The sequence below is a fragment of the Microcaecilia unicolor genome, chromosome 3 (genome assembly GCF_901765095.1).
Source record: "Microcaecilia unicolor chromosome 3, aMicUni1.1, whole genome shotgun sequence".
Lineage (NCBI taxonomy): Eukaryota > Metazoa > Chordata > Amphibia > Gymnophiona > Siphonopidae > Microcaecilia > Microcaecilia unicolor.
Window position 1 is genome coordinate 442,703,423 of NC_044033.1, and position 257,563 is coordinate 442,960,985.

The 257,563-nt window shown below is 42.9% G+C and overlaps 2 protein-coding genes across 4 annotated transcripts; both read right to left on the reverse strand.

Moving 5' to 3' along the window:
* Positions 1-19,828: 19,828 nt before the first annotated feature.
* On the reverse strand, positions 19,829-132,163 carry DCDC2C (doublecortin domain containing 2C). Its single transcript, XM_030198905.1, has 9 exons — positions 131,856-132,163; positions 124,809-124,857; positions 113,774-113,850; positions 102,346-102,477; positions 79,320-79,454; positions 70,982-71,054; positions 49,471-49,657; positions 42,039-42,118; positions 19,829-20,042 (listed from the first exon to the last, which is right to left on the reverse strand). Exons 1-9 carry the CDS (start codon positions 132,161-132,163, stop codon positions 19,917-19,919), a joined length of 1,167 nt encoding a protein of 388 aa, XP_030054765.1. The 3' UTR covers positions 19,829-19,916.
* A 9,072-nt stretch (positions 132,164-141,235) lies between these two features.
* On the reverse strand, positions 141,236-241,814 carry ALLC (allantoicase). Of its 3 annotated transcripts, XM_030198906.1 has the most exons (13): positions 241,756-241,791; positions 234,233-234,422; positions 232,576-232,720; positions 219,335-219,385; positions 218,572-218,659; positions 214,425-214,550; positions 209,326-209,405; positions 205,632-205,764; positions 195,719-195,874; positions 191,507-191,580; positions 178,926-179,034; positions 162,811-162,938; positions 141,236-141,506 (listed from the first exon to the last, which is right to left on the reverse strand). In XM_030198906.1, exons 3-13 carry the CDS (start codon positions 232,636-232,638, stop codon positions 141,351-141,353), a joined length of 1,164 nt encoding a protein of 387 aa, XP_030054766.1. In that variant the 5' UTR covers positions 232,639-232,720; positions 234,233-234,422; positions 241,756-241,791; the 3' UTR covers positions 141,236-141,350. The 3 variants fall into 3 exon arrangements, with proteins under 3 accessions (XP_030054766.1, XP_030054767.1, XP_030054768.1); XM_030198907.1 differs by lacking the exon at positions 234,233-234,422 and having other exon boundaries at positions 241,756-241,814; XM_030198908.1 differs by lacking the exon at positions 234,233-234,422 and having other exon boundaries at positions 232,576-232,708; positions 241,756-241,797.
* Between the last annotated feature and the right edge of the window lie 15,749 nt (positions 241,815-257,563).

Below are 257,563 nucleotides of genomic sequence, written 5' to 3' on the forward strand. Positions count from 1 at the left end.
AATGCCCATAGTATGGAAAAGAAGGTTCTGGATCTAGAGGCTGTGATGGAATAGGCTGACTTGACTGATTTGTTGAATTTGAAGTATTTTGATGACTATGATACAGTGGTGGAAATAAGTATTTGATCCCTTGCTGATTTTGTAAGTTTGCCCACTGACAAAGACATGAGCAGCCCATAATTGAAGGGTAGGTTATTGGTAACAGTGAGAGATAGCACATCACAAATTAAATCCGGAAAATCACATTGTGGAAAGTATATGAATTTATTTGCATTCTGCAGAGGGAAATAAGTATTTGATCCCCCACCAACCAGTAAGAGATCTGGCCCCTACAGACCAGGTAGATGCTCCAAATCAACTCGTTACCTGCATGACAGACAGCTGTCGGCAATGGTCACCTGTATGAAAGACACCTGTCCACAGACTCAGTGAATCAGTCAGACTCTAACCTCTACAAAATGGCCAAGAGCAAGGAGCTGTCTAAGGATGTCAGGGACAAGATCATACACCTGCACAAGGCTGGAATGGGCTACAAAACCATCAGTAAGACGCTGGGCGAGAAGGAGACAACTGTTGGTGCCATAGTAAGAAAATGGAAGAAGTACAAAATGACTGTCAATCGACAAAGATCTGGGGCTCCACGCAAAATCTCACCTCGTGGGGTATCCTTGATCATGAGGAAGGTTAGAAATCAGCCTACAACTACAAGGGGGGAACTTGTCAATGATCTCAAGGCAGCTGGGACCACTGTCACCACGAAAACCATTGGTAACACATTACGACATAACGGATTGCAATCCTGCAGTGCCCGCAAGGTCCCCCTGCTCCAGAAGGCACATGTGACGGCCCGTCTGAAGTTTGCCAGTGAACACCTGGATGATGCCGAGAGTGATTGGGAGAAGGTGCTGTGGTCAGATGAGACAAAAATTGAGCTCTTTGGCATGAACTCAACTCGCCGTGTTTGGAGGAAGAGAAATGCTGCCTATGACCCAAAGAACACCGTCCCCACTGTCAAGCATGGAGGTGGAAATGTTATGTTTTGGGGGTGTTTCTCTGCTAAGGGCACAGGACTACTTCACCGCATCAATGGGAGAATGGATGGGGCCATGTACCGTACAATTCTGAGTGACAACCTCCTTCCCTCCGCCAGGGCCTTAAAAATGGGTCGTGGCTGGGTCTTCCAGCACGACAATGACCCAAAACATACAGCCAAGGCAACAAAGGAGTGGCTCAGGAAGAAGCACATTAGGGTCATGGAGTGGCCTAGCCAGTCACCAGACCTTAATCCCATTGAAAACTTATGGAGGGAGCTGAAGCTGCGAGTTGCCAAGCGACAGCCCAGAACTCTTAATGATTTAGAGATGATCTGCAAAGAGGAGTGGACCAAAATTCCTCCTGACATGTGTGCAAACCTCATCATCAACTACAGAAGACGTCTGACCGCTGTGCTTGCCAACAAGGGTTTTGCCACCAAGTATTAGGTCTTGTTTGCCAGAGGGATTAAATACTTATTTCCCTCTGCAGAATGCAAATAAATTCATATACTTTCCACAATGTGATTTTCCGGATTTAATTTGTGATGTGCTATCTCTCACTGTTACCAATAACCTACCCTTCAATTATGGGCTGCTCATGTCTTTGTCAGTGGGCAAACTTACAAAATCAGCAAGGGATCAAATACTTATTTCCACCACTGTATGTAGTTTTCTTGAAGAATTCTTCAATTTCTTGAATATATCTGCATTGAACTGGTTCATAGTTGCAGTATATAAAACTTGTAATAATAATAATAACAACAATTTAATTCACAAGACTGCTATGAAAAGGGAACTGATACTAATAGATGATTTCAATATGTCAGATGTTGATTGGGGTGTCCCTGTTGTGAGACCCACTAGAAGTAATATCTTGGATTCTCTACAGGAAGAACTGTTCCACTTTTAAGACACAATGGATATCACTCAGGCAGATACTCCATTCCTGAAGCAAGCATATTTTTGCTGAAAAACGGACCGTATTGAATCCACGGTATCTGTTTCAATAAATGCCTTTTACTACAATCAACCTCTGGAGTTTCCTTTGTTTGGTTGACCTATGTCCCTTCCCTACTTTTCTAGTAGTTCAATATTAAAACACATGCGGAGAGGGTTTATTCCAAATTTAAGGTTCTAAACCTTATAAGAACTAACTTTGTTGAGATGTGGGAATACCTCAAGGAGTTGTCAACTAGACTGGAACAGCTGGGGGAAAATAGAAAAGCAGTGGATGAAATGGAAAGGAGCTATTTTAAGTGCAAAAAATGCCTTTTTGTTAGGAAGGTAAATAAAATAAAGGGAAAAGAAGGTCACTTTGGTTCTCAAAAATAGTTGAAAAGGGAAGGGGAAAGAGGTTAGTCTTCATAATTTAGCAGACATAACTGAAAAAGGAAGACAGGCAACACCACCTGGAAAAGCTAAGAGTACTACTACTACTACTATAAATCACTTTTATAGCGTTACCAGTCATACGCAGCGCTTTACAATTAAACATGAAGAAGAAAGACAGTCCCTGCTCAAAAGAGCTTACAATCTAAATCAGGACAAACAGACAGGAACAAAAAGGATAAGGGAAGGACAGACAGAAGGACACATAAGAATAAGATAAAAGTTACAAGTCAGGAGTCAAAAGCAGCATCAAACAGGTAGGCCTTTAGCCCGGATTTGAAGGCTGTGAGGGATGGAGCTAGACGTAATGGCTCAGGAAGCCTATTCCAGGCATAAGGTGCGGCAAAATAGAAGGAGCGGAGTCTGGAGTTAGCGATGGAGGAGAAGGGTGCAATTAGGAAAGATCTGCCCAGTGAACGGAGTTTTAGGGAAGGAGTGTAGAGAGAGATGAGGGTGGAGAGGTAGTGAGGGGCTGCAGAGTGAATGCACTTATAGGTCAACAAGAGGAGCTTGAATTGTATACAGAAACGGATAGGGAGCCAGTTAAGTGATTTCAGGAGAGGGGTGATATGGGCATAACGACTTTGGCGAAATATTAGTCGTGCGGCAGAGTTTTGAACAGATTGAAGAGGAGAGAGATGGCTGAATGGAAGACCTATGAGAAGCAAGTTGAAGTAGTCTAAGTGAGAGGTGACGAGAGTGTGGATGAGGGTTCTGATAGCGTGTTCAGAAAGGGCGAATTCTGGCGATGTTATAAAGGAAGAAACGACAGGTTTTAGCAATCTGTTGAATATGGGCCGAGAAGGAGAGGGAGGAGTCGAAGGTGACCCCAAGGTTGCGAGCAGACGAGACAGGAAGAATGAGCGTGTGGTCGACAGAAATAGAGAATGGGGGAAGGGGAGAGGTTGGTTTAGGAGGGAAGACAAGGAGTTCAGTTTTGGACATGTTGAGTTTCAGGTGGCGGTGAAACATCCAGGTAGCAATGTCAGAGAGGCAGGCAGATACCTTGGACTGGATTTCTGCTGAGATTACTGGTGTGGAGAGGTAGATTTGGGAGTCATCAGCGTAAAGGTGATACTGAAAGCCGTGTGATGAGGTCAAAGCACCAAGGGAGGAAGTATAGATGGAGAAAAGGAGAGTAGCTGGTAAAGTAGACAAGACAGCAAATATGCAAATTGGAAGAAAAGAGACAAAGAAGGAAGAGAGAACTACCATCAAAATAAAAAATGGGGGATATCTAAGAGAGGAAGGAAAGTAGGGTCTTGAGAATTAGTTTGGGAATAAGGAATGAGGCATGCAGGGACTTAGTGATTGGATTATAGTTCGGGGGGGGGGTGCAGGAGGAGGGTTTGACTGGGTACTGAAGGTTAGGAAAAGGTGGAGTGATTGTGTGTGTTCAGGAAAGGCTGAGGAGAGGTTAAGAGACAGAGTAAAGGGACAGGTATATGAAGAATGTAAAAATTAGAATTGACTCTCGGGAGGAAGTAAGATATGGAATGGGAAGCTGGATAGAGACAGAAGAAGTGTATACAAGACGGGGGTGAGAGGCAGAGGAAGGTAGATGAAGGCCAGTACAGAGAGTGGACATGAGGGACTAAGAAAGGAATAGGAAGTTGAGACAGAATTCATAGAGAGGGAGAATGGTAAGGCTGGGGAAGGAATAAGAGTGGAAGATAAAAAGCTGGAAGGTAGTTAAGAGATGAAAAGGAGCCTGAGGACTGAATAGTAAAAGAGGGATAGAAGATACAATAGAATGTATTGTAGAACAAAGTGAAGAATTGTTGAGATAAAAGTAAATACAGAAAATACAACAGATGTGCTAGAGAACATTATACTAGATTCCTATAAATGTTCCTCCAGAGTCAACAGATGAAGACCAACTGCCTATTTATGAGAGAATTATTATATCTAATTAGATTAGAAAAACATTTTTATGTGCATTAGTTTGCCTTGTACCAGAACAGGACACTTAATTCTTCCTCCTTAACTACCTAAGACACTCTCCACCTTATAATTGAAAGAGAAAAACGCCTAGATTTTGACCCAAATCGGGAGATAGACGTTTATCTCACAAAAACGAATAAATCGGTATAATGGAAAGCCGATTTTGGACGTTTTCAACTGCACTCCATCGCGGAAGCATACAAAGTTGATGGGGGCGTGTCAGAGGCGTGGTGAAGGTGGAACTGGGGCGTGGTTATCGGCCGAGGAGAGATGGGCGCCTTTCGCCGATAATGGAAAAAAAGTATGCGTTTGTAGCTAGAATTTAGGGCACTTTTCCTGGACCCTGTTTTTTCACGAATAAGGCCTCAAAAAGTGCCCTAAATGACCAGATTACCACCAGAGGGAATCGGGGATGACCTCCCCTGACTCCCCCAGTGGTCACTAACCCCCTCCCACCACAAAAAATGATGTTTCACAACTTTTTATTTTCACCCTCAAATGTCATACCCACCTCCCTGGCAGCAGTATGCAGGTCCCTGGAGCAGTTGTTAGGGGGTGCAGTGGACTTCAGGCAGGTGGACTCAGGCCCATCCCCCCCTACCTGTTACAATTGTGCTGCTTAATGCTTAGTCGTCCAACCCCCCCCCCCAAACCCACTGTACCCACATGTAGGTGCCCCCCCTTCACCCCTTAGGGCTATAGTAATGGTGTAGACTTGTGGGCAGTGGGTTTTGAGGGGGATTTGGGGGGCTCAACACACAAGGGAAGGGTGCTATGCACCTGGGAGCTCTTTTACCTTTTTTTTTGTTTTTGTAAAAGTGCCCCCTAGGGTGCCCGGTTGGTGTCCTGGCATGAGGGGGACCAGTGCACTACGACTCCTGGCCCCTCCCATGAACAAATGCCTTGGATTTATTCGTTTTTGAGCTGGGAGCTTTCATTTTCCATTATCACTGAAAAACAAAAACGCCCAGCTCACAAATTGTCGAATAAAACATGGACGTCTATTTTTTTCAAAAATACGGTTCGGTCCGCCCCTTCACGGACCCGTTCTCGGAGATAAACACCCATGGAGATAGACGTTTTCATTCAATTATGCCCCTCCACGTAACTCATGAACTTTAATGCAATTACCAATCTGTATTTCTCATACCGGAATTGGCGTTCGCCATCACGGTACTATGTAAGCCACATTGAGCCTGCAAATAGGTGGGAAAATGTGGGATACAAATGCAACAAATAAAATAAAATAAATAAATGTTCAGCACAATTCATATCACTGTACTTGAAGCTGGTTACTTCACATCCTTCTCTGCAAGGAAGGCTAAGTTGGCAAGCAGGATGAAGCACTTTTCTGCTTCAGGGGCAATCAAATTAAATAAATAACTCCCTGACAATCCAGTTACCAATAAATGTAACCTTTACTTTCTCAAAAAGCGTTACAAACACATACTCATTAGTACTGGTAGCAATATTGGATTATTCAAACTAACTTCTTAAAGGTGTTTGGATAGTTGACATTCGGAGATTACTGATTCTTTAAAACACTCTAAAATTATCAAAGGAGCAAAATAATGAGATCATGTCACACTTTTGTTGAAGGCTGAACATTGGTTTCCAATCTTTCATTGCATTTAAAATTGCTAGGATGGTACACAAGGTTCTTTATTCAGGTATGACTCTTTCTTTTACAACTATTGATTCTACATGCTTCCCCTAGAACCATACAATCAATTCAGAAACATTGTTCAGTAGTTCTTTCATTTCATCATGTTCATTTGGATACCATTTGTGATTCCATTTTTAGTGGGACTGGACCTTTTCTTTGGAATAACTTGACCTCTTAATTGTGCCTTTGATTATTTTATCAAACATTTTGTATGAATTTTAAAACTTTTCTCTTTCAGGATGCTTATGGAAATTGAAGAACAAAAATGATAAGGATATCATTTCATACATGGGGTCCTGGGCATGCAACAGTTTTATCTTTTGACTTTTCTTTCCTACACATTGTATTTCTTTTCCATCTTTTAATATGATGATTTTAAATTGTAAAGAAGTATGATGGCTTCCCTAAATTTTAAATAAAGTGCTAGTGTGTTACATCTTGTTAAGACAACTTCCTTTTGACAAGAATATCTTATTTTGAGAATGTTCTTCAAATGTGGATGGCAGCCATGAAGGCTATGATGAAATCTGTAGTCCAGCGTTGTAAGAATTTATAGTGATAAAAGAAGAAAGATTTTTTTCCACATTTATATGCTAAAATTGTTTTTTAAGTGTCTTTTGGATTGAATATATTTTCAGTCATTTTACAACTTCATGATCCATGCAATGATGAGAATGTTCCTATGACAACATTGTAACACAGCAGATAATGGAAAAGAACAACATAGTCTGCCCATTCCTTCCACTTTACAAGGATACATCCAAGTTGCCAGTGATAAGAGTAAGGCCATCTCAAGATCTCTCCCCCCCCCCCCCCCCAAGTTTTTCGTTTTCCTCATTTGTACTCCATCATCTTGTATAGATGAGCACATAAGATCCTCAAATAATTCCTTCCAGCAGTGTACCTTTCCCAGGTCAAAAATAAAGCTTTGTTGTCATCAAAATAGTAAGCAATACTATTGAGACAGCTACCTGAATAACTGAATTCCCAGGCCTCCTGCATATCCTGCCAGACAGACCTGTTAAGTGAGTATCTGTGTTCCACTAGGTCTTCTAGTTACAGTGTTTGTATTTTTAGATTACAGCTGTATATACACGATGTACTGTTTTGACCTACAACAAAAAGATCTGACTATGTGCTATCCTGGTAGAATGAAAGTATGAGACAGATGACATTATGGATATTTGGCAACAATTTTTGTAACAACAACCCACATTGATGTAAAGTCCATTGGTAAATTTTACTCACAAGCTTATTTTCAAAATGAAAAGTGTGCATTTTCATCAAAACTACCTCTATACACTTACACCAACCAATGTGTGTGAAAAGTATTATCAGGAAAAATACATGCTTACTTTTAAAAATGCAAAAGTATGCATCTAATTACAAACCTTACCCAAGCCCCCCCCCCCCCCCCCCCCCCCCACCACCACCACCTCCAACCCCCTGAAAATGCCTCTTCATGATGTGGGTCCAAGTACACAGATGTTCCAAAAGTCTGTCATACTCAATGAAAACTTGAAAGACTTTTAGTACTGTCACAGACATCACCTTCATCATTGGCCAGAAAAACCTTCATATCACATTAGTTTATTGCTTTTACTTTTTTCCTTTTGTTTTTTTGGTCCAATCACATGAAGTCGACTGTTAAACATACATTGTAATGATTCAGTGGCTCAGCCAGGAAATAATAAGCAGATCTAAGCCCAGCTCCTCACTTCCCCAGCAGAGAATCATAAGGGAGGTTAAAAACCTGGTCTTGCCAGAGAAAGGGAGGGGATCCAGATTGTTAGACACTCCTTGGCAACTGCAGAGCAGGATCCATACTTAGCATAACCTCCCTGGCTTACTAGGTAGTATAATATGGACAGCTGCTGGAGCTGGGAGGGGGAGGGGCCCCCATGGGCTAATAAGAACTCTGAGAGGGAAGAGGAAAGAGGAAAGATGAACTGGGAGGGGAACGTTTCCCCACTACCTCCAAGATATCTGTCTGTGCCCAGTATGCCAGAAAAACAGGAAGAAATGGAAGTTGCACTGGAGTAAATGTAACTAGCAGGTCGGTGCTTTAATAGGGGCCAACTTTTCAAAATTATTAGGGGTGCTAAGCCCAATGGAAATGACCCCTCCCTGGGCACATACAAGGAATTGTCTCAATATTGGGGGTGCTCAAGCACCCACAGAGTCGGCTCCAATCCTTTTCTTTTCACACTGTCCGTGGGAGGTACCGGGTTAATTGCTGGTGAGAGGGTGGATGTGCAAGGCTCATCTGAGAAGACAAGCCTGACAGCCAAAGTGTGAAAAACTGTGAATTGTTTGAACTTTCCAGTGAACTTTAAACTGGTAGCTTTTGTCTATGCTTTCTTTTTGCTTTCTTTTCAGCAGAACAAAATTGAGCTCTGAAGGGAGGGGAAGGTTTAAAACCTCCCCTGTACTTTCCTAAACTGTTAAAGAAGAATAAAAGGGAACTGATTAACAAGAGACCTTTACCTGATGGAGGAGGGGTAAAGTGTTCTCTTCCCTGTTTCTTTCAGTACCTGTAAATGGTGCTGCATACAAGCACAGTGGATTACAAAAGACTATTCCTCCTAAAGAGTTCATGTGGGGAGAAGCTTGTCAACTCCCAGAACATTACAGGTAAAAAGGAGCTGGATTTACCACAACCTTGTTTAAAGCTTTAGTTTGGCTTCTACTACTACTACTACTTAACATTTCTAGAGCGCTACTAGGGTTACGCAGCGCTGTACAATTTAACAAAGAGAGACAGTCCCTGCTCAAAGAGCTTAGAATCCCTCTGAGGAGAGAGACAAAAATCCAGGACTGGAGGGGCATTTGGATTATAGCATTTGGTTTTTTTTTTTCATTTTTGTGTGTGTTTGCTAAGGCCTGCAGTTTAGCAGCTCACCCAACCTGCTAAGAGAGGAGCCCAACAAAGATTGACCCTGATGGCACACTCAAGGGATCAATTACAACATTTATAACAGCCAAGAAATCAAAGGCAATATGAATATATACCACAGTGCAGTTGATTAAGATTATCTTCAGTCTGATTATGTGGAAGCAATCTTAACTTCTGAGGCTAAATACCTGCTTTAATAATGGAAATATTCAAAATTAAATGTTGTATAGTAAAAGTAACTAGTTACTGTACTTAAGTAAAAGTTTTGCCACTTTTACTTGTAAAGTAGTACAGGAAACAGTTGTTACTTTTACTGAACTAATAATTTCTCCAGTTTTTACTACTTTTAGTTACATCTGATGCTTGCAACTAAAAGCAAAAACTAAAGGGCTTAAATGATGATTCCTTTGTAAACCAAATGAAGCAGGAAAACCTGGAAAAGGATTTTGCTAATTCAAACCTTGTCATGTAAATAACAGTGGAAATTAAAAAGAGTAAGACCTTTCTTCCCAAGGACGGTTTTCCGTAACCTGGTACAATCAATGATGCTCAGTCATCTAGACTACTGCAACGCACTCCACACCGGCTGTAAAGAACAAATAATCAAGAAACTTCAGACAGCCCAGAATACTGCAGCCAGACTCATATTCGGCAAAACAAAATATGAAAGTGCCAAACCCCTACGAGAAAAACTACACTGGCCCCCACTTAAAGAACTCATCACGTTCAAAATATGCTCCCTAGTTCACAAAATCATTCATGGAGATGCACCAGCCTACATGTCAGACCTGATAGACTTACCACCCAGGAATGCCAAAAGATCATCCCGCACATTCCTTAATCTGCACTTCCCTAACTGCAAAGGTCTAAAATACAAACTAATGCACGCATCAAACATTATCTACTTGAGCACACAGCTATGGAACGCATTGCCACGCAACTTAAAAACAATCCATGAACTAATGAACTTCCGCAAACTACTGAAAACACATCTCTTTAACAAAGCATACCACAAAGATAAACCAACGTGAATACAAATAACTCCTCCACATATATTCAGAACTGTGTTACAATATATGCTTGTTATACTACTATCATGTTTTATCATTATCATGTTGCCCAAGATCCTTCTGTAACAATAAATGTATAATTTCTAATGCATTTCCACCACTCATGATGTATTGTAAGCCACATTGAGCCTGCAAATAGGTGGGAAAATGTGGGATACAAATGCAATAAATAAATAAATAAATCTTAAATTTTGCTCTTTAGGGAATACAGCCTATAATGACAGTGGAGGTGTTTGTTGAATTAGTTACTGGCCTCCACCCAAACAGATCATTTTGAAGCAAAAATGAAGCGGATTGCAGTTCTTGGTGAACAGATTTATGTCTCTACCACAACAAACTGCTGGTCATCCTATGCAAAGTTTTTCATGGGGGTGACGGTCCACTGGATTGATAGTCTTTAGAGAGGAAGCCTCCTTGACTGGCCTTAAGACTGAAGGGTTTGCATACATTTGAGGGTTTTGCATCAGTTCTTGAAGATACTCATATGGTGTTTGCCATCAGATGAAAAATCAGAGTAATGATTCCAATTTTGTGAAAGCCTAACCATGCAAGTGATGAATTAGCATTACTACTAATGCAGATGATAATGACAAATATGATGATAAAGTATTCTTTGCTATAGGGAAGTCAAGTGTTTCAGAGGTTCCCTTGATCAATACCTGCAGACCCAGTTAGAAGACATCAGTAATACTGCAGCCTGGCCTGATTTGAAGGAACTTTTTATCAGACTGAACATTCCATTTCCTGCTGGTTTAATAAGTGCACCCACATGAGTGACATTCACTTTCAAATTTTAGTTTTACATAAAGCAAAGTGGACTGAATTGTAGAACAATAAAATTGTTGAGATAAAAACATTAAAAGTAGTTGTATTCACTGTAGTTATGGTACTTTTACTATTACTGAAAAAGTATTATATTGGGCAACAACTTTTTTACTTTGACTTAAGTACATTTTTTAATGTGTTCCTCATTGTACTTTTACTTAAGTATTAAAACATGCATTTATTTTTACTTTTACTTAAGTACTTTGAACAACACTGTCAAAATTACACAACAGCATACAAGAGATATGAAAAAAAATCCTGGAAGACAAGAAAAATCAAAAGGCTTCTGGTTTTGTGTCCAATATGAAAGTGCTGATAAAGAGCACCATTTGTTACTTTTTCTTTAAAATGGTAATTGAGGTTTACAAGTGTTATAATAATGCCCATAAACTATGGGGTCCTTTTACAAAGCTAGGGTAGACAGTGGCCTTAGCACACCCTTACATGGGTCTTTAACAAAGCATAACACCCTCATCCTCCCCGTTTCATCTGCCCGCAACCTCGGTGTCATGTTAAGTAGTAGTAGTAGTAGTCTTTACTGCAAGCAAAGGCCGTTTCTACCGTAGCCAGAAAATGGCCTAATTTCCATTTTCTGAATTAATGGCCATGTGCTCATGGTGCCATTAGTGCGCAGTCACTGACATGTTTAAACATGTAATATGACCTTTGAAGACATAACTTGTGTTCAAAGTTTGTTAATGCATAATTTGTATTCAAAGTGTCCTTCAACCTTGACACATTCACAAAGTCTTCAATGCCACTGGCTCAATAAATTCTGTGGTTTCACCATTTAAGAGCTGAACTGTTTTGTGAGTTGTCTTGAATTTCAGGCAGAAGTTTCTGCTGCAGTAGGATGTTTTGGGGTTATTTAGGAAAATGTTGGGAGTCCCATTTTTTGGGCACCGTGTATATTGAATACCGAGTCCTTACCATATATGCTTGTATGCATTACTCAGAGTGTATGGAGGTTTCAGCTGTTCACAAAACAACAATGTAATCTTGTTCTAACCTTCCTTTATACAAATATATATATAGTATTATGCATTATGCTAATTAAAGCACTAGAGTTAGAGACAGTAATAATTCACCATGTTTGCATTAGAGACCTATACTCAAAAAATGACAGAAACAAAACTGCCAAACCTGCCAAGATAAAAAGAATGAGCTCCCTGTATACAATGCACATATTTATATGAGCTTCAAAAAAGGGATTATTGCCAGTTTATTACCAGCTAGAGGCTATATGCATTATTACGACAATTAAATTAAAATGCTGATGTTCTGATGAAAAGCTAATTGAGTTTAAAGTGCATTTTTCTAAATTATACAATTTCAAGTCTCCGAGTATTACTGGCAATTACACAACACCTCAGTTTATATTATAAAAGCCTATACAATATAGTATAATGGGAGGGAGGTCTGCTTAAGGAAGCTCTTAGAAATAGCACTTTCAGAATTGGTTTAATGAAATGGAAAATGTTTGAACCAAAGGCTCTTGGTATCCTATAGTAAATAGCTCATATTTTTACTGATGAATCATGGGTGCCAATATTCAAAAGCACTTATCTGGGTAGCAGGTGCAGTGAAAGGGATAAGTCCCGGTGAGAGGTACATTCAGCATCACTAATATTTCATCTGATTGCCTCAGCACTATCCAGACACTTTTGGGGTGGTCTGTAGGTGAAGCCAGAAGTTATCCAGTCAGTAGCCATATTCGGACTACTAACCTACAAATTCTATGTAGTGTAATTAGAGTTGCACATGCAAATCTGGACGTATTCTGATTTACACGGGCAACTCAATTGGTTAACAAGCCTACCAGCACCAATAATTGGATGTCAAGCAATTATCGGCATTAATTGGCACTAATTAGAATTTACAGAGACTAGTCTCTAAGGGTCAAATTCTATAAATGGTGCCTTAAAAATCAATGCTGAAAAACCACGTGCTTAGCGCAAATCTATAAACTACGACTAAAGTTAGGAACAGTTTATAGAATACGCTTAGTGGCCATTCTTCCAACTAAAATATAGATGCACCCATTTAGGCCACCTAAAACTAGGCCTAAATACCTGTGCCTAACTTAGGTGCAGATTGGGTGTATTCCATAATACTGTGCATAGTTTTTTGAAATGCACGCAACCTGCCCATGACCATACCCCCCTTTTTAGTACATAAGTATTTCTTAGATACTTCTTAATATGTTTGTTTGTTGAAACACTATCCTGTTTTATCATTATCATACTACCCAAAATCCTGCAGTTATCACTACATGCATACTTTTCATGTATTTCTGTTACTCATGATGTATTGTAAGCCACATTGAGCCTGCAAAGAGGTGGGAAAACGTGGGATACAAATGCAACAAATAAATAAATAAATAAAGTAATGCCACACTGGGAAAAGACCAAGGGTCCATCGAGCCCAGCATCCTATCCACGACAGCGGCCAATCCAGGCCAAGGGCACCTGGCAAGCTTCCCAAATGTACAAACATTCTATACAAGCTATTCCTGGAACTGTGGATTTTTCCCAAGTCCATTTAGTTGTGGTTTATGGACTTGTCCTTTAGGAAACCGTCTAACCCCTTTTTAAACTCTGCCAAGCTAACCGCCTTCACCACGTTCTCTGGCAATGAATTCCAGAGTTTAATTATGATTTGAGTGAAGAAAACTTTTCTCCGGTTTTAAATTTACTACACTGTAGTTTCATCGCATGCCCCCTAGTCCTAGTATATTTGGAAAGCGTGAACAGACGCTTCACATCCACCTGTTCCACTCCACTCATTATTTTATATGCCTCTATCATGTCTCCTCTCAGCCGTCTCTTCTCCAAACTGAAAAGCCCTAGCCTCCTTAGTCTTTCTTCATAGGGAAGTCGTCCCTATGGCTGCACGCATTAGAATTTATGTACACATCATTTACAGCAGTGGTTCTCAAACCTGTCCTGATGAACCACCAGTCAGGTTTTCAGGTTATCCACAATGAATATGCATGAGATAGATCTGCATACCTACTTCTTCCTTTATATGCTAGTCTCACTCATGCATATTCATTATGGATATCCTCAAACCTGACTAGCTGGTGGTCCCCAAGGACAAGTTTGAGAATTACTACTTTAGAGGGTCCACCAAAACGTTTCTAAGCTCCCTCAGTATCCTGGACTGCATCTCATCCAGCCCCACGTCTTTGTCCATGTTCAGTTTTGCAAGTTGTTCATAAGCACTTTCTCTGTGAATGGTGTGATATCTATACCATCCCCATATGTATCTTTTTCAATCACTTGTGGACCTTCGCCATGATTTTCTTCCATAAATACTAATCAGAAGTAATTGTTGAGCAATTCTACTTTTCTTTCATAGCTACAGATTGACCATACTACTGTAATTCCACCTTTCTCCAATATACCTAAAAAAAAAGTCCTGTCACCTAACTTTACATTTGCCATTTTTTCTTCTACCTAAGCTTTATATGGTATTCATTTTTGTGAACTTCTATATTTTGTGAATGCTTTTTTTCCCTTTATTTTTGCAGCCACCTTTTTGGAGAACCATATAGGTTTCCTTTTGCTCTTACTTTTACTTGCTTTCTTTATACAAAGATCTGTTACCCTTTTTATAGCTCCTTTCACTTTAGCTCACTGTCCTTTCACTTTATCTCCCCTAACCCTGCTAGCTTATCCTTTCAAGCACTTCTCCATTTTGCTGAAGTTGGCATGTTGCATGCTTGAAACCCAGGTCTTTGAGTTTGCAGTGAACAGACTCCAGATTAGCTCTTACCATGCAGTGAAAACTGCCACCTAGACAATAGACACACACTCTCCATTTGTGAGTATTAAATCCTGCAATGACCCTTCTCTGGCGGGTTCCCCGACATCTATCTTTCTACTTCTTTTCAATTTTGCAGATGGGATACTCCAATCCATATCCAGTAAATTTTTACATGGAGATCTGCTCCTCACTCTTTTTTTACCATCTCTATTCCTCCCAAATAGGTCATAGCCAGGCATGGTAATATCCCATTCAGTAAACTAAATGGAGTAGTCTAGAAGTTAAAGTGCTGAGGGGCACTTTTACAATGCTGTAGCAGAGATACTGCGGCATTGGTATGCACCAATCTGGCACTACCAACAATCCACCATGGGAGTTGGCAGTAGTGCCGTCCCCACCATGCGCCATTTCTAGCGCAACCGGAAATATTTTTTATTTTTACCTCTGGGTTAGCATGGGAGCCCTTACCGTCTCCTAAATTGGAGACAGGAAGGGCTCACCCAGGAAATGTTACTGCACAGCCTTTTCCTTTAAAAAAAAAACCCACCCACCCCCCCCCCACTGTGGTAGAAGAGGCCTCAGCGTGCAGCAAGTCCATGTGATGATGCCACCAAAGGGCCCATTTTACCACAGCTTGGTAAAAGGGCCCCTGAGTTTGCCATTTAGAGGTTCCTGGTTCAAATCCCACTGCTCTTTCTTGTGATCTTAGGCAAATCACTCAGGGGCCCTTTTACAAAGGGCTTGCCACACATTAAATTAACTTGCAAACTACCATCGGGCTACTGAGTAAATATGTCTTCTTTGCACCTGAGCAGCTGTGTTCATTCCTGGATAAGTCGAAGATCATCTAGGTTGAATTAATGGAATGTAATTTGAATGGAGTCTTGGTTCGTGTTAATGCCTTTGCCTCTTATTTTATTTTCTTCTTATTTCCCCTAGCTTTCTTCTTTTTCTCCTCCTCGCTTCAATTGTGGTCTAAGGAAGATTGTAATGTTTCCTATGTAAAGGGTTTCTTTGTTTTTGTTATGTTACTTTCTGTGTTTCTGGATCACAGAGTTAATCTTGTATTGTATTTTTTTAAAGATAAATAAATTAAATAATATCCCCACAATTGAGAAGAATGTGGGCATTTTGGGTGGAAGGTAGCCTTTTTACTGGGAGAGACTTGCATGGGCATGGGTCCATTGTAGATGATAGTTTACAATGAAGATCTTTGAGTTGAACAGGGTATCAGTGAAAAGGGGTCTAGTGTAGGGGCTTTTCAGTAAAGCCCTTGGTGTAGGGGTCTAGAATGGGCAAATGAGACTCTGCTTAGGTGGATAAGTGAGTTTAGTGTGGGAGGCCTTTACTGAAGGAGTTCTAGTTGAGGGTTTTAAAGTGAGAGGTTTAGTGGGATGGCTTGAGAGGGAGGGACATAGAGAACTCTTTGTCTTTTGATTAGGGTATGTGTATTACGCCGGTGTCAATGAATCTCCATACATTTTATTGTATGTGTGAGGGGGTTCTCATGGGTCTGCCAAGTCCACATAATTTTTATTATATGTGGCGGTGTGGGAGGATTTAACAGCCGGCCTACCAAACCTATGTAATTGTTACAGTATGTATTTAGGAGGTTACTGTTGGGCCACCAAGCCCACGTGAAGGGTAATTTTATAACAGGTAGTTTATGCAGAAACCAATGTAGGCATCTTCATAAAATAGTCTCACAAAACTGTAACAATCATAAGTAAAATTACACCCGTTCAGGAGTTGGCGTAAATTTATGTGCACCAAGTATGCACGTAGATGAGTGTTTTAAAAAATATGTGCATATATTTTGACTCCGTCTGCACCCTCCCATAAACATGCCTACAATCAGATTGCATAAAAGTAGGCACAAAATTCTCTGTGCCTATTTCACACATGCATAACCCCTATGGTAACTTTAAAAAGCCCTTTTCATGGATAAAATGAAGTTAGCTAGAGGAGGTATAAGTAAATTCATCATTTGGAATATTTTTTTAAGTGTTTTGTTATAAAATAAAGCTGAAGTTGAAATTATTATACATATTATATGTAATTGCGTGTTTGCTAAGGCAATGAATATTCATGAGATATATTTGCATGCAGTAAATAGAAATGGCTAGGGGGGTGGAGTAGAATTCCAGACCCCCGGATAGATTCTGTGGGACTTATTGACCAACTGCTGTAACAGGAATCTTGTGCTACACAGTAATGAGATGTGATTGTGTAGACTAATCACCACTTTGCAGCTCTGCAAATCTCTTGAATGGAAGCTGACCTCAAGTGGGCTACTGACACAGAAATGGCTCTTACATTATGAGCTGTGACATGACCCTCTAGAGTCAGCCCAGCTTGGGCATAAGTAAAAGAAATGCAATCTGCTAGCCAACTGGGTAATGTGTGTTTGTCGTTGGCTGTCCCATCCTCTTAAGATCAAACAAAATAAAAAGTTGGGTAACCTTCTATGGGCTTAAGTCCACTCCAGACAGAAGGCCTAGGCTCTCTTGCAGTCCAAGGTGTGTAGTGTGCTTTCACTGGGATGGGCATGGGGCTTTGGGAAAAATGTTAGTAGGACAATTGACAGGTTAAGGTAGAAATCCAACATGACCTTAGGGAGGGGTGAGTGCAAAGAACTACTCTGTTATGATGAAATATTGTGTAAGGTGGATCAACTACTGGAGCCTGGAGCTCAGAGACCCTGCAAGCTGAAATGACTGACACCAAAAATACCACAGACATCACAGCTAATCAAAGACTGTACTAAAGAGACATAATTTACATGGCTTCCTGTATATAAAGTAGTCTTCTAAGGGGCAATTTTCATACCAGTTATGTGATTGGTAATTTTATAACAGGGTGCTTAGGGAGAAAAGGCACATAGATGCACATATTGCACCTAGGTGCCTTTATAAAATAGTCCACTGGAAAGCTCCTGCTCGAACTTACACGAGGTCCAGGGAAGTATAACTTTGTGCATTTATGTGGTGATAAGAATGAATCTTGTGCATGTATTTTATAAGATCCTACCTCCCACTCCAACTAACCTCTTCCCTCAGGAGTGCTTAGATAGATAGATCATACAAATAGGCTTTATGAAGGCAATTCTGTAAGTAGTAGGAGCCTATTCTACAACAAAATAGGCAGTTAGGTTCCATTACAGAACATATGTGTAACCTGGTATCGGAATGGCTAACGTTTAGGCTTCTGCAGTTACACCAGCTCTAGATGTAGTGTTAGTGCTGGTGTCTAAATGCAGCAGAGATATGAGTAACTTACAGCATTTTGTAAGTTACCCACATAAGTGGGAGTTCCACCCATTGTGTATTCCTCCTTGAAAATATGCTCTATGTAAGTTAAGTGCCCTGCTAGTACTTACGTGGATAAGTGAAGCACATATGCACCTAAGGGCTAGTATTCCAAACATTCATGCGCATTGAGTGCATAAATGATAGAGCCCAGTTTATAGAATTCTGGGGCAGACTGACAGTGACCTGGGCCCCCCCAGGCTGCTACCCGACACTACCCCCCTCTCTACCATCGCACTGCTACCCCCATCCCACACACTACAGTCCCCCGAGCCTCAGTGGGCCCTTCCCAGTCTTACCTTGCAGGGCCCTGGTGGTCTAGTGGCTTCTTCGGAAGCAGGAAAGAACCCCAATCTTTCCTTCCCACTACCGCTTTTCTGCCTGGTGCCACCATGTTTTCAAAATGGCTGCCAAGACTTCCCATAGTAATCTCATGGGTCTTGCAAGACTGCTGCAGGGAGTCTCAGCAGATATTTTGAAAACACAGCAGCACAGGGCAGAATAGCGGCAGGGGGCAGGAAAGAAAGTTGTTCTTTCCTGTCCCCATATAGGACACTAGACCACCACTAGAGCCCTTCAAGGTGGGACCGGGAGGCTTTAGTGTGTGGCGGCATCAGGCAACCGGGCAGATCCTCTGGGACCCCTAGAGCTTCTGGGTCCTTGGGCACTGCCCGGTTGCCCGAATGGTCAGCCTGCCCCTGTAGAATTACCCTTTATATTTTCCTAGTGCCTACTTTTATGCATGCATATGCTGGAGCAATTTTATAAGCACTGATCGCAGCATGTAAAATGCTGTTCTGTACATTCAATCACTTATAAAATTATCCTCATTGGCTCAAGTTTGTGGACTTTTTACCCATAGATGTTGTTACAGTATCTGTAATATTTAAAGTGCATTCACAAATTACCCAACCACATATCCTTTGTGCCTTGTTTTTGTGCAGATACTTTATGTACAATACAATGTATCTATTTGAAATGACAAAAATACGTGAACTGTTGCAATCCCCTAGCCCAGGGGTGGGCAACCTGCAGCCCATGGGCTGATTGCTGCCTGCCATTTAATTTTATGTGGCTCACGAGACCATGGGAAGTATACACAGAAAATGTCATTAACCAGTATTTTGGCAATTTTAAATACTGTATTGTATTTCACAAATACTTTCAAAATAGCCACTGTAGCCATTTGTTTCCATTGGTTTTAGTTAAATTTTTACATATTTATTTATTTTACCACAGAAGGTCTATGAAGCTTTGTGAATTTTCAGTTCCAACATTTCATAATGTTGCAGTCCACTAGGGGTAGTACTGACATTCATATGGCCCTCCCCTGCTCTAGCTTAACCCTGTCCTCAGGAACACATCCTCCAAATGCAGGTAAAAGATGTACACTAGAGACATACAAATATACTTTTTATCCCCATATAGGGGAGCAATTTTCAGAAAACTGATTTCTGCAAAGTACTTTGCAGCCAGAGTTCTCTCTTAAGAATCCACTTGCAGCAGGCGATGAATTTTGGTAAATGTAGATCCTGGGCCTTCTTTGGTAGCACTTCCACCTATATGGGACAGCTTGCCACTCGATGTCTACATAGAGACAAATTTCGGTGACTTCAGAAAAAGAGGCTAAGATGTGGATCTTTCCATGAAAATCTTGGAATTTCTTTTGGCCAGGGTAAAGGAAGAGATGGAAGTGCTGGTTGCACACTTTACCTGTTGCAACAATGAAGTTCAGTTTTGAACAATTTGCCCGTGCGATATGTACACTGATTTCTATAATTAAAATTTAACATTTTAAACTCTTACCTATGATATATAGTACTTACAAAGAATTCTGAACCTGGAGGGAACCTCCAATGAGAAATGGAGCATAAAGGAGACCAGATTGCACTTAGTTACAAAACAAAGTATGGCAAAAGCTGCAGAAATTAGTACAGAGACAATTTATTTGCTGGTTTTCTTAAGCAAAAAGAAGAGGAATTCACCAACAATGACTTAGAAAAAATAATCCATTCTTTAGTGATGAAGCTCCTTATAGGCTAACCAGATGCTGAGTGCTACGTAACAGGGAGAATAGTGTAGACCTGCTGGGAAAGGAACATAGCGCTTCCGTGGATTTCGTCGCTTTGGTACGCGTTTCCGCTACAAATGAAAAGAATGAATTCATTTTTAACTAAAACAATTAAGTAACAATCTGCATCTTTAAAGACACAACATAGCTAAATGCAAAGGTAAAAGGATGAAAACAACATAGGAAGTATCAACAATATTTTCCATGTTATGTCATATTGTTTTCAACCCAAAACAACAAGTTCTATTCTCCATGTCATCAATAGAGCAACCTACTACTCTATAGGATGCATTATTGTTCATTAATGTTCACTGTTTATCAATAGGTGCAATATTGATGAACAGTGTGCACTATTGAGCAATATGGCACACTACCGATGACACTGCCCCCAAAACAAAACAAAAAGTAAATAAAATGTAAAAATCCCATATACAAAATGGAAATGCTCCATACTGATTTCAAGCTACTGAACTAGACCATTTTTCTAGATGTTTAACCATAGCCAGAACAACTGCTCAGAAAGACAACACGTAAATGATACAATTCTTAATGGGTACAGCATATTTTCATTACAACAGGGCAAAAAGGGCAATCTGAGATGCTAAACTAAGGGGATAATTCTATAACAGAGGCAATAACTTTTATATTCCAATTAGATGAGTAAATGTTTAGAGTAACTGAATTTATGCACAGATGTGCACACATACCAACATAACTGCCAGAATTCCGCCTAAGCGCTATTCAGTAAATATGTGCTTAACTTACACAGCGTGTATTTGCAAGTGATGCATACACAAGGCCAGAGCTTGAGTGCAGCATGGGGAGGGCACAAAGTTAAGTGCATTACTTACAGAATATAATAATTTACTTGCGTATCTCCAGCAGTTCGGTGCTAAAACTTACACCAGCTCTATAGCTGGTGCCTAACTATTATGCACATATTTAAGTTATCATGCTAGTATTATATAAAGGAAAGTCAGTGCCTATGTTTCTTTATAGAATATGCTCCTACTAGGCACCTAGTTATATAATATCCCTCTAAATGTATCTGAACTCTCAGGGTTATAGGACAGTGGTTATATAACATGGCAAAGAGCAGATGTATAGCAGTAGTTTACATTTGTCATCTACTCTGCTTTACTTTACTTTACTTTATTTCTTATTAGTTGCCAAGATGCCCAAATAGAGTTCAATGCGACTTACATCAAAAAAAGAAGTACATTCTTCAAAGTTACATAGTGAAATTTACAACAAGGGGAGAGGGGGCTCAAATATCCTATAATAAACTAAGTACTGGTAATCCACCACAGTCTTGCTACCTCCCTCGCACTGCACCTCTGCCTGGCTTGCACTAATAAACTACCATGGGAGACGCATGGGACCTGGATCTCTGTAGCACCGCCCACCTCCTCTGCAGCTAGTGCAGGAAGCACTAGCAGCACTGCAGAGAAACGGGTCCCATGGTCTCCCATGGTAGTTTATTAGCACGGGCCTGGCAGAGGTGCATAGGAGGGAGGGAGGGAGCGAGACTGTGCTGCATGTCCTGACTTAAGAAAGTTTTCACCTCCAAAGACTAGTCAAAAAGCATAGTTAGTCCAATAAAAATGTAACACATTATTTTCTGTTTTTGTTTTGTTTGCTAATTTTTAATGTAGCAATTGGAATATGTAAGTTTTTGAAATTTACATCTGCTCTCTCTAGGGCCCTTTTATGAAAATGCGGCAAATACCGCAGGCGTGCAATGCGGCAATTCGCCTCTACCGCCATTCTCGGCACTAGAAAATATTTTTGTATTTTCTAGCGCTAAGAGTGTGCCCAGCAAATCGGGAAGTTTGATTGCCCAACAGCAGTTGAGTTATGTACTAACGCAAATAAGCGAAGGACTGTTTTAATCTGTGAATCATGATATCTACAGTAAGCATGACTAACTCCATCAGTGTCTTGGGTTCTGTTATAAGATTTATATGATGTGAATAAAGAATCTTTTGATATGGGAATGGGCCTTGCAACTACATAGTATATACAGGTACTTATTTGTTTCTGGGGCATGGACATGGGCGTAGTTTGACTGTTTCATTTGGGGGGGGCAAAGGATGAGACGGGGCATATTAGCATATTCATTTGTGTATATATATATATACACACACAAATGAATATGCTAATATGGAGGAAGGAAGGAAGGGAGAAAGAGCTGGCTTTTTTCGGAATAACCATAATGAATACGTATGAGATATCTCATACATATACATTACAATTCTTCACTTAAGTTCACACTCAATAACTGGTTGCACATACAATATGTAATAATTTCAACAACCGTTGCCAATTATTTCAATCTTTATTAAATACTTTACTGTAACATATTTTAAAAAATTATTAGAAATCCCCAATTGTCTAAAAATATGTTACAGTAAAGTATTTAATAAAGATTGAAATAATTGGCAACGGTTGTTGAAATTATTACATACATATACATTATGGTTATTCCCAAAAAAGCCAGCTCTTTCTCCCTTCCTTCCTCCTTACCCAGCACTCCCTCTTCCTCTCCAGTAATATTTTCCCACCCCCTTTTCCATACCATGCCAGTGTAGACCTTAGAAATTAATCATTTCTATATGTAGATCCTTCAAGAGGTAGTGTGTCATGGTTTAGGCTCTACACCTTTTCTGATGTTTTGGTGCCACCTCAGTAAGGCCAAAACACAATCTCACCACTGCAAAACACTATACACAAACTTGTGCAAAAACCCACTCATAACCTTACCAAACCATAACAGCACTAATTCCAAGGACAGAACGAGCTACAACCTTATGCGTGGAAAGACAGCGCTATAATTACACCGGGATCTAAAACACCAGTACACAACCTAGTGAAACAAAAAACAAAACAAAACAAAAAGGGCTGCAAATACTACACACTAGCAGAATACTGCACCTTGATCACACATGAAAAACACATGACAACAGATATGACACAAAGAACTAGAAATAAACAAAATATGAAGGCAAAATACTGAACTGGAAAGTTACCTCAAGAAGTCAGACTCAGCATGCAGCAATACTAGAAAAATTTAAACTTACATGAAAAATATCACAGATGCACATTTCTAAAAGCTGACATATTCCAATTAATAAATTCTGAATAAAATATTTTTTTCTTTGTTGTCTGATCATTTAGTTTTTTTTACTTGATTTGTGCCCAGTGTCTTCTGTTTTATGTAGTGTCTTCTTTCCATTTGATATTTTTTCTCTCACCATGTCCACCATCCTCCTGTGTCCTTATGTGTCCTCTCTACCATCTGTAGCCCTGTCCCTATCCTTCCTCCAGTTTCAGCATCTGCCCTCAAAGTGCTCTGATCCAGCCCTTAAAATTCAGCAATTTCCCCTCCATCCATATCCAGCATTTCTCCTCACTCCCCTCCCCTCCATCCATCCATGTGCATCTACTTCCCCTGTCTTCCCTCCCCTCCATCTATGTCCAGCATTTCTCCTCTCTGCCTTCCCTTCCATCCGTGTGAATCTCCTTCCTTTGTCTTTCCATCCCTCCATTCTTGTCCAACATTTCTCCTCTCTTAACTGCCCTCCATTCCATCCAGGTCCAGCATTTCTCCTCTCTTCCCTCCCCTCCATCCATGTGCATCTCCTTCCTGACTTCCCTCCCCTCCAACCATCCATGTCCAGCAACTCTCCATACTCCCCTGCCCTCTCCTCCATCAACGCATATCCAACAAATTTCCTCTCCGCTGCCCACTCCATTCATCCATCCATCCATCCATGTCCAGCAATTCTCCTCTCTCCCCTGCCCTCCCCTCCATCCATCCATGTCCAGCAACTGTCCATTCTCCACTGCCCTCTCCTCCATCCACCCATATCCAGCAAAATTCCTCTCTCCCCTGCCCCCATTCATCCATCCATGTCCAGCAACTCTCCATTCTCCCCTGCCCTCTCCTCCATCCACCCATATCCAGCAAAATTCCGCTCTCCCGTGCACCCATTCATCCATCCATGTCCAGCAATTCTCCTCTCTTCCCTGCCCTCCCCTCCATGTCCAGCAATTTCTTCTCTCCCCCTGCCTTCCCCTCCTCTCCATGTCCAGTGATCTCTTCTCTCCTCTCTCCTCCTCTCCATGTCCAGCGATCTCTTCTCTCCCCTGCCCCCATTCATCCATCCATGTCCAGCAACTCTCCATTCTCCCCTGCCCTCTCCTCCATTCACCCATATCCAGCAAAATTCCGCTCTCCCGTGCACCCATTCATCCATCCATGTCCAGCAATTCTCCTCTCTTCCCTGCCCTCCCCTCCATGTCCAGCAATTTCTTCTCTCCCCCTGCCTTCCCCTCCTCTCCATGTCCAGCGATCTCTCCTCTCCCCCTGCCCTCCCCTCCATGTCCAACAATCTCTTCTCTCCCCCTGCCCTCCTCTCCATGTCCAGTGATCTCTCCCCTTGCCCTCCCCTCCACGTCCAGCGATCTCTTCTCTCCCCCTGCCCTCCCATCGATGTCCAGTGATATTCCCTGCCCTCCCTCAGCTCCCCGACAGCCCTCCTCTCCGTTCCTTCCCCCCCCCCCCCCCGCATGTTTAACCTTTTATTTTCAGTGGCAGCAACGGCAGTGAAAAAGAAAGCACTGCGGGCTAGCCTCCAGCTTCTCCCTTCCCTCATACAGTGTCCTGCCCTCGCGGAAACAGGAAATGCATCATCGCAGAAGGTGGGACACTGTGTGAGTGAAGGGAGACGCTGGAGGCGAGCCCGCAATGCTTTCTTTTTCACTGCCGTCGCTGCCACTGAAAATAAAAGGTTAAATGCGCCGGGGGGAGGAGGAAGGGAGAGGACAGAGGGCTGTCGGGGTTGGGGAGCTAAAAGCGGGACGTAGGGAGAGCTGCCTGCAGCATTGCTCCGGCCCTGTGTTTGGGGGGGGGGCAATGCCCCCCCTCGCCCCCCCACTACGCCCATGGGCATGGAAGGTTAAGTGAGTTGCCTAGAGTCACAAGGAGCTGCAGTGGGAATTGAACCAAGCTCCCCAGGATCATAGACCATTGCACTAACCACTAGGCTACTCCTCCACTCCACTCTACTCATATTTCAATGATTCAACTGATGAGTATTTAATAGTTAATCATTGTATTAGTATATTAACTCTATTTATTTGGCAGATAATGAATATTCATTGTGGATATCCTTAAAACCTGACTGGCTGGGTGCCTCCAGGACCAGGTTTGGGAACCATTGTCTTAGGTCTCGATGCAGTAAGCTCTGCACTAGCACACTGTGCTAAGCTTTCGTACACAGCATTCTAACACCCGCACTAAAAATAATTTTTACTCCTGAAGCAGTAAGCTAACGGTATGCAAATTACCACAACATTAAAATCTGTGAGCAGTCAGAAAAAACAGTGCACACCGCTGTAGTAATACGCAGCCATTTGCTGCATCATCAGTAAATATCTCCCTGTCGATGCATGAGTGGAGACTGACTCATGCATTGACAGGAAGAGAGATATTAAAAAAAACAGGCATCTGATTTTATTACCCACCCATTATATTTACCGCAATTTAGTTTAAATCTTAAACAGTCATACAACCTCGCTTTAAGATGCCTTTTACAAGATGCATAACTCTGTATATGTTTACATTCTAGAGGAAGACTATTCCATAACATAGAGCCCATGAGTCCAAAAATCAATTTTATACGTAGATTGCAGTTTCAATCCATTCGGCACAACCAAGAGGTCTTTTGAGATGAATGTAGAAATCTAGATGGTTTATACATTTTCAAAAGATTTTGCAAATACCTGGGACCTTCTAAACACAGCTCACTAAATACTAAACAAAGCACTGTGAAACAAAATTCACTGTTCAATTGGCAGCCGTTGTAGTTCAGCCAGAATAGAAGTAATATGGTATTATATCTCCTGATCCCCCCCTCCCAAACCACAAAAATACCCTAGGGACTCAAGTGGATCCCCTCTCCCTGCCCCCACAACCACCTCTAGAGTTGGGAGGCAGAAGCGATGCCTACTCGCTCTTGCCTCTGCGCCGCCATTTTGGCAGTGTTTGATCTCAGTGTGTCAGAATGTACTGTGCAGTCAGTCAGTCAAATTAAAAGAATCATTGCCTTACTTAGCAGACTGATTAAAGAGTCAGCAAAATAAAGCAACGATTCCATTACTCAGTTGATCTGACACTATGCAGCACATCCTTATGCACCACATAGCGTCAAGTACAGCAATTTTCTAAAATAGTGGTACAGAGGCAAAAGTAAACAGGCATTGCTCCTGCCTCCCAAATCTGAAGATGAACTTGGGGGATTTGGGGGGTTATGGGGGGCCACTCTGACCATCAGAGAGATTTTCAGAGGGAGGTGGTTGGAGTGATAAATAGTAGTAGTAGGTCCAGACGCTAAAAAAAACCCCTATAAAGCCCTAATTTCTCCTCCTGATTGCTGTCCAACATTAAAATTGGAAGAAAAAAAGGCTCTCTCTGAAGTCCCCACACTCCTTCCATTCTCTCCACACCTTTAAAATAAATTCTGGTAACCCAAAGCCCTCCTTTTCTACCCTCCACCCTGCTTAAAAAAGATAGTATTTCCATTTTGCACCATGATCTGGAGTCTGCCCTATCCTCACTAGGCATTTTTTTTTAAATGTTCCCTCACTTTTTGACTCGCCACCACTGGCAGGGTTACCAGCTGCCTAGTTTTGGACTAAACTGCTTGTTTTTTTTTACTTTTTGGTGCAGTATACAGCCAGAAGTGCTGACCAGATGCTAAACATCTGATGGCCAATACTCAGCCGGCGGTGGTCAGCGTTGTTTTAAATGCTGACCATCGCTTGCTAGATTAACCCAGATATTCAGTGTCAGGCCATGTCCAGGCACCGGCATTGAATATTGGGGGCTAAATCCAGTGGGGCTGGCTGCCAGAGCTTATGCGGGTCCTTGCCGAGATTCAGCCAGGGCCCGCAAAAACCAGTTATGCAGGCCTTGGCTGAATACCGGCCAGGATCCGCACAACTAGATTTTACTTTTTAAGTGATCCCCCTCCCGGCCCCCCAAAATATTCCCCCCTCCTTCTTACCTCCTCTTCCCAGCCCATGAGACTCAAAACCCTCCTCCGCTCCCCCCCAGCAATGGCTTCCCAATCCCCACCCCCCAAGTTCAGATAGTGCCCCCCCCCCCCCCCCCGGCCAACCTGATAGCCCTGGTGATCCTAGTGGGGAATATGGGGGCAGGGGTGACCCCCAGCTCCTTCCCAACACTCCCCCTGTACCACCCTTGATCTGTCCACTTTTTCTGGGGCCAGTCAGAACCGATATTCAGCGGCACTACCCAGTTTAACGTTAGGTGGCCATAGGTGATTTAAGCGGGCAGGAGCCTCGCTTTGAATATCAGAAAGATGATTTTTGCAGCAGGATCCCTGAATTTAGATGTTCCTCCTCTTTCCAACAGGCTTCTGGGCTAGGAGTACAGAAAAAGAGCTACGCATCTATCAGCAGAGTTTTACTGAGTTCTTACCACTATCTCCTCTCCCATGCTGACTGATTACAATACAGCTCCAAGCCCTCTCAAATCTGCTCCTTCCTTCATTGTGTGCTGTTACCTCTGTGGCTCTACCCTATCCTGCTCCTCCATTTTCTGACTAGATATCATGAGGAGAAGAGATGAGGTACAGCACAGACTCTCCAATACAGCTCCCAGCTTCTAGCTCTCAGATCTCTGGTAGGCCTCCATCTGAATGACGCCCTTAGTCCTCCTGGTTCCTTCGTGTGCATGCTGGGTTGACTGCTGCTGAGCATAGTAAACCAAAAAGGGAAAAAATTATCAATGATACTGAGCTAGATGGACCATTGGCCTGATCCAGTATGGCTATTCTTATGTTCTTAATGATCCACAATCAAGAATAGTGGGATCCTATGGCATCAGCAACAATTTCATTAACCATCCAAGAGTGGTATATGCAACAGTGTATATTGTGTGATGATTTCAGTCACAATTTATGATGATCAAGAACATCTTTAGCCTTAAAAGTTTTACATTCCTGCAGATTTGAATGACTTATGCCTCTTTAATTTCAATCCACAGCAGTAAAATGAGTCAGTCCAGGATTTTAATTTACCCAAAATAAAAGGTATTTTATTGTTTTTTCTTTCACAGCTCCAGCCAATAGCAAATCAAAGGTTTTATAGTAAAATAACAACAACATTATTTCTGGTACATGGCTTCTTAGCAGCAAAAATCAAGACAGTTCATTTCAAATCAAGAGTCCTCCTTTTCTTTTCCCCAACTTGGGTCAGGCATGACTCACAGAGAGAGCCCTATCCTCTGGGCTATGTTTTCCCTGCCTTCCTCATAAACAGCAATGCTAGCTCCAAACAGTTGCAGACTGTGCAACGTTTTAATAGGGCTCCCCTTAGTCCAGGTTCTCAACCTCCATGACTTAAAAAGATTTGAATCGAGGAGTTTTCCAAGAGATGTCTCTAGCTTCTCTTCTTGCAGGGACCCTCCTACTGGGAATTCCAGTCCGTATCCTGCTTCTGGCGTGCAAGTACCTCTGGGACCTCTAGCCCTGGACATCAACTGTCCATTCCTCTGGCCACCTTTTCTCTCTCGGAAAGGTTATTTTTTTTACTTTTTTTTTTTCTAAACCCAGCATGGCTCCTATACTTCAAAAGTCCTACCCTAAACCTGACTCTCTCTAATTGGTTCAGTCTTTCCACTCCTTGATCAAAGGACAGTGCTATGGACTCTAATTCCCAAGATTCTTGGGCATTCTTCTCCCTCCTAGGTTGAAGCTATCTGCTTTCTGATGTTGCAGTGCAACTGCTCCTCCTCCCAAGGATCACAGTAGCTCCTCTCTAAGCCTACCTGTTTTAAGGAATTTCTGCCAGATGCCCATTTATCAGATAAAAGGGTTTTGTTTTCCCTTTCTATTGTCTGGTAATGGTTCCCCTGATAAGACACTGTCCTCCCCTTTACTCCTTACCCTGCCCACTATGTGACATCTGAGTTTGTCAGGCAATGCAATTCTCTCCCTTTAAGGCTGGTTGTTTTCTTTTTTTTGGCCCAGAGTTCCAAATCTATCCTGGAGTTCCCCTGGACTACTGAGAAGGCAATAGGGACATAAGGACATAATCAGACTTATTATATATGTATAGAAGGGTATCAGAGTCAACCCTTTTCTTAGGTCACAAGATCTACTGAAGTACATACTTCACATGGTCTAGACCTACATAGGCAAATTCAATCACATAACCTTCTACAAGTGCTCTCTAAAATTAAGAATATGAGCAAACTATTTTGTTGACAAAATTATTTCACGTACAGACTGTCACTCCAATATGTCCAAAACAGAAATTCTAAAATGGTATTTTTCAAAACAAGTGCACACTCCAATTTCTCCCAACTTTCAAATCCTGTTCAATATTCCGTTACATACAATTAAAAATAGGACTAATGTTTACTTATCTGTAGCAGTACTGCTCAGCATCCACAGTTACTGTTCAGCCCGACACCAACACAGCAAAGGGCAAAGGGGTGTTTCGGCCACTATTTCTGCTTCTGGGGCTCATTTATCTACAAAACAAACTCAATCAATTAATGACATCTGGACCTGCGATAACATGCTCATATACAAAAACCACATACCGGCATCAGTAAAACGTTCATTCTTTACTCAGAGACAACCTGTCACACTTCCATATCACAGATTCCAGCTCAACTATATGTGAAGCTCAAAAAAGATGTTTATATATAATTTTTCTTCAATTCAAACAGACCCCTGTTGTTTCCATGAACCAGCATGTCATTGGATATTCCCTGATGATGTCATCACAAGCACCTTTTCTCAGTGGCTTCTGCTGCTATTATTACAAAAAAACATGTGGTATCACTTTTTTTATGTTGTATCACAGTCATTATATTCTTGTAAAATAAATCAATATTATTACAAACTCAGATAACAACGGCAGGCACACCCAGATGACATCATCGAGACATTGCTAAACCCTAGCCACAGTTCTTCCACAAAAACATGTCTTCAATCAAATCAAAATTACAAATATATTTTAAATTATAGTTGAAATTAATATTTTGTTCTTCTCAATCCCCATCAAATAAATGTCACTAGTATAGCGAGGCTGCTCTATGGCATTCTCTGATGACATCAGCACAAAGGTAACTGCTTGTACTCTGCAAAAATATAGGTACTAGATGACAACTCACTACCCCAACTGTCACAAAAAAGCATATAGTTACACTGTTGTTTAAGTGGCAAAGTTAATTGATCTATACACATCTAACAATGTGTCCCTGTTTAGACCGCAAAGATGAACTACACTTAAATAGAAAATCCAGTATTGTTCTTTATACAATAATTGTACATTCACATCCCCCTAACCCCCCCGAATAGTGGGGGGCACTGAAAAAAAGAGCCTCAGAAATATAAAAAAACGAAGGCAGATAAAGATCATATGGCCTATCCAGTCACCATCCCTTTCTGTCACTTAGAGATCCTATGTACTTGTCCCAAGCTTTCTTAAATTCAGATACAGTTTTCATCTCCATCACCTCCACTAGGAGGCTGATCAACAAATTCATCACCCTTTCTGTGAAGAAATATTTCCTTAGGTTACTCCTGAGTCTGTCCCCTTTCACCTTCATCCTATGCTTAATCGAAAGATACTTTGCCTCTTATTAATGTCATAGAGGTATTTAAATGTCTCTATCATATCTCCCACCTTTCTTTCAACTATATATATATATGTAGAGAGAGAGAGAGAGAGAGAGATCTTTAAGTCTGTCCCCATATGCTTTGCGATGAAGACCACTGACCATTTTAGTAGCTGCCAGTCCTGTTTATATCTTTTTGAGGGCGTGGTCTCCAGAATTGTACAAAGTACTCTAAATGGGGTCCTCAGCACAGACTTATACAGAGGCAATATCACCTCCTTTTTCCTGCTGGCCATTCCTCTCCCTATGCACTCAAGCATCTTTCTGGCGTTTGCCTCTTTTACTTGACTGGCCACCTTAAGATCACATATGATCATCCAAATGTCCTGCTCTTCTCTCATGCACAGAAGTACATCACATCCTAATCTGTACCACTCCCTTGGGTTTTAGTAGCACAAATGCATGATCCTGCATTTTTTTCATTAAATATTAGCTGCTAAATTCTGGACCATTCTTCAAACTTTGTTAGGTCCCTCCTCATGTTATCCACACCATCAAGAGTGTCTACCTTATTGCAGATTTTGGTATGATCCCTAAAGAGGCAAACCTTACCAGGCAGCCCTTCTACAATATCATTTATAAAAAAAATTTTTAAAAACTGACCCAGAACTGATTCTTGTAGCACACCACTTGTTATATCTCTTTCCTCAGAGTGAACTCAATTTACCACTATCCTTTATCGTTTTCTACTTAACTAGTTCCTAACCCAGTCAGACACTTTAGGGCTCACATCGAAGGCACTCAATTTATTTATAAGTTATCTATTTGAAAGTGTGTCAAAATGCTTTGCCAAAATCTAAGTACACTACAACTAGTGCTCTCTCTCAATCCAACTATTTGGTCACCCAGTAAAAGAAATTACTCAGATTTGTCTGCCTTGGGTCCTGCTGTCCATTGGACTCCGGAAAAAATAAAGCTATAATCTTTCTGGACACAATGTGAAACCAAGGGAGCAGGCAATAAGGCAATATCCTGACAGTATAACAACTTATGTGCTCTATAATACATATCTTTAAAAATCAAAGTGTACTGCCAATAGAAAATAAAGGGCAAGGACAGCAAATAAGATATATGACAGAAACGGTTTTATCAGTAGTCAAACATTTTAAAGTGATCACTGGTTGTTTGCATGTGACATATGTACCACTATGTAACTGGGGACCAACTCTGCATTCAACACAAGGGTAATGTCCCAACCTTGCAGAACTGTCCACTGGTTTTGGAGATTCCTATACCACAAAATCTCTAATATTCTTGGCTAATCTAAACACAAAAAGTGTGCTCTGTATGTGCTGGCTGGGTCTTGTGTCTGTTGGGGCCACAGGGGAATGCATTTCTCCTCTCTCCCCTGATGTGAGCCGCTAGGCAGCCGCCTATACTGTGAGCTCTGCGCGCAACTAACCCACAGCCTCTACAGCCTGCCAGCTAGACAGCGTCTACTACAAGCTCTCAGCTACAGCCTATCCTACCTTCCCAATCTGGATCACGAGGCAGCCCGCTGTAAGCTTTTTACTGTTTACAGTCTATACTGTCTCTCCAAGGCTATTACAGTTCATTACGTTTCCCAGAGATATGTGCAGATAACACTCAGACATTTAATATAGATAAAATAACTTATCTTTTATTTGCATACTGTAGATCAATGTATCTCACAGGATTATGGTGAGATGGATTCAAGAATACAGCATACAAGACAGAAGCCAGGAACCAGGATCATACAGAAACAGCATCCAAAATTCTTCCTGTCTGTCTTCGGAGCTCTGCCTAGCTGTAGAACTTCCTTTGTATGAAAAAAGGCCAAGAGTCCCAACAAAAGAGATGAAAAGGCAGAGAGTCAAGGAGAAAAGGTGGAGGGGATAAAATGAGCAAAGAAAAAGGGGCCAAAATAGACAAAGGTACTCAAGGATATACCTCAGCCATGACCATCCCAGGCTGGCTATCAGCCAATAGGGAAATCCCTGACCATGTAGGAAAGAACTGGTTTCTGGCTGAGGCCTCTTTCTTCATCAGGGGAAAACTGGTTTCTGGCTGAGGTCTCTTTCCTTATCAGATTGGAAGGAATGTGAGGAATTTGGCTTTTACTCTATCTTAGCTCAGAATGCAGTTTACTAATATTAGCTAAAATAATGTAATGCATAGGAATATGTCATGCCTAGGCAGCTGCCTGGGCACCCGCTAAACTAGGTTACTGAACTAATAACATTACAAACTAGGAGATATGTATATATCTATATATGCAGGTCAAAAACAGGTAATTTGGTGTTACTTAGGCAACTGCCTAACTTTCACATAGTTTGATTTTTTGCGGTTCCCATCATCCCCTCCTCTGTCTTCCCTCCCCTCCATCCATGTCCAGAATTTCTCCTCTCTTCCTTCACCTCCATCCATGTCCACAATTTCTCCTCTCTTCCTTCACCTCCATCCGTATGCATTTCCTTCCTCTGTCATTCCTTCCCTCCATCTCTGTCCAACACTTCTTCTCTCTTCCCTGCCCTCCACTCTATTCAAGTTGAGCATTTCTCCTCTCTCCCTTCCCCTCCATCCGTGTGCATCTTCTTCCTGTCTTCCCTCACCTCCATCCATTTCCAGCATTTCTCCTGCTCTCCCCTCCATCCATCCATGCATGCCCAGCAACTCTCCTCTCTCCCCCGCCCACTCCTCCATCTGTATCCAGCAACTCTCCTCTCTCCCCTGCCCTCTCTGCCATCCATCCATATCCAGCAATCCTACTCTCTCCCCTGTCCCCTTCCATCCCTCCATGTCCATCAGTTCTCCACTCTCCCCTGACCTGCCCTCCCCTCCATGTCCAGTGATTTCTCCTCTCCTCTGCCCTCCCCTGCCACGTCCAGTGATTTCTCCTCCCCCCTGCCCTCCCCTCCATTCCAGTGACTCACCCCAGCCCCCCGTTCCAGTTCAAACCCCAGCCCCACCTACCCGCCCCTCTTCTCCGCAACATCCCCTTTTTCGTTTATGCCGTCCTGCGTTTAAATATTTTATTTTACCTCAAGTCACAGCAGAGGCAGTAAAAGCAGTAGGCTCATCTCCAGCCTTCCCTTCCCTCTCAATGTCCCGCCTTCCTCTGATGTAATTTCCTGTTTCCACGATGGCAGGACACTGAGAGGGAAGGGAAGGTGTTTCTGCTGTTTTCACCACTGCCGCGACTTGAGGTAAAATAAAAGATTTAAACGCAGGGTGGCAGGAACAAAAGGAGGGATGCTGGGGAGCTGAGGGCGGGCAGGTGGGGACCAAGAGCTGCCTGCTGCTTGGGCTGGAACTATAACTGTGAGCTGCCTGGTGGTGGTAAGCATGGCTTGTGGCGCCCTCCAGAGGTCAGTGACCCTGCCATGCTTATCGTGCTTACCGGGTTGCGCTGGCCCTGGCACAAACCCTGTTCTTCCCTGTGTCTTCCCAAAATCCCAGGCAGGTGGACTGGAGAACTCCTGTTGTTGCTGAGCTGAGCACTGCACCATGGTTGATTTGCTGAAAGGCTGTGCAGTATGCACTCCCACTGCAGCCTAACCAAGACCGCCCCGATTGGAGCATCAAGAGGAACTCCACCCAGGCCCACCCGTAGCTACACCCCTGCATTGTGGTTCCTTTCACCTGCAAGTACTACATTTGATTAAACATGCAAAAATTATTTGTGAAGGACAAATTTGCCAAACCCTGTAGAAAATAAGAAGGTGAAAAGAATGAAAGAAATTAGCAACATGTGAAGAAACACCGAAAGGGGTTCTAAGAGTGATCACTTCCAAGAAATTATGGAGCAGCCAGGAGAATTATGCTAATTTTAGGTAAAATATATAGAACTGGTACAACCAGATGCAGAAACTTCAACTCTTTCAAGGTAATGAAGCCCTGCTGGAACCCTTGGGTAAGAAAAATGTCTATCTGCTCTTCGACCTGAGAAGAAGGGTCTGGATTTAACCTCAAATAAAAGGTGATATCGGGGGGGGGAGGTGTGTCACGTGACCTTATCCAGCATGGACGCCTAGAGTTTTCTCTCCCGCTGGCTTACACTCTAGCACCACCATATAGTATCTCAGTATCTCGTTTTACTACAAGGAACTCCGTTACCATTGTGTCTAAACAAGATGGCATCAAAATCCAACCGGAACAAAGGTTCTTATTCTCTTCACTCAGCTTCTAAAAGGAAGAAAACAGATCTCTCCACGCCCGGCAATCGCCATTACCACGCAACAAGGCAGAGTCTCTTGCGGATGATATAAAGGCACTACATATTTTAATGCAACAAAACTTCAACACCATTTCTGAAATCAAATCAAAATTAATCACAATTTCTACTCAACTTACTCAATTCAATGCTAGAATCGAATTTCTTGAAGACCGCATGTCAGCTCATGATGCACTTCACCTGGAAATGAACCGTAAACTGAATAAAGTGGAAATCATGCAGCGTGATATAGATTTAACTAACCGAATGAAAAGAAATAATGTCCGCATACTAGGAGTACCTGAACAAGTCGAGGGGTAAGGATATGATTCAATTTCTGAAATCGTTCTTCATAAAGATTGTCGATTTTCCTGCTGACACAATCATAGACATAGAACATGCTCACCACATTGCATCACAGCCTACCCAAGGAAAGAATTACCCGTGCCCTATAATCAATCGCTAAATTTCTTCGACATGATCAGCTTATGTTGTTATTAAACACTACTCAACCAAAATCTCCTCTGATGTATGCTGGAGCAAAAATCCTTTTGGTACCGGATTTCTCTAAACTCACTGCAAAAAAAAGAAAGATGTTTCTGGAAATGCGCCCTAAGCTAAAAGCCATAGGTGCCCAGAATGGCCTCTTGTATCCTGCAACCATGAAGATAACTTTTCAAAATAATACTAAATATTATAATGATCCTACTGACCTGCAAAAATTTCTTGATAAAGACTCTTCTGTCATCATGTGATATTCTGATCACTTAATCCTGCCTGATTTTCTAGTAGCTGCATACTCATTGATGCTACAGTGGTGGAAATAAGTATTTGATCCCTTGCTGATTTTGTAAGTTTGCCCACTGACAAAGACATGAGCAGCCCATAATTGAAGGGTAGGTTATTGGTAACAGTGAGAGATAGCACATCACAAATTAAATCCGGAAAATCACATTGTGGAAAGTATATGAATTTATTTGCATTCTGCAGAGGGAAATAAGTATTTAATCCCTCTGGCAAACAAGACCTAATACTTGGTGGCAAAACCCTTGTTGGCAAGCACAGCGGTCAGACGTCTTCTGTAGTTGATGATGAGGTTTGCACACATGTCAGGAGGAATTTTGGTCCACTCCTCTTTGCAGATCATCTCTAAATCATTAAGAGTTCTGGGCTGTCGCTTGGCAACTCGCAGCTTCAGCTCCCTCCATAAGTTTTCAATGGGATTAAGGTCTGGTGACTGGCTAGGCCACTCCATGACCCTAATGTGCTTCTTCCTGAGCCACTCCTTTGTTGCCTTGGCTGTATGTTTTGGGTCATTGTCGTGCTGGAAGACCCAGCCACGACCCATTTTTAAGGCCCTGGCGGAGGGAAGGAGGTTGTCACTCAGAATTGTACGGTACATGGCCCCATCCATTCTCCCATTGATGCGGTGAAGTAGTCCTGTGCCCTTAGCAGAGAAACACCCCCAAAACATAACATTTCCACCTCCATGCTTGACAGTGGGGACGGTGTTCTTTGGGTCATAGGCAGCATTTCTCTTCCTCCAAACACGGCGAGTTGAGTTCATGCCAAAGAGCTCAATTTTTGTCTCATCTGACCACAGCACCTTCTCCCAATCACTCTCGGCATCATCCAGGTGTTCACTGGCAAACTTCAGACGGGCCGTCACATGTGCCTTCCGGAGCAGGGGGACCTTGCGGGCACTGCAGGATTGCAATCCGTTATGTCGTAATGTGTTACCAATGGTTTTCGTGGTGACAGTGGTCCCAACTGCCTTGAGATCATTGACAAGTTCCCCCCTTGTAGTTGTAGGCTGATTTCTAACCTTCCTCATGATCAAGGATACCCCACGAGGTGAGATTTTGCGTGGAGCCCCAGATCTTTGTCGATTGACAGTCATTTTGTACTTCTTCCATTTTCTTACTATGGCACCAACAGTTGTCTCCTTCTCGCCCAGCGTCTTACTGATGGTTTTGTAGCCCATTCCAGCCTTGTGCAGGTGTATGATCTTGTCCCTGACATCCTTAGACAGCTCCTTGCTCTTGGCCATTTTGTAGAGGTTAGAGTCTGACTGATTCACTGAGTCTGTGGACAGGTGTCTTTCATACAGGTGACCATTGCCGACAGCTGTCTGTCATGCAGGTAACGAGTTGATTTGGAGCATCTACCTGGTCTGTAGGGGCCAGATCTCTTACTGGTTGGTGGGGGATCAAATACTTATTTCCCTCTGCAGAATGCAAATAAATTCATATACTTTCCACAATGTGATTTTCCGGATTTAATTTGTGATGTGCTATCTCTCACTGTTACCAATAACCTACCCTTCAATTATGGGCTGCTCATGTCTTTGTCAGTGGGCAAACTTACAAAATCAGCAAGGGATCAAATACTTATTTCCACCACTGTATATGTAAAATCATATTTTCGCATGCTGGCTTAAACTCTTTTTTTGTGTCTGAACTGGACGCATGTGCCCCATAATCGATTTTCACTTTCCTTCTCCCTGGAGCAAATGTTTTTCTCGTCTTAATCTTATGCTCTTGTTAAGATTACTATTTTCCTTGCTCTACTTATTGATTTTTTTTCTTTATTTTTGAGGTCTTTATGCCTGCTAATTGTTTACAAGCCTCTCCTCATGAATATATATAATATATTGATCAGCTGGGTACAAATCTTTAATAATATCAATGATGAAACTACGAATATTATCCCTTAATATTAAAGGGATCTCCAATCCCATCAAGCGAAAGAAACTCCTATTTTAACGGAAAAAAAAAAATTCTGACATTTGTTTTCTACAAGAAACTCATCTAGATGCACAGGAAGGCTCCAAGCTTATAGGTAAATGGTTTGATCAATGCTTTATAAGCCCAGCTAATGGTCATAAAAATGGTGTTATTACTCTCATTAGCAAATCTTTACCCTTCCAATTAATTTATCACATCCATGATAATGAAGGTAGGTGGGCCCGACTAGAGGGTTCTTTAGAGGACAAACCTATAACATTAATTAATGTCTATGCTCCAAATATTGATGACCCTAATTTCTTCCACAAAATCAATATTTCTGGATTGAATACTCTTACTTGTCACACAATAATTGGAGGAGACTTCAACTTTCCAACTGACCCATATCTGGACCGATCTTCAAACTGCAGACCTGCAAAACTCAAAGTTTGTAACTCACTAAATGTTCTTATGCAGTCCAATGGATGGTCTGATCTATGGAGATTACTTTATCCAACTGCTAGAGACTACTCTTTTTTTTCCGCCCCTCATCACACTTATTCAAGAATTTACTATTTTTTGGGTACCAAGGACTTGATTCCTATGCTATCTGCAGCACAAATACATGAAATATTAATCAATTTCCTGTGATTTCAATTGGTCTTCTAATAAAACAAAATCTTCTACTTGGAGACTTAATACCCCCCTGCTCTCAGATTCAACTTTCCTACAACATATTTCCCAGAAATCTACTGAATGTTTTGCTAACAAAGATTCTGTATCATCATATGTAACAATATGGGAAGTGTTCAAGTCATGGCTGAGAGGTGAAATAATTAGTTATGTATCTCATCTTCGCAAAACCAATAATGCTAAACTTATTAAACTTCAGAAAAAAATACGCCAACTTGAAATGACTTTATACACATCATCATCTAAGTCTACACTTCAAAATCTCAGATCTCTTAAAATGCAGTATAATTCTCTCTTATCAAGCATTTCCAATATCATCACTTTTAAGCAAAATGCTATATATTATACAGAATCCAATAAAGCTGGTAAACTACTAGCATCTTATCTCAAAGGCAAAAGAACAAAACAACGTATAACTGTTATAAAATCACCTTCAGGAGCCTCTTTGACCTCTTCTCCTCAAATACTCAAAACATTTGAATCTTCTATATGTCACTATATTCTTCAGACATAGCTCATGATACTGAAATTCCTAAATTTCTTACATTATTAAATCTTCCTCGTCTCTCTGAACACCAAATAAGTCAGCTTAATCAACCCATTTCCCACAAAGAGATCATCTCTGCAATCAAAAAACTACCTTCAACAAAAGCACCAGGTCCAGATGGAATTCCAGTGGAACTTTATAAATCATTTTCCACTTCTATCTCAACTCATTTGATGACTTACTATCAAACTTTATTGGACTCATCATCTCCAGGCCATTTTTGACCACTAGAGCGGCTTGACCATCCCCTGAGGTGGAGGACTTTACTATTACAAAAACAAGAGGGGTTCACACTCTCCACAAAGGCAGAACGCAACAATAACAAGGCGGAAAGGAACCAAGTTCAAGTGATCAGTCCACACACCAGGATAAGATGCTCCAATCAAAATTTTATTTAGACCCTACACGGTCCGTGTTTCGGCTACCAAAGCCTTCCTCAGGGGTCAATCAATGAGTGCTCAGCTGTATCTCGATTAATAATGGAGTGTATGAATATCTTGGTAAAAGCATGTGTAGCATCCAACCGGAACAATTTCCTCCGTTGAAATTGTAATCTCTCTCACCCCTCTTGGCCTTCTGTCTCTTATATTGCATTGATTTTATTTTAGAATTGTTACTTTCCCCCCAATAGATTTTATTCTGTAAACTGCTTAGATTTCCTTTTGAAAATTTTGCAATATATCAAATAAAATGAACCTTGAACCCAAAGCCCTACCAGCTGAAGACTCCTGGCATCTTCCCCTCATGCAATCAATCAGGGGTCTCTCAACTCTACCCCACCCCACCCTTCAGTACCTTTTAAATCCTTCAGTTCTTTGCCGGCAGCAAACAGAGATTCATAACCACTGCTTGCACCAGCCCCTAGCCTTCCCTTTGACCTGGAACTGCCTTTACAGAAACAAGAAACTGCATCAAAGGGAAGGCTCAGGACCAACAAGAGCCATGGGTACGAGTCAGTGCTTACTGCCAGTGAAGAACTAAAGACTTTAAAAGGAACCGATGGCATTTGGGGGGGGGTGTGGTTTGGAGTCGGAGACCGTTGATCGCTTGGAGGCGCAAAAGAGGTAGAGATGCTGAGCAGGAGGTGGGATTGTCATGTGCACACATTTTGAGCTCAGGCCCACCCAACATTGGGTGTCTGGCTATATACCCCTGCATACAAACTACAAATCCCTAAAAACCACAAGCACTGTAAGATAATGGTATAACCAGAAGGCAATTTGTGGGTGAACCAATGGGAAGGTTGGATGAGCACACATTTCTTTCGTCGCCCTACTCCCCCCCACCCTCCCCTCCCCCGAACTTAAAAACTAAATACCTTAGCTGAAATGGATCCCCAAGTCCTGCCAGTTGAAGAAACAGTAATCTTCCAACCCCCTTCAGAAAACTGCAGCAGTCAGTGGCAATGCTACAGCGCCAATGCTGGAACTGCCTGCATGCTCGGTTCTGCGCTTGCTCAACTTATGCACAAACACTGAGCATGCACAGGATACCAGCATCAGCAGCTTGGAACTGATGCCAGCACCCCATGCAAGCTCATTTCTCATACATGATCTGAACATGTGAGAACTAAGCATGTCCGCAGTGCTGGCACTGGCATCGTAGCACTGCTGCTGACTTCTGCAGTTTACTGAAGAGAAGTCAGTGGGTTGCTGAGTCTTAAGCTGGCAGGGCTTGAGGATCCCTGCCACCCTACCAGCTACACAAATGATGCTGTGTGAACCAGATAGAAAAGTGGATGGACCCAAGCCCTCCCAGGACCACTCATGGCTATGCCCCTGGAGTTAGAGCTGCTAGTTACAGAACTGAAAACTCATCAGCAGGAATACTAAGCAACTTTAAACTAAATATAAAAATGTAAATTTACTTTATATCCTTAAGACTATTTTCAGCCTTCCTCTCTGTCTGAACCCGCACCCTCCCCTCCCCCCCCCCCCCCCCCACCCCAGTCTTTCCCTGGCACTAATACTGAAGAACCACAAGCCAATTTTCAAAGCGAAGCTCTCTATGAAGTGTCCCGTTCCCTCCACCCTCCGAAACTAGAGCAGCAACTAGTGCTACAGGGATGTGACTAATATCCTGCAGAAGCAAAGTATGCGGGTCATAGAGGTGTAATACCTGCCCTAAGCTACACTTGGTGCTACCCCTTTTCCACATATTGAGGGCTGGGAAATTTTTAAAGGAATTCTTTCCACCAGAGTTTATATAAGGGAAAAAAAATCTCTTTAAAAATTGCCCTGTTAGGGAGTGAGTGGAATATCGTCAGGTGTCCTTATGAACACTCCCTCACCGAGGTTGCAGGTTAGCCACCTCAGAGAAGGTGGCACTAAATCTGCCATGATATAGGGGTGGGGCTCAGGCCAGAAGGTGGTTAAGTGGCCTAGAGCAGAGTGAATCAGAGAGGCCCCAAAGCAAGAGGTCTTCAGAGAGAGAGAGAGAGAGAGAGAGAGAGAGAGATTCCAAGAGAAGATATCTCCTGGAGGGAGGCTCCAATGGAAGGAACCCTTCCTAAAGTGTGGCTGGGTTGCAGTACCTGTGGTAGAGAGTCCCAGGGAAGTGGAGAGTGGGCCTAGCTTAGAGGTTTTCACCCTGTAGAAGCTCAAGGAGTGCATGACAGAATAACTGAAGGTAAAAGTGTGTCTTTATTTGTTGTGAATATCCCGGGTCCTGCGTGTCCTAGCTGGAGCCAGGCCTGGACCTATGGATGAGTAGTTAGAACTGTATAAAAGAAGCTAGAAGTGTTGAGAGAGAAGAAAGTAACTGTGATTGTTGCCAAGGAGAAAGTAAGCCTGTGAAAAGAACAGACTGTCTTGCTTTAATTATTTTCCACTAATAAAGTTTTCTTTTGACTTTATCCTGAACTACACCTGTGAGGTTTCCATGCCTGTCTATCGATCACGTTATCACACACCCCCTATAAACTTAACTATATTGTACAACTGGAACCAATACATTCGCATATAAAACTACAAATGCACCAAACAACGAATAAACATAAGTAAGGCAGATGTGGGTAAAGGTAAAATAAAAATAATTATATTGGCACTTGGTCTAGAATAATGAACTTAACCGATATAACTCTTGCTCTTCTGTTCCACTTCTTAGTAGGACTTGCTTCTCAAAACTCATTCTCTTTCCTTGTTCCTCATTCTGTTGTTCTTTCAACAAACATCTATCTATCTCTGATAAAACAGTAAATTGTTCTACCTTCATTGTTCTGGATTCCTCAACTTCTTTTGCTCCATGAAATTCATCTCTGACTTTAGATGCTCTAAAAACTCCAGGTCCTAAAATATGATATAAAACTTAGTAAAAACATGCTCAGAATATAAACTGACTGCTAAGAAAGGAATATAACATTAAAGGCCACACTTCATTTTCTACACTGCATTTGATTTCTTATGCCATATTTTAACGTGTCGAGCTAAGGGCCTCTTTTATCAAGCCACCCTAGTGGTTCCTGGTGCAGCAATGCCGACAAAACCCATTTACTTTGAATGGGCTCCATCAGCATTGCCACACCAGAACCAGTAGAGCGGCTTGACCATCCCGAGGTGGAGAACTTTACTATTACACCAACAGCTACTACAAAACAAAAACAAAAGTACAAGGAATAATAAAATGTGATTTATGTAAGTATGACAAAACAAAAAAATAATATGTATATAAATATTTATGTACTAAAATCTGCTTTGAGTATTTTGGATAGAAAAATATAGCAAATTCTACAAATAAACAAACATAAAAACATGTTATTGAAAACTCTTAACTAAATCTTTTCATTGGAATAATGTTCTATGGTCTAATGCATTACTAGTGTACATAAGTATAGAATGTGTGTGCTCTATTCTATCAAAGGGTAAAGAAGATAAACAGAAACCTTTATTTAAAGAAAGACCTATAAGGAACACTTCATGCAAGTATAAGAATCTCAATGTATAAACTATGGGCTAGGACAGAGAACACTGGATCCTTCCAAATCAACATATGTAGAGTGAGGTACCTGAATAGTCAGGATGGGATCACAGTATCCTTAAGGGGTGGCGGCATTATCTGAGATGATGTATAGTGTACCCTGGTCCAGACTACCTGGGGGTGGGAACAGGGCAAAAGGTACAGGCCTATGGAATGTGAGATCGTTGGGACAATCAAATTTCTTAGTGTCATGAATTAGTCTGGGTTCCAGGGTCCCTTTCTATATCTCTTAAGGGGTTCTAGGTCAGTTCCCATCGGACAATTCCCATCTGGACAATTCCCACTGAGACAATTCTCACCCATAACCCAAAAAATACAAAACACATTAGGACAAGTAATTTTCCTCATTTTTCTCTTCCAGATTTTTTAGGGGGCCAGTACCCCCTCACACCTCCCCCATGACATTATCTTTTACACATCCCTTTCCCCTTCCAGACATGCAGTTCATGTGGGAGGAAAATGCCCTCCTCCACACACCCCCAACCTAATTAATTTTAATCTGAGATCTAAATGTAATAAATAAGTAGATAGATAGATAAATAAATACAAACTGCAGTTCATGTTGGGGGGGCAATGCCCCCCCACACCAGGTTTCTACCTAATTCAGCCCCTCAAAATGACACACTGATTATGATTTATAACAAATTACTACTATACCTATGAAAAGTTATTCCATCATTATACATCCTCTGTATACATCGGTATGCTGCTCTAACCTCCTTGATGCCGATTAAAAAAAAAAAAAAAAGCACTGCCAGGACTTATGGGAGCCAATACAAGAAAGAAACTATGGTTGGTAAAAAAAAAAGCTACAGAGGGTGAGAAATGACTGGGAGGAAAAGTCCTCGGTGGGAATTGTCCCCCTTAAATGGGAATTGTTCCAGGAGGAATTTTTCTAAGTGGGAATTGTCTTGGGGGGGAATTGGTGGGCGGGACCTGTCCGGGTCAGAACTCGTCTGATACCCTCTTGGGGGTATGTCTACTAAAGGGTGTTAAGCCCTAACACCTGCTTAACATGAGTGAAAACACCACAAAGTATGTTAAATCATTTTGGGCTAAGTAACCTGTTTGCGCGTATATATTTTAAAAAATTTCTGGAGGGGCCGTGTCAGGGATGGAAAATGGGAGTGGGCGTGCTATCCAGCTAGTGCACTCTAATTACCATCTTAACTGCTGTCTAGATAAAGGTCTGACTACTCTCGCCATTTCTCTCGATCTCTCAGCTAAATTCGATCCTCATCACTCTCTCCTTCTGAACTATCTTCGGTCCTTGGGACTGGCAGGCACTGAATTGGTTTGGTTTCACTCTTTTTTAACTAACATGACTTTTCAAGTTATCACATCTTCTGCTACTTCAGCTGATAAACCCCTGGTCTGTGGGGTTTCAAGAGGGTCAATTATTTCCCCTATACTGATTAATCTCTTTCTGAGCCCTTCAGCTATCATAATACAAGGTTGTTCAATTTCTTTCCATTTCTATGTGGATGACATTTTACTGCTCTATCGCACAGAGTCTGTCAACCTTGACCTTACTCCTCTTCAATGCTGTTTAGATGCTATAGTACAATGGCTAACTGATCTAGGGTTACCATTCGTCCGGATTTCCCCGGACATGTCCTCTTTTTGAGGGCGCCGACGGGAGTCCGGGCGGATTTCAGCATTTCCTTGATTTGTCCGGGTTTCTCTTCGGGTCATCACATCACATGACCTGTCCTCCGACCTGACTCCTCTGATGCACACGTGGCGGCGTGGGCTGACGCAGGCAAGCTGCAGGCAGCATCTATGCGTGTGCGTGCCAGCCAGCGCCTGTCTGCTGATCAGCATCAGCTGATGTGATGATCCTGCATGCTGCACGCAGGCGCAGCGGCTTTTACTGCTACTTAAGCCTGCTGCCTTTTCCACCTGCAGCTGCCGCCATAACCGAGTCGACAACGAGGCTGCAGTATCTGGACGGTCTGGTCTGTCTGTGTGCCCCTTGCTGCCCTTAGCCGCCGACATAACCTGAGGTAGTGAGGTAAGAATAATAACTAGATCGACGATGACTTTTAAAATTTGGAGGGTATAATTCGGGGGTGGGGGGAGGGACCCTGGAACTTGAAGAAAGGAGGGAGAGAGGGGGCGGGGGGGCTTGGAACTTGAAGGGAGGGAGGGAGGGGGGGCCTGGAACTGGGAAGGATAGGGCCCTGGAACTGGGAGGGGAGGGAGGGAGGGGAATGCTGCATCACCTGTAAAAAAATGTCAGCACCCCCAATGCCAGCATTCGTAGTGCACTGGTACTTCTGGATGTTTAGATCTTGCTGATCAGTTATGTTATGACTTACTTGTTCAGGAGTGCTGTATTTTGTGATACTTTTTTGAGAAATGTTCAAGAAAGACTTCATACAAATGAAAAAAGTCTCTGCCTTGCATTTTCCCTTGATGGCCGTCTCTGACGTGCACTTCCCTTAATAGCCGTCTTTCTCTCCGAAAGTGCACTTCTCTTAATGGCTGTCTTTCTCCCTGAACAGGGAAATCAAAAGTTTTTGCACACTGCTTTTTTTTTAGTAACAGTAGGATTTGAACCAGCCACCTCTGCATTACAAAGACCAGTGATGTAACCACTTGGCCACAGCTCCACTTACTTGGGTGTCCCTCCCTTTTGATTATACCCCTCCAGGTCTCTCTCAGCCACTCACAGACAGCTTAACGCACTGGGATTGGCTGAGAGAGACCTGAAGGGGTATAATCAAAAGGGAGGGACACCCAAGTAAGTGGAGCTGTGGCCAAGTGGTTACATCACTGGTCTTGTAATGCAGAGGTGGCTGGTTCAAATCCCACTGTTACTACTAAAAAAAACTGTGAGCAAAAACTGTTTTGATTTCCCTGTTTGGGGAGAAAGACAGCCATTAAGAGAAGTGCACTTTCGGAGAGAAAGACGGCTATTAAGGGAAGTGCACGTCAGGGACGGCCATCAAGGGAAAATGAACGGCAGGGCCTTTTTTAATTTGTATGAAGTCTTTCTTGAACATTTCTCAAAACAGTATCACAAAATACAGCACTCCAGAACAAGTAAGTCATAACATAACTGATCAGCAAGATCCTTTTTTTTTTTTTTACGAGCTGGCCGACTGGCTTCCCCTCCTAGGAAGGAAATGTTTTCAAGTTTTTTTTTTTGGGTGGGAGGGGGTTGGTGACCACTGGAGGAGTATGGGGAGGTCATCCCTGATTGCTTCTGGTGGTCATCTGGTCAGTTTGGGCATCTTTTTGAGACTTGGTCGTGAAAATAAATAGACCAAGTAAAACTGGCCAAATGCTTGTCATCGGCGGTTTTCTTTTTTCCATTATCAGCTGAAGCCGGCCATCTCGTAAGCACGCCCACATCCCGCCTTCACTACCCTGCCGACAGGCCCCCTTGAAGTTTAGCTGCCTCCGCGACGGAATGCCGGCGAGTGTGTCCAAAAATCGGCTTTCGATTATACCGATTTGGCTGGTTTTAGGAGATGGCCGGCCATCTCCCGATTTGTGTCGGAAGATGGCCGGCTATCACTTTCGAAAACAAGCTGGATTGTGGTTTTCTATCAATGTATGTTTTGTAGGATTGATCATATTGTAAGAATGTATTGATTCTTTAAAGTATTTTTGGAAAAATTGTTTGGTAATTATTTTTCAATAAATAAAGAATTTTGATATATTTGATAGTTGCTTTTTATATTGGATTCAATGAATATGCATGAGATCTATTTGCATGTACTGCCTCCATTATATGCAAATAGATCTCATGCATATTCATTGGGGAAATCCTGAAAACCCATCCTTGCAAGGGCCAAGGTTGGACACCCCTGCCTTAAAGGGAACATTAGTTGGTAGCCCTTGAGGATTAGGAGTGAATACAAAGGATATAAGGCATAGGAATGGCCATACTGGGTCAGACATACTACATCCTATGTTAAAGGGCCTTAAAGATGTAGTAACATTACCAATAACCACTCTGTTCAATAGCTCTCTGTTGGTATTTGGTGGTATATCAAGTTTTTAATAAACATAATCATCACAAGTAAATTACCCCAACCTCAGTAACAGAGAATATAACAGAATAACTGCTAAAGAAAGATTGTGCAGCATCCTGAATGCTATGGATTACTGGATCTGAGAAAGTATGGATTCACTAGAGGAGGTCACAAAGTTGCATTTACCTAGCTCTAAGAATTTTTGACCACTTCTGATGCTGAACTCGCATCTCAAAGCAATGTGGTATTTGTAGTCTCTGATTCTACCCGTTATACTCAATGCTTTAGGACCTATAGGAGCGGAGTGGCAGAGCAGCCTAGTGGTTAGTGCAGTGGACTTTGATCCTGGAGAACCAGGTTCAAATCCCACTGCAGCTCCTTGTGACTCTGGGCAAGTCACTTAACCATCCATTGCCTCAGGTACAAAAGAAGTGCCTGTATATAGTATGTAAACCACTTTGATTGTAACCACAGAAAGGCAGTATATCAAATCTGATTACCTTTCCCTATAATGCATCACATTGCAACTCTCAAAAATTAAAGACTTGCCAAAAGTCTCAATCTTTGAACTGGGCAACCTAACAGCTCTGAAGTGAAATAAAACAAACCTCACTGAGGGGTCCTTTTACAAAGGCATGCTGGCGTTTTTAGGGTGCGCTAATGATTAGCCCACGTTAAACGTTAAGAGTCGCCCATAGAAATATATGGGCCTCTCTAACATTTAGCACATGCTAAAAATGCTAGCACACCTTTGTAAAAGGACCCCTGAATTCTTTAACTGAATGACCAGGAAATTAGAACAAGGAAGAGCACTAGACCCGGTCTACTTAAAACCTCAATACAGCATTTGACTTTCTTACACAGAGAAAACTCATAACAAGATAGTATTCATTGTAAAGAAAAGAGAGAAGGGTGACCAGCACATGCCATGATGTACTGTATGCAAAAATGCAAGAGTGGGTAAAATGTATCATCAGATTGCTCTGTTATATACAGTGGTGGAAATAAGTATTTGATCCCTTGCTGATTTTGTAAGTTTGCCCACTGACAAAGACATGAGCAGCCCATAATTGAAGGGTAGGTTATTGGTAACAGTGAGAGATAGCACATCACAAATTAAATCCGGAAAATCACATTGTGGAAAGTATATGAATTTATTTGCATTCTGCAGAGGGAAATAAGTATTTGATCCCCCACCAACCAGTAAGAGATCTGGCCCCTACAGACCAGGTAGATGCTCCAAATCAACTCGTTACCTGCATGACAGACAGCTGTCGGCAATGGTCACCTGTATGAAAGACACCTGTCCACAGACTCAGTGAATCAGTCAGACTCTAACCTCTACAAAATGGCTAAGAGCAAGGAGCTGTCTAAGGATGTCAGGGACAAGATCATACACCTGCACAAGGCTGGAATGTGCTACAAAACCATCAGTAAGACGCTGGGCGAGAAGGAGACAACTGTTGGTGCCATAGTAAGAAAATGGAAGAAGTACAAAATGACTGTCAATCGACAAAGATCTGGGGCTCCACGCAAAATCTCACCTCGTGGGGTATCCTTGATCATGAGGAAGGTTAGAAATCAGCCTACAACTACAAGGGGGGAACTTGTCAATGATCTCAAGGCAGCTGGGACCACTGTCACCACGAAAACCATTGGTAACACATTACGACATAACGGATTGCAATCCTGCAGTGCCCGCAAGGTCCCCCTGCTCCGGAAGGCACATGTGACGGCCCGTCTGAAGTTTGCCAGTGAACACCTGGATGATGCCGAGAGTGATTGGGAGAAGGTGCTGTGGTCAGATGAGACAAAAATTGAGCTCTTTGGCATGAACTCAACTCGCCGTGTTTGGAGGAAGAGAAATGCTGCCTATGACCCAAAGAACACCGTCCCCACTGTCAAGCATGGAGGTGGAAATGTTATGTTTTGGGGGTGTTTCTCTGCTAAGGGCACAGGACTACTTCACCGCATCAATGGGAGAATGGATGGGGCCATGTACCGTACAATTCTGAGTGACAACCTCCTTCCCTCCGCCAGGGCCTTAAAAATGGGTCGTGGCTGGGTCTTCCAGCACGACAATGACCCAAAACATACAGCCAAGGCAACAAAGGAGTGGCTCAGGAAGAAGCACATTAGGGTCATGGAGTGGCCTAGCCAGTCACCAGACCTTAATCCCATTGAAAACTTATGGAGGGAGCTGAAGCTGCGAGTTGCCAAGCGACAGCCCAGAACTCTTAATGATTTAGAGATGATCTGCAAAGAGGAGTGGACCAAAATTCCTCCTGACGTGTGCAAACCTCATCATCAACTACAGAAGACGTCTGACCGCTGTGCTTGCCAACAAGGGTTTTGCCACCAAGTATTAGGTCTTGTTTGCCAGAGGGATTAAATACTTATTTCCCTCTGCAGAATGCAAATAAATTCATATACTTTCCACAATGTGATTTTCCGGATTTAATTTGTGATGTGCTATCTCTCACTGTTACCAATAACCTACCCTTCAATTATGGGCTGCTCATGTCTTTGTCAGTGGGCAAACTTACAAAATCAGCAAGGGATCAAATACTTATTTCCACCACTGTATGTGTTTTTAAAGCATCAGACAAAGAATAAAGGCCAGTATAACAATTACATTTTAATATTTAACTCCATTTATAAAACATATTTCATCTTACCATTAAGCAGAATATGTTGAATGCTTACAGGATGTACAACCCTTCCAGGTGGTGAAGACTTGGCATAATATACTGATGGTTTCCTTCCAGTTATCAGAAGTGCATATCGTGTCCCACGTTTTTGATCACGTTTTTGATCATTACCTGGATTTCCCCCTCCTGATGATTTATTACTAGCTTTCGTAGACTATATGATAATAAAAAGAATTTAAATTGTAAATTGCATATTAGAACATTACTAGATTTTTTTCAATTACCACTTTGTGACCAGCAATAAAAACATTTACTAATTAATTTACTGCATTTAGCAGATGTAACCACAAAGTAACTCATATCAAATAAAATTAAATTAAAATATCATACGTCCAGTTTTACATGGACATGTCCTCTTTTTTAAAAATATTTTATTGTAGTTTCAAATATTAATATAAATAATTTATAAAATGTATGAATTACATAAGTGTCGCATTTGTGAGAATATAACCAAATAAAGCACAAATAAATCTAAGGACAAAGGTGTAGTAGACTCAAAAGTGGATTGGTGCTGACCTTGCAAATTATAAGTTAGAAATATATGTATCTAGCATTTTCTATTTTAATAATTTCCTAGAGTTTGGGAAAGTATGACGTCGAAGGTTGGATTCATAGTTCTTATATAAAATAACCCAATTCCACCACATTTGGTAAGAGAGAGATGAATTATCCTTCCAGTGATTTACAATAATTTTAATGGCAATAGAGATTAGAAAGTCAGAATCTGAATGTTTATCTGATGCGTCAGATATTTCAGGCATGATGAAGGACTTCCAAAGCATGATGAGGGAAATATTAGCAGATAAATGAAATATTTCTGAAACTTTATCCCATATGTCTAACCAGAAAATGCAGAGATTGCTACTCTCATATAACATATGGGAAAGTGTACCAGTTGTTTTGGAGCAAGACCAACATAGACCAGAAGAGGTTTGACCACTAGCTTTGGCTTTCTTGGGGGTCCAGAGCGAGTGGTGATAAAATATAAGGATTGGGTGATTGAAGCAGACATTGAAACTCTAGGACCTAAGGCCCAAGAAGATTGCCATGTTTTGTCTGAAAGATGACCATTCCCAAACTTGTTGATTTCCCAGACTGAAGTTTCTTTTATGTAGTTGGAAGGTCTTGTAGATGATAGAAGAACGATGAAGATAATCTTTCTGATGAAAATATTCAGAGGACATTCATTATTAAAGGAAGCATAATTTTTGAAAAGTTGTTTCAAAGGAAGATCTATTTGTAGAAAGTGGAGGAATTCAGAGAATGTTTGTGGGTGGGCAAGCGGACCTCAGAGTGTCCTGTCCTCCCCTCCTGTACCTTATCATCGTGCCCTAGTGGTCTAGTGGCTTCTTCGGGGCAAGAAAGAGCACCCTTGCTCCTGCCCAGCACTGCCACAGACTTCTTGCTTAACTCTCAGGAGCCACTTTTAAGCAGTGCCGGGAGCGAGAGGGAGCTCTTTCCTGCCACGAAGAGGCCACTATACCACCAGGCATGATATGGGACGGTATGGGATATGGATGGAGGGAGGCTGGAAAAAAGATTGGGGATGGGGACATACAATGGGGGGAGAGGGAGGGAATCTGACTTTCTTGAGGAAGGGGTCAAGGTGAAACTGTGGTGAAGGGGCATGGCAGGGGTGTGATGGGTGTCCTTTTTTTTATCATGGCAAATATGGTAACTCTATCCATATGCTTGTTTAAAAAACAGGCTTTTAATAGCTTGCACAACTGTTTAATATCCAGTAATAACCACAACTTTTAAGGTATATCATTCCACAAGGAAGAAGTCACTAGAGAGAATAAATGGTCAAGTGTTGATTAATGGCTTATTTGAATAACAGACAAGACTGCTGACCTTCTATCAAGTAACATAGTAACATAGTAGATGACGGCAGAAAAAGACCTGCATGGTCCATCCAGTCTGCCCAACAAGATAAACTCATATGTGTATACCTTACCTTGATTTGTACCTGCCTTTTTCAGGGCACAGACCGTACAAGTCTGCCCAGCAGTATTTCCCGCCTCCCAACCACCAGTCCCGCCTCCCATCACCGGCTCTGGCACAGACCGTATAAGACTGCCCTCCACTATCCTCGCCTCCCAACCACCAACCTCTCTTCCCCCACCTGCTCCGCCACCCAAATTTGGCTAAGCTTCTGAGGATCCATTCCTACTGCACAGGATTCCTTTATGCATATCCCACGCATGTTTGAATTCCGTTACCGTTTTCATCTCCACCACCTCCCACGGGAGGGCATTCCAAGCATCCACCACCCTCTCCGTGAAAAAATACTTCCTGACATCTTTTTTTAGTCTGCCCCCCCTTCAATCTCATTTTATGTCCTCTCGTTCTACCGCCTTCCCATCTCCGGAAAAGATTTTTTTGCGGATTAATATCTTTCAAGTATTTGAATGTCTGTATCATATCACCCCTGTTCCTCCTTTCCTCCAGGGTATACATATTCAGGTCAGCAAGTCTTTGCTCATATGTCTTGGAACGCAAATCCCATACCATTCTCGTAGCTTTTCTTTGCACCGCTTCCATTTTTTTAACATCCTTCGCAAGGTATGGCCTTCAAAGCTGAACACAATACTCCAGGTGGGGCCTCACCAACGACTTGTACAGGGGCATCAACACTTCCTTTCTTCTGCTGATCACACCTCTCTCTATACAGCCTAGCAACCTTCTCGCTACGGCCAACGCCTTGTCACACTGTTTCGTCGCCTTCAGGTCCTCGGATACTATCACCCCAAGATCCCTCTCCCCCTCAGTACCTATCAGACTCTCACCGCCTAACATATAAGTCTCTCGTGGGTTTCTACTCCCTAAATGCATCACTTTGCATTTCTTCGCATTGAATTTTAATTGCCAAACCTTAGACCATTCTTCTAGCTTCCTCAGATCCCTTTTCATGCTTTCCACTCCCTCCCGGGTGTCCACTCTTTACCTTCTAACCTTTCGGCAATGTCACTCACAAATATATTGAACAGAATCGGCCCCAGCACTGATCCCTGAGGCACTCCACTACTCACCTTTCCCTCCTCCGAGCGAACTCCATTTACCACCACCCTCTGTCATCTGTCCATCAACCAGTTCCTAATCCAGTTCACCACTTCGGGACCTATCTTCAGCCCATCTAGTTTATTTAAGAGCCTCCTGTGGGGAACCATGTCAAAAGCTTTGCTAAAATCTAAGTAGATTACGTCTATAGCACGTCGATGATTCAATTCTCCAGTTACCCAATCAAAGAATTCAATGAGATTCGTTTGGCACGATTTCCCTCTGGTAAAACCATGTTGTCTCGGATCTTGCAACTTGTTGGCTTCTAGGAAATTCACTATCCTTTCCTTCAGCATGGCTTCCATTACTTTTCCAATAACCGAAGTGAGGCTTACCGGCCTGTAGTTTCCAGCTTCTTCCCTATCACCACTTTTGTGAAGAGGTACCACCTCCGCCGTTCTCCAGTCCCTCGGAACCTCTCCCGTCTCCAAGGATTTATTAAACAAATCTTTAAGAGGACCCGCCAGAACCTCTCTGAGCTCCCTCAATATTCTGGGGTGGATCCCGTCCGGTCCCATGGCTTTGTCCACCTTTAGCTTTCCAAGTTGTTGATACACATTCTCTTCCGTGAACAGTGCTATATCCATTCCACTCTCAGGTGTACTTTTGCCAGTCTCTCGCGGTCCTTCTCCAGGATTTTCTTCAGTGAAAACAGAACAAAAGTATCTATTTAGCAAATTGGCTTTTTCTTCATCATTATCTACATAGCGGTTCGCTGTATCTTTTAGTCTCACAATTCCCTTTTTAGTTATTCTTCTTTCACTAATATACCTGAAGAAATTTTTGTCGCCCCTCCTTACATTTCTAGCCATTTGTTCTTCTGCTTGCGCCTTCGCCAGACGTACCTCTCTCTTGGCTTCTTTCAGTTTCATCCAGTATTCCTTCCCGTGTTCCTCTTCTTGAGATTTTCTATATTTCTGGAACGCTAACTCTTTAGCCTTTATTTTCTCAGCCACTTGCTTGGAGAACCATATCGGTTTCCTTTTTCTCTTGCTTTTATTTACTCTCCTTACATAAAAGTTTGTGGCCCTATTTATTACTTCTTTCAGCCTGGACCACTGCCCTTCCACTTCATGTTCGTCCTCCCAGCCCATCATCTCCTTCCTCAGGTATTCCCCCATTTTACTAAAGTCAGCACGCTTGAAATCCAGGACTTTGAGTTTAGAGTGGCCACCCTCCACTTCAGCCGTTATATCAAACCAAACCGTTTGATGGTCACTGCTTCCCAGGTGTGCACCCACTCGGACATTTGACACACTATCCCCATTTGTGAGCACCAGATCCAGCATCGCTCCCTCCCTCGTGGGTTCCGTCACCATCTGTCTGAGCAGAGCACTTTGGAAAGTATCCAAGATCTCTCTACTTCTTTCCGATTTGGCAGACGGAACCTTCCAATCTACATCCGGCAGATTGAAATCTCCCATCAACAGAACCTCTTTTTTCTTTCCTAATTTTTGAATATCTGCGATCAGATCTTTATCTAGTTCCTCTAATTGTGTCGGGGGTCTGTAGACAACACCCACTTGGACAGAGGTGCTATCCTCTCTTTTTAAGGTGATCCATATCGCTTCTTCTTTTCCCCAGGTCCCTGTCATTTCAGTTGCCATGATATCATTCCTCACATACAGAGCTACTCCTCCACCTTTACGACCCTCTCTAGCCTTCCTAAATAGATTATAGGCTGGTATGCTTGCATCCCATTCGTGGGAACCGTTGAGCCATGTCTCTGTGATTGCAACAACATCTAAGTCTGCCTCCAACATCAGGGCTTGAAGGTCATGAACTTTATTGCTTAGACTACGAGCATTTGTGGCCATCGCTTTCCATCTATATTTCTTGGTATGTGTTTCAACATTAGTGATTTGGGGGTGTCTTTTCACTTTGGGTACCTTCATATCTTTTTGTTCCAACTCTATTGCTTTTTCCTCTGCCTCAGTTCTGTTTTCAGGAGCATTACAGTGCTGTAATGGAGCAAAAGAATTCTTTAGTGGCAACACTTGTGCGGGCGGATGCTTCTGTGTCACATGACGAAGTCTGCCTGAGCCTACTGTGAACCATCTGTTCTTATGTGGTTTTATTCTTTGAGGGAGTGGTGAGAAGCTATTTTTCTGTGCAGTCCTAGAAGCTGCTTTAATTGTATCCTTGCATTACTTTACTGAGCTCTTTTGAATGTAGTGACCTATTAGGGATATAGATCTGTATTATTTCCTTGAGAACCTTGGAATTAAAGCTCCCAGAATCTTATCACAAGGATGGAGGAAACAAGATGGCACCCTAGAGAGTAGATGTATACAGAGCTTGTTCCCTGCTTTTGGCTATGCCTGAGGAAACCTGCCTCCCCGCCGGGGAAGGTTAACAGTACTCCTCCTTATTTTCAGAAGAAAATTGAAGCTTTTATTGTGCACTTACCATCGACCGTGATAGTCCCACTGTAGGTGGAAGAAGGTGAACGGATGCCCTTGCCACTCCTGGGAAGTAGCGTTTCACTATCTGCAAAGGAAATAGAACTATCGGACAATCCTGCATTGGGGCAGCAGAGAGAAGTGGAGATGAGCAGAGCATCATGCTTTGGTGGCTCTGAGAGTAGCTCTACTGACCCGGGAACATCACGAGTGTTGCTGCCTGTGACTGAAGACGGAACACGATTATCTGGAGAGTCCGAAGTCGTTGAAGACACCTCAACCATTAACTCTTGAGGAAATTTGGAAAGCGATTGTTTCTCTGGGCCAGGCAATAACTTCTCAATCTGCTATACTTGCTGGTAAGATTGCTGATTTGGAGCAAAAGGTAGAGACAGTCTTGATTCACGATTAACTTTGGTTCAGAACTCTTCTGAAACTATGTCTACTGCCGTACAACATTTGGACTTGGTATCAAATGGCCTGGTTAAGAGCTTCCCTTAGAAAACGGCTATTGCAACATCTCATGGCAGCTCATGGTAAAGTTCCATGAGCTGCTGCGAGAGGTGCAGCAGCCATCTGCAGAAGCCAGCTGCAAAACACAGGAGAGGGGGGCTTTGCTCCTGCCCCCAACCCCCACGGATCATCAAGGATATCAAGTAAGCTCAGAGGGCTATCTAAAGCTCAGGGGGGTTGGGGGAGCGCCTTTGATTGTTGAGGGCTGGGGGAAAGGGAAGGAAGGAGGGGGCTATTTTGGAGTCTGGGAAGGGGATGAGGGGGACTAAAGTTAGAAAACAGTTATGTGGAGCTTACGTTGCTTTAAATATCAGCTAGTATATGTTTATGGGTGTCACAAAATGCCTAGCACCCACCTGGGGTTAACCCTGCGGCTACCTGGAAGGTCTGTCCCCAGCACTGCTCAGGCCTACCTGCACCTGGGCACATGCTCTATACTAGCACGCTCCTCCCACCGACTGGGTCCCACTTGCCTCTAGGATAGTCTCCCACTCTCAAGTTATCTCCCGGTGATTTCTTGAACACTGGCCCACACTCCCAGGGGTCCAACAGTTCCTAGAAAGCGCTCACATACCCAAAACACAAACCACTAGAATTCCTAGTCAGTCCAGGACAACAGAGCCAATAAACTAATAAGGTGTATTGCCAGGAAACTTAACAGTGAACAGTAAGAGAAAAAAATGTATTTATTTATTATTTATTACTAGTAAAAAAGGCCCGTTTCTGTTAGAAATGAAACGGGCGCTAGCAAGGTTTTCCTTGGAGTGTATGTTTCAGAACGAGCGTGTGTGAGAGATGGAGCGTGTGTGTGAGAGAGAGAATGTGAGAGAGAGAGACAGAGTGTATGTGTTTGTGCGAGAGAGAGAGTGTGTGAGAGACAGTGTTTGTGTTTCTGTGTGACACTGTGTGAGAGAGAGGGACAAAGACAGTGAGTGTGTGAGTGTGTATTTGACAGACAGAGAATGAGTGACTGCGTGTGTGGTGTGAGGAACCCCCTCACCCCCTCCCTCTCCCCTGCCCCCTTGCAGCCACGCATGTGCAGCGACCCTCCTCTCCCCGTGTTCCCCCTGCAGCCACCCATGTCCAGCATCCCCCTGCAGCCACCCATGCCCATCAACCCACCTCTCCCCCTGCTGCGTCCTTCCTGTCTCCCCTGCTCCCCCTGCAGCCACCCATGTGGTCTCAGCCCCCCCCTCAGCATCCCTCCTGTCCCCCTGCAGGCACGCATGTGCAGCGTCCCTCCTCTCTCCCCTGCCTCCCCTGCAGCTACCCATGTCCAGCGACCCTCCTCTCCTGTGCAGCCACCCATGTCTGAGAATGCTCTTATCCTTTTTCCCTGTTCCCCCCCTGTGGCCAGCCATGTCCATCGACCCACCTGTCCCCCCTGATGACCACCAACCCTTCTGTCCCCCTGCCCGCCCTGCAGTATCCATCCTGTATCCCCTGTCCCCCTTGCAGGCACCCATGTGGTGTGTGGAGCCCCATCCCCATCTCCCTGTTCCCTGCCCCCCCTGCAGCCACCCATGTGCAGCGACCCTCCCCTCCCCCTGCTTTCTTCCAGCCACCCATGTCCAGCGAGACCCCCCCTTCCCCCCAGCCGGCGCAGCACCCAAAGAAAGCCCCTTGTCCCTCCTTCACGCATCACCCGACCCCCCCACCGTGGCACATCACCAAGCCCCTCCCCCCTCATCAACCCCCTCGCCACCCGCAACCGCTAATACAAACTGTGTCCGGCGGCTGCTGCTCCTGCTATTCAGCAGCAGCAGCAGCCCGTACATAAAGAAAACCAAAAAAAAAAAAATCCTCCTAAAACACACCTCCGTTGAGAAGCATCTCATATTGGCTGAAGTCTCAGCATGCGCTCCTCCTCTCCCCTCTGACGTCTCGGCGTTTCTCCGGGGTCTTCCGGCAGGGGCACTGACGTTGAGGGGAGAGAAGGAGCGGCTGCAGAGACGTCAGCCAATGTGAGATGGTTCTCCAAGGAGATGCGTTTTAGGAGGTTGTTTTTTTTTTTGTTTGTTTTCTTTATGTAAGGGCTGCTGCTGCTGAATAGAAGCAGCAGCAGCTGCCGGACAGAGTTTGTATTAGCGGTCGCGGGTGGCGAGGCGGTCGATGTGGGTGGGGGGGAGAGGAGCTTGGTGAAGCGACGGGGAGGGGTTGGGTGATGCGGTGAGGAGGGAAGGGGGGTAGGGGCTTTCTGATGCCCCGTTGCACGGGTTGTTGTGGCGATGCGCCGGGGGGGGGGGCACTTAGAGGTGCACCGTCGAGTCTGTTTCATAAAAACCTTCCGTATGGTAAACATGACTGATCTGCTCTACAGAAGAAAAAAGAAAGCTGGTCTCATATGCTCATGTTGGGCGAGAAGGTACCTGCAAATGTGTGGTGCAGTGTTGCCCAAAGCTTTGAGAAACTTCTTAAAACTGGGTAATGTCCATGCTAGGGCTCTGTTGGATGGCATCACCCATCTGGGAGAAGATAATGTCCTCAGAGAAATACTTTTTCACAGAGAGTGGTGTATGCCTGGAATATCATTCCAGTGGAGGTGGTAGAGATAAAAACAGTGATGAAATTAAAAAATGCAGTGAATAAACAAAGGGGATCCCTATATAGAAAGAGGACTGAATCAAAGCAAAATGTTAAATGATCTGCATGCTTTAAACAGGGCATAGAGTGATGTCAGTCATCATTTTGGGGTCCTTTTACAAAGGAACTCTAGAACTTTTAGCACACGCTAAAAGAATGTGCTAAACGTTACAGATATCCATATATTTCTATAGGTGTCTCTAGCGTTTTGAGTGTGCTAATCATTAGCGCACACTAAAAATGCTAGCACGCCTTTGTAAAAGACCCCCTTACTGTGTTACTTTAACATCTTTCTGCCCCCTATGGCTGCCCCAATGCAGACTTTTATCACTAACATCCTTTATATATGCTGATGATATTGAGATCTTAACAATTATTCTCTGACTTCTGATTCTATTCAGGAAGTTAACAGAAAGCTTGCAGATGTGGCAGATTGGTTATTAATTTATTAATTATTTATTTGTTACATTTGTATCCCACATTTTTCCACCTATTTGCAGGCAATGAAGAAACTGAATCTGGATAAAACAAAAGTCATGCAGCAATAAACAAACTGAATCTGGATAAAACAAAAGCACTCTTTTTCTAGAAGGTTATCTTGGAATTCATGGGACCCCATTAGAATTTCAGGTACGGTCATCCTTATGGTCAATATCATAACGATCTTAGGGGTTATATTTGACAAGGTTGCCAACTGGATCCAGACTGGCCCGACCGGGTTGATCCAGTCTTGGAATTACCCCACTGCATGTAGGGACTTGCTGTCTTGCTTTTCTGAGGGAATGGAATGGGAAAATCAGAACTACAAGTAAGCAATGAGGTAAACACAGGAATGGGTCAAACCTTTCAGGCAAATCTGGATCCAGTTGGCAACCATAGTTTTCAAGCATGTATTTCTGCAAAAGTGAAGATATACTTAAGCTAAAGATTTGTTTCGTCCGTCGTACTGAATAAAAGGAGCTCTACAGATTCTAATTCATGCCATGGTCCTTAGCCATTTAGACTATGGAAATGCTCTTCTTCAAAGTATATATATAGTAGATATGTGTTGCATTCAAGACATCCAGAATGCAACAGTGAAGCTTGTAACGGGAGTCTATAAGTCTGATCAGGTTTCGCCTTTACTTAAAGATGAACACTGCTTACCGATACCTTATCAGATTGTACTGCTCCATCATCATCTGCTGCATTGAGGCAATAGAGGAAATAGAAAGGGGAAGCCCCCAAGTCTTAGTTATCCTCTTCACCTTATTGGTCCGAAAGCCCGACAGGCAGAAAAGCTTTGTCAGAGTCAAAGAGACAGTAGCAGCATTACCGCTCATCACAGCGCCATCATCGATCCTCCTCCCGCAGCTCCAAGAGTGTCAGCACGTGTGCCGCTACCCATAGCTTCATACTGGTCTTGACATATATATCTTGACACAACTTGGAGCTCAGTATTTAGCGTAACATCCTCATCTCTTTGGAAGAGTTGACTGTTATAAATTCACCTAGAAGTTTAAGGCTGCTTTTGAAAACGTACTTTTTTGAAAAGAACTATTCTTTTTAAAGATCTGTGGTATGGTTGAAGCTTGGTGGGGGGGGGCTAATCTGGAATACGGAAAGAGATACAGCATGCCCTTCAATTCTTTTGAAGTTCTAATGATTTAGTTCTTATTTACTTACTATCACTGATTTTTATTTTACTTTAATTTTCCGCTTTTCTTTTTCTTACCTCTCTTGATTTTTATATTGTATAGTTTATTTTGTAAATTGCTTAGACTCTTGATAGGCAGTATCAAGCTCTGGCCATTCTTGTAGTACAAGTCTTGATATCTGTGTAGTTTATTCTGCGAGAATCGTACCAAAATGAAAGTGTAATAATAAAAGTTGGGTCAGAGCACCATAACCCTTTGAGCCAGTCCTGCCAACAGTATTTCAAAAAAGGCTCTGCCAGTGTAGAGCTATAAAAAAAAAAACATGCAGAAAAGCACATGCATGCACAGACTACATATGGCAGGAACAATTATTTTACAAATGTCAACGTTTCAAATTCCCTGGAGGAAATGAGGCAACATACACATTTAAGAACAAAAGATCATAAGAATAGCCATATTGGGTCAGAACAATGGTCCATATAGGCAGTATCCTGTTTCCAAAAGTGGCCAATACAGGTCACAAGTAACTGGCAGAAATCCAATTAGTAACAGAATTCCATGCTATCAATTCCAGGGAAAGCAGTGGCGTCTTCCATGTCCATCTCAATAACAGATTATGGACTTTTCTTCCAGGAACTTGTCCAAACCTTTTTTAAAGCGAAGATACATACCTGTAGCAGGTATTCTCCGAGGACAAGCAGGCTGCTTGTTCTCACATGTGGGGTAAGAACAAAAGATCATAAGAATAGCCATATTGGGTCAGAACAATGGTCCATATAGGCAGTATCCTGTTTCCAAAAGTGGCCAATACAGGTCACAAGTAACTGGCAAAAATTCAATTAGTAACAGAATTCCATGCTATCAATCCCAGGGAAAGCAGTGGCGTCTTCCATGTCCATCTCAATAACAGATTATGGACTTTTCTTCCAGGAACTTGTCCAAACCTTTTTTAAAGTGAAGATACATACCTGTAGCAGGTATTCTCCGAGGACAAGCAGGCTGCTTGTTCTCACATGTGGGGTATCCCTAGCAACCAGGCTCACTCAAAACAATGAACATTGGTCAATTGGGCCTCGCAACGGCGAGGACATAACATAGATTGACCTGAAACCATAAACAACTAACTGAGAGCACAGCCTGGAACAGAATTAAAATGGGCCTAGGGGGGTGGAGTTGGATTCTAAACCCCAAACAGATTCTGCAGCACCGACTGCCCAAACCGACTGTCGCATCGAGAATCCTGCTGAAGGCAGTAGTAATGAGATGTGAATGTGTGGACTGATGACCACGTCGCAGCCTTGCAAATTTCTTCTATAGTGGCTGACTTCAAGTGGGCCACTGACGCTGCCATGGCTCGAACACTATGAGCCGTGACATGACCCTCAAGAGTCAGCCCAGCTTGGGCATAAGTGAAGGAAATGCAATCTGCTAGCCAACTGGAAATGGTGCGTTTCCTGACACCAACTCCCCTTCTCTTGGGATCGAAAGAAACAAACATTTGGGCGGACTGTCTGAAGCGGCTTGTCCGCTCCACATAGAAGGCCAATGCTCTCTTGCAGTCCAATGTATGCAACTGACGTTCAGCAGGGGGGGTATGAGGATGGGGAAAGAATGTTGGCAAGATAACTGACTGGTTCAGATGGAACTCCGACACCACCTTCGGTAAGAACTTAGGGTGCGTGCGGAGGACTACTCTGTTATGATGAAACTTAGTATAAGGAGCATGGGCTACCAAGGCTTGAAGCTCACTGACTCTACAAGCTGAAGTAACAGCCACCAAGAAAACGACCTTCCAGGTCAAATACTTCAGATGGAAGGAATTCAGTGGCTCAAAAGGAGCTTTCATCAGCTGGGTGAGAATGACGTTGAGATCCCATGACACTGGTGGAGGTTTGACAGGGGGCTTTGACAAAAGCAAACCTCTCATGAAGCGAACTAAAGGCTGTCCAGAGACAGGCTTACCCTCTACACGATAATGATAAACACTAATTACACTAAGATGAACTCTTACAGAGTTTGTTCTTGAGACCAGACTCTGACAAGTGTAGAAGGTATTCAAGCAGGGTCTGTGTAGGACAGGAGCGAGGATCAGAGACCGAGTGCCCACACAGCAACCCGAAATCTAATTATTTATCGCAAAGTACCAACAGGGCAATTTAACCTGAATAACAGGTGCTGGTACTCATTATGGGTGGGGTCACCACATATGACTCCACCCCTATGATAGCCACACCCCTTACACCAGACACGGCGCATATAAACAGACATCATTGAAAATATTCTACTAGTATAGGAGAAAAAATAACATGATTTTTTTTTCATTATAAATCATTTCTGTAAGCTGTTACAGCTCCAGTATACCCAGTGCAAAATAAAACAGCAGATGTAAATTCTCAAATTGGACATATTCCAAACACTAAAATGAAAATAAAATGATTTTTTTCTACCTTTGTTGTCTGGTGATTTTGTTTTTCTATCCATATTGGTCCTAGTCTCTGATTCTGCTGCTCTCTATCTGTTCTCTTAACTCCGTTTCCAGGGCTTCCTTTCCATTTATTTCTTTACTTTCCTCCTTTCTTCTTCATTTCTTGCCCTCCACCCGTGTCCAGCCCCCCTCCGCTCCCCTCCAGCCACCCATGTCCAGCCACCCTCCTGTCCCCCCTGCCCTCCCAGCACCAGGCAGGCCTCCCTCCCAGCACCAGGCATCCCTCCCTCCCACCAAGCACCAGGCCTGCATCCCTCCCACCCAGCACCCAACATCAGGCTGGCCTTCCTCCATCCCACCCAGTACCCAGCATCAGGCATCCCACCCAGCACCCAGCATCAGGCCTCCCTCCCTCCCTCCCACCCAGCATCAGGCCACTTACCCAGCACCAGCATCAGGCATCCCTCCCTCCCACCGAGCACCAGGACCCCCCCCTCCTCCGAAATTTAAAAGGCAGGTCGGGGTTAAGGCGGCGTCGGCAGCGAAAAGTGTGTTGTTTGATCGGCGCACCTTCGGTCTTCCCTTCTGTCTCTCAAGCTCTGGTCCCGCCCTTATTTCCTGTTTCCGCAAGGGCAGGACCAGAGCTTGAGAGACAGAAGGGAAGGCCAAAGGCGCGCCGATCAAACAACACACTTTTCGCTGCCGTTGCCTGGTGCTCGGAGGGATGGCGGGCGAGCGGACCAGCAACGGCGCACGGACGGACCAGCAACGGCACGCGTGCCATAGGTTCGCCATCACTGATCTAGGGCCTTGCTGTCACACCAGATGGCAAACCTCTTCCACTAAAAAGAGTAACACCTCTTCATGGAATCTTTCCTGGAAGCAAGCAAGACTCGGGAGACACCCTCAGAAAAACCCAAGGAAGCGAAATCTATGCTCTCAACATCCAGGCCGTGAGAGCCAGAGACTGAAGGTTGGGATGCAGAAGCGCCCCCTCGTTCTGAGTGATGAGGTTTGGAAAACAGTCCAATCTCCATGGTTCTTCGGAGGACAACTCCAGAAGAAGAGGAAACCAGATCTGACGGGGCCAGAAAGGCGCGATCAGAATCATGAGCCCGTGGTCTTGCCTGAGTTTCAGTAAAGTCTTCCCCACCAGAGGTATGGGAGGATAAGCATACAGAAGGCCCCTCCCCACTGAAGGAGAAAGGCATCCGACGCTAGTCTGCCGTGGGCCTGAAGTCTAGAACAGAACTGAGGGACCTTATGATTGATCAGAGTGGCAAAAAGATCCGAGGGGGTGCCCCACTCTCGGAAGATCTTGCGTACAATGCCTGAGTTGAGCGACCACTCGTGAGGTTGCATAATTCCTGCTCAGTCTGTTGGCCAGACTGTTGCTTACACCCGCCAGATAGGTGGCTTGAAGAAGCATGCCATGATGGCGAGCCCAAAGCCACATATGTACGGCTTCCCGACACAGGGGGCGACGTGATTGTCTGTCCGAATTTGAATGACAACAGGACAGCCGATCTCTGAAAGCCTTTAGAGCGTTCCAGACCGCTCGCAACTCCAGGAGATTGATCTGCAGACCTGATTCCTGGAGGGACCAAAGTCCTTGAGTGTGAAGCCCATCCACATGGGCTCCCCAACCCAGGAGAGATGCATCTGTTGTCAGCACTTTTTGTGGCTGAGGAATTTGAAAAGAGCGTCCCAAAGTCAAATTGGATTGAATTGTCCAGCATTGTAGGAAATTGTGAAAATCGGTGGACAGGTGGATTGCATCCTCTAGATTCCCTGCAGCTTGATACCACTGGGAAGCTAGGGTCCATTGAGCTGATCTCATATGAAGATGGGCCATGGGAGTCACATAAACTGTGGAGGCCATATGGCCTAGAAGTCTCAACATCTGCCGAGCTGTGATCTGCTGAGACGCTCTGGCCAAGGAAACGAGAGATAGAAGATTGTCTGCCCTCGCCTCGGGAAGATAGGCATGAGCCGTCTGAGTCCAGCAGAGCTCCTATGAATTCGAGTTTTTGAACTGGAAGAAGATGGGACTTTGGGTAATTTATAACAAACTCCAGTAGCTCCAGGATTTGAATAGTCATCTGCATGGACTGTAGAGCTCATGCCTCTGAGGCGATCTTCACCAGCCAATCGTCGAGATAAGGGAACACATGCACTTCCAGTCTGTGTAGCGACACTGCAACTACCGCCAGGCATTTTGTAAATACCCTGGGTGCAGAAGCGAGCCCAAAGGGCAGCCACAATACTGGAAGTGCTGTGCTCCCAGACGGCATTGTAGATACCTCCTGTGAGCTGGAAGTATCTGGATGTGTGTATAAGCATCCTTTAAGTCCAGAAAGCATAGCCAATCGTTTTCCTGAATCATGGGAGGAAGGGTGCCCAGGGAAAGCATCCTGAACTTTTCTTGGACCAGATATTTGTTCAGGGCCGTTAGGTCTAGGATGGGACGCATCCCCCCTGTCTTCTTTTGCATAAGGAAGAACCTGGAATAGAATCCCAGCCCTTCTTGCCCTGGTGGCACGGGCTCAACCACATTGGAGCTCAGAAGGGCGTAGAGTTCCTCTGCAAGTACCTGCCTGTGCTGGAAGCTGAAGGACTGAGCTCCCGGTGGGCAATTTGGAGGTTTGGAAATCAAATTGAGGGAGTATCCTAGCCGGACTATTTGGAGAACCCACCAATCAGAGGTTATAAGAGGCCACCTTTGGTGAAAAAATGTTAACCTCCCTCCGACCGGCAGATCATCCGGCACAGACACTTTCATAGCGGCTATGCTCAACTGGAGCCAGTCAAAAGCCCGTCCCTTGCTTTTGCTGGGGAGCTGCAGGGGCCTGTCTAGGCGCACGCTGTTGACGAGAACGAATGCGCTGGGGCTGAGCCTGAGAAGGCTGGCGGGAAGGTGGATTGTACCTACGCTTATTGTAAGCATAGGGAGCAGTCCTCCTTCCCCTGAAAAAGCATCTACTTGATGAGGTAGTCGGCGTCAGAATCTGTGGAGGCCTGGGAGGCGGTACTGGGCTGTCCGAAGATCGACGCACCAACACCTCTTGTATGGAGGGTGAGCACTCCTCCTGGCGTCGACGCTTCTCAGGTGCCAAATCCCTTGACGCCCTGGAGCTCCCAGTACAGTGTCTCGAAGGAGACCGATGACGATGCTTCTTCGCCTTCGCTCGAACTCCTTGGTACCGACGAGGAGGACGTGTAATACACACGCCTCCTCGGGGCTGGGTCCCGACACCTGTTGGTCCCGATGGTCCCACAGCAGGAGCCTTCGAGACAGGTAGAGACCCACTCAACGGCTCACTACTCCCAGTTAAAGATGATGTCCGGACAGCCATTACCTGCGCTCCCGATGTCAATGCCATCCCCGGTGGCGATATCGCTGATGCCGACCGCGGTACCAGTGTTGACGTTGACGCCAAGGAATCAGTCGGAGCTCCGAAAAGACAGTCCCGAAGAGCTTTTCTCGACTCCTGTGTCCGCTTTTTCAAACTCAGACACAACTTACAAGCATCTGGGCAATGGTCGGGCCAAAGGTGTATTCTAAAAAGAGGTGCGAGTAAATTCCAGCACGGGTAGCCATGGAAGAAGAGTGGTTGTGTTGGGGCCATCAATCAAATCTAAGCGCGTGGTTATTCGGGCAAGCTCACCTACATTTAGACGCACGCATTTACACCAGATTCTCAATGGCGTATATGGCTGCGCCTAAATCTAGGTGCATCCACCCGGCCTATGTGCTATTCTATAAACCTTGTCTGAATGCAGATGAGGTTTATAGATTATCGCTAGGCGCATGCATCAGACACACCTAGATTTTAATAAATAAATAAATATATGGAATCCAGCCCTATATGCATACATATTTAGACTACTAGCATATAAACATATAAATGGCAATATTCTACCTAAGTGCTATTCTGAAAATACATGCCTATCTTGCATAGCATGTATACTAAGAGGGATATGAATATGGGTAGAGCATGGGTGTGACACAGGCTGGAATCCCATTTACGCACATAACTTACAGAATAGGGTAAGTTACATATCACTGTCACATTTAGTTACTCATACTTACACCAGCTCTATGGTTGGTGTTAAGTACATAAGAACATAAGACTAGCCATACTGGGTCAGACCAATGGTCCATCTAGCCCAATATCCTGTTTTCCAAACAGTGGCCAACCCAGGTCACAAGTACCTGGCTGAAATCCAAATCGTGGCAAGACTCCATACTACAAATCCCAGGACAAGCAGTTGCTTCCCCATATCTGTCTCAATAGCAGACTATGGACTTTTCCTCCGCTTTATCTTTTTTAGATACAGCAACCAGAACTGAACGCAATACTGAAGGTGCAGATGCACCATGGAGGGATACAAAGGCATTATAGTATTTTCGGTCTTATTTACTATCCCTTTCCTAACAATTCCTAGCATCCTGTTTGCTTTTTTGGCCTCTGCCACACAGAGCAGAAGATTTCAGCGTATTATCTACAATGACAGCAAGATCTTTCTTGAGTGTTGACCCCCAAGGCAGACCCTAGCATCAGGTAACTACGATTCGAATTATTCTTTCCAATGTGCATCACCTTGCATTTGTCCACATTAAATTTCATCTGCCATTTGGATGCCCAGTCTTACAGTTTCCTAAGGTCTTCCTGCAATATTTCACAGTCCACACATGTTTTAACAACCTTGAATATTTTTGTATCATCTGCAAATTTAATCACCTCATTCGTCGTTCTGATTTCCATATCATTTATAAATATGTTAAATAGTACCGGTCCCAGTACAGATCCCTGCAGCACTCCACTGTTCACCCTCCTCCACTGAGAGAAATGACCGTTAAACCCTAGCCTCTGTTTTCTGTCCAATAACCAATTCCTATCCCATGACTCTAATTTTCTCAGGAGTCTCTCAAAACTTTATCAAAAGCTTTCTGAAAATCTAGATACACTGCATCAACCGTCTCACCTTTATCCACATGTTTATTCATGCCTTCAAAGAAATGAAGCAAATTGATGAGGCAAGATTTCCCTTGGCTGAACCCATACTGACTCTGTCCCATTAAACCATGTTTGTCTACGTGTTCTATAATTTTATTCTTTATAATAGTTTCTCGGCTCCGACATCAGGTTTACCGGTCTATAATTTCCCAGATCACCCCTTGAACTTTTTTTAAAAATTGGCATCACATTGGACACCCTCCAATCTTCAGGTACTACAGACGATTTTAACGGCAGATTACATATTACTAACAGCAGATCAGAAATTTCATGCTTGAATTCTTTGATGTATGCCATCTGGTCCAGGTGATTTACTACTCCTTAATTTGTCAATTTGCCTCAGTACATCTTCCAGATTCAGTTCCTCCGCATCATCACCCTTGAAAACCATTTCCGGTACAGACAGATCTCTTACATTTTCTTCCGTAACGACAGAAGCAAAGAATTCATTCAGTTTCTCTGCCATGGCCTTGTCCTCCCTGAGAACCCTTTTGTTCCTTTGTGATCCAATGGTCCTACAGATTCCCTTGCAGGCATTCTGCTTCAGATATATCTGAAAAAGTAGTGACTGAGTTTTAACCTATGCGGCAAGTTGCTCTTCATATTTTCTTTTAGCTTTCTTTATTAATGCTTTGCATCTGACTTGCCAGTGCTAATATTTCTTCTTTAATGCTTTGCATCTGACTTGCCAGTGCTCATATTTCTTCTTATTTTCTTAATTTGGGTCCTTTTTCCATTCTTTGAAGGACGTTTTGGCTGTAATTGCCTCTTTTACTTCACCTTTTAACCATATTGGCTGTCGTTTTCTCTTCTTTCCACCTTTGCAAATATGTGGAATGCATCTGGACTGGGCTTCCAAGATGGTATTTTTGAATAATGTCCACACATGATTTATTTATTTTCGAAGCGCTTAGACTTACAAAGTTCCATAGTAACCTATGGAACTTTGTAAGTCTAAGTGCTTTGAAAATGAGCCCCTATCCTGCCTATTTTCAAAGGAGAAGGGCGGCCATCTTCCGACACAAATCGGGAGATGGCCGGCCTTCTCCTAAAGCCGTCGCAGAGCCAGCCAAAGTTCGAGGGGGCATGTCAGCAGTGTACTGAAGGCGGGACGGGGGCGTGGTTAAGAGATGGCCGGCCTTGGCCGATAATGGAAAAAAGAAAGCCGGCCATGACAAGCATTTGGCCGACTTTACTTGGTCCCTTTTTGTTTATGACCAAGCCGTGAAAAGGTGCCCAAACTGACCAAATGACCACCAGAGGGAATCGGGGATCACCTCCCCTTTACTCCCTCAGTGGTCACTAACCCCCCTCCCACCCAAAAATAAAAAACATTTTTTGCCAGCCTCTAATGCCAGCCTCAAATGTCATACCCAGCTCCATCACAGCACTATGCAGGTCCCTGGAGCAGTTTTTAGTGGGTACTGAAGTGCACTTCAGGCAGGCGGACCCAGGCCCATCCCCCCCTACCTGTTACATTTGTGGTGGTAAATGTGAGCCCTCCAAAATCCACTGTACCCACATCTAGGTGCCCCCTGTTACCCTTTAAGGGCTATGGTAGTGGTGTACAGTTGTGGGGAGTGGGTTTTGGGGAGGGTTTGGGGGACTCAGCACCCAAGGTAAGGGAGCTACTGTATGTACCTGGGAGCAATTTGTGAAGTCCACTGCAATGCCCCCTAGGGTGCACGGTTGGTGTCCTGGCATGTGAGGGGGACCAGTGCACTACAAATGCTGGCTCCTCCCATGACCAAATGGCTTGGATTTGGCCGGGTTTGAGATGGCCGCCATTAGTTTCCATTATCGGCGAAAACCAATGTCGGCCATCTCTAAGGCCGGCCCAAATGTTGAGATTTGGCCGGCCCTGACCGTATTATCGAAACAAAAGATGGCCGGCCATCTTGTTTAGATAATACAGTCGGATATGCCGCTTCACAGGGCCATCATTAGAGATGGGCAGCCGTAGACATGGCCACCCATGTTCGATTATGCCTCTCTATGTGACCTAACCTTAGCAGCCAATCCTTTTAGTTTCTTTTTACCATTTTCCTCATTTTATTATAGTCACCCTTTCGAAAATTAAATGCAGCTACAGTAGATTTCCTTTGCGGGTTCATCTCAGATAGTAGCTCAAACTGATCATGTTATGATCACTGTTTCCCAGGTGACCCAACACTGCCACCTCTCGCACTATGACCTGCATGCCACATAGGACCAGATCCAAAATGGCTCCCACTCTTGTTGGTTCCTGGACCAGTTGCTCCAAGAAGCAAATGTTTATTACATCTAGAAATTTTATCTCCCTGACACTCCCTGATGTAACATTTATCCAGTCAATATCGGGGTAATTGAAATCACCCATTATTATAGTGTTGCCCAATTTGCCAGCTTTCCTAATCTCTGTAAACATTTCCTCATCTGTCTGTTCATTCTGTCCCAGTGGACAGTAGCACAGCCCTACAAGAATACTCCTCCCCTTCACACATGGAATTTCTATCCATAATGATTCCATGCTGCTATCTGTGTGATGTGGAATGTTTATTTTATTTTATTTGACTCGATTCCCTCTTTAACATATAGTGCAACCCCTGGTCCGATTTGATCTTCTCTATCATTGTGATACAATTTGTACCTTGTTAACACAGTGTTCCATTGATTGCTCTCCTTCAACCAAGACTCTGAAATGCCTATTATAACTACCTCATCATTTAGTGCTATATATTCTAACTCTCCCATCTTATTTTTTTAGGATTCTAGCATTTGTTTACAGGCACTTCAAATTGTGTTTTTTCCTTTGATCTAAAAGCTGCTTAGAAGTTGATGAGAATAATGTGCATCCTTTATCCTGCTCTCTCATTAAGCACACTTGCCTTAATTTCAGCATTGTTGAAACCGCTCTACTGGGATTCCCTAAATGTCCTGTTTCAACAGTATCCTTCAAGGATACTCCACACTGAACCATGTGCTCCTGGGTGACTGTCGGCTCCCCTCCCCCCCATTCTAATTTAAGGGCTGCTCTATCTCCTTTTTAAAAGTTAGCGCCAGCAGCCTGGTTCCATCCCGGTTAAGGTGGAGGCCATCCTTTCGGAACAGTCTCCCCCTTGCCCAGAACGTCACCCAGTTCCTAACAAATCTAAATCCCTCATCCCTGCACCATCGTCTCAATCACGCATTGAGACTTTGGAGCTCTGCCTGACTTTTGGGTCCTCAACACTATCTGAGCCTGTCTAGGTGACGCATGAGGTCCGCCACCTTCACACCAAGCAGACAACTGACCAGGTGATACTCGCGTCCACCAGACACCCAGCTATCTATATGCGTAATGATCGAATCACGAACTACAACAGCTGTCCTAACCCTTCCCACCTGGGCAGAAGTTCTCGGAGACATATCCTTGGTGCGAGACGGTAGTTCATCCCCTGGTGGGCAGGTCCTGGCTACATGAGTACTTCCTATTTCACCAGGGTAATACTCTCTCCTTCTAGGCAACACAGGGGCTGCCAGACTGGAGGTAGGATTTCTCTACAACATCCTTTTAGGTCTCCTCTATATACCTCTCTGTTTCCCTCAGCTCCACCAAGCCTGCTACTCTAGCTTCACGAGAATGGGCCCCTAGATGTTAGGCACCTTGATACCAGGTTACACTAGTATTCTATAATGGAACATAGGAACCAAGGTTCCTTTACAGAATAGGCTCCTACCACCTACCCTTATTGTGTATCACAATTTATGTCAGGGCTTTTCACAATGATAGAATAAAATAATACATTTGATCCACAAATCACTTCAGTCAACATAAGATAAAACTGCATCTATAACAGAACCTCATGAGATACTTACTTGTATATTCTTCTGTTTCTTTTTTTGTATTGGTGGTATCGGGTCAGCCTGTGAACTAAAATAGAAAATATTGCTGTGACTATTTATCATATATTGAGGTTAAATTAAAATCTGTAAAGCATCCTTGGTCTGTACTTTGGTTTTTTAGCACCAATTTTTAAGGCACTATTTATAGAATTTGGCTCTTAATGCACTTTTGTTACGAAGTTTTGCTTTATATTAGCTAATGTTGGTTACTAATGAACCACAATCTTTCAGTATAATGTATGCACTAATCAGGTACACACACTCAATATTCAGGCAAATTTATACTCTTCGAATACTGAATTCATATATCTGTCCCAAAGCGATTATTGCATATCCAGTCAAGGATTTTTGAAGGACTTAATTATATTTCATGCAGAACAATCAGTGTCATGTATTCAAAGACTCGTATCTTCAAGTCAGATCTTATATCTTTCAATTCATCTCATACAAATTCCCCAGAACCTCAGTGGTGTGAATCGCTGCCAATTTTAGGCTAACGCGATATATATCACATCAAAATCTTCACCGGTTCTTTTTTATTTATATAAAGCATCTTCACAAGATTTACAAAAAAACTTTAACTTAGCTTAGTTTGTCTTTTTACTTGTTGGACCTAGGGGATCATCTGCCCGACATGCGCTGTCTCAAGGACATTCCCCCCGTGTTCTCTCCAGCGTCAGCTCAGCAAAAGCATTGTTAGCTGATTAAATGGATGGATGGAGGGGGCAGGGGAGAGGAGAATCGCCAGGTATGTATGGATGGATGGATGGAGGGGGGGCAGGGGAGAGAAGAGAATTGCTTGGTATGGATGGATGGAGGGGGGCAGGGGAAAGAAGAGAATTGCTGGGGATGGATGGATAGAGGGGGGCAGGGGAGAGAAGAGAATTTACTGAAATCTAAGTAGATTACGTCTATAGCACGTCCATGATTCAATTCTCCGGTCACCCAGTCAAAGAATTCAATGAGATTCGTTTGGCACGATTTACCTTTGGTAAAACTATGTTGTCTCGGATCTTGCAACTTATTGGCTTCCAGGAAATTCACTATCCTTTCCTTCAGCATCGCTTCCATTACTTTTCCAATAACAGAAGTGAGGCTTACTGGCTTGTAGTTTCCAGCTTCTTACCTATCACCACTTTTATGAAGAGGGACCACGTCCGCTCTTCTCCAATCCCACGGAACCTCTCCCGTCTGCAAGGATTTATTAAACAAATCTTTAAGAGGACCCGCCAGAACCTCTCTGAGGTCCCTCAATATCCTGGGGTGGATCCCGTCCGGTCCCATGGCTTTGTCCACCTTTAGATTTTCAAGTTGTTCATACAATCTCTCTTCTGTGAATGGTTCTATATCCACTTCATTCTCATATGTAGTTTTGACAGTCAATCGGGGTCCTTCTCCAGGATAATAATTCATAATCTGAAATAACTGGCTTATAATTTGACGGAGTAAGGAAAATTAGTTAATTACCTGATAATTTTCTTTCCTTTAGTCCCAAAGGATCAGACCAGAGAAATGGGCTGTGACCATCTGCTAGCAGGTGGAGATAGAGAACTCTAATGAGTTGTACCTCATAAGCTCCTGTGCTTAGCAACCAAGCCAGTACTCGGTAACAAAGCAATGAAAGAGAGGGAATTCCAGAGGAAAACCTCCAGCCTCTAGATAGAAAAATAACTATGTGTCAACCCCTGCAGTAACAAGATGTGAGCCCCTGTGCCAAACAGCATTCGGCGGTCGAACAATCCTGGTCTTACCTGAGGAAGCAGGGCAGGAAACCCCGGTGGAGGTCTGGTCGGAACTCAGGATAGGCAGCAGGCAAATGACACAGTCCAGTTCCAGGCAGGCAAGAAGCAAAAGACACAGTCCAGTCCCAGGCAAAGGTTCAAAGGCAGGGAGCAAGCAAAATCACAGTCCAGGTCCAGGCAAAGGTTCAAAGGCAGGTGGCAAGCAAAATCACAGTCCAGGTCCAGGCAAAGGTTCAAAGGCAGAAGGCAAGCAAAATCACAGTCCAGGTCCAGGCAAAGGTTCGAGGCAGGCAACAGGCAAAAGCACAGTCCGGGTCCAGGCAAAGGTTCAAGGCAGGCAGCACGAGAAGTACAGCAAAGAGAGAAACAAGCGCCCAGGAGTCTACACAGTAGAAGCCGAAGCAACGAGTGCAACGTGAGACTGCTCTAAAATAGCCCTCCCCATCAGGAGGGCAGGGAACAGCTGTGAGGAGGCGGAGCAACCCAGTCAATTACCAAGAAGCCCCAGATTGGCCGACCAGTAGTTGCCAATCCGGGTGTCGGAAGGAAAGAAATCCATGTTCTTGGGCCCCGCACCCGGAAAAGATCCCTTTCTTCGGTAACGCCGGTGCTGCCAACATGGCCAGCGCTCTCCAGCCGCAACCACCGCAAAACGGAGAGCCGGAGCGGCCCAGGCGGCAGACAGAATGCCCCTGGGGCGATGGCGACGACCAGCAGCGGACCGATCCTCCCAACCAGTGCCCCCACCAGTAGAGTCACAGGTGAGGAACGAGACACTATGAAATATAGGGCAAAACTCGTGCCTTAGAAATAATGGAACCAGAACAATACAAACAACCGAAATTACATAGAAACCGGAAAAAACAAAACCATAACAGAAGGGCAGGCTCTGGACTGATCCCTTGGCACTAAAGGACAGAAAATTATCTGGTAATTAACTAATTTTTCCTTCCATTAGAAAAGATCACTCCAGATAAATGGGATATACAAAAGCAATCCTTAAGAGGGGAGGGACTGTGATATCCCTGCGAGAACCGTGGCACCGAAGAAAGCATCTGCTCAAGCAAACACATCCAAACAGTAACGCTTAACAAAGGAATGAGAAGATCACCACGTCGCTGAACGACAGATCTCTGCCAACGAAAGTGCTCTAGACTCTGCCAAAGAAGTTGCCAAAGACCTGGTAGAATGAGCCTTGACGTGCAAGGGAGCAAATTTATAAGTACATAAGTATTGCCATACTGGGAAAGACCAAAGGTCCATCGAGACCAGCATCCTGTTTCCAACAGTAGCCAATCCAGGTCACAAATACCCGGCAAGATCCCAAAAATGTACAAAACATTTTATACTGCTTGTCCCAGAAATAGTGGATTTTCCCCAAGTCCATTTAATAACAGTCTATGGACTTTTCCTTTAGGAAGCCGCCTAAATCTTTTTTAAACTCCGCTAAGCTAACCGCCTGTACCACATTCTCTGGCAACGAATTCCAGAGTTTAATTACACGTTGAGTAAAGAAAACTTTCCTCTGATTCGTTTTAAATTTACTACATTGTAGCTTCATCACATGCCCCCTGGTCCTAGTATTGTTGGAAAGCGTGAACAGATGCTTCACATCTACCCGTTCAACTCCACTCATTATTGTATAGACCTCTATCATATCTCCCCTCAGCCGCCTTTTCTCCAAGCTGAAAAGCCCTAGCCGCTTTAGCCTTTCTTCATAGGGAAGTCGTCCCATCCCCTTTATCATTTTCGTCACCCCTCAAAATGTAAGCCGAAGAAATAGCCTCCTTAAGCCATCGAGCCACTGTGGCTTTGGAGGTGAGTAAACCCTTTCGGGGTCCTGCAAAGAGGACAAAAACATGATCAGACTGCATGAAATCATTGGTAGCAGTAAGATAGCGCATAAGGACGAACTTCACATCCAACAGTTGAGGGAAGCTGGAAGAAGCAGGAAGAAACACAGTCTGATTGACATGAAAAGAAGAAACAATCTTCGGCAAAAAGGATGGAACTGTGCGTATGGAAACTCCCAAGTCAGAAAAGCAGAGAAAGGGATCCCTGAAAGAGAGAGCTTGAAGCTCTGAAACTCTCTGTGCCAATGAAATGGCAACTACAAATACTGTCTTTAAAGTAACATCTATGATAGTTACCGAACAAAGGGGGCTCAAAGGGGGCTTACTGAAGAGACTTAAGAACCACTTAAAGACTCCACTGAGGTCTGCAGTAATGGTGGTCCACTCCTTGTGAAAGCGGGAAAGACACCCACCTATGACCACGTACAAGGAGTGAACCTCAACCCTGTCATTGCGAGGGCTGCGAAGAGGGAGAGGTTCTTAAGGAAGCGGAAAAGGGCTTCTTGCCTCCTCAAAAGAAAGACTGAGTCTGAGGAAAGCAAGGTTTTTGAGCAGAAGCACTAGCCTTCCCTGGTCTATACCTCTGCATTTCTTGAAAATGAAACTTAATGAGGCCTAGGCTTGTCCTCAGGTATTCGCTGGAACTTGGAATCTCCCAAGTCTTTAACAATCCTCACCAAAGAGTAGTTTCCCCCAAAAGAGCAACCACGCCAGAGGAGATTTGGATGCCACATCAGTGGCCCAATGCCTCAACCATAGCCAGCGTCGTGCTGAAATGGCCAAGGCCATACCCTTAACTGATACTTGAAGAATATCATAAAGAGCGTCTGACAAATAGGACAACCCCGCCTCTAGAGTAGGGTGGAGGCAAGTCCAACGTGCAAACTTATTGAATCCACGATAAAGAAGCCCTGGCTACAAAAGAAGAAGAAATTGCTGTCTGAGAATTTAACGCAGCTAGTTCAAAGGCAAGCTTCAAGGAAGCCTCAAGCCTGCGGTCATGCATATCCTTTAATGTAGTGCCGCCTTCAATGGTTTAGTAACCACCATAATAAGGGCATCCACCTCAGGCAGAGCAAACTGCTGTAAATCAGACAGCAGAAGGGGATATAATTTGAACATAGCCCGAGCCATGAGAACATAATCAGGGGTCTCCCACTGAACTGCAATAAGCTCCTGTATAACCTCATGAATATGGAAAGATACAGGAGATCTCTTAGAACGTAACATAATAGATGGAGCAGAACCAGAGGACTGAGAAGGGAAGAAATGTTTAAAGTATCCATAGATTTTGTGATTAACAGAGGCAACTCCACTCTCAAAAACAGCCTAGCTACAGTAAGATCATCACCCTGTCTGCCTCTGAAATACCCAAGTCAGGGCCATCAGCAGAACTAGGACAGTCAGAATGCACAGATAAAACCTCCTCTGAGTCCCGAGAAGGAACATTCTCCAAATCCTGCAAAACAGAAAGTTTTTGTTTCTTAGGAAGCTGTTCCTCAAAAGCTTGAGCTGACTTTAATAAAAAGGCCTGATGTAATAAAAGAACAAATTCAGGCGAAAACATCAGGGCAGAGACTTCTACCCCTGCAAAATAAACATCCCGGGACATGGTAGCAGGCGAGGAGCCCTCTCACAAAATGGCCGCCGAAGCCTTGCAGAGCACAGGAGCCATTGGCGCTGAGCCCGCTAAAACCGCCATCGGAACGAGGCTGGATGGAACTGCTGGAGATGGAGTACTGACAGTCAAAGAAGGCAAAAGTCCACAGGAGTATAGCAAAGTGTGTAGGAACCGATAGCCGAGAGCTTAGCCCTGCAGCGCGCAGAAGACTTAATAGGCTCAGACATAGAAAATAATAAATATACTCGCAGAAAACAGCCAGTGCCATGACCTCCAAGCACTACAGCCCATAATCTTCTCACAGCACAAGCGCTCTCAAAAGAACCACAGTGGCTGTTTTTTTTTTTTTAGATAGAAGCAGGCGAAAAAGAGAAGAGAAGACAGAGATAAAGAGGAATAAGTAGCAACAGAAGAGCAGGAAGGGACCTAGACCACGGTATATACTGAGGCACAGGATATTCTCAACCCCAGAAGCCATTCAGAAATTGCCACAGTGCACAGGAGCTGCTGTCCTGCCTGCTGGAGATAGAGAAAACTGGCCTGGTTGCTAAGCACAGGAGCTTATGAGGCACAACTCATTAGAGTTCTCTATCTCCACCTGCTGGCAGATGGTCACAACCTAATTTTCTGGACTGATCCTTGGGACATAATGGAAATTCCTAATACCACAGATGAATGTACTATGGGTAATTTTATAAGGGGGTGCTTATTTTAAGAAGGCAAGTAGGTGCTATTTTATAAACGGACATAAGCACTTGTGTCTATATAAAATACTAGTAAAAAAGGCCCATTTCTGTCAGAAATGAAACGGGCGCTAGCAAAGTTTTCCTCAGAGTGTATGTTTGAGAGAGAGTGTGTGTGAGAGATGGAGTGTGTGTGTGTCAGAGAGAGAATGAGAGAGAGAGGCAGAGTGTGTGTGTGTTTGTGTGAGAGAGAGAGTGTGTGAGAGACAGAGTGACTGTGTGTGTGACAGAGAGATAGAGTGTGATAGACAGAGAGTGTGTCAGAAAGAGTGTATGTGAGAGACAGAGAGTGAGTGAGTGTGTGCCCCCACCCCCCGTCTCTCAGGACCCCCTCCCCCCTTTATGGTCTGAGGACCGCCTTCCACCCCCACCTCTCTGGTCTCAGGACCCCCTCACCCCCTCCCTCTCCCCTGCCCCCCCTCCAACCACCCATGTCCAGCGACCCTCCTCTCCCCCTGCCCCCCCTGCAGCCACCCATGTCCAGTGACCCTCCTCTCCCCTGCCCCCCCTCCAACCACCCATGTCTAGCGACCCTGCTCTCTTACCTGCCTCCCCTCCAGCCACCCAGATTGTGTAGCGAATTCTTCGGGGCAGGCAAGAAAGATCCCCGGTCCTGCCTGCCCACTGTTGGCGCTGACCCTCCCCCGCTGCCGGATCGCTGTTCAAAATGGCCGCCGAGACTTCCAATGGCGGACTTGCGAGATTTCTGCTATAGTCTTGGAGGCCGCCCTTGTAAGTGTCGGCGGCCATTTTGAACAGCAATCCGGCAGCGGGCAGGCAGGACCGGGGATCTTTCCTGCCTGCCCCGAAGAATTCGCTACACAACCTGGGTGGCTGGAGGGGAGGCAGGTGAGAGAGCAAGGTCACTGGATATGGGTGGCTGTGGGGGGGGGGGGGGGGGGGCAGGGGAGAGAGGAGGGTTGCTGGACATGGGTGGCTGCAGGGGGGGCAGGGGCGAGGAGGGTCGCTGGACATGGGTGGCTGCAGGGGGGGCAGGGGAGAGAGGAGGGTCGCTGGACATGGATCAGCTGTGAGGCATGGAATGTTGTTTTTTTTTCTTTTTTCGCGGTTCTGAAGTTCACAGCATAATGGCAACGGTGACATCAGCCTGACTACGGAGCCTAGCTCAGCAACTCCGAAGGAGCCACGGACACAGGCAGCAAGATTAGAACGTTGGAGGTGAGAATTATTATATAGAATGATTAGTGGAAGTGGAAGAAATCACATCTACATTGCCGGTGCAAATGTCCATGCCTATAATTTTTAGACAATAAATCAATTTAAAGTCCCAATATCTTTTCCAGCGGAAGCTTCTCAGATATACAATACAAATGCTCAGTGTTCATCCTGGTATCATAATAAACTTAAACTCATCAATATTGCTACTGCAGATAGAACATTCTCAATATATCACCAAATCATTACCTTAGTAGACCTCAGTGGTAACTCGTTTCACATAGGAACTCAGTCCTATGACTTACCAGCATTGTCATCGGTCTTAATTTAAATTCAACAACATATATTTTATCTATTTTTATTTTTCTAAGATTTTCTTTAAAAAATATACTTAACAGAGAAACCTGCAGCCAACATGAATCATGTTTTGCTAGTTGGGCTGTATGAGGATAAGGTCCTCTGACTCTGAATTATCATTCCTTCATGTTTTCTAAATGGCATCATTTTGAAAACAAGGAGGAATAATGCAGCCCAACTGGCAAAACATGATTCATGTTTGTGTGGGTCCCTCTATTAAGCATATTTTTTAAAGAAAATCTTAGAAAAAATAAAAATAGACGAAATATATGTTGTCAAATTAAAATTAAGACTGATGACGGTGCTGGTGAGTTTCTATGTGTCTACTAAGATAATGATTTGGTGATTATACTGAGAATATTCTATCTGCAGTACCGATATTAATGAGTTTAAGTGTATCACAACATCAGGATCAGCGCTGAGCATTTGTATTGTATATAATAATTCACATATACACATGCAAGTTCTGCCCAGACTCTGCCCCTGTATATGCCTGCCAGTAAAGTATGTGCTTTCATGTCAAACTGCATACCTTTACACCTGTCAGAATTTTATAAGAGGCCACATTAATTGTAAAAATGTTTTTTAAACTAATCCCATTTTGTGTAAGTATTACAGAAGGCCAATTCCCACACTTGAATCCTATTTCCTCAGAGCCTGCCACAGCAGCTTCTTATTCCAGTGAAAAGAATTAGTATTTCACAGCAAAAGGCAAGTCATGAAATACTATATGTTGTAAAACAGCTTTATAGAATAAAATTTCTGATTAGCAAAGCAATCCATAAAAAAGGAGATAACTAAAAAATAAAAGTAACTTACCCATGTGCATTATTTTTATATACACAGATGTAATATGGCAGAGCCATAAATTTTTCCATTCCCACGGCAACATAATATTGATTATGTTCTAACTGTGATGGTCCCAATACAAGCTTTCCATTCAGTGTATATAGTCTAAAAACAAAGCAATGAAAAGAAACCATGAGGATACTGGCTGGTTAGAATACAGTAATACTTTTAATTGCTCGTAAAGTTTGTTTTTGCAAATGGATAAAATATTCACATTGTGGATCACAGATAAACTGTAGAATTAAATGCAGAACCTTGAGGTAGACGGGTAGATAACATTAGCACTGTATACACTTCGATCTCATATATAAGTCAAGGGCAGTTTTAGGACTAAAAATGACCAAAAATGCTGTGACCCATGTATAAGTTGAGGCTGGGTCCCACATTGCTCTCTCTCTCCCCTCCACCTCTAGGTGCAACATTGCTCTCTCTCTCTCTCTCTCTCTCTCACTCTCTCCCCTCCTGCATCTCCCCTGCCTTTCCAATACCTACCCCCTCCTTAGCATCATAGATTTCAACAACAGTCAGAACAGACTTAAAGCCAAAAGGAAATGGCTAGTATATGAAGATTTTATCCCCCACTGATAAGTCTCTCACTCTGAACTTTGGCAAGTTCATGAAAGCAAAATGTATTTTCACAAATCACTCACCCTTCCTATCCAAGGAGAATGTTTTATTCAGGACTCAGTATTTCTCAGTACTCATATGCACTCCTGTTTTTCTTCTATCAAAAAAAAAAGTCTCATCAGAATTCCTCTCACCAAAACTTTCCACCTGTCTCAGCTAAAGTTCCTTTTTGAACCTACTGCTTGAGCAATCAGCCAATCAAATGGCTTTTAACTGACCCCGATATTGTCATGCACACTTTGCTGCAAGAATGCCCTCCTCTAAGTGTACGTGCTCAGCAGCAGGGGAGGACTGAGAGTGGTCTGGGCTCCCCGCCTGGCCACTGCCCGATGCCCCCCTACTGCTGCTGCCAACGCCCCCACCATCCCAGTTCTTTCCTACCTGCTGCGCTGCTGATACTTCCCTGCCTGCAGATGCAAATTTCAAAAACTGACATATTTCAATCACTATACTATAGATTAACAAATACACATAGCAAAAAAATGGAAAATATGATGATACCAATTTATTGGATCACATATATTTTCCAGTTAGCTTTCAAAGGCCAAAACCTCTTCCCTCAGGTCAGGACAGTATACTGCTATTAAGGTATTCTGTTCTGACATGAGAAAGGAGGGTTCGGTCTCCAAACATTAGCAAAAATTAGTCCAATAAAGACATCATCTTATTTCCACTTTCTTTATTAATACAGCTACCACACTATACTAAACTAAAAATAAAATTCATTTTTCCTACCTTTGTTGTCTGTCTGTTTACTTTTTTCTAATTGTGTTGGTCCCAAGCCAAGATGCACTAAAAAATCATTAAAGCCCTTCCCTTACCGATTCACTTAGCGAATCGGTAAGGAAAGGGCATGCATCAAGGAAAAGGAATGCAAATGAGCTGCTCATTGTAACTCACTTGCATTCTCTATTCCATCAGACGAGGGTGGGCCGGGGAGGAAAGGAGGGAAGTCCGAAGGGAGGCGATCAGCTATTGCCTGCTGCAGCGCCTTCACATGGAGGTGAGAAGCGCTGTGAGGGCCCAGCCCGGTGGCAGACGGAGGGGGGCGGGTGGAGGGGGGAGCGGCAGCGGCGATGACCTCGGGAGGCGGTGGGGGCAGGGCCACAGGGGTGCGGAGGATGGTGGGGAGGCCGGGGCTGCGGGAAGCTGTCATTTCAATGTAGGGGGGAGTGGCGGCGGCGGAAAGAGAAAAAAAAAACAAAGTCCACGTCAGGGACGTCCTTGAAGGACGTCCATGTTAGGCATTTTAGAAGGACGTCCCTGACAAGCACTTGGAATACGCAGCTTGTTCTTTTTTTTTTTTTTTTACATGGGTGTTAGGCGCTTTCCCACTGGTCTCCATGGGTCCGTTCACAGCAGCCCCAGTCTAACGAGAGGTGCAGACCTCACGTTAGGTTTTTTCACGGTAAGGGGATCGGAAAACCGTAGTGCATCTCATTATAATAGCCTTGCAATAGCCTTTGGATCATCTGCATTCCGTTTTCGTTAGCTGCTACCGTGATCGGAAAATGACCTTTACTGCATGCCAGGGTTTACTACTTGCTCGTTAATGGCTCGTTAGGTTTAGTGCATCTGGCCCCCAGTCTCTTGTTTCTTTTTTCCTCAATCTCTTCTTAACTCTCGCCAGCGTCTATCCCTCTCTCTCTCCCCCCTCCTTTCCATCCAGCATCTGCTGTCTCTCTCTCTTTCCCCTTTCCGTCCAGCATCTGCCCCCTCTCCTCCCCCCTTTCCATCCAGCGTCTGCCCTCTCTCACCCCCTTTCCATCCAGCATCTAACCCTTATCTCTCCTCACTTCCATCCAGAGTCTCTCCTCTTTTTCTCCCTCCTCCATCCAGCATCTGGCCCCTCTCTCTCTTCACTTCCATCCATTCAGGCCCCTCTCTCTCTCCCCAGTTCCATCCAACATCTGCATCCTCTCTTCCCCTTCCATCCAGCTTCTATCCCCTCATTCCCTGTAATCCAGTGTCTGTCCCTCCTCTCCCCATTTCCATCTGGCATATGTCCCTTCTCTCTCCCTCATCCAGTGTCTGTCTATCCTCTCCCTCTTTCCATCTGACATCTGTCCCCTCTCTCCTTCTCATCCAGCATCTGTCCTCCCTTCCCCCTCCATCCAGCATCTGTCCTCCCTTCCCACTCCATCCAGCATCTATCCCATCTCTTGTCCCTTCTATCCGGCATCTGTTCCCCCTCCCCACTCCATTCTCCATCCATCCTCTGTCCTTCCCCATCACCCAGTCACCCTGTACCTGGGGTCCTCTTTATTCCTGCTCAATTTATATGTCCCCACTATCACCCCACCTAATCCCTGCATCCCCACTCTTCCACCCTACCCTCACTTACAATCATACCCTCCCCTTTCCATCCAGTGTTATAGCCTTTTTTTCAGCCCCACCCAACACACAAACCTTCTCTCCCCCCCCCCCCCCAACCAGACACCCCCACTAACACTGGCACACCAGGACCAGGCTATCCCCACTCCCACCCAATACCCCCCCTGCCGCGGCCACCACTGCTGCTACTACTACTATTTAGCATTTCTATAGCGCTACAAGGCATACGCAGCGCTGCACAAACATAGAAGAAAGACAGTCCCTGCTCAAAGAGCTTACAATCTAATAGACAAAAAATAAATAAAGTAAGCAAATCAAATCAATTAATGTGAACGGGAAGGAAGAGAGGAGGGTAGGTGGAGGCGAGTGGTTACAAGTGGTTACGAGTCAAAAGCAATGTTAAAGAGGTGGGCTTTCAGTCTAGATTTAAAGGTGGCCAAGGATGGGGCAAGACGTAGGGGCTCAGGAAGTTTATTCAAGGCGTAGGGTGCAGCGAGACAGAAGGCGCGAAGTCTGGAGTTGGCAGTAGTGGAGAAGGGAACAGATAAGAAGGATTTATCCATGGAGCGGAGTGCACGGGAAGGGGTGTAGGGAAGGACGAGTGTGGAGAGATACTGGGAGCAGCAGAGTGAATACATTTATAGGTTAGTAGAAGAAGTTTGAACAGGATGCGAAAACGGATAGGGAGCCAGTGAAGGGTCTTGAGGAGAGGGGTAGTATGAGTAAAGCGACCCTGGCGGAAGATGAGACGGGCAGCAGAGTTTTGAACCGACTGGAGAGGGGAGAGGTGACTAAGTGGGAGGCCAGCAAGAAGCAGATTGCAGTAGTCTAAACGAGAGGTGACAAGGGTGTGGATGAGGGTTTTGGTAGAGTGCTCGGAAAGAAAGGGGCGGATTTTACGGATGTTGTAAAGAAAGAAACGACAGGTCTTGGCAATCTGCTGGATATGAGCAGAGAAGGAGAGAGAAGAGTCAAAGATGACCCCAAGGTTTCGAGCTGAGGAGACAGGGAGAATGAGAGAGCCATCAACAGAAATAGAAAATGGGGGGAGCGGGGAGGTGGGTTTGGGGGGGAAAATGAGAAGCTCGGTTTTGGTCATATTTAATTTCAGGTGGCGTTGAGACATCCAGGCAGCAATGTCAGACAAGCACGCTGAAACTTTGGTTTGGATGCAAGGTGAGATATCAGGGGTAGAAAGGTAGATTTGGGAGTCATCAGCATAGAGATGGTAGGAAAAGCCATGGGATGAGATTAATGAACCAAGGGAAGAAGTGTAGATAGAAAAGAGGAGGGGACCAAGAACAGAACCCTGAGGTACGCCGACAGGCAGAGGGATAGAAGTAGAAGAGGATCCACCAGAGTGAACACTAAAGGTGCGGAGGGAGAGGTAGGAAGAGAACCAGGAAAGGACAGAGCCCTGGAATCCAAGTGAGGACAGGGTATCGAGAAGTATGCTGTGATCGACAGTGTCAAAAGCAGCGGAAAGATCAAGAAGAATGAGGATGGAATATTGACCTCTGGATTTAGCCAGTAATAGGTCATTGGAGACTTTAGTAAGCGCAGTTTCGGTTGAGTGGAGAGGGCGAAAACCAGATTGTAATGGGTCAAGAATAGCATGTGAGGAGAGAAAATCAAGGCAGCGGCGGTGAACAGCACGCTCAAGTAATTTGGAGAGAAAAGGAAGGAGGGAGATGGGTCGGTAATTAGAGGGACAAGTAGGGTCAAGTGAAGGCTTCTTAAGGAGAGGTGTGACCACAGCATGTTTAAAGGCAGCAGGGACAGTCGCAGTGGAAAGTGAGAGGTTGAGAATGTGACAGATAAAAGGAATAAGAGTAGGAGAGATGGCATTAAGAAGGTGGGTGGGAATGGGATCAGAGGAACAGGTGGTACATTTTGAGGAAGAAAGGAGAAGTGTAGTTTCCTAAATAGTAACTTCAGGAAAGGAGGAAAGGGAATGAGGGGAAGGAGAGAGAGGGGAACGGACTAGTGGAGGGAGAGGTGGTGAGGTAGAGAAAGCAAGGTTTATCTTTTGAACCTTGTTGTGAAAGAATTCAGCAAGGGTCTGAGGAGATAATGAAGGGGGAGTTGGGGGAGGGGGCACCTTGAGGAGAGAGTTCAATGTGGTGAAGAGAAGTCGAGGATTAGAGCCAAGAGAGTTGGTCAGTTGGATATAATAATCCTGTTTGGCACATAAAAGAGCAGATTGGAAGGAGGTCAGCATGAATTTAAAGTGTAAGAAATCAGCAAGGGCCCGAGATTTCCGCCAGAGGCGTTCGGCGCAGCGGGTACAGGAACGTAGGTAGCGGATATTAGAAGTCAGCCAAGGTTGGGGTTTTGTACGCCTTACAGGGCGGGTCATCAAAGGTGCAAGAGTGTCTAAGGCAGAGGATAGAGTATTGTTGTAAGAAGAAACAGCCTCGTTGACAGACGTGGATGGTGCCACAGTAGAGAGGAGGTTTGAAACATGGGAGGATAGAGATGAAGGGTCAATATCGTGAAGATTCCTAGATAAAATAGATAGGATAGGACGGGACTGGGAGGGAGGAGATTTAAGTGTGAAAGTTATAAGATGGTGATCAGAGGAGGGATGATCAGAGACAAGGAAACTAGAAGGTGAACAGTTGGAGGAGAAGATGAGATCAAGACAGTGACCATTTTGATGAGTGGGGGAGGTGGAGCATAGTTGGAGATTAAAGGAGGACGTTAAAGCGAGTAACTTGGAAATATAAGAGTTGGAAGGATCATTAGCAGGAATATTAAAGTCACCAAGGATGAGAGAGGGGGAGGAAGGATCATGGAAGAAGGCAAGCCAGGCGTCAAAGTCACTGAGAAAGGATGAAAGGGACTTATCAGGGGGACGATAAATGACCGCTATTCGAAGAGACAGAGGAGAGAATAGGCGGATAGAGTGGACTTCAAAGGAGGAAAACAGTGAGATTGAGGTGGAAGAAGGGGTTGAAATCTGGAGGAGGGAGAGAGAAGTAGTCCAACACCGCCCCCACGGCCAGCAGGGCGAGGAGTATGTGAAAATAGATAACCGCCATGGCACAGGGCTGCGACTGAAGCAGAGTCATCAGGGCAGAGCCAGGTTTCTGTTATGGCGATGCCGCGGCCACCACTGCTGCTGCCCTGCTGCTGTTTCAGCAGTGGCGGCAAAAATAGAAAAAAAAAAAGATTGTGGGGCTGCACCGTTGTTCCCTTCCCCCTAGCAGCTGACCGGCTCTGCTCTTCATAAATATACGTGAATTCACATCTGCAATACAGGGTTTTAAGTAGTAGAATTTGTTATAACCGATTTTTGGTAATTGAAATCACCCTTTATTACTGTGTTGCCCAGCTGATATGTTTTTGTTCAAATCGATATCAAGTTTTCTCTCTCTTCCTTTGATTTTCCCAATTTGTTTCCCGGGTCTTTTAGGCAAATAATAAATCTTGTTGATAGGAGGAATAGCGTCCTGAATTTTATTCTTTACATTAGTTTCCACTATTTTGCCCAGCACTGAACAGTCTGTAATTTCCCAGATCACCCCTGGAACCCTTTTTTTTTTTCCTTTTTTTACATCGGCATCACATTGGCCATCCTCCAGTCTTCAGGTGGACATATAGGTTTCACACTTCCTAGAGAATTCTGGATGTCTGGTCATGCTTATTTTCTGATGTTGAAGCCATGGTTGTGTGTATGTGTCTGTGTGTGTGTGTGTATATATATATATATATATATATATATATATATACACACAGTGCACTCCATTTAAGTGCACGTCGGATAAGCGAATGCTCTGTTTAACTGCATGCCGTACTTCGGTCCCGTTTTTGGCACCTTTGGTTTAGCGCACCACTGATAAGTGCAAGGTTCGTTATATGAATGGTTTAAGACCGCTCCTCTGCAGGAAAGACTCCGCATAAGAGCACGCACGGAATATGGAAGCCGATTGGGGCGTGACAAAGGAGCTGTAAATTTGAAATCTCACTGGTTAACTGCCACAGGCAGAAGAAGCAAAACAATGTTGTTAGCGTGTACACTGGAGTCGTCATCGTCGTCGTTGCGCAACTGTAAGACTAATACTGGCTGAACGAATAGAAGTTCTTAAAAAATTAGAAAACAAACAAAGTCAAGCATCTATTGCTAAAGAATATGGTGTCAATCCCAGTCAAATTTCACGTATCTTGAAGCAGAAAGACCAGCTTCTGGAAGACTGGCAAAACAATACAAATCCACAACGGAAACGAAAACGGGCAGGGAAAGCTGAGGAGGTAGAAGATGCTCTTCTTCAGTGATTTTCTCAAGTCAGGAGCAGACAGTTTCCTGTCAGTGGTCCACTGCTTACGAAGAAAGCTAATCAGCTAACTGAAAGTCTTGGACTAACTGAATTCAAAGCCACTGTTGGATGGTTGGAAAGATGGAAGGAGAGGAACAACATAAAATTCAATAAACAGCATGGTGAGAAAGAAAATGCTGATGACTTTGGTGCTGAAAACTGGGTTGTTTCAGTTCTTCCTACCATGTTGAACGAGTTTGAACCTCGTGACATTTTCAATGCTGACGAAAACGGACTCTACTGGTGAGCGATTCCTGATGGAACACTTGCATTCAAACATGCTGAAACTACTGGAGGTAAAACGTCGAAGGACCAACTGACAATCCTCCTTTGCTGCAATATGGATAGGAGTGAGAAGTTGGGACTACTCATCATTGGAAAGAGCAGACAGCCCGTTGCTTCAAGAAAGTAAAGCGACTTCCTGTGTCATACGAAGCTAACACATATTCATGGATGACTGGGGAAATTTGGAAGCAGTGGTTAAAGAAGTTAGACACTAGAATGCGGGCACAAAAGCATCAGATGATGTCAGGCTGTCTGACATCAAGGTGGTCTTCCTGCCACCAAACACTACCTCTCTGATCCAACCTATGCATCAGGGCATAATAGCCAATTTCAAACAACATTATCGGGCTCTTGTGTTACGTCGTTTGATGAGCGTTATGGATAACCAGACTGGCAAGGATAAACGTGCTTTTGAACTGGCTTGTAATCTATCACTGTTGGATTCCCTACATATGCAGAAAGAAGCCTGGAATCATGTTACACAGGCAACCATTGTGAACTGCTACAAGCGGGCAAGCTTTGTTAAGGATGTGGAGAGGGACGAAACAGATGCAGCTGTTGCAAACGCGTCAGATGAACAGGTTATTGACATCCCGGCCGGTGTTACTAAAGAGGAGTTTCATCGCTACATAGCTGTTGATTACAATCTACAAACAGCTGACGACAGCACTGATGTCCAGATATGCGCCTTCACACAGGCAACAATGGCTGATGAAATGAGCAGCGAGGCACATACTGATGAAATTCAACAACCTCCTCCTGTCACTTTTGCAAGAGCGCTGGAGAGTCTCAACACTGTGCGGGCCTATCTGGAGGCCACTGGATGTCAGTGCTATGACAGTATTTACCGTCTGGCAGACGTAGTCTATGGAACTCACAGACCCAATAGTGTAGAGAGGACTATAACTGATTACTTCAAGTAAGCCTAACGTCAGTTAACGGAGACTGTATACTGTACGTATATAATAATAGATGAAAAACAACAAAGCAGTGGAATCAAATGTATTTATTGGAACAATACCCGACGTGGCCACGTTTCGCCCTCAGGCTGCGTCAGGGGTATAAACTATTAAAAACAAACAAAACACAAGTATAAAAACATGTATAACCATACATATTAACAATGTCATAAGCATGATTCAACTAATAAAAGGCAATTATATAAAAAAGAGATTCAACATATATAAAACAATCCTTTAAGAGTTCTAAAAAAACATGTATAGACATACATGATATCATCTGTAAAACAAATATTTATAATTATCATTAAAATCATACATCACATAAAATATTTTATCAGAACATCTACAATTACTCATATCACATTTATAACTCTCAATAAAAAATGTTAAGATCATACAATTAGAATCAAAACATTTCAATGAAGAGGGGAAGAAATTTCTTTATACATACCTATCAAAAGTGTATGTAAATATATCATACACACTAGTAGTTCCAAAAATCTAGTTCTACACAGATATAAAAACAAAAGATAAAAATATCATCAGACAAGAAGTATATCTAAATGTGCACAAAACCTTTAAAAGACTCTAGACATTCTAGTTTCTCCACTGATATTCTTAACACAAAACCAAAAAAACCTCCTTAGAAATAAATAACCAGTCCACATTACTGCTAGAGGCAGGAAGCAGTTCACTAAATAAAAGACTTCTCACAAAAATATAACAACAGAGGAAGCACTACAAGCACTCAATCTTCAAAACAACATCTAGTAGGTCTCCATCAGATCACAGCTAGACTCCCTACATATTCCAAAGATGTGCAAGATGAACAGAAATAAAGCAAACACTTACCCACTTATCTGCTACTTCCAACTAAACTGATATGCATTAGCATTACTAGCTTCTGAGACCCATGACTCATATAGCATCATCATAAGGTTAAAGGTCATCTCCAAGCACATTGCAAGTATCTTAAAGGGCCAGATAGCTATTTTACATTGGAGAGCCAGATTTTAAAATAAACAGTGCTTAATTGTGAAATGTTCATAAAGATTACAAAACTGATTATCTAAATTAATAAAAGCTTACAAATGGGTATAAACACAATGCTTTCAAAACCGAAAACTCTAGGAATAAGTAATGTCCACATTACTGCTAAGGCAGGTAACAGTTCACTGAATGAAAAATTTCTCACAAAAATGTAACAGCAGAGAGAGCACTGCAAGCACTCAATCTTTAAAAACAATATCTAGTACGTTTCAATGAGATCACAACTAGACTCCCTACATATTCCAAAGGTGTGCAAGATCAACAGAGATAAAGCAAACACTTACCCATTTATCTGCTACTTCCAACTGAACTGATATGTATTAGCATTAGCATTACTAGCTTCTGTGAGACCCATGACTCATATAGCATCATCATTGAAACGTACTAGATGTTGTTTTTAAAGATTGAGTGCTTGCAGTGCTCTCTCTGCTGTTACATTTTTGTGAGAAATTTTTCATTCAGTGAACTGTTACCTGCCTTAGCAGTAATGTGGACATTACTTATTCCTAGAGTTTTCGGTTTTGAAAGCATTGTGTTTATACCCATTTGTAAGCTTTTATTAATTTAGATCATCAGTTTTGTAATCTTTATGAACATTTCACAATTAAGCACTGTTTATTTTAAAATCTGGCTCTCCAATGTAAAATAGCTATCTGGCCCTTTAAGATACTTGCAATGTGCTTGGAGATGACCTTTAACCTTATGATGATGCTATATGAGTCATGGGTCTCAGAAGCTAGTAATGCTAATGCATATCAGTTTAGTTGGAAGTAGCAGATAAGTGGGTAAGTGTTTGCTTTATTTCTGTTCATCTTGCACATCTTTGGAATATGTAGGGAGTCTAGCTGTGATCTGATGGAGACCTACTAGATGTTGTTTTGAAGATTGAGTGCTTGTAGTGCTTCCTCTGTTGTTATATTTTTGTGAGAAGTCTTTTATTTAGTGAACTGCTTCCTGCCTCTAGCAGTAATGTGGACTGGTTATTTATTTCTAAGGAGGTTTTTTGGTTTTGTGTTAAGAATATCAGTGGAGAAACTAGAATGTCTAGAGTCTTTTAAAGGTTTTGTGCACATTTAGATATACTTCTTGTCTGATGATATTTTTATCTTTTGTTTTTATATCTGTGTAGAACTAGATTTTTGGAACTACTAGTGTGTATGATATATTTACATACACTTTTGATAGGTATGTATAAAGAAATTTCTTCCCCTCTTCATTGAAATGTTTTGATTCTAATTGTATGATCTTAACATTTTTTATTGAGAGTTATAAATGTGATATGAGTAATTGTAGATGTTCTGATAAAATATTTTATGTGATGTATGATTTTAATGATAATTATAAATATTTGTTTTACAGATGATATCATGTATGTCTATACATGTTTTTTTAGAACTCTTAAAGGATTGTTTTATATATGTTGAATCTCTTTTTTATATAATTGCCTTTTATTAGTTGAATCATGCTTATGACATTGTTAATATGTATGGTTATACATGTTTTTATACTTGTGTTTTGTTTGTTTTTAATAGTTTATACCCCTGACGCAGCCTGAGGGCGAAACGTGGCCACGTCGGGTATTGTTCCAATAAATACATTTGATTCCACTGCTTTGTTGTTTTTCATCTACTGTTTTGTAAGCAGTTGTGTGCCTTTTTGTTTTTTTTTTGTTTCGTATATAATAATAAACAGTACTGTACGAATATTTATCAGATGTCAAACTTCTTTGGTCACAATGGTTAAGTGCACGCTCCGGTTAACTGCATGCATTTGTTTGGTCCCAGACCCTTGCACTTAAGCGGATTGCACTGTATATATATATATATATATATATATATATATATATATATTGGGGGGGGGGGGGCATTCATTTTCGAGAGCGATTTCACATACATGTAGATGTCCAATTCTGCATTTCAGCAATGCCTCTTGAGGATTGTGCATTTCTGTTTGGATGTCCATTTTGTCATTCAGACATACTTTCTAAAATGCCACTCTTTGTGTCATTTGTTCACTCAGATTTCCTTTGTCTAATGCAGTATTACATTTTATTTAAAGATCAGAAACCATTCAATGTGTCATATAAGCAATAACAGGGAAACACTTTTTCACATTACAGTAACTACTACACACACCTGACTTTCCTGGAAGAATATTCCCAATTCAAAAGTAAAATACAACTGATGGATTTTTAACTGCTGACCTTTTTAAATTTTATTTATTTTTATTTGTTACATTTGTATCCCACATTTTCCCAGCTATTTGCAGGCTCAATGTGGCTTACATAGTACCGGAGAGGCGTTCGCCAACTCCGGTATGAACAAATACAAAGTGATGTTGTGATAGGATAAGGTTCATATGGAACAGACACATTAGGGAATCGTAGAGCGGAAGAGTTATGTTATGTCCATTACGTGCTTTGGTTTCGTTGTGTTACTACTACTACTACTATTTAGCATTTTTATATCGCTACAAGGCGTACGCAGCGCTGCACAAACATAGAAGAAAGACAGTCCCTGCTCAAAGAGCTTACAATCTAATAGACAAAAAATAAATAAAGTAAGCAAATCAAATCAATTAATGTGAACGGGAAGGAAGAGAGGAGGCTAGGTGGAGGCAAGTGGTTACAAGTGGTTACGAGTCAAAAGCAATGTTAAAGAGGTGGGCTTTCAGTCTAGATTTAAAGGTGGCCAAGGATGGGGCAAGACGTAGGGGCTCAGGAAGTTTATTCCAGGTGTAGGGTGCAGCGAGACAGAAGGTGCGAAGTCTGGAGTTGGCAGTAGTGGAGAAGGGAACAGATAAGAAGGATTTATCCATGGAGCGGAGTGCACGGGAAGGGATGTAGGGAAGGACGAGTGTGGAGAGATACTGGGGAGCAGCAGAGTGAGTAGTATGAGTAAAGCGACCCTGGCGGAAGACGAGATGGGCAGCAGAGTTTTGAACTGACTGGAGAGGGGAGAGGTGACTAAGTGGGAGGCCAGCAAGAAGCAGATTGCAGTAGTCTAAATGAGAGGTGACAAGGGTGTGGATGAGGGTTTTGGTAGAGTGCTCGGAAAGAAAGGGGCGGATTTTACGGATGTTGTAAAGAAAGAAACGACAGGTCTTGGCAATCTGCTGGATATGAGCAGAGAAGGAGAGAGAAGAGTCAAAGATGACCCTAAGGTTTCGAGCGGAGGAGACAGGGAGAATGAGAGAGCAGGCATTTAAGCTGGATCGGTAGGATATGCCTTTTTGAACAGATTAGTTTTTAGTGATTTCTGGAAGTTTATGTGATCATACATTGTTTTCACGGCTTTTGGTAATGAAAGGAAAAAAAAAGTGGTCAGAGGAATTAGTCCAAATTGCTGACAATGAGTTCCTTTTACTAAGGTGTGCTAATGGATTAGCACATGCTAAATGCTAAGAACCCCAAAGGAATAAAATGGGCTTCTTAGCATTTAGCGCAGGCTAACTCTATTAGCACACCTTAGCAAAAGGAGCTCAATGATTTTACCAGTCACTAATAATCTTTTTTTTTTCATTTTTCTACTGAAATAGTTATGTGTGTCATTGCAAACATCAGTCAAACATGATACCTCACCTTTGAAGTCACTTACTAACCAGCTGGTACACACATGCTGTTAGTAAATGAACCCCTTTATAATAAAATGTTGTACTATATTCCAATTTCAAATAAACCAATTCATAGAAAGTTTGCTTTCAACGACACATGGGTCAAACAAAGAGATCTCTAGAGTCTCAAATATCCATGTATTGCTTGCAACTATTTTGTTAGTCCATTAAGATGTATAATAATCTGCAAAGATTTCTAATAAATCTTCTAATAAATAAATATGCATATATAAGCGTATTTATTTTCCTTCTTTTTTTTTATTTCTAGTAAATGTAATGCTTGTGAAAGGTTCCTCACTACTACCACTGGAAACCACAATTAATCCACAGAACAGATTTAGCATAAGCAAATTTCCCGACAAAGCCCTGACAGTGTACTTCAATGCCACTCAGGAGAGCCAACCTCTTCTATTGTTACCATGATTTACCCTCCATGTCTGTTCAGTCTTCTACCTCTGTTGGAGCTATCAACATGAGGACTAACTATTGCTGAACTGTTAATGATGTTTTTGTTAATAATGTAGGGGTATGGAAGATCCAAGATGGCTGCCTTCTATCAGGTCATGTTAGCTGCTTTCTGAATGTTTCTAGAATCATGTCTAAAAGGAAGGTTTTAACATCCAACTCTCCAAGAGAGACCCATCAATTATCAATTCTTCCCTTAGTTAAGAAGGAAGTTTCTAGGGGTTGAACTGGATCTCCCAGGATTAAAGGCTTTTTAGTGCAGATCCCAGAGTTAATTTCAGTCCTAGTCTTGATTATTCACAAGCTTCTAAACTTCCTAGACAGTCAACCCAAGCACAACACACTGAACTTTCTCTGGAAGTTTATGGAAGGTCTGTTTCAGTGGCATACTTGAATGTTTGGTTTTCTTTTCTCTATGATGCTGAGTTAGTAGAATCATTGGAGGAAGTGGAGAGGAACACTGATGTAACTGATAAACCTTTTGCTGAACCAAATGATACAACTGTGTCAGCACTGTAACACCAGTGGGAGCTCCGTGAGGTACAGCGACTGATGGACGGTCCAGTGCACCAAGACGTGCATTCATAAATGTCTCCTGTTAGGTCTAGCATTTATTCTTCAGGAAACTGAATTAAGACTCAGAAAGATAGTTGTATGATCACAGCAGAAGTGCCCCATCATTCCACCTAGTGAAGAAGCATCAGAATGCACTTTTTCTCAGTGTTTATTAAATTCAAATATTAATGTGATTTCTAGAACAATTGTGGTTGAAGATCTGCAAAGTTTTCAGAGATCTCTTCAGAAGAGCTAACTTGCAATCATTTGCAAGATTGGAAAATCTTGAGATTTCTAAACTAGAGTTGCAACATGATGGTAAAATATGAGAAGTGAATTCAGAATTGTGAACAAGAAGTGAGGAAATGTATTCAGAATATAATTATTTTGGAAAAAGATGTTACACAGCTGAAGGAATTTTCTACTAAGCTGATTAGCTTAAAGTAAATGCTGTTTTGGCTTGTAAGACTGAGAAAACTGAAATTTTAAATGCTGAAATACCAGAGTTATTAACTTTTCTAAGATGGAATTTAAGAGTTATTTGAGGGAGATTAGAGGTTCCCAAGACATCTCTTCCCCTCATTGCTTCTATTATTTGCTTGTTAGAAATAACTTAACATTCAGGGGGAAGATGTTAAACCAGAAACATATACTTCAAGCTCACAGTCAGATGTAAGGTCTCTCAGACTTTCTACGGATTTAATACCTGCATCTGTTATAAAAGAGACTTTATTGAAAACCATGACACTTGAATCAGATTGTGATTGGGTACTTAAAAATCTGTTTTCCTTCACATGATAAGAAATTTTTGGGTTTGGTCATTTGGATGTTTCCAGATGTTTTTTTTTTAATTCAATCTCACAGACATCAATTTCTTGCATTAACATCTCAGGTACTAGCTTAGTTGCAAGCTTTCTCAGAGGGCCTTTAACTAAGGCGCGCTCACGTTTTTAGCGTGTGCTAAAAACAGGTGCGTGCTAAACGTTAGAGGCGCCAATGCATTCCTATGGGCATCTCTAACGTTTAGTGCATGCCCAATTTTAACGTGCGCTAAAAACGTGAGCACTCCTTAGTAAAAGACCCCCTGACCCCCTAAATGCGTTGTTTGTAGATGTAAAATTAAACACCTATCAAACATTTATATTTTTCATTAGGCAGATCAGTTGAAGTCCTACTTGCGTTCTAAGATTGAAGAATTGTATTGAATGTCAGAAAATTAGACTTCTTTTTCTTTTCACATGAACACTAGTGTTGACACTCCTTGTCAAAGAACTGTTGTTTTAATTTTTGAAATAATATATGGTTCTTGGATAAGAACATAAGAGTAGCCATACTGGGTCAGACCAGTGGTCCTTCCAGCCAGGGGCATAACCAGACAACAGATTTTGAGTGGGCCTAGGCAAGAATTGGATGGGCACCAAGTGTTCTCCCCCCCCCCCCAACCCCCCAAAAATATCTCAGCTGGCGGAAAAACGCTTCTTTCCACCTTGGCAGTCTGCAGCAGGCATATGCTGAAAACTGAGCATGCATAGGTGCTGGTATTGTGGAGAGTAGCGTTTTTGTTACCATCATGGGGAAGTCTTCAGCTGGTGGAGCTTGAGATCCCCGCCAGCTACTGCTAAACGTCTGCCACTGTTGGGTGGGCCTGAGCCCTAAGTGGGTGGACCCCGGCCCACCCAGGCCCACCTGTGGCTACACCACTGCTTCCAGCCCAGTAACCTGTTTTCCAAACAGTGGCCAAGCTAGGTCACAAGTACCTGGCAGAAACCCAAATTGTGGCAACACTCCATACTACAAATCCCAGGGCAAGAAGTTGCTTCCCATCTGTCTCAATAGCAGACTATGGACTTTTCCTCCAGAAATTTGTCCAAACCTTTTTTAAACCCAGATACTCTAACCGCTGTTACCACATCCTCTGGCAAAGAGTTCCAGAGCTTAACTATTCGTCGAGTGAAAAAATATTTCCTCCTATTTGTTTTAAAAGTATTTCCATGTAACTTCCTTGAGTGTCCCCTAGTCTTTTTACATATGGAACGAGTAAAAAATCAATTTACTTCTACTCGTTCTACACCACTCAGGATGAAATTTAAATGCAAGGTTATAATAATAAAACTTTATTTATAACCCGTTATAGCTTTAAAAGTCTAAGCGGGGAACAAATCACATACAAAATATATAAAAAAACAAAGCAATAAAAACTATGGGGTCACGTGATGCCTGCTGCCTAGGAAGAAGCAAGGACGAGAGGCTCCTCCAGAGATCTGCCAATATCAGCTAAAATAGTTAGATTTGCCGAATGATTCCGACCCGTGAGGGAGCTGGAAATTTTCTTTAAAAGGTCGAGACTGGAATTGGACCTTGTTTAGAGAGAGTCTCTGAGGTATGCCCACAAAATCGCAGAGAGGGGCGAAACACCTGAAAAGCACGGGCCAAAAAAAATGGGGGGACACTATCGCAGCAGGAGCAGAACGCAAGTGAGCTGCAAACAGGCGAGTGGATCGCAGAAATAACACGATCTGTGTCAGAGGCCTTGGAGAATAGGCTCAGTAAGCTGCAGACAGCTGTTGATGAAATAAATGGTAAATTTGATGCGCATGCCAATCGTACAGCTGAAGTGGAGAGGAGGGTAGCTGCGGGTGAAGAAGATGCACAAAAAATGGCGGCCCAGATCTCACTTCTCCAAAAAGAATCGGGAGAGTTAAGGGATCGATTGGAAAAGCAAGAAAATCGGGCAAGGCGAAATAATTTGAGGGTCGTTGACTCCCAGAGGCAGTGACGGACAAAAATTTATACCACTTTTTTGACTCCTGGCTCCCTGATCATCTGGGTATTGAGAGCGGCAGGAACATTATATGCTGCGACCGGGCCCATCGGATTGGGGCGAGAAGTGAGCAGAACACCAGGTCCAAAACAGTAATAGCCCACTTCACTAACTGGCAGGCAAAGGAGGCATTACTAAGGGCTTACCGCTCAAAGACTTCTATGCAGTACGAGGGCCACTGGCTGCTCATCTTTAATGACTATTCAGCGAAGGTGGCGTTGCTACGCAAAGCTAAGGCGCCCACATGCACGGAGCTGCACAAAAAGGGAATTAAGTTTGCACTTCTTTACCCTGCAAAGCTCCGGGTGTGGTATGAGAATCAGGTGAGTTATATAAGCAATTTGGAAGAGGCGAAGGCGCTGCTGGAGAGAATCAACACAAACGCGGAGAGTGCAACGAGAGGGAGCCCGTGATCATCTTAAGATCTTTTGGAGATGGAGGTTTGGTGCTTATTCTGCAAGCATGGGTAAAAGAAGCATCAAGTAATCGTCAAAACTTGGCGCTTATACTAATTGGACATGTTCATCGGTTGAATTGGGTTATGTTTGTAAGTTGGGAAGTATAGCTGGAGAGAGGCCTAAGGGAGGCGGAGAGAATGCTTGGCCTTCCAGTCTATATCTGCAGCTATTTAGCTTCCCTTAGCAGGGTTCATTTCAATGATTAAAAAGGGAGTGGAATCTAGCTATGTTAAATTACAGATTTCCTAAGTTTATTAAGTAAATCTTTGGTATGTTACAGTAAGCACATAGGCAGACTCTGGGGGGGGGGGCGTCTTTCTGCGGGTACTAGGCAGGAGAAGGATGGGAGATCTTCATGGGGGAGGGGATAGAAAGGGAGGGGGAGGGGGAAGCGGGGGAGGGCGGGAGTAGGGGGGAGGGATGGTGGAAGAGTGGGGGTGGAGGTGAAGCTGTGGACGATGTTTGTGTGGAGGGTGGGGGAGGGTGGCAGGAGGGGTGGGGGAACTGATGTTAGGAGGGATAGGGGATACAAGTTGAAATTTGATGTGGGGCTCTTGGATTTGAGGGAGGGGGGGACAGTATGAAAGCAAATTCGAATGTTTATCTGATAGTTAGGAAGCAAGAAGGAACTCACCGGTTTAGCTGGGAGACCGGTGTGCTGAGCAGTAACTACATCTATGTCAATGAAAGTAAATCTCATGATTATGGTTAATTTGAAGTTAATTACTCTCAATGTAGATGACATGCATTCTCCGGTTAAAAGATCTAAATTGCTCTCTTGGCTGCAGAAGGCAGGGGCAGACATAGCATTTATCCAAGAAACTCAGCCACAGAACATCAAAATTTAAAGAGGAGCTGGGTAGTGGAGGTAGGGTACTCTTCTTACAATTCCAGACAGAGGGGAGTGGCCATACTAATACATAAAAATTGCCCTTTAATACTCACAGCGCTGTACAATTTAACATAGAAGGACGGTCCCTGCTCAAAGAGCTTACAATCTAAGAGACAAGTGAACGGTCAGTCCGATAGGGGTAGTCAAATTGGGGCAGTCTGGATTTACTGAACGGTAAGAGTTAGCTGCCAAATGCAGCATTGAAGAGGTGGGTTTTAAGCAAAGACTTGAAAATGGGCTGGGAGGGGGCTTGGCGTAAGGGCTCAGGAAGGTTGTTCCAAGCATAGGGTGAGGCGAGGCAGAATGAGCGGAGCCTGGAGTTGGCGGTGGTGGAGAAGGGTACAGAGAGGAGGGATTTGTCCTGTGAACGGAGGTTACGGGCTGGAACGTAAGGGGAGATGAGGGTAGAAAGGTAGTGAGGGGCAGCAGACTGAGTGCATTTGTAGGTAAGAAGGAGACGCTTGAATTGAATGCGGTATCTGATTGGAAGCCAGTGAAGTGACCTGAGGAGAGGGGTGATATGGGTTCTGGCGGAATATGAGACGTGCAGCAGAGTTCTAAACAGATTGAAGGGGGGATAGATGGCTAAGTGGGAGGCCGGTGAGGAGTAAGTTGCAGTAGTCAAGGCGAGAGGTAATGAGAGCGTGGACGAGAGTTCGGGTGGTGTGTTCAGAGAGGAAAGGGCGAATTTTGCTGATGTTAAAGAGGAAGAAGCGACAGGTCTTGGCTATCTTCTGGATATGCGCAGAGAAGGAGAGGGAGGAGTCAAAGATGACTCCGAGGTTGCGGGCAGATGAGACGGGGAGGATGAGGGTGTTATCAACTGAGATAGAAAGTGGAGGAAGAGGAGACGTGGGTTTTGGTGGAAAGACGATGAGCTCGGTCTTGGACATGTTCAGTTTCAGGTGGCGGTTGGACATCCAGGCAGCAATGTCGGATAAGCAGGCTGATACCTTTGCCTGGGTCTCTGTGGTGATGTCTGGTGTGGAGAGATATAGCTGGGTGTCATCAACATAGAGATGATACTGGAAACCATGAGATGAGATCAGGGAGCCCAGGGAAAAGGTGTAGATTGAGAAGAGAAGGGGTCCAAGGACAGATCCCTGGGGAACACCAACAGATAGGGGGATAGGGGTGGAGGAAGATCCATGAGAGTGAACTCTGAAGGTGCGGTGGGAGAGACAGGAGGAGAACCAGGAGAGGACAGAGCCCTGGAACCCAAATGAGGACAGTGTGGCAAGAAGTAAGTCATGATTAACAGTGTCAAAAGCGGCGGATAGATCAAGGAGGATGAGGATGGAGTAGTGGCCTCTGGATTTGGCAAGGAACAGGTCATTACAGACTTTAGAGAGTGCTGTTTCTGTTGAGTGAAGAGGGCGAAAACCGGATTGAAGTGGATCGAGGATGGTATGAGAGGAGAGAAAATCAAGGCAGCGGCTGTGAACGGCACGCTCAAGTATTTTGGAGAGGAAGGGTAGGAGGGAGATGGAGCAGTAGTTGGAGGGACAGGTAGGGTCAAGTGATGGTTTTTTGAGGAGAGGTGTGACTACGGCGTGCTTGAAGGTGTCAGGGACAGTTGCAGTGGAGAGAGGTTGAGGATATGACAGATGGAGGGGGTGACAGTATGAGAGATGATGTTAAGTAAGTTGGTGGGGATGGGATCAGAAGAGCAGGTGGTGCATTTCGAGGAGGAATCCTCACGTCTGCTCGGGGCCGGGTTCGACGAAGGTCGGTCCCGGGGGACCTGCATAACAGGAGGCCTCGAGGCATTGCAGACCCACTCGACACCTCACTGCTCCCACCGCAAGTTGGTCTCACAGTAGCCATTACCTCTCTTCCCGACATCGATGCTCCCTTCAATGTCGACGCCGACGTCACTGACCTCGGTACCAATGCCGACATCGAAGGACCGGACTGAGCCCCATAAAGTTTTTCTCGTTGGGCTTCTCGAGACGCTTGGGTCCTGTTATGACCCGGTAGTAGTGAGCCCTTGTGCCCCGACAGAGCACGGCAGAGATGGAGTGCTACCGCACTCAGTCAGGCAGCCAGACAACCCCTAGCTTCACCTGGAAAGCGACCACAGTTCACCGGGAGTTGAGCTCCCAGCTGCAGGCGGAACCGGCGGGGTTGTACAGCCGCTGACCAGGATGGCAGGAAACAGACACAGTCCAGAACCAGTACTCTGACAGGCAAAGAATAGTCAAAATCAGTCCAGGGTCAAGGCAGGCAGCAAACAAGCGTAATCCGAGAAAACTAGCCAAGGTCCGGTGCACAGGTAAACAGGAACAGAAGAATACTCAGTGAACAGCACTCCCACAGCAACTCCTCAGAACAATTGAGGCCGAAGTAAAGAAGACCTGGAGGCAGTGATTTAAATAGTGAAGCAATCAGAGCAAACCAAACTCAGGTGCATCCAACATGGCAGCCCCCATAGGAGATCCTCCCACGACCAGATATGGAGTTCCTTCCTGTTCTCGTTTAGACAAGATGGCTGCCCCCTCCTGAGCTAGCCAAGATGGCTGCTGCTCTTGCTCCAAGCCGGATGATGGCTGCCGGGTTAGGAAACAGAAACCGACCCATCCTGGAGAAGTGTAGCAGAGCGTAACAGGTCCGTTTCTTCATACGAAGACACAGACTACAAGCGGCTGGGCTATGGTCAGGCCCAAGGCACTGGATACACCAAGTGTGGGTATCGGTACCTGAGATTGTCCAGTTGCACCGAGTACAATGCTTGAAGCCGCTGGGTGTCTTCGATGACATGGAAGGAAAAACGGCTTCTGCAAAATCAAAAACATGATTGTGCCTAAAATACAGAAAAAGGCACAAAAGGAAATGGGGAGTACCCGAGCGCGTGGCCTAAAGGCCTGCCGCGACGAAAAAGAAAGAAAACTTAAAGTAGGGAAAAAAAACTAAAAGGAAACTACGGGAACCTACCTCTTTTTTCTTTTTAATCTTTAAAGAAAAAAATAATAAATGTTGCCGAACAAATCGCAGACAGTGAAGACTCTTCCTGGGCCTGAAGAGGCGCAGAAAAGAAAACTGCCGCACTTCAACGCGGACAAACAAAAACTGAAGAAGCACGCTCGCGCCACGGGAGGGAAGTCTTCTGCGCATGCACGGTGCACGTGGTTCGCGCGCCAGAAGACTCTGGCAAAGTTTTTTTACATTTGGGTCCGAATCCTGGGCCGATGCTGACGTCGACCCACATGTGAGAACAAGCAGCCCGCTTGTCCTCTGAGAAACCATTAGTCCTATCAGAAGGAAGAAATCCGTATACGTCTTCCAGTATGTTGCCTCTCCCTGCATCATCCAGTATATGTAGAGTGAAACCTATGTGCAAAATGTTAGCCATTCAGCAGAGGGCATTTTTCAGTCCAAATAATTTATCCATATCACTTCCAATCTATCTGTATGCTTTCAGAGGCACTAGAGAAAAGCAAACATAATTTTACGCTGCTATTTCATTTGCAAAGCAACGCTACACTTAAATCATTCTAGAATTATACCTTGGATGCACAGTCTAATTTTTAAAAAAAACTAACTCTTTAGCCTTCAAACCTCACACTGTGTAATGGTAAATCTCATTCTTTGGGATAGTCCACTCTTGGCAACTCTGAGAATTTCAGAGGAGGAATAGAGAAGGAATCTAATACAGGAAGACAGAGGGAGAAGTGATGGGGGGAATGGAGGAGCTGAGGGAAGGGAGGATGGGGGAATCAGAGAAAAGAGAAAGAAAGGAGGAAGAAGAAATCATATACAGAGGAACAGGATCCAGGATCAGAATGATCCCTTTATATCCCATAGCCCCTCTGATCCCCTTAATCACTCCCTCTCTCTCTCTCTCTCTCTCTCTCTCTCTTAGTTCCTAATTCTCTCCCCACAGCACTCCTGAACCCTTTGCCTTCTCTCTGCTCCCCATTTCCAATCTCCACTCACACATTTTCTCCCCATCCTTCCATTAATCCTCCATTCCCCTCACAACCTACATCCCCTCTGATCCCCTTACCCACACTCCCCAGCACTTCCATTCCCCTCAGGCAACCTCTTTCCACCTTGACAGACCTGCCTCCTTGTTCTCCTTGTATCCTAACCCTGCAGCACATCAGATCCTTTCACTCTTATGCCTCCCCTCCCTACCCCCATTCTCACTCATTCTCTTATCCCCCACTATATCCCCCCATTCCCTCTCCTCCTCTCCTCACACCACCTTAAACTCTCCAAGTCTCTTCCCCCCCCCCACCCCCCCCCCCCCCCCCCCCATATTACCAGGCCTGTGACCTGATACAAAGACTTCTACACCAGTCGAATAAAGGTCTACTTGTTTTGATGATCTTCAAGTAGATCTCACCCATACATTTTGAAAATGAACTACAATCTGATCAGCCAAGTGCTAGACTTTAGTTAGTTGTAGCCAGTAAACAAGAGATCAGATATCTGTTGTTTTTGCAGGCTAGGGTAATTTCAGTTGCTTTTTTTTTTGTTTGTTTGTTTGTTTTTTCACAGATGAAGACAATCAACAAGACAAATGTCCACCCTCTTTGAGTCAAAAACATTAGAAGTAAATAGAGTTTTCTTTATATAGCTGGTTTTCATTAAGTACTGCACTCTTTGCTCACCTTTGCACTGGCCCTGAAACAAGCTGGACTTTCTCTGTTATGAATGACCGAATACGATTCCAATCATTAAGAGTATTTTTCGGTAGGACAATTCTCAAAGGTGACTGTGGCAAATCTCCATTTCTGAGCACACTACCAAAGGAGAAAAGAGGACGATATCAATTTCCTAAACACAGAATCTGAATCATGAAACATAGCAAGATAGTAATATTTGCAAGCACTACGGTTAAGTATTGTAAATACTTGGAAATCATTGTCATTTGCCTCCACTTACTGCAACTTTTATATAAACTACACTTATTTTTAAAATAATTTCTTAAAACATTGCCACATAACTTATGCCAGAAAGACTTTTTAAAAGTTCTTCATATGGTATGAAGTACAAGTTGACTAAAGTAAGCTCAATATGGAGAACATAGAAAGGAAATGACAATAGAAAGCTCAATTGTTGTCTCTACAAAATGCCCAAAATTGTCATTACAATTCCCAAAGGAAGCAATACTCCCACTCTTACTGCAATCTGAAAGATGAGAAGGGGAACCAACAGCGCCTGTGGAAAAATTAATTCTTACCTGATCATTTTCTTTCCATTAGTCCCAACAGATCAATCCAGAGACTTGTGGGTTGTGTCCCTCTACCAGCAGGTGGAGATAGAGAGAACCTCCGAGGTTTGCTATATGTGGACCTGTGCAGCCAAGTAAACCTCAGTATGAACGATACCAAAGCAGTGGAATGGAAACAAGAGAAAACTCTCCCGACATTGTCAGACCAAATGCCCAACATAATTCCACCACTTCCAAATTTATTTGTTTTTATTATTTAATCAAACGAAGGAACATTCAGAACAAAGAAACCTGAAAAAACTAAGCAACCGAAACAAAACTGCGGACACATAGGCGGTCGGTGGCCCAATTGTCTGGGGAGGCTAAAGGGGGCGGGGCTTACATCCATAATTGTCTGACAACACATAGAAAAAAAAATAAGTAAAAATAAAATAATCACAATTAATACCTTTTATATTTCAATGTTTTATTATAATTAAAGCATAACAGAACAATATAAACTTCATAACTGACAGGTGTACAATTTTAAAAACAACCAGTATTCTGCTGTAGTACAGAGTGAACAGCTAACATCCCCAAGAAAATATAACGTCCCGTACCTAATTACCTACCCTACTCCCCATTCCCCTCTCCCTCATCCTCCCCCCCTCTGTTGCAGGAATTACCACTATTGTTAGCAGAATCTGTGGTACTTCAGGAGTCAAACACCACACACCAGAATGAGAGAGAAATCTTCTTTATTTGCCAGCAAAGTAGGACATCAGCACTAGGTCTCTTCTTCTCTTTCTCAGCTCTCTATGTCTTATGGCTTCTGTCTCAGCTCCTTCTCTTCTTCTGTTGTCTCTCTTCTAACGTAAGCTGCTTCTGCTCTCAGTTATATAGGGTCTTACACCTCTCTAGCCCCCCTTTCTCACCAGATGGTAAAGAATAGATTGATTACTCTGCCTTGAACTAATTATCTCTATACATTTACTCCAAAATATCAGTTACATAGGTTTGATATTTCCTAAACTGACCTATGACCTGGGGCCTCTCACGCTAGACAATGGGGCACCTATCTCTTGCATTTTATTATGATCAAATTCTCAGGTTCCCAGCTAACTTCATACTAACTGGGTTCTGGCATTCATTAAGGGGTCAAGGGGCCAATCTTGCTCAATGGCACACATACATTTATTATTACTTTCAGAAAACCAGTCCTTCACTTAGCTATAATTAATCAAGACTTTCCCTGACCTCTTTCACCTATTAGCTTCCTACACAGAACTCGCTAGGACTGTGGATAATTCAAACCAGATGATGGCCTCTTAAACTGCAGACAATCTCACTTGAAAAGTCAGCCACTGGATTAAAAGATATTCTATATAGAAATAGAACTTACTAATTACACAGAATAAAACATATTCTAAAATAAGCAGAAACCAGAATTCCTTATAAGACAAAATCTAACTCATCTAGAATTATCTAGAATTATTTATCTCTACTCTATCTCCTTCTACCCAGCATTAGACTAATCCTTTTAAAACTACAGTATGCCTGGCTCATAATGGTATCCAGATGTGGTAAATAATACCTATGAACAGTCCATCACTCAAAAAGGGACAAAGAGAGTTTCATTTCTCACTGACCTTTCTAACCTCTTAGTCTAGCAAAAGTTAGACTTCTAAATAATCTAAACCAGATGGCATTCCTCCATCACTTGCAGAACTGAAGAGTTAAACACCAAATTAACAAATATAATTTCTCTGCCCACGCTGCCTCACCTCTACTTCCTAATTAATACCTTTTATTAAATTTAGATATTAGATATGTATCATATGTGAAAGAATAAAGTGGTTGCTCAAAGCATATACTAACCACAATTGCTCAACTGCAAAACACTATGCACAACTTTGTGCAAAAACACACTCATAACCTTACTGTACCATAAATATTACACTGGGCAGACCTAATGCACCAATATACCACCATACGGAAAATGCAGACTGTCAACAATATGAAACAAGGGATCATAATATCATGATATGTGTAGAGCCAAAAAACACCCTTTTAGGGTGGCTAGTGTTCACAATGAGCTCCTTTTATTAACAACCATATGTAGATCCTTCATGAGGTAGTGTGTCATGATTTAGGCTCTACACCTTTTCTGATGTTTTGGTGCCACCTCAGTAAGGCCAACACACAATCTCTCCACTGCAAAATACTATACACAAACTTGTGCAAAAACACACTCGTAACCTTACCAAACCATAACAGCACTACTACTACTACTACTACTATTTAGCATTTCTATAGCGCTACAAGGCGTACGCAGCGCTGCACAAACATAGAAGAAAGACAGTCCCTGCTCAAAGAGCTTACAATCTAATAGACAAAAAAATAAATAAAGTAAGCAAATCAAATCAATTAATGTGAACGGGAAGGAAGAGAGGAGGGTAGGTGGAGGCAAGTGGTTACAAGTGGTTACAAGTCAAAAGCAATGTTAAAGAGGTGGGCTTTCAGTCTAGATTTAAAGGTGGCCAAGGATGGGGCAAGACGTAGGGGCTCAGGAAGTTTATTCCAGGCGTAGGGTGCAGCGAGACAGAAGGCGCGAAGTCTGGAGTTGGCAGTAGCGGAGAAGGGAACAGATAAGAAGGATTTATACATGAAGCGGAGTGCACGGGAAGGGGTGTAGGGAAGGACGAGTGTGGGGAGATACTGGGGAGCAGCAGAGTGAGTACATTTATAGGTTAGTAGAAGAAGTTTGAACAGGATGCGAAAACAGATAGGGAGCCAGTGAAGGGTCTTGAGGAGAGGGGTAGTATGAGTAAAGCGACCCTGGCGGAAGACGAGACGGGCAGCAGAGTTTTGAACCGACTGGAGTGGGGAGAGATGACTAAGTGGGAGGCCAGCAAGAAGCAGATTGCAGTAGTCTAAACGAGAGGTGAATAGGGTGTGGATGAGGGTTTTGGTAGAGTGCTCGGAAAGAAAGGGGCGGATTTTACGGATGTTGTAAAGAAAGAAACGACAGGTCTTGGCAATCTGCTGGATATGAGCAGAGAAGGAGAAAGAAGAGTCAAAGATGACCCCAAGGTTTCGAGCTGAGGAGACAGGGAGAATGAGAGAGCCATCAACAGAAATAGAAAACGGGGGGAGCGGGGAGGTGGGTTTGGGGGGGAAAATGAGAAGCTCGGTTTTGGTCATATTTAATTTCAGGTGGCGTTGAGACATCCAGACAGCAATGTCAGACAAGCACGCTGAAACTTTGGTTTGGATGCAAGGTGAGATATCAGGGGTAGAAAGGTAGATTTGGGAGTCATCAGCATAGAGATGGTAGGAAAAGCCATGGGATGAGATTAATGAACCAAGGGAAGAAGTGTAGATAAGTACATAAGTACATAAGTAGTGCCATACTGGGAAAGACCAAAGGTCCATCTAGCCCACCATCCTGTCACCGACAGTGGCCAATCCAGGTCAAGGGCACCTGGCACGCTCCCCAAACGTAAAAACATTCCAGACAAGTTATACCTAAAAATGCGGAATTTTTCCAAGTCCATTTAATAGCGGTCTATGGACTTGTCCTTTAGGAATCTATCTAACCCCTTTTTAAACTCCGTCAAGCTAACCGCCCGTACCACGTTCTCCGGCAACGAATTCCAGAGTCTAATTACACGTTGGGTGAAGAAACATTTTCTCCGATTCGTTTTAAATTTACCACACTGTAGCTTCAACTCATGCCCTCTAGTCCTAGTATTTTTGGATAGCGTGAACAGTCGCTTCACATCCACCCGATCCATTCCACTCATTATTTTATACACTTCTATCATATCTCCCCTCAGCCGTCTCTTCTCCAAGCTGAAAAGCCCTAGCCTTCTCAGCCTCTCTTCATAGGAAAGTCGTCCCATCCCCACTATCATTTTCGTCACCCTTCGCTGTACCTTTTCCAATTCTACTATATCTTTTTTGAGATACGGAGACCAGTACTGAACACAATACTCCAGGTGCGGTCGCACCATGGAGCGATACAACGGCATTATAACATCCACACACCTGGACTCCATACCCTTCCTAATAACACCCAACATTCTATTCGCTTTCCTAGCCGCAGCAGCACACTGAGCAGAAGGTTTCAGCGTATCATCGACGACGACACCCAGATCCCTTTCTTGATCCGTAACTCCTAACGCGGAACCTTGCAAGACGTAGCTATAATTCGGGTTCCTCTTACCCACATGCATCACTTTGCACTTGTCAACATTGAACTTCATCTGCCACTTGCACGCCCATTCTCCCAGTCTCGCAAGGTCCTCCTGTAATCGTTCACATTCCTCCTGCGACTTGACGACCCTGAATAATTTTGTGTCATCGGCGAATTTAATTACCTCACTAGTTATTCCCATCTCTAGGTCATTTATAAATACATTAAAAAGCAACGGACCCAGCACAGACCCCTGCGGGACCCCACTAACTACCCTCCTCCACTGAGAATACTGGCCACGCAATCCTACTCTCTGCTTCCTATCTTTCAACCAGTTCTTAATCCATAATAATACCCTACCTCCGATTCCATGACTCTGCAATTTCTTCAGATAGAAAAGAGGAGGGGACCAAGAACAGAACCCTGAGTTACGCCGACAGGCAGAGGGATAGAAGTAGAAGAGGATCCACCAGAGTGAACACTAAAGGTGCGGAGGGAGAGGTAGGAAGAGAACCAGGAAAGGACAGAGCCCTGGAATCCAAGTGAGGACAGGGTATCGAGAAGTATGCTGTGATCGACAGTGTCAAAAGCACCTCAGTAAGGCCAACAGCACTAATTCCAAGGACAGGACGAGCTACAACCTTATGAGTGAAAAGTCAGCACTATAATTACACCTGGCTCTAAAAAACCAGTACACAACCTAGTGAAACAAAACAAAAACAAAACAAAAAGGGTTGCAAATACTGCACGCTAGCAGAATACTGCATCTTGATCACACATGAAAAACACATGACACAACAGATATGAAGGCAAAATACTGAACTGGAAAGTTACCTTAAGAAGTCAGACTCATCACAGACAGTTCCAGGGTCCCCCTCCCTCCCTCCCAGACAGTTCCAGGGTCCCCCTTCCCTCCCTCACAGACAGTTCCAGGGTCCCCCCTCCCTCCCTCCATCACAGACAGTTCCAGGGTCCCCCTCCCTCCTTCCCAGACAGTTCCAGGGTCCCCCCTCCCTCCCTCCATCACAGACAGTTCCAGGGTCACCCTCCCCCCTCCCTCACAGACAGTTCCAGGGTCCCCCCTCCCTCCCTCCATCACAGACAGTTCCAGGGTCCCCCTCCCTCACAGACAGTTCCAGGGTCCCCCCTCCCTCACAGACAGTTCCAGGTTCTCCCTCCCTCCCTCCCTCACAGACAGTTCCAGGGTCCCCCTTCCCTCACAGACAGTTCCAGGGTCCCCCTCCCTCCCTCCATCACAGACAGTTCCAGGGTCCCACTCCCCCCTCCCTCCCAGACAGTTCCAGGGTCCTCCCTCCCTCACAGACAGTTCCAGGGTCCCCCCTCCCTCGCTCCCTTTGAGTTCCAGCCTTCCTCCAAATTTTAAACGTCATCTATTATACCTCGTGGTGTTAGAGCAGCAGTGAAAAGCAGGCTGCTGGGCTCCGTGCTTTGTTTTGCCTTTTCTCTCTCTCTCAGCTCTGGCCCGCCCTTGCGTAAACAGGAAATGAGGGCGGGCCAGAGCTGAGAGAGAGAAGGCAAAACAAAGCACGGAGCCAAGCAGCCTGCAATGCTTTTCACTGCTGCTCTAACACCACGAGGTATGATAGATGACTGAGAGAGAGACGCTTGGGGCTTGTGGCTGGGGAGGCTTAGCCTCCCCAAGCCTCTTATACCGGGCGCCTATGTGCAGACAGTAAATCCAGGGGGGACCTCTGGATTGATCTGTTGGGACTAATGGAAAGAAAATTATCAGGTAAGAATTAATATTTCCTTCCATAGCATCCCACAGATGAATCCAGAGACTTGTGGGATGTACCCAAGCAGTCCTCAAGTAGGGTGGGACATCCCCAACCCAGCAGAAATCACCAACGAGCCAAACACTGCATCCTGCCGAGCTGCCACATCCACCCGATAATGACAAGTGAACGTATGGACCGAAGCCCATGTAGCGGCTCTGCAGATATCTTCCAAAGAAATCAAACGGGACTCTGCATAGGAGGAAGCCTGAGCTTGCTTAGAATGAGCACAAATTTGCGCAGGGGCTTGCTTGCCCAATGCCACGTAGGCAGAAGTGATGGCCTCCCACACCCAACGGGCTACGGTGGCCTTGGAAGCCATATGACCATTCTTACTGCCTCCAAAAAGGACAAAGAGATGGTCAGAAAGACAAAATTCATTTGTCACCTCCAAATACCTAAGAGCCCGTCTCACGTCAAGGCAGCGAAAAGCACGGAATTGCTCAGGATAATCTTCCCGGCGTAAAGTCGGCAAATACAGAGACTGCACCAAATGGAAACGAGAAACCACCTTGGGCAAAAACGAAGGAACTGTCCTAATCGATACCCCCGCCTCCGTAAAACGCAGGAAGGGGTCTCTGCAAGAAAGAGCCTGCAACTCTGAAATTCTCCGAGCCAAAGTTATGGCTACTAGGAAAATTGCCTTCAAGGTAAGATCCTTAACCGTAATCCCTGATAAGGGTTCGAAAGGAGGAAGCGCTTTGAGAACTAGATTAAGGTTCCAGGATGGCAGAACTGGCACATGTGAAGGACGCAACTGATTTACACCCCTCAAAAAAACAAACCACATCCGGATGTTAGGCGATCGACGCCCCCTGAAGCCGGCCTCTAAAGCATGCCAGAGCTGCCACCTGCACCCTTAAGAGAACTCAACAAGAATGATTTCTGTACACCCTCCTGAAGAAACGCGAGGATAACTGATACCAAAACCGCTGACAATCCTGAACTCGCACACCACGAATCAAAGGTACGCCACACCCTAGCATAAGCTATCGAGGTGGATCTTTTCCGAGCCTGAAGTGTAGCGATAACCGCGTCCGGATACCCTTCTCAACTTCACCATTTCAAGGGCCAGGCCGTAAGACCAAAGGGGGAGGGATCCTCCGTCATGACTGGTCCCTGCAGCAAGAGACCGTCCTGCACCTGGAGCCGGAGAGGACAATCGAACAAGAGCCTGACCATATCCGCGTACCAGGGGCCACCAGGGTCACTTGACCGGGATGACTGGAAATGCGAGTCAGTAACCTGCCCACCATAGGCCACGGGGGAAAGGAATAGAGCAGGCCCTTGGGCCAAGGTTGTAGAAGAGCATCGATGCCTTCCGAGCCCAGCTCTCTTCCCCTGCTGAAGAAACGGGGAACCTTCGCACTGAATGCGGTGACCATTAAGTCCATCACCGGCATCCCCCAATGGGCAGCTATCTGATCGAAGGCCAGAGGGGAGAATGTCCACTCCCCTGGCTCCAACTGGTGGTGATTGAGAAAGTCCACTTGCACATTCTGTGACCCCGCTATATGAGCCGCTGTCACGAGAGAGATGAGTCTCTGAACAACGGCAGATCAGGGCCGCCTCACGCGCTAATGGTGCACTCCTGGTGCCCACCCCCCCCACCCCCAACGGTTCACGTAGGCGACCGCCGTCGCATTGTCTGAGAGAACTCGAAGGCAACCATGGAGAAGAGACAGAAACTCCCGAAGGGCCAGACGAATCATCCGCAACTCCAAGCGGTTGATGGACCAAGATACCTCCGTCGAGGTCCAAATGCCCTGGGCCATCTGTTGGAGGCAATTCGCCACCCAACCAGACAGCAACGCATCCGTGGTCACGATCTTCCATTCCGGGGTTTGCAGAGGAATGCCCGACATCAGATTCTTTTGAATGAACCACCAGTGCATGATTGTGTGCAGGCCATAACACCTCTGGCTCCACTGTCACCAGAAGAATCTGGGACAGGAGCTACCAGCCAGCCATCCAGAGCAGCTGCACGATCCGTCCACTATCCGCTAGGAGACAGAGAAAATACTGAACATTCCAGGCTGCACGATACCCTAAGGGGCGGTTCACTTGGAATTATTTTCTCTGTCTCCTTCCGCTGGTAGATGGACACAACTCATTAGTCTGGACTGGTCTGGTATAGATGACAAGGAAAAAACCCTTTTACTTGATAACAATCAATAGCTGTGAGGGAAAAGTGCCCAAAACTCTGTACAAGAATTCTGTAATCCAATTCTAACTATCAGAATTAAGCAAGTTTGGGTTTTAACAACCACCCCCGAGTGGTGCACCACTACACTTATCTGAAGAAAGGCCGATTCACGTACTCCTTTTTTTCACTCCCGTGTCTTAACGTGCACGTCTCCTCGCTGCTGCTTAATTCTTAATGACCAATGGACTGTGGGAGAAACGGCCCAAGTTCAAACTGGTCTTTAGAATTAGTAGATTAGTATTTTTAGAATGAAATTTGTCACCACTTGTGAATCCACTTATATTGTTTATGTGCTGCAGTCAGGGGCAGTCCTATAATGAGGCCAACTAAGGCAGAGGCCTCAGGCAGCATTCTTTCGGGAGAAGCATCACTGGCAGGAGAGCCCTGAGAAGAGAAGCAATAGGCAACATGTACTGTATATGCAGCACTTTGTTGTACTCTGCTTTCCTTACTGCCATCATTCACATAGGCTGCCCTGCCACCTGCCTTGGCGTCTTCTCCACACTGTGACAACCCACCCCTGAGAAAAACAGGAAGTTCTGTCATAGGGTGGGTCACATTACAGAAAAGATGCCGAGGCCGGCAGCAGGGCATGTGAATTGCTGCTGCCGCTGGTGACCTGCAGAAGGCGAATAACGGTATATAAGGGAGGGGAGGAGAAGGAAGTGAGAGAGAAAGGTGGAGATGCCTGAAACGCGGGGCAGGGGAATGTCTCATCGGAAGGAGATGGAGAATATAACTAGAAAAGGGAGAAAGTGAAGATGTTAAATGAGGAAGGTGGAGAAGACTGGGGCCTAATCGAGAACAGGGCTCCCTAAAGAAAAAGGGAACATCAATGATGAGACAGTAGAGCAGTTTGATGGGGAACAGGGAAAAATAACATTTGATGGGAAAGGGAGGAGTGAGGCATGATGGAGAAGGGAGAGTGGAGATGCTTGATGGGGAAGGGGAGTAAAAGAAGGGGGCCTGATAGACAGTGGCGTTCCTAGGGGGGCGGACGGCGTCCCGTCCCCCCGATGCAGCGCGGACCCCCCCCCGGCAAAAGACACCCCCCGCGAAAAAGCCCCCCCTGGGTGCATGCTGCTGGGGGGGGGGGGGGGTGCCGCAGGCGCCTGCTGCGAGTTTACTAACTTTGCTCGTTCGCTGCAGCTCCCTCTGTCCCGGAACAGGAAGTAACCTGTTCCGGGGCAGAGGGAGCTGCAGCGAACGAGAGAAGTTAGCGAACTCTCGCCGCCACGGCACCCCCCAGCGGTGTGCACCCGGGGCGGACCGCCCCGACCGCCCCCCCCCCCCCCTTGGTAAGCCACTGCTGATAGAGGAGAAGAGGGTTCCTCGATGAGAAAATAGTGCACTTGATTTTTTTTTTTTGGGGGGGGGGATGTGGGAAAATGGCCTTAGTAAACAGCAGATCAATATATTAGGGTGGCAAGGTAGTGGAAGAACCGTACAAAAGGGAAGAGGAAGCAGTGTTGGGGGATAAAGAAGAGGGCTGTAAAGAAATAAAGAGAAACATTGCATTCAGTCTCTGTTATTCACATAAATATGTAGCCCCATCCACATGTGAAATGGTGTTGATCTGTCTTTGGTATTGTCTAAAATTGTCAATAAGTACAAAAAAAATAAAGAAGGCTATTAGTATAACTTCCACGTGAATCTACTTTCTGAAGCTTCAAACTATTTAGTATCATACCTTTATATGGATGTTTCTAAAAGTTAGACCCTTTACATAACATTGTATAAAGCTTCAAAATATTTAATATTCATATGGCATTCATATGTCTTGGAATTTATAATTGAACAATCATTTACAGTACCTTCAGTTGGGCCTAGCAGAACCAAGATGCAATTCTGGAACCACAACAAAAGGCACAATCTGTGATGTACAACACAGCTATTATGACAGAAACCACATGTAACCTGAAGGAAGGAAAAGCCTCGAAGAGCTCCAAATCAAAAAAGATTTATAGAGCTATATATGATCTCAAGGATCTACTCTTCATCATCGGCTTTAAAAACTTCCAAACTAAATAGTCCTTCAAATTCTCTTTGTGTCTTTACTCTTTATCAATGTAAGCGGTTGGAAATGTTGTTTCAATATGTACTTTATCTGTGAGAACGGGATTGAGATTTTCTCCTCTTCTTTTCTTAACAGTCCCGCTGAACCTTTAAGCAGCTAGGCGAGATACAGCTAAGCAAAAATGCTGGCCATCGTTGGTCATGGTTGAATGAAGAGCAGTATGAGGAGTGGCTCACTAAGTGCTTGAAAAGGTAAGTACTGTTTTTGTGCTCTCTATATGGAAACATTGTGTATTGAAAGTGGATATTACAGCTTTTTGAAAAATTATATAAATCAAAATGAAAATGTGATGGACACTGATAAAGAGTAAAGACATGAAGAGAGTTTGAAGGACTGTGTAGTTTGTTTGGAAGGTTTTTCAGTCAATGATGAAGAGTAGATCCTTGAGATTGTATATAGATCTATAAACCTTTTTTGATTTGGAGCTCTTTGAGGCTTTTCCTTCCTTCAAGTTACATGTGGATTTTGTCATTATATCTCTACTATTGAGTGGATCATAGACTCTTTTGTATTATCATTTTCAGTGAATTATATGATTCCACACCCGTGGGTTTAAGTTATAGTGGATTCCAACACAGCTATTATACATGTGTTAAGAAATAAGCTTACTTGATAAAGAATGCTGGTTTTAAGAAATTTCCCCATCTGGAAGGCACACGAATTTTGCTATGGACAACTGGTTTAATCTGCAATAACAACAAAAAAAATTGTATTTGTGTATTCATTTCATTTTTTATCATACTTCTATACTGCATGTCACCTCCCCCCCCCCCCCCCCCAAAAAAAAAAATAGAACCCAAAGCTGTTTACAAAATATAATAAAATAGAAATAGGAAACAATTTTATAAAGTCTCTTCCCTGCTTATATGGGTTACATGTGTGTAAAAGGCCTTTTTAAAATACTAACTGTTGGGGAGAACAGGGAGAGCGAGACCCATGCTCGTGTGGACTGTTCCTTACAGAGTATCATCTGGCAGCGTCTGTCGTCATCTCAAGCCGCTGCCCCAACCTGCATAAAGGCTCACCCCTTCTGCAGCTTCCGTGTTCATGTGAAATGTTCCTTGCAGAGTATCATCTAGCAGCAACTGTTATCATCTCAAAACGCCGCCCCTACTTGCATAAAGGCTCGCCGCTTCTGCGGCACACGGTCATAGGCACATACCTGATGGAGCATGCTCAAAGGGCCACACCAGGCCCCTTGGGAGCCACAAAGAAGCCAAGGAGCTGGTCACACTGTCCAGATTCCTTTAAAGGTATTTTATTTTTGCTACTTTTGAAATATGGGGAAACATCAGGCCAATGTGAAGGTTAAGGCTATGGCCAACACTCCCAGGATTGGGGGCCCTATGGATAGTCGGAGGATCTCCTGCTATGCCAGACAGTTCTGAGAGCTCAGGTTCTTCTTTGAGTTCGTGGGGTAGGCCCACCCCCTCTCCACCACCAACTTCCTTGGAAATTCAGTTTGGAGGGCTATCTCCAGAAGGTTTGCCCCCACCCAAAACTGGTTAGGCTCAGGAGGACATTTCTTATGTGACTGCTGTAGCTCTTCTCACGGCCATTCTGTGTCCTGATTTATTTCCAGAGGAGTCCAAGCCTGCCAAAGATATAACTCTGGCAGTTATCTGGCAGGTAGTCACCAGAACTGAGAATTGTTTAAAGGTTACGATTCCTCAATTGCGTACTCTCTCTTCATCAGATGGTAACTAAGTTTTCAGATATGGAGACCCATATTCAAACTACTGATAGAAATTACGTAGGGGCAAATCTATACAAGAAATGTTTAAAAATCACAGATAATTCTAGCAAGGCAATAAGCAGTTTCAACAAACAGCCTGTGGATCCTGTCAATGGTGTTCTTCTACTATTTGTCATGATTGTGGTCAGAACCCCTCTCAAACTTACCTTATTTCTGGTGGCCAGCTTCTTAGCTGGCTTCTGTTTCTTCTGTCTGTCCTTTCTGAGCTAGCTCTGTCTCTCTGTGCTGGCTGCTTCCAGCAGCATGAGTCTAATTGCTTTACTATACTGCAGCTGTGTGTGTTACCTGAGCTAGCTGCCTCTGTGTGCTGGTTGCTTCCAGCGTGGCTCTAATTGCTCTGCTATACTGCAGCTGTGGGGGTTAAGCCTGAGTTAGCTCTAGCTCTGTTTTAGTATGCTGCCTGCCTGTGTCTGGTAGTGGTGACATCATCAGGCAGGGCCTTGATAAGGAAGTGGTGTTCTTCCCTTCAGGGCCTTTGCAATGTTTGCATTTGCGCTTCCTATAGGGCCAGGTCAGTGTTAGTGCAGTGTGCACTTGTGACTTGTGTGTTTAGCTTTCCTGCTTTTCCCTTGTAGCTCCCCTGCTTCCCCTTTTGGTGCTCTAGAAGCACTTCTGTGTTTGGGGCTTTGGAAGCTCTTCTGTGTTTTGGTGCTTTAGAAGCACTTCTGTGTTTGGTGCTTTAGGAAGCACATCTGTGTTTAGTGCTTTAGAAGCACGTTTGGCTTATGTGTTTAGCTTCCCTGCTTTTCCCTTGTAGCTCCCCTGCTTTCCCTTTTGGTGTTTTGGAAGCACTTCAGTGATTGGTGCTTTAGTAGCACTTCTGTGTTTGGTGCTTTAGAAGCACTTCTGGGTTTGGGGCTTTAGAGGCTCTGTTGTGTTTAGTGCTTTGGAAGCACTGCTGTCTTCTGTGTTTAGTTTCCCTGTTTTTTCCCTTTTGGCTCCCCTGTCTTCCCTTTTAGTGCTAGGAGCTCTGCTGGTAGTTTGGTGCTTAGGAGCACCGTAGTTAGTTTAGGGTTGTAGAGCTGTTGTGCTTGGTGCTTAGGAGCACCTGTGCTAGTTTATGTGTTTAGGTTCCCTGCTCTTTTCCTGTGGCTCCCCTGCTTTTCCTAGTGGTGCTATTGGTAGCACTTCTGTTAGTATAGGGCTTAGGAAGTCCTTTTGTTGGTTTATTGTTAGGAACACTTTTGTTGGTTTCTGTTTGGAGTTCTTCTGTTGGTTAGGGCTTGGGAGCACTTATGTCAGTTTAGGATTTAGGAGTACTGCTGTTTCCAGCTTGTTCTAGTCCTGGTCCCTGTGTCATCCGGTATCCGGTAAGTCCTGCTGGCTACTCAAACCCAGGGGCTCAACCCTTGGGGGGCAGTGGCTAAGTGCAGGTGAAGCTGTACGGACCAGTCCAGTGTGCTCCAGTCCAGGGTGCTCCAGTCCAGTGTGTTCCGGTCCGGTGTGTTCCGGTCCAGTGTTCCAGTCCTGTGTCATCCAGTCCAGGGGATTCCAGTCCGTGTGTTCCGGCTCGCTGGGCAGTGCCTGCAGTCCCTGCCGGTGCCGGTGTGCATGCCCAGCATTGGTTGGTGGGTTTTGCCTGCTGCTGTCGCTCCGCGTCAGCAGCCCAAGGGCTCACGTTTACTCCAGAGCCCGGCCCCGCGGGCTCTGAACTTGAGAACCTGACACTATTGACGGACAGAGTTGGTCACCACCGGGTTCTCGACGTACCATCTGTGCTCTTGTGAATACTTCATGTAACTCTAATAATGTGGTATATGCTTTACAACGCCCCTGTGATAAATGAACATAAATCAAGAATTGTTACAGGACAAATGTCAGCCCCTATTGTGGATCATTGGTTTTGATTGCAACATACTATTCAAGACCTGAAATAGATGTGGTAACTGAAGATGGGAGGGTGGGTGGTAATCTAGAGAGAATCCTGAATATTAAAAACAATGTTGGATCTACGAGTTACAATCTGTAACGCCAAAAGGTCTGAATGAGGAACTTGATTGGTTCTCACTGGTATGATTGTATTGGATAAGTCTAGCATGGAGAGTATTTAAGTAATCCCTTTGAACACCACCGCTATATTGAAATGGTGGCCAATTATGCAATGAAGTGCCGATAAGTAAAATAAGAAAGTATAGGACCAATGCTAATATATTTTGTATTAGGCTGCTATACAATTGTTTTATACTTTGTTTCTACACAGAACTACTAGTCCCTGATGCAGTCAGCATGGCGAAACGTGCCGATATGTCACAATGGTTCCTGTGAAGGCGACAGACAGCTACCACGTCTATAAACTACTTAGACTTAAAGTTGAAGAAAATCTATGATTACGTGAATTTTGAAAGTTTCAGGAATATTGATGTTGAGATAGAAAAAGAAGGACTTTTATATATCAATAAGTAAAAAAAAAAAAAAAACTATGGACCGATGAGGACAAATGGTATAGCAGCCTATGTATGCTTGTTTTATGATGGTCCTATATACAAAAGATTTATAGATTAAAAGTTAGGGGAACCCTTTATATGAGTATTTTATAAAGACACACAGACGCATATTTTCAAAGCACTCAGACTTACAAAGTTACATAGAGGCGTATTTTCAAAACACTTGAGACTTACAAAATTACATGAAGGCATATTTTCAAAGCTCTTAGACTTACAAAGTCTAAGTGCTTTGAAAATGAACCCCACAGGCACTTAAGCATTTATTTTTATTTATTTTTGTTACATTTGTACCCCGCGCTTTCCCACTCATGGCAGGCTCAATGCGGCGTGCAATGGAGGGTTAAGTGATTTGCCCAGAGTCACAAGGAGCTGCCTGTGCCAGGAATTGAACTCAGTTCCTCAGGACCAAAGTCCACCACCCTAACCACTAGGCCACTCCTCCATCTTTATATAATAGCAATTTGGCCTCTTTACCTTGGCACCCTGTTATATTACCCTCCACATTGTCATCTTTAACTTGATTACTGTTATAATTCTAAAAAAGGATTATGGACAATGGAAAACAATTCCATACTACCTCATAAATCATATTTAGAACAGAACAGCATCAAGTAAAACTATAGGGAAAAGAAGCTGAAAAGTACACCATCCTACATCCAAAAAGAGAAACGTTCCCATCATGTTTTTTTATTGTGACTTATTCTGAGCTTTTTGATAGGGCACATAAGGAGAAATTAGATCTTACCTAATTTTCTTTCCTTTAGTTCCAAAAGATCAATCCAGAAATGGTGGGTTATGCCCAGAGAGAAACAAATTGAGTTCTGCAATATTAGACGGTGTGCAGCAGGTTCAATTAGTATTACGATATCAAAGCAGTGGAATTTGAACAACCTATTAAGAACTTCTCCTTCCTCAGCCAAACACCTGAAAAACATTTCATAAATCTTCAAACTTGAAATAACTGAACCATGAAACGCATCTGAACAGAGAAGACTGAAGAAACAAAACAAAAATACTGAGAATAGAAAAGGGCGGACTTCTGGACTGGTCTGTTGGGACTAAAGGAAAGAAAATTAGCAGGTTAAGATCTAATTTCTCCTTCCTTAGAATCACCAACAAATCTGTCCAGAAATTGTGGGATGTATCAAAGCAGTCCTCAAGTTGGGTGGGAAATGGAAGCCCCTGCTAAGAGCACCAAAGCCCCAAAAGAAGCTTCTTGCCTGGCTGAAACATCCAATCTGTAATACCTTGAGAAGATACAAAAAGAGGACCAAGTGGTAGATCTGCACATTTCTTCCAAAGGTATTGCTCGCAATTCCACCCATGAAGCAGCAAATCCCCTGTAGAATGCACTTTAAGAGACATGTCACGAACACAAGAGGGTGAGCCCTTAGACAGCAGCCAGAGCTGTGGCAGACAAGTCACCTGGGCTGGCACAAGGCAAGAACTGAGGCAAGACTAGAGCACAGGCAGACAGGACTAGGCAGGGCAAGACAAAGTAAGGCTAGACAGGACAAGGCCAGGCTAGGCTAAGCACAACTAGATAAGGCAAGACAAATATGACAGAAAATGGATCCAGATGAAACAAGGTAAGCAAGGCAACAGGACTAGAACTGAATCCAGACAGGAACAAGGCAAGACAAGGAAACAAGGCTAGAACTAGGTTCAGACAAGACAAAGCAAGGCAGGGCAAGAACTGGATCTGGACACAACAAGGTGCAACACAAGACCGGACAAGGCTAAACAGGACAAGGACTGGATCCAGACAGGGAAAGGCAGCTGGGCTAGAACTGGAACCCAGACAAGAAAAGGCAAGACAAAGAACTAGGCTAAAAACTGGGTGCAGACAGGCACGACAAGGGCAAAGCAAGAACTGGATCCAGTTAGAACAGAACAAGGCAACAAGCAAGACAGACAAGGCTAAAACTAGACACTAAAGACAAGCAAAGCCAGAAAGCAAGGCGAAGTCTGGAGACAGGGCAGGGTTGGAACTTGGCAGGATCTCGGAGACAAGGCAGGGCTTGGAGCTTTGCAGGAACTCGGAGACAAGTTTGGAGCTTCGCAGGAACTTGGAGACAAGGCAGGGCTTGGAGCTTTGCAGGAACACGAAGACAAACAGCAGGAAGACCATGCAAAGGCAACTGTGGGAAGCAGGAACCACCCTCAAATATCCCAGAGGGCAGAAGTGGATCTCAGTAGGCGTTCCTGGAACTTGTGTGCTGTCCCTTTAAGGGCAGGTCTTCAGCACACACATGTGCACTAGGAGAGCCAGGTCTGCTGACCCGGAAGCAAGAAGAAGCACCCTCGAGCATGAGAGGCTGAAGGGCGGGGAACAGCACCACTGGAAGGCCACGGGATCCAAGGAGCAAGGCAGGAGTGATGGAAGACCCAGCCCGACACCCCCACAGTGTCAGAAGGTAAACTGGGGTGTGAGTCATGGCGGGAGCAGTGATAAGACTTAAAGGGCTGCATGCTTGCCAGAATATACAATGAGGAAATCATTTCTTTTAAACAACAAGCCAACAGTTGCCTTAGAGGCAGGTAAACCTTTTTTTAAAACCTGCAAAAAGAACAAAGATGATTTGAATAACAAAAGTCTTTCGTGACTTCAAGATACCTTATGAGAGAATGCTGAATGTCCAATAATTTCAAGGTATCATAATTTCTTCCATATTCCTCTCAGCAAAAGGAAAGATGGGATAAAGGTTGATTCAAGTGAAACACAGAAACTATCTTAGGAAGAAACAACAGAACAGTCCCGATGGAAACTCTAGATTCTGTAAAACGAAGAAACGGATATCTACAGAAAGTGTTTCAATTTCTGAGACCCTCTATCAGATGAAATAGAAACTAGAAATACTGACTTTGAGGTAAGATCTTTTAAGGTAGCTATTTTATGAGGTTTAAAGGGAGCTTTCTGGAGCAATCTGAGAACTAAATCAAGATTCCAATTTAGACAAACCAGACAAAAAGAGAGGTTTAAATTAATTCACTCCCTTCAGAAAGAGGGCAAATCCGTATGCACTATTCTGAAGGCAACCTCTAAAGCAAGCAAGAGCCACTACTTGAATTTTCAGGTAATTCAAGGGTAAACCTTTCTTAAAACCATCTTGCAGAAAGGCTACAATATGGGCCAATGAAAAGTGTAGAGAAGAAATAGCTCTTTCAGAACACCAGGCTTCAAAAACTCTCCACACTCTAGAATAGGCCTCAAGGTAGAATGCTTTCTGGCTTGTAGTAGGGTTGTGATAACCTCCTCAGAATAGCCTTTTTCCCTTTGCTTTGAACCTGGGAACTTTTGCATTGAATCTTCAAGCCATGAAGTCCAGAACTGGGAGTTCTCGTTTCACCATGATGAGGGAAAAAGCTTCGTGAGAGAGCTCCCACTCCCCTGGATCCAAAGAGTGTCTGCTCAAATAATCAGCTGAACATTCAAGTTCCCTGCAATATGAGCTGCTAAAATCATTGGAACATGCTTCTCAACCCACTGGAAAAGAAGACTATCTTCCAGCACTAGAAGAGAACTCTTTGTTTCCATTTGCCTGTTGATGTACATCAGCGCTGTCACATTGTCTGAAAGAACCTCACCGGCTTGTCCTTGAGCAAACAGTGCACAGCTCTGAATTCCAGACAGTAGACAGTCACAAGGACTCACTTCTGCTCAGTGTGCTGCTGCAGCTAAGAAAGCAAATAGAATGTTAGGTATTATTAAGGAAAGGAATGGAAAACAAAAATGAGGATGTTATAATGCCTTTGTATCACTTCATGGTGCGACTGCACCTCGAATATTATGTTCAATTCTGGTCGCCGCATCTCAAAAAAGATATAGTGAAATTAGAAAAGGTGCAGAGAAGGGCGATGAAAATGATAAAGGGGATGGGACGACTTCCCTATGAGGAAAGGCTAAAGCGGCTAGGGCTCCTCAGCTTGGAGAAAAGGCAGCTGAAGGGAGATATGATACGGGTCAATAAATAATGAGTGGAGTTGAACGGGTAGATGTGAAGCATCTGTTCACATTTTCCAAAAATACTAGGACCAGGGGGCATGCAATGAAGCTACAATGTAGTAAATTTAAAACGAATCAAAGAAAATTTATCTTCACTCAACGTGTAATTAAACTCTGGAATTCGTTGCCAGAGAATGTGGTAAAGGCAGTTAGCTTAGCGGAGTTTTAAAAAGGTTTGGACGGCTTCCTAAAGGAAAAGTCCATAGACCGTTATTAAATGGACTTGGGGAAAATCCACTATTTCTGGGATAAGCAGTATAAAATGTTTTGTACATTTTTGGGATCTTGCCGGGTACTTGTGACCTGGACTGGCCACTGTTGGAAACAGGATGCTGGGCTCGATGGACCTTTGGTCTTTCCCAGTATAGCAATACTTATGTACTTATGTACTTTGGGACCACTACTCTTTAGCTGTGTGACAGAGGCAATGAGTCCCCATCCACAGAGGATGGTATCTGTGGATAACATTATTCAGTTTTGGAGGTAAAAGGTACTCTTTGTTGCAGATGGGATTACTTTAGCCACTAATTTATGCTCTCGCTTGGAGAGTCCACAAATTTTAATGGGTGAACTCCTGAGAAATAGGTGATCAGCAGCTCAAGAAAGATTAAGTGACCGCATGTGAGCTCTCACCCAAGAGATATCTGAGGTGACAACCATCAACCCCAAAACCTGCATAGCCCCATCTCTCTCTCTCTCTCTCTCCTTGCCCATTCAGCATGGCCCTATCTCTCTCTCTCTTCTTCCTCATCCAGTATAGCCCTCTCTCTCTCTCTCTCTCTCTCTCTCTCTTCCCTCCTATCCACCATGGCCCCATCTCTTTCCCCCTGCCACCCATCTAGCATAACCTTGTCCCAATCTCTCTTGCCCCAGCATTGCCCATTTTTTTCTCTCTCTCTCTCTTCCCCTTCATAGTAACATACATAGTAACATAGCAGCATAGTAGATGACGGCAGAGAAAGACCTGTACAGTCCATCCAGTCTGCCCAACAAAATAAACTCATATGTGCTATTTTATGTGTATACCTGACCTTGATTTGTATCTGCCATTTTCTGGGCACAGACCGTAGAAGTCTGCCTAGCTAGTGCTGTCCCACCTCCCAACCACTAGCCCCACCTCCCACCACCGGTGCTGCCATCCAATCTCGGCTAAGCTTCTGAGGATCCATTCCTTCTGAACAGGATTCCTTTATGGTTATCCCACACATTTTTTAAAATTCCGTTACCGTTTTAATCTCCACCACCTCCCGCGGGAGGGCATTCCAAGTATCCACCACTCTCTCCATGAAAAAATACTTCCTGACATTTTTCTTGAGTCTGCCCCCCTTCAATCTCATTTCATGTCCTCTAGTTCTACTGCCTTTCCATCTCCGGAAAAGGTTTGTTTGCGAATTAATACCTTTCAAATATTTGAATGTCTGTATCATATCACCTCTGTTTCTCCTTTCCTCCAGAGTATATATGTTCAGGTCAGCAAGTCTCTCCTCATACGTGTTGTAACGCAAATCCCATACCATTTTTGTAGCTTTTCTTTGCACCGCTTCAATTTTTTTTACATCCTTAGTAAGATAAGCAGTGCATTTTCCCCAAGTCCATTGTTTTTTAATTTATAAAGGTCTTTATTTAGCATTGACAAAATTAAATATCAATCCACAAGCCAACATAGATAATTCAGAGCATAATACATAACTTACTCCAACCATTCACCTGTAGCCTGTTAAACAAGAACAGCAATCAATATAGTAATCAATGCTGCAACAAGTAACCCTTGAACCTCAAAATTTTTGAACCATTTACATTTTGTGATATTTATATAATCCCTCCCTTCTCCCTCCCCACCCCCCCTCCCCAAGTCCATTTTAATAATGGCTTATGGACTTTTCTTTTAGGAAGGTATCCATACCTTTTTTAATCCCGCTAAGCTAATTACTTAGAGAGCATCAACTTGGGGGGGGGGGGGGTTGAACTGTATGTTAAAGAGGGAATTGATTTAACTGGTTTTCTTGAAGATTCTATGGACAATATTTCAATTAGGGTCCTCCTTTTAGTAACTTTCTCTACAGTTTGGTTTTAAAATCTTATTTAAAAAAAAAAGATATTCTTTTTGGTGGGGCTAAAATGCAGTTATTTCCTGATGTTTCTCATGTGACACAGGCTCGTAGGAAGGCTTTTCTCCTATTGAAATCAAGGGTTTTGGCAATAAATGCTATGTGTTTCCTTAAATTCCCATGTAAGTGTATAATTATTTGGCAGGGGGAACCAGTACGTCTTTCAAATTTGTTGTGGATCATTATGGTCAATAGTATCCTAAAATGGGGGGATACTGAATACGTGCACCTTGCAGTAGAAGACGTATTACTCTTTTTTAAATTGTTATTATTGATTGAAAATTCTTAGTATTATTCCTTTCTCTCCCTGTGATGAGGGCTAGTGGAATGGATTTCTTTATTTCTTAAGTAATTTCATTTTTGTATGCTGTTTTGCTTGTTGTTTTATGCAACGTATACAATTTGAAAAAAAAAGTTAATATCCTTATCACATGATGATAGCCATAATCAAGACACCATTGAATAGAGGTTGTCTTGCTGAATACTATTGCGCAATCAAGACAAGTATTACAGCTCTATTGAATACATACTCAGGTATCAATGTACTAAAGTATGTTAGCCTGATGCAGTATTACCGTGCATTAATTAATTTATTTATTGCATTTGTACCCCACATTTTCCCCACCTATTTGCAGGTTCAATGTGGCTTACAGAGTACTGTCAAAGGCGCTTGCCCAGTCGGTTGATAACAGATACAAGGTTGTATAGTGATCGTATGAGTTATAATTGGAGGGTCGGATGGGATGAAGATTGCGTGTTGTCCAGTACAATTATAGTCTTGTTGTGTTGCTGGGTGGGAGGTTTACGTGGGGTTGTTGGGGTAGGCCTTTTTGAACAGGTTGGTTTTTAGTGATTTCCTGAAGTTCAGGTGGTCGTGAATTGTTTTCACAGCTTTTGGGAGGTCATTCCATAGTTTTGCTGTTTAAGTCCATATTAACAGAGTGAAAATCATCATCATGGTTTATTACATGACTAATGCAGTAAAAATAGGGGCTGCACTGCAGGTGGAAGATAACAAACCTGATGTGGGCCACAGTTTCCCCCCACCTAATTCAGCAAGAACATGAGACACCCTCCAGCCTCCAAAAGAGAAGGTTCCCCCATCTTCTATTAAGTTCCCCCGCCCATCTCAAGTCAAGCCAATGTAGATAAGGATAAACGACAGTCATCCTCCCTCTTGACCAACTGGCAACAAAATGCCACCAGTTTACCTTAAGCAGTCTTTTGTCTCCACACATGTATTTTTGTATAATCTGAATGTTGTAACTAGTGATTTCACATCCTTTGATCACTATTTTCTTGAGGAAAACAGGAATGCTTAAACACTTACCACCTTGTTAGACTTCTGTTCAGGTTTTTTCACGGTTATGTTGACATAACTGGAAAAAAATTAAAAGTTTAGACTAAAGATTGAAGTCTGTCTTGTAACAACTAATCATAGGTCATTACTATCTACCATTTTCTGTTCTCATATGTTTTTACTGAATTCACACAAATTATTTACGTAATTGGTGTTAACAGGTGCTAATTGACACAAATTGTCAGTTACATGCCTAACTGCCCTTAGTATCTACAAATTGAGCACACAAAACCCACAGCGCATAACTGCAAGGGGGTGCGTGGACCTGGGGGGGCATGGGCAGGTCAGAGGAATGCCTATCACTTCTCAGGGACGTGGAGTCAATACACCAAACTTTTGACTCCGACTTCAATTCCTCTATTTTTCTACTGTCCAACTCTGACTCCAGTTCCGACTCCTACCGAGTCTTTTTCGGCATCTAAAGCACTGATATTTATAATTTAGATCCAGGACAAAAATACGCATACATAAGTATAAAATGACAATATTTACCATACATTATAATGTTTTTTTTTAATTTGGAAGCTGGAGTCAGAGTCGGTACATTTTTACAGACTTCAACTCCACAGCCCTATCACTTATGCATGCAGATTATTGAATACTATCAGTTACATACCTAACTGACAGCAGTTAGGCGCAAGAATTTACACCAGCCATTGAGCTAACATAAGTGCTTGTGCCTAAAGTTAGGTGTGTAACTGCAGCCTTACCTTAGTATTCTATAAAATAAATTATCGCATAATTACCAATATAGAATTCCCATTTAGCACACATCATCCTGGCACTGAACTAGGCAACCTGTAGAAAATTATCCCCATAGAGGCAAGTGAATTGGTTCCAGGACAGAAGGTAACAACTGTGTTCATATAAAGAGAAGACTGAACTGAAGCAGTGGGACTGAGACTTTACACCCCAACACGCAGGTGTACTTCTTATTCAAGCTTGTTGGGAACCCGATAGCTGAAGTGGAAAAGGACCTGTCTCTCAGGTGCAACCCTAATCTCTCAGACAAGAAGTTAACAGTTAAGAACATAAGAGTAGTCATACTGGGTCAGATCAATGGTCTATCTAGCCTAGTAGCCTGCTTCCAACAGTGGTCAATCCAGGTCACAAGTATCTGGCAGAAACCCAGGGGTCCTTTTACTAAGCTACAGGAAAAAGGGCCCTGCGGTAGTGGTGGGGCCTGTTTTTCACACACACTAGGGCCCTTTTTACTGTAGCCCATAAAATGCCCCCCCCCCCCCCAAAAAAAAAAACCAGCTGCGCGGTAAAAACAGCTGGCCATGTTGTGGGAAGCACTTACCGCCACCAATTGAGGAGACACTAAGAGCTCCCGTAGTAACCAGCAGTAACTGGGCAGCACGCGGCAAAGCCCAGTTATGAACGGGTAACTACCATGCTAGGGAAAAAACATTTTTCTCAGAACACAGGAAATGGCACACACTCCAGCCAGAATTACCATCAACGGCAGCGTTTGGCCAGTGGTAGTTACGTTTTAGCGTGCAGTAAGTCCATGTTGGCCTTACCGCCACTTTGTAAAAGACCCCCCCCCATGCTACCAATCCCAGGGCAAGCAGTGGCTTCCCCCTTTGTCCATCTCAATAACAGACTATGGACTTTTCTTCCAGGAACTTGTCCAAACCTTTTTAAACCCAGATATGCTAAATGCTGTTACCACATCCTCCGGCAAAGAGTTCCAGAGCTTAACTATTCATTGAGGCCCAGATTATCAAAAGCAAACGCCAGCGCTAGTGGCTGTTAGCACCATACTAGCGCTGGCATTTGCTACAGCCCTATGATTAGAGCCCTCAAGCGTGTGAAACAATGAGCTCGAGGGCTCTTTGCGCAAAAAGCATGCAAATGCATGCTAAACAGGGCATTAGGTATTCCTCCCCAATGATCAGCGGTCAGTGCACCAAAATTTGGGTCGCTGGCCGCGGCAAACCCTACGCCAGCTCCGAGCTGGCGTTAGGGTTTGCTGATCATTGGGGAGGAATGGTGAGCCCTGTCCAGCATGCAGTTGCATGCTGACAGGCCCCCGTTCCCCCTAAAGCAAACCTGCCAACTGCCAACTGGGGGCTGGAGGTCCAACGATCCCACCCCCCCCCCCCCCCCAGAAAATGGTCCTGCAGTGTTCTAGTGGCCAAACCCTCTCCCACCCTCCCACCCAGCGAGCGACATGGGGGGGGGGGGCTGGAGGTTAGGCGGGCCTCCAGCCCACCGCAACTCCCCCCACCCCCAGCGTTGTCCGACCAATCCCTGGTGGTCCAGCATAAAGGACAACCCCTCCCGGCCCCCTACCTTTAGTTGGAGGAGGGACGCAGCCTGCCTCCCTCCTCTTCCTTGTGTTGACGCCGCCGCAAAATGGCGGCGCCCAGCCCCGCCCACTGCATTCTGGGATGCGCTGGGCGGGGCTACAGACCATGTAAGAGAGCGATTCCCTGACATGGTCTGTAACCCCGCCCAGCGCATCCCAGGATGCAATGGGCGGGGCTGGGCACCGCCATTTTGCGGCGGCGTCAACACAAGAAGAAGAGGGAGGCAAGCTGCGTCCCTCCTCCAACTAAAGGTAGGGGGCCGGGAGGGAGATGTCCTTTACGCCGGACCACCAGGGATTGGTCAGACAACGCTGGGGGGGGAGTTGGGGTGGGCTGGAGGTCCACCGGACCTCCAGCCCCCCCCCCCCCCCCCCGTCGCTCGCTGGGTGGGAGAGGGTTTGGCCACTAGAACACTGCAGGACCATTTTCTGGGGGTTTGGGGGGGCTAGAGACCCATCGGATCTCCAGTCCTCCCTGAACCTGGGGGGGGGGGTGGGATCGTCGGGGGGGACCGGAGGTCCACCAGACCTTCAGCCCCCGTTGCTCAGGGCAGGGGTAGACAGGGCCTGGTGGTCCCATGGACCTCCAGCCCTGTTGATCATGAGGGTTTGACAGGTTTGGGCTTTTGACAGCCCCAACCTGTCAAACAAGTGCGGGAGGATTGTGCTGAGTGCATGCTCAGGCACAATTCGCCCGCACTTCTACCCAATGATCAGAGATAATTGCGCTGCTTAAATTTGCATGCATTATCTCTGATCATCGGTGTGGTAAAGCCCTGCACTGTTCCAGTGCTATTTTTAGAGCGCTGTTTGGAACAGCACGGGGCTTTTGATCATGAGGGTGTGAGTGAAAAAATATTTCTTTCAATTTGTTTTAAAAGTATTTCCATGTAATTTCATTGAGTGTGCCCTGGTCTTTGTACTTTCGGAAAGAGTAAAAAATCAATTCACTTCTACCCATTCTACACCACTCAGGATTTTACAGACATCAATCATATCCCCCCTCCAGAATCACAGTGTGATCCTGTTTTGTTTGTGAGCATCAGAATAAAGATGTTATAAATATTCACGTGTCTTGCCCACTGTTGCTTTTTTTTTTTATCTTATTCTATTCAGGGCCAGCACCCCCCCCCCCCCCCCCCCCCCCCCACCCCATCCAGAAGTCTTTATTTTGGCTTGGTGCATTGCTCTGAGTTTGTGTGTGTTCTCCCTTTTAAAGCCAACAGGCACCAGCATAAAAAATAATTTCTGTAGGGCATTTGAGGTAACACTCACCCCAACCTACGAAGGACCAGGCTACACCAACCCAACTTATTTTTCAAGGGCTACATAATCAATTTCAGTTATAGTGACTGTAAAACACTGCTGTAAAATTACTTTGTCACCAAAAAATTTGATAGGGGTACCACATTATTAATTGAAGAACACTAGCTCCCTATAAGTTTTCAAACTATGTTTAAAATTCTAATTATTGCTCACCAAATTTTTAAAGCTTCCTCTTTGACCTGTTAATTCCTCATGTGCCCTCACACACACTTTGGTCTTCTCTAAAGCAATTACTGATTGGTACAATCTTGTTTTGCTGTCATAGCTCCAACTTTATGGAATGCTCTTCCTTTAGATATTTGGTTTGAGCCTTCTCAACAACAACTAAAAAATGTTTTAAGTCTGCCTGATTCTCAATTTTATCAATGGCTACAGATTACCTCTATGCTGAGGAAAAGCAACTTACAAGTTCAGCGTATGCCTCAAACTCCAGAACTTGTTGACATAAATTTACGGCTCCAGCATACAGGCCACGCTGCTTCCCACATTTATAAATATATCCTAAGTAAGCTTCCTATTAAACGTTCAGGTATACATAGATGCTGGGAGGAGGACATCCAACTATCTATCTCAGATAAGTTATGGGAGCAGCTATGGAGTTCCTTCTTTAAGTGTTCTAAATCCTCATCAACATTGCAATCTTTATACTTTTTCATGCACAGATCATTGTGGACGCCTCTTATAATGCACACTATTGACTCCTCTAGCTCTAACTTACGTTGGTCTTGTCAATCTCAGCAAGGCAATTTAAAGCACCTTGTATGTGACTGTATGTGTATTCAGAGTTATTGGAATGACATATGGCTATTAATGGTAGACATATTCCATCTTTCTGGTTCAATGTCCTACAAGTATGTGGTACTTAAAGACCAATGTTTTAAAGGTGTTCTTAAATCTTATGAATGTACCCTTATTAATACCATGCTATCTTTAGCCTTAAAAGTAATTTTCTTGCATTGGAAATCCTTATATAACGTTACTTACCAGGAATGGTGGAATTTGTGTATATTATGGGTACAGTTATGAACTATGAAATATGAACCATGGTTAATGCTTGTAAGAGCTAATGTTTAACAAAGCATATAGGCTGATAGGCCTAAGTATTTGAGTTTCTCTTAGTTGACCTCTTTACTGAATCAGAGCTCATGGTCTGCTGGCACCTAAGTAAACACTATAATAAACTTAGTTGTGCACCCTAGAGCAGAGTCAAAGGGGCAAAGGCCGTAAATTGTCAGGCCAGGAACTAATGAAACGGGCGCTAGCAAGGTTGTCCTCGGAGTGTGTATGTTTGAGTGTGTGTGAGACTGACTGTGTGAGAGTGAAAGAATGTGTGTGTGAGTGAGTGACAGAGAGAGAGACTGGGTGCAAGTGTGTATGTGAGAGAGAGAGAGTGTATGTGTGAGAATGAGAGTGTGCGCCATGGGCCCCCCTCCCTCCGAGTTCCAGGTTCGTCCCCCCTCCCTCCCTCTGAGTTCCAGGGTCCCCTCCCTCCCTCCGAGTTCCAGGGTCGACCCCCTCCCTCTCCCCGAGTTCCAGGGTCGACCCCCTCCCTCCCTCAGAATTCCAGGGTCATCTCCCTCCCTCCCTCAGAGTTGCAGGGTCGGCCGTCTCCCTCCCTCCCTCCCTCAGAGTTCCATGGTCGCCTCCCCCTCCCTCCATCCAAGTTCCATGGTCTCCCCCCTCCCTCCGAGTTCCAGGGTCGCCCCTCCCTCCTTCCCTCCGAGTTCCAGGGTGGCCCCCTCCCTCCCTCTGAGTTCCAGGGTGACCCCCCTCTCCCTCCCTCCCTCCAATTTCCAGGGTCTCCCTCCCTCTCTCCCTGCCCTCCGAGTTCCAGCATCACCCCTCCCTCCCTCCGAGTTCCAGGGTTCCCCTCCCTCCCTCCGTGTTCCATGGTTCCAGGCGCACTCGCTCCAAATTGTAGAAATCCTCTTCACAGAAAAGCAAAAGCATTGCAGCAAGGGCGGCAGGGGCGGGGCCTCATGCTGGTGTGCTGTTGGTCATTGCTGCGGCTGACATAAGCAGAAGTACATAACGTGACAGCGAAGGTTGCTTCAGCCACGGTCCACCAGGGAGGCAGCTTCAGAATGTTGGAGGTGGGTTTTATTATATAGGATAAGACATTCCTACATGCAAACTGGCCTGGGAAAGGTGCAATTATGGATGAACAGATGAATGTGTGATTTAGTGACGTGGGGATAGATGATGTGAACAGAAAACAGAATGATCTCTCAGGAAAAATAAGTACTGAAGTAATGTAAAACACAAGTGTATAAAAGTAGCCGTCTCAGTTCTGTACTTTGGAGTGATAGATACAGAAAGCATGTGTATGGAGCAGTTCTATCCTCCCATGAGAAACTAGCATTTGTATTTGTAACTTTATTTTGCTAAGAAATTAAAGAATTGCCTCTCTCATATGCTGGACTTCATAGTCTTTTATCTCTCTCTAAATTGCGGGTGGTTGGTGAGTACAAATATAACAAATAAATAAATAAATACTAATATGAGAGGTGATACAAGCAGCCTTTAAAACATTTGTTACAAGTATGCTAAAAAGTCATTCCATTTTGCTTTGCATCTGCAAAAATGATCTCCACTTGTATCTTATTTTAAAGATGCTTAGTGTCATATGCTGTTTGCTTATTTGCTGTATTTCATGCTATGGCTAATGCGTGAACTACGCTGTCACATATCCTCCTTTTTCCCCCTACCTCTTCTTCATTATTGTCTTTTAGACAAATATGTACATTGCTCCTCGCTTCGATTGTTATTCATTGTCTTACCTGTATATTGAAAGTCAATAAAAACACTAAACTATATTATTAAAATTTTGACCTCCCCCCCCCCCCAACATGCCCAAAACAAGCTTCCTTTAAAACTCCACGTGTAAATGCAATTATATAAGGCTTCTAAAATGACTTCTACATTTTGTCTATTTATCAGCAACCGACAAACATCAAATTTCTGCAAGTGAACCCTTCCAGAAGGAACCTACAGAACTGACCTACAACAAATATTTAGCCCCAACAGTTGTATTCAGAAGACCAGAGATAGGAATTTGCTGTTGGACTTTTTCCTCCCAGAAACCTTTTCTTCTCGAACAAATACAAAATCTGCAGGTATCAAGGAGGTTGGTCCCCACAGTACTGAATATTCCAGAGAAAAATCCTGTGGTGTTTTCAGCTGAAAATTACCTCTACAGCCAATTAGGGAGTAATTTTTCACCAGACATACTTTGTAGTTATGTTCTATATAAGTCGCTCTCACCCCCATAATTTACAATAGAATAGCCAGAACTTAGAAGCCAGACCTGTGTGCACGTGAATTCGAACTTTGGCACCTCCCTGTCTCCACCCTTGCACAATGACGTCACTTACTCGAGCTGATGGAAAGAGTCCTTGTTCGCTACCACGTAGGTGTGGCCCGGCAGGATGTCGTCCAACGTTGTCACGCGGTGGCCCTCGCCCGGTGTGAAAATCCGCAGCACCGATCCCTGCGGCACCGGCACGTGCCTAGTCAACTCCGACAGCAGGGCGTCGAAAGTGGGCACGTGCTTGCCGTTGATCACCAATTTCCTGCCGACGAAGAAAGGGTCCCCGTTGCGGTAGAAGACCACTGATCTGGCCGGGATTAACTGCGTCGGGTGGCGCTCGTAGTACGTATCATCCTGCGATGCCATGGCCATGATGATGTTATGAAGAACGGGAGAGGGGGGACCGGCGGCGTCGTTCAGTTAAGAGTTGAACGGTTTCAGTGAGGTGCTTTAACAAGCGATATTGCGAGGGACAGTGTGAAAGAACGAGCGTGGAAGATCAGATTTGTTCAGTGTCCCGTCCTGCACCATAGGCATCCTGCGGGGAGGTTTCAAAACGAGCGAAGGGAGGCTTCCCTTGCGCCGTGGCTTTTTTGCTGCATGAGGTGATTGTTGTGCCGCTTCGTTGCTGTGGGCTTAGCGGCCAGATGGTGCAGATGGTCGTCTTGGTCTGGTGATGTCGAGCCTTTTTAGCCCCTTGTAGTTGCGTTGATGACGCCATGGGGTAAGCAAGAGACGGGGTTGTGTCATTGTGTGGTGGTGTTGTCCCCGTAGCAACTAAGCAGAAAGGAAACGAATGAGCGGGACAGCTGCAAATGGGTTTCTTGGCCAGACTGCTGGAAAATATAGTAGGTGGAGGTGTTTTGTTTTGAAGACCAGAAGTTGACGTTATTTTTTTCCTATTGAGGCACCTCACACTTAAAAATAAAAGCAACATCCCTTTTTGAGTGTTATAAGGAACCGATTAAGTAGGAGTTCCCCAAGTGTTCCAGGACTCTAGTAGGTTTCTCAGTAGAAAAAGGCGAAAAAGCACATTGTAGTTCATAAAAAAATTTACAACTTTAAGTAGGGTGGCCTGTGGGGGATCTGAGGATGCAGGGTAGTGTGCAGAGACTCACTGTAGAGCCTTATTTGCATAAATCGGGCTGAAAATGAGTCCCTCAATGATAGGTCCTTTCCTTTAAGAAGTGGGGCACATGTAGTTCTTTCTGACCCACGTGTACTTGTGGCAACAAACATCGAACCCCACGTTTTCCATACCCAGTTCCAGAGATGCCAAAGGTGGCCCATCCGAAAGCTGGACATTTACTACTGCTGAAACAGAACTACTACCAGCCCAATGTGGCCATCAGTGGTAGTTCTGTCGTGCCATTTCTGGGGGAAAACAAAAACCCTCAGAAATGGTTAAAGTGGTGGTAATCAGGCATAGCTGCACACTGCCCGGCTACCACTGGGTTACTACTGGAGCCCTTTCGGTAAAGGCTCCCTGCTGCATGGCCACTCGGTAAGAGTTCTCTTACCACGTGGCCATTTTTAAGGGCTTTTTACACGCTGCAGTAAAAAGGACCCTGGCATGCAGGAAAAACGTCTTATATTCCGCCAGAGTCGCTATACTCACGTTAGCCCTCTCCTCAAGTCGCTTCACTGGCTCCCTATCCGCTTCCGCATACGGTTCAAACTTCTGCTTTTGACCTACAAGTGCATCCACTCCGCAGCTCCTCAGTACCTTTCCGCTCTCATCTCTCCCTACACTCCTCCCCGTGAACTCCGTTCGCTGGGTAAATGTCTCCTGTCGTCCCCCTTCTCCCCCACTGCTAACTCCCGGCTCCGTTCCTTCTATCTCGCTGCTCCCTATGCCTGGAATAGACTCCCTGAGCCAGTACGTCAGGCTCAGTCTCTGGCTGTCTTCAAGTCTAGGCTTAAAGCCCACCTCTTTGCTACTGCTTTCGACTCCTAACCATGACTCTCTTACTCAACACCCTCACTTATCACCCCTACCACTGCAATTTCCCCACCCCTAGCTGTCTGTTCGTCTGTCCAATTTAGATTGTAAGCTCTGTTGAGCAGGGACTGTCTTTTTCATGTTGATTTGTACAGTGTTGCGTAAGTCTAGTAGCGCTATAGAAATGTTTAATAGTAGTAGTAGTAGCAGGAAAAATGGCTACCGCAGGGCCGTTTTTCCCACAGCTTAGTAAAAGGACCCCTGTGTGTTATCATATACTAACAAAGCAGTAGCACATTTTAGTTAATCTAGCCCTTATCGTTTTTCTGCATGGATACAATTTGGGAGAAAACCTTTAGTAAATAGGTCCCTTAGGTTATAAACCCTCTGGGGATAAGGAAATACCTACTTACCTCAGTGTAACTAGACTTTAAATACCAATGAAAAGGTATGAACTAAATCCAAATAAATAAAATAAAATAAATTATAACCAATAACTCACTGCATCAAGACAGGCATTGTGATTTTCAATAGTTTGTCCCTGATCTGCAACAGCCTCTGTACATAACTGGATATCATCTGCTAATACATGGCACTGAATTCCATAGAATTCCATACCCTTGAGTAACTTTATATAGCAGTGTTGGATAAATATTAATAAGGACTGAGCCAAAATTACTACCACCATAGGTGCCAACATATCAAAATGATTGGGGGTGCCAAACAATACAGTGAAGGAGCTTGCTGAATATTTGGGGTGCTTGGCACCTGATCAGCTGGCTCCTATTACTAACACAGTACACTGAGCTGAGGATTTTTATGTATTGTCAAGATCTTTTTTTCTCAGTGGTGACTCTTAATGCAGAACCCAGCAATGTGTATCTTTAGCTAAGATTATTTTCCCAATATGCATCATTTTGTACTAGTCCATACAGCAATTCACATGCTATTTAGATGCCTTGTCCCCCAGTCTTGCAATGTGCTACAATGTTTTTTGAAATGTATCTATTTCAGAAATATGTGTTAAACAACTACAATGAAGTTTGCATGGTAAATATTGTGATTTTAATTTCATGGATGATGTAATTTTAATGATGCTATAATTCTAGATGACAGTTCCATCTCTTATTTATGTAAACCGCAGTGAACCACGCTTAGCGAGGCATTTGTGGTGTATAAATACCAAGTGTAACGTAATGTAATGCTACAGTTCCCCACAATCGCTCATTACATAAAAACTGAATCATTTTGTTTCTTCTGCAACTTTAATCATCTCATTCATTGCTTCTTCTTCAAGTTCATTTATAAATACATTAAATAAAATACTGGTCTCATGGCACTCCACTGTTGTATCTTTTTCAATTAAGAAAACTATAACCATTTCATCTACGGTTTCCTATCATTTAATCGGTTATCAGTCCACAATAGCACACTGTCTTTTATCTTAGCACATTTTAATTTCCTGCACAGTCTGTCTTGAGGGACTTTATCACGTCTTCTGAAAACCCACGTAACGAGGTTAGGGCTCTTCAGCTTGGAAAAGAGACGGCTGAGGGGAGATATGATTGAAGTTTACAAAATCCTGAGTGGTGTAGAACAAGTAGAAGTGAATCGATTTTTTACTACACTCAAGGAAGTTTCATGGAAATACTTTTAAAACAAATGGGAGGAAATAGTTTTTCACTCAGCAAATAGTTAAGCTCTGGAACTCTTGCCATAGTAACAGCTGTTAGCATATCTAGGTTTAAAAACTTGGGTTTGGACAAGTTCCTGGAGGAAAAGTTCATAGTCTGCTATTGAGACAGACATGGGGAAGCCACTGCTTGCCCTGGGATTGGTAGCATGGAATGTTGCCACTATTTGGGTTTCTGCCAGGTACTTGTGACCTGACTTGGCCACTGTTGGAAACAGGACACTGGGCTAGATGGACCATTAGCCCGACCCAGTATGGTTAATCTTATATTCTTATCCACATGTTTATTAACAGCTTCAAATCTGTCAGGCAAGACTTCCTTTTGCTAAGTTCATGGGATCTCTATCCCTTCAAGACATGTTTATCCATTTGATCAGGAATTTTGCTTTTCAGAATAGCTTGTACCATTTGCTTAGCCCCAAGATCAGGCTCACCAGTCTGTATTTTTGCAGATCACCCCTGGAGCTGCCATAATTTATTAATAGTTAAGGAAAACTGCCGCAATTGTATTTAATGTCCTCTCTCCAGTGAGTAAGTCAAATTTGATTTCATTTTAATCACTATTGCTAAGTGTTCCAACGATCATTATTCCTTGCACCAGGTCCTACATTGCAGTGAAGACTAGATGAACTTTCCCTTTCATTAGTACTAGGTGCACCATGAAAAAGTCATTGGATGCATGTAGAAATGTTACCTCCATAGCAAGTCTGGGTGGGATATTTATTCAGTTAGTACTCAGGTAGTTGTAAGCCCCCTTGTGTGCCAATTTTATTTGCTTTACTAATTCCCATTACCATTTCACTGTCTGTTTCTTCATCTTGGCCACCTGATTGTATTACATCCCTTCACTAATTCACTTTCCCTTGTATCTGAACAAGCATTTTCTGCATGAGTTACACACACTCCAGATGGCTTCTATATATGTAGTCTTAAGCTATGCAATCCCATCTAGTTTCATTCTTCCCTCCAGAGATCCTTTTTCCATTTATATGGTAAGTATGTATGGTGTGATAGCCTTTAACATTTTGCATAGCTTAAATGGGGTGATCTTTACCATAATAATCATATAGGCCAAGTTTGTGTTGTAGGGTTTGAGAAATCTGACACAATGCCTGGAGTTGGGGATTCAGTGCATTTTCTATAACTGCATCAGCATTTAGTAACTGCACTACTTAGTCCTAGACCTTTAATAAGGAGAACGCCGTTCCCAGGCATTCTTCCGCCTAGCTAACTGTAGAAACCCCATTCCCAGGTGTGCCCTCTCAAAATGACCACTGTAATAGGTAACTGTGAAATAATATTTGAAATTGAACGCAAAAAGTTAATTAATGAAAAGAAAGGAAAACTAGCATATACAATTTTTTTAATGCACATTATAGGGGTAGCCTAACCTAACCTGGATTGGCCACTGTTGGAAACAGGATAGTGGGCTAGATGGACCATTGGTCTGACCCAGTATGGCTATTCTTATGTTCTTATGAAGCCCATAGTAGCAAGCAACTTATTAATCTATTAAACCTCTTTTGTGCTACCCAGCTAACCGAGAAAGCAGAGGAAGCAAAATTACAAAAGAAAAGAAAGGCTACCCTGTAATTGACTGTTCAGAATAAAAGTTCTTAAGATGAACTGGATCCATAAACACATGAAGAGGGATTCTATACGGCATACTTAAAGTAAGGCACCAGTTGTGTGCCAAAGTTTACAGAAGAGAGGAATTAATTGGCAGTTATGTACTTAAGTGTTTGGCTTTATTCTGTAAACAGCACATAACCATGGGAGAAGCATGGGCATGTTGACCTGTTACACACACAACTTATAAAATACTATCAGTTGCACACACTGCATGGCCCAATTAAGAGCACCAACTTACACTACCCAGTAGATTGGCGTAAGTGGTGGTGCTTCATTTTGGCATGCCAAAGCAGCTTTGCACTTCTACAATGGGTTAGGTGTTCCCTAATGCCATTATAGATTTGGTACTAAGCGCACCCTTTTGTGGCACCTACATTCAGGAGCCGTTTTACTAAAGTGCGGCAATCTGGGCTACCATAGGAGCCCAGCGGTACTGCGTGCCCCCACTGCAGGCCATTTCTGGTGCGTCGGAATTTTGTGGGGGAATTAGTACAGAAGCCCTAAATAGGTGGTGGTAAAGGCTCCTCCAGGAAATGGCAATGCAGTAAGTGGATAACGCACGGCCATTTCATATTTTAAAACAAATAAAAATGCCTTTTATCCACTGCAGTAAAAGGGAGCTTCAGCGTGTGGCAAACCCGTGTGCTGACACCACCATGGCCCCCCTTTTACCACAGCATTGTAAAAAGGGCTCTTAGTTAATAATTTTATTGGGGGGGGGGGTTACTCCCTTAGATAACCTGACCCAATACACAACAAAATTTAAATTGTCAGGATATTCAATTATCAAACACAAAACCAATTTATTCAAAAATATATTTTTTTAAATATATTTTGGAGTAAATTGGTTTTGTTTTTGATAATTGAATATCCTGACAATTTAAATTTTGACCTACATTTAGGTGCTACTTTATAGAATTGCCCTGATAATGATTACTTCCCATAGTAACCAGACAGAGAAAAATTTCAAAAAGAATGTCGCTCCCAGGGCCAAAACTCTAGTAGGTTTTAAAGCTAAAAAGGCTTTCCTGTGTATGTCTGGCTACATCACAAAAACCATTAATTCACTGGCCACATAAGGTTACATCTTAGAAAAATACACTTTTAAAATTGACTTTTTTTTCCAAGTTCTATCTGAAAAGTAATTAGCAAAGTAGCATGAGTTTCTATATTATCCTGAGAGGATTCAAGAAACTCAGAAATATCCAAAGTTGGAGGAGAAGGTAGTATGTTCAAAAGCCCCTTCTTCCTCTTGAGAGTGCCTGGTACCTCTGGAGCATAGTAAGTATTATCCTTTCCCAGAAGTTCTGCCTGTGGATACAAAAATATTTCCTTCAAATATTTCTATAATAACTAGTAAATAAGGCCCGTTTCTGACAGAAATGAAACGGGCGCTAGGAAGGTTTTCCTCCGAGTGTGTATGTTTGAGAGTGACTGTGTGAGAGAGAGTGAATGTGCGAGTGTGTATGTGTGACAGAGAGAGAGTCTGGGTGCGAGTGTGTCTGAGAGAGAGAGTGTGTGTTTGAATTAGAGTGAGAGAGAGAGTGTGTTTCACACAGATACACTGTGAGAGTGTGTGTGAGAGAGAGAGAGTATGTGTGCGATACACAGACTGTCTGTGAGACCGAGAGAGTGTGAGAGAATATGTGTGCAATACACAGACTGTCTGTGAGACCGCGAGAGTGTGTGAGAGTGACTGTGTGACACAGAGAGTGAATGTGATACTGTGTGAGACATAGTGTGAGAGAGAGAAAGACACTGAGTGTGAGAGTGTGTGTGCCACAGAGATACCTCCCCCCTCCCTCTGTGGTCTGAGGACCCCCTCCCCCTCTGGTATGAGGATCCCCTCCCCTCTGGACTCAGGATCCCCCCCCTCTCAGGACCCCATTCCCCTCCCCTCTGGTCTCAGGACCCCCTGCCTGCCCCCCCACCCCGCGTGGTTTGCAGGACCGTGTGTGTGTGTGACAGAGAGAGTGAGACTGGGTGCGAGTGTGTCTGTGAGAGAGAGAGTGTGTGTGATTGTCCCCTGCCCCCCTCCAGCCACCCAGCGATTCTCCTCTCTGCCCTGGCCCCCCCTCCAGCCACCCAGCAATTCTCCTGTCTCCCCTGCCCCCCCTCCAGCCACCCAGCGATTTTTCTCTATCCCCTTCCCCCCCCCTCGAACCATCCAGCGATTCTCCTTTGTCCCCTGCCTCCCCCTCCAGCCAGCCATCGATTCTCCTCTGTCCCCTGCCCCCCCCTCCAGCCACGCAGCGATTGTCCTGTATCCTTTACCCCCCTCTAGCCATCCAGCGAGCCCCCCTCCAGCCACCCAGCTATTCTCCTGTGTTCCCAGCCCCCCCCCCCTCCAGCCACCCAGCGATTGTCCTGTATCCCCTACCCCCGTTATTGAAAGGCCTGGCCGTCTCGAGTTCGTTCCCTTACTCCTGCCTTCTGATTACCCGCCCTCAACGTCATCGCATTTTGATGTGAGGACGGGGCCCAGCCTCGACGTCATCGCGTTTTGACGCAAGGGCGCAGCAGAGAGAGATGCGACACCGTTACGAACCCTTCAGTGAAGCCAGCTTCAGAACGTTGGAGGTGTGTTTTATTATAGTAGATTCCAGAGGAGCCAGATAATGTTTCTTAGGGAAATTTTAAAAAACAGATGAAAATTGTACAGGTGCTTGAATTAGTGTCACACTGTGAAGACTGTCTTCATTTTGCCCCAACCCAGACAACTCTCTCACTGAGGGCTCTATGGTGTGCAAAAACTGCTCTCCTACCAACAAAGGATAGCCACTAGAGCTAGAAGATAAAGTAGACTGGGGGGAGGAGTTCAGATCCCCAAACTCAAGGAGGCCTCAGCTGAGGACAATGTACTCACAGAATCACAGGGAAGAAATCTCTGAATAATCTTCAAATGCTGATCCATAATGCATTTAACAATTGTAGGCATCAACTATGCTAAATTAGTGTTCTTTTCTTTTTTTCTCCCCTCTGGAGGATAACAATGATAGTCCCTTGCTCCTACTCCAAGGTGTTCCTAAGGGGCACTTGCCCATGGCCACATGACTGCATCCCACAGAGAACCTGCTTAAAATACTGCAACAGCAGTTGATATCATTGAGGCCCACAGGTACTGTCTATGAAGCAGCCTGCCTGAAGATGGATTTTGGGCACTCCCTTCTCTGCCAAGATTGAATTACTCCACTGTGTTCTGCAGAGAGGACCTGCTTAAATGCTACAGTAGCACTGATAACATCACTATGACCCACAGTACTGTCCGCGAAGGCATATTCATGAAGTTGACATCAGGTACTCCTTTCACTAACTTTCCTCAGGGGTTTTTACTTAAGGGCTGGCGTGCGGCAATGGGCTTGCTGCGTGCCAATCCGGAACTACCACCAGGTTGCCACAGGAACCCAGCGGTAGTTCCCACCCCCAACGCACGCCATTTCTGATGCTACAAAAATATTTTGTATTTTTGTAGCACTAGGGTTTTCCCGGTGGTAATCGGGCAATGCCACACACTGCCTGGTTACCACCAGGTTAGCACAGTGGCGGTAAGGGCTCCCCCTGGAAATGGCCATTTCTTAAAAAAAAAACCCAGCCTTTTACCTTCTGAGGCATCAAAAACATGCACTGACACCACTGCAGGCCCCCATTTACCGCTGGGAAATAGATAAATTTTCAGTGGACACCTTGATGTCCAGCTAAAATGTATCTATTTAAATTTAGGAGGGACCAATTAGGGTGAACATCAGAGACCCTGCTCGGGTAGTAGAGGAGTGGAACTGAAAGTCTGCATATGATTACATAAGCCAAAGAACTTGGTGTTGACCTGTCTTTTGGAACCTGATAAAGGCTGGGGAGCCAAGGGTAATAGAGTGGGAATTCTCCAGGCTGTGTAGGACCCAAAGGTGGGTGGAGTAGGGAGCACGGCCATTTCTTTAAAAAAAAAAAAAAAGACAGCCTTTTACCTGCTGTGGTAATAGGGGGCCTCAGCATGCATCAAAAGCACATGCTGACGCTAGTGCAAGACCCCTTTTACTACAACTTAGTAAAAGGATCCTTAACTAGCTAAGTTTTGTTGGCTCCGTAAATCTGGAAATTCAATGCCAGAGCCCAGTCATGATCCAGCACTGAATTTTCAGGCATAGCGCCAGCGACAGAAAAAGGCTGAATATCGACCCCATAGTTTTTAAAAAGAAAACAGAACATTTAATAAAACTTCACTGTTTTAAATTGATAAAGTAATAAAACAGAGTTACATTATATTTAATAGAACAACTATGTCCACGGAATTGTTTCTAGTGCTGTTGTTTTGATGGAAGCAATCGTGGGAAACTCCAGAGACGCAGTCTACTCACACCTCCATCAGGGACAATAGTGAACCTCACATGAGTGATGACCTCTTGCAGTTTTATAGAATTGCTTTCAAAGAAATGTCTCTTGTGAGGTTTAAGCTGAAAAGACAAAAATATATTTATACTTAAACAGTAACTCTTGTAATAGAGAGTATGTTAAGTTTAAGCAGTAACACAAAGTAAAGTACCTCATGGAATATCATCAATTCATGGATTCTGCACTTGTGGGACTATCATATGATATTTATTTATTTATTTTTATTGGGATTTATTAACCGCCTTTATGAAGGGATTCACCCAAGGTGGTGTACAGCAGGTACTGTTTAACATAAAACTTACAATTTTGTTAACAGCATAACAATGGGAAAAGACCAAGGGTCCATCGAGCCCAGCATCCTGTCCACGACAGCGGCCAATCCAAGCCAAGGGCACCTGGCAAGCTTCCCAAACGTAGAAACATTCTATACATGTTATTCCTGGAATTGTGGATTTTTCCCAAGTCCATTTAGTAGTGGTTTATGGACTTGACCTTTAGTAAACCGTCTAACCCCTTTTTAAACTCTGCTAAGTTAACCGCCTTCACCACGTTCTCCGGCAACTAATTCCAGAGCTTAATTATGCGTTGGGTGAAGAAATATTTTCTCCGATTTGTTTTAAATTTACTACACTGTAATTTCATCGCATGCCTCCTAGTCCTAGTATTTTTGGAAAGCGTGAACAGACCTGTTCACATCCACCTGTTCCATTCCACTCATTATTTTATATACCTCTATCATGTCTCCCCTCAGCCGTCTCTTCTCCAAGCTGAAAAGCCCTAGCCTCCTTAGTCTTTCTTCATAGGGAAATAGTCCCACCCCCGCTATCATTTTAGTCGCCCTTCGCTGCATCTTTTCCAATTCTACTATATCTTTCTTGAGATGCAGCAACCAGAATTGAAGACAATACTCAAGGTGCGGTTACACCATGGAGCAATACAACGGCATTATAACATCCTCACACCTGTTTTCCATACCTTTCCTAATAATACCCAACATTCTATTCGCTTTCCTAGCCGCAGCAGCACACTGAGCAGAAGGTTTCAGTGTATTATTGACGACGACACCCAGATCCCTTTCTTGGTCCGTAACTCCTAACGTGGAACCTTGCATGACATAGCTATAATTTGGGTTCTTTTTTCCCACATGCATCCCCTTGCACTTGCTCACATTAAACGTCATCTGCCATTTAGCCGCCCAGTCTCCCAGTCTTGTAAGGTCCTCTTGTAATTTTTCACAATCCTGTCGCAAGTTAACGACTTTGAATAACTTTGTGACATCAGCAAATTTAATTACCTCGCTAGTTACTCCCATCTCTAAATCATTTATAAATACATTAAAAAGCAGCGGTCCTAGCACAGACCCCTGAGGAACCCCACTAACTACCCTTCTCCATTGTGAATACTGCCCATTTAGGCCCACTCTCTGTTTCCTATCCTTCAACCAGTTTTTAATCCAGAATAGGACTTTTCCTTTTATCCCATGACCCTCCAATTTCCTCTGTAGCCTTTCAAGAGGTACCTTGTCAAACACCTTTTGAAAATCCAGATACACAATATCAACCGGCTCCCCTTTGTCCACATGTTTGTTTACTCCTTCAAAGAATTGAAGTAAATTGGTCAGGCAAGATTTCCCCACACAAAAGCCGTGCTGACTTGGTCTCAGTAATCCATGTCCTTGGATGTGCTCTGTAATTTTGTTTTTAATAATAGCCAACGAAACAAGTGATATGAGAATGTAGTCTCCTCATCCATCTCCTCTCTTTATTTCACTTTTTCATTCATCTCTGTCATCTTTCTCCTCCCCAGTTTCTCTTTATCTCTCATACACTAGTAGTTCTTGGCTATAAATAACTATCTGGATTGAACCAAGTCGTAGTGGGTTCAAGTCAAATCACTGCTCCCTTTAGCATTGTTGTGATTTGTGCTCACATAGGAGTAATGGCGTCCCAAGAGGAGGATTCACTTATGGAGAGAAGCGTTATTGGCGCGACTTACCCAGGTCTTACAAACATAAAAAGAGAGAAGGAAAAAAGGAGAGCAGGGTTAGGATTGAGTGTTGGGGACTTTTGCCCAGCTTCAAGCCGATGGGAGCTAATTTTATGGACTCACACTGTTCCCTCATGAGTGGCTTCCCTTATCTTTGAGTTCTGAATGGCATAGCCGTGAGTGTTCCTCTGTGTGGCCTTGTGTTGAGTTTTTCCTGTGTGCTTTCTGTTTGAGTTCTCTTTGTGAGATTTCTGGTTGTGTTTGAGTGGATTGCTTGAGCAGTCTCTCTGTGTTGCATGAGTGGGCCATTCTTCTGGTTAGCTGTGTCTACTACCACAGTCCTGTGCATCTCCTCTGTTTGAGTGGGTGGTTCTTCTACTAGCACAACCTTGAGCTGACTCTGTGTGGCACGAGTGGACAGCTCTTCCATTTAGCTGGGACTACAAGCTCAGCCTTGAACTACCTCTGTGTGTGATTTCTGTTTGACTTGGTTAGGATTATTTGTTTATAGCTGTGGATCTAGCACAGCCCTGAGTGTCCTCTCTGGTTCTGTTTGTGCTTCAGTGGATGGTTCTTCTGTTTAGCTGGGACTACTAGCCCAGCCTTGTGCTACCTCTCTGTGTGATGTCTGTTTTATTTGGTTAGGACTATTCATTTATAGCTAGGGTTCTAAGCCCAGTCCTGTGCTGCCTTCCTGTGTGGTTTTCTTATCTTGTACTTGTGGTTTCTACCATGTGAGTCTAATTGGGGTTGTCTTTTCCCCTTCAGTTTCTTTGTGCCTGTGTGTAGGGTCTTTTGACCCCTTGTTTGTGGCTGTGTTTAGTGCAGTGTGTGTGCACTGCTTGAGTGGTACTTGCTCAAGAGATTTTGTTCTGTTTCTTTTCCCTTCTCTGTGGTATGATTCAGTTCCAGTTCGGCCGTGAGACCCGTATGCTTGTATTCTGTACGACTGGGTTCCGGATCGGCCTGAGGCCCACCTGAGTGGTCTATCTCCCTTTTCTGGTGGTGCTTGTTGCTTGTCTTGAGTGTGCTGTTTGCCATCTCTGGTATCCTGTGTGTATTCAGTGCCTGGTTCGCCTCTGCTCTGCGCCTCCCCAGAGGACTTGTCTGCTGCAGCCTGGCTACAGCCCAAGGGCTCACCATCCCGGGTTCTGTGACACATGGATTTAGTGAAGGGAAATCTTGCCTCACCAATCTATTACGTTTCTTTGAAGGGGTGAACAAACGTGGATAAAGGTGAGCCAGTAGATATTGTGTATCTGGATTTTCAAAAGGCATTTGACAAGAGTACCTGTTAATCTGTTCTTGAGCCAAGGCTGAGGCCTAGGAAGGATCTTGGCCAAGGCTTAGGGTAGACCAAACAGGTACTACGCACAACCCCAGCCACCAAGCCCCGCACACACAGGACAAGCAACTAGCACCACCAGGAAAAGGGAGATAGACCACTCAGGTGGGCCTCATGGCCGAACGGAAACCCACACGTACAGAGTCCAAGCATGCGGGCCTCACGGCCGAACAGGAACTGAGATACACTGGGAAGGAAGAAAAAATAACAAGGGGTCCTCAAGGGACTGTAGCACAAGCAATGCACACAGCACAAGCTAGAGACACCAGGGAAAGGGCAACAGCCAGAAACTACTATAGGAATACACAAGGCTGTGCCACACGGCAGAAAATGCTAAAGGAAGCCACTCAAAGGAATACTTTAGGCTGTACCATACAGTATTCAAAGGTAAGGAGAAGCCACCTATAGGAATACACAAGGCTGTGCCACACAGCGCACAAGGGTAAAGGGAATCCACACACAAAAATGCACAAGGCTGCCCCTCCCCCAGCACACAAGGGTAAAGGGAAGCTGTTTATAGGAATACACAAGGCTGTGCCACACAGCGCACAAGGGTAAAGGGAAGCTGCTTATAGGAATACACAAGGCTGTGCCACACAGCGCACAAGGGTAGCAAACAGAGAAAGTTGCCTTAACATACACAGATCAGACAAGGAGCAATGCTCACCAAAATCAGGAGATAGGCTCAGCAAACAAAGGGAAAAAACAGGCTAAAGGGAAGGCTGCTCCTGGAACACCAAACAGCAGGAAGCAGGGCAAACACGGCAAACAAAGGAAAGCTTAAACAAATGAACAGGAGCAAATGCAAGGACAGGGAGGCTGCCGACAGAGGCAGGACTACAGAAGGCAAATACTAAATTCAGCACATAAAGGGTTACACTGAGGAAAGGGAAGCTAAACAAACGAACTGGAATGATACAAGGGACAAGCTTAGCACAGACCACACTACAGCAGCATGCAGGGAACAGACTCAGGTGCAAGGGAGTGAAACAATCAAGCTCACGCTGGGAACACCCAGCAAACACAGAAGCTACAAGCTATGAGGAGAGTAGACAAAGTCCAACAAACACAGAGTGTGCAACAGCACAGACTAAGAGAAAGGGAAACAGGCTTCAGCTGACAGGAATCAAACGCTAAAGCATGGCCTGTAGGGAGAGGGAAGCTTAAATAGATCAAGCTTCTGACGTCTACTGCTTCAGACGTCAGCTCAACCCCTGACAGGCCAATCAGAAGCGAGTACCAAACATTCCCCTGCCTGTCTAGCAGAATCATAACAGTACCTCATGAAAGACTCCAGAGGAAATTGGAAAGTCATGGGATAGGCGTGTCGCATGTATAATTATCTCCCAGTTGGTGTCATATGTTTGTGCCCGATGCAAAGAGCTCTCTTGAGGCTAGAGTAGCAGACTTGGTGGAGCTGAGGGAGACAGAGAGGTACATAGAGGAGACCTACAGGGATGTTGTAGAGAAGTCCCACCTCCAGTTTGGTAGCCCCCTGTGCTACCTTGGAGAAGAGAGGTCTCCTAGAAGGACAGCATCACCCTGGTGAAGTAGGAAGTACTCCTGTAGCCAGGACCTGCCCACCAGGGGATGTACTATCCTCTCGCACTGAGGATGTCTCCAAGTGCTACCCGGGAGGGAAAGGTTAGGACAGCTGTTGTAGTTGGTAATTCGATCATTAGGCATATAGATAGCTGGGTGGCTGGTGACTTGCCTGCCTGGTGCGAAGGTGGCGGACTTCACACGTCACCTAGAAAGGATTTTAGATGTTGCTGAGGAGGAGCCGGCTGTCTTGGTACATGTGAGTACCAATGACATAGGAAAATGTGGGGGAGAGATTCTGGAAGCCAAATTTAGGCTCTTAGATAGAAAGCTCAAATCCAGATCCTCCAGGGTAGCATTTTCTGAAATGCTACCCGTTCCACGCGCAGGGCCCAAGAGACAGGCAGAGCTCCGGAGTCGATGAGACGATGGTGCAGGAAGGAGGGTTTTAGATTTGTTAGGAACTGGGCAACATTCTGGGGAAGGGGGAGCCTATTCCAAAAGGATGGTCTCCACCTTAACCAGGATGGGACCAGGCTGCTGGCATCAGCATTTAAAAAGGAAATAGAGCAGCTTTTAAACTAGAAATGGGGGGAAGACTGACAGTTGCTTAAGAGTGCATGGTTCGGGATAAGGTATCTTTCAAAGATATCACCAAAACAGGGAAGATAGGGTATCCTGATAGAATGCAAAAGACACCGTAGTAGATCAGGTGTCAAATAAGAATAAAAATCAGACAAAAGATTGCAAATTAATATTATTAAGCATGATGTAAATAGGAACAACAAACATAGTTTGAAATGTCTATATGCGAATGCCAGGAGCCTAAGAAATAAAATGAGAGAGTTAGAATATATTGCACTAAATGAAAAATTAGATATAATAGGCATCTCTGAGACCTGGTGGAAGGATAACCATTGGGACACTGTCATACCGGGGTACAAATTATATCGTAGTGATAGGGTGGATCGAATTGGTGGAGGGGTAGCATTGTATATTAACGAGAGCCTAGAATCAAATAGATTGAAAATTCTGCAGGAAACAAAACACTTCTTAGAATCACTGTGGATTGAAATTCCATGTGTAAAGAGGAAAAGGATAGTGTACTACCGTCCGCCTGGCCAGGATAAACAGACGAATGCAGAAATGTTAAAGGAAATTAGGGACGCAAACAAACTGGGCAACACAATAATAATGGGTGATTTCAATTACCGTTAATTCCACAGGGATAGTAGAATAATATCAAAATATATAACCCACAAATTCCACTATTATATACCTGGGTATTGGAGGTGTGTGATCGCTAACATATATGAAATGTGGAGAAAAAAAGACTTCAGAAATCCTAGAGAATGCTCCTGTGTGGAAACCACCATATATCTGTGGAGCACCCCACTTCTTCAATCACTAGTCTTCACAAAAAAAACTCCACTCTTCTTATTCATATACTGCGTGCACATACACCTAACACAATACTCAAAGGTGAAGGCAACTAATCCAAAACATTCGGTGAAAGAAAAAACTACTTAACTTAAATGTTCTTAGAACTGTCCAGTCTTCATCTATTTCCAAAGCCCAACAGGAGACCCTGTTTCGCCCAGAATAGGCTGTTTCAAGGGCAAAAACTTTAATCCAGACAGCTGATTTCCATCATTCAACTTCACCGCATTCAACTGCCTCCGGTTGGCGTCTTAAACGCGAATCTCACTTCCTTCTTCTATATATACGTCATTTCCTTGTTCTCAAACGTAATAAATTCAACACAATAACTATATTGGCAGACATCCAATTCACAGAAAAGCTTTCCATTCAATTGAAATGTTCAACCCTTTAGGGATTACGGTTTGCAGCGTGTAAATCCATCTTTGCTCTTTCTGTCTTAATTTCTTTCTTATATCCCCTCTGCGTTCTGAAATCTGAATTTGCTCCAGGACCACACACTGTAAATCACCAAACTCATGTTGTTTCAAGAGACAATGTGAAACAAGAGGTTCATATGTTTTCTTAGCCTGTATACAGTGTCTATGTTCAATCAATCGCGTTTTTAGCATTCTAGAGGTTTGTCCCACATAATACAAATTGCAAGTGCATTTTAATAAGTAAATCACATTCATGGATTGACAATCCGTACAGGACTTTAAATGATACGATTTTCCCGTGCAAGAATCCACAAATGCATCCACATCCAACATAATGTGACACACAGAGCACTGCCCACATGCTTTATGATGTCCTATTCTGGCAGCCAATTGTGCCTCACGATTCCATGTGTCCGCTACACATAGCAAATCGTTCAAATTGCTCTGTCTTTGATAAGCAAACAAAATCCTTAAATCCTGGAAACAAGGATAAATATGCAACATTTCGACATCTCAACAGGAACAGATATTGGACAGGTCAATAGTAAGTGAACCTTCAAAATGGACCCCTTCTGGAGCGTTGGATGCGGGGTTAGCTACTTTTAAGAAATGCATTCTTCATGACTTGGAGAGAGAAGAGGCAGTATTGCCAAAACGGGGTTTAAATCTAAATGCTGGAGAACGCATTGCTTTAAGAGATTTGAAGAAAGATGTAGCCATTGTCATTCGTAAAGCAGACAAAGGTGGGGCAGTGGTCATCCAGAATACAACTGATTATATGGCGGAAATATCTCGCCAATTATCTGACACGACTACTTATGAAGAAGTCGTGGATGATCCCTCTATTCGAGTACAAGCCATGCTTCAAGACTTGTTGTTTGAGGGTAGAAGTTCAGGATTTCTTACCAAAAAGGAATTGACTTTTTTGGATTTTCGGGGCTTTAAAATTCCCGTATTCTACACTTTGCCTAAAATTCATAAAAATATGGTTCAACCGCCAGGGCGTCCTATAGTATCAGCTAGGGGATCGTTATTAGAACGTCCAGCTCAATTTATAGACAAGATTTTGCAACCTTTTTTGTCAAAAATAGAGTCGTATGTGAAGGACAGTTCTCATTTTTTAAGACTCTTGGAAACAAAAAGAGCTGAAATGGATGGGACTACATTGTTGGTGACATTAGATGTGTGTTCGCTTTACACCTCTATTCCTCAAAATGAAGCGATTGGGATTTTGGAACAAATCTTGAATAAAAGAGAACGGCCCCATTTAGTTCCCACAGATTTTGTATTAAACCTCATCCGGATCACATTAGCTGAAAATTATTTCACCTGTAATAAGAAATATTATATACAGAAATCAGGGGTTTCTATGGGAGCAGCATGTTCGCCTACTATTGCAAATTTGTTCATGGAACATTTTGAATGCGAGTGGGTGTACAATTCAAGATGGAAACAGATGTTGAGAAGTTGGTGGCGGTACATAGACGACATTTTTGTTCTTTGGGGCGGCACTGCCACAGAATTGCATGAATTTGTGACATATCTTAATGAATGTCATGAGACAATTAAATTTGAACACGCCTATAGTGAGGTTTCTATCTCCTTTTTGGATGTACAGGTTCAGGTCGCTCAAAGTAAATTAGAAACGTCGGTGTTCGTTAAATCCACGGACCGGAATACTACATTGCATTTCCAAAGTATGCACCCGAGTCATTGCAAGACAAATGTCCCCTTTGCACAATTTTTGCGATACCGTAAAATTTGTTCCACCACTGAGAGATATTTTCAACAAACATCTTATTTACAACATAAATTACAAGATAGAGGTTATCCGAAGTCCTTGGTATCACGAGCAAGAAAACGGGCTTATTATAATCATAGAGAATGGTTACTGAATCCAAATAACAGTGGAACAACAAGAGGTGGTGACTTTTGTAACAAAATACAATACCCACACAAATAGGATGATAAAGGTCATCAAAAAACATATAGCAATGTTGCATATTTATCCTTGTTTCCAGGATTTAAGGATTTTGTTTGCTTATCAAAGACAGAGCAATTTGAACGATTTGCTATGTGTAGCGGACACATGGAATCGTGAGGCACAATTGGCTGCCAGAATAGGACATCATAAAGCATGTGGGCAGTGCTCTGTGTGTCACATTATGTTGGATGTGGATGCATTTGTGGATTCTTGCACGGGAAAATCGTATCATTTAAAGTCCTGTACGGATTGTCAATCCATGAATGTGATTTACTTATTAAAATGCACTTGCAATTTGTATTATGTGGGACAAACCTCTAGAATGCTAAAAACGCGATTGATTGAACATAGACACTGTATACAGGCTAAGAAAACATATGAACCTCTTGTTTCACATTGTCTCTTGAAACAACATGAGTTTGGTGATTTACAGTGTGTGGTCCTGGAGCAAATTCAGATTTCAGAACGCAGAGGGGATATAAGAAAGAAATTAAGACAGAAAGAGCAAAGATGGATTTACACGCTGCAAACCATAATCCCTAAAGGGTTGAACATTTCAATTGAATGGAAAGCTTTTCTGTGAATTGGATGTCTGCCAATAAAGTTATTGTGTTGAATTTATTACATTTGAGAACAAGGAAATGACGTACAGTGGGGGAAATAAGTATTTGATCCCTTGCTGATTTTGTAAGTTTGCCCACTGACAAAGACATGAGCAGCCCATAATTGAAGGGTAGGTTATTGGTAACAGTGAGAGATAGCACATCACAAATTAAATCCGGAAAATCACATTGTGGAAAGTATATGAATTTATTTGCATTCTGCAGAGGGAAATAAGTATTTGATCCCCCACCAACCAGTAAGAGATCTGGCCCCTACAGACCAGGTAGATGCTCCAAATCAACTCGTTACCTGCATGACAGACAGCTGTCGGCAATGGTCACCTGTATGAAAGACACCTGTCCACAGACTCAGTGAATCAGTCAGACTCTAACCTCTACAAAATGGCCAAGAGCAAGGAGCTGTCTAAGGATGTCAGGGACAAGATCATACACCTGCACAAGGCTGGAATGGGCTACAAAACCATCAGTAAGACGCTGGGCGAGAAGGAGACAACTGTTGGTGCCATAGTAAGAAAATGGAAGAAGTACAAAATGACTGTCAATCGACAAAGATCTGGGGCTCCACGCAAAATCTCACCTCGTGGGGTATCCTTGATCATGAGGAAGGTTAAAAATCAGCCTACAACTACAAGGGGGGAACTTGTCAATGATCTCAAGGCAGCTGGGACCACTGTCACCACGAAAACCATTGGTAACACATTACGACATAACGGATTGCAATCCTGCAGTGCCCGCAAGGTCCCCCTGCTCCGGAAGGCACATGTGACGGCCCGTCTGAAGTTTGCCAGTGAACACCTGGATGATGCCGAGAGTGATTGGGAGAAGGTGCTGTGGTCAGATGAGACAAAAATTGAGCTCTTTGGCATGAACTCAACTCGCCGTGTTTGGAGGAAGAGAAATGCTGCCTATGACCCAAAGAACACCGTCCCCACTGTCAAGCATGGAGGTGGAAATGTTATGTTTTGGGGGTGTTTCTCTGCTAAGGGCACAGGACTACTTCACCGCATCAATGGGAGAATGGATGGGGCCATGTACCGTACAATTCTGAGTGACAACCTCCTTCCCTCCGCCAGGGCCTTAAAAATGGGTCGTGGCTGGGTCTTCCAGCACGACAATGACCCAAAACATACAGCCAAGGCAACAAAGGAGTGGCTCAGGAAGAAGCACATTAGGGTCATGGAGTGGCCTAGCCAGTCACCAGACCTTAATCCCATTGAAAACTTATGGAGGGAGCTAAAGCTGCGAGTTGCCAAGCGACAGCCCAGAACTCTTAATGATTTAGAGATGATCTGCAAAGAGGAGTGGACCAAAATTCCTCCTGACATGTGTGCAAACCTCATCATCAACTACAGAAGACGTCTGACCGCTGTGCTTGCCAACAAGGGTTTTGCCACCAAGTATTAGGTCTTGTTTGCCAGAGGGATTAAATACTTATTTCCCTCTGCAGAATGCAAATAAATTCATATACTTTCCACAATGTGATTTTCCGGATTTAATTTGTGATGTGCTATCTCTCACTGTTACCAATAACCTACCCTTCAATTATGGGCTGCTCATGTCTTTGTCAGTGGGCAAACTTACAAAATCAGCAAGGGATCAAATACTTATTTCCCCCACTGTATATATAGAAGAAGGAAGTGAGATTCGCGTTTAAGACGCCAACCGGAGGCAGTTGAATGCGGTGAAGTTGAATGATGGAAATCAGCTGTCTGGATTAAAGTTTTTGCCCTTGAAACAGCCTATTCGGGGCGAAACAGGGTCTCCTGTTGGGCTTTGGAAATAGATGAAGACTGGACAGTTCTAAGAACATTTAAGTTAAGTAGTTTTTTCTTTCACCGAATGTTTTGGATTAGTTGCCTTCACCTTTGAGTATTGTGTTAGGTGTATGTGCACGCAGTATATGAATAAGAAGAGTGGAGTTTTTTTTGTGAAGACTAGTGATTGAAGAAGTGGGGTGCTCCACAGATATATGGTGGTTTCCACACAGGAGCATTCTCTAGGATTTCTGAAGTCTTTTTTTCTCCACATTTCATATATGTTAGCGATCACACACCTCCAATACCCAGGTATATAATAGTGGAATTTGTGGGTTATATATTTTGATTTCAATTACCCCAATATTGACTGGGTAAATGTAACATTGGGGCACGCTAGGGAGGTAAAATTCCTTGATGAAATCAAGGACAGCTTTATGGAGCAGCTGGTACAGGAGCTGACGAGAGAAGGAAAAATTCTAGACCTAGTCCTTACTGGAGGTCATGATCTGGTGCAGGAGGTAATGGTGCTGGGGCCGCTTGATAACGATCATAATATGATCAGATTTGATATTAGCTTTGAAGTAAGAATACATAGGAAATCAAATACATTAGCATTTAACTTCAAAAACAAAGACTATGATAAAATGAGAAGAACGATGAAAAAAACTTAGAGGAGCGGCTGCAAGGGTCAAAAATTTACATCAGGCGTGGATGCTGTTCAAAAACACCATCCTGAAAGCCCAGGCCAAATATATTCCTCGTATTAAAAAAGGAACATGGAAGACCAAACGACAGCCGGTGTGATTAAAAAGTGAATGGAAGAAAGCTAATAGAGCTAAAAGAAAATCCTTCAGAAAATGGAAGAAGGAACCGACTGAAAATAATAAGAAACAGCATAAGGAATGTCAAGTCAAATGCAAAGTGCTGATAAGGAAGGCTAAGTGGGACTTCAAAAAAAAAGATTGCGTTGGAGGCAAAAACTCATAGTAAAAAATTTTTAGGTACTGTATATTAAAAGCAGGAAGCCAGCAAAAGAATTGGTTGGACCGCTAGATGACCAAGGAGTAAAAGGGGCGATCAGGGAAGACAAAACAGTAGCGGAGTGATTAACCTGCTTATTTTCGAACGAGAAGGCCTGCCATCTTCAGACACAAATCGGGAGACAGCCGGCCAAATCGGTATAATCGAAAGCCGATTTTGGCCTGTTTGAACTGCTTTCCGTTGCGGACCCAGCAAAAGTGTCAGCAGTGTACCGAACGGGGGATGGGGGCGTGGTTAAGAGATGGCCAGCTTGTGGCCAATAATGGAAAAAAGAAAGCCGGCCCTGACGAGCATTTGGACAACTTTACTTGGTCTCTTTTTGTTCACGACCAAGCCTCAAAAAAGTGCCCCAACTGACCAGATGACCACAGGAGGGAATGGGGGATCACCTCCCCTTACTCCCCCCCTCCCACCCAAAAAAAAATAAATACTTTTTTGCCAGCCTCAGATGTCATACCCAGCTCCATCATTGCAGTATGCAGGTCCCTGGAGCAGCTTTTAGTGGGTGTAGTGCACTTCAGGCAGGTGGACCCAGGCCCATCCCTTCCTACCTGTTACACTTGTGGTGGTAAATGGGAGCCCTCCAAAACCTACTGTGCCCACATGTAGGTGCCCCCCTTCATCTCTAAGGACTATGGTAGTGGTGTACAGTAGTGGGTTTTGGGGGTGATTTGGGGGGCTCAGCACACAAGGTAAGGGAGCTATGTACCTGGGATCATTTTGTGAAGTCCACTGCAGTGCCCCCAAGGGTCCCAGTTGGTGTCCTGGCATGTGAGGGGAACCAGTGCACTACAAATGCTGGCTCTTCCCATGACCAAATGCCTTGGATTTGGCCGGGTTTGAGATGGCCGCCATTAGTTTCCATTATCAGCAAAAATCAATGGCGGCCATCTGCAACACCGGCGATCTCTAAGAGATTTGGCCGGCCCAGACTGTATTATCGAAACGAAAGATGGCCGGCCATCTTGTTTCGATAATACAGTTGGGTACGCCACTTGACGGGGCCAGCATTAGAGATGACCGCCCTTACAGATGGCCGGCCCCGTTCGATTATGGCCCTCCACATGAATTCTTTGCTTCGGTCTTCACTGAGGAAGATTTGGGTGGGATACCGGTGCTGGAAATGGTATTCAAAGCCGACGAGTCGGAGAAACTTAATGAATTCTCTGTAAACCTGGAGGACGTAATGGGGCAGTTCTACAAACTGAAGAGTAGCAGATCTCCTGGACCGGATGGTATTCATCCCAGAGTACTGATAGAACTGAAAAATGAGCTTGTGGAGCTATTGTTAGTAATATGTAATTTATCCTTAAAATCGAGCGTGATACCGGAAGATTGGAGGATGGCCAATGTAACGCCGAATTTTTAAAAAGGTTCCAGAGGAGATCCGGGAAATTATACACAGGTGAGTCTGACGTTGGTGCCGGGCAAAATGGTGGAGACTATTATTAAGAACAAAATTACAGAGCATATTCAAAAGCATTGATTAATGAGACAAAGTCAACATAGATTTAGTGAATGGAAATCTTGCCTCACCAATCTACTACATTTCTTTGAAGGGGTGAACAAACATGTGGATAAAGGTGAGCCGGTTGATATTGTGTATCTGGATTTTCAGAAGGCATTTGACAAAGTACCTCATGAAAGACTCCAGAGGAAATTGGAGAGTCATGGGATAGGAGGTAGTGTTGTATTGTAGATGAAAATCTGGTTTAAAGTAGAAAACAGATAGTAGGGTTAAATGGTCAGTATTCTCAATGGAGAAGGGTAGTTAGTAGGGTTCCCCAGGGGTCTGTGCTGGGACCACTGCTTTTTAACATATTATAAATGACCTAGAGATGGGAGTAATTAGTGAGGTAATTAAATTTGCTGATGACACAAAGTTATTCAAAATCGTTAAATCGCAGGAGGATTGTGAAAAATTACCTTACGAGACTGGGCGTCTAAATGGCAGATGACGTTTACTGTGAGCAAGTGCAAAGTGATGCATGTGGGAAATAGGAACCCGAATTATAGCTATGTCATGCAAGGTTCCACGTTAGGAGTCACCAACCAAGGAAGGGATCTAGGTGTCGTCGTTGATGGTACGTTGAAACCTTCCGCTCAGTGTGCTGCGTGGCGGCTAAGAAAGCAAATAGAATGTTAGGTATTATTAGGAAAGGAATGGAAAACTAAAATGAGGAAGTTATAATGCCTTTGTATCATTCCATGGTGCGACCTCACCTCGAATATTGTGTTCAATTCTGGTCACCGTATCTCAAAAAAGACATAGTACAGAGAAGGGCAACAAAAATGATAAAGTAGAAAATTTAAAACGAATCGGAGAAAATATTTCTTCACTCAACATGTAATTAAACTCTAGAATTTGTTGCCAGAGAATGTAGTAAAGCAGTTAGCTTAGCAGGGTTGAAAAAAAGTTTGGATGGCTTCCTAAAGGAAAAGTCCATAGACCATTATTAAAATGGACTTGGGAAAAAATCCACTTCTTATTTCTAGGATAAGCAGCATAAAATGTACTGTTTTGGGATCTTGCCAGGTACTTGTGACCTGGATTGGCCACTGTTGGAAACAGGATGCTGGGCTTGATGGACCTTCTGTCTATCCCAGTATGGCAATACTTATGTACTTTTGAGCAACTGGTCCAGGAACCAACAAGAAAGGAAACTCTTTTAGATCTAGTCCTTAGTGGAATGTAGGACTTAGTGCAAGAGGTAACGGTTTAGGGTCTGCTGAGAATAAGTGATCATATCATGATCAAATTTGAGTTAATAATTGGAGTGAAGACAGGAAATCTACTGTAGCAGCATTTAACTTTCAAAAAGGCAAGAATGATAAAATGAGGAACATGGTGAAAAAAAGGAAAGCTAAAAGGAGCAGCCACAAGAATAAATACTTTAAATCAGGCATGAATGCTGTTTAAAAATACCAGATGCATAAGCACTAGCAACTTAGATGCAAAGCACTGATAAAGAAGGCTAAAAGAGTACCAAAAAGGCAAAAACTCATAGTAATATTTTTTTCTAATATATGAGAAGCTGAAAGAAAGCCTGTGAGGGAATAAATGGGACCAATAGATCTTCAGTGAGCAAAAGGGGCACTCAGGGAGGACAAGGTCGTAGCAGAGAAACTGGGTTAATTCTTTTGTTTGGACTGTACTGAAGAGGATGTAAGAGATATACCTGTACAGAAATGGTTTTCAAGGGTAGCAGTTTAGAAGATCTGAAACAAACCTTGGTGAAACTGGAAGACATAATGGTGCTCATTTTCAAAGCACACAGACTTACGAAGTTATATGGAGGGGCATTTTCAAAATGACACCTTAGTCTGACTGAACGTTTTGCAAAAAACGTCCAAAATCTGAATAGGAAAGAAAGTCATTTTCAAAAAAGAAAAATGTCTATCTTTTTTTTTTTTTTTCAAAAATACTGTTTAGAGCAAGGTTTTGTGATTTGGACTTTTTTTTTTTGGTCCACTTTCGGGGGGGAAAAACCTGTCCAAGTGCAAAATGCACAAAATCAAGCCATTGGGTTGTAGGAGGAGCCAGCATTTGTAGTAGACTGGTCCCCCAGACATACCAGAAAAGCAATAGGGCATCCTAGGAGGCACTGCAGTGGATTTCATAAAATGCTGTTAGGTACACATCTCACCATTGCTCCCTTATCTCGTCTGCTGATCCACCCCCCCCCCCCCCAAACCTACTACCCCCAACTGTATACCACTACCATAGTACTTGTGGATGAAGGGGGCACCTACAGTATATGTGGGTATAGTGGGTTTCTGGTGAGCTTTGGAGGACTCAGTTTCCTCCACAAATGTAACTGGTATGGGCTTGGGTCCACCTGTCTGTAGTGCATTGCACCCACCACTACACTACTCCAGGGACCTGCATGCCGCTCTAATGGACCCGAGTATTACATCTGAGGCTGGCAAGTAATGTTTTAAATTACATTTTTGGGGGGTGGGAGGGGGTTAGTGACCACTAGCGGAGTAAGGAGACGTCATCCCTGATTCCCTTCAGTGGTCATATGGTTATTCAGAGCACTTTTTTGTGCCTTATTCGTTATAAAAACAGGTCTAGCTCAAACGTCTTAGTTTTAGTCCTGGATGGTTTTGTTTTGTTCCATTATGGCTGAAAAACATCCAAGTGTTAGGAACAACCAGATTCTGCCCTTAACATGCCCATGACACGCCCCCTAAAAGTTTGTTTTGAAAATACCAATTTGGACATTTTTGTGAGAAAATGAGCTCCATAGTATCCTATGTAACTTTGTATGTGCTTTGAAAATGAGCCTCACAGTGAGCCAAACTGATAAGATAAAGAGTAATAAATCACATGGACCAAATGGTATATACCCAGGGTACTGAAAGATCTCAAACATGAAATTGTTAATCAATTATTAATAATCTGTAACCTGTCATTAAAATCATCCATGGCACCTGAGGACTGGAAAATTGGGAATAGAACATAAAATTTTAAATAAGTTTCAGGGGTGACCTGTGAAATCACAGACCAGTAAGCCTGACATTAGTGCCGGGCAAAATGATAGAAGCTTTATAAAGAATAAAATTACCAAACACAAACAAACATGGTTTAATGGGACCACATGGACTGAACCAAGGAAAATCTTGCCTCACCAATTTGCTTTATTTCTTTGAAAAAGTGAATAAACATGGATAAAGGGGAGCCAGTTGATTTAATGAATGTAGATGTTCAGAAAACTTTTGACAAAGTCCCTCATGAAAGACTCCTGAGAAAATTAAAAAGCCATGGGCTAGGAATCAATATTTTGTTGTGGATTGGGAGCTAGTTAAAAGATAGAAAACAGAGGAAGGTACATATTGGAGTGCCCCAAGGATCTGTACTGGGGCCAGTGCTATTTAACATTTATAAATAATTTGGAAATGTGAACAAGTGAGGTGATTAAATTTGCAGATGACACAAAACTATTCATTTGTTAAATCACATTCAGACTGTGAGAAATTACAGGAGGATCTTAACAAAATTGGAAGACTGGGCATCCAAATGGCAGATGAAATTTAATGTGGACAAACGCAAAGAGATGCATGAAGGGAAAAATAATCCAAAACACAGTTATGTTATGCTAAGTTCCACAATAGGAGTCACTACCCAAGAAAAAGAACAATGTGTCTTCATGGACAATACGTTGAAATCTGCTCAGTGTGCGGCAGCAGTCAAAAAAACAAACAGAATATTAGGAAAGGGATAAAAAAAATAAAGACAAAGAATGTTATAATTCCTCTGTATTGCTCCATGGTGTGACCTCACCTTGAGTATTGCATGCAGTTCTTATCACTGTATTTTTAAAAAGATATAGCAGAATTAGAAAAGGTTCAAAGAAGGATGACCAAAATAATTAAGGGAATGGAACGCCTCTCATATGAGGAAAGGCTTATGAGGCAAGGGCTCTTCAGCTTGGAGAAGAGATGGCTGAGGGGAGATATGATAGTGGTCTACAAAATCCTGAGTGGAATAGAACAGGTAAACATGGATCGATTGTTTATGTTTTCAAAAAGTGCAAAGACTAAGGGACACTCCATGAAGTTACATGGGAATACTTTTACAACAAATCTAAGAAAATATTTTTTTCACACAATGAATAGTTAATCTCTGGAACTTGTTGCCAAAGGATATGGTAACAGCAGTTAGCATACCTCTGCTTAAAAATAGTTTGGACAAAATTCCGGGAGGAAAAATCTATAATCTGTGACCTGGATTGGCCAGTGTTGGAAGCAATATACTGGCTAGTCACTTAACCGTCCTTTGCCCCAGGTATAAAAACTTTGTGAGCCCTCTAGGGACAGAGAAATTCTACTACTACTACAAATCATTTCTTTAGCACTACCAGTCGTACGCAGCCTGCATATAATGTGTACAGCACTGCGAACATCTAGTAGCGCTATAGAAACGATTAGTAGTAGATGGACCACTGGTCTGACCCAGTAAGGCAATTGTTACATTATTATGTTCTAATGTTTAGTATTGTCCCAATTCAGAAGTAACATTCAGTTCCATCTGATTATACTCTACATTTACAAAGAAATTAATTAATATATTTTTTTGTCTTTGCTGAGTAGTTTTACACAAGTCATGAAATATAGATGACTTATGGTCAGGAACAACACTCTTTCTAACCTGAAAGTATATTTTAAACATTCATGGGTCAATGTTGAGCTGCGGCAGGCAAGATTCTTTAAATGTCTCCTGCTACAGCTAAAAAAATCTCCAGATATTCCGTACCAGTATCCAGATAGTAGCCAGCACTAAATATCCAGATAGCACTGGCACTGACCATCGTATCCTGTTAGCTATTTTACAGTTCAAACTTTATCCAGTTATCTGGTTAGCGAACTGAATATCACCACTAACTAGATAATTTCCGTATCCACCCTAGTACTTCTCCAACAGAAGCGTAGCCAGGTTGAGGGTGCAGGGGAGCAGAGAGCGGACTGCCGACAGTGCAGGCGCATATTTTAACCAGTACAGATTGCGTGAAAAATAGGCGCTGGTGCAAGTCCATTTGGGGAAGCAGCTGCTCCCCTGGTGAACAACCTAGCTATGCCTCTTGTAAAGAGGATCCTCCTTTCTCCTGGGTTGCAGCTCTTCCAAGAAAAAAAAACCAAACCAAAAAAAAAACACAGTCCTGTATGGCTCCCCCTTTTTCCTCAAAAACAAGTATAATGAAGCTTTTTACTGAATAGGAGGAACGTCCCTCCTTCTCTCAATTGCTTCTCCAAAACAACAGATACTTCTACACCGGGCAGGCTTCCACCACTGCTTTCTCTCCCGGTCCCCTGAAGAGTAGCAGGAAAAAAAAACCCCAGGAGCAAGTCAGCCCTGGTTTCCAAAACACAGTTCAATTTTAGCCAAGCTTTCAAAACACAGCTCAGTCCAGCTAGGCTTTCAAAAACACAGCTCAGTTTAGCCAGGCTTTCAAAACACAGTTCAGTTCTAGCCAAGCTTTCAAAAAACACAGCTCAGTTTAGCCAGGCTTTCAAAACACAGTTCAGTTCTAGCCAAGCTTTCCAAAATACAGCTCAGTTTAGCCAGGCTTTCAAAACACAGTTCAGTTCTAGCCAAGCTTTCAAAAACACAGCTCAGTAATGGCTTTGCGCGGGCTCAAAGCCTAGGGTCCCACCCTCTTGGTCAGTCATACTCCTACCTGACCTCCTCCAGCTTGACCCGGCTTGGCCCCGCTACTTCCTTGGCTTTCGCTGAGCCAGAGCTGAAAAGTCCATCGGCTCTTCCAGGGTGTTCTCCGGTTCAGTCAACTCCATAGGGCAAGGCTCACTCTCTGCCTCTCTCTCCTCAGGAGCCCAATCCATATTCTCCTCGCCCCGCCCTTCCCCCAGCTGCTCACCCTTTGTTTCATTAAAGCTCTTTGGTGGCTCTTCTTTCTCCACCCACCGGTTCCACCACCTCTTCCACCAGGTTGGAGAATCAGCCTTATTCCTTCCCCTGCGTCCCTCCTCTGGAGACTCCTGGGAATGCACATAGTTTCTCTTATCCCCGGTCTCCCTTGGGGCATGCTGGGAGTTGTAGTTCTTTATTTCTAGTTTTTTCCTGGGGAATGCCTGCCTATAATGGGGGTATTCTGGCCTATCCCAGGGTTCCTTTGGAGCCTGTCCTACATACTCTTTACACTCTGTGCCCTGGCACTATCCAGACAGTGCTGAGGTGTTCTGTAAGGAATTTAGCAGCAATATCCAATACAGTCCTACTGAATATCCCTGTCAGCAAGTGATGCTAGCCAAATAAGTGCCACTGAAAAGGGATCAGTCAGTTTCTATCTGACTCTAGAAAAAAGTCCTAGATACCATTTCTGACTGGAAATCCTGAAGGAAACCCAGTCTTGGATAAGTTTATAAAGGGGTTTTACAAAATTGTATGGCCACATATACAAGTACAGTAGGATGCCGATTATCCGAACTCTGATTATCCAGATGTCTAATTATCTGGATTGCTTCTGTTCCTTATCTTTTCAATTTCTTTAGTCACAATCTCTTTATCATAGTTATCACATTATGCGTGATATACAGTAAAAAATGTTAACATCACAAATAGCTTGATATTTTTCCCATTTATAATTGAAATTATAATTGAGCGTCTTAGTAACCAGTAGAAAAAACCGGAAAACAAGATAAGTGCTACGTTTAAGGGTTATCAAACATGTAAAAAAGAAGTTAAAAAAATTAAGAACATTTAAGACTAATGAGGATTCCCGCAGTTTATATTCAAACATAGCGGTGAGGTGTAGTTTATGATACGTAATAAACACACCGGTGAAATCTGAAGTCTAAAAGATTAAATAATTAAATAATTAAAAGAGGAAAAAGACTGTGTAAACACGATTTACGTGCAGAGAATACTTTTATTATTATCAATTATAGTGAGCACGAAAGCAATAGTATTATTTATAATTGAAAACAAAAAATAATGCTCAACATTTAACGCTCAAAGTATATTCTCTTTTCAAAAAGGAACGTCCAATTATCGGATTTATGATTATCCAGAGCACCCCCTGCACAGGATAGTCCGTGTAATCGGAGTTGTGCTGTACATGCATTCCTGGGAGGCAGAGAGTGAGTGGAGTTGTGATGTACACAAGTATTTTACTTTGTGAGTGAGTCTATAGGATGCTGCCCCTCTCCCTTAATAACACTCCCTCACAGTATCAGAGCCACCTTAAAACCCATAGTCCCACCTAAGGGGGAAGTGATGGGAGGGGTGGAGCCAAGAGAGAATGGTCCAGGAAGTCTATAAGCAGAGGTGATAGCTAGGTTATGGGGGCCCAGGTGGGACCTCTGACCTAACCGTTTTAATAAGTGCTCTTTTCATTTACCTGCAATTGCTGTGTGGCTCTGTCTTACCTGGGCACTGGGTCCACTCTATTCACATTTCCACATACCTTTACTAATCAATTGTGACTTCAACAATGTTTTCTCTTGCCTTGATGCTTACAGGTGAGGAAAGTTACCCATTTCTGTTTATATCATTATATAGTAGACTCAAGCATTCTTGTTCTAAAGTTCTCAGACCCTTCTGTGCCATAATAAATTTCCTGAGTTAAGCATACTTAAATCCTGATTTTCCCATTCACAAAAAGTAGAAGAAATATTTTCAAACAATCAGGGCTGAATATACAGACAGGCAGAAAGTTTAAACAGGGTTATTAGTCTAATAAAAACTGAATATATTAAGAAAACCTACCTTGGTTACAGGAAGAAGAAGTTTCCATTTTAGATCTGGCTTAATATTCCATTTTTGCTTAACAGCTTTATTTTCTTCTTCTGGCGTCAAAACACATGCGTCAATTTTGCAAGAATCTGGGTAGTTGCCTAGTAGAAATGCAATTTATGAAAACAATACAGTTAGGAGATTTTATTTAATTCTTATTTATTTATCTGATGTTTATGTCCCACATTATCCAAAAGACATTAATTGGTTGAATGTGACTTACAATAGTGAAAGATTGATAACAATTATACAATGGAATATAAATACAAGGTGTAAATCATATGAAGAAGATGATAAGCAATGTACTTTAAGTTTAATTAGTAAAATGAGCATAACAGTGGTCATTAAAGAGACATATTAACTTATGGACAATTATAAAGACTGACACCTTTAATTTGTTTAATCTTTTTGCATTGACCATTAATATAGGAACTTAGTGAAGTGGAAGGCCTTTAAAAGTTTGTGGAAGATTATGTAACTACTAATTTGTCTGATTTCAATTGGAACAGAATTCTACCAGTTGGTTCCTAAATGAGAGAAATCTCTACATAGAGTGGATTTGTATTTTATGTTCTTGTAATTGGGGTAATGCAGTGTGAGAGAGTCTCTAGAGTTAAGAGTGGCATTACGGATAGGAAGAACTATTAAGTCAAGCAAATAGTTTGGAGCCATCCCATAAATTTTCTTATAGTGCATGTTTGGAAGATAATCCTGGCCTTTATGGGTAGGCAATGTAATTTGATAAGAAATGGCGTTGCCCTGTTGAATTTAGAAGCTCTAAAGACTAATCTAGCTGCTCTGTTGAGGGTGGTTTGAAGTTTCTTTGTAAGTGATTCCTTGTTTCCTTTAAAACCAACGTTACAATAATCCAACTGAGAGAGGATCATGGTTTGTGCCAATGAATGGAAGATATTGGTGAAGAAGAAAGGTTTGATTCTTGTTAATTTCCACATTGATCTAAAAGTTTTGGAGATCACAATAAAACACAATAGAGATCATTTTAATTTTAAAAACACAATAGCGCTAATAGTAATAAAATTGTTTTCAAATTGCTATGGGTACATATGTGATTTTTTTTTAAGAAGTAAATTTTCAGAAATGCATCTAACTGGCACTCTACATGCAAACTTCTTCACAAATCCAGCTGATTTTTCAACACAATACCTGAATTCACTGTGTTTGAATATTGGCTTCCCTTACAGTCTTCCCTCTTCAGAAAGCCTGCTCACACTTCTCAAAAGAACTGACAAAAACACACCTCTTTTTTTTTTTTTTTTAAGACCTCCCATTCTGTATGGTTATAACCTCTGTTCCCAAAGAGCCTGACTGGCTTCAGTCCTCCCTTGCCCCATCTCTGGGACAAGCAGCCTGCACGGGAACAGCCTGCTTCCAACATTCCACTTGCAGGCTAAACATTTGTACACCAGATTCAACAAGGCCAATGCAGAAAACTTCCCACACAGTTACCACGGATTTAACACTGTCTTATCTTGGAATAACAAGACAGAAAGGGTTTCAGTGTCGGTATTAACTTACAAGAACCCTGACTGCACACGTGGTGGATTTGATATCCCACAGCATGCAGAAAAAAAAAGATGATGCATAGCTACTCTGGGAAAGTTTTTTGTGTCACGTCTGCGGTCATGACCCCTCTCAGGCTTACCTTATTTCTGGCGGTCGGCTTCTAAGCTGGCTTCTGTCTGTTCTTTCTAAGTTAGCTCTGTCTCTGTGTGCTGGCTGCTTCCAGCATGGCTCTGATTGCTCATCTGTGATTCACCTGTGTATGTTGAGCCTCTCTATGCTTCAGTATGCTTTCTGCCTGCTTCTTGGTTTGTGCTCCTCTTGCCCTCTGGTGGCCAGAACCGGTGGCTGCCATGGACTGTCTTGCTGTCCCTACTCGTTCCAGACGTCAGCCCGGTCCGGTCCAGATCTTCCAGGCTGCCAGACTTGTATTTCTTGTTTGTGCCTGAACAGCACCCGTAGCTGCCTTGAGATTGCTGCAGCTGAGCCTCAGCTGCTGATGAGCTTTATTAATCACCTAGAAACTTCTGTGTTTGCCTTTGCATCGTCTAAGGTCCCTGGTATGTTGGGGTGCACTGTGCACTTCTGCCTAGTCCAGTTCTAGTCTGAGTTTCTTGCTTGAATCTAGTTAGCTTGTGTGTAGCTTAATTCTAGTTAGCTTGTGTGTAGCTTATTCTAGTTAGTCTGTGTGTAGCTAGTTTTGGTTCTATTGCTTATTTCCTAGTCTTGCCTCTGGTCTGTATTCGTGGCTTGGGGTTTCTTTCTTAGTGGCTGCTTGGCAGCTTTCAGGATTGCTCTGCTCCCTGCCTGTATTTCTCAGCTACTGGTGCTCCAGCCATAGCCCTGCTCCCAGCCTGTATTTCTAGCTACTGGTAGCATCAGCCATAGTCCTGTTCTCTGCCTGTATTTCTAGCTACTGAAGCTTCAGCCATAGCCCTGCTCCCTGCCTGTATTTCTAGCTACTGGAGCTTCAGCCATAGTCCTGTTCTCTACCTGTACTTCTCCGTTACTGGAGCTCCAGACATAGCCCTGCACCCCGGTCTTGATTTCAACCCTGTCTGCTTTCTACCTAGTATGGTATTTGTTTGAGGGTCCTAGTCTAGTATTCTGCCTAGCCTCCCTTGGGTATTCTAGATCCCGTGTGTTTCCTGTTGGTATCCAGTTCCTGCCCTGTCCTGAAAGTCCTGCCGGCCGCCTGCACCCAGGGGCTCAACTCCTGGGGAATGGCGTTCAAGCGCAGGTAAAGTCTAGCTGTTTCTGCTCTGCCTGTTCCAGCTTGTTTGCCTGTGCTGCAACTCCAGTCCTGGGTTCCAGTCCTGTTTTGCCTTGTCTCTGGTTTAGAGGTGATTTTGCCTGCCAGTGGTCCAAGGGCTCACAACCCAGTGCTTCCGGGAGAAGCCTAACAGAATGCAAAGGCCATGAGCTCGACAAGATCAGCCTACCAGCTGGGTGCCATTGTTGACCCTTTCGTGACTCCTCATAAATGTCGGGGTAAACATTTGCCTCATCCGGTTTGGAAGAAGACCCCTGAAGCAGCAGCAGAGAGGAGGCACATCCGGCAGCTTCCTCTTGGTGGAGATCCAGTTTCCGATATTGACCCTTTTATCGCGGTCTCTGAATATCGCCACAAACTTGTTTTGAATCCAGCCTTAAAGCATATGCATGAAGCTGCAGCTGAAAGAGAGCGTGTTTGGGGGCTTGGGGGCTCTGTAAACCCAGTTTCTGCTCTTGATCCTTCTATCATGCTCTTCGAGTACTGCTGCAGACTTCTCTTGGATCCAGCCCTGCGAGAGTCTCCTGAAGCTGACGCTGAAAGAAGGCGGTATGGAATTCCCAAGCTCAGTGCTCCCAGCCAAGCTTCGGAGTCCAGTTTAAACTCTGTGTTCTGATACAAGACAGGGTTCATATACCACCTCGAGGATCGAGATGATGTGCCCCAGTTCATATCAACCCACACCTGGGCGTGGTCAGACACCTCAGCCTCCCCCATAGCCGCCTGTGATATAGAGCGCAGCAAGGCCCTAGATACCAAAATATAGTCCAAGCGTGCGTGTACTGTATGCGGGTGGGGGAAAAAAGTAAAATCACGTTCCTCCTCGTGGAGTAAACGCCAGACATCCAGCACTGCCAGCTCCTCTACCAGAGGTTGACTAGGTAGTTTGCAATCTATGGAGGGATCACTGGTTATGTTGAAGTCTCCCTCAATTATGAGAGGATACTCATCAAACACAGCCAGTTTAGCTCTAACTTGAGTAAAAAATTGATGAGAATACAGATAAAGACTACATAACGCCACCTTAGACCCCTGTAATATACCAATCACAATTACCCACCGTCCTTCTGTGTCCTGACAGATATCATGACGTGTAAAAGCCAAAGACTTTTTAAACAGTATAGCTAGTCCTCTCTGACGGTCACTAAAGGAGGCATAAAAGACTTCTCCCACCCATTCTCTACATAGCTTAGCATGTTCCACATTGTTCAAGTGTGTTTCCTGTAATAATACAACATCAGTTTGTAGCCTCTTTAGGTACTGTAAAAGCCTAGTTCATTTTATGGGAGAGTGAATTCCAACTACATTAAGAGTTCACACCCGTAGCTTAGTCATAGGCATATCTGTGTCTCTCAAGTTGAATACCTATGAAACCAAAACCCACAGCTAGCGCAGGGGCCCCCCAGCCAGGCTCCTCCCTGCCCCCCCCCCCACCTCTCCCTGAAAAATACTATAAACAGGCACCATGGGGACCCTACAACTACTTGAACATGGAGACCTAGGACCCTGAGAAAAACCTGCCCCCCCTAACCCAGAAACCCCTACCTCCTTCCCAGCTCCCCACTCCCTCCCCCCTCCCCTGACAAACACCAAACCACTCATACACATCTATACACATATCAAAATTGAAGTCCCAACATTCCCACCTCCAACCAGCTCCCTAACCATACCAACCCTTCCCCCCTCCCCTCACCCACACCATCCCCCTCCTCCCCCTGGGACAATCACAACAGGTATTGTATGTTAGTTGACAGTTCTGATCGGAAGAAGAAAACAAAGCAAAATGGAATTAACTTGTTCCTTTTTCTGCAGTATATCAGTGATTGAAACACTGATGAGTCTCAGTGAGAACAGTGGTGGTAGACACCAAGGGTCCCATGTGGTCAAGGGTGTCACTACGCAAGCCAAAAGCTCAATAGGCGAGCACCCATCATCTCTTCCCACACTCAACATTAGTGTCAGGGCAGTCTGCCCCCAACAAATAGCCCTCCGTGCCACAAATAGAAACATGCACATTGAGATCCAAGAAATAAGCAATGGAATAAATGGTAGAAAGGAGTCAAGGGGATTTTAGATTCAGCGGGTCAGTGAAGAACAGAGTCTTATTATCGTGGGTCACCTGGACCTTCGCTGCGTAAAGCAAAGCAAAGCAGATCCCCTTGGCGAATATGGTCTTGCAGTGTTGTCCCATCCGACGTCATTGTTCCGAGACACGTGCTAAATAATCTTGAAACAGTAAAACACATGTCCATTTATATTCCACGGATCGCTGCATCTGATATGCCTGTATCAACTTCTCAGAGTAATTCAGGACACGTGCAAGTACCGGCCGCTGTTCTCCATCCCTATATGCCCCAACACGGTGCACGTACTCAACCCACAAAGGGCCAAGAGGCAGGGCAACATTTAAATGTGTTGGGAGCCAATTCTCAATAAAGTCCCGCAGCTCTTTGTCTTGGACTGACTCAGGTAAGCCAATGATCCGGACATTGTTGCGCCAACTTCTATTCTCGAGGCCATCCGTCATTTCCACAAGCTGTTGCGTTAGCGCTTCCACCACCACCATCCATCCCTCCATGGCCTCTGAGCGGTCCTCCTGCCTTCCAATGCAGTCTTACGCCTGTTGGAGACGCGTTGCTTGTTGGAATAATGTATTGTATTTTACATGCATTGTCTGTCACCAATTTTTTTCTCTGTGATTACTCTGTGACCTTTGATGTGAATTACCTAGAGAGGTCACAGCCATGCAACTTCCTGTGGGGGTTAGGCACAGCACATGGAGCTCATGGTCTCTCCTAAGCTGAGGATCTATGGTGTGAGCATCCATTACCATCTAAGCACATGGAAAGAGCTGATAATCCAAATGTATAGTATTATGTTTATATAAGCCTGTCTGAATATAAATCTAACTACAAACTGTGAGTAAACAGATGTTTTGTTACTTCAACTTTAAAGTGACTCAGCAGTGAATTATTCTGGGGTGTATGTGAGAGAGATGAAGAAAAGAAATTAACATTTCTAAAGCTGAAGCTGTGTGTATAAAATCTGCTAATTATTTACTACAAATAATCCAACAAAAGGGTTATGGGCCCAGCCCAGGAATTGAAAAAGGGAGAAATATTACCAGGCAGTGAAAAAGCCAAATTTTTCTCTTAAGTTTTAAAAGAAAGATTCAGTCTGTCTCTCTCTCCCCCCACACACTAAACAGCAGACAGAAGGCTAAGAAATGGCTGAGGGAGGAAATTCACCATTTTTCTACTCTCTCAAGGTGCCTAAATTAACTGAATTTAATTATCAGCAGTGGGAACTAAGATTCAGATGTCTCCTTCAAGCAAAGAAATTAAGTATATGTTTAGACCAAAACAGAACAGCTGAAAATATGGCTGAATGGGACAATGCAAACTATTATGTGAAGTGCATGTTTTTGGAAGCTCTCTCAGAAAAACAAGCCATATTAGTGGAGGCAAAAGATACAGCAAACGAAATTTTATATAAACTGAGAACTATGTATGCAACTACATATGCAAAACAGCAACCAATTTGGTTAGCAGAGTTAAATGAGCCCAAATTAAGGGATAAAAGTAAGTGTAATGATCACATTATGCATCTTATGTCTTCATTTCAAAAGTTAGAACTTTCTGGAATTCCCATGTGTGATGCATTGAAAAGAGCATTTCTTTTTACCTCACTATCAAAGAAGTTTGATGTTTTTAGGTCTGTAAATGAAGCCATTGAAGGGCAATCTTTTGAACAGGCAGCATCAAAACTGAGGCAGGAATGCATAATTAATGATTCTGAGGAGATGTGTTCTCAAAGACAGTCAGAGAGAAATGAAACAAATTTCTTGGCAAAGAATAGAGGAAGGCGGAGCTATGGGAAAACTCCACCCAAGGGCAAGCTGATTTGCTATTCATGTGGAAAGGAGGGACATGTATCTAAATGGTGTAAGGAAACACAAAACACCCCCTCTAGCTCACCTAAGCCAATGGAACAAAAGAATTTTCCAAGCAGGACATGTACAAAAGACAATGATAAACATAAGAGCTTTCTAATGGTAGAAAAATCTTTGACTATGGTAAATAATAATTCAAATGAAAGTACTTGGATTTTGGATTCGGGGAGCACATGCCATTTAACCAATTGTAAGGATTTCTTTCAGGAAGTGAGTCCAGAAGAAGGAATTCTTCATACTGCAAACGCAGGGACTACTCAGATCCAAGCAAAAGGCATTGGATTCTTAAAATGCAAAGTGTCTAATGAAGTTAAAGAAATTCCTGTAAGTGATGTCTTGTATATTCCCCAAGCAGTTTGCAATATGCTTAGTGTATCTACATTAGATAAGAAGGGATTTGCGATTCATTTTGAAAACAGTAAGTGCACAATCTCTAAAAATGATGAAGTGTATGCTGAAGCTTTTATGCATAATGATGTTTATAAACTGAGCATTTCAGGTGAAGCCTCACATCTGGCGCAAGTAAGGAAGAATGATGGTAAATGTAGTCTGGAAATCTGGCACCGCCGCCTGGGACATCGTGATTTTAAGGTGATCCAGGATCTTTACAGTAAGCAACTTGCCACAGGCATTCAGATAAGTGCAGATGCTGGTAAAATGGAGAAATGCATAGACTGTGTTACTCAAAAAGGTGTGAGACCCTCATTTCCTGCATACACAGGAAATAGGAGTAATAAAGTACTGGACTTAATACACAGTGACTTATGTGGACCGTTTAATATCCCATCATTGGAAAATAACAGATTTGTGCTAATATTCTTGGATGATTTTTCTAGATACTGTGTGGCCTATTTGCTGAAAGAAAAAAGTCAAGTCACAGACATGCTGAAGAAATATGTAGCCATGGTGAGCAATAAATTTGAAAGAAAACCAAAGGTTCTTCAGACCGACAATGGTGGTGAGTTCACTTCACAAAGCATGCGCACATTTCTAGAACAAGAAGGCATTCAGCATATCACAACAGTAGCTTATACACCAGAGCAAAATTCTGTTGCAGAGAGAAAATTTAGGTCACTTGTGGAAATGACCAGGTGTATGCTGTCAGATAGCAATCTCCCTAAAAGACTATGGGGGGAAGCCATTCTCACAGCAGTGTACCTACAAAACAGAATGCCAACTAAAGGCGCTGAGCGCACACCACATGAGACATGGCATGGTAGGAAGCCAAACCTGTCACACATAAGAACATTTGGAAGTACAGCATATGCTCATGTACCAAAGCAAAGAAGGCATAAGCTGGATTCCACAACAGAAAGGGGCATTTTAGTTGGCTATGCTCCAGGACACAAAGGATATAGAATTTTGAATCTAAAAACTGGCATTGTTGGCATAAGACATGTTACATATTTTGATGAAAACAAAAGGGTTGATAAAGGCTGGATTATCCCAGATGAGCCTTATCATCCAGAATATGAAACTAGAACCATAATAGACATGCCAGTGTATATAAATGCCATACCAAGGCAGATGTCTGAAAGCAACTCATCTGTATCTAACGAGGAACAGGCAGAGGAAGCAGACACAGAAAGGATCATTGCAGGAGACAGTACAGTTGGAGAAGGGGAATCAATTGGAGAAGGACTCTCAGATTTAGAGGATGCGGAAAGGTCGGACCAACCTGTTGTCAGACGCTCATCCAGGGAAAACAAAGGTGTTCCACCCCCAAGACTGTCTTACCTAACAAAGTCAGCAGAAGCTCAAGAGCCCTTAACATGGGATGAGATTGAGAAAATGCCAGCAGAAGAAGCTGCTGAATGGCGTAAAGCTGCACAAGAAGAAATTGATGCATTGGATAAAAATAATACTTGGATTCTTACAAAATTACCTCCTGGCAAGAAAGCTATAGGATGCAAATGGGTATTCAAGTTAAAAAGGAATGCACAAGGAAAAGTGGAAAGGTATAAAGCCAGATTAGTCGCAAAGGGATATCTTCAAAAATATGGAGAAGATTTGATGAAGTGTTTGCACCTGTAGTGAAACACACGACAATTAGAACACTTCTGAGCATTGCAGTCTCAAAAGGCATGCAAGTCAACCACATTGATGTGAAAACAGCATTTCTTCATGGAGATATAACTGAAGACTTGTACATGGAACAGCCAACAGGTTTCATAAATACAAAACAAAGACAGCTAGTGTGTAAATTAAACAAAGGTCTTTATGGATTAAAGCAAAGTGCAAAATGTTGGAATGACAAATTGCATGAAATATTGACAAATTTAGGATTTAAGCAAGGTGAAGCAGATAAATGCTTGTACACTAGGTGCAGAAATGGACAATATGCATACATTTTAGCTTTTGTTGATGATCTGCTCATTGCAAGCGAAAGTGAGCAAGAGTACAAGGACATTGTAAAATATTTAAACCTGAATGTTGAGATAAAAGAACTTGGTAATGTGTCATACTATCTTGGTATAGAAATTGAGAAACAAAATGATGGTTCTTATCTTCTAAGCCAGAAGCAGAAAATAAATGAGCTTATTGAAAGTTTAGGTATGCAAGATGCCCAAGTTGTAAGCACTCCCATGATCACTGATTTTCTGAAGGATGAAACAGTAAGAGAACCTTTACCAGATAACATCCAATATAGATCAGCCATAGGTAAGCTTTTATATCTGACTACCACATACAGGGCTGATATAGCAAATGCAGTAGGAATTTTGAGCAGAAGGGTCAGCTCACCTACCAAATCAGATTGGACTGCAGTTAAAAGGATGGTAAGGTATTTAAAAGGTACCATTGATTGTAAATTAAAGATTTCAGCCAATAGTAATCCAAAACTAATATGTTACTGTGATTCAGATTGGGCAGGGGATCATTCTGATTATAAATCCACAAGTGGATATGTGTTTATGTATGGAAATGTACAAATTTCTTGGGCCAGTCATAAACAAAGTATTGTGAGTCTGTCTTCTACAGAAGCTGAATATGTGGCTGTATCAGAAGCATGCAGAGAACTGATGTGGATTGAAAAACTTTTGCTGGATTTTGGAATAGCTGAACAGAGACCAATCCAGATAATGGAAGATAATCAGAGCTGCATCAGACTGTCACAGAATGACAAGGTTCAGTCACGCACCAAGCACATCGCAACGAAATATCACAACGTGCGAGAGCTGGCGAAAGAAGGGGTCATCAGTCTACACTATTGTCACACCAGTGAGATGACAGCTGACATCATACCAAACCATTACCCAGAGAACGTTTTGAGAATCTGCGAATAAAGCTTGGACTTTGTATGAATTAATAATTGCATGACAGTTATGCATGAGAAGGGGTTTGTTGGAATAATGTATTGTATTTTACATGCATTGTCTGTCACCAATTTTTTTCTCTGTGATTACTCTGTGACCTCTGATGTGAATTACCTAGAGAGGTCACAGCCATGCAACTTCCTGTGGGGGTTAGGCACAGCACATGGAGCTCATGGTCTCTCCTAAGCTGAGGATCTATGGTGTGAGCATCCATTACCATCTAAGCACATGGAAAGAGCTGATAATCCAAATGTATAGTATTATGTTTATATAAGCCTGTCTGAATATAAATCTAACTACAAACTGTGAGTAAACAGATGTTTTGTTACTTCAACTTTAAAGTGACTCAGCAGTGAATTATTCTGGGGTGTATGTGAGAGAGATGAAGAAAAGAAATTAACATTTCTAAAGCTGAAGCTGTGTGTATAAAATCTGCTAATTATTTACTACAAATAATCCAACATTGCTTGCCACTTCAAATTTTCTTTAATGTCGTCGACCGAGGCTTGCAACTTAGAGAGGCGATCATCAAGCACTGTTGTGAGCTGTTTGGTGAGTTCCTTAATCACCTCTTCTTGTAAAATATCCACTGCGGTAGAGGTTTGCTGCACTGCCAACTTGGGGCTCGCAGGCTACACACGGTCTCTGGTAGGCTGTGATGTTTTCACCAGCATGCCCGTGAGCCGAGTTAAATGATCCAGTCTCCTTAAAAATTACTCTGGTATCAAGCGCAGCCCCCCAATCGAAATCAATGTCCCGGGAGAGGATTAAGGGGGGTTGGTAAAATTACAGATCATACACTGGTGAAGCGGAGCGGGGCAGACGAGCATCCTCTTAGCCAAATGGCATCATGTGACCCCCACCAGGTACTTGTGACCTGGATCGGCCACTGTTGGAAACAGGATGCTGGGCTTGATGGACTTTTGGTCTGTCCCAGTATGGCAATACTTATGTATTTATGTACTTTGAAACATTATGTTCATCCCTGCCTGATGCGTCTTTGACTCTAGAAGTCCATAAAACTCTCTTGGAAGCCAGAGCCGGCGCAACCCGGTAAGCATGGCAGAGGGGCGCCAACCTCTGGAGGGCACCACAAGCCTTGTTTACCACCGCCGGGTGGCTCACAGTTCCAGCCCCAGCTGCAGGCAGCTCTCTGTTCTCACCTGCTCGCCCTCAGCTTCCCGACAGCCCTCCTTTTCTTCCTGCTGTCCTGTGTTTAAATCTTTTATTTTACCTCAAGTTGCAGAGGTGGTGGCGGCAGTGAAAGCAGCAGGCTTGCCTCCAGCCTTCCTTTTGCTCTCAGTGTCCCGCCCTCACGGAAACAGGAAATTACATCAGAAGAAGGTGGGACACTGAGAGGAAAGGGAAGGCTGGAGGCGAGCATGCTGCTTTCACTGCCACCGCCACCTCTGTGACTTGAAGTAAAATAAAAGATTTAAACGCAGGATGGCAGGAATGAAAAGGGGGATGTTGTGGGAAAAGAGGGTGGGCAGGTGGGGCTGGGGTTGAAACTGGAACTCGGGGACTGAAAAGGGGGGCAGGTGGGGGCTGGGGCGAGTCACTGGACATGGATTGGAGGGGAGGGCAGAGAAGAATCGCTGGACATGGATGGGAGCCCAGGACAGGGGGCAAAGGAGAATCACTGGACATGGATTGGATGGGAGGGGAGGGCAGAGGAGAATCGCTGGACATGGATGGGAGGGGAGAGAGGAGAGTTGCTGGACATGGATGGATTGAGGGGAGGGCAGGAGAAATTCTGGACATGGATGGAGGAGAGGGAAGAGAGGAAGGAGATGCATATGGATGGAGAGGAGGGAAGAGAGGAGAAATGCTGTACATGGAGTGGAGGGCAGGGAAGAGAGGAGAAATGTTGGAGGGAAGGAAAGACAGAGGAAGGAGATGCACATGGATGGAGGGGAAGGGAGAGAGGAGAAATGCTGGACATGGCTGGAGGGGAGGGAAGACAGAGGAAGTAGATGTACATGGATGGAGGGGAGAGAGGAGAAATGCTGGACATGGATGAAGGGGGGAAAGGAAAAATGCTGGACATGGTTGGAGGAGAGGGAAGAGACAGGAAGGAGATGCATGTGGATGGAGGGGAGGGAAGAAAGAGGAAGGAGATGCATACTGATGGAGATGAGGGAAAGGGAAAAGAGGAGAAAAACTGCACATGGATGGAGAAAATAGGCAAAAGCTGGATCCACTCTATACCTCCTCCAGTCAAGTCCGTGGAGGACCCAGCTTTTACCTATGAATGTAGGGCAATAAATGAAGAAGAAAGGAGGGAAGTAAAGAAATAAATGAAAAGGAAGCCCTGGAAACGGAGTTAAGGGAACAGATAGCAGCAGAATCAGAGAATGGTACCAACATGATCACCATGAGGCAGCCTGGACAGAGAAATCATATTAATTTGCTAATTCTGTTTAATTTTGGGTCAGTCCTGTAAGTGGTAGAATGCCATCTGGTTTTAATTACTCAAATGTCTAGCTTTTGCTAGACTAGAGGTTAGAAAGGTCAGCGAGAAATAAAACTTTCTTTGTCCTTTTTGAGTGATGGATTGTTAAGGCTAGTTCATAGGCATAATAATAAACCACATCTGGATGCCATTCTAAGCAAGGCATACTGGACAGTCTCGAGGGGATCAGCAAGCAGGCAGTTTTAAAAGATTAGGCTAAATGCTGTTTAGAGAGAAGGAGATAGTTTAGATTTAAATAATTTCTTGATAATTTAGATTCTGTCTTATAAGGAATTCTGATTTCTGCTTATTTTAAAATATGTTTTATTCTGTTTACTTAATAAGTTATATTTCTCTATGTAAAATATCTTTTCAATTCAGTGTCTGACTATCAAGTGAGATTTTCTACAGTTTAAGAGGTCATCATCTGGTTTGAATTATCCACAGTCCTAGCTAGTTCTGTGTATGAAGCTAAAGGTGAAAGAGGTCAGGAAAAGTCAACTCTTTTCCTTGATTGGTTATAGCTAAGTGTAGGACTGGCCTCCTGAAAGTAATAACATACCATGTCTGTGTGCCATTAAGCAAGACTAGCCCCTTAATGAATGCCCCGAGGAGTTTAAGTTATGAAGTTAACTGAGAATCTGAGAATTTAATAATAATAAAATGCAGGAGATAGGTGCCACATTGTCTAGTTTGAGAGGCCCCAGGTCGTAGGTCAGTTTAGGAAATATCTGAAACCTATGTAACTGATATTTTGAGTAAATGTGTAGAGATAATTAGTTCAAGACAGGGTAATCAATCTATTCCTTACCATCTGGTGAGAAAGGGGGGCTAGAGGGGTTTAGGACCATATATAAATGAGAACAGAAGCAGCTTATAGGACAGACAGGAGATGCAGGACACAGAGAGACAAGACACAGAGAGTTGAAGAGAAGGAGAGGGCTAGCGCTGATGTCCTACTTTGTTTGCTGGCAAATAAAGAAGACTTCTCTCTCATTCTGGTGTGTGGTGTTTGACTCCTGAAGTACCATAGATTCTGCTAACAATAGTGGTAATTCCTGCATCAACCAGACAACAAATGTATAAAAAATTCATTTTATTTTCATTTTAGTATTTGGAATATGTCCAATTTGAGAATTTACATCTGCTGTCTTATTTTGCAATGTATAGCAATGTGTTTCTTTCTGTTTTTCTGGTATTGCGCTGCATGCAGAGTCTGTATGGTAATTTGGTTTGTGTTACTTTGGGTATACTAGAGCTGTAACAGCTTACAGAAATTATTTATAATGAATAAAAACAAGTTATTTTTCTTCTCCTATACTGCTGTAATATTTTCAATGATTACTGTTTATATGCGCCATGGCTGGTAAAAGGGGTCTGGCTACTGTAGGGGCAGAGCCATAGTGATCCCACCCCTGGATGGGTAGGGGACGTTGACTAATAGGCTGCAGGAGGGTGCCAGAAACCCTAGCACCAGCCCTGTTGGAAGCCCTTAGCTTGGAGACTCAATTGCAAACACCTCTCTGTTTTCATCACAAATTTTTACTTTTCCATCTTGGCTCAGAAATGATCTTCAGAACTTTTGACTCCTATTCCAGCAGAACAGCTTCAGAAGAGCCTTAATCTTTATCAAGTCCTCACAACCAATGTCCAGCTTTGGGAATTGCAATACAAATTGGTGATGCAGTTATATATTTCACCCCATAGAGCTTATAAAGCAACTTTTGGTGCTTCTGCATCTTATTGTAAATGCCTTCAACCTGTGGCAACTCTTGGCCATATGTTTTGGTCTTGCCCCGAGATACAACACATTTAGGCAGTGGCGTAGCAAGGGCGGGGTGGTGGGGGCGGTCCGCCCCGGGTGGGGGGGTGCATCCGTCCACCACCACCCCCGGCGCAGCGCCTCCCCCCCCAACACGGTCCCCACCTGCCTACGAGCTCCATCCATCTGCAGCGTTGCTGTAAAGAAGAAATTGCTTCGTCGGCCCTTCCCTCACTCACTGTGTCCCGCCCTTGAGGAAATAGGAAGTTACATCAGAGGGCGGGATACAGTGAGTGAGGGAAGGGCCGACGAAGCGATTTCTTCTTTACAGCAGCGCTGCAGATGGATGGAGCTCGTAGGCAGGTGGGGACTGTGTTGGGGTGGCTATGCCGGTGGGTGGGGGGGTGTCATGTTGGTCTGCACCCGGGGGGGGGGGGTGCAGGGGCAATCCGCCCCGGGTGGCAGCCGCCCCCGCTACGCCACTGCTTTTAGGAGAATATAGGAGCACACGTTTCCAAGATCTGGAAGTCAAGATGGACACCAAGACCTCCAGCCCTTTTAATATCCTTTGATCTTGTACACCCCGTGCCTAAAGTATTTATACGTTTTGTGAAACACGCTGTATTGATTGGGGGAAAATGCATTCTCCAGTGTTAGCTCCTGGATGAGGCTCCTGTTTTAGCTCACTGGCAGTCCTTGATGATCATTGTAGAGCATAAAGGCCATGAAAAGGTGCAAACCATACATATTTCTAGTTTTTATTATAAGCTGTTTTGCTGTTCTTGAGCTGGGAGGAGACCTAGAATTGTAAAACAGCATTTTTCTAGTAACTACTTTCTAAGACTGTAGAAATTTGTGGTTTGACATTTTGGCCTGTGCTAACTTGTGATAAGTTGCTGGTCAGCAACTGAACCAGAGACTGCTATGACTAAGGACACCTGCTGTATCCAGATAAACAATCAGGAGAAGTGAGTGGGTGTGGGCAAAACTATAGCCCTAGCACGAGGGTGGGGGTAGTAACTTGGTAACATACCCTTTATCAAATGAAAACTTATGCTTATATGCATGAGAGGCCCTAACTGCCAATATAATAACAGGAAACAGAATATTCTGGAAAGATGCATATTCATTAGGTAGGAAAGGTAATTATAATTAAGATAATGAAGAAAGGAAGAAAAAAGTATTTAAGAGTCAACAGAACTGAGGATGGCGAGCCTCAATGTGCCTACACTAGCAGGTGAACATATTGATAGCTCCCAGGAAAAACTCTGTTTTTATTTGCTACATATTATACTGTATTGGGAGTTTATTTGTTACTATTTTAATAATTACTGATTGGCTTCTTTGACAATTTGAATAAACATTTGTTATGTCTAATACTTTTTAGTAGCCAGAGTTTTTCTTGCCTGGAGAGTAAAGATTTACTCTTTCAGGTTACTTCTGTTGCAGAGGCAAGACAGAAGTATACATCATGCAAGCTGCAGTGGAGCGTTGTGAAATCCTTAATTTAGACTCCCGCCCTGGTCAGCATTTTAGCTTTATTTGGGAACCTTTTTGGACTACGTTGACATCTTTAGCTTGTAGTAGGCTTCTTAATCTTTAGGGTTTTCTGGGAGGTTTTTTTGGGGGGGGAGGATAGAAGGGAGGGTGAGGTATTGTTTCATTTTTCTTGCTGTTTTATTGTGTTGTGAGATTATATTCAATTTTTGCTGGTTGTGTAGAGATCTGGGACAGTGAGAAATCAATTAAATGACTGCATTCTGAATGGAACATATTTACCTTATAGAATGACAAGAGCTCTTACAGTATACCTTTAAAATGGTTGGTGTCAATTTCTATGTGAGTTATTACACCAGGATGGCCCAGTCTGAAAATTGCCCATTCACTACCAGATACCTGAAGGATACCATTGTCATCAACCTAAAATTTAGAAGAAAAAGACATTTTTTTTAAATTGCAAAACTTCAATAGCAAAATTATAGCTGCATACAAAATGTTCACACTAATATAATACCTTTTACATGCAGAGTACTGTGACAACTTTCTATGATTTATTTTTCAGATACATTCAGAGAAAATATAAATTGTAATTATGTAGAAATCTCAAAGCTCCAGCTGACAAGTATATATACATCATTTAGGGGGCCCTTTTGACTAAGCTATGCTAAAAAAAAAGTGGCTGCTTTTTTAACATGGTTATAAAATGGCCACATTTTCCATTTTCGCTATTAATGGCTGCATAGTAATTTCCCCATTAATGCATGAAGTGGGGGAGTAACCCAGTGGTTAGTGCAGCAGACTTAGATCCTGGGGAACTGGGTTTGATTCCCACTGCAGCTCCTTGTGATTCTGGGCAACTCACTTAGCCCTCCATTGCCCCAGGTACAAATAAGTACCTGTATATACTATATAAACCACTTTGAATGTAGTTGCAAAAACCACAAAGTCCCCTTTCCCATTAGCCCTTACTTATTCCTATTTTCTAGGTGGTAAGGACTCCCACACTAACCACACGCTAATCAGTTAGCATGTGGCGATGTAGCTGTGCTAATTAGTTCAGAATATATCTACTCTCCACCCTCAAGCACACCCCCAGCACTAAAAAAAATAAAAAGTAATTTTTAGCACATGGGAAGAAGCATGCACAAATTCAAAAACTTCTACGGGATGCCTGAGTGTGTCCCGCGGTAGTGCTTTTTAACCTGCAGTAAGCAAGCATTAGTGCTTACCGCAGTTTAGTAAAAGGGCTCCTTAGTATATTTATTTATTTATAACATTTATATCCCACATTTTCCCACCCATTAGCAGGCTCAATGTGGCTTACATAATACCGTAAAGACAATCACCAATTCCGGTAGATGTTAAACAAATACAATTTAAAATAGGATTAGGTAAGGTTAGAGTAAACAGGTATAAAAAGGGACAAGGAAATAAAGGAATATATAATGTCCAATGCGATGTAAGGTATTGATGCATTGCAGAGTTGAGGCATTTAAGTTGGGCCGGTAGGGTAGGCCTTGCAAAACAGATAGGTCTTTAATGATCGCCTGAAGTTTTGATGGTCATGAATCGCTTTCATGCTCTTTGGTAGTGCATTCCAAATTTGTGTACTTAGGTAAGAAAAATTGGATGCATAGGTTGATTTATATCTGAGTCCAATGCAGCTTGGATAGTGGAGGTTTAAATAAGTACGTGACGCTCTGGTTCTATTTCTGGTTGGAAGATCTATCAAGTCAATCATATATCCTGGCGCATCACCGTAGACAATCTTGTGGACCAAAGAGCAGATTTTGAAGGTAATGCATTCCTTGATTGGGAGCCAGTGCAGTTTTAATCGGAGAGGTTTAGCGCTGTTGAATCGTGTTTTATCGAATATCAGCCAGGCAGCTGTGTTTTGGGCTGTCTGGCATTACTTCATAAGCTGTATTTTACATCCCGCATATAATCCATTGCAGTAATATATTGATTGTTAATTGGAGTCCTTGTGAATCATCAGTAGAATCAGTTTTCTGGACAACCGGTATATAAAAATCAACCTAATTCACAGACCAAAACTATGCAAATGTATCTTATGAATATTCATTGTGCACATTGTGAAAACCAGACCTGTTGATGGCTTTTGAGGTACAATGTTACTGAAAAACCCAAAGAAAAGAAGGTATAATGAGATTATTTCCACAGCTATCCAATTTTCCATCACTGCCAATAGTCAAAAAAGTTTACTGGACAGTTCTCCATTGAATTTCCATTATTTGGCATATAACAGGTATTGACAATTATCCATCAAACTATTTAAGCTGTTGCCCTTTTCTACTTTCGACAAGTCTTAAAAGTGTATCACCCAAAAAGAACTTTGAGATCAAAAAATGCTATGCAGCTGCCTTTACATTCATTAGTGCAGGCGCATTAAGCAGAGACTAGAATTTCTTCATCATTGTCACTGGCACGCAGTTGTGGAATGCCCTCACAGGATGCTTACACCTATGTAGCAATGTGACTCAATTTAAGAAGCTTCTCAAAACGCAGCTGTTTGTGGCGGGGTTTTAATAAGACCATGGTAAATGCAATGTTGATTTGGCTTAGTTTAGTTTGTACTTAGAGTCTAAATATAGAATTGTGATTGTCTGTACATTAGGTGCTGTTTTAATGTTATTGTGTATCTAATTTTGGAAACCACCTAGGTAATTAGGTGGCATATACATTTTTCAAATAAATAAAAAACAAATATTAACAAAATACTGTGAAAGTTGAACCTATGATAATATTAAAAGGGCCTGTGACATTATCGGGTGGGGTGGTCTCTGGTCACCATGTACACATGCCAGGGTCACAGCTTGCTCATAATTCAATTGTAGATGATTAAATATCTTTTTCCGGACAAGGGTCTTGACACTGCCGGAGTCCATTAATACTTGGTACGAGTGTCCTTCCAGCTCAGCTTGTAGTGTGCAATTTCTACTTCCTGGATGGTAAGCTTCCTCAAAATTGCAGTCGTGAGTGAGTGGCTACCAGATTCACATCCATGGAATCTTCAGCTATATCTGGGCAGTTTCAGGCTATATGACCTCGTCCCCCACACCTGAAACAGGTGGGGAGTATGGATCCCGCGACCAGGGTATAGCTGTGTGGTATGTCCATGGGGATGAGGGCTTCCATCACTCTGACTCCTTCCTTGGAGACTCCAAGCTGGAGGGTGGGTTCTGATCCCTCTGGTTGTCTGGTCCAGTTTTTTTCTCTTTTCCTCTCAGGACTTCCAGCCCTCTTCTTTTCTTTATAGTGTTTTGACTCTGGTTGTGCATGATAGCAGGTTTCGCCTGCTTTTAAAGCACTCTCGGGGGTCAATTTAGGGTGCCACCTCACCCACTGCTTCATAGGCGGGGGTCATGTACATTTTCTACCTAGTCCCCCATTTTATTCCTTGCTGTTTTCAGGTACACATCCGTGGTTCCTTCATGGAATATATTTGCTTTTATATCACTTCGTTATGCAGTATTTTAGGCAGTCACACCTCTAATTATATACCCAAAGACCATTAAATTTTGCGTATAAAGATTTTTCCCCTCACATAACTCCATCGTTTTTTCATCATGATCACTCTTTTGATTTGAATAAGCCGTCAGGCACTGCCACACTTATTCCCCGCACATGGTGCTCATAGCATTAGCCCTTGAGGTCTCTATTGACTGATGTCTTTTAATGATGTTCTTTAGTGCTGTTTTTTACTTCTGTTTTTTATATTTGTTATCAATTGTTAGGATGATGAAATGTCTCTTTCCATATAATAGTTCTGTTGCATAACATCACATACATTCTCCACACATGGGATTTATGGTATTAGTCCATGTCTTTTGATTATGTTTTTTTAGTGTTGTTTTTTACCCCTGTCTTTTCAGTATTGTTCATCAATTGATAGGACCATGAAATGTTCCTTGCCATGTGTAATAGCATTGCGTTACATCTCACTCCCTTTTTTTACATATTTGCTTTGATAAGACCTGTTTTTAAATTCAGAAACTTATACATCCCCCTTTTTACAAAATTGCTTCAAATAGATTTGTGTATATATATTGTAGAAAAGACCCTGCTGGTCCTCAGCTCAGAGCCCTTTTCCTCTGTTGTCCCACTTCCTTAGGGATCTTTCAACTCAAAACCCGGCTCCCTGGGGAGACAGGATGTTTCCAGCACCTTTCAATTTACAGCAAGGCTTTTACACCCAGTTCCAATTGCAGCAGGGCCTTTCCAAACACAGCCCTAAATGTAGCCTGGCTTTTCAAACACAGTCTCAAAAAGTAGCAAGGCTTTTAAACACAGTTCCCCTTGCAGCAGGGCTTTTCCAAACACAGCCCTAAATGTAGCCAGGCTTTTCAAACACAGTATCACAAAGTAGCAAGGCTTTTAAACACAGTTCCACTTGCAGCAGGGCCTTTCCAAACACAGCCCTAAATGTAGCCTGGCTTTTCAAACACAGTCTCAAAAAGTAGCAAGGCCTTTAAACACAGTTCCACTTGCAGCAGGGCTTTTCCAAACACAGCCCTAAATGTAGCCTGGCTTTCCAAACACAGTCTCAAAAAGTAGCAAGGCTTTTAAACACAGTTCCACTTGCAGCAGGGCTTTTCCAAACACAGCCCTAAATGTAGCCAGGCTTTCCAAACACAGTCTCAAAAAGTAGCAAGGCTTTTAAACACAGTTCCACTTGCAGCAGGGCTTTTCCAAACACAGCCCTAAATGTAGCCAGGCTTTTCAAACACAGTATCACAAAGTAGCAAGGCTTTTAAACACAGTTCCACTTGCAGCAGGGCCTTTCCAAACACAGCCCTAAATGTAGCCAGGCTTTTCAAACACAGTATCACAAAGTAGCAAGGCTTTGCGCGGGCTCAAAGCCTCCGGGTCCCACCCTCTTGGTCAGCCTTTTCTCCTGACCTCCTCCCGCTTGACCCGGACAGCCCCCTATACCTCCTGCTCTGACTGAGTCAGAGCCAACAGCTCCATCGGTTCCTCAGGGACCTCCTCTGGCTCTCCTTGTTCCATTGCCTCTGGCTCCTCTCCTCCCCTCTCCTCTGGAGCCCAGTCCATTTTCTCCTCTCCCCTCCCCCCTCCAGCTGATTCCCTTTTCCCTCATTAACCGGGTTCTGGGGTTGTTCTTTCTCCGCCCCTTTTTTCCACCACCACCTTTTCCACCAGGGTAGAGCTTCAGCTTTCTCCCTTTTTGGTTGGCCCCCTTTTGGAGCCTCTGGGAGGTGCACCCTATTTCTCCCCCTTACCAGGTGCTCTCCTGGGGCTTTCTGGGACTTGTAGTGTTCTACTCTTATGTCCCTTTTGGGCAGGATCGGAACCCCCACCGTGTCTTCTTTCCCTTTTTGGTAGCTGGGGTTCCTCCCCACCCCCTTTCTTTCTCCAGACTCCTTACCATACTCCTTACAATATATATATATATATATATTTATATACTGCCCAATATTTACAGGGAAATGACTACCTAAACAGCATCTAACCAGCTATCCGGTGGTATTCAGCACCAGAGAACTTGCTATGTGGCTCTGAATATCACCAGTTAGCAGCTTAAAGATAACCAGCTATCCTGTGATTTTCATTGAGGAGCGGCTACGTTTGGCGGCCATATTTGGCCACCACAATAGGTGGAATAACTTTGGCTGGCTCAAACTTAACCGGCCAGCACTGAAAATCAGCTTGGCTGGTTAAGGTGAAACTGGCCAAAGTTAAGCCGGATATTCAGTGCCAGTCATTGAATATCCAAGTTCAGCGTAGACTGTGGGAGACAGCCTGGCTATCTCCTGCAGTCTGAATATCAGAGCCATACTTTTAAAAGTATTATTGATTCATTTGTATCTTCTAGCTTTCATTTTTCTCATATGTATTTTAAAGTCACTATTATTTTATATGTACATTTATACACTTTGTAGTATTTATGAATTTTCAGAGTTTACTGTCCTTCATGATACAGTTGTGTCTTATCAAATTGTTATCATCCCTTTACCTGTGGTTTCTTATATATCTAATCTTTACATTTTTGTATTACTTTTTACCTCTCAGCCAAAACAGTGAATATAAGAGATTCTTTAAAAAAATTCTATTTAGGAGGAAAAGACCTCATATAAACTGTGGCAATCACATGATAAAAATCATGGACTGTTTCATCAAGATTCACTGACGTTCATTGTTGAAATGATAATCATTGGTCAAAAACCTTCACTGTAAGGAGTTTTTTTTTGACCAATGATTATCGTTTCAACTGTGAGCGTCTGAATCTTGATGAAACAGTTCACAATTTTTGTCATGTGATTGCCACAGTTTATATGAGGTCTTTTCCTCCTAAATAGAATTTTTCAAGAATCTCTTATTGGTTGAGGATTAATTTACCTATATATCTTTTGAGTGAATAAGATCCTTTTTGGAATGTCTACTTCTCCATTCATGGCGGTCCCCAAAATACTTATTTCTATATTTTACAAATTTTTTTATACTGTTTTATTACTATATTTAATTCAGTTCAATTCTTGTATACTGCTAATATCCCCATTCCAGGGTTCAGTGCAGTTTACATTCTAGATGAGACAAAAGCAGATAGTGTTAGTGTGAGATATGTGAAACAGTAGAGACCATAGGTGTAATGCATGAGACTAAAAACATTAAAAGGAAGAATAATGGTTGATACTTGGAACTAGAAGTCATGATGAATTATTATGAAGCAGTCTTTGGGAAGAGAGAGGGTTTTTTTTAGCCTCTTCCTGAAGTTGAGGTAGCTGTTTACAGTTCTGATGGGAATAGGTAGAGAGTTCCATATTTTGACTGAAAATCTTCTGATTTCGAATTGTCTTTTGAAATGGTAATGCTAGCATTAGTTGTTGTTTCAGTCTGTTTGACTGCACCAGATATAGCAAAGCGGTCTTAGTCAGCCGTTCAGAGGTGAAGCCCTTTAAGGTTTGAAAACAAGCAGCTTTGAACCTGTCTTTCTGCTATGAGAAGCCAATGCAGTTTGTTTAGATGAGTTGAAACACTAGTATATCTATTCAATCTGTGTATTAGTCTTGCAGCTGTATTCTGTATGATTTGCAGTTTTTTCTGATACTGACAATACCAAGAAATAGAATGTTACAGTAATCCAAGTGAGGTAGGACTAACATTTGGACTAGTAATGCAAAGGCATTTTGGTCAAAGAATGGTCTTACTAGACGTAGCTGCCTCATTTTTAAGTGTTTTCTTCCATAGCTGATTAATTTGGGAAGAGAAGGTGAGTGAAGAATCAAGCAAGACCCCTAATACTCTGGTTTCTGATTCAACTGTAAAGCTTTGATGATGGGACCTCAACTCCCTGATTTCGGAACCTCAGGACCTTGTTTTTTTGCACATTCAGTTTCAGTTTATTGGTCAGGGCCCAGGTGCTAACAGAAGTCATACCGTTTGCTACAGACTGAGTTGGATCTTTGTTTGATGCTATTACTGGTAAGAGAAGCAGGATGTCATCTACATAGGATAATAGTAGTTCATTAAGTCCCAGGTGTATTGAGGCAAGGGATGACATAAAGAGGTTGAATAGGATCAGTGAAAGGGGAGATCCCTGCGGGACCCTGCAGTTAGTAGACCAGTAGTTGAAAAGTTAGTTGTTTTGCTTGACAGAATAGCTTCAAATTGAAAGGAATTAATGGAACCATTTGAGCACAGTCCCCATTATTCCTGTCTGAGCCAGGCATTCGAGTAGTAGTGCGTGGTCAACCACATCGAATGCCACAGATATATCGAATTGGAGAAGAATTATTTGGTTGCCTTTGCATAGGTGTTGTTTGACATATGTAGTTAGAGCTAGCAGTAATGTTTCTGTACTATGTGACAAACTGAAGCCAAATTGTGACCAGTGTAAAATAGAACATTATTCCAGATAAAAAGAGAGCTGTTTACTAATATAAGTTTCTAATGCTTTAGTAAAAAGGAGTATGCTTGCCACTGGATGGTAGTTTGCAGGCGATATTACATCTAGCCAAGATCCCTTCAGTAGGGGAGTAAGAACAATTTTACCCATATCAGGATGGAGACAGACAGTTTTTAACAGCTCATTGAGATCATTGAGTAACCAGTTTACTGCTTCCATAAGGATGGATTTGAGTGGGTGTTTTGGGCATTGATGCAAGGAGCAGTTGGCTCGGGAACATTTCAGCATTATATCCTCAGCTGTTAGTGGCTGAAAACATTCCCAGTTTTGGTCAGTTTTTAAACTCCTGAGGCAGGCGCTAGGTGCTGAAACACATTTCCTGGCTGGGTCTTCAAGGTGTATTTCTTAGAATAAACACTGTGTGTGAAGAACTTTTGACTCCCTTGTGTTTTTGGAAGTGTCATTCTTTTACCCTACTCTCTAGACTGTTCCTGCTATTCTCATAGGAATTTGTGTTCCTGCACTTTTGTGGTCTCAACTCCCCTGACCCTTTTTTAAATCACTGTAATGCTATCAAGATTTTACCAGTATAAAAGTATATAAAGCCGTATTCCTCAGTGGGTTGCTGAACTCCTCCCAGCTTCTCTCTTACAGGGAGGGAGAGCTGGTTGAGAACAGCCTCCCAGTTTGCAAGGCAAAAACTCTTGTCCTGCACATCAGAACTTTAAGTCACTTTTTCCTTATTTGATTACTGCATTAAATAAGATTTTAGTACACAAGTTCTGAGTCTTCTCATAGTAATGTTCTGTACTCTGATTTAGCTGCATGCCATTCATGCCAGGTATTGAATGGGCAGAACACTGTCTTTTCCCCACTGAGAGCACGTTTTAAAGGGGCTTTTGTCCTACCCATGGAAATGCTTCAAAATCTGCCCTGGTGTTGTTTAGTGATCATTTCCGATGCTTGATTTAAACGTTTTTCACAATTCATTATAAGCAGATGCTGATATACCATGCTGTCATATAACATTGTACAGTGTGGGATTGTTGTATCAGTGTAATGAGCTAAAAGAAATTAACGTTTGCTCCATTAATTAATTCAAGTGTTTCAAACAAAAGCCATATTTACTTTTTTGCATATAACTGAAAATACTGTGGCTATATTTAATAATGAGTTTCTAATATTTTGTGTAAATAGGAAACCCCCATTGTAAAACTGCACTTACATTTTCTCTAAAGGTTCTTTACATTCTAAAAATCAGAGTTTTATTATGGTGTTTATTTTAGAAGCTTTATTCATAACATAGTAACATAGTAGATGACGGCAGAAAAAGACCTGCATGGTCCATCCAGTCTGCCCAACAAGACAACTCATATGTGCTACTTTTTGTGTATACTGTGATAAGTAAGAGGGTGTCCTATACGGTGTAGGCCACTACAGGGCGCTAGTAGCAGAAGAAGTGGAGGGTGCTAGGACCGGGGAGAGCCCTGGGATGTCCACAGGTGTAGGAGGTTGTGGGCTGGGTCCTGTGTAGCTAATTAACCACTTTATATCCCACCTGAGAGGTGAAAGGAAGAGCAGTGAGCTGGCAGCAGAGGAGAGATCCCCCTGAAAGATACTGGCTAACCTTATGGACTTGTGGTGGACTGGGTGTCCAAAGGAGACAAGCAGGCTGAAAATCCTGGGGTAAGAAGGCCCTAAAGCATTAGAGTTGGACTGTGTGTCCCCAGTACTGGTAAAGAACTGTGTGTTCAAAGGAAGGACTGTGTGTCCAGGACTGTGTGTCCCAAGTACTGGTAAAGAACTGTGTGTCCAAAGTACTGAGAGAAGCAGGCTGCAAAGCCTGGGGTTGGGAGTCCCCAAAGTATTGAAGCTAGTACTGAGCCCATGTATCTGTGTGGGGGTGGCTCAGTGTGAAGACCTATGAAAGCATAAAGTATTAAGCTAGAAGAAGTGTGCCCAGGGGCTGGAATAAAGAGTTGCCTGAGAAATATGCAGTTGGTGAGACCTGTTTAATTTGCTTAGTGGGAACCAGGTCACCCTGAGCGAGAAGGGGTAGCACACTAATTTGCATATGATCTGCATATTGAGAACCAGGTCACCCTGAGTGAGAAGAGGGATATCACAATACCCTACTTTGATTTGTACCTGTGCTCTTCAGGGCACAGACCGTATAAGTCTGCCCAGCACTATCCCTGCCTCCCAACCACCAGTCCCGCCTCCCACCACCGGCTCTGGCACAGACCGTATAAGTCTGCCCAGCACTATCCCCGCCTCCCAACCACCAGCCCCGCCTCCCGAGCTCAACTAAGCTCCTGAGGATCCATTCCTTCTGTACAGGATTCCTTTATGCTTATCCCACACATGTTTGAATTCCGTTACCGTTTTCATTTCCACCACCTCCCGCGGTGTTTTAGACATGTATACAGTGATGTGCTGGAGCCGGCTCGCAAGCCGGTTGTTCTTCGGGGCGAGCCGGCTCCATTACACGAGGTAAGCATGGCAGGAGGGCACCATCACAGGCCATGCTTACCTCCCCTTCCGCTCCCAAACATGTCCAGCGATTGTCCTTCGCCCCCACCTTCCCCTCCCGCTCACATCCATCTTTTTTTATTACTTCCGTTGAAGTGCCGCATTATTTAAAGCCCTGCTGCCCGTCTCTAGCTTTCCCTGTTTGCGTCTGATGAGTTTGTGCCCTTAGTCCCGCATTCTGACGTATGACATATGATGTCAGAAGGCGGGACTAAAGGCACAAACTCATCAGAAGCAAACAGGGAAGGCTAGAGACGGGCAGCAGGGCTTTAAATAACGCGGCGCTTCAACGGAGGTAATAAAAAAAGATGGGAGTGGGAGGGGAGGGTGGGGGCGAAGGACAATCGCTGGACATGTTTGGGAGCGGGAGGGCAGGGGAGGGAGGAGAATCACTGGACATGGATGGGAGCGGGAGGGGAGAATAGGGGCAATGGAAAATCGTTGGACATGGATGGGAGCGGGAGGGGAGGGCAGGGGAGGGAGGAGAATTGCTGGGCATGGATGGGTAGAGGGGGGCAGGGGAGAGAAGACAATTGCTGGGCATGGATGGGTAGAGGGGGTAGGGGAGAGAAGACAATTGCTGGGCATGGTTGGGTAGAGGGGGACAGGGGAGAGAAGACAATTCATGGGCATGGATGGGTAGAGGGGGCAGGGAAGAGAAGACAGTTGCTGGGCATGGATGGGTAGAGGGGGGCAGGGGAGAGAAGACAGTTGCTGGGCATGGATGGGTAGAGGGGAGGCAGGGGAGAGAAGACAATTGCTGGGCATGGATGGGTAGAGGGGGGCAGGGGAGAGAAGACAATTCCTGGGCATGGATGGGTAGAGGGGGGGGCAGGGGAGAGAAGACAATTGCTGGGCATGGATGGGTAGGGGGGCAGGGGAGAGAAGACAATTGCTGGGCATGAATGGATAGAGGGGGCAGGGGAGAGAAGAGAATTGCTGGGCATGGATGGGTAGAGGGGGGCAGGGGAGAGAAGACAATTGCTGGGCATGGATGGGTAGAGGGGGGGCAGGGGAGAGAAGACAATTGCTGGGCATGAATGGATAGAGGGGGGCAGGGGAGAGAAGAGAATTGCTGGGCATGGATGGGTAGAGGGGGGCAGGGGAGAGAGGAGAGTTTCAGGACATGGATGGAGGGGAGGGCAAGAGAAATTCTAGACATGGATGGAGGGGAGGGAAGGGAGAGAGAGAAGAAATGCTGGACATGGAGGGAAGATAGAGGAAGGAGATTAGATGAGGGAAAAGGAAGTGAGGAGAGAAACTGCACATGGATGGAGAAAATAGGCAGAAGCTGGATCCACTGTACAGTCAAGTCTGTGGAGGACCAGAAATGAAGAAGAAAGGAGGAAAGAAAAGAAATAAATGGAAAGGAAGCCCTGGAAATGGAGTCAAGGGAACAGATAAAGAGCAGCAGAATCAGATACTGGGCCAGCATGATCAGAGAAACAGTCACCAGACAACAAAGGTAGAAAAAAATAATTTTATTTTCATTATAGTGTTTGGAATATGTCCACTTTGAGAATCAGGTGCTGAACGTTAAAAGTTTATATTTATTTACTTATTTATGGCATTTTATCCCATATTAAACATGAATTAATTTGGAACCTGGGATCATTTTTTCCTGGAGAGAGTAATGCATTGCCCCCCCCCCCCCCCCCCGGCTATAGCCAGCTCTGCAATTTTGGGGGGGCGCAGAGGTGGATTGGGGGGGCGCAGTGGTGGACGGGGGGGCGCCGAGGTGGACCGGGGAGAGAGCCTGTTGTTAAAAATTTACCAGCACACCACTGCATGTGTATACCAATATTTAGACGTTTCTATTGCATAAACGTTTAAATCCTGATTTTATAGAACCAGGCTATATGGGTCTAAAAGTGAAATATGGTCTGGATGTGTTTTGACAGGATGAAAGTGGGCCAACAAATAAATGTATTCCCTGTTTCAGATGGGAACTGCACATCTATGTCCAAAAAGATTGACATAAGGATTTACCTTGCTCCCCAGAAGGTCTAGGTTTCAGAAAAGTGCTCCTATTGAGCATCCCTCCACTGAAAGGACTAAGGGAGGTCACCTGCTTCATCCCCAATGGTTGATGCACCCCCCCCCCCCCCCCCCAAGCAAACTGACAAGTCATACCATGCTCTGTGAAAGCTTAAGGAAAAAATAATTGATTATGTTTTTGAGTATAAATGTTTGTTACTGTTTTATAACATGAAAGTTTATGTTGCTACACATGTTTGTGTGCCTGTTTTGACCTGTTGGTATTTAAGACATTTATGTTTCTAAACTGGATGTTTCTGTCACACATAACCAGAACATAAATGTCCATTTTTCCATGTATTTCTTTTTTAACAGGATTCTGTTCTAAAATGCTAGCAGGAACTTTTGAGACATCCTGACCTAGATGTCTCGATTCTGATTTTTACATCCTCACTCCATATCTGTTGACTTTTGACTCAACTGTTTGTTCTGTCATACCTTTAGAACTGGTGGCCTATCAAGTCTCCTGGCTGTTTCCCAGCCATCACCCATATTGTTTGCTCTTCCTAAACCTGCAAAAAGAAAAATAATTAGCAAAATGATTTTTGCAACTCAGAGTTGAAAAACCTTCAGCATTCATTTCAGAGAAACATTGGGTAAGTACCGTGAGGCTGCCACTAGAAGTCATGACAACCATTTTTTAATCACAAGCACTAGGGGTAGGAATGAGCGGGCTTCACTGCTGCCCCCATTAACCCCTGCTGGACCACCATGGACTTCAAGTAGGCCCAGGGAGACCTATCCTGCAATGAGGAGGGGTGGGGTGTTTAGCTTTGTCAGTGGGAGGGGGTGGGAAGGGGCTTGGTTTCACTGGAGAGGGTGGGAGGGGGGATTGGGACCAGAGTGGGAGGGATCAGAGTGGCTGAGGACTTTGCTATGTGGGTGCTGAATGATATTCAGCTGGCACCTGCATAGCTAAGCAACCAGATATAGGACTGCTCAAAAGCTGGTTAGCTATGCGTGTGCCGACACCGGAATACTGCGCTATATAGAATCCAGGGACTTGCATTTTAGAATAGTGCACAGCCAAATGCGCACACAGATTTTAATGGGTGCCAATTAACGTCAGTTGTTAGCATCTAATCATTGACGTTAATTAGCTCGTTATCCAATTAATTTGCACATGCAACTCAAAAGCCCACCCAAATTTTGGTGCATAAAACTAGGCACCATATATAGAATCCAGGGGAATATGTAACTTAACTGGATAGGACTGAATATCACCAGTATCTGCCTCTTTACTATAAGGATAATATTAGACTGTTCAAATGTTTTCAGCCTGATACCACACAGATAAGGGCCTAAAAATTTATGGATAGGAAAGTTATATGTTCGCTGCTAGCAGTGAATATATAAGTTCTTTTGAATACTGGGCCCACTGTTTACAGCATGTGTACATTTATCCATGGGGGGAAAGGGGCAGGGTTAGGTCAATGGAAAGAAAATTTTGCAGAAAACCTGTGAGTACTTTCACACAAGAACTTTGCACCTAGTTCAATACAAGTGCAAGGTACACAGGTACAAAATACTCTTATACCCACCTGGCCTTATTTTTGAAAGGGAGCTTAGTGCCAGGACAGTCTGGGAAGCAGAGTTGGGGCAAGTGTAGAAGGTATTGGGAACTGCAGATACTCAATTCTGGTGTCTTGTGGGAGTTTCCCTTGAAAATTAGTTTACCATAATCTTTCGGACTTAATCTGAAAGCCCAGATTAAAAATAAATTAGATTACTCCATCTCTGTTGATTTTTATCTCACATATTTAAATTTGAAAATTCTCTGTGGCCATGGGCATAGAATGGGTGGGTCATGGACATTTCTAAAATCTGTGTGCATTGTTATAGAATACACCCAGTCTGCGTCTAATTTAGGCATCGGCATTTAGACCAAATTTTACTTGGCATAACTACCCGCGACTAAATTTAGTCACACGTGCAGGCGCTCAGTGTATTCTATAAAACGTGCAGAAATTTAGGCTTATTCTACAAAACTGTGGCTAAATTTAGGCATACCTTATGGCATACACCTAGTGGCACCAATTTTTTTTATAGAATCTAGTCCTAAATATGAGAGTAGCTGGGGTACCTTCCTCCCCTGTTTTTGGGCTTGCCTAGTCATCCAAGAGCTATTGATTCAGGTGATGGACTACCAATGAGCAGTACTGCAGAGGTGTTTAGCAATGCTGGTTGAGCTGTGCTTACTTAATATATTTCCAAGGCCAGCTGGCTTGGCTGGTACACAGCATTCTCTGCTATAAAAGGCCTTTCTATTAGTGAAAATAGTGATCCTTCAGAACCGGCTGCTGGAGGAGGGCCCCTCCATTATGCAATGATGTGATGATGGAAATGGAAATGCAAACTAGGTGTGAGTTAAGCCCTACTCATTTTGAAATGCATGTGGACTTGTGGTCCTAATGTGTGCAAGTCCTTTCTCCATGGGTCCAAAGTAGTGTATTGAATGTGTAATACACTAAGTGGGTGGTTGTTAGGATGGTGGGCAGAGCTGTGGAACTTGGGGAGGGATGAAGAGGAGAGAGTGGTGAAAGGGATTGTTGAAAGAAGGTCTTGTCAACTGTTAACCTTAAGATGTGCCGTGGAGAGATATACACTGAATGCAAAGCAAAGGTCATAATGGTGGCTTTTGGGGGGGGAAATACAGTGGGGGAAATAAGTATTTGATCCCTTGCTGATTTTGTAAGTTTGCCCACTGACAAAGACATGAGCAGCCCATAATTGAAGGGTAGGTTATTGGTAACAGTGAGAGATAGCACATCACAAATTAAATCCGGAAAATCACATTGTGGAAAGTATATGAATTTATTTGCATTCTGCAGAGGGAAATAAGTATTTGATCCCCCACCAACCAGTAAGAGATCTGGCCCCTACAGACCAGGTAGATGCTCCAAATCAACTCGTTACCTGCATGACAGACAGCTGTCGGCAATGGTCACCTGTATGAAAGACACCTGTCCACAGACTCAGTGAATCAGTCAGACTCTAACCTCTACAAAATGGCCAAGAGCAAGGAGCTGTCTAAGGATGTCAGGGACAAGATCATACACCTGCACAAGGCTGGAATGGGCTACAAAACCATCAGTAAGACGCTGGGCAAGAAGGAGACAACTGTTGGTGCCATAGTAAGAAAATGGAAGAAGTACAAAATGACTGTCAATCGACAAAGATCTGGGGCTCCACGCAAAATCTCACCTCGTGGGGTATCCTTGATCATGAGGAAGGTTAGAAATCAGCCTACAACTACAAGGGGGGAACTTGTCAATGATCTCAAGGCAGCTGGGACCACTGTCACCACGAAAACCATTGGTAACACATTACGACATAACGGATTGCAATCCTGCAGTGCCCGCAAGGTCCCCCTGCTCCGGAAGGCACATGTGACGGCCCGTCTGAAGCTTGCCAGTGAACACCTGGATGATGCCGAGAGTGATTGGGAGAAGGTGCTGTGGTCAGATGAGACAAAAATTGAGCTCTTTGGCATGAACTCAACTCGCCGTGTTTGGAGGAAGAGAAATGCTGCCTATGACCCAAAGAACACCGTCCCCACTGTCAAGCATGGAGGTGGAAATGTTATGTTTTGGGGGTGTTTCTCTGCTAAAGGCACAGGCCTACTTCACCGCATCAATGGGAGAATGGATGGGGCCATGTACCGTACAATTCTGAGTGACAACCTCCTTCCCTCCGCCAGGGCCTTAAAAATGGGTCGTGGCTGGGTCTTCCAGCACGACAATGACCCAAAACATACAGCCAAGGCAACAAAGGAGTGGCTCAGGAAGAAGCACATTAGGGTCATGGAGTGGCCTAGCCAGTCACCAGACCTTTAATCCCATTGAAAACTTATGGAGGGAGCTGAAGCTGCGAGTTGCCAAGCGACAGCCCAGAACTCTTAATGATTTAGAGATGATCTGCAAAGAGGAGTGGACCAAAATTCCTCCTGACATGTGTGCAAACCTCATCATCAACTACAGAAGACGTCTGACCGCTGTGCTTGCCAACAAGGGTTTTGCCACCAAGTATTAGGTCTTGTTTGCCAGAGGGATCAAATACTTATTTCCCTCTGCAGAATGCAAATAAATTCATATACTTTCCACAATGTGATTTTCCGGATTTAATTTGTGATGTGCTATCTCTCACTGTTACCAATAACCTACCCTTCAATTATGGGCTGCTCATGTCTTTGTCAGTGGGCAAACTTACAAAATCAGCAAGGGATCAAATACTTATTTCCCCCACTGTAACAATAAAGAAACTTGAACTAAAAGAATACTGGAAGAAAAATCCTATCATTAAAAAAGGGCTAATACGTCATAATAACTAACTATGTAAGCCACATTGAGCCTGCAAATAGGTGGGGAAAAGTGGGGTACAAATGCAATAAATAAATAAACTTTACTGCATGTCCTATAGGGAAACACTATTCCCCTGTGACTGAACCTCAAGATTTCAGTGAGGAGCTATAGGTTGTGTTTCTACATTGGGAACATACAATCAAGTTAGTTCTTGATTTTGAAGATTTCTGTCTTTGTGACTATAGTCTTTCTAGATTATTTATGTAATATTTTTATATAAATAAATGTTTTGAATGCAAGCAGCTTTATATGTATATATAATAACCAAAAAACATCTTTGCTGCTTTACCTATAAGATTCCTAGGGTGACCAAAATGGGCATCACTGAATCCAAGACAAACACCACCATTGGCCATTGCTAACAGGTCTTCCAAGTCATTAGCACCAACAGTTGACCAGTCTCGTTGTCCAATACCATAGACCTTGAGTCGTGCAATCCCACCATCTGCAAAAGAAAAAAAGCAAGACATTCTATATTCAGGCTTGTAAACTTATTTCTAGGAAGGAATTGGTTTTGAAAACTTAGGGGGTCTTTTACTGAAGTGTGGTAAGGTTTTTCCCTTACTGCACATTAAAGGCAAAAATTAACATGTGGTAAGCGCAAACCCTGTGTGGTAAATGCAGGAGGTGTACCTAGCATCTGCCGTGCATTTACCATACAGGGCAGAGGGTTGCCACAGAGTCACCACACTATCTGGCACTGCAGATAATACAGTGCAGCCCTAGCAAAAATGAATTAAAAAGTCACTGACATGTGCCATGGCAGTGCTGTCCCACACACATTCCTCAACCCATGCGATACCATATTCTGACCCTCCCATCCGATCCCTCCCCCCACATCCAGATTCCCACCCTGACACATCCCCAATTCAAGTCCCCAACTCCTTAATACCAGCTGCTGCCATACCCCTCCGATACCCCTAACCCTCCCAAATAACAACAATAGACCCCTCCCTACTTAAAGCCATACCCACATGTAATCACAGGAACTCTTCATACCCTCCCTCATCTTCCCCAGCCATCCCATCACCCCCTGGGCTTATAGGTGGCATAGTGGGTCAAGGTGGGAGTAATCCCTCTCTGCTTTCGCCCATCTGGCTCTGACATACAAAATGGCCACCATGGCCCCTAGTAGCAGTCTTGCAGTTCTACCAGTAGGGGGTCAGCTTTCCATATTAGGAGGCTGACCCCTAGCGATATTACTGCAAGAGTACCTCTAGGAGCCATGGCAGCTATTTTGTGTGCCTGAGCTGGATGGGCAGGACAGAGGAGGACTGCTCCCACCTCAACCATCTACGACCATCTTCAGGTAAACCCCAAGGGTGATAGGAGGCTAGGGGGCAAGTGAGAGTGGGGAGGGTTCCTGTGATCACATGTGGGCATGGCTTTGAGTAGGGGAGAGAGGCCTATTGGTATTGTTCAGGAAGGAGGGGGACCAGAGGGGTTTGGTAATGGGGGTTTAAGGACTTGAAAGAGCCAAATTCAAGAAATCTTGTTGAATGAATATTTGTGTCCTATTTATATTGGTGTTCTTTTTCTCCTTTTTATTCTTTGAGGATTTTATTTTGTGAACTGCTTTGGCCAATTCCGTTGTATTAGTGCTATATCAAGTTTTTAATAAACTATAAACGGTAAGTACATAAGATCTCTATGGGACAATTACATAGGATCTCTATGGGAGAGGAAGGGATAGAAAATGGGATAGATGGGTAGAATGGATAGGTCACGTAGTCTTTATCTGCCTTCATTTTTCTATGTTTCTAAATATAAAAATCATCAATATAGGTGAAATCCTACTGCTCACCAGCAATGGCTTGAACCACCCATCCTATATAATAATTCTCACCACCAACGTTCTAATGTGGGACTGCCTGTGTCCGTGGCTCCTGGAGTTGCTGAGCAAGGCTCCGTAGCCAGGATGACGTCTCTCACAGCTGATTCCAAGGCAAGGGGAGGAGTTGGGAAACACGCGGAGCCTGGGAATCAGCTGTCAGTGTGCCACTCCCTGCCACTTCGGAGCAAGTGGCAGGGAGCGGCACATCAAAAAACTACAAGCGTGGAAACAAAGAAACCTCCCCCCTTGGCGCATCACCCAAGCCCCCCAAGCACATCAAACTCCCCCCTCCTGCCTGCCTGCTGCTGGTGCTGCTGATGCTCCCCCAATGCCGGATCGCTGTTGAAAATGGCCGCTGAGACTTCCAATGGCGGTCTCGCGAGACTTCTGTTGAAGTCTTGGAGGCCGCCCTTTTAAGTATTGGCGGCCATTTTGAACAGCGATACAGCATCAGGGGAGCATCAGCAGTGCCAGCAGCAGGGAGGCAGGAACGTGGATCTTTCCTGCCTGCCCTGAAGATTTCGTTAAACACAACCTGGGTGGATGAAGGAGGGGCAGGTGAGAGACCAGGGTCACTAGACATGGGTGGCTGCAAGGGGGCAGGGGGAGAGGAGGGTCGCTGGACATGGGTGGCTGGAGGGGGGCAGGGGAGAGGAGGGTCGCTGGACATGGGTGGCTGCAGGGGGAGATGTGCTTCGGTTGGGGGGAGGAGGGTGTTTGATGTGCCGGGGGGGGGGCTTGGTTGATGCGCCGAGGGGGGGGGGGGGGTCTTTGTTTCCGTGCTTGTAGTTTTTTGATGTGCCGCTCCCTGCCACTTGCTCCGAAGTGGCAGCGAGCGGCGCACTGACAGCTGATTCCCAGGTAGGGGAAGGAGTACCTCCCCTTGCCTTGGAATCAGCTGTGAGTGACGTCATCCTGGCTACGGAGCCTTGCTCAGCAACTCCAGGAGCCACGGACACAGGCAGTCCCACATTAGAACTTTGGTGGTGAGAATTATTATATAGGATAATGTATTACATTGCTTTTTTTATTATTATTTCTGATATTTCCAATACATTTATGTTTGTAGATATAAATGTAAAATTGAATAAATAAAATAAAATTTAAAAAACCTGATGGACTAGGAAATAGATTAAACAAAATTGACAACAAAGGTGAGCCCTGAGGAACTCCCCTATTCATGATCCAAGGTATATAACATTGTCCCTCCCAAGCTATCCTCAAAGTACTATTTTCAGGAAATCTGTGAACCAAGCAAATATTACGTTTTTGGCCCCTATAGAGCTTAAACATTGTAATAGTATATTATGTGGAACCAAGCGGAAAGCTGCTGATAGGTCCAATCATAGGAGGAAAGCCTTTTGGCCTTTATCAGTTATGGCCCATAAATCTGTTATAATTGCCTCTAATACTGTTTCCATACTATATAATGTGTGAAATTCTGACTGTGCTGGGTCCAAGTTCTCAAAGTCTGATAAGTAATCTTGCAATTGGGTTTTTACTGCTGCTTCGACTACCTTAGCCAAAATCTGTATATTTGCAACAGGGTGATAATTAGCACATTGTTATGACTTTTCATGGATAAAGTTCAATGTAGAGTATAACAAAGCAAAAGGACAATAAAATCTGTCTTCCACCTATCATGTCTTCTCCCTCCCTGAATTCCCTTTCATCCTTCCTTTGATGTGTCTCAGGTCCATGCCTCTTTTCTCTCTTATGTCACCTCTTTTCCTTCCTTTGTCCCATATTTTCTGCTCCCTCACTTCAAGTATTTTTCTTCATGCAGTCATTCCTTCCCTCCAATATGTTGTATTTCCACCTATCCCCATCCCACAACCACAAATATTGGCCTGTGTCATACCCCCATTTTTAATACCATGCACTCCTTCTCTCCTCTCCCACCTCCTTCCTTTTCTACTCTTCTGCCACCACTATAATCCCATCAAGATCACTGAGTTTTCTCCCCTACCTTGCAACACCAGCTTTTCATTGTTCATGTTGCAGCACTTACTGCAGATCCTCCTCTGAAATGCATAGCTCTGGCATGCATAGCCAGTCACAATTTCATGAGATCTAAGAATTTGACTGGTATGGCACATCACAATACACAGAATCACAAGGGCCAGAAGAGGATCAGTGCTGCCCACAGCAGTTTACAGTGAGAGAGGATTTTGAAGGGGAAGGATGAAAAAAAAGAAAGCCTGGAAGTCATGGGATTGAGAGGCTACAAAAAAAGGCTGCTGATTTTTTTTTTTATTTAATTCACAAATTTCTATTCAGCATTATCTATAGAAATCTTAGCGTGTTATAACAAATATTCATAAAGTTCAAAACATACTAAAACAGGCATCATTCATTATAAAATCATGTAAAATAACAGAAATTAAAAACAAAAATTTAATCCAGTGCAAAAGCTTGCTGGAAAAAATATGCTTTTAGCTTCTAAGAGAAATAATCAAAGTTAGCTGTCTTAATTTGAAAGGAAGATTGCTCCATAAAATCAGGCCTCCAATACAAAACATCCAAGCATGATCTTCAGCCAAGTGGACTTGGTGAAATGAAGGAATATCTAATAGATATTTTCTTGATTATTTATTTATTTATTCATTCTTGTATCCCACTGTTATTCAAAAACAAGGTTTTTTTCAAAATGGCTTACAGTTTACATTAAAATTACAGTAATGTTTTACAGTTGTGACTTAAAGATGTAATTTGTTAGCTATAGGATTTTTTGAAGAGGTATATTTTCGGTTCTTGAACTGAAGATAGTTAGTGATACGTCTTGTGACTTTTGGGATTGAGTTCCACCATTTGGAGCCCAGGTAGCTGAATCCTGCTGTGTTATGTTTCTGCAGTTGGGTAGGTAAAGAAGTAGGTAGCTTCTGGTTTCTGGGCTTGCTTTTCTTTGAGATAATTCAATCATATCTTACATGTATACAGGTACCATTCCAAATAGTATCTTGAAAATTAGGGTTCTAGCTTTGAAGAGTAGTCTTGCCTTGATGCAGCCAGTGTGGTGTTTTAAGTAATGGGGTAGCTCTTTCGTATTTCAACTTTATGAATATTAGTCTTGCTACTGTGTATTGGATGGTTTGTAACGATTTTAGTGTGTTTTCCTTGCACCCTACGTATGCCAAATTACAGTAATCTAATTGTGATAATATCGACGATTGTACCATTATCCAGAATGATTGTCTGGGAAAGTAGTCTCTTATCCTTCTCAGTTTCCATAGTGTTCTGAAGCATTTTGATGTCTCTGTTTAGTTTGAGTTTGAAAGTTGTTGCCCAGTTTTCCATAAGCTCCAGGCCTGTTTTGACTTTGTCCAGTATTTCTGTGATGCTGTTGTTAAAAGGTATGTAGATGGTGACATCATCTGCATATATGAATGAGTTGCAGCCCATTGCTTCCAGTTTTTTTCCGATTGGTGCCATCATTACATTGAAAAGTATTGGTGATATTGGAGATCCCCGTGGTACCCCACATTCAGGGATCCAAGAAACTGATATCTGGTTTGACATCTTTACAATGTAGGATCTGGTCCTTAGGAATCCATTGAACCATTCTGCCACTGCACCACATATTCCCATGTTGTCAAGTAGGGCCATTAGTATTCTGTGGTCTACTAGATCAAACATGCTTGACATATCGAATTGTAGTAATAATATATTCTGTCCTTGGCATATTAAGCTTCTGAACTTTGTTATCAGGGTGGTTATGACTGTCTCAGTGCTGTGTTGTGGTCTGAAACCTGATTGAGAGTTATAAAGAATTGAGAATTGTGTTAGGTATTCCATTAGTTGCTGCGCTACCAGACCCTCCATCATTTTGGTCAGTAGTGGTATTAAAGCCGGTCAGTAATTTGTGATGTCACTGATCTTGCTTGTTGTGTTTTTAGGGATTGGAGTGAGTACGATGTCACCTTTGTCTGTTAAGAATTGTCCTTTTGAAAGCATGTATTCGATTTGTTTAGTGAAGCATTCACTGAACCATTCTGATGGGTCTTTCATCATATAGTTAGGGCAATTGTCTAGCAGGGAGTGAGTATGTGCATATTTTGTCAGTAATGTCATTAATGTGTTTAATTTTGGTGCTTTGAAAGAGGACCATATTCTGTCTGCCATGGTGTGGATGTCATTTATTTTGCTTTTTTGTAAAAAGTCTATGATGGGTGTTTGTGGTTTCTTTAGGTTTGATCTTGTCTTTGCTAGTTTTGTGTTCAAAATACTGTACAAGCTCATCTACAGTCAATGCCAGTACGTCTTCGGTTTTCAGTAGGTTGCTCATGAGTTTGAATATTTTTTTCGTGTTAGTCTGTTATGGGTTGGCATATGTACTGTAATATTATGCTCTAGCTTTATTTATGTTCTGTGTGTATGTTCTTTTAGCTTTTCTCCATATGGTTTTGTTTATGGCAGTTTTGTTTTTGGCCCATGTTCTTTCAAGTTTCCTGCACAGTTTTTTCAAGTGTAGTAGATCATCACTGGTCATGGTTGTTTTTTATTTCTTGTTTTTGTTTTGAGTGGTGCTATTTTGTTTAGTGTGTTTTCTCTTGTTTCATCCCAGTTTCTCATGAAGTGGATGTCCTTGGGTGATAGGTTACTTTGTTCATTCAATGCTATTGTCCAGAAGGTTCGATTGTCCACTTTACCTCTGGTTGTGAATAGGTGTGGTGTTCTTGGTTCTCTGTTCTTGCCATTTTCATTCCATTGTAATGTAAATGTGAGCTTGCTGTGGTCTGACCATAGTATTTCTTCCCATTTGTGGTTTGCTAATATGTGATTGTAGTTTGCTGAGAATCTGTGTGCTAGTATGTCTAATATGTGTCCTTTTGTGTAAGTTGAGGTATCTTGTGCTGTTTTGAGGTTCCATTGGTTTATGAAGTTCATTAGAGTTCTGGTGTTGGTGTCGTTTTGTTTTTCTAGGAGAAGATTGATGTCGCCTATTAGTAGGATATTTGGTTGGTTTGCACAAATGTTTGACACAAAAGCCATGAAATCATCTTGAGTGTTTGACCAGCTTCCTGGGGGGCAGTAAAACAGTATGATACCTAGTTGATCAACTAGTGTTGTGTCAGTGATTTTGCATGCCAGAATTTCAATTGCTGGGGATATATGTTTGGCGACAGGCTCTACTTTAAAGAAGGATTTGCATATTATTGCAATTCCACTTCCCTTCTTTTTTGTTCTGTTGATGTGTATTGTTTTGTATTCTGGTGGGCAGAAATCATTTAGTGGTGGGTCATCTTCGAGGTGTAGCCATGTTTATGTTCTGAGCAGTAATCCTAATTGATCCATTTCTATCCAATCTCTGAGTAGTGCTTCTTGTTAACTGCTGATCTCTCATTTATGTGTCCTACGGGTATCGGGACGTATTTATCATATTTGACGTTGGTGTGTTTAACCGTTTGTAATTGTCTGTGTGGTCTATCATTTTTGGGATTATGTTCTTGTTGATTATTGTTCAACTTTAATTTTACATTGTTTGTTGTTGGTTTGGTCTCTGTTTTGTTGTGGGGGTTATGATTAGGCTCTTCTAGTTGCTGATGTGTGAGTTGCCTAGAAGTGATGCGTACAGGGATTTTGTTCCATTCTTTAGGTGAAGTAGCTGGTATCCCCGTAATCCATATTGTTATTATGTAATAGAGAATCCATAGGCTGGCCATTTTGAAGGGTGCTTAGGCACAAGGGGGGAGTCTTTTGTATTTGTTCAGTGTTCATATTTCCCAGAATATAATGTTTTAGTTGGATGAAAAATTTTTAGACTTGCTGCAGCGTTTAAAGATGCACCATTATTAAGGGCCTTAAAAACTAAAGTCAACACCTTAAACTTACTACAGCAAACAATCGGCAACCAATGAATGTCCTGTAATATAGCAGTAATATGAACAAAACGTGAGACCATGATGACCATGGAGGGGAGCAGGATGGATAAAGAGATCAGTATCAGGGATAAGGGGAGATGAGAAACCATTTGTTTTATAGTAACATACCCCTCCCCCCTTTTACAAAGCTGCACTAGCAGCTGCAGGTGCGGTAATGTTGACACACCCATTCAAAGTGAATGGGCTTTGTCGGCATTACCTCGCAGCAGCCGCTAGCACAGCTTTGTAAAAGAGAGGGATAGTAACATAGTAGATGACAGCAAATAAAAAACTGTACAGTCCATCCAGTCTGCCCAAACAAAATAAACTCATAGCATAAGGTATGATGCAATACTGCCTATGCATACTTGATCTTGATTTGTCCTTGCCAGTTTCAAGGCACAGACTGTAGATGTCTGCTCAGCACTGGTCTTGTTATTCAATTACTGAAGCTGCAAATTACCAAGAAAAGGTGAACTATATGTAAAAGCCAAAGAATACCAGGAAATGAGGTGTCTTATCAGACCTCTTTCCAGTAATACTAGATACTGTAGTGTGCAAGACAGCTGATATCAAGTTGAATGAAAGAAATGAAGTAAAAATTCTGAGAAACTGGATTAACAGTCTGATTCACTAAATATTTTACCTCATATAGATACAATGGGAAAAAACTTTGGTGAGGAGAGAGGGCAAAAGGCTTCGGGGCTTGGAATGCGTTTGGAGAGACTTTTCCAGTGACATCACTGACTCCGCCTCTTTCTCCTGGTACACCTTCTGGCCACGCCAAGGTTTTGTGAGAAAGGGCAAGAGGCTTCAGGGTTTGGAAGGCATTTGGAGGAGAGACTTTGCCGTGACATCACTAACTATTGTAAGCTCTTTGAGCAGGGACTGTCTTTCTTCTATGTTTGTACAGCGCTGCGAATGCCTTGTAGCGCTATAGAAATGCTAAATAGTAGTAGTAGTAGTAGTACACCTCTTTCTCTTGGTACATCTTCTGACCGTGCACTTTGAAGCAGTTTGAAGTGGGTCATATTCTGTTGGTCATCTTCTGGCAATATTACAGTATGAAGAGGAAAACTAAGCCAAAGGTGAAAGCTACTACATCCACTCCTAAAGAAAAGGGTCCAATGGATAAAAATCTCAAACTGGTCCCACAAATCATGAGTACATCTGTGTTATCATCAAAGGGAACCTCTTTAAGCTCCAACGCTAGAACCCCTCCCTTACTGCCCACATGCAGGTTTCAAGCTGAATCCACAACTGAAGTGTTGCAGGGGGAAGCTAAACAAAATCCTTCCCAGGCGTTACCAGTTCATCACCTGCCGAAGCTGCAACCAGTTGTTTTTGATCACTCAGCGGACATTCCAGTTGGGACTGTGGTTGAAGGAGATGTTTCTTTGATGGACATTTGGCAGGTGCTTTCTAAAACTGAGAGACTTCTACAAGGGAAGGTTGCACATTTATATGATTTTTCAATTCAGGTGCTAGATAATTTTGTTGTATTATAGGATAAGGTCACCAACTTAGAATCTTTTAATCTGTTATGCAGCCTCAGGTTCAGGCCTTACAGGCAGTTAATGCCTCTTCAGTTAAGGCAAACCTGAGTGTTCTGCATAGACTGGAGTTAATGGAAAATCATTAATGTATAAAAAATTTGAGATTTTTAAATTTCTCCTGAAATGTTGTTTAAAAAGTAATTTGAAGAGGTGTTACATTTAGATCAGGCGGAGAATCTTCCTATTCTTAAATGCTTTTATTTACCTAAAGTAGTTTCTGAAGCAGTTAAGCAACCTTCCACTGAAAAGGGTCAGTTAATACCATTTTTAGAAGACTCTCAGGATACTATTTCTTCATGTGCTACTTTATTGGTGATCTTTTCTTCAGACTTGGATAAATTACAAATATTGAAAATGTACTTTAAGGTGAAACATGCAGTTTTGTGGGCAAGTAATACAAATCTTTCCAGATGTTACATGTTCTATTCAACAAAGGAGAAAACTTTTTCTTAATTTAAAACCCAAGGTTTTGGCTCCGGGTGCAATGTTTTTTCTTCCTTTTCCCTGCAGATGTGTTGTACAACACAAAGGGAAGAGTTTTGTATTTTTTGATCCTTCTCATCTGGAAAGATATTTGTTACATCATGGTTAAGGGAACAACTAGGATAAAGAGTTTTGTAACTTAGTTAAACTCTAATGATTGGAAGTTTGTTTCTAATTCTCTTAAAACAATTGTCTTATTGTATATATTCTTATATATATACCACTATATATATATTCACTATATTGTATATATTCTTGCTCTTTCTCTGAGATGTGGACTTGAGGTTTAATGAAGGTATGCAGTTGTATTAGATTTCCCTTTTTTCTTGAGAATGATATTGGTGTATATAACCTTTCTATTTTGGATTCCTCGTGTAAATAATTTATAAATCTTTAAAAGTAAAAGAAGAAAAGCTTTAGTGAATCAGCTATAAATGCATTAGGACATGCAACCTTTTTTTTTTTTACCTGGATATATGTTGAGCCTGATGTGAGTCCACCTCTGCTTAGACTGGACAGCAAAATAACTGTGGCTACTTTCAAGATATCCTGGTTTTAGCTCTGTCATAGGAACTAAAATCTCCCAGGTGTCTGAATGAAGCTGATGACAAATATCAATACATTAGTTTCTCTAATCTTAAAAGAACATTTCTCTTACCTCTTACCCAGGACCGTATTCACTAAAACTCAGGGTAATAAGTTTTACCAAACACCTCAATATATTTTTATAGGAATATTAAAATGGGACTTAACTTGGTATGCCAAAATTTTTACTGAGGGTGTGGTAATAATTGCCCTCAGTACCATTGCTTTAGTGTTATTGTGTACATTAACACAAAAAGTTGAATATCCACATTAGCTGTGCAATAACCAGACCTTTAACTTTGAGCAAGTTAGAATGGAGAATTATCTCTCCCCTAAGTCTTATTGAAAAAAAGCATTCTCTCCACAATTTCTCTTTGCAACCAAGCACCAGCAACACTTTCTGTGAGCCATTTCCTCAACAAGCATCCCCTGCCCAAGATATCCCAATATAACCATCATCCCTCAGTGGCAAAAGAAAGCACCTCACTACTCCAGAAACATGTCTTACTATACCAGAGAAGTTGAGTTTTCGGTGACAGGGACATCAAAGCCTCTCCCCAAGCACTCTGAATGCCCTCTAAAAGCATCCCCCTCAAGTAGGGGGCGGGTGCAACCCAGTCCTCAGGACACACCTAGCGAGCCAGGTTTTCAGGATATTCACAATGAATATACATGAGAGAGATTTTCATACAATGGAGACAGTGCATGCAAATCTATCTCATTCATATTCATTGTGGATATCCTGAAAACTTGACTGGCTAGGTGTGTCCCGGGGGCTAGGTTGAGAACCCCTGCCCTCAAGGAGTCACTAATGGCAAAAGAAACCCCTCACTCCGCAGAAACATATCTTACTATTTTGGAGAGTGTGACAAGGCACTACTGTGCCCTTGTCATGGCGAAAAAAAAGAGTGTCCAGCCCTGTGGTATTAATCTCCAGCTTATTGTCAAGCAACCTAGAAATGGTGGGTTGGCCTTTAATAAATGAGAAACTACAATTATCATGAGGCCATGGCTTTGAGGTCAGCAGGCTAGAGGAAAACTTGGAGAAAGCTATCTGATCCAGCAGACAATTACCGCACTAAACAGAATATTTAATTCATAGAACAGGGGTACTCAAAAGGATCCGGAGGCCAGTTGGGTTTTCAGGATATCTTTAATGAATATTCATCTGTCTATAAACGAGTTCATTAACCTCTTCCCCGGTTATGCTATTATAATTACTAGAACTAAAACCGGTTCCACAATTATCTTTATATTTCTTTATTTTCTTATACTTTGAATTCTTTATGTATTTATACAATTATGATACCGGCAATGAGGGAGACAGATACTGCATCATAGGGGGGGGGAACAAAGGAGAAAGCCAGCCAGGTACTGCATGGGGGGAGGTTGGACAGAGGGAGAGAAGTGCTGCATGGCATGGGGGGGGGGAGTAAGGAAGGAGAGAGTTGCTGCATGGGGAGTCAAAGAAGGAGCGAGGTGCTGCATTGGAGGGAGCAATGAGGAAGACAGGTACTGCATGGGGGGGAGCAAGGAGAGAGTGAAGTGCTGCATCAGGAGGGGTAGAGAGGGACAAAGTTGCTGACTAAGGTCAATGAGGGACAGAGGTGCTGCATCAAGATGGGTGCAAAGAAGCAGAGAAGTGCTGGATAGGGAGGTTAGGTACCAAAGAAAGAGATTCAGTGAGGTGAAGGAAATGAGAAAGAGAAGGACCACAGAGAGGGAAAGAGGTGCTGGACTTTGGGGATGGGGATTGGAAGGACAAGAAAGAGAGAGAGGTGCCAGGACATGTGGGGAAAGAAGGAAGAGGGAAAAGTGCTGACCCTGCAAAGAGGAGACACAACAGAAGTGAGGGAAGAGCGAAGAATACTTGCTGGACCCCTGGGGTGAGAGAGAGGGGAAGATGCTAGCATGTGGCTGGGGGCATGGATGGCAGGGGAGGACAGGGGGCAGAGGAGAATCGCTGCACATGGATGGGAGGGGAGGTCAGTGGAGAGAGATTTGCTGGACGGGGAGGGCAGGGGATAGAGGAGAATCGTTAGAAATGGATGAGAGGGAAGGGAAGGGGAGAGAGAGGAGAATCGCTGGACATGGATGGCAGGGGAGGACAGGGGATAGAGGAGAATCGCTGGACATGGGAAGGGAGGGCAGGGAAGAGAGAAGACATGCTGGACATGGATGGAGGGGAGGGAAGACAGGAAGGAGATGCACACGGATGGGAGGGGAGGGCAGGGGAGAGAGGAGAAATGCTGGAAATGGATGGAGAGGAGAGCAGGAGGTAGAGGAGAATTGCTGGACATAGATGGATGGAGGAGTTGGCGGGGAGAGAGGAGAAATGCTGGACTTGGATGGAGGAGAAGGGAGAGAGAATTATTGCTTGGATGGATTCAGGGGAGGGAAGAGAGAGGAGAAATGCTGGATATGGATGGAGGTGAGGAGAGAGGAGAAGTGCTGGACATGGATGGAGGGAAGGAAAGAAAAAAGAAGAAGCACATGGATGGAGATGAGGGAAAGGGAAGAGAGGAGAAAAACTGCACATGGATGGAGAAAATAGGCAAAAGCTGGATCCACGTTATACCTCCTCCAGTCAATTCCACTGAGGAAGACCCAGCTTTTACTTATGGATGGAGGGCAAGAAATGAAGAAGAAATGAGGAAAGTAAAGAAATACATGAAAAGGAAGCCATGGAAACGGAGGAAAGTAAAGAAATACATGAAAAGGAAGCCATGGAAGCGGAGTTAAGAGAACAGATAGAGAGCAGCAGAATCAGAGACTGGGACCAATATGGATAGAAAAACAAAGTCACCAGACAACAAAGGTAGAAAAAAACCCTACCTTGATTTGTACCTGTCCTCTTCAGGGCACAGACAGTATAAGTCTGCCCAGTACTATCCCCGCCTCCCAACCACCAGCCACGCCTTCCCCCACCGGCTCTGCCACCCAATCTCGGCTAAGCTCGGCTAATCTCGTGCAGACAAGGGAGGGGTGACAGTAGTACAAAACAAAAACGATTACATGGAAGAAGCACAACGACAATTAAAAGACAGGGCATTTTATCAGGTGTTAACAAAAGACCCCATGATAGAGTATTCAACTAGGGTACATTCGGTGTTGACAGAGTTTTGTCAGAGGGGCACCATTAACAATAAAGAATTTAAATATTTGTGCAGGCAATTCTGGTTGTGCCAAAAATATATTTTGTACCTAAAATCCACAAAGATGTCATTAACCCTCCAGGACGACCAATAGTGAATGGAAGAGGTTCTTTGATGAAGCCCTTATCCCAATATTTAGATTTTCATTTAAATACAGCTATACCGAGCATGGGATCTTACATTAGGGACTCTACTCATTTATTACAACAATTGGAAGTCCTAAATCAAAATAATCATAGAGATCTTAAACTTGTTACCTTAGATGTGGCAGCATTGTATACTAATATTCCACAAACAACAGCATTAACTATGATAGAGGATCAGTTAAATGAGATGGAATATTCCCAAAACAAAAAGCTCCATAAAGTATATTCAATTGTAAAAAGATTTTAACATTGATAATTTTGTAAGCGATATTATACCTTTGTAATCAATCCAAATTCCTGATCTGAAGCAGCAGTTCCCATCCTTTCTCCTCTTGATGGCATCTCAGGTAAATCTTCTGCATAAGCAAAAGTATCATGATCAAAATACAGCAAAGCACAAGTTCATTAAATCTAAGCATGATAACAATTGTATTAAGGAACAAAAGCTGTTAAGAATGAGTTTGTGGTGCTTGGTGCGCTATACTGTCCATCAGAAGTGATGAATGTGGATTTTATTTCCTTTGATTGAGGTGCTGTCGGGTGTCTAGTTTTGAGAATATAAGACGTGGGTGATTTTAATATTCCTTTTGATCCAGTAGGAGAGGTGTTTGTGCAGCGGGATCATGTCATTTTTTTATTCTCTGTCTGCCTTGCATTTGAATCAGTTGGTTTTGGAGGCAACCCATTGTGCAGGACATGTGTTGGATTTGATATTTTTATCATTGGGGCTGATGGGAGTTTTATGTCAGTCTCTGATTCTATGTGCAGTTTTGTGGTCAAACCACTATTTGATTTCTTTTGCCTTGTGGTTTGTTACTACTTGGGCGAAGAAGGAGAGATACAGGAGGTTTGGGCCCAATTTGATGTTAAAAAGTTAGGAGATTGTTGGGTGCTCATGCTGAATATTGATGAGTGTCATTCTGTGGATGAAGCGGTTGAGATTTGGAATAGAACTGTATCTTCTGCTTTGGATGAAGTTGCATCTATGAGAACGGTGGTAAAGAATATAGGGAATAAACCTTCTTTGAAGGGGTGAACAAACATGTTGATAAAGGGGAACCAGTTGATATTGTGTATCTGGATTTTCAGAAGGCGTTTGACAAAGTACCTAATGAAAGACTCCAGAGGAAATTGGAGAGTCATGGGATAGGAGGTAGTGTTCTATTGTGGATTAAAAACTGGTTAAAAGATAGAAAACAGAGAGTAGGGTTAAATGGTCAGTATTCTCAATGGAGAAGTGTAGTTAGTGGCGTTCCCCAGGGGTCTGTGCTAGGACCGCTGCTTTTTAACCTATTTATAAATGACCTAGAGATTGGAGTAACTAGTGAGGTAATTAAATTTGCTGATGACACAAAGTTATTCAAAGTTGTTAAATTGCGGGAGGATTGTGAAAAATTACAAGAGGACCTTGGGAGACTGGGCGTCTAAATGGCAGATGATTTTTAATGTGAGCAAGTGCAAAGTGATACATGTGGGAAAGTTGAACCCGAATTATAGCTACATCATGCAAGGTTCCACATTAGGAGTCACGGACCAAGAAAGGGATCGTCGTCGTTGATGATACGTTGAAACCTTCTGCTCAGTGTGCTGCTGCGACTAAGAAAGCAAATAGAATGTTAGGTATTATTAGGAAAGGAATGGAAAACAAAAATGAGGCTGTTATAATGCCTTTGTATCGCTCCATGGTGCGACCGCACCTCGAATATTGTGTTCAATTCTGGTTGCCGCATCTCAAAAAAGATAAAGAGGCATATTTTCAAAGCACTTAGCCTTCCAAAGTTCCATAGGTTTCTATAGAACTTTGGAAGGCTAAGTGCTTTGAAAATATGCCTGATAGTGGAATTAGAAAAGGTGCAGAGAAGGGCGACGAAAATGATAAAGGAGATAAGACGACTTCCCTATGAGGAAAGGCTAAAGCGGCTAGGGCTCTTCAGCTTGGAGAAAAGGCAGCTGAGGGGAGATATGATAGAGGTCTATAAAATAAAGAGTGGAGTTGAACGGGTGGGTGTGAAGCGTCTGTTCACGCTTTCCAAAAATACTAGGACTAGAGGGCATGCGATGAAGCTACAATGTAGTAAATTTTAAAACGAATCGGAGAAACCTTTTCTTCACTCAACGTGTAATTAAACTCTGGAATTCGTTACCAGAGAATCTGGTAAAGGCGGTTAGCTTAGCGGAGTTTTAAAAAGGTTTGGACGGCTTCGTAAAGGAAAAGTCCATAGACCATTATTAAATGGACGGGGAAAATCCACTATTTCTGGGATAAGCAGTATAAAATGTTTTGTACATTTTTGGGATCTTGCCAGGTATTAGTGGCCTGAGGCAATCTGCCGCTTTCACAGAGAAGGCGCTGCGCTGCTGCTTTAGAGATTTTTTTTAATGCAGGGTGTTGGACGACAGACGGAGCTAAGGGTAGGCAGGCGGGGACAGGACTGTGGCACCAGTGGCCTGGGAGCAGGAGAGGGCGAGAGACTCCGGCGCCGGGCCCTCCTTGGTGGCCCAGGCCCAGGGAATTTTGTCCCCCCTGCCCCCCCTCTCGGCGGCCCTGAAAACAGGAGCTCCTTTAGGGTGAAGCTTTTAAGCCTCTTTCTACTTTTCCTAATTAGCGATGTCTTCTTAAGAGTTGTAGAAGCCAACAAACAGCAATGGTGACTGAAGCTTCAGAATGAAGATTACATGTAAACTGACTTTTTAGTGTCTGTCAGCTCATATGTTTCAGTGTAAGGCATGAAAAGTCCATATCCTTAACATACAGACCTATGGATTTTCTCTCTCAATTAGCTTTATCGGTATATACCTGGTTTGTCTTTTGTGTGTGATAGCCTTATTTATGCTGCTGTGTGTGACATGTTCAGTTTCTATGGTGTGGAGATTTCAGGGCAGAATGGTTTTCCCAGGCAGAGTGCCAACCCACAATTGAAGCCTGTAAGCTATATGGTTTATTACTGAATGCCATGGCAAGCTGGAATTGTATCTGAACATGCATCTACTGTACCTACAGCCTTCACTCTTTCAGGCCTGCTTACTTCAGAGCTGTCTTAACCCTTCTGTATATAGAAACTGATAGTTCAAATTTCCCTCTACCATTGTTTTGCTAGGTGCAAGAGCACCTTAACAATAATAGAGTGAGGTCCAACAGAAGCTGTAGCAGCAGCTCTGACACATGGGGAGCAGGCAACTCTGCTGACCACATTTCCTGAATGTCATCAAGTCTAATTTGTTTACCCTTGCAGGGCAAAGGTCAGTCTTTCTTTATACCATCCATCTCAGGAGTATCTGAAAAGAGGTGAAAGGGAAGGCTGCTGCCTCCTGTTTTCTGTAGTATCTTCAGTGGTTTGGGGAGGAAGGAATTTTTCAATTATGTTTAATCAATAGAAATAGAATAGAATAAAACACAGAAAAGAAAATAAGATGATATCTTTTTTTATTGGATTAACTCAATACATTTTTAGATTAGTTTTCGAAGGTAGCCCTTCTTCGTCTGATCTGAGGTGAACTACCGCCAGCGGCCATGCTGAACTGGCGGTAGTTTTGGGTTAGCTTTTGGTAAGCCCACATTGGGCTTACCAATGCTTTGTAAAAGGGGCGCCTTATAGAATTAGGGGGATAGTAACCAGTGGAAAGCACTGTCTTCTTATATGGCATTTTCAAAAAACCTGTTTACTGTGGCCCAGTTGTTTTAGCACTTTTAGGGTCCCTTTTACCAAGCTGCAGCAATAGGGGGCCTGCGCTGGCATTGATGCGTATTTTTCACGCACACTGAGGCCCCATTTTACAGCAGTGGGGTAAAAAGGAAGTCTTGCTTTCCTGCAGGAAATGACTGCGCGGCAAGTAAAGCATTTGCCACACGGCTATTTTGGGAGGAGCCCTTAACGCCACCCATTGAGGTAGCAGTAAGAGCTCCCACGCTAACCCAGCCGGAAATGATGGCACGCTAGGGGTGGGAAGTACCGCCGTGTTTAGCGAGCGGTAAGCTCGCATTGAGCTTACCACCGCTTAGTAAAAGGAGCCATTAAATTCCAAACTGCCCACGCTGGTTGAAGTTCATTTAACCACTATAGCTCATTTCCATAACTGTATTTTGTATGTTCTTGCTATAGAGATTGTCCTGCAGATAAGCAGAACATCTCTCCTTCCAACGAAAAACAAACAGCTATCGCATACAGTCACAGCTAATCAAACCTATTCTATCTTGCTGAAAAAACTGGAAACATTAGCAATCTTAGTGTTGCAGGAATTACCACTATTGTTAGCAGAATCTGTGGTACTTCAGGAGTCAAACACCACACACCAGAATGAGAGAGGAATCTTCTTTATTTGCCAGCAAACAAAGTAGGACATCAGCGCTAACCCTCTCCTTCTCTTAGCTCTCTGTGTCTTGTGTCTCCTGTCTTGGTTCCTTCTCGTCTCAGCTCCTTCTCTTCTAACGTAAGCTGCTTCTGTTCTCCTTTATATAGGGTCCTAAACCCCTCTAGCCCCCCTTTGTCACCAGATGGTAAAGAATAGATTGATTACCCTGTCTTGAACTAATTATCTCTACACATTTACTCAAAAATATCAGTTACATAGGTTTGAGATATTTCCTAAACTGACCTATGACCTGGGGCCTCTCAAACTAGACAATGTGGCACCTATCTCCTGCATTTTATTATTATTAAATTCTCAGATTCCCAGCTAACTTCATAACTAGCTGGGTTCATTAAGGGGCCAATCTTACTTAATGGCACACAGACATGGTTTGTTATTACTTTCAGGAGACCAGTCCTACACTTAGCTATAATCCATCAAGGAGAAGACTTGACTTTTCCTGACCTCTTTCACCTAGCTAGGACTGTGGATAATTCAAACCAGATGATGACCTCTTAAACTGCAGACAAATCTCACTTGAAAGTCAGACACTGAATTGAAAAGATATTTTACATAGAGAAATAGAACTTATTAATTAAACAGAATAAAACATATTTTAAAATAAGCAAAAATCAGAATTCCTTATAAGACAAAATCTAAATTATCTAGAATTATTTAAATCTACTCTATCTCCTTCTAAACAGCATTCAGCCTAATCTTTTAAAACAGCTTGCATGCTGATCCCCTCGAGATTATCCACTATGCCTTACGTAGAATGGCATCCAGATGTGGTAAATAATGCCTTTGAACCAGCCTTAACAATCCATCACTCAAAAAGGGACAAAGAAAGTTTTATTTCTCACTGACCTTTCTAACCTCTAGTCTAGCAAAAGCTAGACATTTGAGTAATTAAACCCAGATGGCATTCTATCACTTGCAGGACTGAACCAAACTTAAACAGAATTAACAAATTAATATGATTTCTCTGCCCAGGCTGCCTCATTAGAACTCGATCTCCAAATCATTACCTTGTTTCAGGCTTGCTGCCTGAATTGACACATGAGGAGCATAGTTGCCAGTGAAGAACCGTGTGTCTACATCAAACCCATGAATAATGCCTGGTACGCCCAGCTGAATGATACACCAGTCATGACCTAATAAATAACAAAAATAATTCAAAATATGACTTTTTTTACTGGCTTTAATATGTGAAAGAAAATATACAGAAATGTTATTCTATATTGTATTTCAAGGGCTTATGAACCTAATTTTCAGATGAAATACACAAAATCTACAGTGAATTTTCTACCGAAAGAAAAAGTGTTTGTATAATTAATATTCTTCATATATTACCAAGGATAACAATCAGCATATAGGAGTGTAGTTAACAACATGTGCTATTTTGCCACTAACTCATGCTATTTTAGCACAGGTCCCATTTTATGCAATGACACCTAAGGATCTGTGCACTTCTGTGCGGCATTGCCAACACAGCCCATTCAAGGTGAGCGGGCTGTGTTGGTACTAGCGCACAGCCAGCTGCACCCCACCCCCCCCCAAAAAAAAAAACTGCTACTGATATTTATAGACAAGGAAAGAATAAATAGAGATTTCTCAGTGTAGCCTTCATCTGTTGTCATTTACAAAGGGGTCCTTTTATTTAAGCTCCGCCACTAGTAAATGGACTTAGCACATCCTTACTCGGGTCTTTCCTGCTCTCCAACCCATTTCTAGTATGCTCACAAATTCGGCCTTTTTTTATTATCTTTTTTTAGTTCCAAAAAATGAATTTGGAAACACCGCCTCCTATTTAGAAAGAAAAATGATCATAAATTGTTATTTCCCATTCTTAGGGGCCCTTTTACTATAGCTTAGTGAGCACTAACACAATTAGCACGCTCTGAATGCTGTCCACCCAATATTCAAAGCAATTTAAGCGGGCAGAAGAGATTCTGGCCTGTTTAAATTGCTCCTGGCTGCCCAAACATTGATCTTCAATGCTACTTAACCAGGCAAAACTGCTGAATATTGACTCTGATTGTCCATTTTTAAAAATGGACAGGTCAGGGGTGGTACAGGGGGTGGCACTGGGGAAGAGCCACATTTTCAAGATGATGACAATAGCGACAGAAGCAAGTGGGATTCATACCTGCCCCTAGTGGCATCTTCAAAATGACTGCAGCGACCTCTCGTGACCGCCTTACAGTACTGCAGTAGTACCACGAGGCTGCTGCAAAAGGTTGTGGCAGCCATTTTGAAGATGCTGTCGCTAAAGGCAGGACTCAGCAAATGAGGTTCGCTCCTGCCCCCATTACCCCCACTGGACTACCAGGGAGCTATACAAGCTTGGAGGGCCTAGCCAGATGGGGGAGGATTGGGGGGAATTTTCCAGGAGAGGAGGTTTGTTAATGTCGCAGGCGATATTCAGCATGGGCCTGCACAACTGTCTTATGTGGGCCTTGGCTAAATATCAGCCAAGACCTGCATAAGCTCTTGTGGCTAGCAAACAGGATAGTTAGCCCCAGATGTTCAGTGCCAGGACTTGCACATGGCCCAGCAATGAATATCACTGGCTAACTTAGGGGCCTTTTTACTAAGGTTGGGGAGGGCTAATGGCCCAGCACATGCCCACACTAATGCAGGTCAGTTTTTACACGGCTTAGTAAACCGACCCCTTAGCCAGCCATGGTCACATTTTTAAAAAATGTCTCCAGAAGAATATTACCCCTTATATGTCCTATGTTATACCTATAGCCACATAGCACTTAGCGCATGCGTGGGTATCCCATGCCATATTGGCACTACTGCCAGGCTAGTGAGTGCACCCAGTAGTAATTCTGAGTTTGGTGCGTGCCAAATCCCGTGGTAGAAAATAATTTTCTACCTCAGGGGGACGTTCCTGGCAGTAATCAGCAGTTGGCGTGTGCTGCATGGTTACCACATGGGTAACATGTGAGCCCTTACCGCTAAGTCAGTGGATGGTGGTAAGTATTCAGGCTGCAAATAGGTGTGTGCTAGTGTGGAGGAGTGGCCTAGTGGTTAGGGTGGTGGACTTTGGTCCTGAGGAACTGAGTTTGATTCCTGGCATAGGCACTTCCTTGTGACTCTGGGCAAGTCACTTAACCCTCCGTTGCCTGCCGCATTGAGCCTGCCATGAGTGGGAAAGCACGGGGTACAAATGTAACATAAATAAATTTAATTTCACCACATGCCCATTTCCTGGCCCATTAAAAAAGTCCTTTTTCCTAAAAAAAAAAAAGGGCCCAGCACAAGCCCAAAACACACACCCACACTACCGCAGGCCGGTTTTTACCATAGCTTAGTAAACTGACCCATTAGTCAGCCATGGTCAGCATTTTTAAAAAAATGTCTCCAGTAGAATATTACCCCTTATATGTCCTATGTTATACCTATAGCCACATAGCACTTAGCGCATGCGTGGGTATCCCATGCCATATTGGCACTACTGCCAGGCTAGTGAGTGCACCCAGTAGTAATTCTGAGTTTGGTGCGTGCCAAATCCCGTGGTAGAAAATAATTTTCTACCTCAGGGGGACGTTCCTGGCAGTAATCAGCAGTTGGCGTGTGCTGCATGGTTACCACATGGGTAACATGTGAGCCCTTACCGCTAAGTCAGTGGATGGTGGTAAGTATTCAGGCTGCAAATAGGTGTGTGCTAGTGTGGAGGAGTGGCCTAGTGGTTAGGGTGGTGGACTTTGGTCCTGAGGAACTGAGTTTGATTCCTGGCATAGGCACTTCCTTGTGACTCTGGGCAAGTCACTTAACCCTCCGTTGCCTGCCGCATTGAGCCTGCCATGAGTGGGAAAGCACGGGGTACAAATGTAACATAAATAAATTTAATTTCACCACATGCCCATTTCCTGGCCCATTAAAAAAGTCCTTTTTCCTAAAAAAAAAAAAGGGCCCAGCACAAGCCCAAAACACACACCCACACTACCGCAGGCCGGTTTTTACCATAGCTTAGTAAACTGACCCATTAGTCAGCCATGGTCAGCATTTTTAAAAAAATGTCTCCAGTAGAATATTACCCCTTATATGTCCTATGTTATACCTATAGCCACATAGCACTTAGCACATGCTAATGTCCTTTAGCACACACTAATAGTAAGTTTTAGTAAAAGGGCCCCTTAGAGCTAAAGAGATACCACAGGCAGCAGTGTTCATTGATTTGAATAAATGTTCATGTAATTAAATATATAAAAGTAAATATTAAAAGCTGCTTAAAACCTTTCACATATCTGTTATCTCGGCAAGAATAAATATTTTAAAATCTCTTCATTTGAGTGCATACGGTATATAAGTTCCGTTTTGAAAAGTGTCATCGCTTGGATAATTAATAAGAAGCCTTTATTAAAGGGATGTTATATATATTATAACCTTGAAAATGAAAAAACATCTTTGAACAAACTGAGGATGTTTCTCCTCTAAGATGAAAGGTAGAGACTACAGTTACAACTTTTGCTAATAAACATTTTCATGATGAAGAATTCCTATGATAAAATATGGTTAAAAAAACAGAAAATTAATATAAAAATTTATTCCTAATTATTAAAAATCGCACAGTCAGGAAGCAGAGGCATGCTGGTATCTAAGGATGGAACGCCGATAATGCTCTGTTCTTTTATTTTGGCTTCTTTTATTTGCCATGGATTGTTGATATTGTTTGATTTTCTGTCTGTTTTATGTTTTGAAAAAAAAACTTTAATAAAATATGGAAAAAAAATTGCACAGTCAATATTCAGCTGAATTAGATCAAGATATCCAGTGCTAGGCATAGCTGGCGCTGGCGCTGAATTTCTGGGTCTTGGGTGGCCACTGGGAATTACCCAGGTAACACTGAGGATAGCTACCCAGTGAACCTAGGACAGCCTTTTCTCTGTCCTAAGTTAATATCAGTAGTATCAGGATAACTTCTGACTCTATTCCAACACTGCCTCCGAATCACCCTGGCACTAATCAGAAAATGCCAGAGCAGTCTGCCCAGATTTTGAGCAGTAGTATCTGGGTAAATGCCATTTTAACTATGGATTAGACTTCATGAGCGGGAATTATTTGGGTAGGATCTGTTCCTACCTGAATAAATCCTAAACATTGACCCCCTACAATGATAATGTACAGCCGCAATACTTTCTTATTTATCTGCACATGTATTACCTGGAATCCTTTTTCTTCTCGTCTCCCATCCATCCATCCGCTTGCCAAACTCAGTAAATAAATCTGCTTTAAATTCTGGATCCTGTCTCTGCAGAAAAAATGTTTTAGGATGTTGGTTTCAAGCATGCTCATTTACAAAAGGGTAACTACAGCAGATGAGTCATAGTCATAATCATGACAATTAAATATGAATTAATATTTGATCAGGTCGATATTCAAAATGATTTGTGCAGTTAACTTCAAAGTTAACTACAGAAATTGAGAAGGCTGTAAATTTGGAGTCTGACCCAAAAGTTATTTAGATAGAAGAGGAAGAGATTAAAAACGATGGACTGGATTTTACATTTTAATTATTTGCCTATTCCAAATCTGAGCTGAAGGTGAATTAGAATCAGGTAGACAAGTTATTTCCCTGTTCAAGAGGGCTTGCCATGAAAATTGTACCCGAGGCTATGGATGTAGTTGTGTCTATAGTGATGCTATTGGATGAGTGTAAAGAACTGTGAGACATTCCCTTGTTATGAAATATGGCAATGTCCCTTTAAGAAAATGTTTCTCAGCCCTGTCATGAATCTACACCTATTTTAGATTGGTTTTCAGAATTGCCAATCTATGCAAATCTACTTCATGCATGTTCATCATAGAAGTCCTGAAAAAACCCTCAAGTTAGATGTGTCCCCATAACAAGTTTATGAACCAGTGTTGTAAGATGACCACAATATATACTCCAGATGTACAAATCAGAGAATATCATCAACTTTACCTTTAAAAGGTTCTCTGCTACTGCAAACCAGTCATCTGTTGCAAATAAAACCTATGGAAAAATATTTAATGTAAATTAAGAGATTTATGCCTAATTGAATGTATTAAAGGATTCTATAAAAAAAAGCTGTTAAATCATTTATCCCACCAACAGAAACTATAGTGGCAATTCTATAATCATACCTAAACTTACATTACCCAAATTGTAAAGGACTTAAATACAAAACAACTTACGCATCCACCTTCTCCTACGTAAGCACACAATTATGGAATGGACTCCCAAAAGCTGTAAAAACAATCCATAACCACCTAAACTTCAGAAAATCACTAAAAACCAACCTCTTCAAAAAGGCTTACCTCACCAATCCAACGTAAATCCCCACGTCCAGCAACACAGCTCAACCAATGATCGTACTGGACAATATACAATCTTCATTCCATACGTCCTTCACGGTACCTGACACACACCTACCTCATTTGACCACAATACAACCTTGTATTTGTTATCAACTGACTGGCGAATGCCTTTACAGTACTATGTAAGCCACATTGAGCCTGCAAATAGGTAGGAAAATGTGGGGTACAAATGTAACAAATAAATAAATAATGGTTTTAGGGCACACCTAACCCATTTTAGACTATTAGTGCAAATCCAATTTGTCATTCCAAAATTTAGGTATGATCACTTACACAAGTTCAATGTCTGGTGTTTATTGGCACACCTATATATTCTATAAGTTCAATTTGCTAGGCAGAACTCCCATGATACACCCATGCGCCACACACAGGTATGGCCCATTTATGCTGACCGCATCAAATCTGCACACTTTGCTTCATACTTGGTTAATCTCCTGTCTCAATTATGGTAATGTAACCTATTTAGGCTTACCTGCTTCAACTCTTAAACATCTGCAAACTTTGCAAAATGCAGCAATAAAACTTCTAGAAAATACTCATAAATATGATCATGTAACCTACTACTACTACTTAACATCTCTAGAGCGCTACTAGGGTTACACAGCGCTGTACAGTTTAACAAAAAGGGACAGTCCGTGCTCAAAGGAGCTTACAATCTAAAGAACGAAATGTCAAGTTGGGGCAGTCTAGATTTCTTGAATAGTGGTTAGGTGCCGAAGGCGACATTGAAGAGGTGGGCTTTGAGCAAGGATTTGAAGATGGGCAGGGAGGGGATCTGGCATATGGGCTTAGGAAGTTTATTCCAAGCATGGGGTGAGGTGAGGCAGAAAGGGCGGAGTCTGGAGTTGGCGGTGGTGGAGAAGGGTACTGAAAGGAGGGATTTGTCTTGAGAGAGGAGGTTACGGGTAGGAACATAAGGGGAGATGAGGGTAGAGAGGTAAGGAGGGGCTGCAGATCGAGTGCATTTGTAGGTTAGTAGGAGAAGCTTGAACTGTATGCGGTACCTGATCGGAAGGCAGTGAAGTGATTTGAGGAGAGGGGTGATATGAGTATATCGGTCCAGGCGGAAGATAAGACGTGCAGCAGAATTCTGGATGGACTAAAGGGGGGATAGATGGCAAAGTGGGAGGCCAGTGAGGAGTAGGTTGCAGTAGTCAAGGCGAGAGGTAATGAGAGAGTGGATGAGAGTTTGGGTGGTGTGCTCAGAGAGGAAAGGGCAAATTTTGCAGATGTTATAGAGGAAGAAGCGACAGGTCTTGGCTATCTGCTGGATATGCGCAGAGAAGGAGAGGGAGGAGTCGAAGATGACTCCGAGGTTGCAGGCAGATGAGACAGAGACGATGAGGGTGTTATCAACTGAGAATAGAGAGTGGAGGAAGAGGAGAAGTGGGTTTGGGTGGGAAGACAATAAGCTCGGTCTTGGCCATGTTCAGTTTCAGGTGGTGGTTGGACATCCAGGCAGCAATGTCGGATAAGCAGGCCGATACTTTGGCCTGGGTTTCCACAGTGATGTCTGGTGTGAAGAGGTAAAGCTGGGTGTCATCAGCATAGAGATGATATTGGAAGCCATGAGATGAGATCAGGGAGCCCAGGGAAGAGGTGTAAATTGAAAAAAGAAGGGGTCCAAGAACAGATCCCTGAGGAACTCCAACAGAGAGCGGGATGGGGGTGAGAATGTACTCTGAAGGTACGGTGGGAGAGATAAGAGGAGAACCAGGAGAGGATGGAGCCCTGGAACCCAAATGAGGACAGTGTGGCAAGAAGTAAATTGTGATTGACAGTGTCAAAAGCGGCGGATAGGTTGAGGAGGATGAGGATGGAATAGTGACCTTTGGATTTCTCAAGGAACAGGTTAAAATTCCATTGGTTAACCATCAAGTTTTGCATTCAATTTAAATTGTTTATATTGACACAAAGCATTTTACGAAAATATGACTCCAAATTTGAGCTCTTTAACTATTCTATATATACGCACAAGGACCTTAAGATCAATGTCCCAATGTAGATTGGTGGTTCCATCACTTTTAGAGGCACATTGGGCATTGATATGGGTCAGTGCCTTTTTTTAGGTTGTTCCTACACTTTGGAATCAGTTTCCAGACAATTTAGAACTATTGATTCCTTGGCCAAATTTAAAAAACAATTGCAGACCTATTATTTCATTTAGGTGTTTGGAACATCTGACCTTTCAGAAAATCAAAGGAATTGAATTTGAAATATCTGTATTAAATCCTAAACTATTAACCCTCTTGCTTACCTTTTAATTCAAGTTTCAAGTTTATTTGAGATTTACTCTCCCACCCAACAGGCAAACTATCTGAGCAGATTACAGGCTAAAAAAAATGATCATGTGGTGATTGACAAGACAAGAGAAGGCTAAAGAAAGGAACTGACAGGTGTGTGATGGGGTGGGGGGTAAAATACAAGAAGGCTATGTCTGTGTAGTCAGGGTCTGCACCTGGGGTTTGTGTGTGAACTGCCAGAGGCTGGTGGAATTAATTAAAAGAATCCTTGAAGAGGTATGTCTTAAGATTGGTCTTGCATGTATCTCAATATATTTTGGTTTTTAGAACCTTGTAAGAATGAGTCAGCATAAATGAGATATGAGCTTGAAGAAGGTCAATGAATTCTGTTGGTGAAGTTTTTAATAAATAACTCGGACAAGCATCCAGAAGGCAATGTGAAGAAGAATACTTTTTGAGAAAGGATTTGACAGTCTCATGAGTGGGTAGCAAAAAGGAGGACCACAAGTCAGTCAACTGCAATACCATCATCCAGACGAGGCTGCTTCATGCAAGATTGATAGTGACCTTAATTTGCAGTACAGTCCCCCTAATTTTAGTTACTTTTTGTTCAAAGTATGTGGCTAATTGATTAGCAAAGGATATGGCTACAGTTACTGATGTTACGTTTTCAGTCAACAGAAGCCTATTATGAAGGCTAAAGAGCTTATGGGCATTTAAGTGATTGCAACTAATTTGCACTTTATAGTAGAGGGTTTTAGCTTCTACCATCTTTTTCTTACAATCCATTATAGCCTTCCTCCAAAGTATTTTGTTCTTGTCAGATTTATATCTGGACCACATTCTCTCTAATTTTACTGCCTCTTTGGGAGGAGAATATCTTGATTGTACCAGGGTAACACCATATGGGTGAGTTTGGGCTAAACTTTGATGGGAGCCATACTATCCAGGGTAGAAATGCATAACTCATCCCACTTATACAGGAAATCCTCACTTCCTGCATCTGGAAGCTGTGGACTATCAAGGATTCCAGACCAGAATTTTACAGGATCAATTCTGCTTCTTGATTTAAAAGGAGGAGAGATGACAGTGGACTGAAAAGATCTAGTAGCTTCCCTCCAGTAAAGAGTGAACTTTAGAGACTTATAGTCTAACCAAAAGACATGGCACCAGGATGGGTCACCCAGTTAAAAAAATTCTCCATATGTACAGTTCTACATGCCAGCAGGTCCAGCAGATGACACATAATGTGAAGGATTGGGAATGTGGCAGAAGGAATCACTAGGAAGCAAGAAAATCAAGTAAGCTCTTTGTCTTAATATCCCTTGGGTTATCAAGATGCAAATTAATATCACCTACTAATAAAACATTAGCAAACTAAACACAAATATTTGAAAGGAAGTCAGAAAAACAGCTTTCCAAGGCAGACCAGCTTCCTGGAGGGTGATAGAAAAGAACAAGGCATATGAGCTCCAACAATATAGACCAGCAACAACCCAAATTGTTTCTCCACAAGTTCCCAGAACTATACACAGTACTATAAATGAGGTCTCACCAGAGACTCGTACAGAGGCATTAATATATCCTTTTTCCTGCTTTCCATTTCTTTCCTTATATATTCAAGCATTATTCTGGCTTTTACCATCGCTTTTTCTACCTGTTTGGCTACCTTAAGATCATCACATATGATCACATCCAAGTATGGCTCTTCTTTCATGCATGTAAGTTCTTTACCCCGTAAATGGTACCACTTCCTCAGTTTTTGCAGCCCAAATTCATGACCTTGCATTTTTTAGCATTAAATCTTAGCTGCCAAATTCTGGACAGTTCTTCAAGCTTTGGTAGGTCTTTCCTCATGTTAGCCACACAATCAGGGGTGTCTACTCTATTGCAAATTTTGGTATCATTTGCAAAGAGGCAAACCTAACCGGATAGCCCTTCTGGAATATCAGTTACAAAAATGTTTAAAAGAATCAGACCAAGAACTAATCTTTGCAGCACTTCACTTATAAGGGGACCCCACAGTTTTGACTGTGAGGGTGTATAACATTGACTGAGTCAGAGGAAGGAATGGATGGATAATAGGTATGGAAAAGGTGGGGAGGGAGGGGTGGGTAAGAAAGGAGGAATGGGAAGGAAGGGTTGAAAGGGTTAATGGTACATTATAGTAGTATAGCAAGTAGAAAGAAGCGGATTGGAGGATTATGAATGGTGTTTGATTGGTGGTTGGCATGGAGATGGCTTGGGGAAAGCTGAAAGGTTATGGCATTTTTTTGTTAATCTTTGGGTGGGCAGGAGCGGGTGTGGGTGGCTGGGGTGGTTAGGAAATTTTGTGAGAGGATTTTAGAGAATTTTCTATGGTTATTTCGGTGGTTTAACTTACCTGACATTTCTTGGGTTGGCAGCTGCTATTTTGGATCGGCGGAGGCAATAGGGCTTCAGTTTTATTATTACTTCCGGTTTCCATCTGGGTGAGGGGATCGCGGCCGTGGTAGTGCAGCAGTGCAGCTGTGCATCTTCTTACCAGCCTTGGGAATTGAGGGCGGTGCAGCAGTGTGGCTGAAGGGCTGAGCTGCAAGGCGGCGGTGACAGTATTTATTATTCCCTGTGCCTGGAGAATTGATTGAAGAGCAGTGCTGGTTAGAGTTCTATGGTTTTGTGGGGTAAGTGTGGATTGATTACAGGGTTAAAGGATTTATTTGAGGGGGTGGGTATTTTATTCTTTGTGGGTATTGGTTATTTATTTTAGGATATTAATTGGAGAATTAGTTTTAAGTTTATATATATATTATTTGCTGGTGTGGGTAATGGCTCCTGGGAAATCTGGTATGGGAGGGGGTCAAGGGAAGGGGGGAGGTAAGGGCCGTGGAAAACAGTCTGGGGTCAAGTCCTGTGGTGGCTATAGGAGTGTGGTGGTTCCGGTGGGGGGTGCTTAGGCTTCTGTTCGGTCTAGATCGCTGATGAATAAAAAGGGTCAGTCTGGTGTATTTTCTAAGGCTCAATCAAGGTCAAGTGCGGTAGAGCAGAGTTCTCCCACCATTTCGGTGATTCCAGTGGTAAGGGGGACTGGAGGTGGTGGTCCGGACTGTGAGTTGAGGATCCCTTGAAGGGCCCTTCAGCAGGGAGAGTATCTGGTGAGTTATTAAATGATTTATTTAATATTTTAGAAGTTGGTGTGAGGGGGTGGATCAAGGTGGGGAGCAGTCAGTAAGGGCTGAAGGGCATTCAAGAGGCACTTTCAGTAGAGGATTGTGGAGGAAGCTGAGGAATAGGAAGTTTTTGCGTAGTTTACGACATGTTGTGCGGTGGCTGGAGTTTGAGAAGAGACAGCGGCGTGGGGTGGCTGCTAACCCACTGCAAGTCCTGGGATTCAACAGGTAATTTGTCTTCTTCGTCCTCTGATATGGAGTCGGTAGGTCATGTGTCTAGGGATGGACCTGGCCAAGAGGTAGAAGCGGCTGTTAGGAAGAACACTCCTGATGTGTCACGTCAGGGTCATACGTTATACGCCATTGCTCATTTGGATTGTTATATTACATAGAAATGGCGTCAAAGAATTTTAAAGGGTAGATATATAGACTTATCTGCCCTTTTAGCATGTGATCAGGAGGGTAATAAAGTTAAGGATAGTGAGAGAGAAGTAAAAAAGAAAAAAGGGAGGGTTCCAAAGACAATTTTGAATGGGTTGATGGGTTTTCATGTATTTGCAAGTGTTCTGGGGTCTGTGAAACCTGCCCTTTACCCGGGATTATTAAGTTATTCAGATTTGATTTTGAGAGTTTATAAAACATATGGGGGCTGATCATGGCTTAATTATGACAAGTATTTTCGAAGGAGTATGGCTCATGATAAATCAGACAATTGGGCAGTATGGGATGTTGATTTATGGATTGCTAATTTGACCCCTTCGGGCAATTTTCCCTTTCGTTCTGGGGCCTCTGCCGGATTCTCCTGGTCAGGTAGTGGCCCCTTTACAGGCAGCAGGGGCGTCAGAGGAGTTTGGTCAGGTATTGCTGGGTCTTCGGGAGCAGGAGATTTTTGAGGCAGTGGGGTGGGTTCATGGGGGAGCTTGGCAAACAATGCATGCTTCCAATTTAATACAGGCCGGTGTAGTCGCCCCTCCTGTCGCTTCTGCACTGCTGTAGCTACTGTCAAGGAGCCCACTCTGCATTTAAGTGCCAAAGTGGTGGACCCATGGATGGGAAGCAGTTTTGAGGAGGAGGTGCTGGTAGACAGGGTTTAGGATCGCAAGGCCCCTTCCCCCATTAAGCTTTCAGGTTTGAGTAGGTGTTTAACTAGGTATCCAAATGGTGGGGATGCTTATTTACTTTGGGTTGGGGTTTTTTAAGGGTTTCCCATCCCTTTTGAAGGCCCATCATTATCTCATCAATGTAGGAATTTATTTTCCATGTTTTATTTTGTTTGATCTCATCAATGTAGGAATTCAAGATCAGTGTTACAGTACTCTGAGGTGGTGAGAGAGAAATTGTCAAAGGAATTGCGTCTGGGACGTATAGTGGGACCATTTGCGGAACCTCCATTAGATGATTTTGTAATGTCTCCATTAAGTGTGATACCTAAAAAAGATCCAGGTACTTTTCGGCTGATTCATAATTTATCATATCCGGATGGTTATAGTGTTAATTCATTTATTGATCATGATTTGTGTAAGGTGCAGTATGCTAGTTTCGAACAGGCCATTCAGTTGCTAAAAAGTTTGGGAGTTGGTGCTTTGATGGGTAAGGTGGATATTGAGGCAGCATTTCGTTTATTGCCGGTACATCCCATGGCATTTTATTTGCTTGGATTTGAATTTGAGGGTAGGTATTATTTTGATAAGTGTATGCCCATGGGGTGTTCAATTTCTTGAACTTATTTTGAATCCTTTTCCTCATTTTTATATTGGGTAGTTGTGCAGGTCAGTGGGATTGATTTGATCGTGCATTATCTTGATGATTTTTGTTTGAAGGACCTAATAATTTGGGTCAGTGTGCTGCCTTGATGTCCGCTTTTCATTGTGTGGCAGAGGAGTTGGGTGTTCCTCTTGCATCGGATAAGACTGATGGGCTGACTACTACGTAGATTTTCTTAGGAATTGAATTGGATTCTGTAAAAATGGAATCTTGCCTTCCTAAAGAAAAAATTGTAGCACTACGGGAGGAGATTGATTTGGCTTATTCTAAGCAAAAGATTACATTGAAGGAAATTCAATTGTTAGTTGGTCATTTTAATTTTGCTACCAGTGTCATTCCCTTGAGGCGGGTATTTTCTAGGGTGCTATCCTGGTGCCCATCGCAGTGCCCATTATTTGTAGATAGATATCATTGTTAAAGTGGAAATGATAACAATGATGTCTGTCTACAAATAATAGGCACTGCGATGGGCACCAGGACAGCACCCCAATATGCCAACCTCTTTATGGCTGAGCTGGAAGAGAAATTTCTGAATACATACCAGACCAAACCCCTAAAATACTACTGGTACATCGATGATATTTATATGATTTGGACCGAGGGGGAAGAAACTCTGAAACAATTTTACAATTCCTTCAATACATACCATCCTACAATCAGATTCAAAATTGACTACTCCCCAGAAAAAGCCAATTTTTTGGACACCACAGTCTCAATCAGTGATGGCTATATACAAACATCCATATACAAGAAACCCACAGATAAATGCAGCTACCTCCACAACTCCAGCTTCCACCCTTCACATACAAAAAGATCCATTATTTACAGTCAAGCAACAAGATACCACCGTATCTGCTCTGACCCAGGGGACAGAGACAGACACCTTGAAATCCTGACTGCATCCTTCGAACAGAAAGGCTACAACCCCAAAATAATCTCCAAGAATATTGCCTCCTCCCTCAAAACACCCAGGGAAAATCTGCTACAGTACAAAGAAAAAAAAAGCCACAGACAGAATCCCCCTTATAGTGACATACAACCCAGAGCTGGAAAAATTAAGAAAAATCATAAAAGATCTACAGCCTCTACTCCAGGAGGATGAAGTACTGAAAGAGATATTTCCAACCCCATCAGTGCTGGCCTTCCGACAGCCACCCAACTTAAAACACAAGCTAATTAGAAGCTCCCAACACAGACTCAAAAAGAAGAGAATGGCACACATCCTTGCAATATATCCAGCTGCAAACTATGCCAAAACATTTCACAGGACCCCACAGTCATTCACAAAGGAAAAATATTTAACATTAAGGAATCTTTCACGTGCTCATCTTCCAATGTGGTATATATCATTCAGTGTAAAAAATGCAACGAAGGCTGCTACATTGGAGAAACAAGTCAGGTGCTAAAGAAGAGATTTAATTTACATAGACACCATATGAAAAATGCTAGTACCAATCAGGATGTCACCTCTGTGGGGCAGCACTTTACAAAACCAGAACACTGTACCAGTGATTTCATGGTAAGAATACTGAAAGGGAACTTTAAAACAATACAGGAATGTAAGACCTTTGAAATCAGAATGATTAAATATTTTGACACCCACCAGACAGGACTTAACAAAGATCTGGGTTTTACTACTACTACTACTTAACATTTCTAGAGCGCTACTAGGGTTATGCAGCGCTGTACAGTTTAACAATGAATGACAGTCCCTGCTCAAAGGAGCTTACAATCTAAAGGACGAAATGTCAAGTTAGGGCAGTCTAGATTTCCTGAATAGAGGTATGGTGATTAGGTGCTGAAGGCGACATTATAAACCATAACATTGTACTGCTTTGTCACCCTCCTATCTCCATGCATATCTCCCTGTCCCTCATCCACCCGACTCTTCCTGTCTCTCACCTATCCACCCCCATCCTGTTAGACTGTCACTGAAATGCTTTGATGTTTCACTTATATATACTGTCATCTACCAACATTTGCTTATTTCTGATCTGACAAAGAAGGGCAACCTTCGAAAGCTATTCAAGAAATGTATTAAGTTATGTCCAATAAAAAAGGTATTATCTTATTTTCTTTTCCATGTTTTATTTTGTTTTATTTCTATTTATTACCTTTAAAAGTGGACTAACACGGCTACCACACCTCTCTACTCTAGATTGAACTTTAAAGCATTTACCACTAGATGGCGAAAAAACCATAGAAAATGACAGAGGCAGGTAACATTCTGCAGACTAACCAATTTATTAAGGCACAAGTTTAAGGACACTGACAAAGTAGACTTTAGTCCCCAAAAGCTCATAGTAACATAGTAGATGACGGCAGAAAAAGACCTGCACGGTCCATCCAGTCTGCCCAACAAGATAAACTCATATGTGCCACTTTTTGTGTATACCTTACCTTGATTTGTACCTGTCCCTTTCAGGGCACAGACTGTATAAGTCTGCCCAGCACTATCCCTGCCGCCCCACCTCCCACCACCGGCTCTGGCACAGACCGTATAAGTCTGCCCAGCACTATCCCCTTCTCCCACTACGGGCTCTGCCACCCAATCTCGGCTAAATCCTAATACATAAAGATAGAGAAGTTGTCCCAAGCTATCCAGCATCTGATCACACACACCCCATTAGTCCCTTGCCTGTCTGATCATACACAAAGGACAAAACCAATAACATTATATATGGGCAGAGAAATGGGGTGGACCCAGAGCCATAGCCCAACTGTTTGTTCCACATGGCTTCAGCAAGAATTCATAGGGCAGGGGCAGTGGTTAGAATTAACCCCTCTAACCAAAGAGCTGTTCAACTACCAAAGCTGGTGTTAAACATAATAGGGCCCATGGAAAAAATCGGTAAGAGACCTAAAAGTCCACCAGCAGGGTGTATATTCCTCAGCTTCAGGTGGGCCTACGGTCCCCATGTAGAAAGGGGGTCTAAGGCAATTACTGTATTTTTTGGACTATAAGACGCACTTTTTCCCCCCAAATTTGGGAGGAAAATGAGGGGTGCGTCTTATAGTCTGAAGGTAGATTTGGCTGGCTGGCTGGCTGGCAGGCCGCCCGCCCTCCGAGTTCGGGATCGCCGTCAGGGTTACCTCCTCCCCCCCCCCCCCCCCCCGGCCCTGTCACCACTTCTCCCCTTACTCACGCGATCTTCCCTGATGGTCTAGTGACGTCGGGGCAGGAAAGAGCCCCCTCTTTCCTGCCCAGCGCGTTGCTCTCCATCCTCCTGTATGCAGCCTGACGGTCTCGGCGAGATTCAAAATGGCCGCCGAGACTTCAATTCTCGGCGGCCATTTTGAATCTCGCCGAGACTGTCAGGCAGCAGTGCATACAGGAGGATGGAGAGCAGCGTGCTGGGCAGGAAAGAGGGGGCTCTTTCCTGCCCCGACGTCACTAGACCACCAGGGAAGATCGCGTGAGTAAGGGGAGAGGTGGTGACAGGGCCGGGGGGGAGGAGGTAACCCTGACGGTGATCCCGAACTTGGAGGGAGGGATTCGGACAAGACTCACCGGAGCACCTAGGTTTTAGAGGAGGGAAAAAGGAAAAAAAAATTTTTCCTATTTCCCTCCTCTAAAACCTAGGTGCGTCTTATGGTCCGGTGCATCTTATAGTCCGAAAAATACGGTACCCTCTCTATTCTCCTTCCTTGTATAACAAACATAAGCATAAAAAGAATGTGCAACCCAGGTACTGCCCCTCCCCCCATTTTTTTTCTGCAGATCGCCGTTACACAGTGGTCCCAAATACTACTACTACTATTTAACATTTCTAAAGCGCTACTAGGGTTACGCAGCGCTGTACAATTTAACATAGAAGGACAGTCCCTGCTCAAAGAGCCCTAAACTGGCTAATCCATAAGGTGTCTCCTAAATTTTTTTAGGGCTCATTTTATCAAAATGTTTTCCTATCGCTCTTCAGTTCTCTTTCGAGATATAATGACATCAGATCATACCAGTGGCTTCAAGGCCTGCTGCCACTGCAGGGTACATGATACTGATAATAATGTATATTAGTGCGAAATGAGTAAAAAAATAAAACACAATATCCATCCCTACTACCTGCCTTTTGTTAAATAGATTGAAATCAATAGGAAATGACGGTAATATATTAAGATGGTTTGCATCATTCCTTGATGAAATGCAATTTAGTGTTAGTCAAGTGAATGATAAATCTGATTTGTTCATTTGAAAACAGGAGTTCCACAAGGATCCTGTTTGTCAATGATTTTGTTTAATATTGTTTTACTGCCTTTTTGTAGATTATTGAATGATTTCAAGATTGATTTCAAGATATACACAAATGATATTCAATTTCTGGTACCCTTTGAAGTCACAATGGATGCTACTTTTATCGTGAAGATTATATTTGAAATCTATTCAGATCTGGATGAAGGCAAATCACTTAAAATTAAATGCAGCAAAAACTCAGATTCTTGTATTATCTAGTAAAGAGAATATTGATGTGCCCTCGGAATTTGTGTATGATTCCGCTACAATTAAGACTTTACAGAAGATTTTAAATTTGGGAGTGATAATAGACTTTTTTTTTAACTTAAAATGGATGTACAGAGACACCCATAGGAATATAATGGGTGTCTCTATTGTTAGCATATACTAAAAAGTTAGCGTTTCTACGGTATGGCTTAGTAAACAGGGCCCTCAGTTACAAGCCTTACCAGTAACACAAAATGGGGTTGCAAGAGTGTTAGGAGGAAAATCTAGATTTGAACATATTACTCTGGTTTTAAGAAAGCTACATTAGTTACCAATTGAACAAGGAATTAAATTTAAAGTTCTATATCTGATGCTCAAGGTCTTGCACAAACTAGTGCCCCTTGCACTGACATTGAAATTGCATTTGCACCAGCCTAAATGAATATTAAGATCTGGTGAACAATGCTTGTTTGAAGTAACTTTATCACATGATTAAATTGGAAGAATATAGAAGCAAAATCTTCTATATTGTGGGTCCAACACTGTGTAATAAAATCTCAAAAACAAATTAGAGAAATTAAAGCTTTGACAGGTTATAAGCGAGAACTTAAGACATTGTTATTTGTTGAAGCTTATGGGTGATTTTAGCTTGTTTATATGGGAAAGTATTATTTGCAGAGATGTTTGAATAGCAGAGGTCCCTTTGTTAAAACTATTTAATATATATCTATCGATGAAGGTGGGTCTAAGCCCACCCAGTTTGGGCTTAGGTGCACGTAGAATACTATGTCTGGCTACGCTATTGATGCACTCTACCACTTAGAGTATGTGCCCCTTATAAAATGATCTTCATAAGAATTATCAGAGGAAGCTGTTCTTTGCAAAGCCATTAGAAACTGACACCACCACATAAAACCTGTTTTTCATTAGTTTTCAGGTGATGCTTTATAATGCATATATTTGGTGGGTTTCTTGGCAATTTTTTATAAAGAAATTTAACTCTCCCTACCATCCCAAATTATATACATACTCCACTGGGCAATCTCGTTTTAAAAGAATGTTTAAAATGATTTTCCCCATTGTACTTCAAGGCCTTATTGCCAATTTATTCCCACTTACATCTTTGCTAAAATGTAACTGAACAAGTTGAATCTTCTTCAGTATTTATTACAATATATACTTGTTTAATGCACACAGTAGTACATTAAATCCACCCATCTGGATATTATTTTACCTTGCCTCCAACAGCTTCAGATGCCAAGTCATTCAACTGTGCAAAGTCCAGGGAGACTTGCATTTTCTCTTCAAGGCCAGAAGCCGTCTTCTGCACTTTTCAAAAATGGATGTGAGATGAAAGAAGTCCTTTCCTTTTGAACAAGCTAGAGAAGTAAATTTAAGTACACTTTTTACTATGGTTTATATCTGATTTCATGAAATAATTCCATTACATAAATATAATTTGCAGATTAGTTTTTTAGAGTTTCAGCTTCTAGGAAACAAACTCACCATTGCTACCTGACTAATTTTTCTTGGAAGTTTCAGAGTAAATCTTGTGCTATCCGCCCGCTATTCAGTGCTATTTAACCTGCCAGGAACGGTTCTTGGCCGGTTAAATAGCGTTTAACCGACTATCCGTGAATATTCAGCAGGAGATAGCTGGTTATCTCCTGCTGAATATTCCTGGTCAGCGCTTACCCCAGATTCTACATATGGCGCCTAGATTCTGCACGGAGATATGCGCATAACTTAATTGATGTAACAAGGTAATCTGCAATTTTAATAGCACTTAACAAGCAATCACAAGCACTAATTGGCAATAATTAAAATTTATGCACGGAAATCGCTAAGTATATTCTATAAAGAACTGTGCCTAAATTGCAAAGCGCGCAGTTCAAAATAAACGCAAGTAGCTTAAAAGGAGCATGTTTGTGGGCGCATTTATGGGTGTTTCATGGGCATTCCAAAATTTCCGTGTGTTATTACAGAATACAAGCCAGTGTGCCTAAATCTATGTGCATACATTTACACCATATTTTTAGTGGTGTAAATGGTCACACATAGATGTAGGCGCTACAGTATCAACTAAGTGTATTCTATACACTGCGCCTAAATTTTATAGGCACAAAGCGGTTAACATCTGCATCCCATAGCTGATTAAATAGCTTAGAGAGCTCGTGATTCAAAACCAGGCAGTAAGGCCAGGAGAGGACGCTTGTGCCTGGAAAAGATTATACAATTTCATTACAGGGAAAAGCAGGATACGTTCCAGCAGGTTCTAATCTTGCAAAAGACAGTGCATCAGAACCCTTGTTTACCTATGTAAATGAAGATCGTTTAAAAAGTATAAAAAGCTTTGCAAGCATTTACAACTTGAACTCTGTATGATCGCTATTTCTACAATTTGACCCCTGAGGCAGGCGCCTTTTTGGCGCCGAAACACGGTCCGTGTCGGGTCTTTGGCTAATAAAGTACTCCTGTTGTCCTATTCTTGAAGGCCCAGTGTTGCTTTTTTCTTTTGGTTTCTCTGATTGTATACTGTATTACCCTCTCTGTCTGTACTAATTTGAAAACTTCCACATATAAGTACTACCATCTTTACATATAGTAGAACCATTATCTTAGAAATATACTCACCTATGAATAATAGCATTTACATAAATATTGCATACATATAAATACTGATTGCAGAAAGCTGCTGTTAACAGATGGAGATCTACGGCATGCACAGATTTCAAAGGGGTGTGGTTTGGGCAGGGCTAAAATGTACACATCTATTCCCCATTTTATAAAGGGAATATACATGTATGGGGAAAATATCCATGCCGTATTTTACACCAGCTCAAAGACATGCATGTTGTTGTAACTGTTATGTGCCATTCATGTCAACTCACGGTTACTCAATGGATAGCTGTTCTGAGCTGTGTTTGGTCTTCATTCAGGCAGCTAATTGTCGATATAGGGGCATCCTGAACTGTTATTGTATTGATCCATCACATTGCTGCTCTTCCTCTTTTGCATAGACCATCAGTCTCGTCAAGCATGATGCCTTTTTCTAGTGATCTCTCTCTTTGCATGATTTGTCTGAAGTATGAAAGTTGAAATCTTGTCATTTGAGCTTCCAAGGAATGCTTACGTTTTATATTTTCCCACACTGATTGATTGGCTCTTTCGCAGTCTATAGTGTATGCCTAGAGCACTATAATTTTTTTTTAATGTTTAAATGTTTTTATTAGAGCATCAACATAGCAACCACAAGGTAATATATCAATCAGTACATCTCAGTATAAGTTCTAATAGTGCGTTGCTAATATCAGATATGCTAGAGCACTATAATTTAAAGATATCAATTTTCTTCCAATCTTGGTTCTTCACTGTCCAACTTTCACATCCATATGACATTATTGAAAATACCATAGTTGAACAAGCTGAATCTTTGTATGCAGAGATACATCATCCTTCAAGAGCAATAGGTTTTTGGATTTCTTGACTGCTTGTTGTTTCATTATTGGATTATTGATCCAAGCAGGCTGAAGTTGACTGCTATTTCTACTGCTTCTCCATCAAGGATGAAATTTTGGTCTTCTTCATGTTAAAGTGCAAGCCCATTTCAAGATTATGTTCCCTGACCTTGATAAGCACACATAGGTTTTACAAAAGTGCTACAAAACACAGCAACTATGATCATTTTGTTTAAGACAAAATTTGATAGTGTGACACCACTTCTGAAATCATTGCACTGGCTGCCAGTAGAGACCTGCATTGAACTGAAAGTTCTTTGTCTTGCTTTTAAAACCTTGTATGGAGCTTGTCCTCTGTATGTGTTCTCCTTATTGATGGTTAGACTTAATTTAATATCCATACAATTAACAGACATCGATAAGTATGAACTTCCCTCAGTTTCATCCATTCGTCTAGTTTCTTCTCATGAAAAGCTTTTTAACATAGCAAAGAAATCCACAAACTTGGGGTTGCTATCAGAAATTAGATATGAATTCTATTATCTGCCAGATTCTATTTATCGCGTCTTAATTTCTGCATGGAAATCGAAGTGTATTCTATAACAATGTGCATAACTTAATTGGTTAACTAGCTAATCAGCACTGTCAATTGGATGTTAACATGCAATTATCAGCAATAATTGGCATTAAGATTTACTTCCACAACTCGCTAAGCATATTCTATAATGTGGTGCGCTTAAATTCTAAGTTGCATAGTTGGAAAGGGGGCGTGGCCATGGGTGGGGCATGGGTATTTCTAAAATCTATGTGCGTTGTTATAGAATACATCCGCTCTGTGCCTAATTTAGGCATCAGGATTTACACCAAGTAAAACATGGCATAAATGGCCGTGACTAAAACTGGTCGCATGGAGAGGCGTATTCTATATACTGCATGGAAATTTAAGCCTATTCTATAACATTTAGGCGTACTTTAGAGACTACTCCTAGGTGTATTTTTTTTCCACATGAAATTTTCAGGTGTCATATATAGAATCTAGCCCTATATACATTTTTGACAGCTCCTGAAGACTTGGTTGTCCACTAAATAGCTTTATTAGTTTGATTTTATATATATATATATAACTTGCTCTTATCTACCTGGGAATGCACTTCAAGAAGTCTCCAATTTACTAACCTGTTCTCAGTTTCCACTTCATTCTTTCGCATATTTGCATTATCTGACCCCCCCTCCTGGTTGAGTTTCAGTATTTTGTTCTCATGTTAAAGATGAATAAATTTCTCCCTGTTCTCAGTTTCCAGTTCATTTTTTTGCATATTTGCATCATCCAGCAGACTCTGTAATAATGCGATTTTTTGTCCGGCCCCAGCCTGCACCCAGCTCAGTGTGTGAGACTAGAAAAGCTGCAGTGCTTTTAAGGAATTGTGAGACCGTGTGTTCTTCTTTGTGGCCCTGGTCTCAGGTGCCCCTGACCCGCAATGAGCTAGCTTGTGCCCAGACTGATGAGACTACGGTTACATGTAGATGTGTAACTATGGTTTCTATTCAGCTCCCACCTCTTATACCCTCCCCCTGGAAGCCCCTGCCTGGGTGTACCTTTTCGTTGATGGATAGTGAGCGCAGGAGTGTCCCTACTCAATCCTGCTCCTGCGCACACCCAGCCCAGAAAATGGCTTCCAAGATTTCCAGTGCAGTCTCACGAGTGCTACAGGTGGGTCCGGCAGCCACCTTGAGAGTGGAATCGGCATGGGCAAGAGTGATCACATGCTCTTGCCTGTGCCGGTTCCATTCTCGATGCCTGCTGGGACCTCTCGAGGCAGTCTCACAAGTCATTTTCTAGACCAGGCACGCACAGGAGTGAGTGGGAACACTCCTCCATCTATTAACCATCAATGAAAAGGTAGGGCCAGGAGAGTGCTGCCACCGGGGAGGGGGGGGGGGCTTCAGAGCATGCAGCTGCTGGAGAGTGGCTGAGAGTGATTGCAAGGGGGAGGGGAGAGACAGTTTCATCCAAAAATGCACTGGTATTTTCAACCAAAACCCGAACCCATATTCCAGAGGACCCAATTTTCGAGAATTACTTGGAAGATCAGAAGAGGACAATAGCAGTTTTACAGATAAAGTAGGGCATTTTAAATGTGGACAATGTAAAACTTGTGAAATTACTAATGAGATCATAGTTTATTAATCCAGGTGACAACAAAGTATATAAACTTCATTATAACACCTGTAACACTTCATTTGTGATTTATGCTATTGAATACCCTTGCCAAAAATTATACATTGGTAAAACTATAAGACCATTTAAAATGCAAATCAGTGAACATAGATCCTGTTTACTGCATTCAAAACAAGGTGCACCAATTGTAACACACTGTTTGGATAAAATCACATGTGTTTAATGATCTGTGGTGTTTCGTTATTGACCAAGTATTGGATACAAAAAGAGGGGGCGGGAAGGGGAAGTTATTATTGTGACGAGAACAAAGATGGATATCCCACTTGGATACAATACAACCCAAAGGTCTTAACATAAATATAAACTAAAGAGCATTTTATTAAGACAGTCCATTTTCTACATATTCTTATATATCTTGATATTCTTTTTGATAAGCTCGTCTGCAAAAATCATTCTTGAACAACCCGAAGTGACACTGAGTGAAGGGTCAGCATTTTTGATAAATGAGTGGGCACCATTTTTAAAGCATAATCCCAAAAGTTAGATCGCTGAGCAATGGCACTTGCATGAGAGAGAAAAAAGAATTCAAGGGTAAGCTTTATGCCAACATTCTCCTGTGTTTTTAAAGTATTTTGCTGAAGGATTGATGAACATGGTACTACTGAAAAAATATTTATGCATATCATTTTGTTTAGATGGGAAAAAAATAGCACTGTTTTTAAAGTTTGGTGATTCCTGAAGAAGCAGAGATTGTGAAATGGAGAGGCTCCATAGAGCTCTACTGACAAAAAGCTAAGTTTCCACTGCATAAATTTAGGGTTGAAATCGTAACAGATATTGAAACACATTGAAAAGATATACAAATTTTATTTAAAAATATATTAAATATACTAAAAACTTATATTGGACAGAATAAAATAAAGGTGGTGGAGGTTGTTCAGAAGCCAGTAACCTTCAGCATGGTCATACGACAAAGAAGGAACTGCTGACAAACTGAAGTCTTTTCCTCCACATTTTTAATGACTGTATCAATATAAATACCAATATATAGAGTGTAGCAATAGGATTCAGTTTGAGTATCATGTTTTCAGCCTGCCTATTTAGTTCCAGTAGAATTCTGATCATCACTTACTCCTCCTGATTCTCTTGCAGAGAATTAGACAGCTGTCCCTGCAGCTTGTGATAATCTTCCGCTGGCACTGCTCTGGCCAGTTCTTGTTGTAGTCATGCTGTTGCTGCTTGAGTACAGTGGCGCAGCTACGTGGGGCCTGAGGGGGCCTGGACCCCCATAGATTTGGCCCTGGCCCCCCTGCCGACGATCCCCTTAAACCCCCCTCCCGCCACCAACCCTCCCCCACCGTCGCATCAGATACCTTGTTTGCTGGCGGGGGTCCCCTTCTTCTTCAGCTCCGGAGTAGCGCCTTCGTTCAACGAAGTTCCTGGTGCGATCAGCTGTTTCGATGCCTTACATCCTGCACCGTGCATGTAGCCCTGTGCAGGACGTAAGGCGTCAGAAACAGCTGATCGCACCAGGAACTTCATTGAACGAAGGCGCTACTCCGGCGCTGGAGAAGACTCTCTTCGGCTGGTGGGGTTTGGGGACCCCCGCCAGCAAACATGGTATCTGATGCGGCGACGGGGCGGGCGGCGACGGTGGGGGAGGGTTGGTGGCGGGAGGGGGGTTCAAGAGGGTCGCCGGCAGGGGGTCCAATGTGGCGGCATCTCGGGGGGGCAGCTAAACAGTGCCCCCCACCTCGGGCTCCCCTCCCGGCGACGTCTGGCTACACCCCTGCTTGAGTAGCTTCCACTTCGGTCTGATAGACCTGGTTCTTGTCTGTCAGTTGGCAGATCTGTGATTGGAGCTCCTTAGCCTGATCCTGCTGCTGCGCCAGCTCCTCTTCTGCTGCCACTAGACACTTGGCTAGCTCCTTTGCTTCCCGGATCCAAGAGCTCCTCATCAGTTCAGCCTCCTCAGCTGGGACACTCTGCTTCAGCAATCCTTGAAGTTCTTGAAGTATGTGATTCACTTCTGCCTTCTCTTCACACAACGGTTCTACCAATAAAGTTTCCCCTTTCCATTCCTCATGAATGGTTTCATTGGAAGCTTTTAGCAGAGTTACTTGTTCTGAGAGTTGGATCATCTCTCTTTTCTAGCACTTTAGTCTCTGATAAACAATAGAGAGCTTTACACATATCATAAAACTAAAAAAATTTGTTTTTACAATCTTTATTACATTATTCAAAAATATATCAACACATATAATAAAAAGTGCACACTCTGTGCTTGATTAAGTAAGTTCCCCATTTTAAACTTTTGTTTTTCTTCTGTTCCTTAGCTCAGTGGCAACAGTTTGTAGTTTACTCTGAAGCCTCAAACATACAGTTCCTCTGCCCTTCAATTAAGGAACAGCCTCCAAGATTTGTTTCCTCCCTTTTAACTTTGGGATCTCTCTCTTTCTCTCAGCCTTCTGTATCACGACCCCCCCCCCCCGTTCTCTCTCCCCAGGGCATTTAACCACCTCCCAGCCTCAGCCCTGCCCCTCTGACTGACATGGCAGGTTTAGCACCACCTGCCATAAAGTGGCTAACCTGCAACCTCAGTGAGGGAGTGTTCTTAGGGACACTTGCCACTATACCACTCCCTCCCTCCCAGGACCCTTGGAGGGGCATAATAGAAGGGCGCCGGCCATCGAAAAAAGATAGCCGGCCATCTTTCGTTTCAATAATACGGTTGGAGCCGGCCAAATCTAAGCATTTGGGCCAGCTTTAGAGATGGCCGGCATTGGTTTCCAGCGATAATGGAAACTAATGCCAGTGATCTCAAACCCGGCCAAATCCAAGGTATTTGGTCATGGTAGGAGCCAGCATTTGTAGTGCACTGGTCCCCCTCACATGCCAGGACACCAACCAGGCACCCTAGGGGACACTGCAGTGGACTTCAAAAATTGGTCCCAGGTGCATAGCTCCCTTACCTTGGGTGCTGAGCCCCCCAAATCCCCCCCAAACCCACTCCCCACAATCTTCACCACTACCATAGCCCTTAGGGATGAAGGGGGGCACCTACATGTGGGTACAGTGGGTTTGGGGGGGGGGTTGGAGGGCTCAACATTTACCACCACAAGTGTAGCAGGTAGGGGGGGGGATTGGCCTGGGTCCACCTGCCTGAAGTGCACTGCACCCACTAAAAACTGCTCCAGGGACCTGCATACTGCTGTCATGGAGCTGGGTATGACATTTGAGGCTGGCAAAAAAATGTTTTTTATTTATTTTATTTTTTTTGCATGGGAGGGGGTTGGTGACCACTGGGGGAGTAAGGGGAGGTGATCCCCGATTCCCTCCGGTGGTCATCTGGTCAATTGGGGCACTTTTTTGAGGCTTGGTCCTAAAAATAAATGGACCAAGTGAAACCGGCCAAATGCTCGTCAGAGCCGCCATCTTTTTTCCATTATCGGCCAAAGCCGGCCATCTCATAACCACACCCCCATCCCCCATCCCGCCTCCCATACCCTTCCGAAATGCCCCCCTTAACTTTGGCCGGCTCTGCGACGGAAAGCAGTTGGAGCCGGCCAAAATCGGCTTTCCATTATACCGATTTGGCTGGGTTCAGGAGATGGCCAGCCATCTCCCGATTTGTGTCGGAAGATGGCTGGCGATCTCTTTTGAAAATAAGCAGGTTAGTCTCCCCCCCCCCCCCCCCCCCCATTTTTAAAAATTTATTAGTAAAGTAACTTTGATTTTGCTGCTTCTGATTTGTGGTAAATTTTACTAAAGATGTCATATTTTTGAAATAGTAAAAATTACTCTGTGCTACAGTTTTATAATCATCACTCTACTTTGCTGAATCATGCTTTAACACTTACTTTAAAATGTAATATATATTTGAACATAAGAACATGAATAGCCATACTTTGTCAGACCAATGATTCATCTAGCCCAGTATCCTATTTCCAACAGTGGCCAATCAATCCAGGTCACAAACCCAAATAGTAGTAATATTCCATGCTATCAATTCCAGGGCAAGCAGTAGCTTCCCCATGTCTATCTCAATAGCATAATATGGACTTTTCCTCCAGGAACTTTTCCAAACATTTTTAAACCCAGATAAACTGCTGTTACCACATCCTCTGACAATGAGTTACAATGAGTTCACGAGCTGAACTATTAATTGAGTGAAAAAATATTTCCTCCTATTTGTTTTAAAAGTATTTCCATGTAATTTCATTGAGTGTGTCCTGGTCTTTGTACTTTTTGAAAGAGTGAAAAAAATCAATTCACTTCTATCTGTTCTACATCACTCAGGATTTTATAGACCTTAATCATATCCCCCCACCAAGCTGAAGAGCCCTAACCTCTTTACCCTTTCCTTATATGAGAGGAGTTCCAACTTCCATCCCTTTTACCATTCTGGTTCCTCTTCTTTGAACCTTTTCTAATTCCACTATATCTTTTTTGAGATACAGAAACCAGAATTGAACGCAATACATTAGTTTAGTAGGCTGACTAAAACGTGTTTATTATTTTATCATTCAGAATGTAAAAGAATTTTCAGGTAAATCGTCTTTTCACTTCAGAATAACTCCTTAGAATAATTGCACATTTGTAAACCAGTCAGAAACAATTACAAAAATGATCACCAAATATATTGGAAGTCACATGCACTAAGTATATCAAAAAAGAAAAACAAATAAAATAAAAAAAGCAATCTGCCAGTAGCCTGCAGAACCAGTTTCAGGTTTTATGATATTGATTTACAATGATACATAAACTTTAGTATTACCTTTTGTTTTCTCCTGCACCACTTCTGTCTGTGAAAGTCCAGTTTTTAAAAGGTCAAAGTTTTGAAAACGCTGTCTCAATCATTAACTTCTCAATCATTAATTAAGCAGAGTGAAACAAACTGCATGTCTTACTAGTAAATGAGTGATTTCTGATAAATTCAACAGCGAGTTAAATATTTTCTGCATGAAAATATAAAAATCAATGATTGTGATGTGAACACAAATACATTCAGCTAATCTTTTTCACACCCTCCCAATCTCTTTATTTTCTATATCAGTGCCTCTGGGCAGTAGGCTACTTATAACACATATGAACAGAATAAGGACATTGCCAGAATGAGTAAAACCATTCTGTGTCCCAGGTGGAATATTAATATAATTGGATGAGTTTGGGATAGATATCCTATCCCATGGTTCAATTTATGCTAAACAATTCAGGTCTTGACTGGTTTAAGCTTAAATCTAGTCCATATTTTGCTGACTGAACTCTTTTGATAGTAATGGAAGAATTTTGTGACACACTTTGCTATTTACAGGAGTAGCAGGTGCATTGATAACTAAGAGGCTCTTTTACCAAGCTGCAGTAAGCACTAATGCATGCTTGCCGCAGCTTAAGCTAGTGCATTGTGGGGCGTGCTGAGGCACCTCGTGGTAAGATGCACATGTGCATGCATTACCCATGCAGTAAAAAATAAGTTTTAGTTTTTGTCTGAGGGGGCATGTCTAAGAGGTGGAGAGTGAGTGCGTCTGTGCTGATCAGTTAGCTTGTGATCCCATACCACCTACAAAATAGGTGGCAGTAAGGGCTCATACTATAATTTTTGGTAATGGCCATGCACAAAAGGTAATATAACGTTTAGCCATTAATTCGGAAAATCGGTCATTTTCCAGCTGTGGTAGAAATGGCTTTAGGGCACGCTAAGGCCACTTTTTGCCACAGCTTTTTAAAAGGACCCCTATAAGTTCTAAGCGTGTACTAGAGAGTTCTCTCTCATATCAGTCTGCTGCTATTTAGAATAGTTTACCCTTAAGTATTAGACAACAGGAAACTGGAAGATGGCATACAAATGGCAGATGAAATTTAATATGGACAAATCCAAAGTGATGCACATTGGGAAGAATAATCTGAATCATAGTTACCTGATGCTAGGGTCCACCTTATGAGTCAGTACTCAAGAAAAAGATCTTGGTGGCATTGTAGATAATATGCCCAGTGTGAAGCAGCGGCCAAAAAAGCAAACAGGTTGCTAGGAATTATTAGGAAGGATGCAAAATAAGACCAAGAATATTATAAATAAATAAATATAATGCCTCTGTATTGCTCCATGATGCAACCTTACCTTGAGTATTGCATTCAATTCTGGTCATCATATCTCAAGAAAGATATAGTGGAATTAGAAAATGTTAAAAGAAGAACGACCAAAATGATAAAGGGGATGGAACTCCTCTCATATGAGGAAAGGCTAAAGAGGTTAGAGCTCTTCAGTTTGGAAAAGAGGTGGCTGAGGGGGGATATGATTGAGATCTATAAAATCCTAAGTGATGTAAAACAGATAGAAGTGAATTGAATTTTTTCACTCTTTCAAAAAAGTATAAAGACCAGGGCACACTCAATGTAATTACATGGAAATACTTTTAAAACCAATAGGATTAAATACTTTTTTCCCTCAAAGAATAGTTAAGCTCTGGAACTCACTGCCAGATGATGTGGTAACAGCAGCATATCTGGGTTTAAAAAAGTTCATGGAGAAAAAGTCCATAGTCTGTGATTGAGATAGACTTGGGGGAAGCCACAGCTTGCCCCTGGGATTGGTAGCATAGAATGTTGCTACTATTTGTGCTTCTGCCAGGGTCTGGATTGGCCACTGTTGGAAGCAGGATACTGGGCTAGATGGACCATTGGACTGACCCAGTATGGCTATTCTTATGTTCTCATGTTCTTATGTTCTTACATGGTTTTTCAGGGTTTTTACAAACAGCTTAGATCTTATTTTATAAATATCTTATTCAAGACATTTCTTTTTGTAGTTTTATTTTACATTTTAACTTTTTATTCTTTCTTAATGATTGATGTCTTTTTAAATGTTATGCCTTATTATGATCATTCCCAGTGATTGTCTGGTTTTTTCTTTGTAATCTGCTTCAGACCTTTTTTTGTGAGAAGGTGGACTAGAAATACATAAGATAAGATTTTGTAAACTTACATACCTAGTAACAGATGGCAGATAAAGATCAGCATGGTCCATCTAGTCTGTACAGCAAGGTGACTAAAGTCATACCTACCACTGTGCACAACATGCAGGTTACATCCTTTATGCCTTCATATAGGATTATAATTGTATAATTATTCAGGTCACCAAAGAAAGAATAGATTTATACAAACTTGTTTATTACAAACTTAGATAGTTTGTGTATTTTTGGCAGCTGAGACCGGTTTGCTCATAAATATGGAGAATAATAACCATTGCTATGCGGTGGCAGCATGAACAGCTCCTGAGGACGCCTATTGGCGAAACACAGTCTTGTTTAGAGCTGTCTACAGGACCTCTCTTCATCTGCATTTGAATGTTCATTCTTTTGAAGACGGTTGTTTACATCAATAGCTGCGTTTTGGACTACAACTGCCTTGAGGAATTGTTTATTTAAAGGATCATTTAAGGAATCACGGTGATGTTTGTGATGATTACTGAGGAAAGGGGGAGTAGGAGGAGTAGGCTCTTGAACAACACTAGTAGGCGACGTAGGTTAGGAACAATCTCTTTATTTAAATATACACTCGACTCAACACAGCCGTGTTTCGGCGCTACAGACGCCTTCTTCAGGAGTCTATGAAATAAAACCAAACAATGGTAATATAACAAACATGCAGAACAAAAGTAAAATAAGTATAAAACGTTAAATGTGTGATAAACATAAATTACATGTAAAATTAAAAAATTAATAAAAAAAGGTTTTATTAAAAAAAATTAGTATTGCAGAAATGCTACTATATATATATATATATATATATATATAAAATCCATACATGTACAAATACACATACTCATACATATATAGTTTTCAAATATATAATAAATACTTAAATTATTAAAAAATATTAGATTATATATAACATACGATAAAGGTGTTGTATATTACCAATCAAAGAAGGATGACATCTAAAAATTAGCAGAAAAAACATCAAAATGAAGTACAATGAAAAAAACTCAAAATACAGTGAAATAAATAAATAAAACACACTTAAAATCAATTAGTATATAATATATGATATATATGATGTAACCATATAAGTCAAGTATCATAGATAAACTGACCTTGTGATATATAAATATACGAATATTAAGCTCAAAGAGAATGAAAGCAAGGCTTCTGCTACAATTGTAATCCTATAGATAAAGCAGAAAACGCTCAGTTATTTATGGCAACATAGCAGGCTTAAAGAATATGTTTTGTATATATATATATATATATATATATAAAAGGGGTGTATATGCATATATCAGAAAATCAATGCATAAAGTTTAGTATCAAACAATATCTGCGCACATCCTATCCACAAATACACCAATATTTCAAAAAAAATCTCAAGAAAAAAATATATAATATGGCACAAATGTTGAAAAGAACTAATTTGTAAAAATTAATGCATAATTTAGTGAGCACACAGGACCTCCGTTATTCTGTGCACAGAAAAGATATAAATATAATAAAAACAAATAAATAAAAGAGTCTGTGATGCGAATACACAAAATAGATGGTGCAGGTTTTATCCTGTGCTGTTTAAAACTAAAAATCATAATAGATGCAGCACCTGATGTTAAAAAATAGAAATACAAGGACAAAGAATCCACTCTTTAGATGTACAGTCGCAGGATAAGTAAACTGTGATGAAGGACTTACCACTGCCGATGCAGGAAAAATGTGATGATTACTGGACTCATCAATAAAGGAATATTTGGACATTTTTCCAGAGATCTTGGTTTGATCAGAAGTGTTTAAGATCTTCTGTTGAAAACTTGTTAAGAATTTACATACAAGCATTTATACTGTTTAAACAGGAGGTTAGGATAAGTAATATCTCTGGAAAATATCGGTATTATATGGAGTTTTATATTGAAGGTTATATGGGGTTTTAAATTAAAGTATGCACTATCAAAATTTGTAATAAACAAGTTTGTATAAATCTTTTTTTTTGGTGGATATAATATACAATTTGAAAAAATAGTCATAGTGATAGTTCCCAAAAAATGTTTTGTATATAATTATTCAGGTCTTCAAGTTTCATGCCTTCCGGCGCAGACTTAATACCACTTTGGTCACCTTCCTCTGAACTGCTTAAATTCTATTCTTAGCAAAATATGGCCTCCAAAACTGAACACAGTACTCAAAGTGGCGCCTCACCAATAACTTGTACAGGGGCATTATCACCTCCTCCTTTCTGGTGGTTATGCTTCTCTCAGTGCAATCTACATCCTTCTGGCTTTGGCCACCGCTTTATCATATTGTTTTACCACTTTGAGATCCTCAGATACTATCACCCCAAGGTCCCTGTCCTAGTCCGTGCACATCAACCTCTCTCCACCTATCATATAACCTTTTTTTATATATATTAAGGGGTCCTTTTACTAAGCCACATAAGCGGCTATGCGTGTCCAATGCGCCAAAATGGAGTTACTGCCCAACTACCGCATGGATCTTGCGGTAATATCATTTTTAGCGCGCATCCGATATGCTCATCTGCAAAATACACTACCGCAAGCCATTTTTCAGCGCGCCTTAGTAAAAGGACCCCTAAGGTAACAAGCCAACAAGCATTAGGAATAAAAATTTTGAGAAAGATATTCACTGGTACACCAACCACCTAAATACAGTGGGGGAAATAAGTATTTGATCCCTTGCTGATTTTGTAAGTTTGCCCACTGACAAAGACATGAGCAGCCCATAATTGAAGGGTAGGTTATTGGTAACAGTGAGAGATAGCACATCACAAATTAAATCCGGAAAATCACATTGTGGAAAGTATATGAATTTATTTGCATTCTGCAGAGGGAAATAAGTATTTAATCCCTCTGGCAAACAAGACCTAATACTTGGTGGCAAAACCCTTGTTGGCAAGCACAGCGGTCAGACGTCTTCTGTAGTTGATGATGAGGTTTGCACACATGTCAGGAGGAATTTTGGTCCACTCCTCTTTGCAGATCATCTCTAAATCATTAAGAGTTCTGGGCTGTCTCTTGGCAACTCGCAGCTTCAGCTCCCTCCATAAGTTTTCAATGGGATTAAGGTCTGGTGACTGGCTAGGCCACTCCATGACCCTAATGTGCTTCTTCCTGAGCCACTCCTTTGTTGCCTTGGCTGTATGTTTTGGGTCATTGTCGTGCTGGAAGACCCAGCCACGACCCATTTTTAAGGCCCTGGCGGAGGGAAGGAGGTTGTCACTCAGAATTGTACGGTACATGGCCCCATCCATTCTCCCATTGATGCGGTGAAGTAGTCCTGTGCCCTTAGCAGAGAAACACCCCCAAATAACATTTCCACCTCCATGCTTGACAGTGGGGACGGTGTTCTTTGGGTCATAGGCAGCATTTCTCTTCCTCCAAACACGGCGAGTTGAGTTCATGCCAAAGAGCTCAATTTTTGTCTCATCTGACCACAGCACCTTCTCCCAATCACTCTCGGCATCATCCAGGTGTTCACTGGCAAACTTCAGACGGGCCGTCACATGTGCCTTCCGGAGCAGGGGGACCTTGCGGGCACTGCAGGATTGCAATCCGTTATGTCGTAATGTGTTACCAATGGTTTTCGTGGTGACAGTGGTCCCAGCTGCCTTGAGATCATTGACAAGTTCCCCCCTTGTAGTTGTAGGCTGATTTCTAACCTTCCTCATGATCAAGGATACCCCACAAGGTGAGATTTTGCGTGGAGCCCCAGATCTTTGTCGATTGACAGTCATTTTGTACTTCTTCCATTTTCTTACTATGGCACCAACAGTTGTCTCCTTCTCGCCCAGCGTCTTACTGATGGTTTTGTAGCCCATTCCAGCCTTGTGCAGGTGTATGATCTTGTCCCTGACATCCTTAGACAGCTCCTTGCTCTTGGCCATTTTGTAGAGGTTAGAGTCTGACTGATTCACTGAGTCTGTGGACAGGTGTCTTTCATACAGGTGACCATTGCCGACAGCTGTCTGTCATGCAGGTAACGAGTTGATTTGGAGCATCTACCTGGTCTGTAGGGGCCAGATCTCTTACTGGTTGGTGGGGGATCAAATACTTATTTCCCTCTGCAGAATGCAAATAAATTCATATACTTTCCACAATGTGATTTTCCGGATTTAATTTGTGATGTGCTATCTCTCACTGTTACCAATAACCTACCCTTCAATTATGGGCTGCTCATGTCTTTGTCAGTGGGCAAACTTACAAAATCAGCAAGGGATCAAATACTTATTTCCCCCACTGTATATATAGATAAATTGTCCATGTATCTTTATGGGTATTTTGAGTCGAGCTATCTATCCATATCTGAGCACTGAAAATTCAATCTAAACTTTACATGGGTAACTTGTCTATATAAACTTAGGCCTGTGTAGCAGCAGGAGAGAGGGTGGGCGTAGATCCTTGATTAATCATAACCAGACAGCAGGTTAAAAGTGAAAAGAAAGCAATTTGTTGATATGTATGGAAAGGGGTAACCTGTTTTTTTCACAGGTGAAGAGAAATAAACATGAAAAAAGTCCGTTTTTGTGCTCAAGAATTCTCCTTGTGACCTGCTCCTGAAGGGCCACGGCATGCACTAGTTTATCTCTCAAAAGTGCAGCATAAACAGCTTGTCTCTGGCCTGGAGTCCCATAGTTAGGGGCCCTTTTACTAAGCCGCATAAGCGTCTATACACGCCCAATGCACGCCAAAATCGAGTTACCTCCCGACTACTGTGTGGCTCTTGCGGTAATTTCATTTTTGGCACACATCCAATACACATGTCTGAAAATTAGTTTCAGGCATGTGTAATGGACGTGCATCAAGTGGCATTTGGCACACGTAGGTCATTACCACTCGGATTCTTTACCACTAGGTCAATGGCTGGTGGTAAGGTCTCAGACCCAAAATGGACATGCGGCAATTTTCATTTTGCCACATGTCTATTTTCGGCAAAAAAAGGCATTTTTTTTAGGTGCGCTGAAAAATAATTCTGCACATGCCCAAAACTTTCGTCTATACTACCGCAGGCCATTTTTCAGTGCACCTTAGTAAAAGGACCCCTTAGTTTTGTATTTCAAAATTCAATACAATTGGGCCAAACTTGGCCCTGAGTTCCAAAGTTACAGTTTCATCAGGATAAACTTGTCTACCTGAATAGAGCTTCTGCAGCTTACACAGACACAGTGCAGGCATATGCTGGAGGGCTCCCCAACTGATCTGTGCTGAGCATTTTTATCCTGCCTTGACCATGCCCTCCCTGCTCTGCTTCTGCTGAGTCATCACAATATGCAGAAAGATCCATTCCTTATCTAACCTTAGGAACAGTAGCAGGTGGAGAGAGAGACATAGAAAGTGAGAGAATAAGTTCTGCTAAAAATAATTATCTATCCAAGGAACCTGTTTCCACAGTACATCTGTGACTCCTAACTGTGATTTAAAAAACCTGTGTAAGTTATTAAACAATCCAATGAGTGTCCCTTCTCATGAGAAGGTTAATAGTCGATAAAGAAAGCGAGTAAGAATTTATTTCTGAGAAAAAAATCGATGACCTCCTGATTATATCCATCTTCTAAATGAAGATTTATATCCCACAACAGTAGTAGAGAATTTGAACAAATAATATGTTGAGACAGAAAGTCAATAAATGATTGTTTACTTCTTTCCAGAGGCCCGAAGGTCTATAAACTAGAATAAAACCCACCAAACCAGGGAATGACAAATCTGAGAGCTTACAAAAAGCATTTCCAGTCCATTAATGCAAAGCAAATCAATTACAGAAACATTTTAAAAAACAAAGTAAGACCTCCACCTTTCATACCCAACCTAGGAACACTTAAAATCTTATAACCTGGGGGAACCTTTGGAAGGTTTTTGCCTATAATGAAGCATGGATCCTTTGGGATCATACTAGCTCTTTAAACCTTTATTGAGGTATTGAGCTTCTTTGAGGCTTTTCCATCCTTTTGCACTATACACATTTTTCATTACAACTTTGACATTGTTGTGAATTATTGTGGCCACTGATAGAAACAGGATACTGGACTAGATGAACCATTGGCCTGACCCAGAACTTCAATCTTGAATAAGTCCTCTCCTCCTGTGTTGAAATATTGAACCACACTATTTGGTGATCACCAGATGCCAAATGATCCCTCACCATAACATCAGAAACACTCTCTCCATTTGTAAGCACCAGGTCTAGAATAACTCCATCTCACGTGGGTTCCATTACGCACTGCTAGAACAATTCTTCCTGTAGAGAATCCAAGATCCCCTTGCTTCTAGACAACTCCACAGCAGGGATGCCCCAATTGACGACCAGCATATTAAAATCACCTATCAGTAGTATTTCCCCTTTCCTAGCTATCTCGTGAATGTCTTCAATTAAATCTCTGTCCATTTCTTCTGACTGTGAAGGTGACCTGTATATTACACCAACGTAAATATATTTTCCATTCCCTCTTACCAGTTTAACCCCCAGTGCTTCTTCGTTACCCCATATGTCCTGCAATTCTGTCACTTTAATATTATTCTTAACATATAATGCCACTCCTCCACCCTATTTTCCTACCCTGTCCTTCCTGAATAGATTATAGCCAGGTATAACTATATCTCATTCATGGTTCTCCGTTAACCACGTTTCTGTGACCGCCGCTAAATCCAAGTTGGCTTCTATTATTGCATGCTCTAGAGCTAGAAATTTGTTTCCTGTAGTGCCTTAGCACACCCTTACTTGGGTTTTTCCCATGCACTAAGGCCATTTTTCCTGCAGCTGAAAAATGGTTAATTTTCTATTTTTGAAATTAATGACCATGCACTAATATTGTCATTATCACACAGCTAGTAGCAAAAATTAGTGCATGAGCACTTACTGCCACCCATTTTATAGGTGGTAAGGGCTCACGTTCTAATCCTGCGCAAATCAGTTACTGCATGGTAATGTAGATGAGCTAATTAATTAACACAGAAATACCCACTCTCTCCCCTTCCCCCAACACACCCCTTCCACAAAAAAAATGTTAAATTCTTTAGCGAGTGGTTTTTCATGCACTAATGCCAAACTTACTGCAGATGCCTGAGCGTGTAATGCAGTCATTGACGTCCCGCATATGTGTGCAAAAGGACTACTTTTTATTATAGCTTAGTAAAATGACCCATTAGTTCTTCCATTTCCAAAATGGTACTTGGCCGGTAAATTTCCACATTCAATTGCATGGTTTTGCTTATTTTCAGTTAGAACAGAGCTGCAAAATTTGTAAACATTATTCCAATTTTTTTTCCTTGAAATTTTATTAAATTTTAAAATGGGTACAAAAAAGAAACAAAATGAAGCACAACAAGCGCATGATGACCAGAGTAAGTACACAAAGAAAAATTCCATAACAGATATATAAAATGATCATAGAGATCCCATTAGAAAACAAAGCATTTAAGTCAAGATAATAGAGGTTGAGCTTTTCAAGTATTCTTCTATAGGAGACCAAATTCTCTGGTAGAGCTAAGAGATGAGGTGGCCAATTCAAGCTTATGGAAAAATAGTACTGATTGCCACCAAGAGTGCAAGGTGATATGAGCTGAGTTTTTCCATTGTCGAAGAATTAACTGTTGACCTATAGTTATTAATATGTCCAAGAGTAATTTTTGAAAGTCAGTAAGATCTACTTGTATAGCATAAGATTAAAAAATAATAATTTGAATAGAAAGTGGCACATCTATTTTAAAACGTTTGGAAATTACAGTCCATACTGCAGTCCAAAAAGAAAATAATTTTGGGCATTCATAAGTCATGTGAATTATTATTCCAATTTATGAGTTACAATGCCAGCAGTAGTTTGAGTTTAATACTCCAGCTGTGTGAAGTTTTCGAGGAGTCCAGTTAGCTCTATGGTAGAAGAAGAACATAAATTGTAAGCATGATGCTGCTGACAAAGTTTTGAGAAACAAAAGTCATAGAGTAGTGTGATGGGGTTTAGGAATTTGATAATTGATCTCAGTTTCCCAGTTGTAGCATCTTCAGTATGTCCTTGTGCAAGTAAGGATTATGAGGTTGTAAAGATAGTTGGGGTAGCAATGGAACAGGAGTTCAAGATCCAAGAAGCTTTCATGGAATGATAAAGTTGCATCCATTTAAACAGTTGAGAAGAGGACGAGAAAATTTATTTTGAATTTGTTGAAATGAAAGAAGTTGTAGAGTATTATCAGAGCATAAGTCCTTCAAAGTCCATATACCTTTGTTAGCCCATGATTTCCAATAACAGGAGGATTTACATATTTTAACTTTAGGGTTAAACCACAAAGATCTGTAATTTGAACATTCCACAGGATGAGTAAGTGTGTTATCAAACTGTAGCAAACATTTTCTGGTATTGCCTAAAATAGTGTTGTGTTTCTGTGTATGCATGAGCATAGTAGACAGAGCAAGGTGTGTGGGCACTGGTGCTAATAAAGAGCATTCAAATTGGAGCCATTGTGAGATATATGAAGGATTAGAATCAAACCAAATAAAACCTTGTCTTATGGTAAAGGATTTGTGGTATAATTTTAAAAAATCTGGAAGGTTATCAATAGAAATCAAACAAAATAAAACATGGAAAAGAAAATAAGATGATACCTTTTTTATTGGACATAACTTAATACATTTCTTGATTAGCTTTCGAAGGTTGCCCTTCTTCCTCAGATCGGAAATAAGCAAATGTGCTAGCTGACATGTGTATATAAGTGAAAACATTCAAGCATTACTATGACAGTCTGACAGGGTGGGAGGAGGGGGGTGGGTAGGAAGTATGCATGGGGACATCAAAGCATATCATTGATATTCTAACAGGATGGGTGTGGATAGGTGAGGGGAGGGTGATCAACAGAGACATACAGCTTTATGGTTTATAATGGGCTAGGAACCCCAGATCCTTGTTAAGTCCTTTCTGTTGGGTGTTAAAATATTCAATCATTCTGACTTCAAAGGTCTTATGTTCTTGTATGGTTTTAAAGTTACCTTTCAGGATTCTCACTGTGAAGTCACTGGTACAGTGTCCTGGTCCTGTAAAATGTTGACCAACAGGCGTGGGAACCCTGCTGGCACCAGTATTGTTCATGTGATGTCTATGTAAATTGAATCTTGTCTTAAGCATCTGGCCTGTTTCTCCAATATAGCATCCTTCGTTACATTTTTTACACTGAATGATATATACCACATTGGAAGATGAGCAAGTGAAAGATCCCTTTATGTTGAATATCTTTCACTGTACCAGTGACTTCACAGTGAGAATGCCCTCATTCAGCCACATTCAAGGTAAGAACTAAGTTGTCTAACGTGACTAACACAGGAAAGGGAACTAAAACTGGCTTACAAAAATGGCCACTACCGCATGGACTACAACAGGAAACACAACAGGGCACACTCTGACCTAGTATGCAGGGGGAAAAGCACCATGGGAAAACAGCCTACCAACTACCATCATTGTGAGACTGTAACACAAGCTAATGAAATCACGGAGCCCAATACCCTACACCCATCACAATGCAATGCTGATGTGACCCTGTACTGCACCCGAGAGCTACATCTGACCCAGGAAAAGGCTATGACAGGATCGAACACATTCTGCTATCATGGAGGTGGGTACAGCATTTGAGGCTGGCATACAGGCTGGGAAAAAAGTTTTTAAAGTGGGGTTTTTTTGGAGGGAGGGGTTTAGTGACCACTGGGGGAGTCCGGGGAGGTCATCCCCGATTCCCTCCAGTGGTCATCTGGGCAGTTGGGGCACTTTTTTGGGACTTGTTCGTGAAAAAAAAGGGTCCAAAAAAAGTGACCCAAAATCACGGTAAAAACGCCTTTTTTTTCCGATTATCAGCTAAAGATGCCCATCTCTCCTCGGCTGATAACCACGCCCCAGTTCCGCCTCCACCACGCCTCCGACATGCCCCCATCAACTTTATTCGTTTCCGCAATGGAGTGCAGTTGGAAACGCCCAAAATCGGCTTTCAATTATATCGATTTGGGTGCCTTTGCGAGACAAACGTCTATCTCCCGATTTAGGTCGCACTATAGGCGGTTTTCTCTTTCGAAAATAAGCTGGATAGTGGAGGTAGTGCTGGATATGTGTACAGTGGTGGGGAATACAAGTACCATCAGATATGAGGAAGACCAAGAGTAATATAGACTATTGACCTGAGGACTAATTGACCTGAATAAAGAATTTTGCAGGTTGGATATAATGCTGCCCTGTGCAATGAGGGGGAGAGGGTTGGAAGAACTAGGGAGGAAAATGTGAAGGGGCATTTTTGAACAGACATCCATGTCAGAAAAGGGGCATCCAAGTCAGACTATCCCAAATGGATGTCCATCTCACATGTATTTTTGAACAGGATACAGCCTGTACAAAAATACACGAGAAGGACGTCCATGTGCTCGAAATGTCAAGCATGAATATCCATTTTACAAAATGAAACATCCAAATTTTGAATGAAGGAAAACATGGAACATGGACGCAGTGATGTGCAGTCAGGGCCTTCAGGGGATTCACTGAATGGCCTTTCGAACTTACTATTTTACCTTTGATCCAGTTGGTCCCCTCTCTTGTCAGCATCAGAGCAGACAGCACGATTGGTACAAAGGAGTAATCCCGCATTGGTTGAGTGCAGTCAAGGCCTTCAGGAGATCCCAAGCCTGCTAGAAAAATGCTAAATTTTTTTTTACTTGTTTACCTTTGATCTGATTGGTCCCTTCCCTTGTCAGCAACAGAGCAGACAGCATGATTGGCACAAAGTAATCCTGCCTTGGTGGAATACAGTCAAGGCCTTCAAGAGATACACTGAATCCCCAGCCCTAGGAACCATTAAGGCACAGGCAAACTAGGAAGGTGCTTTGGGTTCATAAATTTAGGGAGGGCCCTATCAGATGTGCTGAGGACTCTGGATTTTTTAGGCTTCAATAAATATGTAAATTACTGGGCTCGAAGTCAGAATGATGGGTAAAGTATCTGGATATTTTTCACAGTTTAGCCCTCTGTGGCTCTCCAATCTCCCCCCCTCCCCACTTTCCAGTGCAGAGACTGTGCTAGGATCCAGTCAATGGGGAAGCTTACAGTCACAGGAAGGAGAGACTGAGCAGGGTTGCCAACTCCATGGTTTCCCCCCATAATTGGGTGTTTGTTTTTTTTTGTGCACAATGCTTGCAAATGAGCTGCCAGGCTGGCCCAAGATGTTACACTAGGTTGGCCTCCAGAAGTGTTTCATTATTTTGCCCACCACTGGATGATGTACTGTTATTTTGGGGGATGCTCTGTTTTTATTGGGTGTGTTTTACTGTGCTCCTCCTCAATATTTTATTTATTTATTAGGATTTATTTACCGCCTTTATTTACCATCTGCAATATAAATATGTTACCATTAAACCACTAATATCAAAACTAACTGATCTGTACTTTTTTGCTTCCTTTTTCTTCCCACCCTTGTGAAGTAGTACTATCTACACCTCTCCACTCTCTTGGAATCTCTCCTGTTTCAACTAACAAATTGAATGGAACTGTGAAGGGTACAAGGAAAACTTCTTTACTGTTCTTAGATGCACATTATAAGGTCCCATAACTCATTGACTTTCAGATATGTCAGTACTTTAAATTCTGGGAACAGACCACCATGGTCTCTTTTATCTTTGATCTACCACCATCTCTTAGTAGGAATTTCAAGTAAAAAAAAGTTTACTTAAGTTATCTGCTATCTTCTTATTCTCTTCTTCATTAAATCTATCCCCTGCCTTTATTGATTGTTCAGTACACAACTCCATGAGCTTTCAGTCTGCCCTGTCTCCTGTTTCATCTGGTGATTTTACCTGTTCTCCTTTGTCTATGTCTACATTTCAGAATACTATTTATTTGCCTCCTGACCTTTTCTCCTTGTACATTGGTGAACTAATTTTTTTCTCCTCTCCTTTGTGACATGGAGGGGCATTTTAAAAAAAACGTCTAAGTCAGAATTTGGACGTTTTACAAAAACGTCCAAATTCCGAAGCGGGGAGAAGCTCATTTTCTAAAAATTTGGACGTCCATCTTTTGTGTTTGAAAATACCATGGATGTCCTTGGATTTGGACGTTTTGCGATTTGGACGTCTTTGATTTTAGGCCATTTTCGGAAAGAAAACGTCCAAGTCTAAAACGTCCAAAGTCAAGCCATTGGGACGTAGGAGGAACCAGCATTTTTAGTAGACTGGTCCCCCTGACATGCCAGGACAGCAATCGGGCACCCTAGGGGGCACCCTAGGGGGCACTGCAGTGGACTTCATAAAATGCTCCTAGGTATACAGCTCCCTTACACCTTGTGTGCTGAACCCCTCAAAACCCACTACCCCCAACTGTACACCACTACCATAGCCCTTACGGGTGAAGGGGGTACCTATATGTGGGTACAGTGGGTTTAGGAGGGTCACAGTTTCCTGAGCAGGTATAACAGGTAGTGGGGGGTGGGCCTGGGTCCACCAGTCTGAAGTCCACTAAACTACTCCAGGGACCTGCATACTGCTGTCATGGACATGAGTATGATATCTGAGGCTGACATAGAGGCTGGCAAGTAATGTTCTTCACCACACTTTTTGGGGGTGGGAGGGGGTTAGTGACCACTGGGGAAGTAAGGGTAGGTCATCCCTGATTCCCTTCAGTGGCCATCTGGTCATTTGGGGCACCTTTTTGTGCCTTATTCATAATAAAAACAGATCTACTGTAGCTCAAAACATCTAAGTTTTAGTGCTGGACGTTTTTGCTTTGTTCCATTATAGCTCAAAGACGTCCAAGTCTTAGGAACACCCAAGTCCCATCTTGAACACGCCCCCGAATCGTGAACACGCCCCCGATATGCCCCCTTGATATCTGGACGTCCTTCCAATGGACTTCAGAGAAAGACATCCAAAATGAGGTTTCGATTATACCAATTTGGACGTTTCTGTGAGATGGATGTCCAAATACCGATTTATGTCACTTTTTGGACGTCCATCTCTTTCAAAAATGAGCCTGAAAACTATATTGCCATATCAGTACCCCTTTTGGTACTGTCCATTATTCCTCTGTACCTCTTAGATTTTTCTGACCCTGGTAAGGTTTCTTGATTAGTTCCTCAATACGTTTCTTTAAGTTGGCCTTTGTGAAATCTAGAATCTTGCTGCTACCTAGTATAATATGATTCTGACACAGTATTTATATTGATCACCGGACTCCACGTTTTTCCTTACCATAACTCTGGTTGCATTATCTCCATTTGTTAGTAGCGGCTCCAGTGTCACCTTGCTATAAGCAAGCTTCTTAAATAGTTGCTTAAGAAATTATTCCAATATCCATGTACTTTTTCTTGGGTCCTGCAATTGGCACTCTACAATCAATATATAGCAGATCTAAGCCCTCCATGAACAGCATGGGTTCTTTTATGTCCATATTTAACTCCTCCCCTATAGATCACAGCTTCATCAATATTAGATCCACAGCAGTGCAACTGCTTCTTTCTCACTTTGCATCTCTATCTAGTTTGTCCCTTTTTACATTGTACTCTTTTGCAAAGAGTATATCCTAGTATTATGTTCACCCATCACACCTGATTATTACTGAATCTTGATTCAGTGATTGTAACC

Bases quoted from the DNA above. Each gene is read 5' to 3' on its own strand.
- DCDC2C (XM_030198905.1), bottom strand. From the start codon at position 132,163: ATGGCCATGGCATCGCAGGATGATACGTACTACGAGCGCCACCCGACG. The intron at 49,658-70,981 runs GTAAGTATCTCA...ATTATCATATAG, and splicing joins AGAAACAGAAGAATATACAA to TCTACGAAAGCTAGTAATAA. The intron at 42,119-49,470 runs GTAAGATGAAAT...ATCATATTTTAG, and splicing joins TCAACATATTCTGCTTAATG to GACCTGGAGTTTTTAGAGCA.
- ALLC (XM_030198907.1), bottom strand. From the start codon at position 232,638: ATGCAAGTCTCCCTGGACTTTGCACAGTTGAATGACTTGGCATCTGAA. The intron at 209,406-214,424 runs GTAATGATTTGG...TTGCTTATGCAG, and splicing joins GGCAGCAAGCCTGAAACAAG to AAGATTTACCTGAGATGCCA. The intron at 141,507-162,810 runs GTAGGTTTTCTT...TTGTCTTTTCAG, and splicing joins TTCTTCTTCCTGTAACCAAG to CTTAAACCTCACAAGAGACA.